The following is a 255,955-nucleotide window of genomic DNA, read 5'->3' on the forward strand; positions in this document are numbered from 1 at the left end:
CATAAACTCTGTCAAATCTCCAACAGCTGCGCCGACCCGGGCGTCCGACCGCGAAGCCACTGACACGGGCAGTCTGCGCCTGCGCGGGGTTCCGGCGCCCCTCGGGCGGCGGCGCTGGGCGGGGCCGGGCGGGGAGGGGCGGGGCCGGGCGGGGAGGGGCGGGGCCGGGCGCGCGCACGGGTCGACCGACCTTGGCGGCGCGGGCCGTGACGTCACGCCGTGACGCGCCCGCTGTAGGAAAACTGTAAGTCCGTGAGGATCCCGCGGCGCCGGCCGTGCTGCCGCGGTGGCGGATGTGGGGCGCTTGACCCGGGAGGCCAGGGCGCCGCCCGGCGTGGCGCAGAGACAGGTGCCGCCCCGGGTGCGGGGAGGCCGGGCGGGGCCGCACCTTCTCCCGGGCCCGAGAACCTGAGCCCGGGTTCGAGGCCCGGGAGGGCGGGACGTCCAGACGACAGCCTCTCTGTAAAATCTCTTGCTAAAGGGGTTCAGAGTCCCGTTCTTCACCTCTCAGCCCTTCAGAGACCACCCCATGTCTAGCTTCTTGGGGTGACCTGAGATGCCCAAGTCACCGAGGACAAGTTAATAAGCTAAACCATCCGCGGTCTGTTTCCTGTTTTGCCCATTGTGGGGAAGGCAGCCCCTGGCCTCCCTAATTGTTCCTACAAGACTGGGAACTTCATAAGAACACGTGAGATAACAAGCGTGTAAAATGCTGCAGAAAGCCTAGAAGGACATTTGGTGATTTGAGGCATGTCCGTTTATAGGTAGGGATCTTTCTCATAATTTTGCCGTCACCCACACTCCCAACCCCACCCCTTCTGGTCGTGACACACACCTGATGGGTGATCTGTGGTGTTGTCAGGGAAGCTCACGGTCAGAGATCAAGAAACGACATGTCGCTAGCAAGTGATGTTGGCCCTGCAGCGCTCCAGTTGTCTGCGTTTCGGGGAGAAAGCTTTGAGCACGATGCAACTGGCATGTTATGCTCAACACAGACACACTTTTTAGGAGTTGTTGCTTTGTCAACTTAGAATACCTAGTCATTCTATCAGATTCTTGAGTGGTTTGGCAAACTCCCACCAAGGGTTAGTACATAAATAATGAGTTAGTACTACACTGTGATACTTCTCAAACTCTAGGACAAGTACTTGTCAAGAACTTTGAAGGGAGGGATATTGTGCACACCTCAGGGTGTATTTATACAAGAGATTAAGAGATCACATTTCTGTAAACTGAATTCAAGGGCGTAATGTCTTTCGGTCCTAGTGGGAGGAGCCTTAGAAAGCAGGGCTGCGTCGTGTTTTGTACTACATCCTAGTTACAAGCTTTGTGTCCAGAGACAGTTGGCTAAACTTGAAACTTCCTTTTTAAAAAATCTCTAAAATGGGAGATGATGGTATAGCTGCTGTTGCTTTGTCATGGGTCAGATGAGATCACGTGTATGAAAATGAAAGGCTTTCTAAGTATGGCATTGTTTTGAAGAGATTTGCATCATTCTCCACCCTGCAGAAGATGTGTGCATTCAGAAGTCAGATTCTGAGTCAGAGCTAGAAATAGAACAGTGAGGAAGACAGTCTCCACCTAGTAGAGTTCACTCTACAGTGGGGAAATAGGGACAAAAAACAAGCACATAAAATGTAGGGAAATAGCAAAGAAGCAAGTACATAAAATAATTTCAGAAAGGGCTAAGTACAGTGCAATAAAGGAAGCTAAGAGAAGGCCACTGGGAAACAGGAAGATTGTTTTAGATAAGGCCTCCAGGGGAAGGTGATTCAAAGGAGGAGGAGAGCTTGAATAAGGGCCTCTCGGGAGGGATGCTAATGCATCGAACACTTATGTAGTGCTTACTGCATGTAAGGCAGTGTACTAAACAGTACAGCCTTGTAAAACTCTTATGGGGTAAATAATGCTGGCTCCGTTTTTCTAGAGAAGGAAACAGGCAAGGATTTGCTTATGCTAAAATGTGGTAGAGACAGATGCGAATCCGGACAATGTGACTTGAGTGCCCAGGCTCCAAATGACTGTTCTGCCTGTGAGCACAGGTGGAGGTTCTGAGGCGGAAACAAGGCAAGAGAGGGGGAAAGTGGCGCGCGCACGATGGGAGGGTCTGCTGGTCTGTGGGGACACTTGCAGGCTGTGTCTGAGTAACGGTGTTGTTCTGAGTGCAAGGGGAACACGCGTCAAGGAAATGGCTTGTGGTCTAAGCTTTGTTGTAGGGAGAATTAACTGCAGAGTCACGGAGTGGGAGGTGGCGTGCAAGTGGGGAGAGGGGAGGCTACTGCTGTGCCCTGGGGGAAAGGTGGTTGTGGAGACGACAGTGAGGGGTGGAATCCCTAAGGTACTGACAAGACTTGCTCAGGAGGAGAAGGAGGGAGAGGGAGAAACAACAACTTCTTAGGGTTAAGCCGAAACAGTTTGGGAGAGCAGGGACGACAGGACAGAGAACATAGTTTGGGAGGAAAAGTCTGAATTCAGTTTTGGACAAGTTTTAGATGCGTGTTGGACATAGTGATAATATCAGAAGTGCTGGTAATGATAGTAAGCACAATGTAAATATAAACTGTTCCAGGCAGGGTTTTGTCATGCTTTTGCATATAGTAATTTATCCTAAAATTTTTTATACTAAGAATTATTATTGTCCCAATTTTATATATGAGAAAATGGAGGCCCAGATAGCTGCCTTAAGTTTCCCAGTTTGTGAGTGATGGAGCTGGTATTCATACTCAAGTGGTGTCTGCCTAGGAGTCCTTGTAGTTAATCCTGTAACTGTATCCATGTGGACATGTTGCATGTGCATGAATATGAATATGGAACTCAGGGGAATGGTCAAGGCTGAAGACACACATTTGTATTTCTGAAAAGAAAGCCTGCTTTTGTTCCTCATCTAAGCTTTGGTTGGCATAGAGAGAAAAGGAGGTAGGCAGTGGGGCTGCCCTCACTGGATTTTTATTAGTTGATTAGCTTCCTGCAACCAACGTCCACAGGTTCCATGAAGGTGATGTCGCTGTCTCTTTCATTTCTCTATCTAGTCCCTATCCATTGCCTGCCATGTGGGTAGTTGTTCAGGATGACTTTATATGAAGGGCATTTTTTTTAGGTTTTGGAAATTCAGAGATGAATAAACATAAACCTCTTTCTTGGAGGAGCAGAGAATAAAGAAAATCCTGTGGGAATAAAGTTAGGGTGGACTAAATGCATAAATACATGCTGATTAGTTCATTCTGGTTTTCTATACCTCTCCTCCCCCTTGGCCCATGGTTTGAGAGATGGGGCATGAAAAGGGCAAAGAAGCGAAAAAATGCCTAAGCAATCACAGTACGAATTTGAGTCTCCCTGAGTCCTTGTGAACTAAAGAATTGATAAAAATCTTGCATATTTTACTATATTTACCTTAGTTTTATATGATATTGATATCATTTTTACCAAACGAAATAAATTCTGATATTTGACTATCCTTGTGGAGTGGTGAGTTTTTCTGGTGCTGTTACCTAGTGGTGTTGTCAGGGTTCACAATGAAAAAAGAGAGTTGGCTTGAAATGTTGCAGCTTGGTAATAGAGCCTGATGGAGGGGATGTGTGTAGAGAGTTTAGGCAGGTTTCCACTGGTTTAAGTGTGTGTATCACGCCAAAGTTCCACAGATGGGGGTTAAGTTTGAATTTCTCTGCTGATGAGTTCTTTAGCATTTTGATATACATTTTGCCTTAGAGGATCTGGTAACACGTTGTCATAGTTGGAGTTATAGATTGCGTCTCTTATATCTGAATATTGTAGGACATAGAGACCAGAAGAAAACACCCCCTCAAAGTGTGTCTTGTTTCTGTAGATCAGTTTCAGGGCATACCATAACCACAACACAGTTTGTCACAGGTTATCTTTTGTTTTCTTTTTTTTTTCTGGTACTGGAGATTGAACCCAGGACCTTTGCACTAGGTTACATCCTCAACCCGTTTTTATTTTTGAGACAGGGTTTTGCTCATTTGCACAGGGTGTGGTCAAACTTGTAATGCTTCTGCCTCAGTCTTCTAAAATTATGGGTTTATAGGCGTTCACAAGCAAGCCAAGCTTGTTACAGTTTTATTACTTTGCAACATGTGTATTTCAGATTTGAACCAGTGAAAGATGAAAATCACACTATTGCAGATTTTATGGTTAATTTCAGAGTTTTTTCTTAAATGAATTTGTTTTTCATTGGGAGAGTTGATTGGAATAACCAAGTTCATCACTCTAAACAGGAGCCCTCCATAAATGTAAATGTGGGGGGGGGCTCTCCTGTTGCAGTTCACACAATTTTAAATCTGCTATATTTCTGTAGCACATTTGCAGTTAACTTCTTTAAGAAGGTCAGATATGTCAGATATGTGGTATAAAATAGAATTGACTATTTTTGTTATTGTTATTGTTTTGAGACAGGGTCTTGCTATGTAGCCCAGGCTGGCCTTCATCTCTTGGCAATCCCCCTGCCTCAGCCTCCCAAGTGCTGGGACTCTGGACATGTGCCACCACGGCTGGCAGAACTGACTATTAAATGGCCTACTGATTGCTCAGGTTTTGTGGGTTTTTAAGTTCAGGCTCAGTGAGGGCAAGCTGGTGATTATTTGTGTTAGGTAGCTCCCAGCGAGCAGGAGTGATGATAAGTCCCATTTGAAGACAGCGGAGTCGTTTTTTCTAACACTGAACACATGAAATATAGCATCTTAGATAATGAACACAATTCAGCTTCTCTTTAAAATTTATATTTGCACAAGCAAATTTTAAAGCCTTTAAAACTTATTTTAGGGTACTAATGTAAATATAAGGAAATTATTTCTTGTAGAAAATAATGTGTATAGCTCAGTGATGGAACATACTAGGCATTTGAATATAATTTGTAAGATTCCACTTACAGTTACTTTTATTTATGCATATTACCTTCAGCACATATATATTTGCAGTGATAGCTAAATATTTGTTTACTTTTGCTTAGGACTATTAATGTCTAAGTAGACATTTAAATAATTTATATAAATAGTACTTGATTTTGATTTATATTTAGTTGCTTAGAGATTAAAATATTCAGGCTTGTTTTTCCCATGTAAACACTAAATGGCTACTCGTAAGGCTGAGTGAGACTAAGTCTTAGTGACAAGTTAACCAAGTTGTCACCCCGAAAGGACGCCCCAAAGAAAATTCTTAGAATCAAACAGACTGCCGATGGAAATGGTAGCCATAACCATTCACCGTAGCTACAGTTCTCTAAACTGTTGCCATCCCACAGGCAGCATTCTTTTATTTCACAACATCTAGTTTCATGCTCCAGTCTGAGCCACTAGTCTGTAGCGATAAATGTGACATAAATATTAGAATTTTAATGGGTAGAATGAAATCTGTTGGTCTTTATACTGTGGATACAGACCAGCAGGTCTCAACTCAGATAACTCTGTCCCTTCCAGTGCAGCCTGGGGCCATCTGGCAATGTTCAGAGACATTTTTGGTGGTCACTTCTGTGCTTTGGGGGCGTTGCCAGAAATGTTACCAAACACCCTACAGTGTGCAACACCCTCCCAACAAGAAAAAAGTGATCCACTTCAAAATGGCAGTACTGCTTACTTGAGGAGCCACGTAATCTTTCTGTGTCTTTCATTTCTCTCACTTCCTTTCTTTTCTTCTCCACCTCCCTCTCTTCTTTCCTCTGTTAGATTGCTGTTGCTGTGGCAGAATACCTAGATAAACACCTAAGAGGGAAGATTTCCTTTGGATCACAGTGATTTCAGTGCATGGCCACATGGGCCTCACTTTGAGCTGTGCAGCACAGTACACCGTGGCCTGGAGCGTGGTGAGTGGCAGGGAAGCATGGGGGTGGGGTGTGAGAAAGCAGCTGTGGTACCGGTGTCCCCTTCGAGGGCACCTTCTCAGGTCCTTCCTTCCACTAAGCCCCATTTTCAGAGGTTCCACCACCTCCCAGTAGCAGCTGCCGTTAGCACCTGAGCCTTTGGGGACGTTAAGATCCAAACCATAATACTTGTCCCTTGCCCTCCCTCCCCTTCCCTTCTTTCCGTACTCTGGTGATTGGAGATGGTGGATTTTAAATGGCCAGTGCCTGGCTGGAACAAAAGGTTGTGTTTTTTCTGCTTTTAGTTTGTTGGATAGCTAGCTAATTTGGTTCTTTTGTTGCATGCAAGAGAATTCTTGAACTGATTATAATGGCCTTGAATCTATTTGATTGCCAATGTACCTGATGTTTTGTGTTTGCTTTTAACTATGAAATTTTTTCTTAGCAAAATTAATTTACTTTGGATGTTATACAATCCCAGGTTGTAACAGATTTGCTAGTATGAATTTCCTTCCTTTTTATATATACTTAATTAGCTATCACAGTTACATAATTATCTTTCAAAAGTCCTTTTTACGTTAGTTTTTATATGTTACTGTCACAAACACTCCATAAGATGTGTAGGGCACATATTATCTCCATTATTTGACACATGCAGAAACAGACTTAGGTCAAATGATTTTCTGTATATGTTAGGCAAAGGTAGTGATACACAAATCTAGGACTTGGAGGTTTGTCTTTTTGCCTTTTAAAGTTACCAGTTGTTATTATCCTTCTTGCAAGTCTTATGGAATGAAGTATTTGTTATATAGATAAGAAAGCTGATTGAAAAGATATAAACCTATTCAAGGTCACTCAACTCTCCTTTCCTCCTGTGGTACTGGGGATTGAAGCCAGGGCTTTTGCTGAGCTACATACATAGATCTTTTTTACAGTTTTCAATTTTGAGACATGGTCTCCTTAATTTGCTAAATTGCGGAGGCTGGGCTTGAATTTGAGACCCTCCTGCCTCAGCCTCTCAGAGTGCTGGGATTCTAGGTGTGTGCCACTGTGCCCAGCCCAGAATGTAGTTTTGACTGTTTCTGTTGGACTAAGCTGCCTCTCCAGGTATTCTTTTCCAGTAAATAAATTTGACAGTTTCTGGATAAATTCACTAAATATATACTACACTTGAGTGAAAAAATCTCTTGGCACATACTGTAGTGCTCTTCTTGCTACTTGAATCAATGGTGAATTCAGTGTTTGCAATCCTCGGATTTTTGTTTTGTTTTGTTTTTTGTATTTTGAGACAAGGTCTAGCTCTGTATAGTTCGGGTTGGCCTTGAACTGACTATGTAGCCCAAGGTGGCCTGGAACTCACGATAATCCTCCTGGCTCAGGTTTCCCAGCACTGGGATCACAGGTGTGCGCCACCACACCCTGCCCTACTCAGATTTGAGGAGTAGAAATCCATTAGTTTGGTAAAACATAAGGTAGTAAGACAACTATTTAGAACTTACTTTTGAGAACATTGAACTCCAAATGGAGTTCAAAGATAGCGCTCAACTGTATGAATGTATTTGAGTGAAGCAGCCTATGTGATAGGATTCATGTTGCCAGTTGATACAGAGGGATTTATATGGTATTTGGACTTTGAGAATATGAATTCAAAATATAAAATGAGATAAATAAGGTAGTCATCTTCTATGTTAAGCACACTGACAAAGTGATATTAGTCAGTTTTTATTTTCCTTCTAAAACAAAGTTCATTATAGTCTCAATAAGTACATCATTTTTGTGAAGTGATGGGAATTTGTGACTGTCAGTTTATTTCCTAGAAGGGTTTATCAGTTTACATAAATAAATCAAAAATAGCATTTGAATTTAGATTTTCAGATTTTATAAGACCAGCCTAGACTGTCATTTTCATTAGATCAAAAAGAGTATCTACTTAAGTATTTGCGCAGTTGTTTTGTTTGAAGAGTATTTGATTTTATTCAACTGTTGGAATAAGTTTTAGTGGATGGGTGTTATAATGGTTCATATACAGTCATGTCCACTGGATGTGTTTGGACCATTGGTAGTGTGAAATTATGGGTCTTGTGGAGGGGTAGACCAACCTTTGTTAGTCCAGTTGTATATTGGGCAAGAAAGATAATGGTTATACTTAAAAGATGGAGATTCACAACTTGCCATGTAACTTATGTTATTATAACAAATATTTTTCTGACCTCCATGAATAAAAAGTTAATATGCATATAGCCATAGTATTTACTATATTATTGAGTGAAAAGATCGCCACTTAAGTATAGCTGAAATAAAGCTTGCAGACTTGCTCAGCAAGGGAGAGCTCTGCTTGGAGAGCAGTTTTCCAAACAGGCAGAAATGTTCTATATAGGGTTTTGAAGAAGCTTGGAATTTTAAGACTTGCTGATTTTCAAAAGTGAGACAATTTAAGGATTGGCCAGCTTTAGATATGGAGTTAAGAGACTGGCTGCCTCTGAGGAGATAACTGAAGCCCGGCAGCTGCTGACTAGCTGAATATGTAAGTAGAAATGTTGAGTAGAATTTAAAGATTGATTGATTGGGACAGATTTAAAGCTGGTTTTGTGGTTACCTGTTCCCAGCGTGGGGCAAGAGCAGAAAAATCCTTTCCTTCCTCTAATTGAAGACTAGGTACTCTTTATTCTCCACATATATCAAACATGTTACTGTTAGTTATTGTGCTAATATAGTTCTGATTTTGCATTTTTTCTGAAAGTTTAAAAGAAATGAGTATAACAAATATTGTTTTCTGTTTATGAATGTCCAGATTATTTCATTGAAACTCAAAGTGCCTTAAGGATTATTCCTATATATAGTTAAAAGGTATTATGTTCCATGTAGAAGTTCTTTCATTCTTTAAAAATTATGGTGAAGGTTATATTAACTAATACCTATTTTTCTCTCTTGTGGGAGTATGTTGTGTCATGTACCTGCCAAAGTTAGTCTTCAGGACACGAAATCTAAGAGTTTGTTGTTTTTGCTGTTTTAAGAGCTAGAGCTAGAAGCAATTACTTTTAGAAAATTATCTAGCAATTATTCTTAACATTTTAGAAGATTTAAGATTATATTCTGTGCCTTTTGTATGACAAGATAGGCTGCAGCATTTTAGTATCTGAATCATTTTACCTCATATCAAAGCACTATTTATATAAATTATTTCAGTTTAATATTTGGAGTATTTCACTGCAGAGTGAAATAAAGAGCTGCTATCTGTAACTAGTGGAACTTTTATTCCAAATTGATCTCTCATGTAATATTTTAGTTTAAATTTTTTCCTAGTGTAAATATTATGAAAGAGCTATTGTTTTCCTACTAGATGATATTTGTGTATTTTACCCTTAACGTTTAAACTTCATAAATGTGTAGTTAGTCAGTATTTAGTTTCCTAGGAAAGCAGTATCTTTGATGCCTGGATGTGAGTACTGGGATTGTCTCTCTGCTACCTGCAATATGATGCATGGCTTTGAAATGCGTCTCTTCTGTCCACACAGGCAATGAGTAGTTGGGCCTTTATTGCCTAGTGATGTGATTTAAAAATGTACTGGGTTAGGTGATCTGTTTTTATAAACTGGCAAAAACAAGGGCTTTTCCATAAAAGTTTATCTTCTAGTCTTTGCTAATATAACAGATAAGATGTTATTTGGATTCCTTTGTTACTGAAGCTGAGCTTCTTGTTCTGGACTTGTTAGACATATGGATCTCACCTACATTTGCCCAATTTAGCAAATAAAAATCTAGAACGCTTTGTTAAATTTGAATTCCAAGTAAACAAGAAGTAGTGTTTTAGTATAAGCATGCACCATGCAGTTTTGGGACATGTTTGTACCAGAGTAGAAGTCATGTCTAATTGAAATTCAAATGTAGTGGGTTATCCTGAGTTTTACCTGCCAGCTCTAATTTCATTTTCTGGGAACTGTTTCTGTTCTTACTAAAAGTTCACTTGTATTTTTTTTTGTTTTATTTTAACAAGTTTTTTTTTCTTCTTCTTCTAACAGTTACTAGATATTAATCCCATGGCTTTTTTTAGTGGTTGCAAGCATGTGCTTCTAGTTCTTTGTCCATCCTCTAACTTTGTAGTGTCCTCTGTTGAAAAATAAGTCCTAAATTTTTTTTTGCATTAAGTTTATTGGTACATTTTAGGTATAAAATACAGTTACATTCATCATTGGGATCTTGTTCCTTTACATGATGTATCTTGGTTCTTATTTTTTTCACCTTCCCCTGCCCTCCCTTCACCCCCCCCACCCTTCCCTATTTGCAGACTTTGTTTCCATTTTTTTCCTTTTCTCATATTTTTTCTTTTCCCTCCTTTCCTTTCTCCTACTGCTCCCACTTCCCCTGCTCCTTTAGACCTTTTCTTCCTATTACACAATTATCAATTATACATTGTTTTAATTACAGTGTCAAAATTTAGAGGACATTACCACAGATTTTACAGAATTTAAAAGGATATAAAAAGCATATTACAATAATCTTTTTTGAAATAAATTTGACAACTTCTAAGAAGTACCTTGGAAGACAAATTAATGAAACTGACTCTGGAGGAAATATAAAATTTGAATAGCACCTATTAAAGAAAGTATATTCCTAGCTTGAAAATCTACCTATATGACAACAACAGGCTCATTTACATTTTAACTGATAAATTATACCAAACATTTAAAGCAGAAAAAAGAAAGAACACTTCTCCCCTCATTTTAGGAAATCAGCATTGTGCTAATACTAAAACAGGATAAAGATAATAGGATAAAAAGTATGAACATAGATAAAAATTTGTTTAACAAAACAAACTATTAGAAGTCAGATCTGGCAGTATGTAGAAAGTGGTTTTATTATAGGGATGGCAGTGTTGGTTCAACATTGGAAGATCCACCCCCATAAGTCATCATTTTAGCAGAGGAAAGGAAAAAGCCATATGATCCTGTCACTAGTTGTAGAAAAAGTATTGGACTAAATTCTACAGCTGTTCATGGTAAAAGCTATCAGGAGCCTGGAAGTAGAACAGAACCTTCTCAACAGATAAAAGGCATGTACTCCATACTTTCAGCAAAAACGCCTTATATGAATGGAGAAGACACAATGCTTTCTCCCTAAGGTGGGGAACAAGGGCAGATATGCCTACTCTTTATCTGTTCATTAAACTTTGAAACATGGGCCCAAACCAAAATAGACTGGCAATAAAATAACACAATTAGCATAGGATTGGCAAGGTAGAAGTAAAATCTTTATATGTAGATGAAATGATCATCTACAGAGAAAATACTAAGAAATCTCTGGGAACCCCTAGAACTTGTATTTGAATTTAGCAGGATTAGAAAACATAAGGTATATATAAAAATTCAGGTCTATGTATACTTGCTATAAATGAAGAGTTGGATATTGAAATTTAAAAGTTATGTTGTAGTACAAAGGACCTAGAAAAGTTAAAAAAAAAAACAGTGTTGGAAGACATTTATTACCTAATTTTAAGACTTTCTCTAAAGCTACAGTAATCAAGGCAGTGTTGGTGTAAGGAAAGACATATAGATCATTGGAATAAAAAAGAATCTAGAAATAGAACCACACATATATGGTCCACTGAGTTTTGAAAGATTATTTAACATTAACATTTTATAGATCATCAACTCAACTCTAGAGCAGAGGAAAAGATAGTGTTTTCAGCAAATGGTACTAGAACACCTGTTATCTGTATGTAAAAAATTAACCTCAACCCTTTATTTCCATAAATAAAAATAACTTGAAAGGATCTATGAAAAAAAGATGAAAGATTAAAACTTTAAGAAGAAAGTGTAAGGGAAAATGTTCATGAATTTAGGGGAGGCAAGAATTTCCTAGGATACAAAAAAACATGATGTATAAAAGGAAAAAACTGATAAATGAGAGTCCATCAAAATTTAGAACTTTGAAAGACATCGTTAAGAAAATGAAAAGTAGTCCTTAACCAGAACATATTTATAATGCATATAACCTGTGACCAGAATATATAAAGAACTCTTACAGCTCATTAATAGACAACCCAATTAAAAAGTAGACACAAGAAGATGATAGATAGCCAGCACAGCACAAGGAAAGGTGTGCAACACTAGAATCAGAAAAATACTAATCAGTACAATAACAAGATAGTATTATACACTCATTAGGGAGATGAAGTTAAAAGTTTTAAAAGAACAGATTTCAGCTTAGGTGTGAATCAGTTAGAACTTTCTGATACTGCTAATGTGAATGTAAAATGATAAAACCATTTTGGAAAACAATATAGAAGTTTCTTATATTAATGTTAGGAGCCAGTGGTTCTGTTCTTAGGTTTTTACTTAAGAGGAATGAAAACATATGTTCACAATAGATTTGTACATACAAGTTGACTATTGCTTATCGGAAATTCTTGGGACCAGAAGTGTTTCAGAGTTTGGTTTGAAATCTACTTGACCTGCAAAGAGGATAGCTACTCTTGCTTTTTTTCGGGTTCCTGTCACATGGAGTATTGTTTTCCACCCCTTTAACTTTCAGTCTGTGAGTCTCTTTTTGAATTAAGTGTCTTTCTTTTTTTTTTTTTCTTGTTGGTACTGGGGATCAAACTGGGGTCCTTGCCCTTGCGCAGCAGGCGGCAAAACCACTGAGCTAAATCCCCGACCCTAAGTGTCTTTCTTGTGTGCAGCATATTGTTGGATCTTGCTTCTTGACCCATTCTGCCTGTTTATTTCTATTGATTGGTAAATTGAGACCATTAACATTGATGGTTATAACTGATATGTATTGACTTATCATTGTCATGACTTTTTTGTTGTTGTTGGATTCTCCTCTTTTGCATTTAGTTTCTCGTTGTGCCCGACAGATTCATTTTGCTGGGCTTCCTAGCATTGTCTTTTCTTAGGATATTGTCTAAAATTTTTTGGAGTGCTGGTTTGGTATTCATGAAGTTCCTGAGGTGCTCTTTGTCATGAAAGTATCTTATTTCTCCATCCATTTTGAAAGATAGTTTTGCAGGGTACATCAGTCTGGGTTGGAGGCTGTTTTCCTTTAGGTCTTGGAATATGTCATTCCAAGCTCTTCTTGCTTTGAGGGTTTGCATTGAGAAGTCTGCTGTGATTCTGATGGGCTTTCTTTAGTATGTGATTTGTTTCTTTTCTCTCACTGCTTGTAGAATTTTGTTCTTCTGTTGGGTTTCTGGAATCTTAACTATTAAATGCCTATGTGTAGATTTTTTTTGATCAAGGCTAGCTGGAGTCCTATATGCCTCCTTTATCTGTATGTCAAGTTCTTTTCCCCTCCTTGGAAGTTTTCTTCCATCACTTCTGTGAAAACACTTTTTTTTAATGTCGTCTGCACTCTCTCCTGTTTCTTCATTGACTCCATTCAGTCTTATGTTATTCTTCTTTGCATTGTCCAGCAGCTTCTGGATTGATTTCTCGTGGTCCCTTACTATTTTAAAGAAATTTTTCTTTTCCTGGTTCCTAATTGCAATCTTATCTTCTATATCTGAAATTCTGTCCTCACCATTGGCTCATTCTGGTGAGTAAACTTTCAATGGAGTTTTTAATCTCATGAAAATCTGTTTGTATGTGTTTTATGGATTCCATTTTTTTCCTGTGTTGGGATTCCATCATGTTCCTTAGTTCCTCTATTTTTTTTATCTGTGTCCTTTCTAGATTTATTAATCATGTCTTGCACTATGTGCACAATCTCTGGTGTTATCTGAGAAATTATTTCTGATTTCATTTTTTCCAGATCCTCTTTTGTTGCCAGTTCAGGGAGTCCAGGTGGTTTAGTATCAGAGAGTTCCATTTTGTTTCCCTTTGGGGTTGCTTTGGGTGATCTGGAAGTCTGGTTTTGAGACTTGTTTTCTCATTTTTACAGGGGGTGGTGCTGCTGCTGCCTGTGCAGCTCACCTCCTCTGCGCTGGGGGGAAGCATGGTACGGAGGCCTGGAAGCCTCCTTCTGGGCGCTGGGAGTAGCTCACGTCCTCTGCCAAGTCCTAAGTTTTGATGGAATCAATTCCATCAAAATTTATTCATGTTGTTTATACTTTTGAGACCTTTAAGAAATACTTCATTACCTCAGGTTGCAAATACATTTTATACTTTTTTTGTCATTGGATTTATAGTCATATATTTCATATATAGATTTTAAATCTACTTGGCATTTATTTTCTGGGAAGAGTACGAATGACCCTGACTTCTGATGGCTGGATTTCTGATGATTTAATTTAATGCTATTTCGTCTTTACAGTGATATGAAAGTAATATGTGTTTAGTAGAAACAGTTCTTCAAAGTTTGAACGTTTTCTATGCTAGGCATGTGCAAGACGATACTCTTGTAAGGCTGAGAGCAGCAGCAGGGAGCTGGAAACACCAATCAGTCACCTGATTGCAAAGATAAACAACTGATGCTGACTCTAGTGCACCTTATCGTTAAGCTGTGATGTTAGGTATATTAAATATATTTTCAAATTATGATATTTTAAATTTATGATAGGTTTATTGAGGCATAATCCCAGTGTAAGCTGAGGAACATCTATATTAGGAGGTGAATTTAGAGAAGTAATGAGGGGACAGATGTGTGAGGACTAGTAAGCCATGGTGAAGACTTTGGTTTTCATGCTAAGTGGAATAGGAAGCCAGTGGAAGATTTTAATAGCGGTGCCATAGTCTGAAACATGCTTTAAAAGAAGCTCTCTCATGACTGTTGTGAATAGGTTGTATGAGGGTATGTCAGAGACAACTAATTCTTCTCCAGTCACTCGTCTTGTATTAAAAACTATACAGTTTAGCTGCCTACATGGTTGTCCACATAGAAATTCTGAATTTCAACTTTTCCTGCCAGTAGATATGATTGTATGATTACGTTTGGGCCAGTTAGATATGAACAAAAGTGACATGTACAGCTTTAGTGTTATCTTTTTAAAGATAAGGTATTTGTCCTGGACTTTACCCACCTTGCCCCTCTTCTCACTGACTGGAATGTAGCAAACTAGAATAGTAACCACTGTCTTGAATCTAGAGGTACAAATCTTGTATAGGGATAGCAGAGCCATCCCTCCTCAGTCTAGGTCCCTGGGTGACTATATGGAGGAAAATCAACTACTGCTTGCCCTCCCTCAACCACCTGCATATCATCCTATTGTTTCAAAGCCAAGAATACACTTCTTTCATGTTTGAGCCACTGTGTTTTGTCATCATATTATTATAGCAGTGTAGCTCATTCCTTCTACCAGTGATGGTAAATCTTTTAGAACTTTTAATGATACACCCCGCTTTGGCATGCATGGCATGGGTTTGCCATCTCTGCCCTATACAGTGCCCAAATTAATACTTGAGGTACTCCATTTCATATGGACTAGTCCATAATAAAAAGCTGATACCATGCATGGCACTGCCTAAGTGTTTGGGCTACATATAGTAGAAACTGTAATAGAGGCTAGAAAATTGGTGACCCTTATTGTACATTAGCAAAATATTTGGTGAAATTGTCATCTCTGATAATTTATAAGGCAATCAATTTGTGTACTCAGTCTGTACCTCCTGGGGAAATGGTTTGAAAGAATCAGATTACTAATATGAGTTGAATATTCTTTGCTGCTTTTGCAAAGAACTATGGGAGGACATTAAGTAAGAGATAAATTAGCCAGTTTGCAGTTAGAGTTCAAAGGGAGTATGTAGTTAACAGAACATAGTTAGTTAGTAGTATAGAGTTAGTAGAGATTTTTTCCCCATGGCTTAAGGACTTGAGTTGACTGACGGTTCAGTGTAATAGGGCATTGCAGTGTTGGGGAAAAAAATTGCTTCTGTGTCAAACAGTAAGAGGTAAGATTGTCATTCTCAGGAACCCTTTGCTAGATTTTCATGGTTCAACAATGGAAGCTAGTTCAGGTAGGAATTAAATTAAGGAACTGCTTTCTTACCTGAAGTAGTCAACTGAAGTACATAAAAGCTTCCATTTCAAATACAAAGTGTACAACTTTTGTTGTACAACAACAAAAACTTATTTCTTATTCATAGTATGTTGGCTGTGGCTGTGTTTAATATTCTCTGTCATTCCGAGATTTAAACCAAAGGACCATTGGTATTTCTTTTTCTTTTGGGGTTGGGAGTGGTTGCCATTTTTGTGACAGAGGAAAAAGAGAGATGGCAGAACCAGTTCCTTAGAAGTGGCACCTGTTACTGTTGTTTACATTTTGTTGGACAAAGCAAGTCAAGTGGCTGAGCCTGAAAGTAGGTATGAAGGAACATCTCGAGTCACATGGTGTATCCCAGTGATGGCGAACCTTTGAGAGCTTTCCAGTGATACAGTAGCCCGCTGTGGCACACATGCGATAGGTTTGCCACCACTGGTCTAGCCTCATGTCGGTAGAGTATGGTGAAATAATCTTGCTGTGAATCATACGACTTCAAGGAAGCTGACTTTAAACCTGGAGAGAACATGATAGATCTGCCACAGGTGCCAGCAAATAAAGAGGAGAGTTGACAAATTTAACATCTATGACCAAACTAAATCTTTAGTTGTGGTTACTTTAATGTGGCAGTGACCAAAGACAAATAGACCTGTTCAGTCTTTGAGAGGATTATGTTGCCAAATAGGCCACAAGTTTAGCTTGCAAAAGCCTGAATTGTGTGATGTTGTTTGACGCTTAAGTGTTCCAGTAACCTTTGGTCTCCAAATTTTCACCAGCAGGAAGTAGGACATTAGAGCTTTGCTTTCCCTCTGGAGCACATACTCTTCCATGTCTACTTCATATATAGTCAGAGGGGATAATGGAAAAGAAAGAATCTTTCAGCGGCAAAGCCAGGGCTTCAGCAGACAAATGGGCAAGGAAATTTCTGTTTTGGACAAAACTTTAATTTAACCAAAGGACTTCCCTTCAAGAGCATGGGTTCTTTGTAATTTCCTTTCAACAGATGCTCCACTTTTATAGAAATTATTTCTCATGCTAAATTATTTTAGATAGAACTCTGGGATCTAGAATAATATAATGATAAAAACAATACTGAAAGCAATAATTGTAAAATCAACTATGCCAAGATCAGTAATAATAATGACAACAACTAATATTTATTGATGATTACTGTGTGCCAGCTACTGTCCCAAGGGTTTTATAAGTATTATTTTATTCTAACCCTTACAACAGCCAATGGATAACTACTGTTATCATTCCTGTTTTACAGATGAGGCAGGTGAGGCACTGGAAGGATGAATTCCTTCTCCATAGTTACACAGCTGGTTATTGGTGAAGTGTACGTTCTACCCAGGGTCACTGCCTGCAGATCCTGCTGTGGTACTGACTGATGTCTTCAGAAAATATGTATCGGTGCTCTAAACTTCACTGTGAGTGTTTGGAGATGGGGCCTTTGGTGAACAACTTGGTTCAGAAGAGATAATGACAGTGGTGCCCTCACACTGGCATTAGTGCCCTTAGAAAGCACTGGGGAGCTGGCTCTCCTTCGTCTTCTGAGGGAGGACGCAGTTTCTGTAAGCCAGGAAGAGGGCCCTCAGCAGAAACTGGCCATGCTGGCACCCAACCTGTCCTAGGCTTCCCGGCTCCAGAGTGGGAGATAGTATATTTCTATTGTTTAGTCCACCCAGTTAAATTTCTGTTGTGGTGGGTTGGTCTGACTTAAAGCAGAGCCCATGCTTTTGACTACTATATATTGAAGGCAAGCTGTTCTCAGGGCAGTAGCAAAGTCAGTATCAATTTGGCCCGGGAAGAAGGGGTGAAAAAAGTGGAGAGAACATCAAGAAGAAATAATATTATGGAAACTGAGATCATTTTAGGTTTAATGATGGCAGAATCAAATTGATCCTGTCTAGTAAATCTAGAATGAATTTCCTGTGCTTAAGGAGAGCAGTTTTGTGTTTGTAGACAGCATCCAGATTGCAGAGGGTTATGTAGTGAATGGGGGGGCAGGAAAAACAGCTCAACATTCTTTTGACCATACTTAGGCATGAAGGAAAAGGGACAAGTAGGGAGAGGCAGGAGAGAGACATGAAGTCTCTGGCAGTGTATTCTTTCTGTTCATTTGTTTGCTTTGTGATAGGAGAGACTTGAGCATTTATGTGTAGTGGGAGGAAAGTTAAAAGAAACATTGAAGATGTAGAGGCAGTGAGGAGATAAATGATGATATCAGATCCCCTAGAAGGTGGATGGTTGAAGGTTAACTTTGGGCAGGAAGAGGGACACCCTTCCTCCTCATTGCCAGGAAGGAGGTGAGAATGTGTGTGTGGTTGTTGGTCAGTCAGAGAGGAAACTAAGGGGTCTGACCTGACAACCTCTCTTTCGTTTCTGTGGAGGTGATGTCATTTGTTGAAGGTAGAGGGAGTAGAAAGCTGGAAGAAAGTGGTAGAAAGTTGGAATTGGTTCTGTGAGGAGTGAGAGGGAGTTGATTAGGGGTCTGAGAAAGGTAGGTGGGCAGCAGTGACACGGGCTTATGGACGTGGAGGTGGGAGACCGTGCGCTGACAGCGTTCCCTGTCTGGATGCTGGGGCTGATTATAGCAGTGCTCTCCAGAGACGGTATCACTTGTGTGTGAGTGAAGGGGATGCTTAGCTTGATCCCTTGGCATGCAGTAGAAGGACAAGCCAATCCGGAAGTGGGGAACTTAAGGCCAGGGAGAAGGCAAAGCTGGGTGTCAGATTTTAGGTTAGATCGGACAAGAAGTGAAGCTTGGAGCATGGTTAATAAATTAGGAAACAGAGAGGGAAGTGGAGAAAAATTGGAAGCTTAAACGGATTTAAGGTAAGTATGTTTGTTCGTTTGTTCATTCACTAAGTATTTATTGAGCATTTATCTCCTACATAGTGTTCTAGGTGCCATGGCTACCTAGATCAAAGCAGTGATCCACACAGTCCCTGTGCCTGTAGAGCCTAATTCTAGTGGACAGTATACAACAAGCATTTTATATATAAAATTTCAGAGGGTAAAAAGGAAAATGAAAGGTAAGGGGTACAGGAGCCATTTTAAATAATAGGACCGGGAAAAAGGCTCTTGGAAGAAGTGGCATCTGAGCAGACACTTAAGCATAGTCAGGGAGTAGCAGTGCAGGTGTCTAGGCTGGAGAATTGTTGGGCAAGGAAATAGCACTCACTCCTGCAAAGCCTTGGTGGGGCCTGGTTCGAGGAACAGGCATGGCGCTGGGGAGTGTGAGGGAAGAGAAGAGCAGTAGCCAGTCAGAGGCACATTAGTGGTGACAGTTAGGCTTGCTGCATGGATTTAGGATTTTACTCCTGTCACAGGAAATTCACTGGAAGGATGTGAATCAAAGGAGTGAGCTGATTGGTCTTACTCTTCTGGGGGTTTATACTGGCTGCCTTTTGGAGAACCAACTGGCAGTGAGTGTTGAGTCCAGAGAGTTAAGATGAAAGATTGTGGTCCCCAAGTCTCACATTGGCATTTCAGGTCTCAGCCATGGAGTGCTCCCGGATGAAGAATCCCGTTGCTGCTCCTTTAAGCAGACGCACCCACTCCACAATAGGGATTCTTTTCTGAGGATAGAGGGCTGACCCGACCCTGGCTTGTGCCGCACCCTTTCCTGTTTTGATGTGCTTCTCACCCGATGCATTATTCATTCTCCCATTTCATCCTCACCTTGTCTTTCACATCTGATGTTTATTGTGCTCTCCCAGCCCGGCCCAGGCTTCCTAGACCCATTTTCAGATCTTTTTCTTCAGTCTTCAAAAAACTTGCTTGGGCACTTAGTGTATAAACCAGAAGAAAGTGAGGGAAATGAAGGTTGGGAGGGAATTCAGTGTTCTGCAACTTGCAGTTGTCCTCTGACCCCTGAAGGAACTCTGGGACACCTCCGAAAGTTCCTCTCACCCTCACTTCCAGGTCTCAGTGTGGCACGGCTTGCATACAACGGTGACTTTGCCTTCCTTGTGGTAGGCCATCCCTTGGGGCACCTCGGGCCATGCTCTCCCAGCACAGCCTGTGCCTTCTTAATCCTTAGGCACACCTCCATTGCAGAGTGGAGTGCTGAGGGCACTTGAAACCATGAGGCAGGCATGGCACCTCTTTCTGAATGTCTTATTCACTGGCTGTTACTTCATTTACTAAATCACTATAGTAAAAATTAACATAGTTCTAATCATAGGCCAGGGGTATCTGTCCTCAACACATTCTTTTATTGACACTACTTAAGATGTTAAATAGATACATTACAGTTTAGAAAGTAATATTTACATGGAACTTTTAAGAAAAAACCCTATAATATCAAGACATTTAAAGTTTGCATAGGCCACTTAGAGTTATACCTTCAGTCTTCCGGGCATTATCCGATCCCTTGCTCTTGGTTAAGAATACTTTGATGGAAATGGTTAGAAATACCATTTTAAGTTGTCAGATTTTTGTTTGTTTTTGTTTTTATGTTTAATGGGGATATTAAACATTTTTCACTCAACATGGAATGGGACCCAGCCATGATTTAGTCTCTGGTTAAAGGTAGAAAATATGTGTATTTTCTTCTGTTAGTCAAGTTTAATTTTGATAAATGCCGTTACATATTTCTGCATTACAGAAAGGGTTTATAAGAGCCAGGTGATAGCCTCATAATTGGAGTAATACTCAAAATAAGGTTGTCCTGAGTCACAAAATAAGTTTGATACTTTGGATTTATAAGAGATAGGATATCACTTGCATTTAACTCTTGTAATGCTTTCTGAATTGAGGATGAATCTTCATCTTTGTCAGGACTGTTTACTGCTAAGGAATTGATTCGCCACTAGGAGTTTTGGTAACACTGTCAAACTATAAAACGAATGAGGGCAAGGATTTGGTCATGTTCACTGATATATCCTGAGCTAAGAGTGGCATAACGTCACATATGTTAAACCTACTGCCTTTTGAGTGAATAAATGAAGGACCAATTTTGATATAGATGTGAAAGTAACAGTGTCTGGTTATAGGTGACACTTTCAGGATTGAAGGAAGGAGCCTTCCTGAGTGTGCTGTCACAGTGTTGCTACCAATATATGGCATCTTTAAATTAGTAGAATCAGGAGCCCAGCTGTAAATTCCCTTTGGCCTCTGCCAGTTGTCAAGCCTGTGTAATCATATAACCTGCCAATTCTCTGGCAAAATGGGGTAGCAGCACAGAGTCTAGTCAGTGCATGTGGCTGCACAAAGAATGCGTGAGGGGCAGAATAGGGGAAAGTACTTGCAGATCATGTTACCGAGAATGGGCTTGCATCCATATCTATAAAGAGCTCTCACAATGCAGTAATAGGAAGGTGAGTGCGCAAGTAAAAATGAGCAAAGCACCTGAGTAGAAATTCCTTCAAAGAATTTTTATAAAAGTTAATGAGCACATGAAAAGACACTCAGTGTCATTAGTCTTCGAGAAGAGCAACTGAAAACAACAGAAGATACCATGTGACTCCCATTAGTTGTTTTATTAAAAAAAGTATTGGTAATGATGTAGAGAAAGTGGAACCTTCATACATTACTGGTAGGAATGAAAAATGAGCAGCCAGGTTGGAAAACAGCTTGATAGTTCTCAAAAGGTTAAAATGTACTTTTGAGTTACCATTTATTACCTAGCAGTTCCAGTCCTAAGTATCTACTCATGATAAATAAAAACACAGTTACCCAAAACTTATCTTATTCTTAATAGCTAAATAGTACAAACAACTCAAATGTCTATCAACTGAGGAACGGTTAAGCAAAATGTGTTATATCTACACAGTGAAACCCTATTCAGCATAAAAGGATGGGAGTAGTGACATGTGGTATAACATGAATGAATCTCAAAGCATTATGCTAAGTGGAGAAAAGCCAAACGTGAAAGGCCATATGTGGTTCCATTTATATAAAATGTCCAGAATAGGCCAGTCTACAGGGAAAGAAAGTCGTTTAGTGAGCTGAAAGGGTCGGAGTGACTGATAATGGGTTTTGTTTTTTTGGGGGGTGTTTTTTTTGGTACTGGGGATCGAACTCGGGGTCCTTGTGCTTGTGAGGGAGGCAGCAGAACCACTGAGCTAAATCCCCGGCCCCTGATAATGGGTAATGAATTTCTTTTTGGAGATTTGAAAATGTTCTAAAACTATGGTGATGGTTGTACAACTCTGTGAATATACTAATACCATTACATTGTACACTTTATAAGGATGAATTGTATGGTGAAGTGTATGTATTTATAAAAGTGAATTCTATCTCAAAATTGTTAAAGAATAATTGAGGTACTATGTAGGAATATAAATTATTTGAGGAGATACTATTATTATAATTTGACTGTGAGTCCTTTAAATAGTAACAGCATGACATAGCTATTTTTCCTTGCTTGCAGTGTGTGAATTTTATGCTGTGACACAACTTTATAAGGCTGTAACTGAACCATATAAAATATTGAAAATGTTGAAACACAAAATGAAAACTGCCTGCTCTACTATTTTTATTTAATAGGATTTTCTGCATCAGTTAATTAGCAATAAGTAGTATATGTCATTAAAGAATTAGGTTTTAGAATCATAAAATTTTTAAGCTGGAAGGAACTTCAGAAGTCATAGATTCTCATTTTGTTGTGTGAGAGAACTGAGTCCTATAAACGTTAATATATCTTAGGTCACAGAGTTGAGAAAATTCTAGAACTGAATGGGTGTTCTTTCTGTTGTCTATTTTGTTTTCGTCCTAGTAATGGTATTAAGACTAATAGTATCAATAGCAGCTATTAGATGTTTCCTATATAGAAGACGCTATGGTAGGTGATTTGTATATATTATCCTGATTCATCTACATTGCACCTTATGAGGACTATGTTGTATTTACTTGTGTAGTAGTTTTTTGTTGCTACTATAAAATAAAAAATTAAACTGTATGGTTTAAACAACACACATTTATTATCTTACAGTTTTGGAACTGTGTTAGAAGCCCACAGCAAGTCTCATTGATCGTCAGCAGAGCTGCATTTCTTTCTGAAGGCTTTAAGGGAGATCAGTTTGCTTATCTTTTCTGGCTTCTGGAGGCAGCACACATTCCTTAGCTTGTAGCCTCCTCCTATCTTCAAAGCCAGCATTAGCTGGTCAGGTTTTTCTCACTGTGGCATCTCTGGCATTCTGAATTTTCTATGACCCTTTCCCCTTTTAAGGACCCTTGTGATTACTGTGGACACACCTGCTAATCCAGGACACTGCCTTTATTTTCAGCTCTGTGGATTAACAACTTTTACTCTATTTGCATCCTTATTTCCCTTTGCCATGTAACATAGCACAGTCAGAGATTCTAGAAATTAGAATGTGGACATCCTTCAAGGGAGGAATGGAAGCATTTTGGCCAACAGAATTTGTTAACTGGATGAAGAGATTTAGGTTCATAGACACTAGATAAGTTGTCCAAGGTCACAACGTTAGTAAATGAAAGAGGTAATATTTTAAGCTCCATCTGTTAATTGTCATATATACATATCTTTTACAAAAACCTGGTATTTTCCATGAATATCATTTAATTCTGGTCGGAAAAGTAAATGCAAGGATGAAGTGTTCAAATTGTAAATATCTCATTTTTAAAATTTATTTTTATTAAATATACTTAAGGGGTGAAACATGATGCTTTAATATACTTAGTGAAATGATTACCATAGTCAAACAGATTAATGTGTCAGTCATCTTGCCTAGTTACAGTTACCTTTTTTTGTGGCAAGAGCACTTAAAATACACTCTTAACAGAAATGTTGAATACAATATTACTATTAGTCCTCATACTGTACATTACTTCTCTAGACTTCTTCATCTTACATATCTGGAACTATGTGTTCTTTGACCTGAATATCTCCTTTTTCTCTTCCTTTGTCCCTAGTAACCACCATTTTATTTTCTATCTCTGTGTATTCAGTTTTTTTCTTTTCTTTTTAAACATTCCATGTGTAAGTGAGATTGTGTAGTACTTGTCTTTCTGTGTCTGGCTTATTGCACTTAGCTTATGTTCTCCAGGTTCTTCCACGTTATAGCAAATAACAGCATCTCCTCTTTTAAAACTGAATGTTATTCATTGCACAACACACAGAGACACACACACGCGCGCGCGCGCATGCACATACTCACCACAGTTTCTTTATCCATTTCCTGTGGTGTGTTCCCCCAACGGTTCATATGATTTAAAGCTTTGATCCCTAGGGTGGTGGTATTGGGAGATGGTGTAACCCATGAGAGTTGGGGCCTAATGGGAGTTTCTCAGGTTATTGAGGCGTGCTCTCAGAAAGTAGTTATCCTGTGACTTCTTGAATTTTCATGAGAAGTTTGTTCTAAAAGGAGCAAGCCTACCCTCACCCAACTCCCTGCTTCCTGGCTTGAGATGTGGCCACTTGCCTCGCACACTACCACTAAGAGGTGACGGAACCAAGGGGAGGCCTGACAGTAGTCTGTGCTGTGCTATTTGACTTTGAACCTCAAAACCTGTGAGATAAATAAACCTCTTTTCTTCATAGGTGGCATGTCTCAGGCATTTTGTTATGGTAATGAAAAGTTGACTAATACACCATTCTTCTGTGGATGGATGCTTTGGCAGTTTCTGTATTTTACATCGCTATTGTGAGTAATGCTGCAATACACATGGGAATGTAGATATCTTTACAAGGTGGTGATTTCATTTCCTTTGGTCTCTATCCAGATGAGTGATTGCTGGGTCTGGTCATACAGTAGTTTTATTTTAAATATCTTTAGGAGCCTCCATATTGTTTTTCACAATGGCTGAGATTCCCACTGATAGTGTACAAGCATTTCTTTTTTCCACATTCTCAACAATACATCTCTTGTAGCTCTTATTAAAGTGAAATTACATTTAAATAAATCAAGAAACAGGTTATATCAGTGGTGGGAACCTGTGGCATGTGAGTTGTTTTTCTTAAGACAAAAGAGGTTAATGTATGAGTTGTTTTTTCTAAACTAAAACCTCAGGATTCAGGTTTAATTGTAATATTGGCATTTTGCGATAAATAACTGGGTTTTGGGTTGCAGTTTGGGCACTCAAAAGTGTTCAACATCACTGGTTTATATTATTATGGAACAATAAAAACATAGTAGAGAAGAATGTTTATTGCTGTAGGAGAATGTTTATGATTCATCAAGATTTCCAGTTTGTATTACTCTTTTTTGTTACTGTAATTTACTTGAGGCAGTTTATAGAGAAAAGAAGTTTATTTTGGCTCACAGTTGGGAGACGCAAGGTCTAACGGCCTGATCTGGCGATGACCTTCTTGCTGGCACAGTCCCTCAGCAGTGCAGAGGGTCATATTGCAAGAGAAGGGTGCACGCGTGACTATGTGTGTGTATCTCTTCTGGTCTCTCTCCTTTTTGTAAAGCTGCCGGGACTCAGTCATGAGGGCTGTACCCAAATGACCTTATCTAGTTTTAATCGCCTTCCAAAGGCCCTCACCTGAAAACACCATAGTCAGCTTGTTTCAACCCTTTTAATACCTCACACTGGGGATTAAGTTGCAATACAAGGAGCTTTCGGGACATTCAAACAATATCCAAATCTCAGCACAGTTCATAACACCCTTTAGTTCTCTCTTTTATGATTTCCTTCTTTATCCTGCTTAGATGCCCCAATTCAAATTATTCTTCTGGACATTCCCTTATTTCCTTTGTATCTCTTTGGTCTTTCCCACCTGGTTAAGACTCAGGACTGGACGAGCCCAACTACCTGCCAGCTTTTCACTTTAGTGATATTGCTTCAGTGCCTTAAAATTGACCAGCAGTCTTCCAGTTGTTACCTGAATTTCCCACTGCTCACATAATTCTTCCTCCTTTCTTCTCAAACCCCTGAATTCCTTCCCGTTATTGACTTCTTAGCAGATCTCCGTGTGGTTGACCTTGCTTCCTCTTGGAAGCACTTACCTTGGCCTTGTCGCGTCTGATTTTCCTCTTCTTGTTCTAGTTGACCTTTCCTGTGTTCTTCCACTTCTACCTGACTTTGAAAAGAGAAGTTCCTTAGTGTTTAGTCCTCTTGTTTTCCACTTTACTTTTTAAACCAACAGCAGAGGGCTAAGCCCTTTGTTAAGTCTTTCATATTTGTTCTAGCCCAGAGTTGTTATCTTTGGCACTATTGATATTTTGGATTGAATTCTTTTTTATTGTTGTGGGGGCTGTCTTGTGCATTGTGGATGTTCAGCAGCATCTTAGGCCTCTCCCCAACTTGTGCCCACCAAAAGGTTTCCAAATAATGATAGGGGAGGATCACTCCCAGCTGAGAACCAACTTTTTCAGCCTAAAGCTCCCTTCTGAGGATCTAGGGATAATGTCTTTTTGAAATCTCCAGTTGAATGTCTCATAGGGCCTGCACATTTAACACTGACATAATTGGATTCTTGTTCTTTCTCTCTGAAGTGCTCTTCCTCCACCTTTCCTCCTTTTATATCACTTAGGACTGTGTAGACCATTGGAGCTACTTTGGTATTAACTTAGAGCGAATGAAGGAGCCACCAGAAAGCTTTTGGGCCAAGAAATTACATGGTTTCACTTTGGTGAGATGTTTTGAGGATAAACTGAATTGGAGGGTTGAAACAAAAGGATGAATTGAGAGACCACAGTGGAGGACCCAGTGAAAAATTTTGCTAGCTTGGGCCAGGGTGGTAACAGAGAAGATGGTGAGAAGTAGTGTCTGTTGTTGTAATGCTGAAATGCAAGTAATCTTGAGTGCACTGCACCATCATGAAGTCGGTAGCTTAGTAGCTTTATTTTAAAAATATTTTCTAAGAGCTTATAGGAGATAGGTTTTTGTGGATCAGAGTGAGAAGAAACCCGGGAATTTATTGGGATGTTACTTGAAGGGATGCAGGCCACAAAGAGGAATAAAGTGAGGGACGCAACAGAAGTAAGCAAAATGTCCAGACCTCTTACCTGTGGCTTTCTTCCCTTCTGTAGAACACACGCCTTTGGAAGGGTGGTAGAACAAATGGAAGTAAAGAGACTTTATTAAATAATGGAAGCAAGTCATTTTAGACTGCTAAGGCCCTTGTTGAAGTGTGGTACCAACTGGCATTTGTGGTGAGACAGGTTTTTGTTGTATAAGATGGTCCAACACATTGCAAGACACTTACAATCCCTGGTTCCTCACAGACCAGCAAGAGTGCCCCTTCATTGTGACTCTAAAATACCTTCCTCACGGACACCAGTTTCCAAGGTCCCCACAGCGGTCAGACATACTTAACTGCAGACTGCTGGACGTAAGCTAAACCCTTTTCAGATTGCCACATTGCCTTCCATGAGGGTGTGGTGTGCCAAGCCCTTCAAAAAGAACCTGAATTACTTGTTTTTAGTTTTGGGGACCTAGAAGGTATCTCCCAACACTTTAAAATTAAACAGTGATTTTTATTGCTGATGTATCCTTTGTTTTCTGCCTATGATATATACCTTAAAATATATCTTAATCCTTACATAGAGGGTGTGGGGTGTCTCAGAGTCCTCTCTAAGATAACGTAAAGGACGTGTTCAGCTGCTCTTGTCCCAGCATTATGTAGGGAACTTGAATTACGGTGAATATGGAGTTGAGACGAAAAGGGATTCCCTTCGCCGTGTACTTTAGCAAAGGACATTGGATAGAATAAGAAGAGGGAAGTCAGTGCTAATATATAAATATGTATGCACATCAGGTCCTTATCAGATCTGTCTGGTGTCAAGAGCTAAATAATATTTAAATCTTATTTTTAAAAGTAGTAGAAAATAAAATATAATATTCATCAGATTTCTGAAAGATTATAAACTTTAAGTATCGGAGCGGTGGAAAAGTTACCAAGGAAAAGAGAGACAGTTTTAAGTGTACAGCATTTAAGATATATTCATGATGAAAAAATACTGCAACAGACTGGGGGAAATGCTCATATCAAGTGTGATGAAGGATTAATATATGAAATCCTTGAGGTGTTTTCTTAAACTTAATGAAGAAAAGACACCAAGATTTAGTTTATATGTGAACAGAGTACTTCAGCAGATAATAAGTAGCACAAGTAGCAGTAAAAATGTGGGGAGATGTGTTCACCGTTACAGGGTCATCAAAAGTGCATTTTAAGTCAAGCTCGAGTTGCCCCTGGTTCTGATAGTTAAAACAACTCCCAGTTCTGGAGCAGTGTTAAGGAAAGGAGCCAGTTCATTCTTAATTCTTGTGTAGCTATTCCTCCCCACTACAGTTACCCCTGAACATCTTTTGTGATTCCAGACACTTACACTTCAGCCTCATTGGACTTTCTCTCCTCCTTCCTGACTCCTTGCCAAGTTTTCATCCCTTGAGAACAGCAGGATATGGTGGCACACACCTGAAATCCCAGCACTTTGGGAGGCTGAGGCGGGAGGATTGCAAGTTCAAGTCCAGACTGGGCAGTTTAGCAATTTAGTGAGACCTTGTCTCAACAGAAAACATAAATAAGCGTAGAGATGTAGTTCAGTGCAACGGCCCTGGGTTCAGCGTTGCAAAAGAAAAAAGAAAAGACTCCTGGAGTGTCTCTCCTGACTCTGCCCTACCAGTGAGCACCCTGGCGTTGTGCTGGGCACTGCTCTGTAGCCATAGGTGCAACCCTTGAGGGTTGACAGGGTCAGGTCCTGCCTCAGGGTCTGGCGCATAGTAGTTGTTTGATAAATGTTTAACTAAATTATTGGACCTTAGTGAGTATTTTAATGAATTATGTTGAATTGTTGGCGTAACATGGTCATTGGAAGTATAAATTATGAGTATAATTTTTGACAAAATTTTGTGACAGTATAAAATGGTGTGATTTCAACTGTACGTGAAAAGTAATATGTAGTGGATTTTTAAAAAACTTAAATTGCTGAGGATCAATTTTAATTTAGTACAATCTTTATGATAAAATGCACATTAAAAAGTCAACTGGCACCCTGGCCCTTCCTTTCGCCCGTCAGAGACGAGCCTCTGGGCCCGCTGTCCCGTTGTCTGGTCTGTCAGGAGGAAGGGTGACTCTCTGCAGCACGTTCCTGGGCTTTCCCTGGCAGCTGCATTTATGGCGGTGGGAATTGGGCCTGCCGCACATTTGAACTGTTGCTGTGACTGGCTGCACATAGCCTCAGAGATAATTTCTTTCTTTCTTCTTTTTTTCTAAATAATTTTATCTCATGGGTGTGTAATACTTATTTTTAGTTACAGATGTGTTCACATTATGAGGGATAAGCTCTACAGTTTTAGTGATGTCAAGTGTAAATGCTGATTGATTTCTTTCACATTTTTTGAGTATTGGCAGTGATTGAGATGCAGTTTCTTTAAGGAAGTCTTGTCTTGTAGGGGTGACAGATGTTGGTTTGTTCCTGGGCTCTTCTGAGAGCAGGATGAGCGCCTTCTGTGTCACTGAGGGGCAGCGTGCATTGGGGTCGGGGAGGGGGAGCAGTTACTTGCTGGTGAGATAAGACTTGGGTGAGCGGGCCTGTCAGCGGAACTTAGAAGATGGGCACAGGTTTTGCCAAGAGGAGAGAGGGGGGAAAAGGAAGAGCAGGAACAGAAAGGCAGAAGTTTAGAAGTAACTGATGTGTTCAAAAGCCACTAAAAGGCTCTGGAGAGGGGTACATGGTCAGGTGTGTGTCATTCTTGGAAAGAAAAGAAAGGTCTGTATGGAGAGTTGTTGTAACAAGGAGGCGAGAAGGATGCTTCTCAGTTTTTGTATGCATGTGACAATTCTGCGCATCCCCAGATTTTAGATTGCAACTTAGATAAGAAGCTCTATACTGAGTAAGTTCTAGCCAGTAACCCCATGGGCTCCCTCACAGCTGCATGTCAGATTCTCTTCCGAAATTCTGGGCAAAAACCGGTGGACTAGAGGCATGAGATTAGTTAAGAAGCTAGTGCAGTGTATCCCTATATTTGCCTGTCTAGATTTGGTGTCAGAATGGATGTGTAGGAGTAGGAAGGAAAAGGAATCAGACCAGTTTTCCCCAAACTTTAATTTGCATATGAACTGGCTGGGGAGGGGCTGGAGAGGCTGCAGTTCTAAGAGGTGTCCTGGGACCACTGTTTAAGTAGCAGGGGTGAGGTAGCTAGCTTGGGTGTGAGGCCCAGCTGCTGGTGTAGTGATCTCAAGTGGGAAACTTAAGAGAAAGGAAAGATGGGGGGACCTGGGGAGGTGGGGTGGAGTTCTTGTGGGGCATGCAGATATAAAGCTGTTGATAGGTAGAAATTTGCATACTAAGCTCAAGAGAAAAAAAATCAGCAAATCATTGCTTAAAGTAAAAACCAAGAGAATAAATGGCATTATCTGGAAGAAAAAGATAAAGGTAATATTAGAACATATACTAATTCCTATTTGGTAGAGTTCTAATACTTCACTTAAGTGATTATAAAGCAGCAGTGAGGAAGAAATTAGCCTTCTTGTGAATAAGCTCTTTCTGGAAATTAATAATTTCTAAATTTGCAGTTGAGAAGTCTTTGGAAAACCTGTTTCTTCCTTGGTAACGACCATAGATTAGATTAAACAGTCCATAGATCAGGTTGCAAATCCATGGACGTGTCTTTTTTTTTTTTTTCTGGGGATCAACCTCAGGACCTTGGGCTTGTGAGGCAGGCAGCAGAACCACTGAGCTAAATCCCTGGCCCCATTGACATATCTTAAAATAATGTATTCATAGAAGTAAATGTATTTTAAGTGTCTTTAAAATTGCCAGACACTCTTCTACACTCTGGGTTAAAATAATAGCAAATAGGGCCGGGGATTTAGCCCAGGGGTTCCGCCACCTGCCTTACAAGCACAAGGTCCCAAGTTCGATCCCTGGTACCAAAAAAAAGCAAATAAAATACATTGTGGAGCTTAATGGGGAGATTGACAAGTGATGGAAATACATCATGTAAATGCTACAATAGGGCGGTACAGTGTGATGTGAGGGCACATAGATCAGGAGCTCATGGCTTCATGTGGACTCATGGGATGGCCTTCCTAAGGGGAGTAACTTTTACACTGCGATCAGAGGCTGAAAGGAGGTGACCTATACAAAGTGGAATGGGAGGGCGTGGCAACAGTGTCCTAGAGGGTTTCGGTAAGGCTCGGAAGGTTGGAGTTCAGTGGGGCTGATACGTGGAGTGTGTGGGGTGGGGACTGATGAGAGATGAACTTGACTAGTCATTGCCCACTGGGACTCAGTGAGGAGAGAGACGATGTATCCCCCAAGGAAACCCAGTATTCTGCCCTGGTATAATTCAGAGACTTCCCAAGGCTTTAATGGACTGGCCCTAGTAATGGAATGACTTGTAGTACCTTGTTTCTATAGGAACAATGTTTTGGTCTTCAAGCTGTCTTATAATTAAACCTTCAATTTTTACCATTTGGGGACTACTTGTGTAGGCAAACAATTCTAGTTTTTTTGGTTATTTATGCTGTAATGTATGCAGCTGCAGTGTTGATTTTTCCGTTCTCTGATACAAGTCAAAGGTATGGCTCCAAAAATGTGGTTGAAATTTTTGTTTCTTTGGCCAGATTTAGAAAATCTATGGAAATAAATATAGAAATATTTTAATAGATTGATTTTCAAAGTGTTTGTTCTTAAAAGTAAAGGATTCCCTCTATAAACTATTGTACTGTGTATTATAAACCATGAAAGTATGAAAAATTAAACTGACTTGAAAGTTGTTAAAAATAAAAAATAAAAGATGATTGAGGTTTCATTGTTGAAGTAAAGGGGAATACAGAAATTAAGCAATAAAAGGATAAAATGCCTAGCTTTTAAAATACTGTAATGACTATGAGCTCATCATCACCATCATCATCATTACCATTAGCTATTGTTAGCATTAGAAATACTTAATTTTTTTAAAGCAGGAAAGAGCTCTTAGGGCCAGTCCTTTTGTAAAATAAACTTATACAGGCTTTATTTTGTTTAATAAATGAAACTTCAGGCTGAAACCCAAATTTCCACGTGTACAACATGCAAAGTTAGGTTTTTTTGTTTTTTTGTTTTTTTGTTTTTTGATACTGGGGATCAAACTTGGGACCTTGTGCTTGCAAGGCAGGTGGCAGAACCACTGAGCTAAATCCCTGGCCTGCAAAGTTAGTTTTACCCACAGCCATCTCAGAGAAATTATCTTTCTGTGTCTATTAGAATGCCTTCAGCTGGAAAATAACTAAAGCCCCCAACTGAAAATGGCTTCAGTAATAAGTACATTTTGTTATATCATATAACCAAGAAGATCGGATTTTACAGATGCTTTGTGTTGGAGCTAACTGCTGTCATTAGACCCTGGTTCTTTCTCTCTTTCCATTCTGAAGCCTTGTATACTTTTGTCTTCAGACTTTTCCCTTCCTTATCTCAGGACAGCAGCTTTAGCTCTAAGAATTTCATCTTAGTATCAAAGGACTCAAGATTTTAAGGCAAGAGGGTGACTCTCATGTGTTAAAGAGTGAAGATAACTTTTTTAGAAGACTTCTGAAAGACCTGATGTCACTAGCCAAAATTGCATCTCATACCCACTTTTAAGGGCCTTGGGGTTTAGAAGTGCTGTGTTTGGCTTAGAGTAATCAAGATTCGTGGGCTGCCACTCCTCCGATTGGGCAAAATTAGGGTGCTCTTATCTTGGTAACCTTCAAAGGTAGTTTACTGCCAGGTTCTTAATCCCTTTGACTTCTTGAGGGACCCTGTTCTGATAATCATTTCTTCTGGACTTCATTTTCAATCTCCTCACTGTTTTATTTCAAACTTGGATTTTGTTCTCCCTAATGGTAAACCTCCCTTTCTGATGTTGCCAGTGGCCACCTGATTGCCCAATTCTTTGTCATTTTTTGTTGTTGATTTTCTCATCTTTCTATTCTCTGTTTCATTTCTTTGTACTTTATTATTCCCCTCCTTCTGCTGGTTTAGGACTAGTTTACTCTTCCTTTTTTAGGTTCTGTCTTTTTTAGGTAAATAAGATTATTGATTTGAGAACCTTTCTTTTTTAATATAGGCATTTATTATAGCTATAAATTTCCCTGTAAGTACTACTGTTTTTAGCTGCATTCTCTAAGTTTGTGTATGTTGTGTTTTTAAAAGTTTTCATTCTCTCAGGCATTTTTTTCATTTCTGTTATGATTTCTTCTTTAATCCATTGGTTATTGTGATGGCTAATCTTGATTGTCAGATTGATTGGTTTATGAGATGCCTAGAGAGGTGATTTGATCCTGAGGGTATAATGTCATCAATGGATTTGCCCATTGGTGAGTTCATAGCTAAATGGGCTCTTAAGAGGTGGGCTGGAGTTGGAGGAAGTAGGTCCCTGGGGGCATGACTTTGAATGGCATAACTTTTCTCAGGCTCTTTCTGTCTGTCTGCTTTCTGCTTGCCACAAAGTGAGCAACTTTCATCTGCTTTGTCCTTCTGCTGTGGTGATGTTTCTACCTTGCCACAAGCCTACAATCAGTGGAGCTAGCTGACCATGGACTAAAACCTCTGAAACTGAGCTAAAATAAATCTTTCCTCCTTTAAGCTGTTTATGTCTTGTATTTTGGTCACAGTGATGAAAAGCTAATCAGTACAGCTACTTAAGAGTGTGTTGTTTCGTTTCTCGCCTTTTGGTGAATTTTCCCAAATTTCTTCTGTTACTGATTTCCAGTTACATTCTGTTGTTTTTAGAAAACATTCCTTGCATGATTTTAATCCCTTCAAATTATTGAGGGTTATTTGTGGTCTAGCACATGATCTGATTTAGAGAATGTTTCATGGGTACTTGAGAAGAATGTCTATTTTGTTACTTTTGGGTGGAGTGTTACACAAATGTAGGCCTAGCTGGCTCATAATGTTCAAATCTTCTGTGTCCTCGTTGATTTTCATCTGTGTTTTTTTTAATATGAAAAGGGGATATTGATGTCTCTATTATTTTTAAATTATTTGTTCTTTTAACTCTTTCTCCCTGTTGTTGGGTACATATATAACAGTAAAGAAAACAGTAAAGGAAGAAAAGAACAACAGAAAGGAGGCCCACAGAAAATGAAAGACAAAGTGATAGATGTAAATCCAGCTACATCAGTAGTTTCTTGTAATGTGAACCTCAAAATCAGTGTGCAGAGAGCTTTCGCAGTCATTCAGTGAATGAACGACTACAAATGGTACGGAGTAGTGAAAAGTGTGCATTGCTTAACACACATGTTCCCAGATGAACACATGCTCGGCCTTCTTTCAGCTCTCTCATACGAAAGACGTGCCCTTTTTGTGGCCTGTTTAGGGTCATGTGTTTTGCATTCTTGTGCTTCTTGTTGGGGACTTTGCTGTTTAAAATGACTATGAGGTGTAGAACTGAAGTGCTGTATGCTGTTCCTGAGTGCAGGAAGGCTGTGATGTGCTTTGCAGAGAAAATACATGTGGTGGGTAAGCTTCATTTAGACCCGAGTAACAGTGCTGTTGACTGTGAGCCCAGTATTTGTGAATCAACAGTCTATATTAAATAACATTCTAAACCTAAGCGTACATAAAGGGTACTTTTTGTCAGTTGATGAAAATGTTACCAGAGACTCTTAGGAACCCACCTAGGAGCAGTCGTTGGGCATTTGCTAATTTAGTGTTTATGGTAACTTTATAGAACTTAACTAATTTTGAATAATGAGAACTGACTGTAATTTTACCTGTGTGTTGAACATTTAAACTGAATTTAAGTAGTGGTCACAGCAACATTAGGTGTTTCATGTTCTATAGCTTGAACTTCCAATAACTTTACAGTGGAACTTTGACTTAATGAACTCGATGGGTTCCCAAGGGCTGGTTGTAACTAAGTCAGAGAGCTGAGATCTGGCTGTTTACCTGGGTACACGCTATAGATAACAAGAGGCAGGTGAATCTTCCATTAACCTAATTAACTCAAGTTGTTCGTATATCAGGCTGGTCTTAACTTGAGGGTCCACTGAACTTTGTTTTCATGCATTGGATGAAACAGTAAAACCATTATTGAAATTAACTGATTTTTTTTTCTTTTTTTCTTTTTTTTTTTGGTACCGGAGATTGAACTCCAGGACTTGCGCTTGTGCATTAGGTGTTGAAACCACTGAGCAAAATCCCTGGCTCGAAATTAACTGATTTTTCTATCTGACACATCTCCTGATACTGAGAGCTGGTATCAGACTGAATTTCTTTTGCTGGTGGAGCCATCAGAATAACAGTTATCACTTTACTTTGAGTATGAAAATAATAGGGCAGTTTTGAATCAGAGCTGAGTTTTAAAGTCACTTGATTTAGATTAGAAATCCTGCTTTAGAGAATAATGTGTAAAATATGTCTACTCTGGGAGGCTGAAGCAGAAAGATTGCAAGTTGGAGCCCAGCCTGAGCAACTTAGTGACTTAGTGAGACCTTGTCTCAAAGTAAAAAAACAAAACGGCTGAGGACATAGCTCAGTGTGAGGGCCCAGAGGGCAGTCCTCAGTACAAAGCATCTTCCCTGTCTGCTCTTGTTAAATTTGTGTCTTTGAGCTAGTCCTACAAGGTGGGTATTTCTTTTGCTCCCTTTTCTGTAGGTGGGCTGGGTACTGGCGCTGAGCATGAGGTGTAAGTTACAGTGTGTACAGAGGTGGGCTGCTCCTAGGGGTCATTCAGATTTTACCACTCAGGAGGTGGACACCTGGCTTCACTGCCTGTACAACTCTCGCATGGCTGCGTGAGATCACAACAGAGTCTGAATTGAGTTACAAGTAAGTCCCAGATGTTTTTAATGCTACCGTAAAGAAATTGGAAAATGAAAAATCTAGGACAAATGGGAAATTGGGTAGGACACTGGGACAGTGGCATACATTGAGCCTGTCTCTGGGAAACTGACACACATGGGCACTTCAATAGACATATGTCCTTTCAGAGATCACTATTTTCCAATCACAAAGGCTACCCTCAAGATGATTCATTTGTTTGAGACTATTTAGTAATTTCCACAGCATTATGCACACACAAAAGAATGTAAAGCATATTCCTTAGCCACTTTTATTCACTGTAGCATTTCTTTATTTTGAGAACATTCTCTAATCATGTTAAACTTTTAATTAATTTCAAATGCTTTTGCTTTTAAACTAAATAATGGTAATAAACTATGCAATTATTTTCCCTTAGTTCTTTTGTTATATGAATACAAATATCATACAGTAATTTAAAATGAAAGTTTTTATATATACACAATAAAAGTGGATTATCTGGCTATGATTATAATACTTTATATTCTTTTACAGAATTTATTAGAATTGCCATATATCTTATGCATACAAGAACCTTGGGAAATAGGTAAGTAACAGTCATTTTTTGAAATGATATTTCTGGTACTTTAAGTAATTTGATCTCGGATTCTTGGCAGAATAGGCAGTGGGGTATATCTTCAGTTACTTCTTTTTCTCTTAAATAAAACAGTGGAAACTTTTTCCTGATATCCAATAGTGTATTTTCCAGGAAATTTTAGGTTTATTTCCTAAAATAACTGTAATAAAGGTATTATTAATAGGACATAGAACTGTGGCATATACAAAAACTTAAAAAGCATTTAAAAAGAAAACCACTGAATACAGTGTATTACCTTGCTTGTACCTAAAAACTGAAAAAAGTTGTTAACAAAAAACAGGTAAAGTGTATAATTTGATTCATAATAATATATCAACTTTAATTTTTATGTTTTGACAAACGTGTGATTATATAAGATATTAATTTTAGAGAAAATGGGTTGAAGTATATGCAGAAACTAATTTTATAAATCTAAAATTTTAAAGTACATTTATTTAAACAAAAAAATCAAAATTTACTGGTTTGAAAATTATAGAAGTAGTTTTTCTATGTAATGATTTGAATAAAATCAAAATTATTAATTACCTTAAAATTCAGACTCCATGAAATAGACATAGAGGGAAATACATTGTCATTAGGTTTCATTTTTCAGTTGATAGGAATATTGTTATATCTGTGAAGATCTCCTGTGATTGTTACAGGCTTTCTATTAAATTCCTTTATGTACTTGTAGTGTTCTTTTATTGTTTAGCACTCTCTATTAATGCATGCAGGCCCTTTAAATGTATCCCAGTGCCCGCTTTTTCCCCCCTTTTAGTTAGTGTACAGTTTAGAGACCAAAAGGCCAATGATGTAATTCCTGGTGTGGAATTGAGACGTTGTTAGTGTAGTTTTGTTTAGTCACACCTACTGGAACTTCCAGGTCAAGTACTAGACACAGTTGACCTATTGTTAATAGTATAAATAAAGATGAACATAACTCTTACAAAGCCTGTTAGTAATTGAGCTAAAATAATACAGAATCGATTGCTGTCAGATAATAGAAATTCTGTTTCCAAAATGGACTCTAGCGTGATAACTGTTTTAAATGTCTATAAATATTAAAAGATCCAAAATAAGGGAACTGTAGTTTGCTAAAACTATTGTGTAACTTTTCATGTATAAAAATAAAATAGCCTCCTGTCTTATGAGTGGTTTCCTGTGGTGCTAACTTTAATGATTTTAGTTAAAGTTTCATAAAGAGAAATGAACATTTAAAACAACATGACTGAATGACTTGCAGAATAATTGTCAGGCTTAGGCATTCCTGTTTTGCTTGATAATCTTTATTTAGAATTGATGTTGTCAGCCCTGTGCTAATACAGTTTCTAACTCTACTTCTTAGTTGTATAAAAGGATTGTTTTAATGTTGGTAGGGAAGTTTAGAAGAAAGAATATTTTTATGTGCCAAGTTTAAATTCCACTGATCATACAGTAGTTCACACAAAACAAACCAAATAAATGTTTTATTATGATATGCTGGAAGAACGTTAGAAGTGTTGTTTTAAAGAGGGCATGAAAACAGAAGGTATACTATTATTAGACAAGAGAAAGAGAATAAGGGAAGAGGGGATGGGCAGGGAGGTAGTAAGGGGGATGCATATGATTAAACTATGTTATATGTATGTATTTTAAAAAGTGCTTTTAGGCATAAGCTTACCATTCAGGTGCCTGTCATTTTGTGGTCATCATAATATAAATGAGAAGTTAATATATGTTATGTACTTCTTGTATACATAACACATATTATCTTATTTAATTCTCACTATATCTGTGTCTTAATTACTTTTCTCTGCTGAGACAAAATACCTGAAACCCAAAGTTAAAGGGGGAATGGTTTATTTAGCTCTCAGTTTGTAGAGATTTCAGTCCATAGTCAGCTGGCTCCAAGGCAGGGTGGCATGGCAGAGGGGCATAGCAGAGGAGAAACAGTCCATGGCGGGCAGAAGGTAGCAAGGCAAATAAGAGAAAAGGCAAGCCTCTTTCTGTCCCTTATATTGTATTCAGGCTACCCGGATTCGGGCAGTGGCAAACCCATCAGTGGCCTGATTTAGTAATCACCCACCCTTAATCTTAGCATTGTGCTACGAATCAATCACACTCTAGACTCAGCCACCTCTGAAAAACCCCACCTATTACTGCATGAGGCTTTAGGGGGACATCTAGACACAAGCCATAACAATCTACAAGGTAGATTGAAATTTCCTTTCAGATTAGGCTGGGAGAGACAGGTGAGACTACAGGGTAGAAAAAACAGCCCTTTGCGTGCAGTGCCCGCAGTTCATATTGTTAGCAGCTTCCAGGAAATTCTGACACGTTTTCGTAGACACATGGTAAACTTCAGGCTACTTCCAGCTTTTCTGGGTAGGAGTTGCTGATTACACTGGGTGATCTAGAAGCAGATTCTCCCAGATTGCATAGCCTGGGTAAGATTTCCTGGTCCTTGTTCCAGCTTGGCTCAGTCTGCAGTTCCCTAACATGTCAGTTGTTCTCTGTCACCTGAGTCATTGGTGAGCACTTGCTCACTGTGTGCTTCATTGGTCGTGCGCTAAAAGCCTTTGGTAGCTCTTGGGGACATGCTCACAGTCTGCCTTTGGTCAGTTATGGGGCAACTGGAAGTTCTTAATGGCATGGGAACTTTGGTTTAGAAACTCGGACACCTGACATAAACCAGGGATGGGGAGGCCATGCATTTGACAGACGAAATGCAGCTCTCCAGACTCTGCACTTGGTCAGGAGTCCGATGGAGTAGGCATATTAAACAGCTCCTGTCAGTCCCATTTTCAGAAAGCTTCAATAGCTACCTGTCACGCTCAGGATAACACCCCAGGTGTCACTCACCTTCTCCCCTCCCTTGCTTACTCTGCTCTAGCCACACTTGCCTCTCGCTGTTCTTTAAAAGCTGATTTCAGTCCCTTATCCCACGCCCCTCTCCAACCAGTTCAGCCTCTTCTAGCCTGGTACCAGTGGAGGTAAACTTAGAAGAAGACACATTTAGGGTTTTCTAGTACATAGAATAGTAGAGGTCTCACTAGAAATTTTGTAGATTTAGCATTCCAAGTTTTTGTAATTCAAGTATAAGAAGGAGTAAAGATTTAGAGGTACAGACTGGCACAGCTAGAAACAAAAGAGAAAGGTTACAAGGAGAGATTTCTACCCAGTTGAATGAGCAATGTAATGAATAACTTGCACCAGTTACATCTGCGTGAAAACAGATGGAGCTGCTTCATAAGACAGGGAATTCTAGCCAGGCATGGGGGCGCAAGCCTGTAATCACCTACTCAGGAGGCAGGAAGACCATGGGTTTCTGAAAAAAGATGTCAGAAATTGATACAATGTCAGATTTGGAGAGTTTAGAAATGAACTCTTTCACCCTCCGTTTAGTACATTTACCCTCCACAGCATCCTTACAGCCAGCATTTGTACACTGGCAGCGATGGAGAGCTCACTTGTTTTTCCTTCAGTACTGGGTATTGAACCCAGGGCCTGGTGTATGCTTGGGTCCTCCCAAGCCTGACATTTTATCTATTTTTGGATTCTCAGTTTTTCTCAGAGTCCACTTCAAATTCTTCCTCTTATATTTGTCCTGGGAAGTTTTCAACATTAAAATACACAGCACCTCTAGGTGACAGCTTTCAGTTGTTGAGAAAAAAGAAACACCGCTCTCAAGGTTGATTTCTGGTCAGATTGGCTGCATCCTCATCTGAGGAATTTACTTTAAGGGATTTTCCTTATTTTATTTTATTTTTTTATTTTATTATTTTATTTTTTATTTTTTATTTTTTTATTTTTTGATTTTCCTTATTTTAAAAAAATATTTTTTTGTCTAAAATATGTATATACAGATTGTCTCATAGATTTTAGTTGTTAGATAAGGTTCACAGAGTCCCACATAAAAGGACATTCCGTTTGGAAATAGGCTTTGGTCAGTTTGCTAGAAATGAAAACTTCACCTCATCTGTGCTCTGATATCAGGAGTCCCTTGAAGGGGCAGTGACCATGTTTTGAATGTTTCTTTAGAGGCCGAGGCACCCCATTCCCTTTTCTTCTCTTAGAAAATGCAAAAATGTGGTATGTGGACAACTTTAAGTTGCAAGTAGTTTTAGTTAGACCTAAATGAAGTAATAGCCTACCATGCACATTCAGATTTCTTACAACTGCTGAAATATGGTCCTTGGAATTAATAATTCAGGACAGAATGGTTTTCAGGGTCTTCAAGCACTATTTGACCACTTCTGGAAACTGGGACCCCAATAACAGGGTGATACATTTAAAAGTTGATTCTGGCCCGACCCAGCTTTCGTCCTGCGTGTGTGTACCTGGCACCCCATATGAAGTCAGGGTTCCAATGAACATACTGTTCTGACTCTCCAAGAAAAGCCTGAGCTCCTGTCTTCACCTTAAATTTCTTCCTCTTTCTGTATCTTCTCTGGGTTTCTGACATTCCTTTCCCTTTCCTATTATACCTGTCTCTGTCCTTTAGATCTGATTCTGTATTCTTCCTAGTTGTTATCTTGACTTTACCTAAACAGAATTGCTGCTTGGACCCATCACATAGAGTATGGATTGTCTTCTGTGTAATATTTCTGTCTTGCCTGAGATACAGATCCTACTAAGAGGAAAGATATAATCCTCCTTGATTATAAAGGTGGCATAAGCATTACACATGTATCATGGTTCTTGATCTTTTACTCCTATGAAAATTGGATTGATTTTTGCACCTGGCCTTAGCAGGCAACTAAAATATCCACACATCTCTTAAAGCCAATAATGAATGGTTAATGAAGAGAGGGAAAAAGAAATTCTCAAATTCTCACTGCTATCTGTCATGTAACTACTAGAGCAGATTCAAGAATTAGGGATGAAATGAAAAAGGCTTTAACCACATACAGGTAGTTCAGATATTAATGTGTTGTATTTGGTTCACTTAGAGCCTCTACATTTACTCACTTGTTTTCCCTCTTAATGATGACACCAAGCACATAGATAGCACTTACCATATTCTGAGTACTTTATGTATTTTAGCTAATTTAATGCTCACAGCAATCTTGTGAAATACAAATTGTTATAATCTGTTTAACAGATGAGACAGTTAAGTCATCGGTAATTTAAGTCTTTTGCCCAAAGTTACACAGCTTGTTGTGTCAGAGCTGGATCCAAACCCAAGGGTATAACCACTAGCAGTATCTATCCTTGAATTCTTACATTTATAATTCTAAAAAGCCTGGTTTCTCAGAGCATAACAGGTCAAGAGATACAAGTTTAAGAGACAGTATGGTGATGTAGGGTTCCCACTTTCATGTTTCTCCCCTAATGAAATAATTACTCAAGAATACAAAGATGCTTGTGCAGGGAAGTTCTGTACAGTATTAACAGCTTAGAATAGCAAAATAATTGAAAATAACACAGAAGCTCAGAAATAGAAGAAATAGTTAAATAAACTAGGACACTAGTTTTTTGAACTTTACTTATGTATCAGTCACTTGGATACCTTTTTTTTTTTTGGTACCTGGGATCGAACTTGGGACCTTGCGCTTGCGAGGCAGGCAGGGAACCACTGAGCTAAATCCCTGGCCCTGGATATCTTTTTTAAATGTAGATTTTGATTTAGTAGATTTGTGGTGGAGCCCAAGATTCTGCATTTCTGTCACATTCACAGATAACTTTGTTGCTGTTAATCTATGAGCCCTGCCCTGAATAGCAAGGAACTTCAGTGTACTCATAGGTTTGTTAAGAGCAGGTGTAGGACTAGGGAGAGTAAGTAGGGTGCCTCAGGTGCCTCACTTACCTATTTCTGCTGCAGTTCATGGCTGAGAATCATATTGTTAAAAATGATGCAGTGCCTCTCCGTTGTACTTACAACACAATTGAAAGGAAATTTGAAAATGGTGTCTGCACTGTTATCCCAGTTTAAGAGACTGTGTTTATGTGTGTGCGTGTTTCCGCTTCGCAAACCTCTGGGAGGAAACATGCCAATGTTAAGTGTTGATATCCTCTGACTGATAGGGTTATAGATGGCCTATATGGTCATCTTTATGTCTGTGGCATTTTTCAATAGTGAGCCTTCATAATTTATTAGATGGAGTTTATGATTATTAAAATTATTAAAAGTTTGAGGTAACTGTATATTCTAACTTGATTCATAAAAGCTTAGTCTTGGCAGAGCATTTACTTCCTGTCACCCACTTACCTCTCTTCAATCTTCCCAAGAAACATCTGCTAATATTTTTTACTTAGTAAATGTATAAACCATTTGGTAGTTTAGTGGGGATTTCAATTGAGGGTAGCTACCTTCACAAATAAGAAAATAAAAATATTTTTTAGACTAAAGACAATGAAATAAATATTTTTATGAATAGTTGTGGGTTAAATATAGGAAATATTGCTCTCCCAATAATTATTGATACTATTACTTACTCATACATTTTTTAAGATATAAAAATATGTGTTTATTTTTAAACTTCTAAAATACTAAATATAGAAATAAGAGTTTTTTGGACTGCCTCCTCCTTTCCCAGGAAGGTCTGCTCAGCAGATTTTTAGAGGAAGATCAGTTCTCCTTTTAACCTTTAAAGCTCAGTAATCTGAAGCTAAAGTCATGTACTTAACTGTCACTATGGAATAGGGAAGGAAGTAGCAAGGATACAGAAGAGAAAAGCCTGATTAACTGAAAATACAGGTTTTTTAAAAAATTACAAATTCCCTGAAAACAAATCAAATTAATATTCAGATATACCTTCAAATACAACTTTCAAGGTCAAATAATTTTATATTGATCACCACTTTATCTATATTACCTTTCATGATATAAATATTAATAGAATCAAAATATTCTTAGTGAAGGGATTTATGTATCTGGCCATAAGAAAGTAACAGGGTCTGGAATTACCCTCAAACTATACACAACTGTGAAACCAAAGATAGGAAATAACTCTTTTTCTGACATTGGAACAGAATAGGACTTGCGCCGTGGGAGAAGGGAAACAGGAGGAGCTGTAACCTCATTTAGGCGTGTTACTTGGAAGCACTTTCCAGATTGTGGTAGAAAGATGGGAACACTCTGGCAATCTCTCTGAGTGGAGTAGACAGAGGACAAACTTCAGGGAGGTGGGCTGTCTAGTACTTGAGAAACGAGAGTTGTGGAGGGAAGGGAGTAGATCAGGGAAAGCATTCCCCAGATCTTTAAAGGGGTTCTACTGAGAGCCTGACTAAATACCAGATTGAGTGAAACCCGCAAAGCTGGGAAGAAAAATTGCCAAGTCGCTGTAAGTAAGGCTGGGACAAAATCAGCCATAGAGTAAGGTTCCTCTCATGAGCCCTCAAGCAGCCTCAGAAGAATCAAAGTAATCTGGTAGTAATCTAACTGCCTTCAAGAAGAGGTGCAGGACTCTTTAAACAAATACAACAAAATCCAGCACTTGGCAACATAAAAGTCACAGTAAACTGCACCCAATCAAACATTACTATATAAACAAAGAAACAGAAAAATCAGTCTGTAGAAATGACATGAGATGACAGGTATTGTGGAATTAGCAAGCAAACATAAATATTAAAAGTTTTTGTAAATGTGATCTATAGACATAATGAAGATTGATGTAGAAGATGGAAAAAATAAATCACAGGAACATAAAAAAATACAAAATACAGTAAGAAGATTTTGCTAAATGGGATTAACTACAAATTAGTTCTTTTAGGAGAAGATAACTGAACACAAGAGCATACTGAGATTTTTAACCACCATGAAGCAAAGAGGAAAAAAAAGATTTAAAAAGATAAACAGAGAGTCTGTTTCCAGTGGGTTAATAACCAAGAATAAAACATATGATCTAGTATAGTAAAACTGGAGTGAGTAGGGTAATAATTAAAGTGAACATCAGAACAAATAATATTTCCGGGGTTAAAGAGGGTTGTTTTGTAAAAATAAATAGGTTAGTCAGTAGGAACAAGTAATCTTAAATTTTAATACAAACAACACTATTTTAACAGAATATATGAAACAAATTCTTAGGACTGAAAGAAGAAACTGACAAATTTTCAATTATGGTTGGACAGTTGAATATCTCAGTAATTGATCAAATAAAATGGAATATAAGGAAGGATATAGAAGTGTTTAATAACACTAGGGACCAGCTTGACTTCATTGACATTTTATAGAACATTCAACTCAACAAGAGCAGCATATACATTCTTTTCAAGTGGGCACAGAACATTTACCCTAGGTGGACTACCATATGCATACATAACATAAGTCTCATTAAATTTAAGATGATGGAAATGATGTGAAGTATGTTTTCTGACTGCTACACAATTAAATTAGAAATCAGTACTGGAAAGATATCTGGAAAAGATCAGTATTTGTGATTAAAGCACACATTTCCAACCAACTCATTGGTCATAATGAAAACAAACACAAAACCACAAGGAAATGAAAAGATATTTTGAAATGAATGAGAATTAAAAAAAAAACTCATACAAAAACTTATGGTATGCAGTTATCCCGTTTCCTAGACAGAAGTATTTAACTTTAAATGTACATACTAGAAAGGAAAACAGATGTAAAATAAGTCATGTAAGTGTCCATTTTAGGAAGCTAAAAACAAAGAGAAAAACCAAAGAGAGAAGGAAATAATAAAGAAGAAAAAAAGAAATAGAAAAAAGAAATGACATAATCGAAACCAAAAGGAAGTTCTTTGGAAAAAATGAGTAAACCTCTAGTTTAATCAAGGAAAAATAAAAAAGAAAACACATTACTAATTTTAATATGAAGATTTAGAAAACATTGCCACAGATTTTACAGAATTTAAAAGGATACAGAAAGCATATTACAAGAATCTTTTTTTGAAATAAATTTGACAATTTGTATGAAATACCTTGGAAGACAAATTAATGAAAGTGACTCTGGAAGAAATATAAAATGTGAATAACACCTGTTAAAAAAAGTATATTCCTAGCTTGAACACCTACCTATATGACAACAACAGGCTCATATACATTTTAACTGATGAATTATATCAGACATTTAAAGCAGAAAAAAGGAACACTTCTCTCATTTTAGGAAATCAACATTGTGCTAATACTAAAACTGGATAAAGATAATAGGATAAAAAAGTATGAACATAGATAGAAATTTGTTTAACAAAACAAACTATTAGAAATTAGATCTGGCAGAATGTAGAAAGTGGTTTTATTATAGGGATGGCAGTTCAACATTGGAAGATCCACCCCCATAAGTCATCATTTTAGCAGAGGAAAGGAAACAGCCATATGATCCTGTCACTAGCTGTAGAAAAAGTACTGGACTAAATTCTACAGCTGTTCATGGTAAAAGCTGTCAGGAGACTAGAAGTAGAACAGAATCTTCTCAACAGATAAAAGACACGTACTCCATACTTCCAGCAAAAGCACCTTATATGAATGGAAAAGATACAATGCTTTCTCCCTAAGGTGGGGAACAAGGGCTGATATGCCTACTCTTCATCTATCCATTAAACTTTGAAACATAGGCCCAAACCAAAATAGTCTGGCAATAAAATGACACAATTGGCATAGGATTGGCAAGGTAGAAGTAAAATCTTTGTATGTAGATGAAATGATCATCTACAGAGAAAATACTAAGAAATCTCTGGGAACCCCTAGAACTTATATTTGAATTTAGCAGGATTAGAAAACACAAAGTATATATAAAAATTCAGGTCTATGTATACTTGCTATAAATGAAGAATTGGATATTGATATTTAAAAGTTATGTAGGAGTACAAAGGACCTAAAAGAGTAAAAAGGAAAAAAACCAACAATGTTGGAAGACATTTATTACCTAATTTTAAGACTTCCTCTAAAGCTACAGTAATCAAAGCAATGTTGGCGTAAGGAAAGACATGTAGATCAATGGAATAAAAGAGAGAATCTAGAAATAGAACCACACATATATGGTCCACTGAGTTTTGAAAGATTATTTAACATTAACATTTTATAGAACATCAACTCAACTCAAGAGCAGAGGAAAAGATAGTGTTTTCAGCAAATGGTACTAAAACACCTGTTATCTGTATGTAAAAAAATTAACCTCAACCCTTTATTTCCATAAATAAAAATAACTTGAAAGGATCTATGAAAAAAAGATGTAAGATTAAAACTTTAAGAAGAAAGTATAAGGGAAAATGTTCATGAATTTAGGGGAGGCAAGAATTTCCTAGGATACAAAAAACATGATGTATAAAAGGAAAAAACTGATAAATGAGAGTCCATCAAAATTTAGAACTTTGAAAGACATCGTTAAGAAAATGAAAAGTAGTCCTTAACCAGAACATATTTATAATGCATATAATCTGTGACCAGAATATATAAAGAACTCTTACAGCTCATTAATAGACAACCCAATTAAAAAGTAGACACAAGAAGATGATAGATAGCCAGCACAGCACAAGGAAAGGTGTGCAACACTAGAATCAGAAAAATACTAATCAGTACAATAACAAGATCGTATTATACACTCATTAGGGAGATGAAGTTAAAAGTTTTAAAAGAACAGATTTCAGCTTAGGTGTGAATCAGTTAGAACTTTCTGATACTGCTAATGTGAATGTAAAATGATAAAACCATTTTGGAAAACAATATAGAAGTTTCTTATATTAATGTTAAGAGCCAGCGGTTCTGTTCTTAGGTTTTTACTTAAGAGGAATGAAAACATATGTTCACAATAGATTTGTACATACAAGTTGATTATTGCTTATCAGAAATTCTTGGGACCAGAAGTGTTTCACATTTTTGATTCTTCATATTTTGGAATGTTTTTATAGACTTACCAATAGAATAACGCTTATCCAAAAATATGAAGTCTCAAATGCACCAAAATCCAAAAATTGTTTGAGCATCGTATTGGTGTTCAAAAAGTTTCAGATTTTGGAATTTTTGGATTAGGGATCCTCAGCTTGTAGCAACTTTTAGTACTACCAGTTGGAAGTAAATTTTTATCCACTAATGAATGGATAAACACAGTGTAGTGTGGCCATACAGTGAAATACTATTCAGCACTAAGAGGGGAATAAGTACTGATATACACAAAGTACATGGATGAATCTCAGATATGTTGTGCTCAGTAAAATAAGCCAGACACAGAAAGACCATGCACAAAATATGTGATTCCATTTACTGCTCAGATTGGCACATCAGAAATGCTAGAAAAGACGGGTTTATCTTTGGTGACAGAATGTAGACAAGTTGTTACCTGCAGCTAGGTACAGGTTGTGATACAACCCTGGATGTGATACAGGGGAATATTTTGGGGATAATGAATGTGTGTGATTAACTATTGTTTTTTTTTTTTTTTTTGGTGCTGGGGATTGAACTCAAGACCTTGCGCTTGCAAGGCAGGCTGCAGAACCGCTGAGCTAAATCCCTGGCCCTGTGTGTGATATCTTTATTGTGGTGGTGGTGATTATGATTTTATCCAAACCTGTGGAAAAGTATACTTAAAATGTATACATCTTACTACTGTATGTGAGCTATGCTCAGTAACATTGTTTTTAGAAATTACTGGTCCTCAAATTTCAAAAGTTATTTTGCTAACCAAAGATTAACTGTTTTGTAATATTAAAAAACCATTGTGTAATGCTGAAAGTTAGTTGACCTGAAAAGCGTATTAGATAAATCAGTGTGTATAATATAAACAGTAATACATGAGCTAAATATTCTTTAACAAGGAAAGAGTAGATGAGTCCTAGCCAATGATTTGACATATTGAAATGGGCCCAGGCATCCTCAAAATGCATGACATTCCTTCTGATCTTAAATTGGTATTTGGTTGTACCATTGGCACTAAAAAGCTTCAAGCTAAAATGAAATAATTGCAAATAATCTGTTTTGATTTTATTGTTCTTTGTCTAACTTCTTGAATTTTATTTCATTTTTAAAACTAGAAAGAGTATGGGACATACGCCAATATCTCTTGACTTGTATTCTTTTAAAAATGGAACCCTTAGATTTTAGCTGAACACATGGCTGCCCATGTAGAATCTCTGCTTCCCAGTTTCTGTTATAGCAGGGCAGCCCTGTGACTGAAGAGAAGTGAATGGTTTTATCAGAGTTCGGTCACCTTAAAGACCAACCAGTTGCCCTAGTCTTTGTCTTTTCCTTTTCTCCAGATTAAGGTGTCGCACCAGTTATGACAGTAGCCTTAGGTCTGGAGGTGAGAACTGTGGAGGATGCCAGAGCCTGCCTGGATCCCTAAGTGATTTGTGACGATGTGTGCTCTCTCCTGGCACCCTTTCCCATTACTTGAAAAAAGAAAACCTTGATTATCTGACTTGAGCTACTGCAGTTTTCAGTCTGTGTGGCAAATAAAAATGCATTTAAGATTTTAAAGTTTTTCTCTATACCCTTTGGCTATATCCTTCATGATATGTAGTCTTAGTTTTTTTTTAATAGCATATGATTATATGCCAAGAGTTTTTCATCCAGCAGTTATTTAGGAGAGCGTTTCTGACATTTCAAAGTTAAAATTAAACTTTTAATTAATATTAATTTTTTGATTATTTTATGGTTATATTTATGGAATACTTACCGATTTTGCTTAAGTTACACAGATATTTTAAAAATTATCTTTTTGTAAGATACCTAAATAGCTAATATCTATCATGTTGTTTAGGTTTTTAATAATTTTTTGTCTGATCTGTCAAAGACTGGAAGTTATAAATAGGTAATTATTCTCATTTTTTGTTTTGGTGTGTTATTGTCAGTATCTCAGTTGAGGATTATACTTTTTATCTGAATAAGATACATTTCTCCCTCATTTATAACTCATACTTTGTGTTTATTTTGGCTGATACTGATATTAACACCTTAGTTTATACTTCCCTATAAATCTTTGTGTTTCTTGTTACATTTGCCCTTTCTTTGTCATTTCTTTTAGGTATGTTTCCTACAAGTGACACATGGGTGGATTTCATTTTTTTACCTAATAAGTACCTATATCTTTTAACAAATATTTAATATATTTATTGTCAAAATTGAAATAATTGATCTTGTTTTAAACTTTTTGTCTTAAATCCTTCCTTATCTCCATTATATAAGTTTATTTGATTTAGAATTTTGTCTTTGTTTAGTTTTGATTTTTAAAATTTATGGTTAACCTAAAAGACATATAACCTGCTGTTACAGGTTATTTTTAAGTTTTTTTGAAATTTTAAATGACAATACCTATCTATAGTTTTTATAACAGGGGAGAATTACATGTTATCTCTTGATTTCTCTTAGTGTGATATGAGAAATTTATTAATAGTTTTGTTTGTGTCTCTGTTTTAATTAATATGACATAACATTATCTTAGGCTGTTTTAAATAGACTTAATATTAAATAATTAGACAATAATTAGACTGTTTTAAATTATCATATATTCTCATTAATGTTTACATGGGCATAAAGATTATGAAAACCCTCAGATTGTCATAACTTAAGACAAATTGCCACTTTTTCTAGTTATATATCAAAATGAGCCTTAAGGATGTCATTAAAAACATACTTTTGTATCTTATTACTCATTACTTTCTTGATCTACTGTTATATCTTCAGAAGTTACTGTTTTCTTCTTTCTTTTTGTCTAACTGCAGGGCATTTCTTTGCTCATTAGACCAGGAAAGGAAGTAGAAATGGCTAGACTTGACATTAAAATATCAAGTTTTGCATTTATTATTTCTATAACAAAACACAAAGTCCAGAGTATGTTTGGGATTACTGGATTAATGGATTTTATGGTAATGGATTTTATGGGGAGCAATTACCAGTTATTTGGTAAACTTGTAATACATTTATATAATAGGCAAATATTTTAGGAAGTACAAAGATTTACAGGAAAATATAAACTGATGGAAATAAAAGCTAAGGAGACAGTTTCAATGTCAGGCAAAACAAAACACAAAGCATAGTTTATAAATCAGAAAGAAACTTGCAAGACATTCCTGTCATTTACTTTATAAGGTAACACACGGCCTGGCATTTGGTTTTTAGAAGTATTTGTTCAATGACACAAGCTGTCTTCTTGCTGCTTTGAGTTTCTGATAGACTGTTACCCTGATCTGGAATGTGCCCAGTCATTGACCTCTGCAAGGGGCACCATCTTCTTCCCCTTCTCTAATAAGGGGATTTGAATGAGGCTTTCTCAGATTTCTCAGAACTTGCTTGAGGACCATTTAAGTGAGCAGGATTTTTAGAGGACACTCAGCCTTGTCTTGGGAATAGTGGAGGAGGAAGTCTGTGGCAATTGCTAGGCCTAATATCTTTAAGGAAACAATGCTGCTGCTAAGTTATTTTTAGAAATGGAAGGCTTGTCTTTCTCATTTGATTTTAGCAAGTAGTTGTGTAGCTAGACTACCAGGATGTGGGGAGTGCGATGAAGTTGGCCTGCTAGTCCAGAATTGCCTGGGGAAGAGACTGAGTTTGGTGTGGTGGCCATTGCTGTGCTTTTGTGGGCTAGTTTTGGTTCTCTGTTTTGCTTTGAGCATGGCGAACCATTCAACTTTTTGAGTAAATAAGGTTCAAACTTTAAAGTTCTGTGACTGGCCAGGGCACCACTTGGCGCAGGTTTTTTGTTTTTACTTTCATTAAACAAAGAAATTGCCTTAATTTCGTCTTGTAATGATGCCAAGAGGAATTAATCATCTGTGTTACTGCTTGGATAAGGAAGATTAGAAGAAGGGAGATAGGAGACCCTCGTGTTTATACTCTGACCTAATATTAGGTAAGTGACACATGCTGTGGTTGAGTGTTCCAATCGTAACACCTGGAACGAATCTGGTACTAGAGTGACTCAGAGGAAGGTTGACTCACCATTTTTTCCCAGAGAAAACTGAGAGAGATACTCATCTAGATTCCCAGAAGGTCATCACCTCTTCCTCTGGGATATGGGTGTGTCGCTGGACTGGGGACAGTGGGAGCTGGGCCCTCTGTGTGGTAACAGACATCATAATGCAGGTCACACTGGGTGCTTTTCATCGAGAAACTGCTGAGTGGTGAGAGGCTTGCAGCACTGACTTCACGTTTCACAATAGCAGCAGTAGGGTGCTGCTGCTGTCTGAGCTGCTGACTTGTCTTAACCTGAGCCGAGTGTGGTCAAAGTGGGGCAAGGTAGAGAGAGTTTTCAAATAATTGTTAAAGAGCTGGGAAACAATGCTGAGCAAATAAAATTGGCACAAGTGTCAAAAAGTGACTCTTTTTAAAGAAAAGCCTTGTGTCTGGATGTTGGAAGGGGGCGCTGCCGAGGGCTGCGAGGAGCAGTACAGCAGACCTCTGTGCAGCTGGTCGGGATTGCTTCCTTTCTCTTGGGCCATCATACTGAGGACTGAAGAATGGTTGAGAAGTTTTATTTCCCTCCATCAGGAGCTTCTAGGGTAGAATTTTCAGAGACACATTTTGTTTTAGAAATAAAAATGTGTCATGAATAAGTGTAAATACAATTCAAAATAAATTAAGACTTGGATAAAAAATGTATATGACAAGCATTTTAGTGCCACAGACACTTGCGAGGTTCTGGTACAAAAGCAGAGACCAACCTGGAATATCCTGGGTGGGGCCAGCAGATAAATGACAGATCTTTATTACATTTCATTTAGCTTTTCTTTTTGGTACTGGGGATTGAACTCAGAACCTTGCGCTTGTGAGGTAGACCCGGTGCCACTGAGCTAAATCCCTGGCCCTCATTCAGTTTTTATAGAATGAAGGATACTAGTCTCCATCATGGGACCACAAGGTGATTTAGAGAAGTGACTCCCAGTTCTCAAGGCATCGTCCTTGGGAGGTAAACAAACAGGTAATTGTAGCATCAGGCAACTGGAGGCATGCAAGAGAGAATAAATAGAATGAAACAGGTGGTTTTGACAGTGTTCTTAAAACAGCAGCCTTGAGATGCCTGTAACTTCAGACTCCTAGAGTCCTTAAGACTTCTAAGGATTGTAGAAGTAAGAGAGTCAATCCTTAGAGGAATCAGTGCTGTATGTTCTGCAAGTATAGCTGCCTAATGCTAATGAGTCCCTAGCGCACACAGATGTGACCATTCATTGTGATTGCCAGTTGACTGGTTTAAGAGAGGCCTAGCGGATTAGCCAGTCACACTTCTGGGTGGGTCATGGAGTGGTGACTTTGGGAACTGTGTCTGATTCCTATCCCTTTTTCCCTGCTGCTCTTTCCAGCCAGCTCTGCTTCCTGGCTGCCATGAAGTGTACAGCTTTGCTCCACATTCCCATCCACTGTGATGTTTCTGCCTTGGAGCCAGCTGATAATAGGCTGAAATCTCTGAAATGATAAGCAAAAATAAACCTTTCCTCCTTTAAATTGTATGTTGGGTGTTTGGTCCCAGCAATGAAAAGCTGACTGGTACACATTTTTCATTTTGTAGAAATAAAACTGATGAGGAAGATGATGATGATTGAATTGCCCTGTATAAGCCACACATTTTATGTAGAATTTTTTATTTGAAATTATAAGAAGATACCTTTTGATCAGTTACTGTTCCTCATACATTTTCAGAACAGATTTTTCTTGAATTTTAAGTATGTCTCAACATTTAGGCCTTTGGCTCTCACAGCTCTTTGAAGGGGGAGTTTCCACTGTCCTCCTGTTCAAGTAAGAGATTATTTCTTTTGGCTCTCATAAGTTGAAATGTTGGTGCCTTTTACAGTACGAGGAGCCTTTAATTTATAAGCTGGATTTGTATTGAAGGCCAGATCCCAGGTTGGATCTGGCCTCTGGAAATGTGACTTACTTCCTTGCCTGAGCCATGGGAGGCCCACTCTTTGATGCTCCTAGGGCATTACTAAGAGCTTTTGTGACTTTGTTGGCTAAGATGTAGAAAGTCTAAGTGAAAAAGGAACGGGATGAAAAAGGCAATAATGGCTATGCGCTAATATGGTATAGACGAGAGTGAGGAGTTATGAAGAGGCTAGCTGGAGAGCTTTTAGTTACAGCAGCCCGCAAGACATTTGAAATTGTCACTGTGATTTTAAATAGGCACCCGTAGGCCTTAGAAGAATCAAGGACTTGATTTTCTGTGTGTGGTTTATTAAATTTAAACACATACAAAATTTAAAGAGAAAAGGTAATCCTTTTGCATAAAACGTTTGACTTCTGTTGGCTTTTTGGACTTTGAAAGTTTCCTTGCACCTTGATTAAATACATGCAGTGGTTTTAAAACTTAATAAAATTGTGGGGAGGGGGCTTTTGGGATGCACAAGCAGGCATTTTTAATATGCAATTAGAAGTGTCTTTAGATTAATGAAAGCAGTGTGTAACATAAAGCTTGAATGGTATTACTAAGTGCAGAAAATGAAGTTTTAGAAATTTGGATACATTACAAATAGGTAAATTTCTTGTAATTCTGAAATGAACAATGGAACTGAAACTTTCTAAGATACTTTATATCAATGTTTTGTTTTAAAAAATTTTATTTAGAAAGAGAATATACAAATGTTTTTCCACTTGTTTTATAAAACAAAAACAACAACCACAAAAGCATTGCAGGTTAGATTGTAGTTCCCATTAACCACTACCCTGCCATCTGCCCAGGAGGCATCATTTTGCCATGTGTTATTCCAAATCTTCTTGTAAATAGCTATATGTACACCCATATGCATATCCATAGGACAGAAATTTAGGTCTTGTGCTGGTGTTTAAGAAACACCATAGAATGTACTGATTGCTTGTTCATTTTAAATATGGCCTTTGAATGTGTTTGATTTACCACACTTCCTCCTCAATATGACTAAAAGCAGCTGACATTTTTTGAGTAGTTACTATGTGTTAGGCAGGATGTTTAACATTTTTTTGTATAATTTAGTGTCATAATCTTCATAATAACCTTCAGAAGTGAATCGTTGATTTTATGAGTAAAATCTCACCTTCTTCATACTTTGTTTTTACACTGAGTTACTAGTGCCAGTAGTTTAGTATTCTAAAACATTTTGAATACTTTTTAAACTGGTAAGAATATAACTTTTAGTCCTGTTAGCATGTAATCTTGTGCAGCTGGCCTTCACAGCTGTCTGGAGTCAGGTGTCTGCTTGCTGGGCCGGAAGGCTGGAGACGGGAGGGAGACTCCTGCTCACCTTGCAGGAAGGGAGAAGTGGTACAGTGTGTGTCATGTGTGATTCATTCTGGCTGAGAACAGATGACCCCAGACATTTCCTCACTAGTTAATGGTTAAAGCCTGTGTCTGTGACAATGTCCTTTTTTGGGGGACAGTTATGAGATATGAGATCTAGCTTGAAGGTTTGCTTTTGAAAGATGCTTTTTGTGTGTTCTTAGTCATGCTGGTATGAGGAAATAAGGGCTGCTGCAGTGGGAAGTCTGAACATTTTTGTGGGAACTGGTTGAAAAGGAGTATTGGGAATGTTGAAAGGAAAAAAGTGTGATTGTGTGTACAGTGTGTTTGAAGTCTGGATGGGGGTATTTTCAGCATGCCATGACAAAGTGAAGAAATTTTAGTGAGTGGGATTGGTGTCAGAAGTTTGTTTCAGCTCTGCTGCTTAAGTTGCAGCAGACCTTGAACAAACGTCTTTGTACTATTTTAATTAAACAATATTAATATCAATTTCATACAGTCATGGAGTTGAACTTACGTGGTGTTCATCTGTATAGCTAAGTGCTGTACAGATGTGCCAATATTAATAATACTGTTAATATTATTTTCACAACACCGAAAAAGAGCAGATTATCTTGCTTTGGTTCTTTTTGGTTGTCAATTCTTAATTTATTTTGAATTCTAGGATACCATTCAAGAAGTGCATAAAGTTTTTGTCTGTTACAATAGCACATAGGTTAAAAATGGTTGAGAAGCCCTCATTCCAGAGTTCCGCTCCCTTTCAGATGAAGAGACTGAGCTCCACTGGATTTGCATTTGCTTTTGTTTGGGGTCCACATTCTAATAGGGAACTAAAGCCCAGTAAGAAGTCTGGGATAGTTCAGGCTTGTTTATTGTTTTCCTCCCTTTCATTCTGTTTTTGTTTTTTGGTTTTTTTGGTCGAACTCAGGTCCATGTGCCTGCAAGGCAGGCGGCAGAACCTCAGAGCTAAATCCCCGGCCCTCTCCCTATCATTCTGTAATATTTTCCTCATGTTAAGTGTTGTAGCAATTCAGAATCCTCAGAAAGAATGAACACCTTTAGCTTGCTACAGTTTTGAGACTGCACATCTGTGAGCCAGTACTGGAGAAATTAGACATCAGTTGTTTAACTTTAAGGCAGCTAAGAAGTCTACAGTTTAAATCTCATTTGCTATTTCTAGGGATGTGACATTTATTATATGAAAATATAGGCTGTTCATTGAAGAATACAGTATGTGGTTTAGAGGACCCACTTTGCTAGGAAAAAATCCTTTGTTTTTATTGTTCCCTATTCTAGATAGACCTGGAAAGCTAATCCTTTTTACTTGTATTGGTGGTTTGCTTTGTCATCTCTGTATTCACTTTGATTTGTTTTTTCCTACTCTTTATAGCAAACCATTTGTATTGTAAAGGTCTACCAATGGAAAAAAAAGTTAATCTTGATTCAGAGAAAGTCTGTTCCTTATTTTAAATGTATCCAGTTGGATATAGCACCTTCTTCACCGTTGTATTTTGTTGCCCCCACCCATCCCCTCACCAACACAGGACTCTTGTGTTTGTTTTAGTATCTCTCAAATGCACCTGTTTATAGAAATAAGAATTTTCCTTTTCCCAGAGGCAAATATGGTAAAGAAAGTCTTGTTTTCTTGAGATCCCAACCAGGATTTCTAAAAGTATCTAAGACAGGCATGGTTACATTTGCTATTGCAAATTAGCAACTAGAAATATTTTAATTTTGTTTAACTATGGCTAAGCTACTCCTTTAAAATATGTTTACAATTAGTTAAATTGTCTAAGCTTCTGGCTTAGAATATTGAGGAAACTTTTATATAGATTAGATAAAGGATGAAGTAAGAAATTTTGATTTGATTGCACATTATTTATTACAGAAAGAATGCTTTCCCTAAAGACTGACTGGGAACAAGATGTTGGAACATAAGTCAGGGTGGAGACCTATTTGTTTGGTCAGCTTTATAGGAGCCATGTTTCCCTACTTATGATAAATCTGCCAACTATTTCATCTCTCTACCCCTGCCTGATTCTTCGTTTCTTTGGAATTTTTACTTAGGGCCCTGTTGGAGAAAGCAGTGGTACACTGCATATGTGGCAATTTAAAAGGCTAAAGGCTGTTTTCTAGAGCAGCATGATTTGATCATGTCATTATGAATTTATGCTGGTGTGTGTGTGTGTGTGTGTGTGTGTGTACGTACGTACGTACGTACTGTGCTCTTTCCTCTTCCCCAATCCCTCTCTGCTCTTGGCTTGGATATTCAAATAACTGGAAGGCAGTGGGGCTCTATTTATCACAGAGAGTGGGAGGAGGTGCCAAGACATGAAAGGGTTACTGTTCACATTTCCTGTGTAATTCGCTCTGATCTGACTGGGCTGTAACTCCTTTCTTGATGTGAAACATCCCAGGCCCTGTAACCTCCTGGCTTGCTGCACTGGCCAAGTCTGTCCCAGGTGACTGTAGCGAGCCTCCTGATCTAAGGGCAGAGATCATGCCTGCTCTGTGAGACAGGCTAAATGAATGCTTAGGCCTTTGCACTCTGAGGAGAAATCCCTGTGGTTCATAACAGAACAAAGCAGTAACATGAGTTTTAAAATTAATATTTAGCAACTAAATTTGTCAAGAAATTAATTGTGTAGAATCTACTGATTCCTGGTTTAGTGAATTTCTGGTGGAATGAAATTCTATTAATTTTTAAATATTGCATTCTTCCTTTTAAAAATGCACTTGAGAAATGGGTTTGGGTTTTTCAAAGGTAAATTTTGACCTTGCCGTCTCACTTTGACCCTATTTAATCAGTAGGTGATTTTAAGTTGCCTCAGACATAAACTGCATAGCTGAAGCTACAACATTTCTGATTCTTTGGTTTTTTTGTTTTTTTGTTTTTTGGTACCGGAGATCGAACTCAGAACCTTGCGCTTACAAGGTAGGCGTTGGAACCACTGAGCTAAATCCCTGGCCCAATTTCTGATTCTTTCATCATCATTCACAAAGTTGCAGTTGAGCAAAGGGGAGATAGTACTTTTTTCCTACTTTTTGGCGGGGGGCCGTTTAAAAGTGTAGAGGAGCTCATTTTGACTCCATAATTTAAAATGCATCCACTTTCATGGTTGGCAAAAGAGTTTCTGTTTTTACCTTTTCCTCTTAAGATTTAGAAGAAAATACACCGTGAAGCGTAGGAATGTTTCAGCAGCTGGGACGGACAGGCGGTGTCTGGGCCAGTGCTGCCTTGGTCTCCTCAGGTCGTGAGCTCTGTGTCCACAACGGTCTGGGTGGACACTAACTCATGATGCCATAGCACACTTCTGTCCTCAGCAAGTTGGGGACAGAAATTCAACTCTTTGAAGGAGTTTCTAGGATAAGTATTCTAGCTCTTAGGAAAATAAACTATTTGTGATGTTCTAAGCAATGAGATAATTTCTTAATGTACCTTAACCACGTGGAATGCAGTTTTATATGGAGAGAAAGAGATGAAATTTTAAATTTATTCAGTTTTAATCTTTATAGAGAGCTAACATGAATGCTTGATATTTCTCATTTACTTTCAGTTTTCCAGTGCAACATGGAGCCTGTTACACAGTAGACTTTCAATAATGGTTGGTTGAATTAATGCATGACATTGCCAGATTACTTTTGTAGACTCTTGATTGTTCCGTATATGCATGATTTTGTTTGTGTGTCTAAATTTATTGCCCCAGCTCTTTCTGTCAGCTTCTAATGATACTGCTGAAAGTCCCTTCGTCATTAAACCATTTATTCCTTTCCAGCATTCTGTGCCCAAGTCCGTAGGTTGTCTGTACCTTGCTAGCCTTGCCATGACACCACTGTATCACAGAAAACAAAATCGCATATAGTCACTTAAGATACAGGTAATCTGTGAACATTTCCTAAAAGTAATAAGTAACTTCATTGTTTTCACAATAGATGCATTCTCATGAGGATTAACTATTCCTAGGAAAAACACGGAATAGAAATACCATTCAGCAAAATATTTATAGAATGCCAATATAAACAGCATGTGCCTGGTTTTCTGGACAATACGATTGTACAAGGATATGTGCATTGTGTCCTGCCATCTAAATTCCCTAGACTTCTCAGTGGACACAGTATGCATACTAGTCAAGTCAAGTAGTAGTTTAAAGTACTTTAGATATGACAGGGTTAAATGAGAGACATGAAGGAGAATCAGCTTCTGGCAGGGAGAAATCGTTTTGGCTTGAGTTGCGGTAAGAGAAAGCTTAAATAGGGCAGTAAACAAATAGTGTTTGGATATAAAGGAATGAGGAGTGTACTGTATCTGGCATTTACAGATGAGGAGCACAGTTAGCACACTTCCGTTCTCAGCAGCAATGAAGAAACAACAAAAAAAGCTTTTCTCCATTGGTGACTTCTTTAAAAAGCTTCCACCTATGACTTCAGCACCTCTGTTGGCTACAATAAGGGTCACTACAGTAGGAAATACCCCAAAATTTCTCTCCCATTTAAAATTCCAGCAAAAAGACAGAAATAAGAAAGTATATTGGAAAGTTGTCATTCACAAATAGACCCATCAAATCTCAATGGCGAGTTTAACAGTGCTCACTTCTGAGTCGTAGCTTGATTTGAATTCTAACATGAAAGGAGATATTTCTAAATTAATCATTTTTGTACATGTATAGACAGCTGTAGATAAACATAATTTCACAGTAGTTTTTAAATTAACTTTGTAAAAGTTCTTTTTATAATAATGTACTGTATTAATATTACAAATCATTTTAATCCTAACTTGGTTTTGTAAAGTAAAATTTTAAAAATGAGTAAAATTTATAGTGACACTGTTTGATTATATTTACTTTTTAAAATATAAACACAGCAGCACATTTTAGAGTCAGGCTTTATAGTTCTATTCTTTTATTGTGCTGCCAAAGGAAATAAAGCAGTACAGCTATTCCAACATAATAAAGATAGAATCTTAAAACAATGTGTTCACTTTATTATTTTAGTCTTTTGCCCAGTGGCAAACTTATGTGGCTCTGATGATTTTGAATACGTGTTTGTTCATTTACATGAATTGTTGCCATCGTGACAGTGAAGGAGAAACCATAACCAGCTTGCTTCCCATACTCTATTTTTGCAGAGGTCTAGTCTTTCAAGATTCTACTAGGTGATCTATGGTTTAAAGGGTTTGGAAGTCAGCTAATTTTAAGAAAGGTGGGAGTGATCACTATGCATTGGTATTTTATTTAACTTAGAATTTCTCAAATATATTTGAACTTGGAAAAATCCACTCTGTCTTCCTTGTAACTTCTTTCCTTTCTGCTTTTCTTTTTAATGTAATTTACTGAAATCTCCAGTAGAGCACGTTTCAGAAATCATCACTGTGAAGCTTTATTTATGCATACTCATACATACACGTGTGTGTGTGTGTGTGTGTGTGTGTGTGTGCATGCTCACGTGGCCAAACACATTATTTGCCTGTTGCATGTGTTGCTTCAAATAATCAGGAATTAACCAACCATAACAAGTTACCTCTGGGGAAAGAGAAGGTAAAAGGAGGTGAAATGAGACCTTTCCTTATAAATTTTTGTTTGTCTCATTCATTTAAATTCCTAAAATTAAGAGAAACAGCAAATGAATGATTTAAATGATTTGAGAGAATCCCTACTTAATAGGATTGCTTATTATAAATATTTTTAAATACTAGCCTCTGTAGCATTTTAAATTCACTATGTTTATAAAATACCAAAATTTGCAGACTTGTAAAACGATACCCAAAATTGTAAACTTTTTTCGCAGAAGCAAGCATATTGTATGAAGAGAAATGTGATTTGATAAAATTAATAACCCTCGCTCTTGTTACCATTGTATCTTGTGTATATTTCTGTTGTTGCTCTTTATGCCATCGTTCCCTACTTATATGCTAAGCGAGGCCCATCTTATTTTTCTCTGTATTTTTGGCACCTAACCCTGCAGGGTCCCTTGTATCTAGTGGACACACAATAAATGTTTGTTGATGTGGACATGGGTGGTGGGGAGACTTGAATTCACAGTTGTTCCTAGGGGACTACATTAATGGCTATCACTCTCAAATCTTAAAAGGACCATATTCTTTTGAAAAGCTCTTAAAATATAGCTTAATCTTTATATTTCTATGTCTTATCTAAGAAAATATTTAAAATGATGCAGTAGAACCAAATGCAGTTTAAAACAAATGGATAAAAGAGCAAAACTGGAGGACTTATACTTCCCAACTTTGAAACTCACTCCAAAGTAGAGTAATCAGGACAAAGGGCACTGGCATAAGAAGCTTATAGATCAGTGGAGTGGAACTGAGTCCAGACATTTGTAAATTTTTGGTCCACTAATTTTTTGGGGGGCGGGTGCTGGGAATTGAATTCAGGGTCTCATGCCTGCCAGGCAAGTGCGATGCCACTGAGCTTACTGTCCACTAATTTCTTTCCTCCAAGTACTGGGGATTGAACCTAGGACCTTTACACTGAGCTTCATCCTTACCCCTTTTTATTTCCTTACAAAATTAAAGCATGCATAAAAAATAATGCAAACTAAATAATAGACCTAAATGTGAGGACTAAAACTATAACGCTTCTAAAACAAGGCACAGAGAGACTTTATGACTTTGGGTCAGGTAGGGAGTTGTTAGACATAACACTTAAAACATAATCCATAAGAGAAAAAAATGGTAAACTGGACTTCATTCAAGTTAAAACTTTAATCTTCCAAAGACATTACTGAGAACCTAAAAAGACAGTCTGTGGAAAATATAGACAAACATGGAAAATATTTATAAATCATGTAGGATGAAGGACTTGTATCCAGAGCATATAAAGAATCTCAGGGCCAGGGATTTAGCTCAGTCATTTTGCCACCTGCTGCGCAAGTGCAAGGACCCGAGTTCGATCCCCAGTACCAAAAAAACCCAACAAAACAAACAAACAAACAGAATCTCAGAAGAAAATAACCTCATTAAAAGTGAGCAAAAGAACTAGATGTTTATCAAAAAGACTAAGAATGACTAGTAAACACAGGAAAATGTGGTCAGTACCATTAGTCATTAGGAAAATACACACTAAAACATGAGATACTGCTGCATGTCCCTCAGGATAATTATAAACCAAAAAGCATACCATACATAGTGTATAGGATATGGAGAAACAGGAGCTCTAATACATTAATGGTAGGAATGTAAGTTGGTAGCAATCACTTTTGAAAACAGTCTGGCTGTTTCTTTAGAAGTTAAACCAATTTGCCATATACTTTAGTCAGATGTCCACAGAGAGGTAGAGCTCATCGGGTGTGCATAGTGCAAGAAGGAATTTACTGAAAGGAATAGGCTCACGCAGTTGCAGAGACTTTGTGAGCCTGATGGGAGCGGTTAGCTGCCAAGAGACTCAAGGAAGTTGCCATTTGAGTCCAAAGGCAGTCTGCTGGAAAAGCAGGAAGAGTGGATGTTGCAGAGAGTCTGAAGGCAGCCTGCTGGGGAATGCCCTCTTGCACAAAAGGTTAGCTTTTTGTTTTGTTCAGGCCTTCATCTGATTGGATGAAATCTACCCAAAAGATAGGTGACAATCTGCTTTAGTGAAAGTTCACAAATTTCAGTACTGAGCTCATCCAAAAATACTCTTACAGAAATATCCAGAAAGTTTGGCCAAATATTGGGCACAGTGGCCCAGCCAAGTTGACACATGAAATTAATTATCACACCATAAAATCAATAATTACACTTCTTAAAATCTTCCCAAGAGAATGAAAACATATGTTGACACGAAGACTTGTATGTAATATTTGTGACATTATTCATAATGGATTAAAAACAAGAAACAGCCCAAATGTCCATCAACAGTGTGTCATGTCCATGCTTTGGAACACTGTTCAGCAAGGAAAAAGGAAATAATACTGATAACATGCTCCAGGATGGATGAACCTCAAAAATATTGAGCTAAATGAAAGATTCCAGAATCAGAAGACTATTATATGATTCCATTTCTATGAAATGTCTAGAAAAGGGAAACTGATGTAGACAAAAAACACTTCAGAGGGGGGTCTAGGAATAGGAGAGGCCTTGGGTGTATATAGATTCAAGGGAGTTTTGTGGGGAGATGGAAATGTTTTAAAGCTAGGTTGTAGTGATGATTTATACATATACCTCGATAAATTGGCTGAAACATCTTTGAACTGTCCACATACAACAGGTGAATTTTATGTCATGGCTTTTTAACTCAATACTGTAAAAATGACATGGTAAAAATTGGACAGATCCAGTAGGAGTAGGATGCACAATGCAGTTTATAAAAGCTCCTATGTTTTACTTGCGCTTAGATCACCAATTTTGCTTTGAGCTCTCTAAGGAAACTATTCACAAGGAGAGATATTTTCTGTGTTCATAAGATCAAAGTTCATCAGCATTTTAGGAGAATAGCTATAATTCAAAGAAGAACGTATCCTTTTAGACGTAGTGCAGTGTAATTCCACTTTGTCCTTAAAGGCAACCTCATAGTAAATGACTAAGGACTTTCTGCTGCAGACTTGTTTCTTAAGGTTCCCTTCAACATAGTCTGTTGGCTTAGCATCAAAGACACTTTTAAAAATGCTGTCCTGCTGCGTGAATAGGGAGGAAAACAGTAAAAAGACAGAGCTACACATGCTGCTTGTCTTCTTACTGTTTTTTTGCTGGGACAAAATAGCCAACACTCACAAGTTAAAGGAGGAAAGGTTTATTTCAGCTCAGTTTGTAGAGGTTTCAGTCCATAGTCAGTTGGCTCCAAGGCAGGGAGTAGCAGAGGAGAAATAGCCCATGGCAGGGCATGCAGGAGGCCACAAACCAGCAGCAGCAAGCCTCCCTTTCCCTTTTATTCTATCCAGGCTGCACGCTATTGGTTGGTGCCACTCACACCCTGGATGAGGCTTTCCATTATCCACACCTAGAACTATGCTAAACCAGTCAGTGGATAAACTTAATCCATATCACATCCTTAGTCCATATTCACAGACTCTAGCTTCAGCACCTCTGAAATTGGGAGGACATCTAGATACAAGGCTTAATACTGCTTTCTTGGTGCTTATGACTTCATCCAAAGAGAGATTTTTAGAATGGGGAGTGGTGGACTAAGTGGTTATCAGCCAATCGCGCTTTGGTAAACACCAAACAGTAGTTAAATTTAGCATTTTACATCACAGCAAACACCTGGAGTGTAGTTATTCCTAGCTGTAGGTTAGATATGGAGGCTTTTTTTTGGTACCAGGGATAGAACTTAGGACCTTGCTTTGCGAAGCAGGTGGTGGCACCACTGAGCAAAATCTCTGGGCCATGGAGCCATCTTTAGTAAAATGTCTGGGAGTAGGGCTGACGTCCCCTCTGGAAAGTTGGGAAGCTTAAGGAGGAAAAGCATTAGAAGCACCACTGAATGGAAATATGTGCTGATTGGGTTGAAGTCTTCGTTGGAAATAATTTTGGCTGCTGATCAGTCCACAAGTCAAGGAATCATTCATTGGGAATAGTGCGTTTTTTACTGTTTATAAATTTTCACAAGTGAAATGTGCTTGTTATAAAATATTTCTAAAAACTCAGTTCCTGTGTCAAGTGCAAAATGTGTAGAATAAAAAAGTGTTTTCTCTAGTTCTTAGCTATTAAAGAGTATTTAAATGGCCTCCAATTTTTAGCTGTTAAATGCTGGCACTGGGTGCCCCTTCTTTTAAAAGCAAAGGGTATCCTTGCATGGGTGCGCACATGTGCGCACACACACACACACGCACTTAGACACGCATGCGTGTATGTTTGTCATCTTAGTTACAGATGCTTGGTTCATAGTTCATTTCCGTACACTGAAACTTTTGATGTGTTTGAAAATTACTGACTTAGGCTACTCTAAATGGTCTTAATTTATTTATCATTCTGCTCTTGCTTCGCTCATGAGAAAGTACCTAACTACTCATTGTTCAGTTAACTAAAGGCCAGCCCAAACATGCATCCTTTGGGTTGATTATATGTGTACAGTAATTTATTTAGAAAGAAGCAAGTTGTTGTTGTTACAATTTCATTGAAGTTTGTTATATGTGTGAAATTATTTATTTCATAATGTTTCAGAGAAAATTGACCTTTTTGTCTCTAAAAAGTAATTTTATCATATAATGAGCTTTGCAGATTACTTTTGCTTTCAGTTAGCTCTAGAAGGTAGTGGCAAGACATCGTGGCCCCTGAGACTCCTCATAAAACCAAAGCAGATTAGTTATAAAAATCCACTGTTGCAATGATGTTACTACACATTACCCCAGTACTTAAATAACTGTTTAAATTCAGCAGGGTAGTTCTCTGCTTCATACTGTGTTGACTGAGGTCACTGGATAGTGTTCACCTGATGGGAAGGCAGAGCTGGAAGACTGGGTTCAGGTGGCCTTTCTAGCATGATTTCAGGGCAATCAGACTTCTAACATTGAACTTCAGGCTCTTACAGATAACTTCTAGGATGTAGGGATGAAAGTTGCCCTTTTCCTAAGTCCAAAAACTGGAAACTACCACCTCACGATTTCCACTGTATTCTCTTCCTCATAGCAGTCCCAGAGCCCTCTGTTTCAAGAGAGGAGACAGGCATGACCTCTCAGGAGGAGTGCGGTAGGGTGTGTAACCATCTTTAGTCTACCACAGCTTACTTTCTGCTCACAAGTGATTTAAATTCTCCCAACATTCGTACTATACTCACCCACTTCCACAAATCCTGGAATTTTCTTCCTATGGGTTTAGCCTCAGGCTTAAAGTTCAAGATCTTATTTTAAACAGGTTCATATTTACTGGAAACTCTTCAGATATGTTTCTCCTAAAGAGACAGTCTATCTGCCCAACATGTACTGGAGAGGCAGGCACAGAATAACTGCCATAAACACTTACTGAAAAAGGGGGTAAACAAGAGGCGTGTAGTTTTCGCTTGTCCATAGTAACTTTTAAAGTGCAATACTGTTCTTTTATTTTAGTGTATTCCTCCTCCCTGGAAATGAATGATTCTCCGTGGCTCTAGTCTTCAACTTCTCAAATGCTGGGGTTATCTTTCTTTTTCCTTAAAAATGGTCATATTTGCAACTAAGTAGCCTTTCCAGCCTGCTTCTTGCCTGTAGAGTTTTGAGCATTCAGAAGCCTATTTTCATTTTATACTGTTTTTTTCACATTTAATCCAAGCTGTCATAATTCCTTGAAAACATTGTGGGCTTTCTGCATATCAAATTATAACTCTCCCATTTAACAGAGCCCACAGCACATTTATTTTTGAGATTTTTTTTTTTTGTAATGCACACTGAGTCAGGTATTATAAAACAATGCCCATTAGGATTCCTAGAAGCCTTTTTAAAATCACTTTTAAAGGGGCCCAAGCCCTCCTTATCAAGATTTTTAAAAGGTCATTTGTCCAAAAGAGAAACTAGCAATCGTAAGATTACTAGAACCAAACTAGATACAATTTTAACTCATTTTTCAATCTTCGATCTTTTCTTTTACAGGTACATTCTAGGGATTTTTTACACTGAAACCATGCTTTTCTGGTAGACCACTGGCCTTAATAATTGCTATCTAGCTCTGAGAATATTTCTTATTTTTCTAACTGGAGGGAGTGAGGATAAGAAACTTTTATTTTTAGTAAGAGCATTTTATTTTTGAAGAGAGCGAGTCATAGATCCTTTGTATTTTCTCTAAATTCTGCTTTAAAATGAAACAATTCTTTAATCTTTCTCTGTGCATAAACTTTTACCTGGCTAAAAGAGACCAGGGACTTCAGCCTACTGCCTAGAAGACTTCTTAGTGAAATATACACTTCATTGGGTATATTTTCTTTTTTTATCTTATGCAAGGAAGTGTTACAAGCTTTGCAATACTGCATGAGAGGTTATCATTTCTCCATCCTCCATTACTATTTTCACTAATGTTATTCAAGTCTTCTTGAGGCCCTTCCTCTCCATATTCCAAATCCAATGCTACATGTTTTAAAATTTTATTACAGAATTTCATTTTCATGTACCCAATTCTATGTGATAAATTACCTAAAAATATATTCTGAAGACAATAGCCATTTTATTGTACTTCACAATGTGCAGGCGAGGGAGAGGGGAAGAATCAGCTGGTGGTTGTTCTTCATAGCGTCAGGTGAGGTCACTTTGTGGCATTCAGCTGGAGGACGGGTCGAAGGAGTTTTAGAGGCTCTAAGACAGCACTAATCACATTCCTGGCACCTTTACAAGGGTCACTCAAAAGCTAGACTCTACAGAGAGCTCTCCCAGCATGGCACCTCTACAGTAATTAAAAAATTATGACAGTAGCACCAAAGACAGGAAAGAGAAAATACATTCTGTCATAAAGTCCTTACATTATATGTGAAGTGGTATAATATTATTTGAAGTTATATTGTAATACATTAATGCATATTTTTAACACTAAAACTAAAAAGATAGAAGTATATTTAGTAACCCAATAGTGGAGACAATATGAAATGCAAAAAAATATCTAATCCCAAATATGATGGGAAAAAAGGGAAAAGAGAATAGATTGGAACACACAGAAAATGGAAAAATGGTGAATTCAAATTCAACCAAATAAGTAATTATATTAAATTTACATGATCTGTTAGTCTAAAGGCAGAGATCACAAGGTGGTATATGTTAGCAAGACCTAACTGCAGTAGTCCTTTTATATCTACACGAGACACGTTCCAAGACCCACCCCTCCCCAACCGTGGATACCTGAAACAGCAGATAGTACTATATCCTATATATAATATCTTTTCCTATAAACATATACGTATGATAAAGTTTGATTTATAAATTATGTACAATAAGAGGTTAACAATAATAAAACAAGTAAGAGGGTTGTTCAAAGCATCGCTCATGCACTTTGGGGCCATTATTGAATAAAATAATGGTTCCTTAAACACAGCACTGTAATACCATGACAGAAGGGGCTAAGGGGCAGGTGGCATCTGTAGTATCTATAGCATTGATGTGCTGGACAAAGGGTTGATTCGTGCCCTGGCTGGGATGGAGCTAGACTGTTAAAGATTTCATCCTGCTACTCAGAACAGTACACAATTTAAAACAAATTATTTCTAGAATTTTCCATTTATTATTTTCAGGTTGTAGTTGACCTTGGGTAAATGAAACCATGGAGTGAAAACACAAGAGGAGACTACCATACACACTGTCTACATGAACTCTTCAAGTATAGACACATAGGTTCAAAGTAAAAGAATTGAAGAAAGGATGCTCCATGCAAACACTTAAAAAACTAGAGGAAGCTCTATTAACATATAACAAAACAAGCTTCAGAACAAGGGAGGTTTTGCTAGCAATAGTGGGAGATGTTTCATAATGATGAATTAATTAAAAAACACAATCCTAAGTGTTTATGGACCCATTAATAGCGGGCTATTGTATAGCGGGCTATACAATTATAGTTATATATTTCAACACTTCTATTTTGGCAATTGATAGAAATAGGCAGAATATCAGTAAAAAAGTACAGATCTGGAACAACACTGTTAACCAGTTGGACTTAGTTGACATTTGTATACTGCACTCCAAATAGCAGAATACTTATTCTTCTCAAATACACATGGGGTATTCATCAAAATGGGTCACATGTTAGATCATAAGATAAGTTCAATAGATTTTTAAAGAATTAAAATCATACATAGTGTGTTTTCTCACCGTAACTAAATTGAATTAGTGATCAATAACAATAGAATATATCTCAAGGACATAGATAATGGCTCTGTCATCCACTACAACAGTGTGATTAAGATAAGCTCTGGAATCCATATGTTGGGTATAATTGCTGTATCTACCACTACCAGGCATTGTGAAGATACAGCTTCTCTTCTGTGTAATTGCTGTATTCTCTCACTCAGAATTTGTGCATTAATAAAGACTGTTTTGTTTGTAAGTCTCACAAACTCAACTCAGTTGGTATAACCCAAAAAAGGGAAGGAGTTAAGGGAATGGACTTAATTGGCTCCTGTAACTGAAAAATACAAGAGGTGAAGGCTTGAGATACTGGTTGATATTGCAGGGACAGTGAACCTTTCAGAGCATGCGTCCGTCCGCCCGGTGATAGCGAAGAGCTGGCTGCGGCACTTGTGCCGTACGTAGGTTCACCAGCACTGACATAGGTTTGGAAATTAAACAACTTACTTTTAAATAAAAAATGGATAAGAAAGAAATCACAAGGAAAATTAGAAAATGTTTTTGAATTGAATGAAAATGTAAACATCATTATCACATTTATAGAGTACAGCTAAAGTATTGCTTAGAGGAAAATACATAGCTTTAAATGTACCAGTTGCCTAAGATAAATGTAATTATTATGTATCACTAACATACCAATAAAAAAGATTGAAAAATACTATTATTAGCACTGGGTGTGGTGGCACACACCTTTATCAGGAGGCCAAGGCCAGGGAATAACACTTTGAGGCCAGCCTGGGCAACCCAGCAAGACCCTGTTTCAAAAATAAACAAATGGGTACATGGACAAACTTACAGATTGGCAGTATAGCTCAGCACTCCCTGGGTTCAATTCCCAGTACCAGCAAAACACAACCAAACCCCAAACTAACATCAGAAAAGAAGAAAGTTCTGAAATAAATGATTTAAACTTTCATGGTAAGCTGGAAGAAATAAAAGCAAAAGAAACCCAAAGTAAATAGAAATCAGTAAGTAGAAAATTGTGAAACAGATACTAGAAAATATTGATGAAGCCCAAAGCTTAAAAAAGAAAAAACAAAAAAACCCCAAACAAACCAGATGACATTATTTCACTCTCTTCAATGGCGGATTGGTGCTTTCAGTGTATTCCAGGATATAAGGTTAAAGTTGTCAGTGCTTTAAAGTCTAGTTTCAGGAACTGGCATCATGTCAGATCTCCTATTCTTGTCAGGCAAGAAACACAGAAATCACCAGATTCAAGGAAGGGCGCAAGTGGTGTGCAGGGTGGGGGACATGTGTCTACCTCTCTATAGAAGTGTCAAAAGATATTTGTGTCAGTCTTAAAATCCACGAAAGTTAATATTTTTAAAGGAGAGAACTATGAAAAGAAAGAGAAACACACAAATCAAAATTTCTGAGAGTCATATGAGATGGAACTACTTGCAAGTATCTTTGCTGAGAACTTTGCTCAGTGTGAGTCCTCAGTGAGGATCAAACTTGGAATGAAAGTGTGACTCTACAAAGGGAAAGGGAAAGTAGTAGCATTTTAATAATCATACAGCAGTCATCAAACACACGGCTAGTTTTCCCCAAAGGATGTTTGCTGAGCCTTGGGGCAGTTTGGGAGGCTGGGAAGTTGATTTTCAAATTTACAGAGAAATATTCTGCAGTCTTGCTTTGCTTAGGAGTCAGTCTCCATGGTTGGGAGCAAAGGGCAGCAGCAACACATGATAGATCTCATCTTTGAGGCATTTTATCTTAGAGGTAGACTGATTGGATTGAGGTCATCAGCTCCTTATCCTACCTCTCAAATAGAGAAAAGCATGAGACCTCACTGGAAGAAAACAATATAGATCTCAGTTCCATGTTTATTATGTACAGAATAAAAGGGACACGAAACAGTGGAATAGAATAGAAATCCCAGAAATAAACCCATACATTTACAGCCAACTGATTCTTGGATATGACACCAAAAAAAAAAAAAAATTGGAGAAAGGAATAGACAGTCCCTTCAGTAAATGGTGTGGGGAAATTGGATATCCACATGCAGAAGATTAAAACTTGACCTGTCTCTCCCCCTGTGCAAAAGATACATTAAAAATGGATCAAGACTTAAATGTGTGACCCGAAACTACTAGAAGAAAACAAGAGAAACACTTCAAGACATTGATATAGGCAATAATTTTTTTTGGATTTGTCTCCAAAAGCACAGAAAATAAATGCAAAAGTAGAAAAGTGAGATTACATCAGACTACAAGCTTCTGCATAGTAAAGAAAACAGCAGAGTGAAGTGACAAACTTACAAAATGGGAGAAATTACTTGCAACTATTCATCTGACAAAGGAATCCAAAATATAAAAGGAATTCAAAGAACGACAATAAAAACAAGTAATACAATTTAAAAATGAACAAACGGCCTGAGTAGACACTCCTCAAACAGAGAAATACAAATGGCCAACAAATATATGAAATATTCTGTGCCATTAGCCATCCGGGAAACACAAATCAAAGCTAAAATGAGGTATCATCTCACTCCAGTTAAAATAGCAGTTATCAAAGCATAATGCTAGTAAGGCTGTGAAGAAAAAGAGGCTGTACACTGTTAGTGGTAACATAAATTAGTGTAGCTACTACAGAGAACAGTATGGAGGCTCTTTAAAAAACTAAGGATAGGGGCCGGGGATTTAGCTCAGTGGCACAGCACCTGCCTCGCAAGTGCAAGGTCCTGAGTTTGATCCCCAGTACCAAAAATAAAACAAACAAACAACTAAGGGTAGAACTACCATAGGATGTAAAAATTCTACTTCTAGGTGTAGGAGTATCTCCAAAAGAAAGAAAACAGCGTACCCCAGATCCCTCCACAGCCTTATTTATTACTTTGACTAAGATGGGAATCAACCAAGATGTCTATTAGCAGATGAATGGATTAAAAAATGTGGTATATAGAAAAAATGTGTTATACAATGGGATATTACTCAGCCATAAAGAAGAGTGAAATCCTGTCATTTGCAACAAAATAGGTGAAACTGGAGGACATTATGTTAAGTGAAATAAACCAGATACAGAAAGACAATGCTGCATTTCTTTCATATATATAGAAATTATTTTAAAAACAATTATTTTAAAAATAGAATAGTGATTACTAGAAGTTGAGAAAAGAGTGAGAGGGTAGTAGTTAAAGGGAGCCTGAGTTTGCTGAGTGCTTGCTGTATGAATATATTGAAATATTGTACTGAGTCCCATTAATGTGTTTAATAAATATATGTCAATCAGAATTACACTAGATACTCTAAACACAGATACATTAGCCTCGGCCAATAGGCTCAGGGTCAGCGGTATCACTGCTTTCTGCATCTGTATCTTGTCCCACTGAAAGACATTAAGAGAGCCTTTATCATGGTGAGTCTCTTCTGTCACAGGGAGCTGTCATCTCCTACGAGAACTAACTTCCCCTGCTGTCCTCCCTAAAGGATCTGTCTGAGGCTATGTTCAGTCAGTTGTTTTTTCTAAATAGAATCAATGAACTCTAAAACAACAATAAAAGGTATGATATAGTAAATACGTGGGCCAGTAACAGTCATTTATTATCACTGTCAAGTTTTACCCACTTACAAAATTGTGTATCCTATACCTTTATATGATTGGCAGTACTGTATGTATGTTTGTTCCAGCATCTCTACAAATATGTGCTGGGCCATAAAGGAACTGTTAATACATTTCAAAGGATTGAAATCATACTGTGTATTTTCCATAGTGGAGTTAAACTAGAAGTAAATAGCAGAAAGATAACTGGAAAATCCCCAGTTTTTTTTTTAGAAACAACACACGTCTAAACAATCCATTCCATGAGTAAAAGTATTCACAATAAAAGTTAGAAAATATTTTGCTGTGAGTCAGTATTAAAACTTTGAGGAAAAAACATTTTTTTGAGACAGTCTTGTTATGTAGTTCAGGCCAGCCTTTAACTCACCATGTTGCCCAAGTTGGCCTCAAAATCATGGTGATCCTCCTGCCTCAGCCCCCCAACTGCTGGGATTACAGGCATATATCACCATACCCAGCAAAAGTTTGGAACACAATTAGAGTAGTACTTAGAATTACAGAGCTTTGAATTTGTATGGTTAGAGATAAAGTTAAAAGGTAGTGATCTAATCATTCATCTAAAAGCTAGAAACAGAAATGCAAATTAAATTCAAATCAAGTGGAAGACTAAAACTGAAGTAAAGAAAGTGAACATAACAGAGAAAATAAACAGAGCCAAAAGTTATTTCTTTGAAAATTTAATAAATTTAATAAACCTATACTAAGGAAAAGAACAATAAAGTACAAATTAATAATATAAAGCTAAAAAGGGAACTTTACAAGATATCCAGGAAAAATGTTGATATAATTGACAGCTTATACGTATCAAGAAAATCCCTTGGAAAACACAACATACTAAAATGACACAAAAAAGAAGCACCAAATCTGTATAGTTTGCATATCTACTAAAGGCATTGACTCCGTATTAGCAATCTCTCCTCCTCTAGTAGTACTTTTCAGCGAATTAGGGCTCGGCCCTAGGTCCTGGGGTGTTTCTAGCAATTCAAAGGTACTGTAGCTGGCGAGCTCTGCATTCAGTGCTCTCCCCATGTAGTTTCCCTCCAACTGCTTTCCATGTACCTGTATTTACTTTGCCTCTCTCTTGTTGGAGTTTGAAGGGAGGAATTAATTATACTACATTTTTGTTTTTCCAACTTCTGAACCCTTTGTGAAATAGGCTTTATTCAGGATTAGAATGAAAGTAGCAGTTTTATCTGTGGGGGGAAACTAGATACAAGAGTGAGCTCAGATTAGTGTCTAGTCTTCCCACCCCTTCAGATGGGATCGAATTCACTTGCCCTGTTGAGTTTACTGTGTGCATGACAGGAGAATCCTGCACAGGTGTTGGGCAAGCGAGTACTGAGAGTCATATGCTGGTTATAAATGTGGTCAGCTTTTTTCCTCGTAAGACAGGAGAGAGAGAGACAGGGAGAGGCAGACAGACAGATAGACAGGGGGAAGGGGAGAGGCAGAGAGGCAGGCAGGGAGGGAAAGAGGGGTGAAGACAGACAGACCCCACCCTTCGTGGCACCCACGGTGCGCTGATGGTCCACTTCTGCTTCCTGTGCCTCCTGTTCTCCTCTATTGTGACATGTTCTTACAGCTTTGATCCTTTCCTGTAGCTCTTCTCTCTTCTGCAGAAATTTAAACCTGGATTTCATACGCAGTGCCAAGATTTTTCTCCACAAATGTCTCAAGAAAAAGCATGACAGTTTTTAGAATAATAGATCTTGTAGTAGAGTGGATGTGCTCCTTCGCTCTGCATGGCATTTCAGGGGTCATGTGACACCTTTATTCTCAGGTTGCTTGTCTTCTAAATCTTACACTACCAACTCCCCTTTCTCATTCCTTTTCTTGGTTGACTTCCAGGACATTGCTTGGACTTGCTCAGTGATGTTAGCATTAGACTTGAAATTGTCATCTTCACCCCAAACTATGTGATTACAATGTTTCTCCAAGTTCATTTTCGAGTCTCTGATACGCAGAATGTGGTTTTCAATTTCATCAGTTCTATCAACCATAATGGTTCCAAGATCTCAAATACTGAACACCCCTTTTTTCCTTTCTCCTCTTCTCTGGCAGTGTCTTTCTCTCAAAGTCGTAAGTCCTCCGTCCCTAGTTGGGTATGGTGGCACACACCTGGATTCTAGCACTGTGCGAGGCTGAGTCAGGAAGACAGAAAGTTTGAGCCTGGCCTGAGAAACAAAGTGAGACTCTGTCTCAAAAAATATAAAAGGGTCGGGGATGTAGTTCATTATGAAAGCTCTGGGTTCAATGCTTGGTACCGCATTAAAAAAAAATCTTCATTTGTCTCTTTCTCTCTTCTCTTCCCTCCTCCTTCCTTCTCCCTTTTGCTCTCTCCCTCAATAGATGGCCTTGCTGCTGGATCTGAACTCCCTCAACATTACTGCATTACACACAGAATTTTTTAATATCTATCATCCACCCTTCTAGTCATAGAAAAGTCCTCTTTAACATGGCTAACTCCTGCAGTTTTGTTCTGTCTTCTCTTGAATTTATTTCATATTTATTACTCTCCCTTTCAATACCAACAACAATACTCTTAAAGATTCAGCTTCACTTTCAAACTATGCCAGGCTTTTTAGAAGAATAAAGTTTCCTAGTTAATTATACCCTTAAAAAAAAAACATCTCCCAATTAGTAGACATTTTTGTTGCTTTCTCGAAATTTCTTTGTAAGGTCACCATGACTGGTCAATTACTTTCAGTCCTCCTTCTGCCGGTTAGAGGAAGGACGGGGCACTCCTTTCTTTCACTCCTCTGTGCTTTCATTTGTTGCTATCTGTCATCTGTGGAGGGCCCTTCCTCAAGTAATTGAACCACATAGGAGCTGAGCTAACCATTGCGTTGACTTCGAGCAGTCAGAGACCATACAGAGGCTTCTGAAGTGGCACCTCCATAGAGAAGTGAGAGCAGCACTCTGGTGACTGAAGACTGGGGGCTGAAGTTCTAGGACAGGACATCAGAGATGAAGTGAGCCTTTGGCCTGCTTGCTTGATTTCTTAAGGTTAGGGTTGATGCGAACAGCGTGTGGTCTCTTGCAGCCCAAGAATCTTGTGTTTGGGACTGTGCACCTGAAGGTTGGTGATTGTTCCAGTTCTCAGTCTTGTGTAATTGATTGGGTGCATACTCTGGTTCTCACTTTGAAGCACACCTTCTGTGAATTTTTAATATTTTACTTCAATACAAGAAGATCTCACTGCCTGTTGACTCTTCTCACGGTTACTCATATTCCTAAATGAGCCGTGCTTGAATGTGTTTGCTATGGAAGACCCTTTATGGCTCTGTTTATGTATAAAGTAAATGCACAGGTACTGAATCTAGTATTTAACCTCGTACCACAGGACCTCAACCCAAACTTCCAGTCCTTACCTTGGTGTCATTTACCCCTCCCTCTTCTCCCTCTGTTTCCACCCAGAACTCAGAGCTTGCCTGCATGTTCCTGTAGTAATTCAGTCTCTCCAAAACACCACAGTGCCTGTATCACTTGCAATACTTACATTTGTCATGACATGGAGTTATTCACGTTTGTCTCTTCTGGGATTTATGAGTTTCTTGAGGACAGAAACTGTCTCTTAATCAACTTTATATCTTTCTGATCACCATCGTACTGAATAGGGCTCAAATGTTGGCCAAGTTTTGAGGAGCAGGCTTAAATACCTAATAATACATTGTCCTGAATTTTTAGGAGCTTGACATAAAATGTATGAAGGGATGTATTATATCTCCTATTTTAGAAGTCTTTGAGCATGGCTCAAGATTTTTATTTTAGGTTCTTAAATTATATATAGTATAATGTCAGTTTTATAGTACTTCATATATCCCTTCTATGATTATTCAGGTGTAATCAGCTAATTGGTTCTGCAAGGCACTTATCAATTCTTTTAATTTCATTACTTCCATTACATTTGTTTTCAGATAAAGAGAAATGCCATGTGTCGTCAGATACTGAAGTTGTGAAGTTAGAAGACATTTGCTAAGTCAGATCACCTCAAGTAAGTCTGCTCACATCTGAACACCAGGTTAAGACTGGCCTAAAAGCAAAGAATTAAGCTTACCACCATTGACACTATTAATGCTCAAATTTCTTAGAATATCATGTAGTCACCTTGTATCTTGAATCACCAACCTTGGAAAATAGTGAGAAGATAATACTTTTTATTAAATTTCATGTGCATATAAAAATATAATGTTTAAACTCATGATATTATTTAAAAATGAGACTAATATCTCAGAATCATCTTTTATTTTTATTAAGTCTAGTCATAAAGTCTTAACTACATGCCAAACAGTGATTTTTAAAATCATTTTTCCATTGTAGCTAATATTTCATTTTTCAGTTTTTTAAGTTTTCATACAACTTTTCTAAGTGATTTATGTATTCTCATTAAAGGATATAACTTATTAATTAACTAGCACTTGAACTTTAAACATTTAACTATTTGTTTAAAAACTTGGCTGTGGAAGGTCATTTTAAAAGACCTCAACTTTTAGAATTATTATCTAATGATCTTTCATTCTGACTTCCTGCATCCTGTGTTCTGCTGCCACATAAACCCACACACAGAATCATTTTAGTAATTTAAAAACCTTACAGTGGTTCTCAGCTTCCTGTAGAAGGAATGCATGCTCCTTTGCCTGGCATTCAGAGCCCTCTACCATGCTCCCCAAACTTGAGTCAGCTGGACTTTTTTCTCTGAACTTGTGATGTCTTCATGCATCTCTCTTGACTTGCAGTGTTTCTGCTGTCCTTGCTCCCCCTTGCTATCTCTTCTGTCTTTCACTCCCTTGGAAGCCTCTTGTGAAGCTCCCCCGGTTCCTCCAGCTACAAGCACTGGCTCTTTCCTTCTTTCTCTGCTGACTGCATCTGATATTTTGTTTTTGTCACTGTTACAGCACGTTTTACCTTGCAACTTTATTGTTCATGTTTGTTTCTGTAATATCTCCCATCTAGATTGTACAGCTATAAAACCAAAAATCTTGCAGGTGCATATGGTCCACATTCGTGGCAATGATGATTCCTTCTTTTATTTTATTTTATTTTTTTTTTGGTACCGGCGATCAAACTTGGGACCTTGCGGTTGTGAGGCAGACGGCGGAACCACTGAGCTAAATCCCCGGCTCGATTCCTTCTTGTTATATACTGTTGGCTGCCATCTTATCCTAGGAAAGTACTGACTAAGAAATAAACTGTTCCACAAGTTCCTGCCTCATTCTGCTGTTTGGAATGCAGAAAGATTTTACCATCAAAACGATGTTATAAATAGTGGTTACATTCTCAGCCAGATCTCCAAAGATTGTTTAACTCATAGATACCAGCGCTCTGTGACTGCAGGCCACCACCATGTACAAAGCTGTGCTGTGGAGAATCTAGCTCTGGATAAGAAAGTGTATCTTCCATGCTGTAGAAATGGGACTGGAACTTTCTGGGCTATGAATTGGATACTCTCCCACCAGTAGCTTTTCAGTTTTCAGTGTTGACCTGTAGGTCCCTGATACTCTCATGTCATCTAAATAGAGGGGGAAAGGATGCTTGCTCATCTGGTCCCCCCCACGTTGGGTTAGGGTGAGGTTTCAGGTGTCTCTTCATCTAGATGAATCTTTTGTAAGTCAGACATTGACAGATCAAAAACTATTTTACTACTTCCCCTTTTTGCTCTTATACAATCAGCAGGAAAAAAAATATATGGCAAATGTATAAACATGGAAAGTATTTCTATCTAGATGGAGAAAGCCCACATTTATAGGTATCATCCTTATATTTGACATCACATCAGTTTTTGTGAACAAGTGATTATCATTTCTATGCAAGCATCATTACCTGATGATGCTTTTAGTGAAAAACATGTCAGTACGTGCATAAACAACCCTCAAGGCTGACAATTCAGGTTGACAGGCTGTAAGAAAAAACACTTCATAAATTTTGGAGAATTTAATTTATTCAGTCACCCTAAGTATTGAGCACGTGAGGATGTACTTTATGCTTAGCACTGTGGTCATTGCTGGGGGCGGGTAGGGGATAGGAGCAAAAGATGTCACTAAAAAGTTTGCCTTCTCTTGGGCCCTGAAAGACAGAGCAAAATATTAAAGAAATATTCACAGTGAAAACAATATGATTAATTGCCATTAAATACCTTATAAAGGCAATGAGTGCTCTTAGGACTATCAGAAGGGCAACATTATTATGATTTGCCAGGTTCTAAAAATAGTGATGGGATTTTGCTTCATTTCAGAAGAATGGTGAAAATGTAAACAAAGAGCTAAAGAGGAAATGCTATTCCAGCTTGGATTAACAGCATAAATACAGAGCTGGAAACACAAACAAACAAGCAATCATTACTGGCTGGCGCATGTTGGCTGAAATAATAGGTGGGAAAATTAGATCAGTGGTTCAGCCTTGGCAGTACATGAGAGTCATCCAGACAGCTTTAAAGCTGTAAGTCCCTGGATCTTACTCCAGAACTGTTAAAGAGAATTTCTGGGACATGGGGCCTAAGCCTATTTATTTTTTTAAAGCTCCCCTAGTGGTTCTGATGTTCAGCCAAGGTTGAAAACTCCTGAATTAGAAAGATGGGCCAAATTTAGGAGAGCATGAATGCCCCGCTGAGTAGTTGGGCCTCTGTCCCTCAAGCAGTGGGAAGCCCTCAGAGGGTTCTGAGACAAGTGACATGACTGAATTGGTGTTTGCCAAGATAAATGATTCCTCAACTACACGTGAATGGAAGAGAAATAAGAAGCAGCTTGAATTAGAGCAGTGTGGTAGTGTGAAAAAGAGAAGAGTCATATTTTTAAGTGTGCTTAGATGTGTGGGAGTTAGTGATGTCAGCCTTGACCTCAACATTTGTTTTATAAACTGATTATACAACTTCACCCTCATTAATTTGATCTCTTCTCTTACAACCTGGCAACTTAAACAGTAATTTCTGCTGGTTTGCATTTAATGGAAGGAGGCCATTGTCTGCTCATGCACATGTCTAGCTCGTAATAGTAAGTGAAGTTATGTGTATAAGGAATATGACCTTTAACATAATCATTACAAAGCACTTAATAACCTTTCCTGTATGCGGTAATAGCCCGGTTCTGAAGGGTCGTGCCAAGAGCCAGAGTCACATGAATAAAGTACTTGTTGGCACACAGTTCTCTAGCATTAAATTGAAATTTGATGAAATGTTCTAAAACATGCTGTGCATTTTCTTATTTTAGCATTTCATTTGATAATTGCTTAATTTTCTGGTGGCAGGCCTAGGCATGGCTCCTGACTAGAGCACCTCTCCTATTCTGAGCTAGCGCTGTTCTCCTTGCCCACTTCTGTAGTCAGTTCAGCCCCTCAGCTCCCATTCAGTTCTCTCTTCTGCTGGTGTCTGTCCATAGTGCCTTCAAGCCAGCAGAGTGGGATCCTAAAGGAGTCAGGATTTCAGCTGTGGCAAGAACATACCAGTTGCTCCTAGCCTAAGTAGGACATAATAGCTGCTGAGGTACCCACATTTGGAAGTCCCAAACTATACCATTGGTTGGAAACTTTTCATATCTCTTTGATGTGTTTTGAATTTTTTATGTTTAGAGACAATGAGTCATATTCATTAGATAGCAGAAAGTAAGTTCAAAGCATGAAGTTTTGACATGACCCAACTCTTTTGAAAAAAGACTCAGTGTCATGAATTTTTAAAAATAACTGCTTTCTCAGCTATTCTCTGATGGTATATACATGACAACAGTTTCTACTGTGATCTTTTTTGTCTGTGTCAGTGGATTTGTTTCATCAATATCTGTAGGTTCTTTTAAAATAGATATTTAGATTTTCACTGATCACTCAAATGTCTAAGCCGAGCATTGATGGTTTACATACTGTTGAGGGATCTGGTACATACTGTTGAGGGATCTGGTAGGAGAGTGGGAGAAAGGAACTAACATTTATCAAGTGCCCACTCTGTACCTTGTGCTTCACATGTATGTATTTATCATTCGGACTCCATTTTCCAAATGAGAAAATTGGGATTTAGAAAGGTTTAAAAAACTTGTCTGGGTCCAAAATTAAAGTCAGCAGTAGAAATTAGTTTTGATTGCAAGTCTAGCAGTCTGTCTGTCTAAACAGCCTGGTCTTGTAAGTCTGTGTAAATTTTATTTGTAGGGGAAGATCAGCAAACTCAGAATCAGGAGGTCTGAATACAGACTTCACCTCTATCACAGACAATGTTGAACAAGTTGTTTCGTGCTTCTGAGCTTCAGTTTTCTTATCTGTCATATGTTTTTAGACTTTGTTGAACACATGGGGTATTTGTGAGAATGATAAGCTGGTGAGAATCCATATTTTATAGGCATAAAAACCAGTGAAAATTTGAGAGATTTTTAATTCAAGAAAAAAAAAAAAAGAACAAAGCAAATGTTAGATGAAATGTCTTAGACAGATTTTGTGGTATTTTACTTCTTAGCATTGCTGCAAACTTTCCAAAAATAATGTTGGTCACTTTGCAGGCCCCGAATGCTATGGTATGCCAAACTTCATCACTGTCCACTTAATATCTGTGCAGCAGAGCGAGTCTTGGCAGTGTATCCAGGGCCTCCTTTTACTTACCAGAAGCAGTCATTTGTTCCTATGCCATCCCAAATAGTTCTGAATTCTGGTGAATGCTTGGTGCCAGTGAGGATTGTAAGGTACGAAATAGCAGTATAACCTATTGGTCTTGAGGTGGTGTTAGCATTCTCAGAAAATGAGAAAGGTTTAAAGTTTTTGAAATTTCGGAATAAATCTGAAGGATAAAGTCACATTTTTTAAAACTGTTTTCATAAAACTGCTTCTCAAAAATGTCTCTGGGTGCCTGGGCAACTTTTATAGGTTTCAGGATGGTGGGTATTGAAAGACAGTTATGAGCTACTATAATCTGCTTGTGCTTCCTTCAATTATATATAAGAAATTTGGAGGACTTACTGAAGTATGAAGGCAGTACTGCGAATGAAGTGGCAGTGAGCCTGAGAACTACCAAAGTTATGTCCTAGAGGCTCACCCAGTTAAAGCTCTGGATTCTACCTGAGAGGCCCCTGACAGAACAGAGGAGCGGTGTCAGACCTCAGATGGAGATCCAGAGGCGTGCACCCCTTGGCGTGGGCTTCTGACATGTACACAACTCTTCTCTGTTGGCCACACTGAGTACATCCCAAAGAGGAGGGACTCCTAAGCTGCTGACTTCCATGTGGCTCACAGGGCCAGTGTGGTGCCTGCTTCCCGGGTCTGGTAGGTGGGAGGTCGAGGAAGTGCAAGGGGAAGTAGACAGAAAAATTAAGAAATCAGACGAAGCAGAGAAGGCAAAAAGCTGGATGTATGGTCAGATTCGGTCCATAAGTGTGTTTTATTTGACCTGTACGGTGTATTTTCTTCCATGTTTTGAAAACATCAGTGAATTACTAAGTAGTTTTTTTGACTGGCAAATAATTTGTTGTTAACTAATTTAAATGCACAAATTCAGATTGCTGGTTTTCATGAGAACTGGAAGAACCAGTACCTTTAGTGCCACCCTTCTTCACGGGAACCATCAGCTAACACTGACTAGAAGCCTCCACTGTTAGATGGAGGGGAGGGCTGTGCTTTTCAGGTCTCACAGCACCACCCCTCACCTTGTTTTGCTTTTAATAGAATTAAGACAAAAGTTAGATGTTAGGGTTGAAATTGGAAATAACAGTTGATTAGATGGCATATTTCAGTGTAGGTAAGAGGATGTTAACTTTGTAGGGCTGCTGTAATCCAGTACCACTAACTGAGTGATCCTGTGATTCCGTTTGCAAAGACAGTTTCCAAATGTGGTCACATTCACAAGTACCAGGGTTAGGACTTCAAAATTTTATTTTGGGGAAGATTGTCCAACCTTTAACAGATGGCATATTGAAGTACATATCCTCTCCATGGCGAAGAGCAGAGATCTTTGAAAGTGAGTGCCTGAAAATTCAGATTTTCTGTGTGATTTTGGACAAGTTGATTTCTCAGTACCTCAGTGTCCTCATCTACAAAAGGGGATAATGGCCCCTACTGCATAGATTCTAATTGAGCACAAAATGAGTTAAAAGATAAAAAGCACTTAGAATAGTGCCAATAAATCAGACTATTATTATCATTATTATTAGGTCATATTCATGCATAATTTGAATTTATACACAGAATGTCAGTGCTAGAAAATCTATTATTTAAGATAGCATGATGAAATAAACCATAGATAAACTAAGGATAGTAGTTAGAAGTGATGCATGGGGAAAAAAACCTTGAACTAAAATAAGTAGAGTGATGTGTATATAGATAAATAGATAGATAGATATGAATTTTAGATGGTGGAAAGAACATGTATGTGTATGTTATTTCTAATTTGTGGTTTTATTTGAATAAAAGAAGTTTGATTATTTAAGTTTTATCAAAGAATGTTTTGTAATTTTAGTTTTGCTAATTGGAACATTTAGATTCACTGGTGTGTCCATCAGGACTCCTTCAAAAGTGAAAGAAAGCCAGTTCAGACTAGCTTATGAAAATAAAGGGAACTTAATTGTGTTGCTGTGGTTTCCCAGAGGTGCATCTGGCTACAGGCATGGCTGCAGCCAGGAACTCATATGATCTCATCTGGACTCGCTCTCAGCTCTGCTGGTTTCTTTGTCATTCTGCAGATAGGCCTTTGGTCAGTAAGATGACCAAAAGAGTATCTATCATTCAGGGTTAGTGGTTGCAAGCAGAAGAGAACTTGTCAGGCCAGATGTCCCTGTCTGCTGCAGAGGTGTGCTTTGACTCTGTCTGGCCCCAGGTGTGGTCCCCTGCCCAGCCTGGGGGTGGAGTGTGCTGGTAGTCATCCTGGCCCATGCTTCCTGTGTGCTGTGGTAGAAGGACCCTCCCCAGTGACTGCAAGCCCGCTGGGGTCTCATGGAGTGGGAGAGGCTTTCTCCAAAGGAATCAAAAGAAGGGACATGGGAATGTGTGCTCAGCAGACTGAAACTGTTAGGAATTCAGGTCTTTAAACACAGGACACGGAAGAATTCAGACTGTAATTTTTGATTTTCTTCTGGCAATGAAACAACTTTCTGCTTTCTTGAATTAAAGAAATTAATACAGAATAAAGGAAATAGAAACAAAGATTCTAGCTGTGTATTGATGAGAAGTAGGTGACATCAGTAACCCTAACCCTAAAATCTCAAGACAGAGGCATATCATGCTTTTACAGAGTGGAACAGAGGAAAGTGAACACCTAAGTACCTACGGAGAGGAATGACGCTGCTTTCAGGAGATAACACCAGAAGAGGGGGTGACACCTGCTGCCAAAAACACAGGAAGTCTGCTGAGGGAGCACTTGGACTTCTGGGCCCTCGCACTCCAGCCAGAAGACTGTCTTCTCCAAACCTCAGGATTTAGCAGGTTATTCTCTGGAAAAGTAAAAACTGTAGAGAATTTGGGCAGGGACACAGGAACAGTGAACAGCAGGGTGAAATGAAAGTCTGCTCTGCAGGTAGGGCACCAGAAAAAAATAAATGTCATACACAAAGTGTTTGGAATAAGAACAAGTAAGAGGCTTCTCAACATCAGTACTCAGATGGAAACAGCGAAATATAATAGCAGGACATACAAAAGGCTTGCTATTTTATCTGTCCCAACACACAGTGATTTCAAGTGACAAAGTCTGAGTCCTGGGCTCTCTAAATGGCCCTTATTTTTACTACATGTATAACCTGGGTAATTATAAATAACAAAATGTCAATATAAAATGTTAGCTTGTGTCTTATCTTTCACCCGTGAAGAACCCAGTTCTGATGTAATTTTCTACTAGAAATTAGAGGAAGTATCAAAAGTTTAAATTCAGCATTTTTCAAATTTTATTAACTTTAAAAATACTATTTTTAGGATTCAGTGAATATTGTTTTTGACTATGTAACTAGTAAAATATGTTGTTATGCTATATTTGATTAAAAGTTGTCTCCAAATTGCAGTTTGAGTTTTTAAAACATTCTCTTTCAGTCTGTAAATATAAAACTATGGAATTTTGAAGTGAACCTTTTCCTTTTTGGATTAGTTCTAAAGCTTAATGAGATGGAAGATAAATGCCTTTCACACTAAAAAGATAATATTTTATTGCTAATTCTACTATAAAGAGACCAAAATAATATAGAAAATAAAAAATGAAAGTGTGCCAGAATTTTTCTTGCCAATATAACTTTTAAAATTGTACTGAGTTCCTTTTGCTGAAAATCCAGACCAACTAGTGTATTATGGATTTTCCAGGTAGTGACCTTGCATAAAGTATTTTTTTTTTGGTAGTTTTCTTTTGGCTCAGAGAGGTCACGAATTTTAAATTAGAATTACAGAACTGGAAGACATCCCTCTTACTCATTTTGCAAATGAAAAACTGAAGTCCTGAGAAATCATGATTTATCCAGGGTCACACAGCTAATAGTGAGAGTTGGATGTGAATCAGGGCCTCGTGGCTGTCGCTTCAGCAATCTCTGTAAAAGACTTCAGGTTTATTTTCACTACCGTTCCATAATTTACTGCACTAGCCCCAGTTAGTGAATTACAAGTTTGTGTTTAATCTCCTAAAGCCAAGGGAACTTCTGGGATTAGGAATACTAACAATGACAAAAAAATATGGCTTGCAGGAAGTATTTTGAAGCATGGTAGGCTAGAGTGGGAGATCTCCCTTGATTAGATTCTCATTCCTGTAGGAGGAATTCTTTGGTTTGTTATTCTCTAGGACCTGATTTAACTTCTGGAAGATTCTTCCATGGCCAGTTTTCTCCAAGGTCACAACTGTATGGACACAGGGAATAGGTCCTTGGTGGATGCAATTCCCTTTGATTCCTACTTTCTGCCCATGCATTTTGGAGGGCTTTAGCATTGTTTTAAGAGTCAAATAGTCAGAAGCTTATAAGTAACACTTGTGAGATTTTGGGCAATTCTGTTTCTTCCAGAACTTAACTGGCTTTTGTTCTATTTTCTTGGAGTTGATTCCATGTGCTAGTATAATCCCTGGCTGGCAGAGGCAGCCTTATAAGTATATATCTGAGTGTTATGGTTTAAATATGAAAGGTTCTCTAAAGGCTCTTGTATTAGGGGTTTGATGCCAAATGCAGCAATGTTAGGAGGTGGGGTCTGGTTGGAGGAAGTAGGTCACTGGGGGCTTGCCTTTGTGGGGTATGTCTTTTCTTGGACTCTTTCCCTTTCTCTCTGCTTCCTGGCTGCTAAGAGGTAGGCAGCTTATCCCTGCAATGCTGTTTCTACCTTGGAGTCAGCAAACCATGGATTGAAACCTTTGAAGCCATGAGCCAAATAGACCTTTTCTTCTTTATGTTGTTTATCAGGTATTTTGTCCCAGCAACAGAAAGGAAACTAATACAATTAATGCCCTCTTCCTCTCTCAAAACTGTTCTGGTTTGGCCTACTAATTGTATAGTCTCTCCAGCTGCTCCTTTCTCTTATTTACCTCTCCCTCAACTTACTGGGGCTCTTATATGAACAGATTTTATCTGCCCCTAACATATTTGACCTGGTCTGTAGCAAAGCTTTACCTGAGAAAATGTAATAGCCATTTTTGTTCAAAGCTTTTTTTCAGTCTTCTCTCTTACTGTGTGAAATCCAGAGTCAATCATCTTTTCTAACTGTGTTAGTCAGCTTTCTATTGCTGTGATGAAATACCTGCGAATAACATGGTTATGGCTATGGATCATGTTTTCAGAGGCTTCAGTTCCATTGCCTTAGCCCTGAGGCTGGGCAGAGCCATCATGGCAGAAGGGCTTCGCAGAGGAGAGCTGCTCACCTCATGGCAACCTGGAACAGAAAGTGAGGGGGAGAGCTAGATAGGAAGAGACTGGGACAAGAGAGAGTCCCTAAAGCCAAGCCTTCAGGACCGACTACCTTCAACAAGGCCCCACTTCCCAAAAGCTCGTTCAGTCTCGATTACATTACTGCCCTTGTGATTTGAGCACTTTTAGAAGCCCATCAGCTGGCCTTTGGGTGACATTTAGCTCCAAGCCATAACACTAACCCCGGGAGTCCCCTAGATTTCAGGGTTCTGTGTTTCCTTTTATTTCTGCTCTCATTCAGTGCTCGTCTGTTCACATTTCTCTCTCATAAATCTTTGACAAAAGCAGAAAATAGAACTTTGTTCTACTATTCTGTTTCCCAGTCTTTTCCTCATAAATACTGTACAGGCCTTCTCGTTACTTTTAATTTTAAAAAGCAAGATGTATTATCATTCTTAGGTTTCCATAGGGAATTGACTCCAAGGCCCCCAAAGATAACAAATCGACGGATACTCAAGTCCCTTATAAATAATGGCATACTATTCACATATAATCTACACATATCCTCCTGCATAAACCAGTGATGGCAAACCTTTTAGAGCTTTCAAAGATAACAAACCGCCAGCTGCAGCACACATGCCATAGGTTTGCTACCATTGCTTTAAATCATCTCTAGATTACTTATAGTACCTAATACAATGTAACTACCATGTAAATAGTTTTTATACTATTTTATGTATACATTTAATGAGAAGAAAAAAGTTGTACATGTTCAGTACAACATAGTTTGTTTTCAAATAATTTTGATCAAGATTATTAGATTCCAAAGATGCAAAGCCCACAGTATGGTGGGCTGGCTGTAACTCACAAACAATAAAGACATAGCTTTTAAGCATTCAGTTCATTGAGTTTTGGCAGTTGTAGCCATCCATGTAACCATTACTCAAAATAAAATATAGAACATTTCCATTACCAAATCGTGGCCTTTTTCAGCTTATTCATCACTGTGTACTTCTGGAGGCAAATACGTTTTTACTTTTGTCTCCAAAGATTACTATGGCAAGCAGTATCTTTATTATGTGTCTCATGATAGTTATGGTATAACTACCTTGCTGTCTTTTGCTCAGTTTCTTCATCTCCAGCTGCCTGGCTGCTAAGAAATTAATATATATTTCAAATATTTATTTATTCTGCACCTCCCTTAAAAATACTGATTTTTTTATTGGTTAGGGAAAGCTAACTGTTGTAATAAATGGACCCAAATATATAATAGCTCAAATCCAATTAAAGTGTATTACTGTTAATGAAGTAGTACATCGGAGACATTCCGCTCCCACACCATGGCAGGGGAAAGCAAAATTTGGGTAGGTTAATGTTATCACTTTTAGTTTACTTTTGTAACAGATACCATATTGCATTTTTTGTTCTCATATCCTTTGTGTTATATGGTCTTTTCATGCTCTCTAGATAAATATTTTAGTATTTGAAACTTTTAAAAACACTGGTGCTATTTTTGTGGTAGAAATGTTCAAAGCAAAAGTAACTTACTTGCCCCAGCTTATTGTTCTGGGCATCAGCAGATGTAAATTAACTCTTAAAAAGACAAAGATGCCATTATCACCATTTTTCTTCAGTATTTTCCCATAGAACCTAGCCAACAGAGTAAGTCAAAGGTAAGGGAGACTAAAAAAAAAAAAACAAAAAAACGTAGAAATGGAAGAAACAATGACATTATTGACAAATGATATGATTACCTATGTAAAAAACTTCCAGAATTCTATAAGTAAATTTTTGGGTTTAGCAAGATTTTTGATATAAAGTCAATATAGTAGAGCCAGTTGCATTTCTATAAACCAGCAACAACAAAACAGAACGTAATGATGATATCCAACAAAACATTGATATATTTATCAAAACTAAGAAATTAACATTGGTTCAAAAATGCTAACTAAACTACAGCCCTTGTTCTGATTTTCCCAGTTTTTCAAATGGCGTCCCATTTCTATTCAGGATCCACTCTAGGATCCCACATTGCATTCAATGGCTGTATCTCTTCAGTCTAATTTGTGTGCTATTTCATGATTTTTTTGTTGTCCTTTGGGGCCTTGATACTTTTGAAGAGTGGTGGTCGTATCTGTAGAATGGGCCCCAAGTTTTTTTTCTAATATCTTCTCATGAGTAAATTATGTTAACATGACACTATTGGTAGTGTTGACCTCGACCATTTGGTTAAAATGGTTTCTACCAGATTTCTCCACAATAAAGTTACTATCATAGTCCCCCTTTATTCATGGGGAATATGTTCCAAGACCTCCAGTTAATCTCAAAACTGCAGATAGTACCATACTCTATATATACTGTGTTTTATCCTACACATGCCTATGAGAAAGTTTGATTTATATGTTAGGCACAGTAAGAGATTAATAATAATAGCTAAAAATAAAATAGGACAATTAATATACTATAATAAAAAGTATGTGAATGTAGTCTTAAAATATAATTTTTGTTTTTGTTTTCAAGAATATTTGGATGCTCCACTCTGTTCACTGTACCTGGTTTTACCATAGGCCCTATATCTGTCCTTCTATACTTTATGCCCTATTTCCTCCTTTGCACTACCATTAATATAAGTGCTGTGGGCATCTTCTTCTGGAGGAGCCTGGAAGCCTTCATCACAATTGAAGACTTCCTCTGGATGGTATCTCATTTCCTTAATAATTTTTTTTCAACTTTTCTGGAAATGCAGCTTCTTCATCCACAGAGCAGTCTCTCCAGTATGTTTTCTGTTTTCAGCCCACATCTATTCCTAACATGAGTCTGACCATGCTTTATGTGTGCAGTTAGCTGGGTGTTCCTCATTCTGTTGGACCCTTGCTTAGGTCTTCACACGAGCCCAGTGCTTTCTGGTCCAGCCTGTTACCCTCAGTTGGAACATGTTTTCTGTTCATGTCTTCTACCAACAAAGTGAATGCCTTTTCTTGATGCACTGTGGCTGTAACTTTTGTAGTTTTACCTGCGACAGCAAAAATAGCGTGAATTACTTTTGAGGATTTGTTCTGACCATAGCTCTTACCAACCTGAGCATACAATTTTTTTTTTCTGAGACTTCTTACCCTTTCACTTAAAGGGAGCATGCCCAGCCTCACTATTTTGGGGCTTTGGGACCATTATTAAGTAAGAGAAGAGTTTTTGAAGATAAGCACTATATCCCATGACAGCTGATCTGATAACTAAGACAGCTACTAAGTGACTGAACAGTAAAGTAGCATATTCAGCATACTAGATAAAGGGATGATTCACATCTTCAGCAGGACATCATGGTTTACAATCCTACTCAGAAGGGTGTGCAATTTAAAAACTTACGAATTGTTTATTTTTGTAATTTCTTTTTTTACCATGGTGGACATTAGACCTTGGGTAACTAGAACTATGGAAAGCAAAATCACAGGTAAAGGGGGAAAGCTACTGTATAGAAAATGTGAATTTTAAAAGACAGTTTATATAGAAACACAAAAATAACTTTTGAATAACAATGTCTTAGATCATTGGTATCCAGCCTGGATTTGGCTTGCCTGGGCCTCACTGAGTGAAGAGGAATTGTCTTGGGCTGCGTGTAAAATAATATAATGTATATACATTAAAAAGTTCTTTTAAGATATATTTTTATCAGGCTGGGGATTTAGCTCAGTGGCACTGTGCCGGCCTCGTTAGTGCAAGGTCCTGAGTTCCATCCCCGGTACCAATATATACATATATTTGTATTATAACCTTGCTAGTATTAGCAATGTTGAATGTGTAATTATAGCAATATCATGAGCAAAAAACTATCTCATGCATTTTTGTACTTCCTATATGATATCTACCAAAATTTACTTTAGCTTACTTTATTTCACAAAGTAACACAACAAGCTGAAGTTCAATAATTAAATAAGACCTACATATCTGCCTTATAAAAATAAATGCCTGTCTTCAAGGCACACAGATAGGTAAGGAGGTTGAAATACTTTTACAAGTAATCACTGCATTTTACTCACCAAGTTGCATAAGTGCATGTAATGTCTGGTACACAAGTTTCAGCTGACTGACTACAGTTCATGGTGGAGTTAGCTCTGTCTGCATGGTGCCTTCCTATTGTCACCTCTGTTGTAACTCAGAAGCACACAATGCAGTCATGGAAAATATTGCTAAAAGTGGGCTACAGATTGAATACACCTGTTTTAGATCTTTATTGAGAAAATTACAAACTTTTATTGAAAGACATTAAATATAATCCAATTAAATGCAGAGAAACATCACATTAATAGATCAGAAAATTTAATGGTGCAAAATTGTAATTCTTTCTTAAGGTATATAGTACCACATGCCTAACAGACTTGGAATTTTAGCATTAATATTATTAGTATAGTAAGATACTAGTATCTTACCATTTTGATGATACTTGACATTATAATTATGAACTTATGGGAGAGAAGTTATCCAAAATTTACAAATACACTTCTGAAGAATAAGATATTTTCCTACCCTAGGTCAAGGAGGTAGTTTTCCTGTCTTATGTTATATTTAATATGGGACTCTAGTAATGAAGCCAGTATATGGTATAGGGACATACAAATTGGCCAGTGGAAAGAATAGAAGATTCAGAAGCAGATTCATCAATATATGAAAACTTAGTTTATGACAAAGCTGATTTCGTAGATCAGTGGGGGAAAGGAAGGATAGAGTTTTCAGTATGTGGTGCTGGAATAATAGTCCATAAGAAGAGCATGAAAACTGGATTCTTATATACAAAATGGAAAACAGTTAAAGTGTTCTAAATTAATAATTATAATCCAGTTTAATTATAAAACTAAAACATTATAAATTCAGAAGTAGAACTCCATGATGTTGAAGAAAAACAGGAACTTTCAAAGAAATGAAAATTGGAAGAGGTACAAAAGAAAACAGATAATACAACAGTGAGATTATAGAGATTAGAAATGAGGGAACTGAAGAAAGTCTAATACGTATTCGAGAGAGTGATGTGAAACTTCAGACTTAAATATTAGAGTTTATAATATGCCAGGGATTGCATTATTTGTTAGCCCTTCTCATTGTGCTTGAATAATATGCCAGAAAGTGATCTATAAATTAAATTATTTTAATAATCACTCTATTGATGACTCAGTTACCTCATCATTTGTAGAAAGCAAAAAAACTAGAAATCGGGCTGGGGATTTAGCTCAGTGGTTTCATCTCCAGCCTCACAAGCACAAGGTCCTGAGTTCCATCCCCGATACCAAATCATTTGACTTACAAAGAGATTTGTTATCACTTTTTTAGTTTGAGGACATTTAGCAGAAAGGTTTAACTGAGATTGTCAAATGACCATTACATTTATTACTCTTTTGTATAGAGACCTCTGTTTAACCCAATATATTTAAAAAGGAAGAAATACTAATTTTAACATATATTTACCAGTATGAAATTTTAGAGCATTTAAAAATGTACATTTTAAATATATTTTTACCAAATCTTGCAGTGATGAATATAGATCCCTCAGTTTAAGGAAGATGGTTGCGATTTAATCTAAACAACAAAACTAATGTTCATTATTAAATTTATCTCCTAAATCAGGCATCCTCCTTTCAGTAAAAGTCCAGCTTGATTTTTTAAACTCAAATATGTTAATATATGCATCGTGACAGCCATCACATGGCTGAATTCTAATTCTAATATAGATAAATAGATAAAGCTCAGAGCCTTACGAAGTGTTGCCTGGATACAGTAAGGTACTGCTGCCTTCAGGGTTTTTTCTTTTTCTTTTTTTGTTCTGTGCTCACTGAAGTCTTCCAGAGAGATGCTTCTTTAATAATAAGGTTACAAGAGAGATAGGCCCTTAGGCAAAATGTCCTCACTACTGCTTCATGTTCTGATTTTTTTTTATGTATTGTTTATTGGTACATATGAGAAAAGGAAAAAAACAAACAATCTGATTTATACTATGGGTCAAATACATGTGATATGAGATACAGGAGAACAAGACCTTCTTGTAGTGCATTGATTAAAGGACAATTCATAGCATTATTTTGATATTTTTACATCCAAGGAAGTATGAATTTCTTTTGTAAAGTGGGAAAAGGTGATGGCTTTGCTGCCAGCCCAATTCCTGAATTATCAATATGAGGAAGAATGAAAGTCAAGTAGACTCACCGTATGTGTCACTGTTGACCCAACAAAAATACCCAAAGTAATGAGATAAAACCAGCCGTTAGGGAATAAAATTTTCTAAATAAAAGAGAACTTGAATCTAAGTATTGAAAGGGCACACTATGTACCTTGGCCTTGTAGCGTTTCTAGACCTTGGAGATAAAATTCCTCTAGGAGCAGGCAAATAGGTGGAGGTATTTATAAAGGAAGAAATTAGGTTGGCCTCAGATCTCATTCAGTGTCAGAAATGGAGCATAATTATAAGATTTTTAAGAAAAGAACTGATTCTTACAGAACAGAAAGGTCTGTAACAGTCCTTTGGAAAGACTTGCCAGTCTTTCAAATAAAGTCAGTAGACAATAATGTTGAACTTAAAATAATTTTTAAAATATATTCCTTTGAACCTTTATTGAGGCAACACTAGAAGACAGACTTTTTTAAACCTACTTTTGCAAGATAAAGTTTTGAATCAGCCAAAACACCTCAACCTATGCTGAAAGTTTTTTTTATCATTTGTAGTAGACCTCCACAGATGAACTGTGGTTCTAATAATACTACTTCTGAGAGAAGTGACCTATTTCTCAGGATTTTGGGATTCTCCCAAGCAGTAGAAAAGAATTATGACTTTCCAGGGCTGGGGATTTAGCTCAGTGGTGGTGCCGCCTGCCTCGCAAGCGCAAGATCCAGAGTTTGATCCCCGGAGCCAAAAAAGAATTATGACTTTTCAGCAATCTCATCATTGATGGGAAAAATCTGAACAAGAAGCTTGAGAAGACCAACACATAAATATAGTTGTTTGCATGCAAGCTCCACTTCCTCAGCACAAAGATGCAGAAATAAGTTTTTACATCAATTTTCAAAGGTTAGTTCATGATGAAGTTTACAGAATCTTGAGCATGGGCTTTGCTCAGTATCATGAATGTTTTTACAAAAAAAAAATTCCAAAAAACATTAACTATGTGTTATTCGAGGTAAAAGCAATTAAATTTATATGAAATATCTTTATATGTTTGAGTTTGAAAAACCCTGAATATGTTTGGGTTGGTAGGGAAAGTGGAATACAACAACCCTGCCACTTTGCAACAAAACTACAAATTGTGAGCTGTAGTAAAACATGTGTCCTGTACTTCCTGCTTTTCCCTGGCATTTGTTTTTTACCCCTATGGTTGATGGTAACAGATGAGAAAAAAGTCTGTAGAGTGTATCTGAGAGAGACCTGGAGTGCTCTTTGCTACTAAAAGTGGAACGAGGGGGTGCTGAACAATCCAGGCCATGAATTGTGTTCCTTAGTTTGATTGCCTCGAGATGCCAGATCATATTCACAGAGCAGACGGAACTGCCAAGTGAGAGGGGTGAAGCTGTATTAATTTTGTTGCCTTGAGAAGGAAAGGGGATGATGCAGCGAATTATTGAGAGGAGGGTCCCTGTGAAAGAAAGGAAAATTGGTGCAGAAAAACGAAAAGACATCCAGAAAAAACTGGTCTCTTTAAGCCCAAAATAACAGTTCAGAGAAAGATCTCAAATATGTTTCATCTTCTGTGTACGTTAGTGCATCTGATGGAGGTTAAGTATTTGATTTGAACAAGTTAGTTTTACTGTCTTCTCAGTCTTGCAGTGACACCATGGATGAGCTATCTTTAGAAAATGTGGAAACAACTAACCAAAAAACTCACCCTGAGCCCAGGGCTTTATTACTCTCCAGTGACTAAGTAGAAGATCTCAGAGCCTATTTTGAGGAGAAAATGTCTTTCTTTTTCCATAAGGTGGAAGGAGACAAGAAGCAGAAGAGCAATAATAGAAGTTCGCTAGTGGGATTAATAAAGAGGGAAAAGAGAGACAGATGAGGGGGTAAAGGAAAAGTGGTAAAACAAAGGGATCTCAAGCTTAGTCTGCTCCCAATACTGACAAGGTACAGAAAATCAGGAGAGTAGAATAAAGGTGGCTGTGACACTGACGTCTTTAAGGAGAAGTGGTGCAGTATGCTTTAGTTGGACTTTAAAGAGAATGCATTATTTAAAAAAAGAATTGTCTAAATGATTCACATCACAGAAACAAAGAGAAAGATTTTAAGTTAATTAATAAAATAATGCTTAGTGGTGAAGGGAAAAATGTGCAGCAATAGGTACTAATGCACAGACCCATCATAAAGGGTATTAAGGAAGAAGATTGTAGTGGGATAAACCTTAATAAAGTGAAAGAAAAGCCTCAGGAAAAGAACAGATTTGATTGAGAAAGTTAAGGTGCAGCATAAGAAAAGTAGACCCTGGTTCCTACCGAAAGTTCTGTTTGAAAGCAAGGTCTAGGTGCTGTATGCATTTGTCGATCCTGTGATGTCGCTGCCACCTTTTTGAACGGAGATGGAGAATAAATAGCTTATTCCTTGTAAGTTGTGCCATCTGTTGTCACGCTACTCAACTCTCCTACTGTAGTCCAAAGACAGCCACAGCCAGATCGGACATAGCTCTGTTCCTGTGAACTTCCTTTACCAGAGCAGGCCACAGGATGGACTCCACCCACAGTCTGCTTTGTCAGTTCTTGGTTTCCTTATGTAACTCTAATGAGGAAAAATAAAATATATGGCATAAGAACAAATGTTAAACTATAATGTGTAAAAAGAAGAGAAGACTTTTTAAAAGGAAAGCCAGAAGTGAGGTCACCAGGAGGTTGGCAAGCAAAGACCAAAGACAAAGGGGAGTGACTTTTAGGGTTATAATGACAATAATGAGGAATTTGAACCATTACTCTGAAACCCTCATAAATATGGAAGCCCTGAGAATCAGATAGTGAAGATTATGGAAAATAAAATCAGTAATGCCAGGAACAAACAGAATAAAGAGAAGGAATAACAGTGAGAGGAAGATAGGAAACTAACAAGTTGCAGTTGAAAGAAGGCCCAGTAGGTAACCTTAACATCTTTGGATACAGGCCTATCAGGAAACAGAGAACTTGTTTCCTGCTCAAAAGTAAAAGCTAATACTTGGTGCTTATTCTAGGTAACAAGAGACATGGCAGGGGTTATCACAATACCCAACCTGCAACTATACTACAAAGCTACTGTGATAAAAACAGCATGGTACTGGCAAAGAAACAGACTTGAGGACCAGTGGAACAGATTAGAAGATGCAGAAAAAATACCAGACACACTCAGCCATCTCATCTTCGACAAAGGAGCCAAACATCCTCACTGGAGGAATGATAGCCTCTTTAATAAATGGTGCTGGAAAAATTGAGCTTCAACTTGCCAAAGACTAAAACTAGACCTATATCTCTCACCATGCACTAAACTAAAATCAAAATGGATTAAAGATCTAAATATTAAAATAGAAACTCTGAACCAGTTGGAACAGAGGTTAGGTAGAACTCTTGAAGACATCGGTGTAGGAAAAGATTTTATGAACAAAACCTCAGTTTCCCGTGAACTAGCACAGTCAACAAATGGGATCTCTTCTTATTAAAAAGCTTCTGCACAGCAAGAGAAACCACCAGCAGTGTGAAGAGACAACCCACAGTGTGGGAAAAAAATCTTCACCTGCTCCTCCTCAGACAAAGGTCTACTATCTCGAATCTATAAAGAACTTAAAAAGATCAGACCTCCCAAATTTAAAGACCCAATCTGAAAATGGGCATCTGAAATGAACAGACATTTCTCAGACAAAGAAGTAGAAATAGCAAATAAATACATGAAAAAATGTTCAACATCACTGGTCATTCGAGAGATGCAAATGAAAACAACGCTGAGATTCTACTTCACTCCAGAAAGAATGGCTGCTATCATGAAATCAACCAATAACCAATGCTGGTGGGGCTGTGGGGAAAGAGGAACCCTGCTCCACTGCTGGTGGGAGTGTAGGCGGGTGGAAGCACTGTGGAAATCAGTATGGAGATACCTCAAAGAACTAGGACTGGAAGTCCCATTTGACCCCGCTATTCCACTGCTGGGGATCTTCCCCAGAGAATTAAAAGAATCATACCATGGTGATATATGTGCACCCATGTTCATAGCAGCACAGTTTGTAATAGCTAAAACTTGGAAACAGCCCAAGTGCCCATCAACTGGAGACTGGATAAAGAAAATGTGGTTTTTTAATAAAATGGAGTACTACTCAGCCATAAAAAATGAGAAATTAGAGACATTTATAGCTAAGTGGATGCACATTGAGGCAATACTCTTAAGTGAAATAAATAGGACACAGATGTGTAAATACCGAATAGTTTCTCTAGTGTGAGAAACTGAAAGTGTAAATAAGGACTAAATGTAAATAGGTAATATGAAATAGGAAGAAAAGGGTCAAAGGGGAAGGAAGTGGGAGGGCTAGGGGAAAGGATAGAAGGGAATGGGATTAATATGAGAAAATGGAAAAATAGGAACAAAATCTTTGTAAATAGGGAGGACTGGAGGGGTAGAAGGGAGGGCTGGGCAAGGGTGAAAAATAAGAACCAAGAGAGACTATGTAAAGGTGCAAATTTCCAATGATGAATGTCATTATATGGTATACCTAAAATGTACCAATGATTAGAATGAATAATCGATAATGTAAAATAGGAAGAAAAGGTCCAGAGGGGTAGGGGAAGTGGGAGGGGCAGGGGAAAGGAAAGAAGGGAAAGGAAAAAATGATGAGAAATGGAAAAACTGGAAGTAAAGTCATTGTAAATAGGGAAGGGTGGAGGGCATGAAGGGAGGGCTAGGAATGGGGAAAAAATAAGAACCAAGATGCATTATGTAAAGGTACAGTTCCCAATGAGAAATGTAATTGTGTTGTATACCTACAATGTACCAATAAAAGAATTTAATACAAAAAAAAATACTTGGTGCTTTTCTCGTCTCTTTGAAACCTGTGAACTAGGTGGGCTAGAGGTTAAAAGTGAGTTGACTCTAGAGCAGTTAGGTAACATGAATCCCATGTACAAGATCAGTGCACCTGCAGACTGAAGTGATCATATATCCAACCCTATCTTGTTCCCAATAGGAAGCAGTTAAAGTGTGAGTAGATTGTAAAAACTTCCTGATCTTATTTCCACCATGTATATTGTTAGTTTATCTGTTCCTTTAGTTTACTACCAAGTTGTAGAGTCCTCATCCATTTTAAAAATTCTTGTTTTCTGTACAGAATGTACTGTGTCCTATTAAATAAAATTGCTCACGTTTTATGTATTTAATATTTCTGAAGAGATGAAAAATGACAGAGCGTCCTAAGAAATGAATGTTTTTGAATTGAGATTACCCATGATATACCTTTTGAAATTTTTAATGAAAGTGAAATATATAGATGTATTTATCAAAAGATATGCAGAAACTCTACTTTGCGACAGCAAGAGAATACTGAGAAAAGTTAAAGAAGACCTAAATAAATAAAGAGACCTGCTTTGTTCATGAATTAGATGGCATTTCTTCCAAAATAAATTTATAAATTCAACATAATCCCTATCATCCCAAATGCTCTTTTGTAAAAGTGGCAAGCAAATTCTAAAACTTATATGGAAATGTGAAAGACTGAAATATCCTAAACAGTCTTCAAAACCTAGCTGGAAGACATGGATTTGTACCATAATTATAAAGTGAGAGTAATCAAGATAGCTTGTTGCTGTCATAGGATCGACAAATTGATCAGTACAGAGAAAACAGGAGACTAGACTAGACCCACACTAATATGGTCATTTGATTTCTGACAAAGATCCAAACCAATTCAGTGGAGAAAGAAAAAGTTTTCACTCACTGGTACTAAAATAACTGATCCAAAGGAAAGAAGATCTCAATTCCCTCCTTGCACCATTCACATAAATCAATTTGAGATGGATCACATTACATAATATAAAAGCTAAAACCATAGGATTTGAGAAGAAAACATCAGAGAATATCTTTATTACTTGGGAGTAGGCAAAGACTTCTTAAGATATAGAAGAGAAAAATTATAATTTAGACTTTATCAAAAAATTTAAATCTATGTTCATCAAAAGACAGCATTAATAAAAAGACAAGCTATAGGCTGGGAAAAAATTTACAAAACATTTATCAACAGACTACATAGATAAAGAATTTATACAGCTCCATAACAAAAAGATGATCATCAACAAAAAAAGGGAGGAGACAAATGATTCAAAACTACACTTTATGACATCGACAGTGCACAACAGAAGACCTTCATTCAAAGAGTCAGTAAACGTGCTCCAATGGTGAGTTATACTGATGAGATTCCCATTAGAAGTGCTAAAATTAAATAAGTTGTTATTGAAGATCTTGAATAATTAGAACTCTTATACATTGTACGGCAGGGTTAAATGGCACAACACACTTTAGAAAACTTTTCTGGAAGTTTGTTACAAAGTTACATAGATATTTACGTGATAAGAAAATACAAGTTCACCAATAAAGGGATGTTTATGAGACATTGATGGTATGTGAATATAGTAACTGTATTCATACTGTCTAGAAGCAGAAACTGCCCAAGTATCCATCTATTAGAGAATAGGTAGACTGAGGTATAGTCATAAAATGGAACAATCCTAAGCAATAAAAAGGAACTAATATTGATATTTACAAAAGCATGGATAAATCTCATTATACTAGCTAAAGGCTTATAGAAAAGAGTACTGATGCAATTTTTAGGGAGTTCTAGAGCAAGCGGAGTGTATTTAAGAGAGAAGAGTATCAGAACAGTGGTTACTTTTAGGGGTAGGATAGGGGTTGACTGGGAAGGGTTATGAAGGAACTTTCTTTGAGATTGTGAAATTGTTTGAGTTACAAGATATAACCCAGTTGTAAAGATTTGTCGAATGGTACAAATAAGATTTGTACATTTCTCCAGGAAAAGAAAAATTTCCTAAAAATAGTAAAGGACCATGAGAAATCAATCTGACAGCTGCTAGATTAGGCAAAGAAGAATTAACATAAGACTGATAGGAGTCAATGAAGAAACAGGAGGGAGTACAAATGACATTAAAAAAAAAACTGTTCACAAAAGTAATGGCAGAAAACTTCTCAAGCAGAGGAAAAGAACTTGACATACAGATAAGTGAAGCACATAGGGCTCCAACTAGCCATGATGAAAAAAAACTACACCTAGGCATATAATAGTTAAGATTCCAGAAACCCAACAGAAGAACAAAATTCTACAAGCCATTGCAGAAAAGAAACAAATCACATACAAAGGAAAGCCCTTCAGAATCACAGCAGACTTCTCAACACAAACCCTCAAGGCAAGAAGAGCCTGGAATGACATATGTCAAGGCCTAAAGGAAAACAAACTGCAACCCAGATTGATGTACCCTGCAAAACTATCTTTCAAAATTGATGGAGAAATAAGATACTTTCATGACAAAGAACACCTCAGGAACTTCATGAGTACCAAACCAGCACTCCAAAAAATTTTAAACAATATCCTAGGAAAAGACAACGAAGGATCACAACCCCAGGAAACCCAGCAGAATGAATCCATCAGGCATGACAGGAAATTAAATGCAAAGGGGGAGAATCCAACAAAAGGAAAAAGTCAAGACAAGGATAAGTCAATACATATCAGTTATAAGCATCAATTTTAATGGTCTCAATTCACCGATCAAAAGAAATAGGCTGGCAGAATGGGTCAATCCAACAATATGCTGTATACAAGAAACACACTTAATTAAAAAAGAAACTCATAGACTGAAAGTTAAAGGGTGGAAAACAATACTCCATGCGACAGGAACCTGAAAAAAAGCAGGAGTGGCTATCCTCTTTGGAGATCAAATGGACTTCAAACCAACACTCATTAAGAGAGACAAAGAAGGACACCACATCATTGTAAAGGGAAAAATCCAAGAGGAAGAGATGACAATCATAAATATATAGTCACCAAATACGAATGCCCCCAACTATACAAAACAAATACTAACAGACATGAAAAATCTAATGAGCACTAATACAGTAGTAGTGTATTAGTCACAAGTAGATTGACCAACTAGATAGAAAATAAACAACAAAAAACTGGAACTCAATCAAACTCTTGAACAAATGAACTTAACAGATGTTAACAGAGTGTTCCACCCCACAAAATCAGAATACATATTCTTTTCATCTGCACATGGGTTGTTCTCCAGAATAGACCACATACTTGCTCATAGAATATGTTTAAGTAAGTGCAGATGAATTGAAGTTATCCCCTGTATATTATCAGACCATAGTCGATGAAATTGGAGATCAGTAGCAAAAGAAACCACAAGAATTTCATAAACACATGGAAATTGAACAACACACTTCTGAATAACCAATGGGTCACAGAGGAAATTAAAGAAGAAATCAGACAGTTTCTACAATCAAATGACAATGTCAGTACAACGTATCAGAATCTATGAGACACAATGAAAGCAGTCTTATGAGGGAAAATCATAGCAGTGAATACCCTTATGAGGAAAACAGAGTGAGCGCAAATAAGCAACGTGATGCTGAACCTCAAGCTTCTAGAAAAAGAAGAGCAGGACAAACCCAAATCTCATAAAAGGGAGAAAATTATAAACATCAGAGCAGAAATCAATGCAATGGAGACTAAGAGAATGATACAAAAAAATCAATGAAGCCAAGAGTTTGTTCTTCGAAAGAAAAAGCAAAAACTAACAAACCCTTAACTTTATCAAAAAAAGGAAAGAAAAGACCCAAGTCCATGCAGTTAGTAATGCAAAGGTTGAAATTACAATGGACCCAGAAGAAATCCAGAAGATCATCCATATCTACTTTGAAGACCTATACGACAATAGAAATGGACAGATTCTTTGATACCTATGAATTTCCAAAGTTGAATGAAGAAGACCTAAAAATTCTAAATGATGCAATATCAATCAATGAAATTGAAAACGTACTTAAAAACTTAGCAACTAAGAAAAGCCAGGGCCCTGATGGCTTCACTGTGGAATTCTACAAGACATTTAAAGAAGAACTATTGCCAATACTATTTAAACTCGTCAATGAAATTGAAAGGGAAGCAGTACTCCCAAATTCATTCCTCGAAGTAAGCATCACCTTGATCCCCAAAGCAGAGAAAGATCCAACTGAAAAGGAGAACTATAGGCCAATCTCCCTAATGAACATAGATGCAAAAATCCTTAATAAGATACTGACAAATAGGATGCAGAAAATCATCAAGAAGATCATACACCCTGACCAAGTGGGATTCATCCCAGGGATGCAGGGATTATTCAATATAGGCAAATCAATAAATATACTGTATTAATAGAACCAAGGACAAAACCATATGATCATCTCAATAGATGCAGAAAAAGCATTTGACAAAATCCAACATGCATTCATGATAAAAATCCTATAAAAAATTGGAATAGATTGTCTGTACCTCAACCTGCTAAAAGCCATCTATGAAAAACCAAGAGCCAATATCATACTAAATGGTAAAAAACTGAAATCCTTCACACTAAAATCAGGAACAAGAGAAGGATATCCACTATTACCACTCCTGTTCAGTATAGTTTTGGAAATATTAGCTACAGCAATTAGACAAAAGAAAGAAAAGGAAGATAAGAAATGAAGAAGTTAAACTGTCATTATTTGCAGATGACATGATACTCTATAGAGAAGACCTATAGAAACTTCACCAAAAGTCTTATAGACTTGATAACAAAATTCAGAAGAGTAGCTGGATACAAGGTCAACACACAAAAATCAGTAGCCTTCCTGTACATGAACAACAAACTCACTGAAAGAGGAACTGGAGAAACAACTCCCTTCACAATAGCATCCAAAAAAATGAAATACCTAGGAATCATCCGAATGAAAGAAATCAAAGACTTCTCTGAAAACTATAGCACTCTGAAAAAAGAGATAGAAGAGGATATCAGAAAATGGAAAGATATCCCTTGCTCCTGGGTAGGAAGAACCAATACAGTGAAAATGGCCATACTTCCAAAGCTACTATGTAGATTCAGTGCAATCCCAATTGAAATTCCAGCACCATACTTTACAGACCTTGAGAAAACTATCCAAAAGTTCATTTGGAACGAGAAGAGAACTAGAATAGCAAAAGCAGTACTAGGCAACAAAGACAAGGAAGGCAGTATCACAATCCTCAACTTGAAACTATACTACAAAGCTATTGTGATTAAAAACAGCATGGTACTGGCAAAGAAACAGACCTGAGGAACAGGAGAACAGATTAGAACATGCAGAAACAACTCCAGACACACTCAGCCACCTCATCTTTGATAAAGGAGCCAAACACCCTCACTGGAGGAAAGATAGCCTCTTTCATAAATGGTGCTGGATAAATTGGGTTTCAACTTGCCAAAGATTAAAACTAGACCTATATCTCTCACCATGCACTAAACTAAAATCAAAATGGATTAAAGATCTAAATATTAAAATAGGAACACTAAACCAGCTGGAAGAGAGGTTAGGTAGAACTTTTGAAGACATTGGCATAGGAAAAGATTTTATGAACAAAACCTCACTTTCCCGTGAACTAGCACAAACAGTCAATAAGTGGGATCTCTTCTTACTAAAAAGCTTCTGCACGGCAAGAGAAACCACCAACAGTGTGAAGAGACAACCTACAATGTGGGAAATAATTTGTACCAACTGTTCCTTAGACAAAGGTCTACTATCTAGAATATATAAAGAACTTAAAATTAAGTCAGACCTCCCAAATTTAAAGACCCAATCTAAAAATGGGCATTTGTAATGAGAATAGATATTTCTTAGACAAAGAAGTAAAAATAGCAAGTAAACATGAAAAAATGCTCAGCATCACTAGTCATTCAAGAGATGCAGATGAAAACAACACTGAGATTCCACCTCACCCTGGAAAGAATGGCTGCTATCATGAAGTCAACCAATAACAAATGCTGGTGGTGTTGTGGGGAAAGAGGAACCCTGCTCCACTGCTGGTGGGAGCGTAGACTGGTGCAAATTTTCACTGTGGAAATCGGTATGGAGATACATCAATGAACTAGAATTGGAGGTCCCATTTGATCCAGCTATTCCTCTACTGGGGATCTTCCCAAAAGAATTAAAAGAATCATACCACAGTGTTATATGTGCACCAGTGTTCATAGCGGCACAGTTCGTAATAGCAAAAACTTGGAAAGAGCCCAAATGCCCATCAACTGAAAACTGGATAAAGAAAATGTGCGATTTTTTTTTTATAAAATGGAGTACTAATCAGCCATAAAGAATGAGAAATTAGAGATATTTATAGCTAAATGGATGCACATTGCGGCGATAGTCTTGAGTGAAATAAATAGGCCACACGTGTAAATACCAAATAGTTTCTCTGGTGTGAAATAGGAAGGGGAAGTGGGAGGGGTAGGGGAAAGGAAAGAAGGGAATGGAATTAATATGAGAAAATGAAAAAATGGAAACAAAGTCTTTGTAAATAGGGGTGGAGGGGTTGAAAGGAGGGCAGGGAATGGAGAAAAAAATAAGAAAAAAAAAGAAAATATAAGATAGATTATGTAAAGGTCCAAATTCCCAGTGTTGAATGTCATTGTATTGTATACCTAAAATGCACCAATAAAATTAATTTCAAAAAAAAATTGTGGATTTCATTTTGTGTAAATTTTACCTTAAAACAGTCAGACGTGGTGGTGCAAGGCTGTAATTTTTGCACTCTGGGAGACTGAGGCAGGAGAATTGAAAGTTAGAGCTCAGGATGGGCAATTTAGCTAGTTAATGAGACAGTATCTCAAAAGGTAAATAAGAGCACTGGGGAAATAGCTTAGTGTGAGGGCCCTGGGCTCAAGTCCCAGTATTGGGGTGGGGGGATCTTTCTTAAATTCCTGGCAAAAATATTGGCCAGAACATGGAATATCCTCAACTCTTTCTCAGTTAGGGTTTGTGTGGGTTGGGCCAGCTCTCTAAAACAGCTTGTCATCATGTAATAAGTTGTGCATGTACCACCCCAGCAATTCTCTGAAGCAGGAAGCATGCCAATGGATATGGAGAAACATACATAAGAATTTTCAGTTAGGTGTGGTGGCTCATGCATATAATCACAGCTACTTGGAAAACTAAGGCAGGAGGATCTCAAATTCAATTCCAGCCTGGGCAATTGAGCAAGCCCCTGTCTCAGAATAAAATAAAAAGGGCTGGAGGTTGTAACTCAGTGGTAGAGTACTGACTAGCATATGTAAGTTTCTGGGTTCATTCCACAGGAAAGAATGAGGGAGGGGGGGGAGAGGGGGAGAGACATAAAACAGGAAATAGCTCAGATATCTGGTAACAAGAAAAGACGAGAAGACATAAATTGTACTATGTTCAAATATATCATGGATGAACCTAACACCAATATGACCAAGTGACGTAAGCATGCTTCCAATATGATTCCAGCCAATATAATTCCATCCAAAGTCTTGCCAAAATTAAATAACATATTGATTGGTATATGTATGGTAACACTGAAAACAAAAAGTCCAAGGTTATTAGGGAGAACGTATGGAAAGGTTGGAACTGCAATGGGAAAGGCTGTAAAAGGGACTTCAGAGTTATGAATAATGGTCTAGTCCCTGAACTGGCTAGTGGGAGGACAGGTGTTCATTTATGATTTTTCTTTTATGTCAGTCTTTTCTGTTCACTCAAAAAGGTCTTATTTCATTTTTAATAAATGTTTATTAGTACATGTTTTCCTTACATAATGTTCACATTCTTTGTGTGGAGTTGGTAGAGGTACACAGCGTCTTAATTCCTGATTTCATCCCCTCTCCCCTCCCTCTCTTGATCCCCTTACCATGTGAGAAAAGTCTGGCTCCCTACTTCCTATTATATTTTACTTTGCTCTTCATTTATAATTTGGGTTTCTCATTTAAAGGAAACCATGTGCAATTTAAGCTTGTGTGTCTGATTGGTTTCAGCTAACATGGTCTCACGGTGCATCCATTTTCCTACAGATGACACAAGTTTATCTTTCTTTATGACAGAGTAGTACTCCATTTTGTGGAAATGTTATTTTTCATTATAACCAATACATTTATTGGAAATTTGCCAGTATTTAATAATTTCTTGAAAAATGAACATTTTAAATTAATCTTTAAGGATCCTTTATTAGCAATAATACATTCAAACTTTAAGAAGGAGTCTGCCTGGGCCAGGGATTTAGCTCAGTGGTTCTGCCGCCTGCCTCTCAAGCACAAGGACCCGAGTTTGATCACCGGTACCAAAAAAAAACAAAAACAAGAAGGAAGCTGTATGATATCATTAACCCAATCATCCATTGAAGTATATATCAGAGGCCTATATCCACCCTGTATGAATGTGACCTTGGTTAATCCCTTATTTGAAAGGAGCAATTTTGGTAGCTTTATCTTAAAAATGGATTATAAAAACTACTGAGAGGGCCTGGGATTTAGCTCAGTGGCATCGTGCCTGCCTCGAAAGCACAAGGTCCTGAGTTTGATCCCCAGTATCAAAAACCCCCAAAACTGAGATTTAAAATGATTGTAATTTATATAAGTACAGTATAAATCTTCTGAGACTTTTTCAGAATTTAAGCCATTACTGCTCTGAGAAGGGAGAGAAAAAGTAGATATTTTGGATTCTGTTAGTGATAAGTAATCAGGAAAGGCTGAAGAAATATTTTCTCCCTTTGAATGAACCTCCTTCAATAGAATTCATTTTAAATATGATGGGCCAGCCAACCAGGAGGGCTCAGTTTTGACCTTCCTTCCAGAATGCTGGACCAGCTGACTTTTCAAGATACAATTTTATAAACTGAACTTATTAATGACTAGTCATTGAATTTACCTTACAGCAAGATCATGGAGAATATATCCCAAAATCTACTTTTGATGAACTATGATAAAAATTTGCAGGATGCTTTGGCTAATGCCTAGATCTCAAAAACTGTTCTTCTGTTGAATTTTAAATGTTTTTAAAGTATTTATAGATTTTTTTATTTCAATATTTTCTGCAAGATCTGTAAATCATTTTCATTAAATCAACTTGCCAGAAAAAAAAGGTTGAAATCTATAGCAATAATTTTGTCCTAAATTTGTATCTTAAAATTTAAAAGGCTTACTCCAATCTGTTACTTTTTGTAAGCCCTCCAACATTCTTTTGGATGCCAAGTAATAAATTTTTCATACTGGATATCTAGCAAGACGACGATCTGGTTGCTTATGTGAAGTACTTAAATGCACACAGTTGCAATTCCAAAACCTTATTGCTTCATTTATCACAGGAAGTGCCAGAGTTCTGTATGCTTATATGAATTCTCATAGGAATGGCCACAAATATTATGCCAATTTAACCCTAAGTATTGAAGTTAGGGTTCTAAATGATGTTTAATACTATGATTTATTTTCTATCTAAACTTTATAGGGTACAAAACAAGATCTCATCCCTTCATGTTGCTTTTTATTTTTAAAGACTCTGAGTGATGATAAAAATCTATGCTTAAGAACTGTCAAATGATTTATGATATTTCATTTATTTTTCAAATAATTGGGTGTCACCAGTAAGCCTATTAGAATTGTAGGTTTAAAGTTCCTCAATTTTAAAAAAGACCAGCTGCATAAACAAGTGTGTGAGCTTTGTAATTTAATTCTATGTGATTTTTTTAAATACTTCAAAGTACCAAAGGAGGCAATTTGTTTAGGTCATGAATATTTATTTATATCATTATGACCTCAAACTTTATAGTACATTTCAAGATCTACTTTTTAAAGTATTAGCAGTTCTTTATTGTGTTCATTACAACTTCCAGACCTTTCTCCTTTTTCACCTTAAATCTCCCTCTTTTTATGAACTGACCCCAGCAGAGATGGAATGTGCCAAAACTGGAGGAAGATTCTTTTAAAAAATTGGAATAGTTAAGAGATAGGTAGCCGAGTAATTACCTTTGAGAAAGTATTAAAAGCACTTTACAGATGTTTTGTTGTTGTTCTTTATTTATCTATTTACTTATTTATTGTGCTAGAGATTCAACCCAGAGCCTTACAAATGCTAGGCAAGCATTCTACTACCAAGCTACATTGTCAGCCATAAAGCTATTCTTTTAATTACATGTTTTAAGTTGGAGATAATTGTAAGTTCACATCCCATGTCACCTGTACCATTTCACCCTTGGTAGTAATACTCAGAATAGTAACATTCAGGTAATCCAGATCTTATTCACATATGTCTACCTTTTCTTGAGCTCATTTGTATGTGTATGTATGTGTATATGTGTGTTTATGCATTTTTATCCCACGAGTAGCTTATTTTCTTTTTAATTTTATTTTATTGGTACAATTTAGGTATACAATATAATGACATTCATCATTGGACATTCATCATTTGCACCTTTACATAATCTCTCTTGGTTCTTATTTTTCCCCCTTCTCCTGCCCTCCCTTCAACCCCTCCATCCCTCCCTATTTACAAAGACTTTATTTCCATTTTTTCATTTTCTCATATTAATTCCATTCCCTTCTTTCCTTTCCCCTACCCCTCCCACTTCCCCTTCCCCTTTGCCCCTTTTCTTCCTATTTCACATTATCTATTATATCATTTAGTCCTTATTTACACTTTCAGTTTCTCACACTAGCGAAACTATTTGGTATTTACACATGTGTGTCCTATTTATTTCACTTAAGAGTGTAGTCTCAATGTGCATCCATTTAGCTATAAATGTCTCTTAATTTCTCATTTTTTATGGCTGAGTAGTACTCCATTTAATATAAAAAAACACATTTTCTTTATCCAGTCTCCAGTTGATGGGCATTTGCACTGCTTCCAAGTTTTAGCTATTACAAATTGTGCTGCTATGAACATGAGTGCACATGTATCGCTGTGGTATGATTCTTTTAATTCTGTGGGGAAGATGCCAAGCAGGGGAATAGCTGAGTCAAATGGGACTTCCAGTCCTAGTTCTTTTAGGTATCTCTATACTGATTTCCACAGTGGTTGCACCAGTCTACACTCCCACCAGCAGTGGAGCAGGGTTCCTCTTTCCCCACAGCCCCGCCAGCATTGGTTATTGGTTGATTTCATGATAGCAGCCATTCTTTCTGGAGTGAGGTAGACTCTCAGTGCTGTTTTCATTTGCATCTCTCAAATGACCAGTGACATTGAACACTTTTTCATATGTTTATTTGCTATTATTTCTGCTTCTCTGAGAAATGTCTGTTCATTTCAGATGCCTATTTTTGTATTGGGTCTTTAAATTTGGGAGGTCTGATTTTTTAAGTTCTTTATAGTTTCTAGATAGTAGACCTTTGTCTGAGGAACAGCAGGTGAAGATTTTTTTCCCACGTTGTGGGTTGTCTCTTCACACTGTTGGTGGTTTCTTTTACTGTGCAGAAGCTTTTTAATAAGAAGGGATCCCACTTGTTGATTGTTTGTGCTAGTTCACGGGCAACTGAGGTTTTGTTCATAAAATCTTTTCCTATACCAGTGTCTTCAAGAGTTCTACCTAACCTCTGTTCCAGGCGATTCAGCGTTTCTGTTTTAATATTTAGATCCTTAATCCATTTCGATTTTAGATTAGTGCATGGTGAGAGATATAGGTCTAGTTTTAATCTTTGGCGAGTTGAAGCCCAATTTTTCCAGCACCATTTATTAAAGAGGCTATCTTTCCTCCAGTGAGAGTGTTTGGCTTCTTTATCAAAGATGAGGTGGCTGAGTGTGACTGGAGTTGTTTCTACATGTTCTAATCTGTTCCACTGTTCCTCAGGTCTGTTTCTTTGCCAGTACCATGCTGTTTTTATCATTGTAGCTTTGTGGTATAGTTTCAAGTTGAGGATTGTGATACCCCCTGCCGTGTCTCTGTTACCTAGAAGGGGCTTCTGGGCCACCATTTCACCGCTCCCAGCCCAGAGGTAGGGATTTCCAGGCCGCCATTCCACTGCTCCCAGCACAGAGGAGGTGAGCCACGCAGATGCCAACAACACACCCCCATCCAAATGAGAAGACACGTAAACAAGTCTCAAAACCAGACTTCCAGATCACCTACGGCAACCCCAAAGGTAAAGGAGACAGAACACTGATACTCAACCACCTGGACTTCCTGAACTGGCAGCAGAAAAGGATCTGGAAAAAATGAAAGCAGAAATAATTTCTCAGATAACAGCAGAGATTGTGCCCATTGTGCAAGACATGATTAATAAATCTAGAGCAGACACAGATGAAAAAATAGAGCAGCTGAGGAACATGATGGAATCCCAACATAGGAAACAAATGGAATCCATAAAACAGATAAAAACAGATTTCCAGGAGATCAAAAACTGCATTGAAAGTCTACACAGCAGAATGAACCAATGTGAGGACAAAATTTGAGATATAGATAATAAGATTGCAGTTAGTGACCATGAAAAGAAAAATTGCTTCAAAGTTGTAAGGGACCACAAGAAATCAATCCAGCAGCTGCTAGACGATGCAACGAAGAATAACATAAGACAGATTGAAGTCAAGGAAGAAACAGGAGAGAGTGCAGATGACATAAAAAAACTTCACAGAAGTAATGGCAGAAAACTTCCCAAGCAGGGGAAAAGAACTTGATATACAGGTAAGTGAGGCATGTAGGACTCCAACTAGGCTTGATCAAAAAAAAAATCTACACATAGGCATATAATTGTTAAGATTCCAGAAACCCAACAGAAGAACAAAGTTCTACAAGCAGTTAAAGAAAAGAAACAACTGGGGATTTAGCTCAGTGGTTTCGCTGCCTGCTTCACAAACGCAGGGACCCGAGTTTGATCCCCGGTACCAAAAAAAAAGAAAAGAAAAGAAACAAATCACATACAAAGGAAAGCCCATCAGAATCACAGCAGACTTCTCAACACAAATCCTCAAGGCAAGAAGAGCTTGGAGTGATGCATTGCAAGCTCTAGAGGAAAACAGCCTCCAACCAGATTGATGTACCCTGCAAAACTATCTTTCAAAATTGATGGAGAAATAAGATACTTTCATGACAAAGAGCACCTCAGGAACTTCATGAATACCAAACTGGCACTCCAAAAAATTTTAGACAATACCCTAGGAAAAGACAATGAGGATCACAACCCCAGGAAACCCAGCAGAATGAATCCATTGGGCGTGACAAATTAAACGCAAAGGGGGAGAATCCAACAAAAAGAAAATGTCATGACAAGGCTTTTAAAACTTTTAACTTCATCTCTCTATTGAGTGTATAATTCAATCTTGTTATTGTACTGATTAGTATTTTTCTGATTCTAGAGTTGCACACCTTTCCTTGTGCTGTGCTGGCTATTTATCATCTTATGTCTACTTTTTAATTGGGTTATCTATTAATGAGCTCTAAGAATTCTTTATATATTCTGGTCATAGGTTATATGCATTGTAAATATGCTCTGTTCAAGGACTACTTTTCATTTTAATGATGTCATTTAAAGTTCTAAAGTTTGGTGGACTCTCATTTATCAAATTTTTTCTTTTATACATTGTGTCTTTTGTATTCTAGGTAGCTCTTGCCTACCCTGAATTCATAAACATTTTCCCTTATAATTTCTTCTTAAAGTTTTATACTTTTAGGCTTTTATATTTAGGTTCATAGATCCCTTCAAATTATTTTCATGTATGGAAATAAAGGGTTGAGGTTAATTTTTTATATACGGATACCAGGTATTCTAGTGCCGTTTGCTGAAAACACTGTCTTTTCCTCAGCTCTTGAATTGAGTTTATATTCTATAAAATGCTAATGTTAAATAATCTTTCAAAACTTAGTGAACCATATATGTGTGGTTCTTTTTCTAGATTCCCTGTTTTATTCCAATGATCTCTATGTCTTTCCTTACACCAACACTGCCTTGATTACTGTAGCTTTAGAAGAAGTCTTAAAATTAGGTACTAAACGTCCTCCAACACTGTTTTTGTTTTTGGTTTTTCTTTTAACTTTTCTAGGTCCTTTGTATTCCTACATAACTTTTAAATTTCAATATCCAGTTCTTCATTTATAGCAAGTATACACAGACCTGAATTTTTATATATACCTTGTGTTTTCTAATCCTGCTAAATTCAAATATAAGTTCTAGGGGTTCCTAGAGATTTCTTAGTAGTTTCTCTGTAGATGATCATTTCATCTACATATAAAGATTTTGCTTCTACCTTGCCAATCCTATCCTAATTGTGTCATTTTATTGCCAGACTATTTTGGTGGGGCCTAGGTTTCAAAGTTTAATGGACAGATAAAGAGTAAGCATATCTGCCCTTGTTCCCCACCTCCCCACCTTAAAGAGAAAGCATTGTATCTTCTCCATTCATATAAGGCATTCTTGCTGAAAGTATGGAGTACATGTCTTTAATCTGTTGAGAAGGTTCTGTTCTACTTCTAGTCTCCTGATAGCTTTTACCATGAACAGCTGTAGAATTTAGTCCAATACTTTTTCTCCAACTAGTGACAGAATCCTATGACTTTTAACTTTACTTTGTTAAAATGATGACTTTTGGGGGTGTATCTTCCAATGCTGAACCAACACTGCCGTCCCTATAACAAAACCACTTTCTACATATTGCCAGATCTGACTTCTTTTTTTTGGGGGGGGGTACTGGGGATCAAACTCGGGTCCTTGCACTTGCGCAGCAGGCGGCGAAAGCACTGAGCTAAATCCCCAGCCCTCTGACTTCTAATAGTTTGTTTTGTTAAACAAATTTCTATCTATGTTCATACTTTTTTCTTCTATTATCTTTATCCAGTTTTAGGATTAGCACGATGTTGAGTTCCTAAAATGAGGGGAGAAGTGTTCCTTCTTTTTTCTGCTTTAATTGTTTGATATAATTTATCAGTTAAAATGTTTATGAGCCTGCCGTTGTCATATAGGTAGGTTTTCAAGCTAGGAATATACTTTCTTTAATAGGTGCTATTCAAATTTTATATTTCCTCCAGAGTCAGTTTCATTAATTTGTCTTCCAAGGTACTTCTTAGAAGTCAACTTTATTTCAAAAAAGATTTTTGAAATATGCTTTCTATGTCCTTTTAAATTCTGTAAAATCTGTGGTAATGTCTCCTAGATCTTGATATTGTAATTTTAAAAATGTATAACTGATATTGTGTAACAGGAAGAAAAGGTCTATAGGAGCAGGGGAAGTGGGAGGGGTAGGGGAAAGGAAAAAAGGGAAAAGAAAAAATATGAGAAAAGGAAAAAAATGGAAACAAAGTCTTTGCAAATAGGGAAGGGTGGAAGGAGTGAAGGGAGGGCAGGGGAAGGGGAAAAAAATAAGAACCAAGATACATCATGTAATGGTACAAGATCCCAATGATGAATGTAACTATTTTATACCTAAAATGTACCAATAAACTTAATGGGGAAAAAAAAAGAAAGTTAAAGGGTTGAAAACAATACTCCATGCAATGGAAACCCAAAAAAAAGCAGGAGTTGCTATCCTCTTTGCAGATCAAATGGATTTCCAACCAACACTGATTGAGATAAAGAAGGACACTACATCCTTGTAACGAGTAGCTTCTTATACCTCTTCCAGTCAAAATGAACATTTCCATCTCAGTGATTCCTTTTGTTACCACATTCACCTATACTCTTACCTGCCTACCCTCATACCTAACCACTGGCAAGTAGTAATCTTCTATTTTCATACTTTTTATTCCAATAATTGATAAATGGAACCTTAGTGGATATATCCTTTGAGGATTGACTTTTTCATTCAGGGTAATTCCCTTGATAGCTGTATGTATCAGTATTTCATTCCCTCTCATTATTGAGTGGTATTCCATCTAAATCTATTTTCATTTTTAGTTTATGTACACAAATATTAGATGCCAGCAAATGTCAGGTTAAAAGGTGTTAAAGACATTGTTGAATTAACCTATTGATTAAAATTATAGATATAGTTTTCCTTTATTCATTTCGATTGGTTGTGTCTATATCTTGGTACCCTAATATCGGATGAATCATTACCTATATATTGAAAATATATTTTCAATAGGGAGACAAACATGATTCTGTTTCCTAATTCATTCTAATAAAAACTGCAAGGCCGGAGATGCAAGATAGTTCTTTGTAGAGCTCCCAGCAGATTTTGCTATTTAGATTTTTTTTTTTTCCTTTTTGTGCCCTATAATTATTCAACTAACTTTCTTCATAGAGCTTGCTGTTACCCAAGTAATTCTCCTTCTCTTCCCTTGAAAATGCACCTTGCGTTTTCTCCTCCCTGAAGGAAAGCCAGGGATTACTGAACATCAGTAACAAACGTATTGGCATCATCTGGGAGCCCAGAGAAGCAAACCCTAAGGAAGGTACCTTCAAGTGGAAATCTGAAGGATGAATAGGAGTTAACTACAAGAAGAGGAGGAAAGAACATTTTAAATCAGTAGACATGTGCAGAGATCCTGGGGTAGGAAGGAGAAGGCAAGCATGAGGAATTGGGGTAAAGTCAGTGTTCTTACACACCTTTTTAAGGGAGGAACACAGAAATACTCCAAGTCAGATAGGAAGAGGAGGAATTATAACTTGAAGCCAAGGAATCTGCCTCCAGGGCCCATGCTCCCTGTCACTCTGTGTGCTACTAGTGGCTGACAGAGTGGGAAGGGCCACAGGCAAGTAGGCCTGGAGCTAAGAGAGGATGTGTGGACTAGAATTTGAATGTACCCAAAAGCTTGTTTTTAATCTGTGTCAGTGTGATAAAGCTGTAGATCTGGAGGAGCTATCGTAGGGAGAGAATGTAGGTGAAACCTGATGCTTGGCTTCCTGTGTACCAGCATTCACAGGCCAAGGATGGCCAGGAAGGCAAAAGAAAATCAGGAGCGAAGAGAATGGAAGCTGGTGAGAAGGAGATTGTAGCAGCAGTTGTCTTGCTGCCTAATGTCAGGTAAGATGAGGGCTGGAAAGCACCTGTGTGGGATTCTGGCCGAAACAATCTTGGAGGGTCGGGGGCCTCAGGAACACAGGGAGAGTTACCAAGAGGTCAGGAAGGGGAGTGAGACCTATTAGGCTATTGGGAATATCTCGCTAGGCCTGTGGGCCACAGCTGGAGGAGGTTATGTTGCTGTTGGTGTTGATGCTGTTTTCATGGAAGAGTCATGGGTTTGTGTCAAAGCCAGTGTAAAGAGAAATGCTTAAGAAGAAGAGATTGGGGCCGGGGATTTGGCTCTGGTTTCGCTGCCTGCTGAGCAAGTGCAAGGACCCGAGTTCAATCCCCGGTACCAAAAAAAAAAAGACATTGAATATAAGAACAAGAGAAAGAATAGTGTTTTATTGTCCTTAGGGAAACAGGAGAGAATATATCCAAGGCGTGGGACGAGGGCGTGGCCCTGGGAAGGAGGAGGGGCCTGCACACTGCTGTGTCAGGTGGCATGCAGGGGGTTGGAGCCCCTTAGGTAGCTTGTGTGTGATATCATGAAGGTGAGTGGCTGCATGTGATTGCGTCATTTTCTCTGGAAATGAAAGTGGCACGGTCTGGAGAGGAGTAAAGAAGAGCACGATACAGGAGACTTCTGGAGTTCAAGGAGGAAGGGTTGGTGCTGGTCAGGTAGGAGGTGGGCTCTTACGTTTCCAGAAATAATCAGGGCAGCGGCTTGTTAGTGAGCCACGAACCCCCTTCCCAGGCATTTGTAAGATTCGAGGGGAGGAGGATTTACAGGATAGAGAGAGATTTGGGCTGCTCTAAATGGAGCACGGTGAAATGTCCGTTTCCCCGAGGTCAGGATTAAAGCACAAGGCAGGCATAGAGAAGGTGTTGTATTGTAGAAAAGCCCGTTTGTGGTGACTTAAATTTTGTTACTGAGTCTTGTAGTCCTTCACGTGCTCTCTTACACATTGCTTGTTGTAGAAGACACCTCTGTAGCCTTTCAGGACGGTCCAGTGTACAACTGTGCGAGCGACTTGGTGAGTGCCCCACAAGGCGCCAGGCACTGCCGCTCTGCTCTGGGGGACGCATGCTACTTGGGCAAGGGATTTTTTTACTTCAACATACTTTCTGGTAAACCTTTACTAAACGGATAGACTTTAAGTAACAGTAATCCCACTTTGGGGGGTGTGCGTGCTGGGCACTGTACTCAGGGTCTTGTCACCCAGGCAAATGTTCTGCCACCAAGCTGCATCTTCAGTCCTACTTTCTTTTTAACCTGCAGAGAGAACTACTTACCCTTAGGCAGTACAACTTCATGTTTATTTAATGTGACTAAAAGTACCAGTCATCATTCAAACATTACATGTATTTTTAATATTTTTTACATTAGAAAATTTATATGTGTTTGGACTAAATTATCTTAAGATTTTGGTGCTTTCATAGTGATTCTCCAGAATGTTTTCTGTTTTAGAATCCATGTCATTTCAGTCCTTTTAAAGAAAAGATAGTGATAGATAGCTCCAGTTTTACTCAAATTAAGACTATCTTAGGAGCAACGAGTGTTTATACAAAAATGCTAAAAAAATTTAAAAGCATTTTATTTTTACCATTTTTATAAAGAACACCATAGTTAAAAGGATAATATGTTTCTTTACATGTAAGTATTTTTTGGATAATAGACAATAATGTTTTAACAGTGGTTCTCAAAAGGGAGTGGTGTATATATACTGATAAATTCTTTTTTTCTTCCTTTGGTAAGATGATATCTTCAATCCTCCATGCTGCCAACCCCTCTGTTGAGAATCTTTCAAACTAAATAGATTTTATTTTCTCTAATCAGATTTGGCAACACTTCATCCTCCTTCTGTATTTTTGTCTGTCTCTGGCTGTAGGGGGCTTATCCTGGAAGTAGAAAAGATTCAGGCATTACCCAGTTCTTCTGGACATAGACTGAAGGACTACAGGCATCAGGATTTGCTGAAGCAAAGTGCTCTACCTCTTCCTGAGTACCTGTCAGTTCTTGCCTTCATTAATCTTAACATTCTTCTTTGAGAGCATCTTGCTTCCTTCAGTGCATAATCATGTTATTCTCTTTCCCCTTTCTTATGCCTACCTTCCCAGTTGCATCTTCTTTCCCACCCCCCATGTGGTAATTGTGGGAAGACCATTATTTTTCTGCATACAATGTGTCCCAGACATGGGTAGAACACAGAAAGCTCCAAGGCCTTCCTTCTTGAGAAGTGCCAAGCTGCATGTACCTAAGGAACTTCAGCCCCAGGATCTCAAGAGAAAAAAGATGCAGTCAAGCACTTTACCTGCTATGACATTTATGTTGGTGAGGAAGACAGTTCAGATATGTCTTTGAATCCCTATGTGTACCCTATTTGTATAGATATATTGCAGTGTGGTCTTCAGCACTGAAAGAAGGTATGATATGCCAGCTTGAAAGCATATTTCTAGATCCAGGCCTGTGCTCCATGGTGGTTACCATGACTCTATGTTATGGTTTGGGTCTAGATGTCCCCCCAGAGCCTCATGTGGTCATAGGCTGGATGTAGAGTGTGCAAAGCTAGAATTGATTCATGATACAATGCTAGGCTCGAGGGCACTAGGATTAACGGCGTGAGTGCTACCTGCCCTGAGTAGTCTGGATGAGATAAAGGGGGCAGGGAGAGGCTGTTAAGGTCTCTTGCCTCGTGGATGCCATGTTGTTTCTCCTCTGTGATGCTTGGTTGCCATCCCAGCCTCGAAGCTGGCTGATTATGGACTGAAACCTCTGTGAACTGTAAGCCAAATAAACTCCTTCCCCTTTTAACTTTAGGGGTCAGGTATTTTGTCTCAGCAATGAGAGAAAAGTAACTAACACACTCCATAAGCCACAATTGCTACTAAAATACCTTTGCCATACTTAATTTTTTTCTCAGTTATATCATGTTGTTAGTGCCCTTAATTTGGGGGCATTAACATTTCTCCTAGCATTAACACTGACTCTTACAAGTTTGAAAATAATTCACTACGCAGTACTAAAAAGTAAAATGTTCTTACTGTTAACAAATGTACAGATAGTATAAGGGTAGTGGCTCAAGATGAAGAAGAGTGAGTTAGGGATGAGGACTAGGAAAAGAAAATTAAAAACTTATTGTCTTAGGCCGGGGATTTAGCTCAGTGGTTCTGCCGCCTGCCTCATAAACGCAAGGACCCGAGTTCGATCCCCAGTACCAAAAAAAAAAACTTACTGTCTTAGATTTATAATTTCAGATATTATTTTTGGACTTCGTTTTTTAGAAATACAAAATTTTACTTAGAAATGTAAAATCCAGAATCAGGAAAGTTAGAACATTGTGAAGAATTTGGGAAGTGATTTGATTTTCCTGTTGCCCAAGTAAATATGGCAGTGATTTAATAGTAGCTCCTGGAAATTATGTATGAAAGTACTAACTGTTGGCCACATAATAATCCAAGACAAAAGTTAGCATTTCTTTGGATTTCTAAGTTCATGTGGTGTAATAGTAGTTAAGTCAGGTATATGTACGAATATTTTGAGAATTCTTAGAATTTTACTAAAATAGTAAATTTTTGTAATACACAGTAGAATAAGGCAAATAACTATTGATTTTGCTTAGGATACCAATACTGTGTGATTTTTGAAAAACATAGATATGGCTTTAATCGTACACAAGTAATACTGTTTTGTATCTTTTCCTTAAAGTTTGAAAATCGAATTTTCTTTTCTAAGTGTGTTAAAGGAAATCAGCGGATTTTATCTTCTAGACATTTTGACAGAAATAATCACAAATTTCATGCAAACAGTAAGAAGTATTTTTTAGATACTTTTTACACATTGATATTGTTTTAATTTCTAGATTTACCTTGTAAGGCCTACTTTTAAAAATCAACTGTAGTAGACACTGCTTCCCCAGAGTACATTTTATAAGTGAAGTGTCTTAATTGTAAAATTTATCTTTTTGCTGTATTAAGTGATACAGTGTTTCTTTCAGAAAGTACTTAGACTATTAGCTCTTTGAAAAAATTATTTTTTCACTGTATACTTATGCAGGGTTTATTTTTTATATACAGAGTGCTCTCCAGTCATTTACTTAAGATATGCTCATGAGATTGACATGAAATTAATCAGGAAGAATAAAGAGAGCTACACGTGTTTTCTACTTTGCTCTCTTTACAGTTAAGAGCAAGTCCGGGGCCGGGGATTTAGCTCAGTGGGATTTAGCCCATCTCCTGCCTTGCAAGCGCAAAGTCCTGAGTTGGATCCCTGGTACCAAAAAAAAAAAGTTAAGAGCAAGTCCAAAATGGGCATCTTACGATGCATACATCTTCCTACTAGGGTGATGTTAAATGGTAAAATGTAAGCATGCTCTGAAATATACCAGAATAAGGAGGCCTCCATTCCCAGATCAGCACTGCAAACCAACTAGACTTAACAGCTGTGGAGCACACAATTCAAAAAGAGCAGTGTACATGTCAAGCTCATATGGAACATTCTCCAGAATAGATTTCTGTTAGATCATAAAACAAGCCTAAGCACCTGTTGAAAAGGATCACAGAGATATCAAGTATATTCTCTGACCGCCATAGAATATAATTAGAACTAAGTTACAGAAGCAAATTTGGAAAATGTACAAATATGAGGAAATTAAATAACACACTCCTAAACAGTTAATGGGTCAAAGCAAAATAACCCTCATGGTAAATTAGGAAACACCTTCAGATAAATTAACCTGAAATACTATATACCAAAATTTATAGGCTCCACCTAAAAAATTACAATGTTTGTAGAAAAATTTGTACCCATAAATGTATATTCTTTTTGAAAGAAGGATTTCAGATTGATAAGAACCTGGAAAAAGAACATCTAAACAAGCCAAAGGAAGAAAATAATATTAAAGCACAAATAAACAAAATAGAAAAATCAATGAAATGGAAAGAAAACCTTTTTTAGTCCAAACAAGAAAAAAAAAATTCAGATTATTAATATCAGCAGTGAGAGGAAACATCACTACTAACTGTTCAGAATTAAAGAAAGGTTTTAAAGGAATACCAGGAGCAAGCATATGATTTAGGTGACTTAGATGAAAGGGACGGTTTCTAAGAGACATAAACTACTAAAACTGACTCAAGAAAAAAATAGAAAATCAGAACCTATAACAAGTAAAGCTTTTGAATTATAATTTTAAAATTCCTTCCCTCCACATGCACACACAAAAATCTCCAGACCCAGATAGCTTCACTGGTGAATTCTATCAAAGATTTAAGGAAGAATTAATAGCAATTTTCTACAACTTTTTCTAAAAAAAAGAAAATGAGGACATACTTCCCAACTCATTCTGTGAGGCCAGTATTACTCTGATGACAAAACTAGACAAAGACAGAATAAGAAAACCATAGACCATTATCCCCTGTGAAATTGATGCAAAAGCCCTCAGCAAAATACTAGAACACCAAATCTAGTAACATATGAAAAGAATTACAAACCAGTACCAAAGGGAACATATTTCAAGAATACAAGGTTGGCTCACCACATAAAAATAAATCAACATAGTTAATCATATGAATAGAATTAAGAACAAAAGACACAGGACATCTTAGTAGACACAGAAATAGCATTTAACAAAATCTGAGTCCTTTTTATTGTAAAAACTGCACAAATAACAGTAGAAGGGAACTTCCTCACCATGACAAAATAATCTCTGAAAACACACAGCTGACATCATACTTAATAGTATAAGACAAAAAGTATTCCCACTAAGATTAGGAACAAGACAAGGTTGTGTTCTGTTTCCCCTTCTACTACACGTTGTATTAGAAGTTCTAACCAAGATAGTTAGACAAGAAAAAGAATTAGCAGGATCCAACATATCCGAATAGAGGAGAAGTCTCAGGGTCTCTCAGAAAAGAGCAACTAAAAACACAGGGACCAAATCACTTAAAGTTAACAACAAAAAGGGTTAATCTTATCACCGGATATACAAAGCTGAAAAGACTTCACAGGGAGGCAACATCTTTTTAAAACTCTTCATATAAACCATAAGCTCACCCCATTCTACTAGGTCTCAAAATGCAGTACCGCCCCCCGAAAGGTGGGGGGAAATCGCAGATATACATGCAGATAGGAGCATGGGGAAGCAAGGCAACAGAAGATCCCTGAGGTTTCCCAACTCTCCTAAGGCAGAGGTAGGGATCACAAAGGGAGAGGAAAGCAAATACCAGGTAGTGGAACTCTATGAAAAGTTTATACAAAGGATGAGGAAGCTAGATAAGAATTAAAGTCATTCAGACTGGGAAAGAAGTGAAATTTCCTCTATTTGCATATGACATGATGTTGTGTATAAAGTATCTTAAGAAATCTATTGAAAAATGATTAGAACTAATAAATGAGTTTAGCAAGGTTGAAAGATATAAGGTCAGTATAAATACCTGAATGGGAAGTTTGACATTATAAATAGTAATACTTCCCAAATGTAATCTATATACTCAGTGCAATCTCAGTGACAATCAAGGCTGATATTTTTTGCAGAAATTTATAACCTGATCCTAAAATTTATACAGAGATATAAGGGACTTATAATAAACAAAACAGTTTTGAAAAAGAAAAACAGTATTATAAGTTGGAAGACTCATACTCCTTAATTTTATAATATACAACAAACCTACAGTAAGGAAGACAGTGTGTTGCTGTTATAAAGATAGACATCTAAATGAATAGAATAGAACTTAAAAATATGAAATAAACCCTTATGTTTATATTAAACTGATTTTCAACAACAGTGCCAAGACAGTACAGTAGGGAAAGCATAAGAACCAATCTAAAAGCTTGAACCTAACCAAGGGTGATGAGAATGTAAAGTGAAAAGACATAGAATCAGGTTAAAATGTGGAGGGCCAGGAGGCTCTTGTCTCCTTTTGACAGAGCCCCAAGTGACTGGAGTGCCTAGGCTTTATTCACTCAGACATGGGCACAAGCAATTACAGTTACATAGAATTCATCTGTCTCCCACCTCCTTAGTACTTGTGTGGGTAAACAACAGGATCTCAGCTGATTTTTTCCCTGCAAGCATGTCAACATACTTGCATGCCACCTTTTTTCTTAGTACTCACTGTGGAGGCCAGTTAGGCTTCAGTCTTCCTATCTGGTTTCTCACAAGAAAGAATAGTTTTTCAAACTAGCGATCATGGGAAAAATGGAGATTTACATACAAAAGAATGAAAAAGGTCTCTGCCTCACACAGTATATAAAGTGTAACTCAAACTGGGTCAAAGGCTTAAATACAAAAGACAGAACTACATAAAACTCTTAGAGAAAAACATAGGCTGACATATTTATGACCTTGGATTAGGCAATGGTTTCTTAGATTGACACCAAAAGCATAAGCAACAAAAGAAAATAGGTAAATTGGGCTTCTCCAAAATTTAAAACTTTTATGCTTCAAAGGACACATCAAGATAGTAAAAAGACAACCCACTGAAGGTAAAAAAATTTTTTAATGTCATACTTAGTATCATTGTGAGACCTCTATTAATATATAAAACACTCTTAAACTTAATAAAAAGAAAATCTCAATTTAAAACAAAAGAATTGAATAGATTTTTTTAAAACATACACAAATTGGCAGTGAGCACATGAAAAGATCATTAGCCATTAAGGAATAAGTACAATGACATACCATATAATTGAGATATGGACCAAAACAAATGTTAATTAGAATATGTAGAAATTTGAATTTACTGGTTGGGACGTAAGTGGAAGGCTTTAAAAAAGTGTGACAGTTCTTTAGAAGGTTAAACACAGAATTACCATATGACCTAGCCTATGCTCTTTTGGAGTATACCTATTGCAAGATGTAGCACTTTATTAAAGGGCAAATTTTATGGAATATGAATTATATTACAAACATGAATAAATACTGAGCTCCTCCTACATTACCTGTCACTGTACCAAATGTTTAGAGTACCATATGAACAGGAAAGGGTGTGAATCCTGCCCTCCTGGGGCTTCTTGTATTATGGAGACTAGGCATTATCTAAGTAAAATCACAATTGTAGCAAATACTGAGAAACAGAGTTCATTGAGTCTATTAACAAGGCTATCTAAACCAGACTACTGGGTGAGGGACACTTCTCCTAAAGAAAATTTTGCCTGGAGATCCTATTATGGTTTGGATCTTAACTATTTCCCCAAAGACTCATGTGTAAAGGCTTGGTCACCTGCCTGTGGCACTACTGGGAGGTGGCGGAACCTTTAGGAGGTGAGGCCTAGTGGAAGGAAGTTAGGCCACTGGGGACATCCTTGAAGGGAACACTGGGGTCTGGCCCTTCCTGTCTTCCTTTTTGCTTTCTGGATGCCATGAGATGAGAGATCTGCTTTACTATGTCTTGCTGCCAGCAGGATGTACGGGAGCAGGCTCCAAAGCAGCTGGGTCAGTTGGTTTGAAACCTCAAAACTCATGGCCTAAAATAAGTCTTTCCTCTTTGATTTTCTCAGGTATTTTGTCACAGTCGTTAGAAACTGTCTGATAGATCTAAATATCGAATTTATTGAGATATTATATTGATATTTATATTGATACAAATTATATTGATACAATTTATTGTATCCAATTTTTTGAGACTAAAAGTGGAGAAGAAAGAATAGAGGTCTGACATGTACAAAAGCTCTATTGGGAGAGCCATGGTATCTTCAGGAAGCTGAGGGAAGGTTTGTGTGGCTGGGACACAGAAAGTGAGGGGCAAGGCATGGAGGATGAAACAGATGTGTAAAACCCCATAGACATGTTAGCTGGGACGGCATATGCTCATTAGGGCTATGCTGGTTAGAAAAAGGACTGGAGTAGAAACAGGGGAGGCGAGTCAGTAGTATTCAGTGGTCTTGGCAAGGGTCTTGCAAGATGGTACAGCATCTTGCACCAGATACTAGCAGTGGAGATGAGAAGTGCACATGTCTGAGGGTCTTTTTTTTCCTCTTTGGGAATTGAACCCAGAGCATTTGCACTGAGCTATATCCCGAGCCCTGTTTTGTTATTGTGACGCGGAGTCTCCCTAAAGCATGCAAAGGGGACTTCACCGTGGGAGCGTCCTGCCTGGGGCTTGAAGATGGGATTACAGATGTCAGTCACTGTTCCCAGCCGAGGGCCTGTAAGAGATGCAGTGCACAGGGTTTGCTGAAAGCCTGGACTGAGGGTGTGGAGGAGAGGTGGGGGGCTCCCAGGTGTTGGACCAGTGACTGGACTGGAGAGCTGCATCTTTGTGAGCCAGGGATTTTTCCCTCAGTATGTACATATTTTTAAACAACTTCACCTAATATGGGCGAGTTTCTTTTGATTCTGTTGAGAAATACCTCTTTCTTGCCAAGGCAATCACACATAATATAGAATTGTACAATTGACTGGTATTTTGGAAAAGTACAGATTTGAGAAAATTAGGCAAACAAATTTTTTGGTGTTTGCCAGATGAATTTGCTCTGAGAATCTCTTTTGTCCTGAGCTCTTACTATAATGTATTTGGCCCAGTGCTACAGAGATCATCTGTCATTTAAGTTTCCTCATATTGATGTAAGTAATGAAAATAGACTCTGAATAATTTTCTGGCATGTAACTGGCTTCCAGGGAGAATTATCTGGAATGAATTCAGTTTTAGCAATTTCTTATTTCCTTGGCCAGCCAAAGTCCTAAAATGGCAATGTCTTCAGGAATGTTTTTATTCTGCACTTATGTAGAAGTGATAGTGTGTTATTAAAACTTCTAAAAGCTACCTTGGCAATTCTGTACTACACTGAAATAAATTTTAATTTACACCCTAAATTTTTTTTCAAGAACCCCTGAAGAGTTAGTTATTGGGCATACAGTTGTATTTAGAATGTTTGCACACCAAGTCAACTCACCAGTGAAGAGCCTATGAAGAAAACAGTGTGCAAATGGGCTGTGATTTAAGTTGTCATACTGTAGCTGTTAGAAGAAAGTCTCCCAGGTAACTAGTTTCTGGTGCTGGCGAATCAATAATGGACAAGCATTATAAATATGTACATGTCTTATGCAAGGCAAATCTTGAGGGAAATTTAAATTAGAAGAATCAAAAGTCATTTAGAAAAATCAATAGTGACTGCATTTTGCAGCCCTATCGTACAGCATTTTCACCATTTGTTCTCATGAGGCAGCACACACAGGAAGCAGTCAGGGACTATTGCTCCTTCTCTTTTCCATGAAAATACTGAGGTTCCCATCCATTTCAATCAGATGTCTGTGTTTGTTACTGACCATCTAGGATCAATCCAAACATTAATTCTTCATTACTAAGAAGTGTTAACTATATTACATTTATTTTCCACATGTGCTTCTTTCTGTTGCATATTTTAATTTCTGAAAATTGTTTGTCATTTGAAATGAGAACTTTATGAAAAGAATGGGGATAATTTGAAGTTAAAGGACAGAACTTGATGCTTATCTTTAAGCCTCAGCTATACGTTTACTAGCCTGCTTTGTGCCTGTTTTCCTTATATAAGTGGGGATCATAAAATACTCATTCCATGGTTGTGAAAAGAATTACACATTTAAATGCTTACAACATTGTTTTGAACACACACTCTCAAAGGAAATGTTAGTTTCTAACACTGTCATTGTATCAGTAGCATAGCTGTCTTAACTGCCACTTGAAAAATTAAGAGTTTAATTCCATTGAGGTGTTTGGTAGTTTTTGTAGTTGGGTGTTTTGTTGTACACTTGCAGAAGAAAGTATATGACGTTTAATTACCCATCTTTGTGGCCAGAAAACTTGTTTTGATTTGATTTGATCAAAACTTGTTTTGATTTTGATTTGATTTGATTTTGATTTGATTTGGTTATAATTCTCTTAAAACTGGAGTACAAGTTCATGAGTAGAATTGATTCAACTCTGGTACATTGTATAAATATAGACACCCCAAAAACTACACATATTCGCTAAAAAGCATAAAGTTTGGATTCCTCTCAAGAATTGTCAGTGCCAAAGTCTGACTCTATGTGTATATGTTGTTGCTGTTTGAGAATATTTGCTATCCCATAATTCTTTTTAAAAGATTTTTTAAATGTAATAAATTCTGAAAGTTAAAGAGAATTTTCCAATGATATTGTAGCTTGAAGACATAGTAGTATAGTTTCATTTCAGAAGTTACTTTTTAAAAATATGGCTTTAACTTTGTAACCCAGAGCCTAATATTTATAAGGTAGCCAAAATTCTGGAGGCATTTAACAATTGTGCATAGAGAACACATGCTTTAATTTTGTTACAACAATTATTTAGGGAAATTATCTTTTCTTCTGTCCTTACGCTGTTTTTAACTATGTGGTTCTTCTTTTAGGTGGCTATAAAGTCTTTATTAGGAAGTGTTTTATCCTTGAATATCTGTAAAATCTTGTAACTTTTTGTTATGGCTTGTATCTAGATTTTCCCCTAAAGCCTAATGCAGTCCTAAGTTTGGCTTTTTCATAGGTGGCTGACTCTAGATTAAGGGTGTGTGATTAGGTTTAAGGGTGGGTGATTACTAAATCAGTACACCGACTGGCTTGGCGTCACCTGAATCCCACCTGAATCCCGGTAGCCTGGATACAATATAAGGGACAGAAAGAGGCTTGTCTTCTCCCCTTGTTGCTTTGCTGCTTTCTGCCCACTATGACCTGTTTCTCCTCTGCCTTGTCACCTGGTTTTGGAGCCAGCCAATTATGGACTAAAAACTACAAACTATGAGCTAAATAACCTGTTCCTCTTTTAACTTTGAGTGTTGACTATTTTGTCTCAGCAATGAGAAAAGTAACCCAGACACTTTTTGTTTAGGTTTATATCTTTAATCACATGCATTGAAAAGACTCTGCTGCAATATCCTGGGGGTACTGGAATAAGACAGATGTAGACCCTGCCCTTGTAGAGTTTTGAGTCTGTTGAAAAGGTAGACATTAAATTAATAGAGATATGATTGGTGTTGGGAAAGGAGAATTAAATTATGCAAAGGGAACATAGAATAACAGGACTTTAGCTAATCTGAGTAAGTCGGAATATAGTTTCTTTGGAATTTTTTCCTTTTGAGTTTTGTGCTGATTTTTAATCTTCTAGTTGAAATTATTTTCAGTTTAGAAAAAGAATTGAAATGAGAATTTAAAGAAATTACATGTAATGTCTTTCTTATTGTTATAGCCATAATCCACTAAATTCCTGTATTAATGGTTGATGGATAGACTTGGTGCATTTGATATTGTCAGAAAATTATTTTTGAGAGTAATGGTCACTATGAAACTGGAATGAGGAAAATATTAAAAAAGTGAAAAAGGACTCCCATTCAGTTTAGTTACTACTTGAAAATCAAAACAACTATTTGTCCTTGAACAGAAATGTATTCGAAAATGGATTTTAGGTAGAGGAATATTTTTCTCTTTTTAGAAGTTATTTACTGTTTTTAGTATAAAATAGATGCTTATGTAGTTATTCATATACAGTTAAGCATACTTAAATAGGGAATGAGAAATGTGTTGTGATGCAGTGTTATTAAAGAACAAATATGCACTATATTTACACAAACATAAATGATATAGTTGCCTCATACCTAGGCTATATGGTCTGTGTTACTGCTAAGCTAAAATCCTGTACAGCAGCATTCTTCACCCTTTTTTGATACCAAGGACCATTTTTGTTAAAGACAATTTTTCCATGGACCAGGGAATGAAATGGGGTGGTTTGGGGATGACTCAAGCATATTACATTTATTGCATAGGTTATTATTATTACATTGTAATATAAAATGGAATAATTATACATCTTACCATAAAGCAGAATCCGTGGTAGCCCTGAGCTTGTTTTCCTGAAACTCGGTAGTCCTCTTGGGGTTGATGGGAGACAGTGACACCCAAAGTGTGTTGCTTATGTCCAGTCTTCTCTGTATTCTCGTTTTGATTGCTGTCACTGCAGAAAACCCTGCTTCACAAAGGCCACGAGGCAGACATTTTAGTGTTTCTCAGGATATTCTGCCATGACTGTAATTCAGATGCATGAAGATTTGATGCTTGTCCCAAACATACTTTTAAAGCCACTGTCATTTGCAGTCTAAAGCAGTTGATCCTTTTCTAGCATGGACAAAGTCGATTCACTTGGCCTATTCACAAATGGATTGCAGATCCATTCTTTCCCAGTTTGGGCATCTTTTGTGGTTGGGAAATAATACTCAAACTCCTTTGAAAGGTGAGGTAAGTGGGCATGTACCAGCTAGGAGAAAGAAAGCCCTGGCTTAGGCCCTCAAAATCTGTGCTAATGTTTGAAACATCAAAAGTCCCAATGTACAGTCATCGCCCCTGTAATTCTAATCTGACCTTGTATGCATCCACTTTATCTGCCAACTTGAAAACAGTTGACATTCTTCCCTTAGGTGACAGATTAAGTTCACTGAGCAGGTTGAATATGTTGCACTAGTAAGCAAGTTTTGTGGCCTACTTTGTGTTACTAAAATGTGCTGCCATTAGTGACTATTTTTCTAAAAGAAATCTCTCAAGCAGCTTTCATAACTTAAAAACTCTGGCCAGTGATCTACTGTTAGAAAGCCATCCACTTGTATCTAAGAGAGGATGTGGGTACTCTCCATGTCCTCACAGAGCTGCATGAACAGATGTGATTTAAGGGCACTCTAATGTGTTGGTTAATTTTAATCACGTCCTGCAAAACATTGAGTTCAGGTGATGTTTTTTGGCTAGCCAGCATTTCTCTATGGATGACACAGTGCATAGCCTCATATTTAGAAGCAACCTCTATGACTCAAATAGTAAAACCAGAAAGCCATTCAGTCATGGTAGCAGCTTTGTGCAGCTCTGCTCAGCGGCTCTGTTCATATACCAATGCAAAAGTGACCAATTAAGTTTTCCTGATAACTAATCACTGAAAGACTTGAATAGTTGTGTAGCTTTGCTGTTGGTTGGCAACAAATATACATAAAATATATCCTCATGCAGATCCTCCTGAAAAATATCACACCAAAACAAGCATTGCTGCCTTGTTATCAAAACTGGTAGACTTTTCAACCTAGATTACAATACTTGCTAACAGTTATCCCTGAATATCCCCTGCTATTTCATCAATCCATCTCATTGTGGGACTAGTGGAAAGGGAAATGTGTGCCACCTTTTGAACTACAGTCTCTCCTAAAGTTCACAATTGTCCTTAGCGGCAGGTAGGATCAACTCTTCACTAATAGTAAAGGCTTCTTAACTTTAGCAATGCAGTTAGCCACTAAGAATGATGCCCGCAGTGCAGACACTTTGATGAAATGGTGACCTTCAATACATTGCTTCTGTTCTTCATGTTCACATTTTTTCTTTTGCAAAACTCAAGGCTTGTCTTTTAATGCAGAGTGCTTGGTCTCTGTGTGGCAAAGCAGTTTTGAAGATTTCGTGGCTTCCATTGGATAGCCAGTTGCCACGTATTATATACAGAGCAAGCTTGGCATATGTGAATCACCTGTTGCAATGAACCCATAGTTTAAGTTGGATCGTTAGTGTTGTTTTTTTCTAAATGCAGCTTTCTTTTTGTTAGCAGTCTGAGAGTCTTCTGCTGTCTCCTCATTGGGTCTTGCCCTCTTTCCAAAGAAGCTTTCTAGAGATGTTTGTTTTTTCACTCATTTTGTCTAGAGTTTTCTTGTGAGCTTTCTAAAGCTGTGTCTAAGACAAACACACAGTGCAGGAAAGAGCCACAGATGGAAGTAGTAAATAAGATAATGATGGGCAGGCTGCTTGCAGACTAAAATACGTGTTGTATTCTGACTTAACACTCACCACCAGATGCAACTGTGCATTTGAAGCATATCAACTTACTTGCCACGATAAAACCTGCCACCAGATGTAGCTTATCTGTCACTTGCCACTCACTGATAGGGTTTTGATATGAGTCAGGCAATTGATTCATTATGGTCTCTCTGCAGTCAAACCTCTTCCCTAATGTTCATCTATATTTGCAGCTGCTCCCCAGTGCTAGCATCACCGCCTCAGCTCCACTTCAGATCATCAGGCATTAGCTCCTTGTAAGGAGCACACAACCCAGATCCCTTCCATGTGTAGTTCACAGGAGGGTTGAGGGTTCACACTCCTATAAGAATCTAACCCTGCCACTGATAAGAACAGGAAGCTGAGCTCAGCTGGTAATTTGAGAGATGAGGAGTGACTTTAAATATAGATGAAGCTTCAAGTGCTTAGCCACTGCTCAGGTCCTGCTATACATCCCAGTTCCTAATACGCCACGAACCAGAGCCATGGCCCAGGGTTAGGGATCCCTTCTGTACAGCATGCTTTTCTTCTTTCAAAGACAAATTGAATTAGAATATACCCACTGTTCCATAAATTCCTTCATTTTATATTATTTCATGGACATCCTTCCCTGCTAGCATTTATTGAAAATCACCCGTCTCTCTAGGTCTCCTTCATTCTTCTTGTTTTATTGCTAATTATGCTGTACATCTGTAAAGTAGAACCTTTGAAAGATTACAAAGGAGTATGGAGTGAAAAGTCAGTTTCTCTCCCAAATGTGCCTCCTAGTTTTCCCTTTTCCAGAGACTCTGTAGCCACCTAGGAGCTTTTGTCTTTTGAAATCATCATTTTATTTTTATATGCCTTTACTTACTGTCATAGTCACTTTTCTTGTCCATAGGACAAAATACCTGATGCCAGAAACTTAAAGGAGGAGATATTTATTTTGGCTCATGTTTTTAGTCCATAATTAGCTCACTGCAAAGCAGGAAGGCATGGTAGAAAGGACTGCTGACCTCATGGTGTGGAAGCAGAGAGTGAAGGGAGAACTGGCTCACACCCCCAGTGACCTGCCTCCTCCAACAAAACCTCACCTCCTAACATCATATTTAATCATAGTGCCCCCATGATTCAACCACCATTCATAAGCCCTGCCTTTGAATACATGAGGCTTTTGGGGTCATCCAGCTATAAACCACAACACTACCCTAGATGAAAACTAACCCCCTTACCCTTTCTGATAAGCTAACCAGAAAACATGAGTGACATGTGTCTGAGGATATAGAAAAAAAATGAAACAGATCCTAACTTGAGAGTGATTGTGTTGATGCCCTATACCCTAAAGAGCTCTAGGCTGGTATTTCCTGTTTATAGGTGGTATCTACTTTCATAAAAAAATGTTTCTCAAAAACAAAGGCAGAAGTACAGTATATAAAAGTCAATAACTAGACATATTCTATATAAGAAGATATCCTGTTACCAAAGAAACATTATAAAATTCTTTAATATATCATTTTTGATATTGCTATATCTACTATAAATATATTTTATAAATGGCTTTGTATTTCATTATTTTCCTTTACAGTTGAGCACAACACCTGACTTAAGTCCAGTGTGCTTCCAGTAAAAGTGGAATAAAACTGAGTGATTGCCAGTTTTGCCCAATTATATGTTGTTTATTAGACCTATGCTTCTTATCACTATTATAACATTTTTATTCTAATAACAAAAATAAATAACAAAATTTATTTATTTACTAATTTTTGTTTTTTGAGACAAAGTATCACTATATAGTCCAGGCTGGCCTCAAACTCACTGTGTAGCTCAGGCTGGCCTCAAACTTATGGCAATCCTCCTGCCTCAGCCGCCTGAATGCTGGGATTACAGGCCCACCATGTTTTAGTAATTTTAAATGTACAGTTCAGCAGTATAAAGTGTATTCACATTGTTGTACAACCAAACTGTAGAGTTTTATCATCTTGTAAAACTGAACTTCTGTACCCATCAGAAAACTGCCTCTTTCTTTTCCAACCTCAGCCTACTATTCTACTTTCCTTTCTATGAATTTCCTATAGACAGCTCATACAATGTCTTTGTGATTGGCTTCACTTAGTATAATGTCTTCAAGGTTCATCCATGTTGTAGCATGTGTCTAGTATGTGTATGATTTTATTTAGCCGTTCATCTCTTGTTAGACACTTGTTTCACTTTTTGGCTATTGTGAATAATGCTGGTGTGAAATGGGTGTGCCTTTATCTCACTAAGATCTTGCTTTCAACTTTTTTGAAGATATACCTAGAAGTTGAATTGCTTATTCATAGTAATTATAAATTTTTGAGGAACTGCATCATTTTACATTTCCAGAAGCAGTGAACAAGAGTTGCAGTTTCTCCATATTCTCACGAAACTTGCTATTTGCTTTTTGTTTTTATAACAGCCATCGTAATGACTATGAAGTAATTATGGTTTTGATTTGCATTTTTCTAGTGGTTAGTGATGTTGAACATGGTTTCACTGTATTTGTTGGCCATTTGCATATCATCTTGGAGAAACATCTACTCAAATCCTTCACCCAATTTTTATTTTGGTACTGGGGATCGAACTCAGGTCCTTGCACTTTCGTGTCAGACGGCGGAACCACTGAGCTAAATCCCTGGCCCCCTTCACCCATTTTTAAATCAGGTTATTTGTTGTTTCTTGTTGAGTCATGGCATTTTGTTGTAAATGCTGGACATTAATATCTTTGATGATTTGCAGATGTTTTCTGTTCCATACATTGCCTTTAACTCTCTTATGTCCATTGATGTACAATACTTAGTTTTGATATTGCGCAGTTTTTGTTTTTACTTTCATGCCTACATTTTTGGTGTCATATTAGTGGCTTTTACTTTTAATCTTTTCATATCCACTAATCTTTCAAAAATAAAAATTAACGAAATATTGAAATAATTGTAAAACCACTGTTTTATGCACTAGCTTGAAATGTTTCACCAGCAGAGGTGAAAATCCACACATGTGGAGTACAGATTGTAGTGTGAGTTGTGGGTATATGAAGAAATAGATTGTGGGAACATGGCCAGATATATGAAAACGCAGGATCAGAAATGCATTACTTTCCTAATCATGTCCTCATAACTAGAATCTCTCCAGATCACAATAAGCTTTTGTAAAAATCCTTGCAAGAAAAAAATGGTCCCCTACTTCCTTCTGCATTTTTCTTATCTCTTCTCTGTATATTTATGCCTTATATTCAGTTAACATAACTAAACAAAGAAACAATTTAAAATTTTTATTCCAAAATTAGCTTTGTAATTTAGAGAAGATGTTCTTGAGGTATTTAACATCTCAATTCTTTTTTTGTTTTTTGGGACAGGGTCTTGATATGTAGTTCAGGTTGGCCTTGAACTTACCATCCAGCCCAGGCTGATCTTGAACTTACAGTGATCCTCCTGCCTCTGCCTCCCGAGGCTGAGATTATAAGCATGCACCACCACACCCAGCTTTTCTCAGTTTTTAATATGATTGAATTTGTTCAGCAACTGAACAAATTTACACTAATTAGTAGTTATTAATTATCAAGACTGTTAGCAATGCAGAAAAAGTAATATAAGCATCTTTTCTAACTTCAATAGATACACAAAGAACCAGTTCTTGAATGGTTTTCTCTATCTTCTGTAATATTTAAACTAAAATTTAAGGGATTTTTTTCCATGGGCTAGTTCTCCTTTTAAAATAATGTTGTCATTGTTCCTTTTTCCTCCCACTTTCTTTTGCTTTTGTGATTGTTAAGCACTCATTTTTCCCTGCTCATTAGTCCTAGATGTTGATAGTCCTTCTTGCCTAATTTTCCTTACTCACCCACTCAAACCCATCATTTGCGGTCCTTAGCTCCCATTTCTGTCCTTCAGCATTCATAAGGATTCAGATAAGCACCTCAGAGTCTGTGTGGGGCATCGTTCTGGTTTCAGAGCACTAAGGAACCCAGGCAGGGAATACTTCCCGCATGCCAGGTCAGGTGGCTTCCTGTCCCTCCCACCTGGTGTGCAGGGGAGACCTTGGTAAGACGGCAGAAACCTGGACTTGTAGGAAATTGGTAAGCTTAGTTATTGCTGCCAGACCATCTTGTCCTCCAAACACGTAAAGCAACAGCTTGATTTCTAAAGCAAACATTGGGCCCGGGATTTAGCTCAGTAGCACCGTGCCTGCCTCACAAGCGCAAAGTCATGAGTTCCATCACCGATACCCCCTCCCCCCAAAAGAGATCTTATAAAACAAACATAAGCACAGAAAGAAGCTGCTGAGATACTCAGATATTCATCTGTATTTTCTATAGGGTTTAGATAAATAGTAATGGATATGAGCAAATCCTCAGTTGACAAAGTAAGGGTAACAACAGAAATAAATGAAAACTGTCTGTAAGCTGTTGACCATCACATATCACTCTTGATTCAGTGTTCTATCTGTGGGAAGTTTGAAATTTTCAATTCCTTAATAAAGTTTTGCAGCAAATATAAGCGTCATAAGAATCCCATATGCTAAGTTTATTGCATTAAACTTGGCAGCTAAGCTTTAGGTTAATGAAAATTTGGGCTTTTAACTGATTATCTTGTTCTACTAGTCCTCTGGTGAACCACTTTGCTGTATGCAAGAGGCCAATGGTTTTATTTGAGAAGTTGTATTCCTTAGCAAAAGATACCAAAATAAATTTAGCTAGGGTCACAGTGTTTAATTTAATGGTATTATGATAATAACTACCATAATTAGTTTCAGATTTGCCTTCCTTCCCAGAGGACATGTTTTTTTAGTTTGCGATGCCTCCTTAAGACATGAAAATGACAGCAAAATTAATGCCGTGACCTTTAGAGCCTGTTTATGGTTTTTCCATGTTGTACCCTAAAGGACTTAGGGAGTAGTGTACATCTAAAATAAACCATTAAGAATGGACTGGTTAAAATTTGGGTTAATTGGGTTCATCTGATCCTCAGCTGGTAGCACCTCAGTTAAGACACTTTGCATTAGACAAAGAAGCATGATTTTTACACATCAAATTATCTCCAAACTACACCTGAGTGTCCTGTAATACCTTTAAAAGAAAAACATTTAAAGGCCACTTGTTTTCAAATAGGAAGGGTTTTTTAAAATCTGGTTTGTATTTTTTAAAATTAGGAAATCACTTTGTCTTTTCATATTCATAGCAGGAATATGCTGATAAGCACCTAATGGATCCTCTCCATGAACACTAGAACCCACTTCAATATGGTGGTGTTGGGCTGAGTGGCAGCACTGTTTTCTGACAGCTGACTCTCTTTCCCTTTTGGAGTTTCTCAGAGAAGCTTCCATACTCACTCTTCTGAACATTGATATGTGAACCCTGCTTTTCATTTTATTGGTTCATTTTATTTCAACAAAAATGCTGTGTTTGCATATTCAACTGAAGTTGAGAAAAATACATACATATGTTAGAATCTTTTAAGGTTTTGAACATTAATTGAAAAGTATCTGTGACAGTTTTTACAAATAGTGTTTTTGAGGCACTTTCATATATTGATGGATAAATCAGTGTAAGCCCTTTTAATAACAATTTATCAGTGTTCCTGAAATTTTTAAACTGACCCAGAAATTTCTTACTGTGACTTTATCCTGCAGATAGATGTGCACATGTTAGCAGGGGTGTGTGTATAAGATTGTGCACTTGTGCTTTCTGAGAGCAAAATCCTGAGAACTGTCTAATTGTCAGTCAGTAGGTTAGTAAACAGTGGTTCCATGAAACGATATTCTACTACTCAGCCTTTAAAAAAATGAAGAGACTTGCTGATAAGTTTTATGAAGGGGTCTCAAAAATACATTATGTGAAGAAAGAGCAACATGCATAGTCTTTTCACTTTGGGTAGGGGAGGAAAGGATGGAGCGTACTTCTGCACATTAGCTTATATGTACACACAAACTCCTGAAAGGACACTCACAAAGATACAGGTGTTGTTACTCTGCAGAGGAGAATTAGGGGAAAAGGAGGCAAATATAATTTTTACTATATTCTTTCTCTACTGTTGAGATTTTAATTTTGCTTTATGCCCATATTTTTTAACTAAAATAAAAACAGTTTAAAAATAGCTTTTGAAGACTGTAGCAATGCAAGAAAAGGCTTATTATATACTTTTTCTTTTCCTTGTTTTTGGTTTGGTGCTGGGGATTGAACTCAGGCCCTTATGCTTAGAGACCACACCCACTACTATTTGGCTACAGGCCCAGTCCCATAAATACTTTTTTAGAGTCAAATAAAAAATATATGAACTATGGTTACATGTGTTACACAACCAAAAGAAACAGAAAAACATAGGAAAAACGTTAGAATACAGCAAACTATTAATAGTACAGAGTACGAGGGATTATTAAAGTATATGATATTTAAATTTTTTAAAAGTATGATAGTAAAAGACACATTGACAGTAATCCTTCTCAGAATACTTTCTCATGGCTTTAAACACATCCCATCATTCTTGCCACTTTGTGAAGCAGTTTTGGAAGTCCTTTTTTTGTATCTTTATGAGGTGTGATAAAAAAAAAATATGGTGAATGCTGCTGCCCAGTGGCATCCAACGGAAGGATAGGCTTGAAAACATTACAGTGTGTCCTCCTCCACCTTATTTATGGGGTCTGGCATTGTGTGACTTCTGGCTCTTGCCCAAGTCAGAATTACCACTTTGAAAGGTAAACATTTTGAATCAATTCAGAACATCATGCTAGCCAGCACGGTGCAGCTAAAGAACATTAGGAAAGAAGACTTCCAGAACTGCTTCAGGAAGTGGCAGGAAAGATGAAACAGAGTGTACAATGCGTGGGGGGGGGGGGGGTACGATGAAGGGAATTAATGGCAGTGTGTCCTGTGCTGTGGTAATAGTTTTTAAAGCATTCACTGTGTTTTCCAATCATATCTTGTATTTGAATTGCAAATTTTTTTCTTTGTTGCAAATTCATTAACAATTTATTGTTAACAATAACATTTATTATATGTGCTTTAAATATATATCCGTTATCTAAATATTGCCACAGTTGCATAAGCATTCACTTTTCAAAATCGATTTATATTATAATGTACAGCAATAAGTTTTTTTTTTTTTTGTACCGCATATTGAACTCAGGACTTTGCTCTTGCGAGGCAGGCGGCAGAACCACTGAGCTAAATCCTCGGTTTAGAAGTTTTTCAATAAATGAAAGAATTCCAGAGTATTTCTTTCTAATTTGACAATATTTTGTCCCCTGTTCTATTTTCATTGTTTTTTTTTTTTCATGTTGTCAGTAGTCATTTTATGATAAACTGTGTGTTAGTTAAAAGCTATTAGGGGCAAGGAATTTAAAAAGTTTAGGTGATGTTGAAAAATAAATCTGGAGGGCCGGGGATGTAGCGCTGTTCCTGCCTGGCAAGTGTGAGGTCCTGAGTTCAATTCCCGGTACTGGGGCAGGGGAGTGAATCTGTAACCAGAGTGCTCCAGGGAAAAGATGAAAGTTTGAGTTATTTTAAAAGAGAAAGAAAAGTCACCAGATTTATTTGTATACAGCAGTTTGTAACTCCACAAGAGTATGAGAAAAAATATAAAAGCACGGATAAATTTAGCAAGAGAGAGAGCAGAGAGGTGGGTTTTTTAAATTAAGTAGTCATTATAAAGTTACTTGATGGGATTTTAATTTAATGCAGAAATTATAGAGGTGGAAAACACTAGAGGTGGCAGCAGAGCCAATAGAGAAATGGGCTGAACTGTCAACGATGTGAGTTCAGAGTAGAGTTGTAGAGTTTGTAGAAAGCATACCAGTTGTTCTGTGGTGATCTCACCAAAACATCTGCGATACTTGCAAGCAGCCAAGACTTAAGAGCAAAAAGAAATGTGAAGAATTCAAAATGATCTTAAAATTATGTCAGTTTTCTGTAAAGTTGGTTAAAGACAATTTCATCATTGAATGTAGACAAGAAAAAAAATGTGGAAGTGTGATTATTTCCAAAGTAATGAATTAAATCCACACTGAAACATTGCCAGCTTGACTGTTTGAAGGGGATAAAATAATGAAGTTTCACTGTATGTGTCCATATGGAAGAGTAAATGACAGTATTTTTACAGTACTTACTCTGCTGCTGCGTATCATTTATTACCAAATGGTGCAGTTCATTTTATAAATGCTTTTATCTTCATCAGGATGATAACTTCTCTCCAGCCTGAAGGCCTTCTTCATTCTGTCAGAATTAGAAGTCAGCCTGGGAATTCTGAGGATGTTCTGTATAGAAAGAAGCAAATATTTTTTTTTACATCTATGTCTTAAACATCTGAACAAATAGAAGGATGATTGTGTGTTAAAACTTGCTAAAAATGTGGGATTTCTTTAGACTTAGATAAAATGTACTGAGGCCTTTAACAGGAAAGCAGTGTTGTCAGTGTATTGCACTTATAATGTTAAAAATTATTATTTTCTAGGACTATACCTATTTATAGGTGATAAATCTTGAAACAATGCTGAGATAGCTGAAAAGCCCCCAAACCTGATACTAGAGAAATGAAAGAGATTAGGACATATTTTTTACCTTTATATGAAATAGTTTTAAAATCATTTTTGGTGTAGTGCAGCCCCTTCAAAACACAACCAGGCAGTCTGTACAAAACAAAAGAAATTTATACTTAGCCAATTATCTGTCACTTTGTTATAGAAAAGAGTATTAGTGCCAAAATTAATAATATAGTATATTGCTTCAAATTTTAATAATTAAAGATTGAACTCAATTGAAATGCTGGAATATAAAGTTGAAGAATTTTTCCAGTAAGAAAGAAAAAAGAAATATGTAAGAAGGGAAAAAATAAAATATAAAGTATAACTCTCTGAAGAGCATTAAGATCTTAACAGGAGCTCAAGGACAGAGAGAACTGAGAAAAGTAAAAGAGAAAATCCCAGAAAAACAGTTGAGGAACATGTTTCAGGAAAGGAAATGCACAAATTTCCATGTTGGGCCCAAACACTTGGGAAATGGATGAAAATAGAGTTGCTGCATTATGAAATTTCTAAACATTGTGTCTATAGACAAAAAATAAAGACAAGTGTTATGCAAAAGACCACAAATAACAATGCCTTTGGATTTCTTGACACCAACACTGGAAATCAGAGTACACTAAAGCAATGCCTTGAAATTTCACCCTGGACTTCTATACTTTGAGCTGGGGGTGTAACTCAGTGGGAGACCACTGACCTGACATGAATGTAGCCCTGAGTTCTGTCCCCAGCACTGCAGAATGGACAAAACCAAAATTAACATAGAAAATAAATCTTCATCTTCTCTAGTGGGACATCCTAGACAGTGCCTGAGCCTGAACAGTACGGGAACATCAGTGATGGGTGAATGGGCGCAAAGAGTTGAAGGTGCATGTTTCTGAGGTGGAGGCATGGAGGTTGCATTTTTAAAGTACAGTATATAGAAATATTTCATGTAAGTTTCCCTGAAGTTTTTCATTGTAAAGAAGAGGGAATGATTACTGTAGCTGCATCGAGAGTAGATTGGAAAGGTGTAAAAGTGGAGGTGAGAAGACAGTTTAGGAGTGCCTCACAATACAGGTGTGAAGCCAGGAGAACCGACCCGAGGCAGCGACAGGAAAATAGCACAATAGCGCTGCTGCTGAGCCTTCTATAACTCTTGAGTAGACCAGGAACTGCCGGGAGAGTCTTAAACTAACTTCCCCAAGTGACTGGGAAGCATTTTACTATGTCAGTGGTTGACATTAAGAAATTTAGAGAAGTACTTTTTATTGAATTCATTAGCAACATGCAGCTATTTAGGGAAGGAAAAAGATCATTGAACAGCAATCCATTATATTCATGCAAATATTAATATAAGCATTAAAAATTTTGTAAGCACATCAAAATTTATTCTGTAGATTAAGTTTTAGCTTCTAATCCTTTAGTACCAGTTTGAAATTTTTATTTTTGTTTTTAAAATTGGACAGATTGAGATAGGATTAAGCATTTATTGTAATTGAGCACATGATGAATACTATTATTTGTCAGACTTTTATATTATAGGCTTCTATTTAACAAAATTGAGCTTTAAGGTATTTAGGTCTTCTTGATCCCAAGAAAAATGAATTCCATGGGCCAGGGATTTAGCTCAGGGTTTCCAGCACCTGCCTCGCAAGTGCAAGGTCCCGAGTTTGATCCCTGGTACCAAAAAAAAAAAAAAAGAAAACTGAATTCCATCATAGCTTAGAAGTACTTTTTATAAAAATCAGTGAAATATAGCATAGTCACTTGGAGGAACAGGCAATTGCTTATGAAGTTATATCCACCCGGCAGTTCCTCTACAAGGTTTTTACCAAGAGATGTGAAAACACCTAGCTGCACAAAAATTGGGCACGAATATTTATATCAGCCTTATTCATGATAATCAGAAACTGGTGACAACTCAGGTGCCCATCAGAAAGTGAATGGATAAACAAACCGTGTTACAGTCCTATGATGGAATGACTGCTACTAAACCAGGTTCATTTTGCAAAAGAGCTATAACTTGGACTATAGTCTCAGTGAAGCTGTCCTGTATGGATCTACTAACTCTATTTCTAGCTTCAAACCTAAAGTCCTGTGGGACTATCACCCTTTTATGCTTTAAAATCAAGAGATGCAAGATCACAGTAGAATGAGACCTGCGGGAAAGCCCCTCACAGGAGCAGCCGCCCATCAGGGTGGATTAAGAGCATTATTTCAGAGTATAAAGAACAACTTTAAAAATTGCCGATTTGAAGACATCAAAGATTTACCATATGTTTTCATATTTTAACATACTGGGTTCTCCTGGCCAAATTTATTATATTATAACACTTATCTGAATGACAATATGCCTCCCTGATGATGTATGACATGTTTACCTCTTTCAGTTAGATTCCTGGACGTAATCATCCAGATTGACACCTACATTCCATGTCTGTGATTAGTGCCCACACACACACAAGAGCAAAATGGACGACGTGGGCTAATGTTCATAAGCCTGTGAGCATGGCACAAATGATTCTCCTTTATTCTCTGAGAGTCTTCCCATTTCTTTTCAGGAACCTGTCGAGGCAGCATAACAAAGACAAGGCGATGTCGCCTTGGCTTCCTCCACAAGGAACACTTGGCACTTTCTCTTGCAAACAGGTGAAGTAGCACTTCGCCTGGTTTTCATTTTAATGTACTGTTTACATATGTTATGCTAACTGGAATTAAAACATATGAGTGATTTGTAAAGTGCACTATATTAGGTCTAGGTGTAATCGATGGCATTGACTATTTGGACTTTTTGGTTTTTATTTCTTTCTGATAAGAGTTTTCTCCTTAAGTAAGAAAAGTCAGGTTATAATTTTCACAGATTCTTAAATACTTTGAAGGGTGCAGTGACTGTTGGTGCTACATCATGGTGTCATCAGGAAAAATGCACATTTACTTATGTGAAGTTTGAAAAACACTGTGAGATTTTATGTGACTGGGCGTCTTCTGGCATATTTATATAATGAACTATTATCCAGTCCAATCAGAGGATGCACCATTGTGATTATTCAACTTGTTTTCTCAAGTAGGTGTTTGGTATATGCATTACACAGTGTATTCATCTTTCATAATTACAACAGAATTCAGTACAGCAGAGTTTTACATGGCAGCAAAAGATAATATGACTACATGAGTTTTCTACTTCAGATGCCAAGATTATTGGTAGTATGATTAAAATTATTTTGAGAACCTTGAATATCCAAAGGATTCTTGAGCAAAAACAGTAAAGTTGGAGACATTGTACTACCTGACATCAAAATATACCTCAAAGCTATAGTGATCAAAACAGTGTTGTAAGGGCATAATGCATACACCAAGGGAACAGGAATGAACGCTGAGAAATAACTATGCATCTGCAGGCAGCTAATTCCAAACAAAGCTGCTAAAAGTACACATTGGAAAAAGGACATTCTTTTTTTTACATAGTGCTGGGAAGGTTGGATGTCCACATGCAGAAAACTAAAACTAGGCCTTACTCTTGCTTTTCACCAGTTACAAAAATGATTTCAAAATGGATTAAAAACTTAATTGTAAGACATGAAACAAAGAAATTAATAAAACGGGGGAAATGCTTCAGGATGTTAGAATAGGCAAGGATTTTTTGGATAAGACCCAAAAGGTAGAGGAAACAAAAATGAAAATAGACAAATTGGATTACCTCAAGCTAAGAAGCTTCTGCACAGCAAAGGGTCAAATCATCAGAGGAATGGCACAGCCCATGGAATGGGAGGAAATCTTTTCAAGCTATACGTCTGACAAGGCAGTAATGTCCAGAATATATAAGAAACTGAACTCAATGACGAATAGCCTGGTTAAAAAATGAGTAAAAGAAGCCAGTTAGACATTTCCCAAATGAAGACATACAAATAGCTAATAGACACGTGAAAAAAAGTACCAAATATCAGGAAAATTCAAATCAGAACTGCAATTAGATATTGTCTCGCTTCGGTAAGGATGGCTATTATTAAAAAGACAAAGATGACAAGTGCTGGCAAAGGTGTGAAGAAAAGGGGACCCTTGCAGGCTGTTGCTGAGAATATAAATCCACACAGCCATTGTGGATAACAATATGAGAGGTTCCTCAAAAGGTGATTAAAAATGGAACTATCATGTGACTTAGCAGTCCTACTCCTGGGACTGCTAGTATCCAAATCAAATGAAACCAATATTTGAAGAGACGTGTTCTGCCATGTTTATTGTAGCCTTATTCACAGTAGTCAAGAAATGGAATCAACCTGAGTGTCCATCACTTGATACGTGGATTAAGAAAATGTGGTGCATATATATAATGGAATATACTTTATCCAAACGAATGGGATCCTGCCATTTGTGACAACAAGGATGGGACTGGAGATCCTTACAAAGATGGACAAATACTGGATGAACTCACTCATTTAAGGAATATAAAAAATTGATTTCATAGAAATTGACAGTAGAATGGTGGTTACCAGAGGCAGGAGAATAGAGGGAAGGACAGGTAGAGGAAAGTTGATCATTAAGTACAAAGTTGCAATTAAGAGTATGAAGCACTAGTGTGGTACTGTACAGTAGGGTGGCTGTGGATAACAGTTAGGTGCTGTATATCTGAAAAACTAGATGAAAGGATAGCAAATGCTTTCACCATAAAGAAATGGTAGATATTTTTGAGGAGGTATTTTAACCTGACTTGAAAGTATACATATATCAAAACACCATATGACACCCAACAAATAGGTATAATTTTTGTTATGTATCAGTTAAATGTAAACAACAAAAAAATCAGTTTGATGACACTTTTTTTCTCATACAGTGTTTCAAAACAATTAAAAACTCATTTTTTACTGATTGCAAAGGTAGTAATTGTTCATTAGAAAAGCTTTTAATATGTCCATAAGCATGAAAAAAGTAATGTAATACCCCCACTCAGAGATAGTCACTTTCAATATTTGGTCATTTTTCTCATGAAAATATGAAAAAAGTGAACCATACCTCTATAACCCGCCCCTTCATACAAAAACATACCATAAACATTTTTCGTATTTTTAAGAAACAATTTTTAAAATAGCCTCATTATAACAATATACCCAAATTTACTTAGAAGTTTTACCGTTTTTATTTTGAATAGTACTCCAGAAGTTCTTTTAAAGATAACAGGGATGGGGCCGGGGATTTAGCTCTGTGGTACTGCTGCCTGCCTCGCAAATGCAAGGCCCTGAGTTCGATCCCCGATACTAAATAAATAACAGGGATGACACTAATACATAGCTTACAGGTTGCCATCGCAGTTTTCAGAAATAAATCCTACAAGTGGAAGGAAGATTTGGACCAAGAAGATTGCAGAACTTGCAGGCTCGGGTGCACAATACCAAACCATCTCCCCCAAGTGGAAGAGTTTGTGCAAAATATACTACACAGTGTAAGTCTTTGTGAGTCTTTTCCGTCTGGGTAGTGGAACAGGCAAGACTGCTGGCTCTTTCCTTGGCTGTGGGGAGTTTGCTCACTTGCATGTGCCAAGCATTGTTAGGAAGGACAATACAGGAAGGGGCCACCTCCTTGCAGCTCTGTCTCCTTCAGTACTCTGGGAATCTCCACCAGGGTGTGTCCTCCCTCCCTTCTTCCTGGATTCGTATAGGAGTTATCTCAGTTGTTTCCTGTCTCTCAGGAATCAGTTTTTCATGAATCATGGCCGATGTTTTGAAAATATCGTTTTGTGTATTTTTTTATTTTAGTTGCTATAGGCAGAAGGGCAAACCTGGTTTATATTGTTCTTTCTTGACTAGCAGAAGTCATGCGTTTAAATTTTGCCTGATTTTCTTGTTTAAAAATATTTAAAATTTTAAGTGGAAAAATTCATCAGTCTTTAATGGTTTCCATGGTTGATGTCTTGTTCATAAACAGTTCTGTATTTGAAAGCTTGGAAAAATGTTTACCTATATTTTTCAAAGATTTTACTTGTAGTATTTTTATATTGAAATGCAGCCAGCCCCTTGTATCCAGCAAATTTTACATTCTTAGACTCAAGCAACTATGGATAAAATTTTTTTTTTAAATCTGCAACTGTACTGAATGTATACAGTTTTCTTCTTGTTATTATTCCCTAAACAATGCAGTATAACAGCTATTTACATAGAATTTACACTATATTAGGTATTACAAGTACTCTAGAGATGATTTAAAGTATACAAGAGGATATAAACTTTGTGTGCATATACGACACAGTTTTCTGTAAGGGACTTGTGCATTTCTGAATTTTAGCTCAGTAGGAGAGCCCTAGAGCCCATCCACAGTGGACACAGGGACGGTTGTATTTTAGTTATGGGGAACCCACATTATAGCCAACTAGGAAATAGTTAAAATGGGAGAAAAACAACTTTAATTGCATTGTCAAACACAGTGTACACATGCATTTTAACATATTTCTCCTTTGTTTTTTATCTAGTTGTGGTGCCATAGTGCATCGTTCAGCATACTCATCCAGTGTGTTATATCATCAGCATACCATTTGTTGTTCATACTCCCATTCTAATGGCTGAATTGTATTTCATCAAATGAATATATGACAGTTATAGTATTTTGCCTATATTATTAAGAATTTTAGTTATTCCTTTTTAAACAGGATATAAGAACCATAATTATCAGGCAGGGTATATTCAGGGGATGTTAACTTTGGTCACAACTCTACGGGAGCAGAGATGCAGCTAGGGCCCTGACTCACTGTGCCACTGCGTCCCTCTCCAGGACCTCTGGTACATTCAATAAAGCTCTGACTGCATAGAAATGAGAAGCAAAAACACTAGTTCTAACCAGCCCAGCCGATTTCTTGTTACTCCTGTACTATAGTTATAAATAGAAAGACTTTTAAAAATAGCTTACAATTTATATTTTAGTATGTATTTAATGTATTTCAATTATTTCCTGATTATTATTTGTGCTTGGTTATTTTTCAGGAAAGTTACTGTTCAAGTTGGTGTTCCCAAACACATCATGATGCATAATTCTTTATCAGTACCACCAAAAGATCAAGGTAAGATTAAGCCATGCTGAGGAAGATGGTAATGTGTATGTTGTAATAAATAATTTTAACTGATCCATTTAATGTCACTAACCTCCAATCATTAGGTAACTTCCTAGAATTAAAAACAAAACTGATAATTATATATGAAAGTTCATTTCATTTGGTGAGTTAATTAGGTATATATGAATTGGGAAGTTACAAAGACATGTCCCCATTACTAGACTGATAACTTCTTCAGAGCAAGGTGTCTCACTCCGTGCAGAACTCTCAGAGCCCAGTTAGCTCGCAGCTGGCCAGCATTAACAGATATCAGAGGAATTATGGAGTGTTGGCTTTACTGAAGCAGAATGACACGGGCGTTTTAGTGAATAAAATACACATAAGTACATATGTTCATATACATAAGACATACGTGGAAGAGGATATTGATTTACACGTTTCTAAAGCCTCTTCTTCCCATGCCCATTTAAAAAGAAACAGATAAGAAAAATCATTTCCCCTCATATAGTTTATAAAAAATAATGATATTTTTTGATACTGGAAATTAAACCAGGCTTTTTGCACTGAGCTACATCTCTAGCTTGTTTTTATTTTTGTTTGAGACACAACCTCACTAAGTTGCTAAGTTGCCTAGGCTGGGCTTGAACATGCAGTCTTCCTGCATCAGCCTCCCAGAGTGCTTGGATTACAAATGTGCACCATGATGGCCTATTTATGATTTTAACAGAAGCTTCTGAAGCTTTCAGAAAAACAGTTTGCATGTGGAAGTAGAGTCATTTCTTTTTTTTTTTTTTGGTACCGAGGATCAAACGCGGGTCCTTTCACTTGCGAGGCAGGCAGCGGAACCACTGAGCTAAATCTCTGGCTCCAGAAGAGTCATTTCTTAATAAAATATAATTAAACTGTTCTCACTCTAAAGGACACACTCTAAACTGTAGGAGAAAAAAATAAACCTTTCCCCAGCCCCTATCTAATCTCTTCCATAAGAAAAGAAGTTTAGACGTGAGTATGAGAAAAAACATTATCTTTAACAATGCAAAATTGGACTCTTAGTACAGGATGTAGCAGTTAATGAAAGAAAAGGATTTGCTATAATAATCCTTAAATGAACCAAATACTCTGATCTCTCTACCAATGAAAATGTGGTAAAACTCTTAAAAACATGGAGGCTGGGTTTGTAATTCAGTTCTGCCACTTACTTGTGTAACCTTAGGTACATCACTTGACAGTAGTTTCCTCATCTATAAACATATAAAATGAAGAAATCTCACCCTATAGGACATATGGCAACTAAAGATCATTTATGTAAAACATCCAGTATAGTAATATTGATTCTGGAGTAGGCACTTGAAGATGAAAGTAATTATCACTCTTAATACTGTTATTAATCTCAGGCTTTCTCCCTATTTGGAGGCTGACCAATAAGGTGAGTGCTGAGCATAAGGCTGCCTCCTGCTTGGCATGCTACATGGCCTTACAGGGCCAAGCATGATCCAAGGGGACCAGTAGCAAGTTGCCAAGGAACAGACTCCTGGAGTTGGATCTCTTACAGGTACTGGGCAAAAGGAAGAGTCACTGTCCTTCAAACTCCATTCCCCATCCACCAGCAAGAGGAAGGGCACGCCTTGGCTTGGACAGTAGCCACAGTCTGAAATGCAAGGACAGAGAGGGCTCTGGGAGGGCACCTCTAAAGCCCATAAGTCCTAAAGCCAGGAGAAAAACATCGTGTCTGGCTGGATCCCAAGACTGCAGATATTGGAGAGAAACCACTCATTTAAAAATGCAGGAACTTTCTTCTTCACTCATTCTTTTTTTGATTTTCTATTTCTTATTATTTTTATCTTTCCTTTATGGGTTTTTGTCAGGATTGGGTTTTTTTCTCCTTTTTTCTCTTTTCTTGCTCTTTTTCCCTTTCAACTTTTTTGTCTTCCTTCTTTATTTCCTATATTTTTTCTATCTTTTTTCTTATTTATTTCCTGTGACTGTTTTCTAAAATTATTAATTTCCTTTTACTCCTCAAATAGGAATCCCTGTTTTTCTTTTTTCTCCTCCTCATATCCCTTTGATAAATATTTCAATTTTTGCTTTTTTCATTCTCCAATTCTCCACCCCTTCTATTTTTTTAGTATAACTACTAAGCATTATTAAGCTTAGTTAACTAGTTAACATTACACTATTGCCATCGAGTACTATTCTATTGTTATTAGAGGTAAAGTTGTTCCATTTAGTAGATATTTACTGTAGGTCAATACTTGGTTTGTCTTGGAGTTCATGCTATAATTATAGATCTCTTTTCTGTGGTGAAGGGTGGTACATTATTGATCTTTAGGGTTTGTCAATATTGTTTGTATTTCACACTGTAATTGATGCTAATTTTATTTCTATAGCCAAGGTGACATAGCTGTTGCTTTTAATTGGTTTTCTCTATATGCCAGTACATCTGGATAGTCTTAGGGTCATTAATACTGTGGCCCATTCCTGGAGAACTGGGTACTGGGCCAAATATGCTGCAACCTCCCATTCCAAGGAAACAGAGGTGGTTGGATCCTGGGTAAGGCCAATAGTTAGCTGGACCCAGAAGAAACCACTGAAAAGCAGACATTAACTGAAGAGATCTCCATACTAAATACAAAGCTTTTCACTACAATCAGCTTGAAGTCTCAACACAAAAACACAAACAAGCTCTCTGTCTTCCTATTCCAAATTATGTGGATGCACCATAGCCTATGGGGCTGCAGGGCTGAGGAAGGCAGCCAGTGCTGCCACCACTGCTGTTGCTGGGGTCATAACCCCTGTGCCTGTCCACAGTCACCACACTCAGGCTACCCGTGCCTCTCTGGGGAGGCCAATGTCTGGTCATGTCCACCCCGAGCAGGCACTCCATCAAAATCCAGAAGATTCTGGCCTCAGAGATTTTGAACCCAGCTTCATAAGGCTATTGGACAGAATAACTAATGGTTCTCAAATTGAAATAAAACAGAATATATGTGCACCCATGTTCATAGCAGCACAGTTTGTAATAGCTAGAACTTGGAAACAGCCCAATTGCCCATCAACTGGAGACTGGATAAAGAAGATGTGGCTATTTTATAAAATGGAGTACTACTCAGCCATAAAGAATGAGAAACTAGAGACATTTATAGCTAAATGGATGCATATTGAGGCCACACTCTTAAGTGAAATAAATAGGACACACGTGTGTAAATACTGAATAGTTTCTCTGGTGTGTGAAAGTGTAAATGAGGACCAAAAGGTATAATAGACAATGCGAAATAGGAAGAAAAGGTCTAAAAGGGAAAGGGAAGTGGGAGGGGTAGGGGAAAGGAAAGGAAAAATATGAGAAAATGAAAAAATGGAAACAAAGTCTTTGTAAATCGGGAGGGATGGAGGGCTTGAAGGGAGGGCAGGGGAATGGGGAAAAATAAGAACCAAGATACATCATGTACAGGTACAAATTCCCAATGATAAATGTCATCGTATTGTATACCTAAAATGTACCAGTACACTCAATAAAAGAGATAAACAGAATAGGAATGATGGTATTGTCAGCCTGGCCTCTGAATGATTACATGACTGATGATGTGGCACATGAAGTGTCCTTCGCAGCATTAGCTATTACCTGAAGCATCTCCTTTGCCTGGCTCCATTTATGAAACACCTATTAAAATCGTTCTTGAAGGAGTGACCACTGACCAAGTTAACCCTTTGGTTGATGTACTTAAGGCAATAGCACTCCCTCTATTGAAACAGTTTGCGATTGATGGTGAGTTGCTCTAGATAAAGATCATGCAATGAGGAATGCCTCCTAGAAGAGGAGGTAGAGTGGTTTTCTCATGTCCTGTCAGGAAGGTCCTAAAGCCCATTCACCTTAAGGATCCAGGAAAAATCAGATGTATCAGAGGAAAGGTGTATTTTGTATGCGTGTCACCTTAGATGGCAAACTGGGTTGTAGATTCTGTAAGGAACATCCTCAACAAGTTCATACCCAATATCTGTATTTTCACAGACCACATGAAAGGAGTCAACTCTGCAAAGTCTTCAGGCTTTGGGTTGTCACTGGTTTCTGAGACCACCAGTGGCACCTTCCTCAGTGCTGAACTGGCCTCCAGTGCCCAGGGCCACGGAGCAGCTGTGCTTCCAGAGGAGCTTGGCAGGAACTGTGCCAGGCTGCTGCTTGAAGAGATCCATAGGGATGGATGTGTAGACTTAGCCAACCAGAGACCAAAGTCTGGCTCTGTTGCTCTTGACCCTTGGACAGCAGGATGTTTCCAGATTCCTGCTAGGGCCACTCTCTTCTTATATGATCGAGTTTTTATAGCATTTGAAGCACTTTTTCCAGACTGTGTTTAAAATAGAAACCAAGTCATTGGTGAAGAACCCGAGGCTAAGGGTAAAATGCTAATGACCAGTTGGCTTCTCCAACCTTAGCAAGACCCTCAAGTGATACTGTCACAAGATAACTTTCCATTGCCTGCAGACAAAAGAGAAGCTGCCAAATGGACCAAGTACAGATGTATTCATCCAAGACAGGATAACCTGTATTTTAAGGACTTTCTTAATTTTTCATTAAAAATATCGGTATACAAATAAAAACCATCCCTTCATCATGTGGTTTCCAGCCATTCTTCCAGTAGCATTGACATTCCTTAGGGGACCAGTCACTGTGGCGCTTCCCTGTTTGACCTGGAAGAAGAGTACCTTGAGGTCATGTTCATGCTGATGGAACAATACCACAGTGGCAGTTCTATGCTTCGTCAGTCCACGTCCCTCAGATTCTGTTCTGTAACCATCTTCCAGACCTGTGGAATCTGTTACTGTTCTTTGTGCAAAGACTTAACCTCAGCTTCTATTGTAGAGATTAAATGTAGCTGGGGGCCGGGGGGGGCACAAACAAACAAAATAGAAACATGACAAGGCAAGCCAACAAAATGCCTCCAAAACCCCCAGCTCCCCCAAAGCTGATCCATGAGACATCAAAGAGGAGGAAAACAAAAGCCATACACCTGAATTACTTGAAATGATTTCAGGGGAGATAAACAGATCAGTAAGGCATTTGGCAAGATCACAGAAGACACAAGTAAATAACACTGGACCAAGTAAACAAAACTCAGCAAGTCTATGGAAGACTAATTAATAAAAAGCTAGCAGAGCTGAACAAAGTGATGCAAAATATTAACGACTATCGTAGAAAATATCTAGAGTCCATAAAAAGACTCCAAATAGAATTCAGGAGATTAAAAATCTTGTCAGAAATATGGGCAGTAGAAGTGACAGTTGTGAGGAAAGAATGTCAGAACTAGAAAGAGAGTTGTCATCAGTGACAAATTAATGAGAAATACCTTAACAAACAAAAAGAACATAAAAAATGGATCCAACAGCTCCAAGATGACATGACGATTAATCTAAGATTAATTAGAATTAGTGAAAAATCAGAAGACAGCACAAATGGCACTAATAAAACCTTTTTAACTACAGCAATAGCAGAAAACTTTCCAAATTAGGGAAAAGGATTTAACATACAGATAAGTCAGGCATATAGAGGCCCAACTAGCCATGACCAGAAAAGAATCTCTCCACGACACATCATAGTCAAAATTCTGGAAGTCTGGCACAAGAACCAAATCTTAAATGTGGTTAGCAAAAAGCAACAAAACACTCATAAAGCCAGGCCTCGTGTGCACACCTGTAATCCCAGCACTTGAGAGACTGAGGCAGGAGAATCACTGTGAGTTCAAGGCCAACCTGGGCTATACATAGTAAGTTCAAGACCATCCTGAACTAAAAAGCGAGACCCTGTCTCAAAAAACAAAAACAAACAAAAAACACTCATAAAGGTAAACTCATTGGAATTATAGTAGACTTCTCAACACAAACCTTAAAGGAAAGAAAAGCTTGGAGTGAAGTGTTTCAAGAAAATTATTTCCAACCTAGGTTAATATATACTGTGAAACTATCTTTCAAAGTTGATGGAGAAATAAGATACTTTCATGATAAAGAGCACCTAATGAAATTCATGACCACCAAACCAGCACTCCAAAAATTTCTCAAAGATAATCCTAGAAAGACACAATGACGCTAACAATGAGAAAAGGCTCTAATAGAATGAATACACTGGGTAGGGTGAGCAGTTAAGTGGAAGGGAAAGACTGGGAATCCAAAACAGTAAAATAAGGCAATAACAAGAATAAGTCATTACCTTAAAAAAAAAAAAAAGAATAAGTCATTACCTATCAGTAATAACTCCCAATGTGAATGGTCTCAATACCCCAATCAAAAGACACAGAATGGCAGAATGGATCAAGATCCAGTGGTATGCTATTTATACGAAATACATTTATCCCAAAAAGAAACACATAGATTAAAAATCAAAGGATGGAAAACAAAATAGCAGGTATAGCTATCCTATATTCAAACAAAGTGGACTTAAAGCCAAAATTGATCAAAAGAGGTACAGAAGGTGACTACATACTGTGTTTCCCAGAAAATGAGACCTAGCTGGAAAATTCTTGGCTTACCTCCCTTACAGAGTAGCCACCAAGCAAGAAAGTAGTGATGGCAGGTAAGGCAAGGAAGGATAGCCTGATTGGGGCTGGCAGTTTTGATCCCTACTTTGGAGGCTGATTATTTTCTAGCTAGGTCTCATTTTTGAGGAAAGAGTTTATTGGTTAAGGGAATAATCTAACAGGAAGTGATAACAATTATTAGCATATATGCACCAAACAGTGGCTCACCCAGCTTTATAAAACAAGTACTACTAAACACAAAAGACCAGATAAATACCCAGTTATAGTGGGGGACCTCAATAGCCCAGTAACACAAATAGACAGATCAGCTTGACAAAAAATCAACAAAGAATATCAGAGTTGAACAAAACCTTTGAACAAATGGATGTAATGATATCTACAGATTGTTCCATTCAACAGCAACAACAGACTACACATTCTTCTCAGCAGCACATGGAACTTTCTCCAAAATAGACCACATACTAGGCAATAAAGCAAGGTTAAGTCAGTCTCAAGGAATTGAAATTATACCATGCAACTAGAAATCAACTATAGAAGAAAACACAGAAATCATCCAAATACTTGGAAACGAAACAGTACACTTCTAAATAAACAGTGGGTCACAGAAGAAATCAAGAAAGATATAAGACAGATTCTGCAAATAAGTGATAATGCCAGTACAACATACCAAAACTTATGGAGAGAATGAAACCAGTCCTAAGAGGGAAGTTTATAACTGTGAATATCCACATCACAAAAACAGAGTGAGCCCAAATATATAACCTGATAATGCACCTCAGGGTCCTAGAAAAGCAACAATTCAAACCCAAAGCTAGTACAAAGAAGGAAATTATAAAGATCAGCATGAGAGATAAATTTGAAAATATATTCTTTTAGGATCATGATACATACTGCTATTCTCTAGTAATTTTTTGTTATGAAAAATTATTTTTCATGCAATGAAATATTTTCAGTGAATATATTTTCTTTATTAATATCTACTTGTATTACATTAAAATAAAGATCAGTAAAATTGAGATTTAAAAAATACAATGAATTAAAGAGTTGGTTCTTCAAAAGAATAAACAAAATAGACAAACCTTTAGCCAGTCTACCCCAACAAAGGAGAGAAAAGACCCACATCAATGTAATTAGAAATGAAAAAGGTAATATCTTAGTGGACACTACAAAAATCAAAAAAAATATGAACAACTACTTTGCAAGCCTATATGCCAATACATTGGAGAATTCAGAAGAAATGTATAGATTCCTAACTACATGTGAGTTACGAAAACTAAACCAAGAAGATCTAAAAACCCTGATTAATCCAGTAACAGGCAATGAAACTGAAGCAATAATAATAATTTTTTAAAAACCTACCAACTAAGAAAAGCTCAGTTCCATATAGGGAAAATGTAACACCAATACTCAAGTGCTTTAATGAAATTGAAAGAGAAGGAGCACTCCCAAAGTCATTCTTGTAAGCTACCATTATCCTGATTCCAAAGCCAGATAAGGATCCAACCACAAAAGAGAAGTATAGACTAATCTCTTTAAAGACTCCAGATGCAGAAATCCTCAACAAGATACTGGCAAACAGAATGCAGCAAATCATCAAAAAGGTCATCATCCCAGAGATTCAAGGATGGTTCAACATATGCCAATCAGTAAATGTAATATATCACATTAACAGATGCAAGGATAAAAATCACATGATCATCTGAATACATGGAGAAAAAGCCATTGACAAGATCCAGCATCCATTCATGATAAAACCCCAAATAAAATAGGTATAGAAAGACCTTATCTCAGTCAGATAAAAGCCATTTATAACAAAGCTACTGCATCATCATATTAAAAGGGGAAGAACAGCTTTCCCTCTAAAATCAGGAACAAGACTAGGGTGTCCACTATCACCACTGCTGTTTGACAAAGTACTTAAAACTTTAGCAACAGCAATTAGGCAAGAAAAAGAAATAAAAGGGATATGTACAGGAAAGAAAAAAGACAAATTATCATTATTTGCAGAGGACATGATCCTCTACATAGAAGACCCAAAAAACCATTAAAAGACTTTTAGAATTAATTCCAAACTCAGTAATGTAGCAGGATACAAAATCAACAAACAAAAATCAACAGTGTTCCCTATACACAAATAATGAGCTCACTGAAAAAGAAATTAGGGGAAAAAATACTATTCACAATACCACCAAGAAAAATTAAATACTTAGGAATTAAGCTAAGGAAATGAAAGATCTCTATAATGAAAACAATAGTACTCTGAAAAAGGAAATCAAATTGGACATCAAAAAATGAAAAGATATCCAAAGATACCCCCTGTTCCTGGATAGGCAGAACCAATACAGTCAAAATGGCCATACTTCCAAAATTCAGGTACACATGTAATGCAATCCCAATCCATATACCAAGAGCACTCTTCACAGAACGTGAGAAAACAATTCTAAAATTCATAGGGAATCAAAAGAGCCCCAGAATAGCAAAAGCAATTCTGGGTAACAAGAACAAAGAGATATCACAATCCCGGACTTGAAGTTATATTACAAAGCTACAGTGAAATAGTACTGAGAATCAACAAATGGGATGTATCAAGTTCAAAATCTTCTGCATAGCAAAAGAAACCACCTGCAGAGTGAAAAGACAACCTACAGAATGGGGAAATAGTTTTGCCAACTATTCCTCTGACAGAGGACTAATATCTCGAATATATAAAGAACTCAAAAAAGCTAGACCACTCCTCATGAAAGATCCAATGGGCAAGTGAAATGAATAGATACTTCACAGAATGATAAACAGCCAATAAATACATGAAGAAATGCTCAACATTGCTGGTCATTAGATAAATGCAAATTAAAACAACACTGAGATCACTTCTTGCTCCAGAAAGGATATCCATCATGAAGGAAAATAAAATCAAATAATAAGATATGCTGGAGAAAAAGGAACCCTTCTAACACAATTGGTAGGAATGTAAACTAGTAGAAATCAGTATAGAGTTTCCTCAAAAAACTAAAAGTAGGAATTCCATTTGACCCAACCATTCTCCTTGTAGGTATCTTCCCGAAAGAGTTAAAGACATCATATTACAGTGGTACATGTATACACCTATTTATAGCACCACAATTCATAATAGCTTAATCTTTGAGCAGCCTACATGTCCATCAACAGATTAATGCATAAAGAAAATACGGTATTTAATACACAGCAGAGTACCACTCTGCTGTAAAAAAGGATACTTGAGTGAATTGAAGGAAAATGGATGCACCTTGAGACCATAATATTAAGTGAAATAAATCAGAAACAAGCTTAAATATGGCATGGTTTCTCTTATATGAGAAGCCCAAAGTATTAAAAAAGCAAAATAAAATACAATAGTAAATAGGGAGATAGATCTTGTACAAGTGAGAAGAGGATGAAGGGATGAAGAGAGGGAGAAAGGAGGAGAGGGAAAAGGAATAAAAACAGAAGTTAAGATGTGTCACGTACACGTATCAACTCTACAGAAGGAATGTAAACATTGTGTACTGCAAAGATGTACTAATTTAATAAATGAGCTTTATACAGTCTTTATGTTAAAAGCCCAAGGAGATTAGTTACTTTTGCCAAGATCACCAGCTGGTAAGTCACTCATCCAAAGCTCATTCTGGGCCCCCAGTATCAGACTAACATTTTACAAAGGAGATTTCTGATAATTTTTTTATCATCTCCCTTCCTTTTCTCTGGTCAGTGCTTAATTACGTATACAGGTGCTTTTAAGTTTTTTTTACATCAAAAAAGGCAGAAATTATAACATTATGAGAAGTTACTTCAGCAAAGAGTAATACATATGTAAAAATAAGTACTAAGAATTTCCCAGTTATTTGTTCATTTACTCTTGCATTCATTCAAATGCTTTCTATGTGTATTTGCTAATGATAATATTTTTAGTAAAGAAAAATATCAAATTTCTTGATTCTGTTTATATTTTTGTCATTAAATATAATTATGTGACAGAAGCTTGCTTATGAAATCACTTATTAAATACTGATTGATTTAGCAAACCGTTGATGGCTATTGGTGAATGTGGTTTTTTAAAATTTCTGACTTCTACACAGGCATTTAAGTATGAATGCAAGTATGACATTCCAGTGGAGTTGTGGGGCTTCAGGGGAGTCAGCTCCATTGGCATATTAGCCCTACAAGAGTTCGCTTACTGGAAGCAGGTTTAAAGATTGTCAGGGCCAGTCTTGCCAGGAGCTCTGTGTCATGCTGTGAGGGGTTCAGATCATATGGGGCCTGGGCTTTTAGGCAGCACACAATTCTACTGGGACAGCAGACATGTGTATTATTGACTAGATTAAGGGATGATGAATGCTATATTGGTAGTGAGTATGACATATTTTAGAAACCTGGTTAAAGGGACAGTTAGTTGGGTAAGCCAGAGATTTTGAGGGTTGACATTTGCTGAGGACATTAATATGCATATAGAAGTCAACTAGGTGGAATTTGGGTCCAGAAGTGTGGGTTTCAGGCTAGGAAGAAGTAGCCACATTATAAACAAAAAATTAATGAGAAATTCTAGTTCCTTCTATTTAAATGTTTCCTAAATGTTAAATGTTTCTGATAAAGAGGCTTTATCATTGTAGCATCACTCTAATTTTAAATTCATACCATATTTGTAAATTTCAGTTTTAATTTGGAGTTATCATTGTTCTTTTCTATGTGAGAATATTATTTATAGGCTCTCTAGAAGTTCTTGAGACTTACTTTGTTACCACTTTCTCTTTTTTGAATTCAGATTTGGGGAATTGGGTTTATGGTTTTCTCATAATTTTCTTTGGGTTTTTTTTTCTTTGATATTTTCAAATGATGAACTAATAGAAATGTAAGGATGGGTATTTTGTGTTGGAAGTGAGTAAATTATATTAAGTAATAAGTAGTATTTTTTTTAATTGCATGAAAACAACATGAAATGGCCAACTGTGGTTGTAAACTTCTACTTTGATTGGTTGAAGGAAGACAGAAGTACCAGTATTACAAATATAAATGGGTTCGTTTACTGATAACAAAATTCACACAGGTGAGCAATGTCACCAAATGGTTCTGTGACAGGGACAACTTATGTTTGTGTGTATTAGGCAGGAGATCACTATGGCTGTATGCTAATTGAGGATTGAAATTTGCCCTTTGGAAAGAGCAGGGTAAATATCACGTCCCTACACCATTTCATAAAACAAGTCCGACTGTTCATTGGTCAGGAAAGATGCTTCGTTTAAGTCTAGTTCAGCATCTATTTTATGGGAGTCATTTCAAATTCTTAGTCATTTGCAGTTTCACAATTTAGTTTTGCAATTCTTCAGGCAAGTTTGCTGCAGATAGATCTTATTTAGGTCCTCTGTAGCTGTCTCAACTCTGCCATGACATTTGTACTGTTGAAATATAGTTTCCACATTTTGAGAGCTATTTCTGCTTACTGAGGATAATAACAAGTGGGTGTGGTGACAGCAGGGACTCTGAGGTAGCGCCCCTCCGGAGCCCCTGCATGCAGTTCCTGCACTGAACAATGACTTGGTTTTCAGACTCCATGACTGCAAAGCCACAGTCACCCCATTTGTCTTGTGAGCTCATATTTGAATCTTTTTTAAGAAAAAAACCTGTTAGCAAATATAACATTTTAGAACTCAAGCGAGGAACTTTTAGGGCCACTAGTTGATATTTACATCTTTTAAAACGTTTAGGGGGAAAAGACCTTATCTGGAATTCTTCATATCCGTTAGGTCTTTTATAAAGTTCCTGATGAATTTTCTATATTTACCAGGGTTTAAACTGCCCTGGTATGTAGTGGGTTCTCAAATACATATTAAATTATGTTGTAGATTCTTTAAACTCTTTATTTTAAAGTTTTTATTAGTACATGTTTGCAATACATAATGATTACTCATGGAAGTTGGTACATGTACATAATATATCTTAATTTTTCTTATTTTTCATCCCCTTTCCCTCCCTTCCTCCTCCATCCACTTGATTCTTCATACTTCCTATTTATCTATTTTCTGTTTTGCTCTTTATTTATATATGTATATATTTTTAATTTCTCATATAAGAAAAACCACATTTTTTTATAAATCATATCAGATGCTGTGAAACTGATTTAATCTTTTTTGTTTTTAAAAGAAACACCAAACCGGAGTTTTGAGGTCAATGAAAGCAGATGTTCTTTTAATAAATATTTATAGCCTTTGAAGAGGCAATAAGCAAAGAGCAAAGGGTGAAAAAGTAAAACCAAACTAAGCTCTGCTCTCTTACCGCTGTTTTAGTTAATAACATTGGGCTGCCTTTCCAAGCAGGAATTTACTTTCATGAGGATTTAAACCTAAAATTAGTTTATTATCCTGTTATCTAACCACGGTTTCACTTTTGCTAAGATATTATGGAAGCTGTTTTCCTAAGCCTCCTTCCTACATTTTCTTTTCCTCTTCTCCCATCTCTCCCCTCACCTCTCAGACTCTTGAGAGAAAGCAAAGCTGCACAGCTGAGTTCTAGTCATTCCACCCTTAGGCTCTCTGATCCTGGCTAAACCAGTAAACCTCAGTTCTTTTGTCTGTCCCATGAGCATAGTAATTCATGTCCTTAGTAGTTGAGTGAGATTAGGTACAGTCAGTTCTTGTACTTGCAGTAGCTATAGTATATAAAGTTTCTGGAACACACTGAATTAGCAAATACCACAACATTGTTCCAAGGAGATTGTATTAGTTGGTTTTTGGTTGCTGGGACAAAATAGCTGCCATACACAATTTAAAGAAGGAAAAGTTTATTTTGGCTCACGGTTTCATAGATTTCAATCCATGGTCAGCTGGTTGGAGTGTAGAAACATCATGGCGGAAGGACATGGTAGAGGAAAGCTGCTCACTTTGTGACAGCCAGGAAACAGGGAAAGAGGCAGAGAAGGGGCTGAGAACCAGATGTAGTCTCTTAAGATCACACCGCTTTGGCCTAACCAGAAATATCCAGAAGTGTGCTTTACTAATCTCCTAGGTGTCTCACAAGCAGTCATGTTTACAATCAAAATTAGCCATCACAAGTCCACCCCTTGTCCATTTCACACTCAAACACATCTCCTTAAACCAAACCTAATCTCCAGATAGAGAGTGAAAAGGTCAGAGTTCCACCTAACATAACTATCCAGCATACAACTGAAAACTCACTAATTCTCTCCTCAAAGTCTATAAACAGTCCCAGAATTGCTCAAAAGTTCAACTCCAAAATTTCCTCTAAGACTCAAGGTAAACTCTTAGGTGTGAACTCCTATAAAATTCAAAAAGCGGGTTACATACTCCCAAGATAAAATAGCACAGGGTAAACATTTGCACTCCAAAAGGGAGGAATATGGGAATATAAACGATTAGGACCAAAGGAAGACCAAAATCCAGCAGGACAAACTTTAATTCCTGTAGCTCCATGTCTGGTATCCAGGGCACATGGTAGCGAAGTGTGAGCTCCAGGAGGCTTGGGAAGCCCTGCCTCTATGGCTTTGCTGGGTACAGCCCAAAATGCCTCACTTCTGCTGGCTCTGCTTGCTGCCTGCACCTTTGCTGACAGTCGTTCCACGTTCCTGGTGTCTCCGACTTCCTATGGTCTCCACTGTAGCTTCCGCCTCACTCTCAAAACCTTACTCATTGCCTTTTCAGGGGCTCCTAGTAGGGACTCAGCCCTGTCACACATGGCCTTGCCTTGCAGGCTTCCTTTGCAATTGAGCGGAAGCTTCTGTGGCTCCATAACTTGTCTATTCTGCTTGCTGGTAAAACTTGCATCATATGAATGATACCAAGGTCTGCTGTCACTTCCAGTGAGAGCCGGGCCACAGGGGAGCACAGTGAAAGGACTGCAGGGCTCTCTTCTCAAATGAATGTTTTACACTCTTGCACGCTTGAGCCTGCAGTGGGTGGGCTCTTGATAACTTCTGAGATGCCCTTAAGGCATCTTTCTTCTTGCCCCAGTACAAAGTGCTTTGCTTCTTTTTAATGATGCTAATCTCTTCAGCAACCACAACTTCTTTGGACCAACTTCATGGGTGCTTCTTTTCTTCCCAAACTCTAGGTTCTTCAAATCTTTCTGCTCTGCTTTTTGCTCCCAGTTCTCACTCTAAATCTAGCTAAAAGGCAGTCAACAGTACTCATGCCATAGTCTGAATGCACTGCTGAATTTTCTCGACCACATTAATTAGTCCATCATCTTTTCTTTTCCTTTTTTATTAGCACATGCTTGTACTACATAATGATTACATTCCTCGTGGGGAGTTGGTATATGTACACAACACATCTTTTTTATACCCTTCGCCTCCCCTCTCTCCCCCTCCCCTCTCCCATTTGAGAAAGATCTGTCTCCCTACTTCCTATTATTTGTCTTGTATTTTATTCTTTATGTATAGTTTGGATTTCTCATATAAGAGAAACTGTATGATATTTAAGCTTGTGTGTCTGATTTATTTCACATAACATTATGGTCTCAAGGCTCATCCATTTTCCTACACAGGATTCAAGTTTATCCTTCTTTATGGAGGGAGTAGTACTCCATTTTGTTTAAATACTGCATTTTATTTATCCATTCATCTGGTGATAGAATTAGTCCATCATCTTTAAATTTAGCTTCACACAAAGTCTTGGGACATGGACAAAATGTAAACATGTTCTTCAACAGAATATAACATAAATGTCTTCTAGTTCAATTCCCAATAGAGTTCTGATTTCCATCTGAAATTTCATGAGCCCAGTCTTTAATGTACACATTCCTATACACATTCTAGACTTCTGAGACCCAACCAAATCACCCATTAAACTCTACTTACAACATCCTAAGACTTGTCTAGCTTACATCCCCAAAGCTTTCCAAATTCCTTCCACAAACTACTTCCAAAGGCTACTAAACCACATGTTCAGATATAGTCCCAGCAATGACCCCACTCTTGGTACCATATTTCTGTATTAGTCAGCTTTTCTTTGTTGGGACAAAATACCACACATACCTGACATATACAACTTAATGAAAAGGAAGGTTTGTCTTAGTTCACAGTTTCAGAGGTTTCAATCCATGTTCACCTGGCTGCAAGGCAGAGATATCTTGGCAGATAGCACGGTGGAAGAAAGATGCTCACCCTGTGGCAGGCAGAGAGAAGACAGGGAAAGAGCCAGGGAGGGAGGAGCCAAGGATCTCTATAGTCCTCAAGATCACACCCTCCTGGCCCACCTAGACGCTCAGAAGTGTGCTTTACTGATCTTGGTAGCTTTCAACCCAGCGAGTTGACAGTGATTAACCATCACAGATATACAAGGTTAGGCTCATTCTCAGTTACTTTTCTCATTGTTGAGACAAAATACCTGACACCCAAAGTTAAAGGAAGAAAGGCTATTTCAGCTCAGAGTTTGTAGAGGTTTCAGTTGATAATCAGCTGGCTCCAAGGTGGGGTGGCATGGCAGAGGGGCATTGCACAGGAGGCAGCAGAAGATAGCGGCAAGCAGTGAACCAGCAGCAGCCTTCTTTTGGTCCCTTTATGTTATATCCAGGCTGTAAGCCTATTGATTGGCATCTCTCACACCTTAATCCCAGCATCACACACCCTAGATCTAGCCACCTCTGAAAAGCCACAGCTGTGACCACATGAGGCTTTGGGGGACAGCTAGACACAGCCGTAACAGGCTCCTGTAGGCCTCAGGTCACAACGTTCTTGGCAACAGTCATTACATTATCCTGTTTCATGTATCATTTTCGCTTAAAGACACATTACTGGATGTATATTGCGGATTCACTAGCATTGAACTCACATAACACATAACTTGTTCCTGAGCAGAGGTCGTTTTACACATGCCTTTTCTCCATACAGCACATCGCAGACGAGCTTCTGCTTCGGAACAACAGATAGCACTTCAGCACTGTCTTGAAGGCCATTCTAAATGGTGAAATCACCAAGAGAAAGCACAAAATTTTTTAAATGGCACTAAGTAGACCATGCAAAGGACTCTTATTTACAGTGTAAGAGTTAGAACAAGCAAGAAAACAGAATGCCACCTCATTCGACCTCAGCTGGAAATGGAGCACATCAGGTGGCTCAGATTTGTCTCTGCTCTATACAGTCCATGAATGACCATGAAAACACCCTGAGTATTAGATTTGAAGTTAGAAGGAAGTTTTAGCAATAGGCAAATTTGCAAGTAGAGCATATTTGAATAATGCAAAGCAATTATATGAGTGCCTGTGCACCCTTTTTAAACCAGAACTTTCAGGATGATTTGCAGAAAAAGTTATTTTGAGTAGCATTAACTCAGATATAATGAATTTTAGCATTTGTCGTTATTATAAATTTCAAGTTAATAAAATAGTAAATGTGTTACTGAAAGTGACCACAATTTATTGGCTTTCATAGCTTTTATAAAAGCTACAAAGAAAACTACTGTTGTTAAGTTCTTGGGCTCTTCAGCCCTCACATGTAATGCACAGTAGCAGGGAGCCACTGTAATTCGATACTTTGCTTTCAATGGTTAGCATTGCTTTGTGGCCTGATTACTGAGGGAAAAATATGTTCTTTATGTATTACAAAATATTATGTTTCCAGATATGTGAAATTCATATGGAAACATTTTGATCTTAACAAGTGGTGTAACTGCTGTTTTTGGACTTTTGGTATCATTTCATGCTGCAGACCAAGTACAAGTTGACATTTACAAGATGGTTTCGGTTAACTTCTTAATGTTGGAAATTGAAACTTTCCGATGCAATAACTTCTGCAAAATACCACTATGTGTTATTAGTACTGTATGCTGTTGACAGAAGAATAAATGGAAAACACACACATACCTATAGGCCTATCCTTATAGAACGAAATGGAAACTAAAACTTAGCAAGTAGACTGTTCATAGAAGTTATTTTATTTTGGGATAAAATATTAGAGTTTAAGATATTCTTATTAGTAAATTCAGATGGTGAATAATTTTCTTGTGTGAAACAACCATATTTCCACTGGTGCTTAAAAAGTGGCTGGTGAACAATTTTCATGGGCGTGTGTCGATGTGACTATTTGGTAGCATGGTTTCTCAGAAATTCCAATTAACCATGTAAATATATTTCATAGCATCACATTTCACTTTGTCAGAATCCCTGCTGTCTTTATATCATTAACATAAATGCAGGTGCAAATAGCATTTATGTACTTTGATAGAAAGCAGTTGGAGACATTTCACTGTGGGACATAACACTTTCAGATTGTGTACATCTGTTCAAATAATGTATCCAGCCCCAGTGACATGAACACAAGGATGGAAACATCTGCCCCGAGACCATTTGCCATATAGCAGATGCTTACATCTTTATGCAGATGGTTGGTGTGATGAGTTGAGTGGGAATAAATGTGAAGTTGTCTGACAGGGATGTTGAGGATGTTATGCAATCAAAAAAATACAGGGCAGACATTTTTGTTTTAAAGGTATAATAGTAATAGTAGAAATTCATAAATCTAGTTGTGCTTTTAATAGTCAATATATTTTCCTTGTCTTTAAATTAATTAGCATTGAAATCCTAAAAATATTTAGAGAAATTCAGTGTTCAACTTACATGAAAGTGAGCAACTTAGAATTATTTTGGCTTTGATAAAATAATTCATAATGATTTTGAATGTTTTTCAAAATCCTTTTAATAAGGTGTTTTGTTATTTGAAAGTATTATATGCCACAAAGGGAATCATATGATAACATTTCTTAAAATTGAGGGGAAATATAAGTGCCATCAATTTGAATATAATTTATGAGATATTCCATGAATATCTATTCAAATTAAATAAAATAAGTTGGTGAAGCATTATGTATTCGTAAGATATTTGCCAGGTATTCTATTAATCTGTTTTAACATTGCCAACTAGTGATATTTTAATAACATTTGACATCTGTCAAATGTTCTCTCAAGTAAAAATGTGTTTCCTAGGAAAAAAGCAACTAGCTCAGCTTTACAAGCAAACAGTGCTTTTCCTCTTCATCATACTTCTGTGTGCATGAGAAGTGTCCCATGAGTATGAACTGTTTCATTGCACACACAATTGTGAAAAGGCATGTACTCACGGATTGAGATTTAATATCACTAAGATTTTGTGCTGCTTTTCTTGTGGCTCTACTATGCAAATGTGATGGTGAAGAACAGGGCTTCTTGAACTTCGTTGTCACTGCTTCCATTCAGGTTAGAGTGGCATAGCTGTTTAACCTGCATCTTTTCTGTCCTATCAGTGCAACACACACATATGTCCTCACAACTGAAAAGTTAGGTGGAATCTCAATATTAATATAAAAACAGTGTGTTGGGACCCTCGTCAGATTCTGCAGGGCTTGAGTTTAGCAACACTGATCTAATCTAATCCTCCCTTGCTGAAAGGAGGAAACCAAGTCATAAGAATTAACACATTCAGGATGGGGCTGTAATTTGTATGCCTCACTGCCCGGGTGGCTCTGATTTAATTTTGTTAGTAAAAAGACCCACAAAAGTGATTAGATCCATTTGTACCACCTGTGGTACAAGCTGCCCAAGGGGACAGTCATGCATGTACCCCCAGTGCTTCAAACTTGGGGAACGGGTTAAAGGTTATTTTCTTGTGAAGACTCATTCTAGAAGTAAATGGAAGAACTGAAGACAAACCCCTGGTCTCTATCTTACATGTAGTGAATGTCATTTGTGTTCTTGTTTCTGAAGGACCTCTCTCTCTCCCCCAAACAGAAAATTCCCCTGAATAAAACATGTATCTATATGTACATCACTGGTGCTTTATCAAATTTACTGAAAGTACAAAACTTGCCACATGAGGCATTTAGAAATCCTTTTAGCATTTTTCTTCCAGTCCTGATGCTCTTCAGTGTCCGCTGTTTTCAAAGCAGGTGGTATGGGACTAGGAAATAACTAAGAAATTTACATTATTTTTTAAACTATAAAATATTTTAGTGATTTTTTTCCCCTTTATTTCTGCTCATCAGAAAAAACAAAAACTCCACACCACTTTGTCAGTGCTTAAAATGCCAGGGAGCTTATCTGTTTGTGCTTTTAAAAGGTTGCGTTCTGGTCAGCCTAGTCTGCTTCCCTGGAGCTGTAGAGGAAAGCCCTTTTCAGCAGCTTGGCTTTTCAGGGCTGGGCATTACAGAGCGCTCTGTGCTGCTTAGCCACCTCTCCAGCAGCCACGCTGCAGATCCTGTTAGAGCATGGAAGCCCTCTCTCCCCTAAACATTGCACTCCCAATTGAATTTTTATTTTCTTAGCATTGAGTGGGACTATGTGGCATTCACCAGCCATTGGAGGAGACTGACAGGTGCATTTCAGAGCAGCCTTCAAAGTTCAGTGTGTTTGAAAGAGAGGGAGAACAGCTTTTGTACCAGACAGATCTGGGTTCAGTCTAGCCCTGATCTGCTTTGTGAACTTGCGAGAAATGTTCATCTTCCATATCCACACACTGACAATGTTAATTCCAAAATATTGATGGAGAGTTAGGTGAGAGAATAGGCTAAGCACCCAGTCTAACTCCTGACTGAGTAGCATTTCAGTACTTCATAATGGAATTTAAGGATTCTAGAGGGCTGAGGGAAGAACAGAAATCAGTGAGTAGAGACAGGGAATATATATGCTACCCATAATGCATTTTCTCCAGAGCAAAGGTGACCAGGTTGTAATAGGAAATAGAGCCCAAGGACTCTTTATTGGGTGTATGTGTTTGTATGTGTGTGTGTGTGTATTTGTGTTCAGCAAAAGCATAGGACAGTAATGGCGAACCTCTTAGAAACTGGGTGCCCAAACTGTAACCCAAACCCACTTATTTATCACAAAGCACCAACACTGTGATTAAACCTGAATACTGAGGTTTTATTTTAGGTAAAACAACTGTTACCTGATGCTCAGCTGCTGGGGCGACTGGGCTCAAGTGCCAACAGAGGGCTCTGTGTAACTGCTGCAGCACACGTGCCTGTAGGTTCACCCCCACTGGCCTAGGAGAAAGCAAGACAGTAGTGTGGAGGATGAATAGTGGACTCATTTAGTGAGTAAGTACTACATTGTGTGACTGCCAGATGCTGATCTAAGGACTGAGGCTAATGAACAACCCCCTGCTTTTGCGGAGTGCGCTCTCTAGGGGGAGGAGACAGATAATGTAATATCTTTATAAAAACCGTGAAGGACAGTTACAGCAGAAAAAGAAAACAGCGAGTGATCACGTGAGGCTGAGCAGCTACCATTAAATAGAACAGTCATGGAGGGGTGAGGGTCAGCCATGGTGCCAGAGGACAGGGTTAGGAATGCTTCTTTGCCTTATTCTGTGGTACGTGTTTTTTCCTAACTTTTCCAGACTACAGGCAGGTGAGTTGTGTATTTAGGGTAACAGTGCTCCACTTTCTTTCCCAAGCAGCAGAAAAGCTATTTGTGTGGTACAATCAAAGACAGATGTGAATTGTAGAAGTAGAAAGAAGGCACAGTGAATGAGTTCCCACATAATGGCCTTCCGTTGTCTGTGAAAGCTCTGTCAAAAATCACTGAGAAAAGAGAGGCAGAGCCTCTGGGTTAGAGGAAGGGTGGGGAGAATGCCTTGGAAGAACATAGGAGAAACTTGGACTAGCTTTGGGGAACCCAAAGGAGGCTGTTAGGGACAAGGAGATGGATTGTGGAGTAGGATCATGGAACCAGTTTTCGGGAGTAGAAATTGTAAATGTGTAACACTGTGCCATGTACACGGGGACTGGATTTCCCCAGCACTAGTTAGCAGGCAGTGGAGCGGAGAGTACAAGGTGGGCCTTGTTGGGGAAGGTGATGTGGGAAGACAGCGGTGGGGTGAGCCTTCAGTACGCTGGAGTGTGTGTGGATGATCAGCATGAAGCTGGTTCCAGAACTGAGCAGCTACCTATGTGCGCACACCCATACACGCACACACACACGTGCACGCGCGCAGGGCAGGGAGAACACGGGTGGACTGCGTGATCGCACCCTCTCTTTGGGGATAATAGAGAGTGAGCTCTTTCTTATTTCCAACTAGGAGATGAGAGATGTTCCCTCAGCCAGGTTTTATAGTTGGCATTTAAAGAGAAGAAAGATATTGGTGAAGGAGAGGCCCTGGCAGAATTCAAAGCTAAAACAATTCAAAATGATCACTATTTGGGCTTTTAAACTTTGAGGTCTTTGCCCTGTGTACTAGCTCAAGTCAGAGTCTGATTGTATTAGATGTGCATCAGAATCTTCATATGCGCTTTAACTCACCCAGGCAGTCTGGTCAGGCCCACTAAGTAACCGCTACACCTCCAGTTACCTTGAGTAATGAAGCAATAGTCAGGACTTAGCCACAGTGTTAGGAAACAGCCATCAATGAAATGATAACAAGGGACCGTACCCCCAAAAAGGTCCTTGGCTGCTCAACCTTGTACATTTGTACTTAAAAATCATGAACTAATGCCATAAAAGCTGAAATGTAGGAAAACCTGCCACAAAAAATGTTATGAATCAATGCGAGTTGAAGATAAATCAGAATGAAGAGAGAGCATCAGTAAAAGTATGCTATAAAGCAGTGGAATTTTCTTCTTTTTGCATTTTTAGAGATTGAACCCAAGTCTGGCATGTGCTGCGCAAGCTCTCAACCTGTGAATTACACCCCTAACTCATTTACACCACCCCTAGGGATAAGGGTGGTAATTGGATTTTAAACTCCTCATATAAAGAATACAGACTCTTCAAAAATGCTTCTTTTATATAAAGTAAACCCGACTTTTGAAATTACAATATAAAAATATCTTTGTGACTCTAATCTCTTGCTTTTAAAAATACTACTGCTGCAAAGCTGCAGTCTTTTTTTTTTTTTTTTTTTTTTTTTTTGGTGCCAGGGTTCAAACTCAGGTCCTTGCGCTTGGCGCAGCAGGTGGCAAAACCACTTAGCTAAATCCCCTGCCCCAAAGTTGCAGTCTTAATCACTTCAGTTTTGTAATCATGTTTTGATCAGAAGCAAAAAACTCCCAACCTTCTGCATGTGTCCAAGTTTAATTGTTCCAGCTGACTGTACATTTGGATGTTGAAACATTATCGTTCTGTTTATCCCACTAACAAAAGATTTTCTGCATTGTCATCTTGTTAGCCCAGATACTTAACTATTGCCACTGCTGTGAAGATGTTACTAAGATACTAGATTTGAAAAGAAGGGGCCTGTTTTTCCTTGGTTAGTAGAAGATTTCTTGCCATGAGACATTAGTGCTGCTCATGGAAGCTCTTGCAGGCGAGGTCTCCATGCCCACCAGTCCTCTTGAGAAACAGCAAGCTCAGCAGACGTTGGACTCTCCTGCAAAGACGGTGTGCACAGGTATTACAGGGTATCAGATAAATGACCTGCTGCCTTTACTGTGCTGAAGTTCAGTTATCAAGGTCTAGGTTCCAACTGTGACTCAACTGCGTGCTAACAATTCTAGTAATGTAACAACAGTACGAATCATGAGAGAATGGGGGTAAAGCATTTCAGAAGTTTCCATTTATCTTGCTTATTGTCCTTGGGAGACCACTAGCTTCTTAATTTTTTATGCTATTCAGTCACTTGGATGGGTAAAGATGCCTACTTGATTGTTATATAATGAATAAAATTTCGTATGTGCTGCAGATTATTTTTCAGAAAGATAAAGTGTTATCATCCTAAATGTGATCAAAGCAAAAAAAAAAACAGTTTCATATGGTTTTCAACTGTTTTTCAACAGAAGCACTTGAAATCAAGAACAATTCCTTTCAGAAATAAGAACTAATAAATAGGGCTTAATTAAGGTAAAAAATAACTAGTTGAAATAGAGAATTATTAAAATGTATTTTAAATGATAAAACTTTTTAAATTGCTTTTCATTTAGAACATTAATGTTCTGGAACGTAAATGTTCATTTAGAACATTTAAAACATTAATTATATGGGCTCAAAGAATAGTTACTTGAATTTAATCACATTAATTTTTTTCTCTTATGTCATTAACGTTAAAGGTAATTGGCATTTAAATTCTTCATAAAGAATACTAGTTTCTTCTTCATGGCATATTTGAATATCTGATTTGTTCAGCTTTATGGACTGTAATGGTTCCTCTTGGCACCCAACATTTCTTTCTGTATTCTAGTGATACTAAATTTATTTCTTAATGATATAATCAGCAAAATAGTAAATCTGCAAGTGGTTGTCCTGTCCCCTTCCCATAAATATGTGAGAGATCACATACTTCCACTCCTAGATTGAGAAATCAGATGGCCGTGGCTGCCACTGTCCTCCAGAGATGTGTGGCTGGTGTCCCAAGCCCCACTCCAGGTCTGTCCTTCACAGGGCCACTGAGCTCTGACCTGCCCCTCTCTCTGAACTCTCCTGGAGTTCTGCAGTGGCTTCCTTCTCTGCCAGGTCTAAGAGCAACAATTGGATCACTACTCAGTGTAAACAAAAAACTGGGAGAGTCTCCACAAAACATCTCTTTCATTCACACTGAATTGTTAATCCAATTAACACCTAGTCAGCTGACTTCCAGGGGGTGGAGGATGACAGGGAGTAAGAGATCTTGGGGGCGTGAATCAGACATTAGGGATGGTTGAGCTGCCAAAATGGGTGTCATCAGAAAGGAAAAAATACAGTTTTACTGGGGTCATTATTAACAAAGAATAGGCATGCCTCCCTTTACTTCATTTACCTCTCAAAAGAGAAACATTGGTTTAAAGATTTGGAACTATTTCCATATAATGAGCATTCAAGTTCTCTGCCTTTCATTCACACTGAAAATAAATATAAAAACTGTATGCTTAAGAGAAAGTGGAAAACTAATGTCCACTGAGCACCTGACACAGTGGGAACTACCCTGCCATTGTCATGGGTATTGTTCTCTTCTAATTCCGACATGGTCTCTAGTGTACTGGTAGTATCCCTGTCCCATAGAAGACGTGTAGGCACAGAGAATGACTTGGCAAAGCCAGAAGTACCTGACAGGCAGGCATTGAAACCAGTTCCATCTGAGTCCCAGAGCCCAGCCGAGCTCTGTGGGAGGCTGTGCTGGTGGCCACAGCTGTGCCTGGAAGCTTCGTCTGCATGAGGTGGGAGAGGAGGCAGGGGTGTGCGTCCCCCACTGTTGCTGACCAGCTTGGAACTCTGTCTACAGAGTGGGCATAGCAGTAACAGCCCACTCAGCTCATTGTGGGGATCAAATGAGATGATGCATATAAAGTACATGACACATAAAATGCAACTTATCATTGGGGTAATGTTTAGGAAACTATAGGTGAAGAAACTTGGCTGCTCAGAAGATACGAAGCCCTTTTCTTGAAGGGAGGTGATTGAATTGCTGTGTGCCAGACAGCTCACAGAGGTCCATGCTCTGTGCAAGGAGCCTGCCGGCTACGGGTGTTATTCAGGGGAGGGAGAGAGTTGCTAGGAGCATAATTCAGCAGGGCAGGACCGGTGTGCCAAGGAGAATGAACAAAACTAGACTCAGGATACAAGGTTTCCAGTTGGAAATGTGCTTATTTCCTTTGTAGTGCCTCAAATTTCCTGGAATGTTGGTCTGAGAAACGATGACTCTGAATGCAACAAATATGAAGAGCAGAAATGATATTTGGCATCTTAAGTTCTTGGACAAAAGAACTTGTGCCTAATGCACCATGTTTTACAGCGCTTGCTCAGTCAACATGCAGTAAACCCTTCCCGGCTCTGCCTGCTCCTGCAGCTCCTGGACAGCGACGGGGCCAGGGAGGCAAGGGCTGAATGCCTGGATAGTTTTTTCCAACAAAGTGAAGTTGCGCTCCTTGTGTTATGAGACATTTCTTTTATTCCAGACCTCTCCGAGGTTTTACCATATTTATTTTAACCAGAGACCATCTTGGAAAATAATTTGAACCCCTACTGGAATTTATTATTTGAAAACCAAGTGGGAAGGAGAACAGAGATGCCAACAAATAAAATTGAAAATAAGGTTTTTCAGTTTAATAAAATTAGAACCTAAACCGTACTTAAAAATTTTGGCTCTGTACTGGTTGCTTTGGTAGCACTTTCATTCTGTGCCTGGATCCAGGGCCGCTCCCTACTCTATCCCTCCCTCTCCCTCCCAGTGGGCTCAGCAGGAGGCCCATGGGCCCCAGCAGATGCGATGTGGTAAAACTTTGCCCAAACCCAATTTTGTTGGCGGCAACAGAGGCAGGCCTTGATGCTGCCAGGGAAAGTGGGAAAGTGAGTGGTTTGTAGCCTTTCTAGGGAGTGGCCCCTCATGCTTGTCTCTTCATTGTGCAGTTGTCTCGTGGAAGAGTTTGATACAGCCAGGTAGACTGGGCGGCTAGTGCTCTGGAGCCCCATCTGCGTGCTGCTCCTCCGACAGGCAAAGACTGTCCATCAGATCTAGTCCTAGGCTAATGTCCAGCAGCCTTCTTGGATTTGTCAGAATCCCTGGAAATTGGTTTTTACTTTCAAATGTCTTAATTTGCCATTAATCCTCTAATAAGTGGGCTTTCCGAAAGAAGATGCCATTTAATGACAATAAAAATGTTTGAATATGAAGACATTTCTATTTTGATTTGTTTCTTCTTTAAAATTCAGAAATGGTATATTTCAGGGTTAAGATGGCTCTGTGTAATTTCCCCCCTTTGAGAGGAGAATGAAGGAGAGGAAGGTCACTGCTTCAGACCGCAGCAGGACCCATCTGGGTTATGGATGTCACATGGTAACCCTTACTTCCTCAAGCCTCAGTTTGCTCAGTCGTGAAAAGGGGGAGGACAATAATACTTTCTTGAAGAGTCTAAGTAAGGAGTCAACTAAAAGGCCTAGCATGTATTCTAGACCAGTGGTGGTGAACCCATGGCAGGCATGCCGCAGTGGGCTATTTGTATCATTGAAAGCTCTGTTATTGTGCTTTTCTTTTAAGACAACAATGTTAATGTATGAGTTGGTTTTTCTAAACTAAAACCTCAGGATTCAGGTTCAATTGCAGTGTTGGCACTTTGCAATAAATAAGTGAGTTTGGGCTTGCAGTTTGGGCACTCGGTCTCTAAAAGGTTCGCCATTGCTGTTCTAGATCATAAGGACACAGCAGCTCCCAGTTTCCTTTTCATCCACAGTTGGATCAATTTCTCACCAACTGTAGATGTAACTTTCAAAAGAGTTACTTTAATATGCTTAACATATTTAAAATCCTAATATTAAATATTCTCATTGAATAACTGTGCAAAATTAATTTTACTGAGTGGGCCTTTTATGTTCAGTTAATAAAAGTCCATGTTTAGTACCTGAGAGTCCTGTGAGTCTCTTTAACTCTGTTATGGGTAATTTCGCAGGATTTCCAGAAACTATGAATGTCAGTGGAAATTTCTACTTCTCATTATTTAGTGCTCAGTTCTGTAAGATCTGTAATTTAGTAGGTACAGGTGAGAGGTTTTAGCTCACACCATCTGTGAGTGGCTTGGTGAATGTGTAGGGGAATAAACCACTGTTGTAGCTACATTGCCAAGAAAGATTTCCTGTAGTCACTCTTTCTTAGTATTTTAGACTTTTTAAAAACTTAATGACATTTTCATCTTCTCTGAGGCCCCCTGTTGTTCAAACTACTTTTTAAAAAACTAAATCTAGCATAACTGACCTTTATTGCAGATTGCCTTCTCTCACCCTAAAGAGCCACATATTTGGAGGCACAATTCTCAGGACTTCAATGGTCCTTGGGAGGTAATGAGCTCTGATACTTCTCAGTGCTTAACTTCAGGAGGTAGTTCTGCACCGCCTGTGAGATTACTAGATTACTTCCCTGGTCATTAGCCATGCTTGTCGTTAAGTAGTCAAGGAAAATAAAAGACATGAGCCATTCTCTGTGTGTATATCTAGACATAGTCATGTGTGCGTATCATGAATATCCCAAAAGATGATGCATTTAGAAACAGATTCAAATAAGTAAACTTACTTTCCTTTCATCACCCAACAGATTTTTAGGAGCACCTCCTGTCTCAGGCACCTCTACAGGGTGTTCAGTGGAAAAGAAGCACGTGTCCCATCCTAACTCTCAGCCCACCCCACAATGGCCCTGCTAAGACAGGGTTGTTTCCTTTCAGAACTATTCTGTACATACACAGGAATTGATTTGTGTGGGTGTCTCCCAAGCATTTTAATCCAAGTGGTATTATACTGTAAATTTCGCATCTTGGAGAGTATCTAATTTATTCTTCCTTTTTACTGGTGCGAGGTTTTGCATTGTAAGGTGGTGTGACAATTTTATTAGCATTCTGTTAATGGACATGTAAGTAATTCCTAGGGCTTCCCCCTTCCTCTTTTGTGGCCTTGCTGTCTTCTTCCTGCTTTACATTTCCTCTAATGCACCTGCTTCATTCCCTGAATGATGTGGGAAGTGCGATTCCACCTCCTTGCTAAGATTCGCCTTTGTATGTATTTCCTGATAGATCCAGGCAAGCTTGTCAAGTCAGATTTACCCAAGAGGGCCTTATTTTTCACCCCACAGACTATGACTAGTCTGTGATTATTGATCAGGAGCCAGCGGATAAGCTTCGCTGCTCCAGCATCCAATTCTTTAACTTTCAGGGAGCCTGAGTCCGTTTGACAGCTCCACCCCTGTCATGTAGGCCTCTGTGGTTTTAGGCTGTGCACGGTGCTCACTTGATCAGTGTCCTCTCTGCTGGGGCAGAGCTAGTCACCTTTGGGAGTGAGTGGCCTTTACTCCCAGCCACGGCTGGCTTCCTTTTCCTGTGAGTGACATTACTGTTTCCCCCATTGTGCAGCGACTCTTGGAGACTGGTTGGGGCACATTAACCTTGTCTCATAATTAGCTCACTCGCTTTTGGTACAGTTGTTTATATCTAGTTTCATTTCTGAAAACCTTAACTGTCATAAGATGGCTTTCTTGTACTTGGTCATAACAAATAAGAGATAGGAAGCTCCTTTCCATGTCAGTCCTTAGGGACCTTGAGGTAGCCTTGAGCCTGGTTGATGTTTCAGCTGTCCTTTCCTCTCCCTGTTACTTATGCTGTCCTTCATGTTGATGTTTCTGCGCTCTGCCTCTGAGGCTCAGTATTCCCATGTCTAGCTGTTCTCCCATCTTCACTCTAACCTGCCACTGTCCCTCTGCGTGTGTCTGTTTGTCTTAAAGCAGTTTCTTCTCCAGAGCCTGCTTGCTGTGTTGACTCTTCCAGTTTATACCCCACCAGCACAATTTCGTGTTCTCTGTCATTTCCTTTCACTGACAGTCCAGCGGCCTTGCCTGTCCCCTCTTATCACGACGCTGTCCTGTTTCCTTGTTCTGGCAGTGAATGAAGTTAAATTGGAGGGGAGTGAGGGGTGGTGCAGAGACATCCAATTTCTTTTTTAATTTTCAAAATTTTGAAATCTTTTTTTTCCCCTAGCAGCTTGTATTTTTTATTTTTAAATAAATTTTATTTTACATTTCCTTTCCCCCCTCAAGGCTTCTCCCCTGTGTACAAAAGCTTTGTTTCCATTTTTCCTTCTATTTTCACTTTTTTCTTGACCCTTTCTTCCTTTCTCCCTCCCCCCTCCCTTGTTCCCCTTCCCATGTGAACGCTTTCTTCCCATTTCCCAACATCCATTATACATCTCAGTCCTTATTTCCACCTTCGGTTTCTCACACCAGAGAGACAGTGTTACACATGTGTGTCTGATTTATTTCACTTAAGAGTATGGTCTCAAAGTCCATCCATTTGGCTATAAATGTCTGAAGTCCGTCCTTCTTTATGGCAGAGTAGTACTCCATTGTATAAAAGCACCACATCTTCTTTATCCACTTGTCAGTTGATGGGCACTTGGGCTGTTTCCAAGATTTAGCTGTTACAAAATCTGCTGCTATAAACATGGGTGTGCATATATCACTGTGGTATGATGCTTTTAATTCTTTCAGGAAGATATCAAGAAGAGATATAGCTAGGTCAAATGGAACTTCTAGTTTTAGTTCTTTGAGAAATCTCCACACTGATTTCCACAGTGGTTGCACCAGTCGGCACTCCCACCAAGAGTGGAGAAGGGTTCCTTTTTCCCCACAGGCCCACCAGCATTTGTTAATGGTTGATTTCTTGAGAGCAGCCATTCTTTCTGGAGTGAGGTGAAATCTCAGCATTGTTTTAATTTACATTTCATGAATGACCAGTGATGTTGAACACTTTTTCTATATTTATTTGCCATTTCTAATTTTTCATCTGAGAAGTATCTTTTTATTTCAGATGCCCATTTTTGCACTGGGTCTTTAAATTGGGGGTCTGATTTTTTTGAGTTCTTTAGATATTCTAGATAATAGTCCTTAATCGGAATAGCTGGTAAAAATTTTTGCCCACTCTATGGGTTGTCTTTTCACTCTGTTGGTGGTTTCTCTTGCTGTGCAAAAAGCTTTTTAGTAAGATGAGGTCCCAGTTGTTGATTCTTTGTAGTACTTCCCATGTAGTCTGGGTTTTGTTCGTGAAGTCTTTGCCTACTCCTATGTCCTCAAGTGTTTTACGTATTCTCTCTTCCAGCAGATTTAGTGTTTCTGTTTTAATATTTAGATCTTTGATCCATTTTCATTTTAGGTTAGTACATGGTGAAAGATACAGGTCTAGTTTCAATCCTCGGCACATGGAAAGCCTGTTTTTCCAGCACCATTTATTAGAGGCTGTCTTTCTTCCAGTGAGGGTGTTTGGCTCCTTTGTCAAAGATAAGGTGGCTGAATATGTCAAGAGGTGTTTTTGCATCCTCTAGTCTGTTCCATTGATCCTCAGGTCTGTTCTTTTGCCAGTACTATGCTATTTTTATCACTGTAGTTTTGTAATATAATTTAAAGTCAGGGATTGTGATACCCCCTGCTTTGCCTTTGTTGCCCTGAATTGCTTGTTGCTATTCTAGATCTCTTCTGGTTCTAAATAAATCTTAGGATTGTTTTTCTAATTCTGAGATATGCTGTTGGGATTTTGATTGGGATTGCATTGAATCTGTATAACAATTTTAGAAGTATGGCCATTTTCGCTATATTGTTCCTATCCAAGAACAAGGGGTATCTTTCCATTTTCTGATATCCTCTTCAATCTCCATTTTCAGAGTACTGTAGTTTTCAATGTACAGGTCTTTTACTTCCTTCATTAGATTGATTCCTAGGTATTTCTTTTTTTTTTTTGGATGCTGTTGTGAAAAGGAATTGTTTCTCTAATTTCTCTCTCCATGAGTCTGTTATTCCTGTACAGGAAAGCTATTGACTTTTGAGTGCTGACTTTGTATCCAGCTATGTCAGTGAATTTGGTTATCAAATCTGAAAGTCTTTTGGTAGAGTTTTTGAGGTCTTCTATGTAGAGTATCATGTCATCTGCAAATAATGATAATTTAACTTCTTCCTTTCCTATCCTTATTCCTCATTCCTTTCATTTCCTTCTCGTCTAATTGCTCTGGCTAGTGTTTCCAGAACTATATTGAACTATATTCATCTGCTTTGTTACTTCTGCTGTTACCACCTCAGAGACCAGATGGGTGACTTTCAGATTGTTCCACTTCATTGCCCCCAGGGTTTGCCTTTTGTGAGCTGAAAGTCTGTGGGGATTGCATCTTGTTGAAGTGTCTTCTCATTTTCTATTTTTAAAAGTTTGATTCCTGAGTTGACACTTGTAAATTCTTATGGTGAGTAGCTTTATTACCAGTATTCAGAATCCTTAGGAAATGACTACTTCTTAGAAGTGTCTTCCAGGTATAGCTGGCTTTTGGGTTTGAGTCTGTTCCAGGATCCTGCCACTTCAATTCATTGGGGATGAGAAGTTTCTGTCTACTTGGCCCAGCTGCCTGTTCTTTGGCATTGGCCTATAGGTTTTGTTTTTTTTGTGTTTTTAAGAACTTAGGCAGTCTCAGTCTTGGTATACCAGGAAAAACAACTGACTAGCACAATTACATCACCTTGGCTAAAGCAGTACAATCAACAATAACAGTAGAATCAAATACAGCCTAAAAAATGACAAATTGTAGCCCTTAATATGGCATTTTTGCCTTTAGGAAAGAAGATTTAAAAGGGGTTAGGGAATAAAAAACAGAAATAGAAGAGGAAGAGATCAAGAAGCATGGCTAGAGGACAGACTTTAGGAAACTGGTAAAGCAGACAGGTGGGAAAGAGAAAATGAAAACATGAAAACAAGAACAGAACAGACCAACAACAACAACAAAAAACTAGAAACTGTTCAAACAACCAAGAAAAAACTAAACAAAACAAACCAAGATCTAGAAAAGAGGGGGGAAAGGTAAGAAAAAGGAAAAGAAAAATGAAAAACGTTTTTAAAAACCCCAAAACGTCCAATTCAAGGTGTGTCTTTGCTGTCACTGTTAGGCAGTGTGAGCAAACAGAGTCCAGAGCCATGATGATTAATCCCCGAAAGCCAGCTGCAGCTTCTTGGAGGGGTAGTGGATAATCCCAGCCAGCCTGCCCCTTTAGTTCCTTTGAAGTTCAGGCCGGTTTCTGGCTATGAGGCTGGAACTGGATTCCTTGAGTCTACAACAGTCTGTGTGTCTCCTGCTGGCTTGAACTCTGCTCCCTGACTCTGAGGCACCAGGAGCCACTGGATGGATTCCACCCACAGCTGTTCTGAGTTCCCAGCTCAGTAGGTCCCAAGATGGCTACCAGCCAATCACCCTCTCCTGGGTGAGGACTGAACCTGGAGAACTCACCAGCCACTCAGTTCAGTTGTTCCTCTGGTGTGTTTCTCCATGGAGGCCTCTGGGGTCGTCAGTAGTCACTGTGTCTGCAGATTTGCCTGCCCTTCCCTCTTGGCGAGTTCAGCTCTGGGAGAGAGCACTGCTTGGTACCTCCCTCCTCTTCATTAAAGTCTTTCTCTTTAGTCTCACTGTAGGCTTCAATTCTCACCTCAGATCTTTTTTGGGTCCCAGGGACCCACTTCCCTCCTTCTACTCCTCGAGCTGCTATATTCCAGTGTCAGAAAATTTTGAAACCTTAAGTCATTTTAAAATTATCTCTTTTGCTTTTGCATTTTCTGGAAATTGTAAATTCAATTTGTAAATTCTTTATTTCTGTCATTGGTCACTTCATTGTCACTTAAGAAATTCAACAGATAGTTACTCATCCCTACCACATTCTGGACACTCTTGTAGACCCTGAAGACACAGACTTCTTTCAGTTTCCCAGCAAAACTATCTTGAGTCCCTTCTGAGGCTGGGCACCCCTGACCCAAGGACCTCCCACTAGGCCCCACCTCTTAGGGACTCCCTGGCCTTCCATCTATCACTTACCATAGGAAGCAGACTTCCAACACATGGACCCATGGGTGACAGACCACATCAACCAGAGCAGAAGCTCAGAATGGTAGGGAAGTGTTAAATAAAGTGGTCAGAGCACAGCTCTCTAGGAAGAGGCCATTTGAGTAAAACCTTGAAGGAAAGGTGGAGCAGAAACGAGGAATTTATCCAGGCAAGAGCGTTTGGGGCAGTGGGAAGAGCAAGTATAAAGGCACTGAAGAGGTAGGTGCCTGTGTGGCACATTTAAGGAAGAGCAAAAAGGCCTCTGTGGCTGGAAGGGAGTGAGCAGGTTGAACGAGTCAGGCTCCAGGAGCCCAGTAGCATGAGGCTTTTAGGCCGTTGCAAGGACTTCAGCCTTTACACTGAGGTAAAGAGGCACTGGACACCCATTTGTGAGCAGGCTGGAATGGTGGAGTGCTTTGTGCCAAGGAGCTAATTGTCACATGTCTAAGAGGCTCTGTGCCTTTCTGGGACCAAACAGCCTTTCTTCTAGATCTTCTGGCTATAGATGCTTCCTGCTTAATCAGTTAAGAACTGGGTATGAATGACACATTTTCTGTCCCTTCCTCACCCTGGATCTTCCATCTGTGTGGGTTGCAAGACCATTATTATTGTTGATGTAATTATTTAACAAGCCTGTCTCTAGGTAACCAGAAGCTATCAATAATGTTAGGCTTTCTGGAAAATTCTCTCCATCCTGATTTAATATGTGTAATTACAGTTTACTTCAGTACTTCTTCCAAAAAATGAGGTGAGACTAATATGAAAAGTTGTAAAAATAGAACTTTAAAAATTTAAATAATAGGGCTGGGGATTTAACTCAGTGGTTCCAGTGCCTGCCTCGCAAGCACAAGGTCCCGACTTCGATGCCCAGTATCAAAAAAAAAATTATATATGAGGAAAAAGCAAAGATAGCAATCCATTTAGGTGATTGTTATGGAATGATTGACCATTCACTTTACCTGTGAGCCTCATGGTAACAAAACTAAGGAAGAAAATAACAAATGGACATAATTATCCTTGTCTGATTTTCCCAGACTGTGCCACTAGTCTTTCTACTTATTTAATGCAAGTTATCATGTAAAATATTCCATAGCATTCTTTTCCTTCACCAAACACCGATCAATTTCTCAAAATAAGTTGGTCAAAATACTTTTCAACTTATTCCTATGATGCTACTGATATTTTTGGAGCATGTCAGTTTTGCTAAAACATATAGCTTCCAGATAAAATTATTAATTCATTAACTTACACATTCAAATCAAGGTCGATTTTGAAATTTAATTACCTAATTCCCTAGATTGTCAGCTACCTACTTTTATATTCCTAAAAACCCCCAAACAGGTAGTTCTTTGTGCTCAGCCCCAAGATCTAGAAAGCTCTGAAAACAGAAAATTCATCAGAAGTTGGGTACCAACCTCTTTCAGAGGCAGAAACCTAAAATGGAATAAGACAATTTAAAGCTCTTCATTTGCCTCATTTGTTGTGAAAAGGCCCATATATTGCTACAGAAGTGGCAACAGGTTTAATTATGAGTGCCCTGCAGATTGTGCTGGGTGTTAGGTAACATTTGATATATACATCTTATTGCTTCTCTGAAATCTTAATGTGTGAATTCTGAAATACATGTGGCCCGACAAGTTTCAGAAAAAGAATTGCAGGCTTGCAATAGACAATTCCTAGAATAGCATAGGTGCCGAGTAAATGTCGGTTGGAGTGAAGGTTGATTAATATGAGGTACTTAGAAATGAGAAACTTTTCTGCAGCCAGGCCTTGTGACCTTGAGACCACAGGGAATAAAATAGATGATTCAGTCCTTAGGAGCAGGGCACCAAAATGTTTCCTTAATTGTTCTCTTAAGATTGTAGTAATTGGTCCTTGGTCAAGCTAATAAATCTGGGGAGAATAAAATGTTATTCTATCAGTTTAAATTGTTCCTGTTAGTATCCTAGAAGGTACTTTTTGGAGATTCATGTATTTTTTTTATTTAGTCTCTATATCTTTACCTATTATTTTGTTATCTTTTTGGTTTTGTTCAACCTTTTTAAAGGTGTCACATCAGCTTTTTTAATACTGGTGATTTAATTGCAAAGCACACATAAACAGTTTGAAAGGTGTGAGAAGAAATTTACAAGTCACATGGGAAAACAGCAACAAAGCTAGCATTCAGCCTGGAATTTATCCACAGTGTAAAACAAATTGCATTGCCAGTGGGTCAAATGGTATATCCTGAAGTAGAGTGAAAAATGAATTGGATACAGAAAAAGTTTGCTCCATACCAGAAATACAGAGGGTAATAGCAAGATGAATTAAATATAGATTTCATCCTCGTAAAGCTCATATGTAACAGGGAAAGCAGAGATGTGTATAACATAAATTGAATATACAGCACAGTATACCAGAGGGGAGACATCACAGCTCCTGAGATCGGGAAAGGAGCCAGAGTTGCCCTGGCTCCTGAAGGTAGGGAAGAACTGGGTGAATGGAGAAGTGAATGCATTTACTGGGTAAATGCAAGGGTGAGAAGTCAGAGTCCCAGCTCTCTGGAGCTATATGTGTAGTAGCAGACACATGCCTAAGCACATGAATTGTGATGGACAGTGGTCAATGGTATGACAGAGGCTAGGAACCAGAGAGGAAGAGAATCATCTTTGGGGAAACCTGGTGGGAACTGACCTTCCACCTGGGTCTTCAAGACTTAGGCATTTGCTCAGAAGGGCAGAGGGCAAGTCAAGGTATCTGCTGTAGGCAGAATAAATGAGAAACTTAACTGTCCATACCAGGACAGGTACACTGCAGTAACTTTTTATATTGTGTTGTCATTGCAGGTGACACAAACATCCCTCCAGGAACAGGACAGAGTGGGAAGAGTTTGCAGAGTAAGAGTCAATTTAGGACCATTGCACCAAAATTTGCACCCAGAGTCTTAACCTCCAGAGTGCTGCCATGCCAGTCACCATCACTTTCTGATCAGGGGGCTCTGAGGCCCTCCATGAGCCCCAAACCACTGGGGATGCCCACCCAGAACTACGCACTGATGCAGGTTGCTGGCCAGGAGGGGACTTTTTCTCTTGTTGCTTTGCCACCTGTTGCCTCAGCTCAGCCAATTCAGAAACCCCAAATGCCTGAGAACCTTAAATTGCCTATTCCTCGATACCAGCCCTAAGAAGTAACAAAAGACCAAGAAAGAAGCCAGAGCTGAGCTCTACTGAAAATGGCTGTAGCACACCTCCCACCTACACCCAGATGTCCTCTTCCCCACCCGCCCATCCCGGACTCCCACAGAAACCCAGTCCATGCAAGCAGATGCCATCCCCAGGCCACGCCCTAGCGGGGGCCAGTGGCCGTGGAGACTTGATACCACCAGTGACCACCAGCTGCAGCAATCCGAACCCTCCTGCCTCGTCAGCCCTGCCCACACCGGTGGGGCCCTCTGCCAGGCAGACTCTCTCAGATAGTTCAGGGAGAGCAAACCATACAAGCAAGAAAGTGCCCAGCGAACCTTCTGCTGCTGCCAGAGGGAAACTTAAAGAACAAACGGACTGTGCAAAAGCCACAGCCAGTTTATCACCAGCCATATGCACCAGCAGTGCAGTTCAGTTGATCTCGTCAGTTCCCAGAGGTAAACTGGCGATCTTGCCCTACACAAGAGTGCAGACCAGTGAAGTTTACAAAACTGAACCAGATGCTATCACTGCAGATTTTTCTTTAACTGGGTACACAGCAGACTGTGATAAGAGATCTTCCCTCATAGAAAGCTTTAATGCAGCCCTCAGAATGGCCAGCAAGACCCCTGTTCCACCAGTGCCAAAGCAGAGTCTTTGTGGAAGTGCTTTTTGTCCAGTCGCCAAACCAGATTTCAACCAGAAAACAAAACTGAACATTGGGGCAGCAAAGAGAAGAGGAAGAAAACGAAAGGTACCAGATGAAATTTTGGCATTTCAGGGGAAAAGGAGAAAGTGCGTTATTAATAAAAGTAGGGATGGTAAAGAAAGAGCAAAAAACAATCTCCAAGAATCCAAAGACCAAAAACCTGGGGCTTTGAAAAAATATCGTAACATTATGCCCAAACCTGTAACTGTCATGTCTGCTTTGCCTCCCCTGGCTTCTGCAGCCACCCTACAATCCCAGACCCCCAGCAGCTTAGGGCAGGACATCTTGCTACATAATGCAGTTGCTTCCAAATGTCTCAGCTGTAAGCAGAACGACAGCCCTTCCCCCAAGCCCAGCTCTGTGTTCAGAAATGGTTTCTGTGGCATCAAGAAACCTTCGCACAGATGCCAGGTCTGTAACCACCACTTCCAGTTCAAACAGCACCTTCGAGACCACATGAACACACACACCAACCGACGCCCATACAGCTGTTGCGTCTGTCGCAAGGCCTACGTACGCTCGGGCAGCCTGAGCGCACACATGAAGCTCCATCATGCCGAGAGCCGTCTGAAGAAGCTTGTGTGCTGTGAGTTCTGTGCAAAAGTGTTTGGCCACGTGCGAGTCTACTTTGGCCACCTGAAGGAAGTGCACAGGGTTGTGATCAGCACAGAGCCCACCCCGAGTGCACCACAGCCAGGGGCCATGCCAAAGAGCAGAGACCGAGACAGCACGGAGCAGGAGCCACAGGGGCTGGAGCGGTGAGTACAGACAGGCTGGCGGCCTGGCAAGAGGGTAAACTTTCACACCAGAGAGAAGACTTGATTCCCCTCAGTACTGTGAAGAATGATCTCATTTCTCTCCGGTTTTTGGTGAGACATTATCTTAATTACTCTAGCTTGTGTGAGTCGGCATAAATGCCAGTTGGAGGTGTCCTGGGGACAGTTCAGTGAGAGAAGATTACTTTTACATCTGAAAATAAAATAGGAAATTATTGTATATATTTCATGTATTCTTTACAAGTAATTTCCCCCAAATTCATGCCTGTAGAATTTATCTAAACAGCCTCCTCTGCTCTGTACCACAGGTGAACGTGTGTGCTGAACATACCTCAGATGCCTGAAACTAACCTGCTCTGCATGGGCCTACTCTTCCCGTCAGGCTAGATGGACTTTTCCCTGAGAAAGGTCCTGCTGTCTAGCATTGTAAACAAATAAGCTTCATGATTTGGAAGCCCGGCTGTAATGCGGCATTTGAGCAGCAGTGCCCTCAGTGTGGCCTGTGTGTATTCCCTTCCCACACGAGGGAGATTCCCTCGGCACCTGAGATCAGATTCTCTACTCCTTGTTTCTTATTTTCCCAATTGCTCAAAATATTTTCTATTCGATTTTGGCTGACTCTGTCATACTCAATAAAAATACGAGGTACCTATCCTGTTTGTTCTTACCTTTAGGCACTTCTGTTACCTTTCTCATTTCTGTTTTTTTCCTCATTGTACAAGGAAATCCCCCTTCCTACTTCTTTTCCTATAGTTAGATTGTGATGTTTAAATAAAATGTCAAAACTTGCATTCGGGGTGTTCAGGGTTAGGGAGGGCCCAGTGGGTGGCGGGGACAGTCACCTCCGACTTACTTACCAGGTGGTCCTGCAGTGGCTCATGTAGTGTTGCCTGACGCTTCCACGTTGACTGCACCTGTCTGTGGTGACCAGAGAGGAGGTGGCTCTCCTGGGGAGGGACAGACTTTCTAGGGGGACCCTGGTTGCTTGAGAAGCATGTGGCCCCCAGCAGGAGTGATGGCAGATCTCCACCATGACCTCTATGAAGTCCTTCCCAGGCTCTGTGTACTCGTCATGTTTTGTACTTCTCAGAGGCGTGGGGCTTAGATTCCTGAAGGCTGAGAGCTGAAGAAAAAGCCCCAATTGTGTTTTTCCATGAAATCTTATGTAGACTATTTTTTCCTTTTCAGGGAAAACAAGTCAAGCTTGGAAGAAGATTTCCTTCTAAACCAGGTAGATGGAGTCAAATTGCAAATCAAGTGTGGCCGTTGTCAGATCACTGCTCAGTCTTTCGCTGAAATCAAGTTTCATTTACTTTATGCTCATGGAGAGGAAATTCAGGGCAGGCTGCAAGAGGGGATCTTACCAGGCCACAGAGGGGCTCAGGAAGCGCTGGCCAAACACACTGCTCCTGACTGGGAGCAGCATCCAGAGCGAACAAAGCAGGTGAAGCCTTGTGACTCTGAGGACGACTCTCGTGCACTTCCTAAGAGGAAAAGACAGCTCTGCCCTCACGGTGAGAACGGTTCGGAAACACTTCAGGAAAATGCAGGAGGCCGACTGGGAACAACAGAGCTGAGGGAAGCTCCCCAGGGCCCAGAGAGTCCCAGCCACAGCACTGTTTTCCTCTGGTCTCATTCAGGCTTCAGCTGCCTCCTGTGTGCCCAGACCCTGGGGAAGAAGGAGGAGCTCCTCCTCCACTGGGAGCGGCGGCATAACTGTGAGGACCCCTCCAGACTTTGGGCTGTTCTGAGTGCACTCTCAAACCAAGGGGTGGTAGAGATTTCCAGGGCAACTGGCAAGTGAAGCTCTGAGGCAGACTGGGGTCAAAGAGAGTTTTGCTGGCACCTTTCTTTCAAAGCTTTGCGTTTTACGGCAGTACTTCATTATATGACCCAGATAAGTTGAGGTGAACATTAATGAGCAAAAGTAATTTTGTACTTAGTTTTATTTTCTTATAAGATAAAATATATGCCCTGGATGCATATTTTTCTAACCATATGCACTCTTATTTTAAAGTGCTATGTACTGACTCTTAATATCTTAGACTTTATTTCAGAATAAATAAAAAGATCAAAGTTGGAGATTGAAATGTAGAGGAATATAGATTATTCTTCAAATACACTTTTCAGTAAAAATGTGTGTGTCCTTTCATTCAGATATTCTCTGCTTACATCCAGCTGGCAGTTCCATTTCAGTCCAGCCATAGCATCAAGTTAGATGGTAAATGGTGATATTTATTAAATTCTCTGGTTTATTTGAATATGCTGCAAGGCAGTCTTTTAATAACATTGTAATTTACCATAATTTAAAATCCACGTTTTTAACACTTAGATTTTTTTTGTAATTTTGCTGTTTCCTTAAATGCACACCGCCTTGAAGATTAGTTGTTGCCAAGTCTTATAGACATAGTATTCCATATCAAAATAATAAGACAAACTTTTAATACTTCAGTTAATAAAGAAATTCACTCACTTGGTAAAAACTTATTTTCAGATAGTCTTTGGGGTCAGAAAATGTACAACCTGGAAAGTGAACTAGGTGGTTTAGTGCACATGTGTAGGTGTCTCAACTATTTTCTCTCACTCTCGAGTCACTTCAGAGGATTGTTGCTGGCTGATCAATTTTGGATACAGCTGTGCCTTTCAAGCCATGTTCTCTTTGAAAGTCAGAAGTAAATGATGTCTTTTAAATTCCTGGGAAATTACCTTCAGTCAGAAAAGTTGCCATTTGAAGTTTCTGGCTGTCCTGGCTGCAAAATCGCTTTCTGAGAGGCGGCATTTGCTCACTCACTACTGAAGTCACTGCTTTGGGTGGAAGCACCATGCGCAAGGCTGTCCCTGTTGGCTGAGCCTTGGCCCAGACACTATCCAAACATTTTCTGTGCTAAAAGAAGTTTCCCACCAGAGGAACAGCTAAATTCTACTTGATAAGCTAATGGGCCTTAGGTCATCCTTTTTAATGCCTTGTTTTAAAAGCAAATGTTCATAGACATGGTGTGGTTGAGTTAATGCAAAAAGGTAGAACTCAGTCTTCTCTTATTTTTGCAGTTTTGTAAACTTGAGGAAAAGTGTTCAGAATTTTCTGAAGGAGTTTTCATAGTTTATGATGGATCACACTCTCCCTAAATACAGAGTGACAACATCAGACCACCACTGCATTTTTAGAATCCCAGTGTTCCTAATGAAAGCTGTACTGTTTGATGCAGTTACACGTTTGTTTCTTGGAAGACAAACATGTCCTGGAGACATTACAAAATGAGAACTATCAAGAATACTATCTGAATTCAAACCATGAAACTTACATTGAAACCTTGAAATAGTTCATGAACTGCTCAGTCCTCAGATACGAAGTTGTTCAGTGAGTCTGGGTGTGTAGGGAGGCCTAGATATGGGGACAGGATGCACCCACCCAGCAGGGAATGGAAAGTCGGACCTCCCCTTGGCTGGGGAGACAGCCAGCTGTGAGCAGCCTTCAACCACATCTTAGAGCCAGAGCCCAGACAGTCTCAGGAAAGAGGCAGAGAGTCATGGAAACACCAGAGGTAGGAAGGAGATACGATTAGCTCATGATTCAGTGCGCTGGCTGGATCCCCTCCTAGAATTCGTTTCAGGGCAGTGATGGAATAATCCTAGCTACATTCATGCAACTCGTCAGGGCATGGATCCTTGGGGTGGGGGGCAGGCAAGACAAGAGTGGAGGGGTCACCACCACCTTTTTTTTTGTAGTACTGAGAATTGAACCCAGGGCCTTCACTGAGCTACATACCCATCCCTTTTCTGTTTTGAGACATGGCCTTGCTAAGTCCCTCAGGCTGGGCTCAAAATTGCAACCCTTCTTCCTCAGCCTCCCCACGTGCTGGGATGAAAGGTGTGTGCCACCACACCCAGCTGAGAAAACGTTCTAAAAGAGAAGGAAACTTGGGGTCTTCACTGGGCACCTGGGGGTGGGAGTGGGGTGAGGACTGTTGGAAATACAATACTTGTTCCAGTTCTCAGATTCTCTGAGCTGTCCCTGTGTGACAGGGGAGCAGCCCCACTGCCAGCCAAGGTGAAGTTTCTGGCCCTTAAGTTACAGCAGTGTCCCCGCGTGAGGATGAGGCAGCTCACTGCCTGCCTTGGCTGTAGCAGCATTAGTGGCATCATCCCAGACTGTGTTTAAACCCAAGGCCACGGAGGGGAGGGTGGGGTGCTCCAGTCCTTATTTCCTGTGATCTTGAGGCTCCATGCCCTCCTGTAAAGTGAGAGTCGTGGCCCACCTCAAGGTTGTAAAGGGGCTCTGAGATACAAATAAAATGCCTGGCACATTTGGGCCACATACTAATAGGTGGCTGGTATTTATTAGGTTTTGGTCAGATTTGGAAAAAGATATATTATACCATATAAAGACAATCTGAAACAGCTCCAGTAGATTTTAAGGATAAAAACTAAGAACAACAAAAATTAACATCCTTTCATAAAAAGTGCACTTGAATTTTTAAATAACTAATAAAAGTAGCGCGGGGGTCCCATGGGGGTGTGCTGTGTCTGTTCATAATCAGCACAGCACAAGTGATTCTTGTCCAGGCTTAACGATGGGGCCCACAGTGCTCAGCTCTGAGGGTCAGCCCCTCCCTGAAAGCTACCCTGCCCTTCCCTGACCCCTGGTCTGGCTGTTGTCACTGCGCATGCGCACACGCACACGTGCCCACACGTGCACACACACACGTGCACACACGCACACACAGAAGCTTCTCGAAGGCAGGGACTGCCTTTGTTGAGCACAGAGCCCTAAAGGGCGCAATACCTCGCATGAAATAATACACAGTAAGTATTTGTTGGGGGGGAAATGGATGCATCGGCCAAATACAGAATTGCTGCTGTGCTTTTTATGAATAAATCAGTATTAGAAGCAACCAAACTTACAGCTAGCTAGGAAGGCACCAAGGCAAATTTGGGGTCAATTCACTTATTTTTGCTTCTTGGGAAGATGTCCCACAGCCAGCAAGACTAGATTCTTTTTCTTTTGGCTTTAAATTATTTCTAAAAGTTACTGCATTTTTGACTTGTAGTGGTTTGTTACAAGTCATTTTTATTCCTGTCCCCTTCTGTCGAACACTCTCGTGGACTCCCCTAGTTTAGCCTGCCTGCTCCTCTGTGAAGCTGCACCTCGTATGGAAAGTTGTCTCTTCCTCAGCACACCCTAAATGACCAAGGCTGGGGGCGTTCCATCGCCTTCTCTGGCTGCAGGCTCCTCCCCTTCCCACTGCGCAGCTCCGTCTTCCGTGGCCCCTGCGACAGGGTTGTTGGCAATAAATGCTCAGCTTCATTTATTTATGAGCACTCTCGGATCCGGACTGCTTTGCTCCATTCAAGCTGCTGACAGGCTTTGTTAGGCACATATTTTATAGTCTCCCCTTTTCACTGAGCCCCTTTTTCCTGAGAAAGGTGCCCTGGTAAGGATGAACTGGGATTTAGCAGAACAGATTTTTCACTTCAACTTTATACGAACTTCGCTGACATTGAACAATCAACAGCTTATCTAGGCTCGTGGGGCAATCTAATACATATTTTAACTATTTCTGCCTCTGCAAGAATGTTACCTATGGAAGTGAAATGTTCATTGTTTCTGGTATGTGGCCATAGTCATGGTGATCCCCATAATAAAACTATAATCACCATTTCTCCAGCACATTCTAAACTTGTGTTTAGTACGCAGATGTTGGTTTAGGAGCACATCACATTTTCCATACTCTGAAGTGTGAAAATATTCCAGTGTGTTGCTTACTCTTAGGAAAAATGTTATCCATTGAAGGAAACCAAATGTGACAACTGAAAGTGATGGAAAGATTACTTTTCTAATTTTGATGTGAAGACAAACAGCTTTCTTCCTTTAATTAAATTTGCTCTTCAAAATTACCGCAATCACCTTTAGCTTAAACAGTGAAGAACTCTTTAATAATAGGATGGCAATACTTGCCTTTTTTAATATGTTCCAAACACAAAATTGCAAGTTATTAGTATTATAATAGGTCATGTTTTTGATAAGCCAAATACCCACTCAGTACTACTCAAAAAGATTTTCCCTTCCTTCATTAAATACGGATTTAATCAATACCTACGAGTTGCAAGGAGAACCACGAGGTGATCTACCAACATCTACAGAGAACAAAGCAATGAACATGGTCTGATTCCTACCTGCATGGTTATGTCTATCAGGACAGAAACCTGGCCATGGCAAGATCCAGGGAAAACACATGAGTTGCATAACTATGCCAAAGCTCTGGATGTGTGGTAATATTTATGGCTATGTTCACAGAAAACTAGCACTCTACCTTCTCCAGGTTAAACTATATTAAAGCACAGTTAAATTTTCCTAAGATAGTCATTGAACCAAACCTTTTGACGTGACTATAACCAAGAAGTTATCCTACAAATACCCAAAAAGACTGTCTTTCAAAAGGCTTTTATTCTTTTCTGAAGTATGCACGGAGTATGAGAAACAAGAGGACAGGAATTCTGGGGCAAGACACGGGTACTTTTTGGCAGTAGAAGGTCCAGTGGGCCTAGATGAGTTGGGAAGACTGGGTCCAGTGTCCATGGCAAAATATCGTGATTATTATGGTCCACCCTTGATGGAGAGAAATGGGATGGTGTCTATTAAAATCTAAAATGCATAGACCTTGTGCATAACCAGAAGCCCCACTTCCAGGAATTCGCCCTACAGGTATTAAGGTACAAGTGCATAGATAGCCAAGTGTTATGGCTTGTATGTCCATGTCTTCCCAAAGCCTCTTGTGCTCATAGGTGGGGCTTTTAAGAGGTGGCTGGATATAGGGTGTGTGAAAATGTACTAAGGGTGTATGATAATTAAATTAGCAGACTGATTGGTTTAGCATAGTTCTGGGTGTGGATAATGGGAAGCCCCACCCTGGGTATGGGTGGCACCAACCAATAGGCTTGTAGCCTGGATGGGATAAAAGGGGAAGGAAGGCTTGCTGCTGCTGCTGCTGCTGCTGCGACCACCACCCTGCCATGAACTGTTTCTCCTCTGCCATTCCACCCTGCCTTAAAGCCAACTCTATGAGTATGGACTGAAACCTCTACAGACTGTGAGCTAAAATAAACCTTTCCTCCTTTAACTTGTGGGCATTGAGTATTTTCTCCCAGCAACAAGAAGGTAAGTAAGATGAGTGAGGATGTTCACTGAAGCATTGTTTATAATGAGCACAACTGTCATCAGAAATATTACATTGACCTAAATAATGGAATATTATGCTCCAGAATAAAAGAGTGAAGCATTACTTTACATGCTGAAAAGAAAATGTGTGAAGGAAGAAAGGTGCAGAACAAAGTATAGTGTTCTGCAGTTTGCTTTTTTACAAAGAAGAAGGGGAGGGTGAGAAGGGATAGATGTGTGCTGGAAGAAGGAAATGAGGGACATGTTCTTTTGCCTTGTAAGACTGGTCTTCTGAATTTTATTTTTTCAACTGAAAAGCAGCTTTACCAGCTAAGAGGTAACGTGCTATTATCATTAGGGCAGGGCGTAGCAAAGTTATGAAGGGGAAAACTTAGTCCTATCCCCTCAGCTTTGGTAGCCCTGTGCATCTTTGTCCCTGTGTCCCTCCTGCCTAACAGCCCCACAAATACAATGGCCCACAGCAGGAAAGACACTTTCAACCCAGTTTATCCATCCATCCATGTATATACACAGATACCTGCATAAAAATAACCGTGTATGTGATTATATGCATTGCTCAGTGGGCTGTGTTCAGAGTCTTTCCTTTCTGGCAGTGCTGAGGATTGTACCCAAGACCTCTGCACTGAGCTATATCACCAGCCCTTTTTAATCATTACTTTTTGTTTTTTGAGACAGGGTCTTACTAATTCAGTTGCCCAGGCTCCACTTGAATTTGCAGTTTTCCTGCCTCAGCCTTCCAGGGTGCTGGGATTGGAGGTGTGCACTACCTGGCCTGGCTCAAATTCCTGTTTTTCAAGAGCAGCTACCTTGCACTGAATCAATTCATGTTCCACTACTTAGCAAATATAATTCAAAATGCGATGCAGCCACAGACTTCTGGCTTTCTGACCCCTCTCTGTGTCATTATGGCCTCCCCGGGCCGCCATCCAGTCTCCCGGGTCCTTGCTGGGGATGGATGAGTGACTGACCTCTCTCCACATATTTGCATCTTACAGGTCTTCTGAAGGGTGGCCTCGGGCCAAGGGATAACTAATGCTCAGGCTTTCGGCGATCTTTTGGCCAACAGGCAGGCCTTGGGTGCTGGCAGTGGAAATCAGTCCTCTGGACAGGATGTAAATTCTGGCAGTGCGTGAGCACAGAGCCTCCCCACCCTCACACTCCATGAATTTGGCTGTGATGGGCATGGCTCCTGCCTTACCCTCCCCCCAGCCTCGTGCTCTTGCCGAGAGCTGTGCCATGTGCCCCGCCTGCAAGGTCACAAAGATGGAACACAGTGGAAAAGAGGCCTCTTGTCCTTCAAAGGGATCTATCTTTCCATCATTTCTCCAGGAAGTGATTCCGAAGCCAGACTGCCTTTGACTGAGGCAACAAAATGCTGCAGCCTCCACTCCTCTGAGACGCCCAGTGCTTTTCGCTCATCTGTGGCTTGGCCCTACCACTCCAAGGTGACACCTAGTTAATTCACACTCTCCTGCATGGATTCCTGAGGTCCCTCTGGTTCAGCTTTAATATGTTGGCTAAATAGGTTGGAAAATAGGTCTGGTTTCCCTTTTTATAACAGTTTAAGTCTATCCCAGGTTGCCAAAAAAGTATTTATGGAGCAACTCACAGGTCCTGCAGCATCTTTCCAAGTCCTCACACTGCTCCCAAGTGCTGGCACTCGCCGGGAGAACCTCGGGGTTGGCCCAGGGCAGCCAGGCGGCCACTGGTGGACCTGCCGCCTAGGGCTGAGGTGAGCTTTCCATCTGCGCATGGACACAGGAAGGGAATGTGGCTCCGGCAAGGGTGATGCAAGGAATGTGGGGAGAAGGAAATTTGCTGGCCGCTTTCATGTTGCTTTGATTTCCACCAGTGTGCTAAAACACTACCTCAGACATGCTCACTGTCTTATATGGGAAATAACAACTATGATATTAATAATTGTTATAAATATGAGGGCCTTTGTTGCAAGCTTATGCAATTATCACAAAGGAGTCAAATGCTTTTCAAGGTCCTGTGGGATTAATTGAGGACTTCGGTCCAGTTACCACTGGGACATTTTCCACATCGTAAGTCCATGGCCATAATGGACACTAATTGGCCTCCTTGTTGACAGTCTCAGAGGAGAAAGTCCAGGGCTGGAGAACAGCGATTTGCTAATGTCGACTGTGGCTAAGAACTGGGCAGTTGCAACCCAAGATCTGCTCTCTTCTGGGGACAAGGAGAGTACATCAGGCTGCAGGCACAGTGCTAGTGTCGTTATAATTCATTCAGAAATAGCACAGGCCTTCTAGTATTACAAAGAATTTAAAATCTATTCAGAAAGGCCCTCAACGTACTCCAGCATTAATAGTCTTTTAATTTTGTAAAGATGTCACTGAGTTTCATTTGATGGCAAAACTGATGGATGAAACAGGCAGGAAAAAAAAATCCATTCTTAGGGACCGGGGATTTAGCTCAGTGGTTCCACCGCCTGCCTTGCAAGCTCAAGGACCCAAGTTCAATCCCTGGTACCAAAAAAAGAAAAAAAGAGGCAGGCCCTCTGTGAGGGTGTTTGACCATCTTCCCGAATGCAGGCCGCTGGCTCTCTTCTGCTGTCACCTGGGGCTGGGTGTGATCAGCAGGGCAAGTCATGGATAAAGTGAGCACAGCCGGCCCCACCGTAAAGCTGGACCTGAACCTTTCGTCCTCTGGAGCTCTGGAGTCTAAGTCATGGCCAACGCCCAACGGCTGACACCGGCCAATTTCCTACCAAGTGCAGCGGTGCCAGGACAGACAGCATGAGCTCTCGAATCACCTCAGGGTTTTCTGTCAGCTTTTTCAGCATCTTTGGGAAAATGTCTTAATTGGACAGTTCCTGCAGAAGACAATGAAAATAAGACTCTAAGACATCCACTGAAAAGCCCTCGAGCCTGAAGCACACCGAGTCTGTCCCCTCCCCATCACCACCAGCCCATGTTTCTCGTGTAAGTGGGTGTACAGACCTCCCCGCCCGACGCTGACCACCCAGGATGTGTCTGAGAGGGAGCGGCACTCACATCCAGGGCAGAGGTGCCACCTTGAGCGGAGCCCTCTCTGCTCTCCCCTTGGGAGGGCCAACCTGATTCTGCACAGCTGACCCCTGAGGCTCCGTCACTAACGAAGTCATTCCCTGGGGCCAAGGCTCCTGCTGTTCTCCACTCCAGCCCAAGCGTGGAGGTAGCTCTGGCTTTCTCACAATGGCCCTTGTTCCTTAGCAGCGCTCTTCCTGCACTAAGTGGAGCCAAGCCCCATGGAAGCTGGGCGGGAAAGCGCTGTGAACCACGCCCACAGAGCCTGTAGAATGCATCTCTCCCTGCAGCTGGTGGCCTCACTGCCCAACCCGGACCTCATCGGATGAACTTTCTGTATGAGCTTCTCCATCCAGCTGTCACCTCCAGCCAGTATCAGTTTTTCCTCCCAGCCTGTTCTGGTTTCCCGGAGTAGGTCCAGTATTACCTTTTGCTACAGTGATGCCTGATGCCGCTAAGTGCACAGAAACATCTCTAACAATGCATTCAGAATGAAAGTGTACAGAGTTTTGAATTAAGAGAGGGGGCAAAGCTAGAAGGAGTGGTAGGCAGCTGTAGTGCTAGCTACTCAGGAGGCTGAGGCAAGAGGATCCCTTGAGCCCAGGAATTCAAGACCAGCCTGGACAACATAGCAAGAGCCCATCTCGACAACAAAAAGTGGGGAAGGGATGGCTGAAGAACAAAATTTTAAAAGGAGAACACAGAATCTGGACATTCCCAGAGTGGAAGGTAGTGCAGGGGCAGAGAGACGTAAACAAAAACCCAGGGCAAGACATGATGACTGACCCTGTTAAATCATCACGTGCCGGTCTGTGGCTGACAGATGTAAGATCATCAGTGCTTATGTGTGCGTGTGCTTGAGCAAAGGTGCCTCCTGCATCCCTATGAAAGTGTCACAACCACCAGTCAGGGAAAGTTATTTTCAGAAACCAGTGGACCCCTAAAGAATGAAGCATGTCTCTTATCACGGAGCATCCCCATGAGATACCACTGTCCTGGGCATCACTCTGCTGCGAAGGTAGTTTCCCTCTGCTTTCTCTGCATCTGCCACACTTTAAATAAACGTTCACTTCCCACAATACCAGCCTCGACTCCCCCATCTCTCGCCAGGAGCCCCACTTCTCCATTCCTCACTGAAGTGAGGGCGAGGCGCCGAACAGAGGCACAGACCCCTGCAGGATGAGACCCTAGGAGGAACTGGCAGACGGGAAGGACCAGGCCTCTCTCTAGTCCTCCCACTGAAGGAGAACTGGGCCTGTGTCACTGAAAGGTGGTGCCTCTGCTGGCCTGCCCCTCCCTCACTCGGAGTTCAGTTCTCATACGTTAAATGCAGGTACCATGGATACTGAAGGTCTCTGTCAGAATCTTTCCACTGAAGGTTAAGGAAACTGCCAAGTGCTCTGAGCTCCTACATAAGTCATGCTTCTCAACCTCAGGGCCAACCTGGACCACTGCGTGCACGAAACACAATCACCAGTGACTTGGGCAAAGGGAGGACCAGGTAGGCAGCCCGGGTGGCAGTGTGGTTCCTGCTCAGCTCAGTCTTCCGCTCTTCCTCATAGCTGGTCACATCAATTCAGTGTGTGAACCTCACTATTTATGTTTCCAGGGCTGTAGCATGCAAAGCAATGGAAAACACATCCCTTAAATGCCGCAGCAAAGCCTCGCCTGCAAAACAGATACTCCATGCCCCAAAGTGGAAACTGTCACCAACACCCATGTCAGCCCGGGCCAGGTGTCACAGGGGAGCTAACCCTTCAGGTGGGAGAGCCCTGATGAGACACACCGACGACTGCTGATTGACTTATGGGGGGTCGGATTTTGGAACTGTGTGTTACTGTTGGGATTGACTTGAATTTGAAAGCAATGCATTAGTAGTACATCTTTCAATACTGAGTGTTTTTCTCTGCTTTTGTGTCTTCCTGGTGGATTAAGCACTTGTGTAAGGTGAGGAATTGAAAACATTAGCACCTGAATCTCTTCACAGATCTGTCTGCCAGATATGCTGCATGGAGAAGCAGAGGCACTGACTCCACCCTGCTGTTCTGACCGAGTCTGTCGGTGAGAACTGCGCTGTTCCCCGTGCCTCGGTGGGTGGATAACAGGAGTTCCTCGCCCTGCATGTCTCCAAGCTGTTTTGAACAAGGTCTGCTAATTGAATTCAGTTGTTTGCCATTTAAAATATTTCTGGTTTCCACAGAGCAAGAATATATTAAACTCATTTCATCTGTCAGCCAAGAAGAATTGGAGCCTGCATTTTTATTGCCAACTGACTTATGTTCACCTTTATCTCAGATTTTTGGGGAAATGTTTACGATGTAATTAAAAACAATCTAGTCAAATTATCTATTTGAGTTGGTCTCTTTGGGGGAAGATAAGGGAGGACAAGGGCACCCATGGCTGCTTCCTCTTTTGCTGAGCATGGCTGCCTTCTCACACAGAAACGCACCATGCATCTGCTCACTGAGAGCATTTTGTAATGTCACTGGTGATTTCACAATTACAAAATATTGTCATTATATGTTCAAATGCTCCCTTCCCTCTTGCCATTAGGAATGATCAGAGAACTTGATTAATTTCTGCTGTTTGGAAAGCACCCAACTTCAGTAATATTGTCTCCTATGATGCACACCTCAGGGAAAGCGATGATCTGAGTGCTGAAGTCAGAACCACTTAAACTCAGCCCTTTTTCCTAGGCCAGTGTGAAGATGAGCCACATTTCTGAGGCAGGGCTGCAGCAGGCTTGTCAAGTCTCTGGGGCTCAGTGCCTCTGGGCGTTGCATGCCTACAGCCAGCTGCAAAAAGCATTCTTGGGGTGCCGTGGCATGGCAGGCAGGGGAATGCTGAATCCCCAGGGCGGGCCCGGTACTGTGCCGCCGACGCAGCATCAGGGGCTTCGACTGCTCCTAAACCTGAATGACTGGCACAAGTTTGACGCCCCGGGTCAGAACGAGGCAGAACCCTAAGAAGTTGCAGAGTGGCAAAGTGAAACCTCTGGATGCTTACACAGCAGAGGAGGCACCTCTGGGCTGGGTTCATGTAAGAGCAAGTCCTTAGATAGGGCCGTCCAGTCAGAAAGCAGCAAGTGAGGGCCCTCAGCGGAGCCTCCCAGTTTTTAAAAGCAGCTCTGACCACTCCTCAGATGCTCAGAAAGACAGCCCGAGTGCCCGAGCTTCTGATCTGGGAGCTCAGTGTTGGACAATTCTGTCCCATCCAACTTTCCCCAACTTTGGTGTTGAATCAACAAACAGAGACAGCAACCCAAACCTACAGTAAAATTAGGAGCCAGCAAATGAGTTGTCAAAAGAAAACTGCCCAGTCTTCCCCAGAGGCCTGGTGCCAGTCTGTTTGCTTTGGAGGATTTAAACAGCTCTTCCCTGCCGAGCAATAAACGCAAACCCCAAATTTGCTGCACAGATGTGGTTTTTGCCAAAGAGACTGGTTTGGTTTTTGTTTTTTGTTTATTCTCTCACTTTCCTCTTCAACCTAAAATAGGAGGTCTTTGGTATGTGATATAGAGGCCAACATCTTTTATCACCCTTCGTTTCCGAAGCAGTCAGACATAGGTGTGTTGGAAGCTCTTGAAATGAAGCCTTAAAGAGCCTGCGGTTCCCCCACCAGTTCTCTAGCATCTCTGTGCCAGAAGGTGTGTTTCAAAGGATCAACTCTGCAAAATCTGCCCCTCCTCTTTTCTCCTTTTGCTCCTCACATCAGTATCTGTCAATGTATGAATGAATCTTTAAGATGAGCCCAAATCCTTCTAGACATTTCCCCAAAGTTCAGCAAATAGTGGAGAGGAGTTTTTCCATGTAATTCGACAATAATGAACTAATTCTTTCCCATTAGTGCTGTCTCCTCAGTAGCCCAGCAAAGCATGACAGCACATCCTTTGTAACTGGGAGGCATGTTACCTTTGATGCCGTCATCCTTCTACGATAACAGCCTTCCAGATGTGCTGCAGCGCCTCACTTGGGCCTGTGAGGCACCACTTGGGGTACAGGGTGCCTCCAGACCTGGTCAGCCTGGGTCTGAGCAGGCCCGGCCTCCATCCACCACCTGGGGGCTGTGATGTAGAAACTTTCCAGGGTCCACAGACCCCAGTCCATGTCCATGGTGGCCTTGTGGTGAGATGTCTGCACAGGACTGACTGGTCACCCACTCCTCGGGAGGATGCCTGCCCTGGGGGTCGGCATGGGGAGGCCCTCGGCCTTGGCCTGGGTTCACGCTTCCAGATGGTGTCATCCCCAAACAGAGCGGCTCCCTCCTCTTTCCGCCTCTCCCAGGCTTGATGGTCTTCCTAAACCTGATCCTTTCTGCTCCAAACTCACCAGCCACAGTCATTAGTCCTTCGCAGAAGAACCACTGGGCAATGGCCTTGAGGCCTGGGCAGGACATCAGAGGAATGAGGCGGAGGATGGGAGAGAGAAGGACACGCGGGTGGAGATGAGGGCCTCTAGGCTTGCGAAGAGTGGGGATGGCCTGGCCTGAGAGGGAAAGGCCAGTTCCCGGGGGACCCGACGCAACCTCAGCTCCCCGAGGGGTTGGCCCAGCCCGAAGCCTCAGAGCCCACCAGGAGAGCAAACGGCCATTTCCTGCCAGTCCCCAGCTCAGCAGGAAGAAGAAAGGGAACTGCTGGACTCAGCACGGTTTTCCAAAATGAGGGATTCCTGACCTAAGCCAGATTCTCCACCTTGGTGCTTTGGGGAAAAATCCCATTATAACTTCTGAAGCCCCGCCCCGTTGGATTTCTGAGGGGAGAGGGCTGTACATTCGGGAATTGAGCTGTATGTTATGCTGGCCCCGCCTCAATCCCCAGCCATTACCCAGCAACTCAGGTTTACTCTTAAAAACCCCAAGCTGGTCGGAGATGCACCTTGCTCCAGACAGAGGAGATAAACCAGGATTTAAAGGCAATGCATTTTCTACCAGGCGGTCTTATCTGGATTGACTGCTCCGGGTTTCAGCTAAGTGTGAACGTGAAGGATAATTACCATCATGTGTTACCTGAGATTACAGGGTTGTGTTCCAGCTAATAACACTGGGAGAACCAAGCAGTTGTTAATATTTAATCAGTCTCTTGGCTTAACAATTGGATAAATGAGGTGTGTAATTACGCAATTATAAAAGATGTTTCGGATAGGAATGGTACTGTTATTAATACTGAGGGGGGAAGCTGGTGGGAACACGGCCCTGGTTTACTTAGCAGATATTACCAAAGAAGACCCTTCCGGGGGTCTGACCTATGGAATTTTAAGCACAAATCTCAAATGCCTTCATGGTGTGGACTCCCTTCTGGGGCCCTTACCACCAGATATCAGAGCAGACGTTTTGTCCATGTCACAGATCTTACTAGAGTCTTCCAATGGGACAAGCTCCAGAGTTTTCTGAATTGCATTCTAAGGTGAGTCATATATAGCAGCTGTATGTGTTGGTGGCTGTTTGCTGTTTATTGTTTTTCATTTCGGTTGACACTCGAGAGAAACCAAGCCAAAGCTCAGGTCAGTGAATGTCAGCGCCACCTCCTTGGGGCTTCTTTTTGTCCTGGTTTTCCCATGCAGCCAGGCAACCTTACCTCTGCTCGGCATTGTAGGTGCCATTTGTCTACCATGGGGCCCTGCAGCGTCCTTTTCCCCAGGACGCACGAAGCTCTTTGGCAGGAAATGCACTTTTCTAATTGAGGGCCCAGGCAACCAATTAGCTAAGTGCTCCTCTGTGGCCCATGTCTGGAAACACAGTCGAGAGCCCATTAGAAGCACTTGACACACGTTAGCACCCAAACGAGATGTCACTGGCCGGAATGGCGGCCGCTCTGCGATATGGATCAGAGCGATAAGAGTGAATTTATTATGGTCAGATCCCTGCTCCTCAAGGGTCACCTGTCAAAGCTGCCAAGAAGCCCTTTTCCCCTGGCTCCCTTTGTTGGTCACAGAGACTCGCCTGAACTGATGGTGCCCGGTGCCTGGAAACCTCGTCACCCTTTAGCAGTCCAGCCACCATCTGCTTCCTGTAGGGCTTCATGGCTTCCCTTTCTTTCTGGGCTGGAAGGAAGGATTATTTATTCATGCAGCTTCCCTTGCCCCTCCCCTGCCCAGCATCCTCCCTTTGTACCCACAGCCAGATCATCAGCATGAGCAAGAGCCCTCTTCACAGCTATGCCCTCTCCAGGGCGACCACCATGGCCCGGGCCAGGGGCAGCGAACCTAGGCCCACATGCCACCGCAGGCTGTTTGTATCGTTGAGAGCTCTGCTGGCTGAGGAGATGGGGCACGAAGGGAGAGAAATCGGAAACAAGAAGTCCTGGCGCATTTCCCAGCTCGAACACCACAGTTTCTCTGTGGTTTCCCCGACTTCCTCAGGCACAGAGGCTGTCTCCCCCTGCTCTTGGAATCCAGTACCTTCCAAAGCCCGAATGGCCCCAGGGAAGACTCACAGTCCTGGAGACACACGGACAGATCTGGTTCTGAATTCCAGCTCTGCTAGTCCTTATCAGTGTGAACCGGGAGCTGATTCCCCTCTCTGGGTCCCAGTTCTCCTGCTGCAGGCCAGGGCAGTCAGCTCTGTCTGAATCTCTGGGAGGGACGGGGCGAAGCCTGGCCCGCGGCTGCCACTCTACAGATGTGACACCTCTGCTCCTCATTCCAGCCTCCTCCTCATGCTGCCTGGGGTTATTTACTGTTATCTGAGGTAGCTAGCGCTACTTCATCTTTGGGTTTCCAGCTCTTAGCAATATTCAAGTCCACAGAAAGCCCTCAGTGAATACTGGTAATAATTCCAGGCTATTTTGTTTTCTTACAGTGGCTCCTATATCTCTCCTTAAAAGCAAAGCTTCACATTTTTACTCTCTCCTCTTAAAAGGTGAAAGGAAACACAACATGAACTGATCTGCATGCATGGAGTCTTGCCCCTCGCTGTTCACTCTTCGGTGCGATGCAGCTGCACCACTGAGGCCCCCTGCAGGCCCGTGATGTCTGCTGTCTGCCAGGTTTCTGATGTGCCTGTGACACAGTCTGTCCCATGATAAGTGCCTGGAACCAGGCTGGCGACGGATAGCTCACAAGCAAGTCCAGCCGGCAGAGCAGACAGTTACATCATCAAATCTTGCCGTGAGCAGCATCCAGCTCCGCACACTTTGGCTTTGCATGTGAAAAGAAGTACACTAAGCTTCTTTATAAACCTGGGGATCTGGCACCAGCATGTTTCTTAACACATTTGCACTTAAATTGTTGGGGACCCAGAGAAGTATTTAAATCACTGTTAACTGTTTGGGAGAAGCAAGCAGGTGAAAGCTACTGCTGCCTAATGGCGCCTTCACTTGCCTTACAAGCCTGATTATGTATGTAGTCTTTTCTTAAAAACAAAAGGGAACCCCTAGTCTCTCCCTGACTCAATTAGGGGGCTGGCCAAGAAAGAAACCCCTAGAACTGCGCCAGTGTCTGTGTAATGCATCCCTGCTGTCCCCTGCTGCTACCCTGCACACCTCCCAGTGCTCAGCCTGGTCTTTCTCACTGGCTGGTGTTGAAAGGCTGTTCTCAGCTAAGTAAATAATGTTGGTGCGAAGCCAAGGCACTTGGAAGTGAGTTAATCCTTTCTCCATCAAAGTCCCCAGCAACAATCTGGGTTTGTTTAGCCATTTGGTATTGGTATTTCAGTGATTTTCACAAACACTGGGGGAGTCACCACGTTGGCCAGGGTCCAGTGTGGCTCTGGCTTTCCACGGATGGCGCATCGTGCCCACTGGATTAGAAGGAAGTGGTCCCTGCCCTGCAGAACCGGGAGGTGATCGCACAGAACTTGGACAGCACCTAATGTGGGTGACCAGGCCGAGCACTTTGCGGGCAGCAACTCCTTTAACTCATGGCACCCCTACAGGGAGGTGCTTTATCGTATCGTGCCCACTCTGCGGAGAGGAACCGAGGCACTGTGAGGTTAAGTAACTTGCTGCTGAGTCCTTGGTCCTGGATTCCAACCCATTGTCTATTGGACAGGTGTGCTGGGCACGCCCCAGCCTCTGCAGCAGGGACAGCCTCTCCGGTGGCCACAGACTCTGGTCTGCACAGGCTGCTGAAGCCTTGCTCTGCAAAAGGCAGGGTCTCGGTGGGAGATCATGGGGATGAAGACCTGGCTGGGCCCCAGAGGCTTCTGCCTCTGCTCTTGGCCCTCAAGGCTCTTCCTCCTTACCCGCCCTCCTGCTGGCCCTGGCCTGAGGTGACCCAACACTGTCTGAGGCAGGCTCCCGCCCGTCCCCTTCCTGCAGGAGGGCTCCCGTCCAGGGGCTTGCACCCTGTGTAGCCCCGAGAGGGAGGGGCAGGGCTGCAAATCACCTGCTGACCTTCTGTTGTGACCTCCCCTTAATGGACGCAAGGTGATGTGCCTTGGAACGGGAACACTTCACCTTGTGGGTCTGAGAGCTTTGTAATGTTCTCTCCCTGTGGATTCTGGAAAGTAGATCTTCAGGTTTTTCTGTACAGTGCTGAGTTTTCCTGAGTAATTTTCTACAGCAACTCGAATGTTTGTGATGACTCTGAAATTTCTGGGTTTCCCCCCTGTGTTTATTTAAACATTCAATAACACATGGCTAGGGCCATTTGTTATAGTCCCTTCTGGATGTCTACCCACAAGACCAAGAGCTCTCTGGGGACCCAACTCTTGCTTCTCTATGGCCCAGTGTTGAGGTGGCTCATGGGAATGGCAAAAAGTGCTCACAGTCAGATAACTGGATTTCTGTGAAGTCCCACATTAATTCCACAAATGGGGAGAGGAGAGAAAAGGGGCATGGCAGAGTGGATTTTGTTTTTCAGTATTGGGGATTGAATCCAGGTCCTTTGCACTGAACTACATCCTTGCCTTTAAAAAATTTTTTTAAAAATTTTGAGGGTCTCACTAAGTCACTCAATTGTCCAGGCCGGGTTCAAATTTGCAATCCTCCTGCCTCAGCATCCTAGAGTGCTGGGTTACAGGTGTGAAGCGCCACACCCAGCTAACATCAGAGATTTTGAAGAGGAACTTTCTCTGCCAGAGTCAGCCTCAGACCTAAGCCACCAACCCCAGAAGCCACGGCTTCAAAGAGAAGTACGTCTTTGCTGCCCCTGCTTCAGGGTCCCCTTCTCCTGCCCAAGTCTTCCTTCCCACTCCCCTGAGACACTGCTCCTCCTTTTCAGCTTTGACCTCTGGTCCCTCATCCTAACCTCCTGCCCTGGAGAGAGTTTCTCTCCTCCTGCCTGGCCAATGTGGGTACACTTGGTCATCTCAACCCTTCCTGGTGGCCTGTTTGGGCACCTTTAAGGGACTGGCATCATTCACCACGACTAGACATAAAGGAGTCTCTTTGCCATGAGCTTCCTAAGAAGGAGAGTGTGTTAGTCAGCGCAGGTTTCCAGTGACAGTACCCACCTCGAACCAAGGGTGAGGGCTTCGCTGGGGTTGTTCTTCAAGCAGACTCTGCATGTGGAGATGAGATGGATGCTGGCTGCCCCAAGCCTGGCTGGCCTTATAGCTCACCACTGCTCAGAGGGGAGACGGCTTCTCCAGTTGCCCAGCAGAGGCCTGGGAGGACCTGGGGGTCCAGTCATGGTCTGTGCCATGGCCCACGTCTAGGTCACATGCACGTCCTGGGTCTGGGCTGGGGTGAGGTGAAGAAAGAAGCCCCGCCCAATCCAGCAGGGACACAAGCACTGTGGCCTGATGTGGGTCCCTCCGTGAAAATCCACTGCCAGATGGACACAGTGGGGAGTCCATTCCCACAACCTGGTGCTGGGCTTTGCCTTCTGCTTGGGATGCAGGACATCCTCCTACAAGAGGATTACATGTTTTTCAACCGTATAGACACAGCTAGGTTGGTACCCAAGTTTCCTACCTGCCACCTACACAGCTGGTTCCTCTGTCCCCACCACGTTTTGTACATCAAGACATTAGTTTTCCATAAACATACAGGTCACAGTCACCAGGAGTCCATGGAAGCACCTAAAGATGTGACATGAGGTCTTGGCAGTCAACCAGGCTCTGCACACTGACCTAAGCTGCAAGCCCACCCTGCTGTTCATGGCTTCTCCCAACACTCAGTCCCACACCCCTGAGACTCAGACTTGATCAGCCTGTAGGACTGGAATACAGTCACTTTCTGTTGCTATGACAAAACACGTGACTTAAAGAAAAAAGTTTCCTGTGGCTCACAGTTTCAGAGGTTTCAGTCCATGGTCTGCTGGTTCCAAGGAAGAAGCACCATGGTGAAAGAGTGTGCGGGAAGACAGCTGCTTACCTCATGGCAGCTAACTAACCAAAAGTGAGCAAGGAAGAGCCACAGAGAGAGGAAGGGGCTGAGGACAGGATATACCCTTCATAGGCACTCTCCCAGTAACCCAGTTCCTCCAACTGGGCCCCTGCCTCCATCAGCAGGTCAGCTATGAACTCATAAACTGATTATCCATCGATGAGATTAGCAGCCAAATATCTAATCACCTTCCAAAAGGCCCACTTCTGAACACATGAGCCTTTGGGGGAATGGACTGGATCCAAACCACAGCACCAGGCAACTCAGATACAGCTAGGGTTGATGGCTATTGCCTTGGACAGAGTTGACTGGCCTGTAGACGTGAGATCTCAAGTTCAACGGGCCTTGGCCTTCTTTGCCTGTCCCTCGAGGCTCACCCCCTACTGTGTGCAGCCCTCAAGCTGCAGTTCTTAAAGCTTCCCATGTGTCCAGCAAGGAGCTCAGAGCCTGCTGGGAGGCTTCAGGACAGTAAGATAGGGCATGGGGATGCTTGAGGGTTGTGGCGCAGGAGGGTACAGGAAAGAGAATTATCTCTGCCTGGGAGATGTGGGAAGGGCTTCCCCAAAGGGGTGACAGTGAGGTGGAATGAGTCACTTGCAATGGGAGCCTGGAAATAGAGTGATGGTGGAGCCCATGTGCCAGGAGACAGACTATGCTGGGTCAAGGGGAATGTGAGAGCTTTGCCTGAAGAGCGAAATGTCAGAATCTGTTTGGTGGGTTTTGTTTTTGTTTTTTAGACTTTTGACAGTGTTGAAGATGGATAGTCAAGGGTAGGAAAGCTTTAGGAGGCAGATATGTTAGCCTACGCCGGAACCGACTTTGGCCTGAACCAAGAGAGTGGCCATAAGATGGAACTAGAGACATTTCTCTCTCTCTCTCTCTCTCTCTCTCCCTCTCCCTCTCTCTCTCTCCCTCTCTCTCTCTCCCCCTCTGCTGAGTCTGAGGTGCCTGTGACTCACCCAGCTGTGGAGAACGCCTTTCACCCTTGTGCCTTGTTCCTTCCTGTTCCCGTCCCCCCCGCCCCGTCAATGCCACCCTTGGAGGAATTCAGAAAGAAAGTGTAGACATTCAGAGTGAAGGAGATGCTCTTCTCTCCTGGGAGGGGAGGCCCAACCTGTGAGACCAGCATGGCCCCTCTTTCTCCTGTCCCTGAGAAGCCCTTCTGCTCAAACTGAGAAGGAATGGGGTCTGCCACTGCCACCCAGGGGCGGTCTGAGTGAGTGACTGGCGCACTACCCACACAATACCCACGCAGCCTCAACTTGGCTCTGCTCCTCCCTGAAGAGGCTGTCAGCATGATGGAGGAGCTGTGGCAGGGGTCATGTTGGTGCCAAGCAGGTGCAAAGTCGACATTGTGAACTGTGGAGCTGGGGTGTAGCTCAGCGGTAGAGCACATGCCTCGATGCCCGAGGCCCTGGGTTCTTCCCCAACAGCACCAACAACACAGAAGTGACTCATCCCAAGGACGTGACTTTGCCAAACGCTTTGTCAAAAGCATTTCCTTTAGTGGAGACAGGACTCTTCCTGAAGAAATGGCTGTCAGGCGGAGGGACATGGGACTTGCTTGGGAAGAGAAAGAACTGAAATGACCAGAGTCACCTGGAGCTCGCCGCATCATCCTGCTGTCTGCAGAGACAGGAGCAGCACCTTCCTTCCCAGTAGCCAGGACGACCAGGTCCTTGTGTGGCCTCTCCCTGGCTCTTGCTCCTGCCTCCCTCCATGTCTTCCTTCCTCTCCTCGCCTCTCAGTGCTCCTCCTCCTTCTCCAGTTGCCACTCTGGGGTTTTCTCTTTCTGTCAGGATGATGCCTCCCGTGCACATTGTTACTGCAGGCTTCTGCTTCCTCCTCTGTTAAGGAAATCTTTGGACAAGATTATCTCTAAATTACTCCTCATTTCTGTTGTGCCACTCCACTTCAAGAGCCACCACCCCATCACCAAGCTCCTATCTCTGAAATAATGATTTACAGGTGAATTTTCCCAAGAATTCCATAATAATAATACATTCCTAGGTAACTCTCCCAAAATACAGAAAATTCTCTTCAGTTATTTTATAAAAAAGAAAATCTCATTGCAAATAGTCATATAATTTATTTGCGTGTCGATTTTCTCCCCACGCTAGCACATAAATGCCAAGAAAGCTACCCTTTTGCTCTGCTGTACTATGAGTCCCCGGAGCCCAGAAAGCACGGGTTTATAAGACAGAGCTTTCTCCCTGCCTAGCTACCAAAGAATTAAAGATACACTTTGGCTTTGGTGCTCTCTCTCTCTTCTTTTTTTTTCTTTTTTTTTGCATTGATAGCAGTTGAGCTCAAGGACTCACACATGCTAGGCAAGCACAACTTGAGCTACATTCCCAGCCCTATGTTTCGGATTTTAAATTTTGCCCAAAGGGCAGTGTGTTGAAAGCTTGGGTTTATAGCTCAGTGGTATAGCTCTTTCTACATGCTCAAGGCCTGGGTTTCATGCCAGCTCTGAAAAAAAGGAAGGCCTGTTTCCTTTCTTTGGTCCTCAATGCCAATGGGAAGTGGGAGAACCTTTGAGAGATGAGGCTTAGGTACCTGGAAGGCTTAAGTACCTGGTGCTGTGCCCCCAAAGAGGAACATGAGACCCGAAGCCCTGCCGCTTCCTCTTTCTCTGTTCATCCTGGTGGTGGAGTAAATGGCTTTTGCTCTGCCGTGTTCTCCTCACTGTGATGTGCTGCCTGGCCACAGGCTCCAAAGCAATCGAGTCTGCCCAACCATGGACAGAAACCTGCACCACTGGGAGCCAAATAAGCCTCTCCTCTTTAGAAGTTGATTTTCATCTCAGAAATTTTGTTACAGCAACAAGAAACTAACATATGGAAGAAGCTTATCTTGGCTGGGATCAAATTCATCCACCTCGCCTTAACTCTGGCCACGCACCGGAGACCTGGCTTTGCACAGAAGATGCTATGTTGTCATCCTGCTTCTGAACTTGAGAGAATTGAAAGGAATATGTCCCGACTCTCCTGTCACAAACAACAGGTGTGGCTAGTTAAGTCTGGTCACTCATCGTGGGCACTGTCCCAGTTCTAGGTGAAGACAAGGAAAATGCACTGGGCAGAAAGGGACAAGTGTCTACAAAACCTGAGCAGAACTTCCAGCTGGAGCCAAAGAATCCTGGGCCTTTCCCTTTAAACCTTCATCCAAAAGAAGCAGAGACAATATGAAGATTCCTTTTGAAGATCTCCATGATTCGGTTAATGATAAACACAGCTACAGCCAAAAATTATAAAGAAGATGCTTTCTCAATAGCCTATGTTACAGAATTTTCTTTTCTGGTCTCTTGGAGTTTATTCCTTAAAAATACCCCAAAACACATGTCTAGAGGCACATCTCTGAATAGAGGTCAGCCTGAAGATGTGTTGTCGTCAAATGTGGCCTCCTCCCAGGCAGAGACGCAGGGTATACCCCCGGAAGGGGGGACATGAAGGTGAGTGGAGTTGGCAGGAACAAGCACTAAATCTCATTTCATTGAACAGGAGCATGTGAGTGACAGCAAGTTTTAAAACCAAATTCTCCCATCATGACTCAGCACTTGTCTTTCTCCTGTCAGTTTCCAATTTGTGTTCATAGATGGGCGGACGAGGGCTCAGGACACCAGTCTAGCCTCAGGAGGAAGGGCGAGCATGCAGGACAAACCACGTGAGCGCGGAGCTTGGGGGAGTCTTCACCAAAGCGGACACCAACACGGCAAGGTGCTTCCCCACACAGGAGACAATACGCACGTGCATTTGCGTGAGGGGCATGAGGGAGGAAGTGGCGTTTAAAAATAAAACCGTTGACTTCAGAGACTTGGGTTATAAAAGCAGAGGTTTCTCTTTCAGGGCTCTCTGAAGTTGGAAAGTATGAACTACATGTACTCACTAAATGTTTTATGTGAAGTTCAAAGAGTAAAATTAGAAGCCTTGTTAATGATCCAACCATGCAACAACTGGCCAACAAATGTTAGAAACTTATGGTTAAGAGATTACATGGTTGGAGCCAACAATTTACTGTATGTGTCCCTGGCAGAGACGAGGTGTAGCAAACATATGATCAGACACAGGAAATATGCAGCCTGGAACAGAGGGAATGTGCGAATCGAACTGCTTGCAACACTTTCAAAGCTGTACACTTTCCCACGGAACTGCTACTTCCACATATTTTTTCTTTCTGGTAAGAATAAAGAGTTAACCTCATCCAAGTGCACAAAGCCGGAAACCTATCACCTCAAATTCCAATGAAGAGGGACATTCTTTCCCACTTGTTACTAGAAACGCAGCTAGACTTCACTTCCGGTGAGCAGCAAGTTGACCAGATGTCCCGCACGATGGCACCTTCGCTGCTCCTGGGCGCCTCCAGAGTTCCCAGCTGGGCCCAGCTCCCCAGGTGCGGGTGCCTTGGTCTCCCTCGGGGCAGGGGACAGGGAACAGAAGGAAAGAAGCGCTGACAGACCCCAGCAGGCTATGGTTTTGTTCCTTCACACAGGGACCCACCCGAGCACCCCAGTGGAAAACAGGCCCAGGCCTCAGAGCTTGATTCGCACCCTCAAAGCAGCAAACTAGCAGGAAGGGGGAGAGAGGCCAGTGAGTCGTGGAGGGCAGGGGCTTCCTTGGGGGAGGGGGAATCCCGGGATCCCTGTCAGGGGTGAATGGGGAAGAATGAGGCAGAGCCAGCCTTTCTGTCATAGTCCCCGAGACAGCAGAAGGAGGTTGAGAAGATTTTCTCACTGAATTTCTAAGCTCCCTTCCTTCCACTTGCCTGCAGCAATTTAATTCTTTCTCTCAGGGACAGGCAGGGTGCCACTGTTTTTCTGGTTTCCAGGGTGTGCCCGGCGGGTTACCCAGGGCGGGTGGAACATTCAGGTGGAATATCCTTGTGGCTGCCACCTTCCCTCAAACGCAATTGGCAGATGGAAAGAAACGTGAACTATAAGGCAAAATTTGAGGGGTCCACAGCTCCCACCCAGGCACTCCTGCCGGGTTTGGCTCACACGCTGAAGTGTGTCCTGAGGCTACTGTCTAGCAGTCCAGCAAGCTTCTGATGATGCCTACGCCTGCCAGCTTCTGAGCGAGGCAGCTGCCCTCCAGGAGCTAGCGGTCTACTGGGGGCCTCAGCACACCAAAGGTCTGTCTGCGGCCTGCTCTGATGAAGGCAAAGGCGCTTCTCTCTGGCCATCTTGCATGGGTTGGCCGAACTGTCAACTGCCTAACGGTCTGGGATTGGCAGAGTTGCAGCTGCCCTCCTTCTTTGCCTGCTGAGGGGACAGAGCCCCCTTTCTGGGGTGGCTCCTGGGTCTCCAGGGTTTCTAAAGATCCCCGTGACAGGAAACAAGCGTTTCTATATCCTTCTCCCCTCCGTGCTGAGAACTGCTGCTGCTACTGGTGTGTGCGTGTGTGCGTGCGTGCGTGTGTGTGTGTGTGTGCACACGTGTGCCTGGAGGCCACCCAGGGAGGGATTCTGCCTCAGGGATTGCTGGGGAAAGGTATTAGCAAAGCGAAAGAGGACACCTGAGGAGATGGAGGCCATCTGAAACTACCCAGACAGGCCTCACCTCGAGGGTGGCAGTGCGAACAGGAGCTGAGAGGCGAGGAAGGAAGCGGTTCAGACCGTGCGTGTGGGGTCGGGCTGGTGGGGGGAGGCTAGGCCGGGTCAGGGTCTGCGCGGAGGAGGAGGCGGAAGGGCTGGAGGGAGCGACCACGCGCGGAGGCCACGCACCCCGCAGGCCGGAAGCTGGGGGCCGGCGCCAAACACCAGCGGCCGGGAAGAGAGCAGAGCGTGAGCGTGGCGAGGTCTGGAAGGAGAGGCCCAGGCTGGCATCAAGGCCTCAGGGGAGCAGGCCAGGCGGGTGAAGCTGAGGCGTCCGGCGGCCTGGACTGGGGAGAGCACGTGGGGCTCCCTGCAGCGGGACCCCCGCCCTCGGACCCAGGCTCCCCGCGGGTCTCCAGGTGCTCTGGGGCCCAGCCCCAGCGTTTCCAGGCTGGACTCCGCCTCCTCCCCGGTCAGTACCTGCAGGGCATTTACAGTGTGGCACCAAACCGGTCCCTCTTCTGCCCCGGGGGAGACAAGCAGCAAGTCAGCCCACTCCCTCACGCTCCCCTCCCGATGCCCCTGGCAGGGCTCGGCTGGCTGCCTTTCCTGTGTCTAAGCCTCCTTGGAAAAAGCCTGAGCGGGCCTACCCTGCTGCCTCTCTCTGGCCCTCTCCCCGCAGGTTCCCAGACCCCGTGTGCACACCCAGCCCAATCCCAGGGAGAGTCCACCAGATTCCCGTGTTATTGTAGGGAAAACACGGGTCACCTCAGTCCGTACTGCAAATTACAGGCCGTGGAAATCCCCGCGGCCAGCCTTTCCCTGTTTTTTTTTTGGACGGATGAGCAGAAAGTTATATAAAGGCCCTGAACCTAATCCCCCGGGAGGCAGAGTAGTGGTTAAGGGTTTGACATCTTAGCTCTGCAATCTAAAGGCTCTCCAACCGTGAGCATAGTTTAACTTCTCTGGGCGTTGCTCTCCTCATCGGCAGAATGGGCAGAACAACAATCCCTGGATCACAGGGCTAAGTGAATTAGTCAATGTCAAGTTGTGACACATGGTGAGTCCTCACCAAGTCCTGGGGACTATTCTTATTCCCTGTAGCAGAGTGATAAATGAGCACAGGCCTTTTGCCTAAACCAGGCTGGAGCCATAGTCAGAAAATAGAAAGCTTTACATTATTTAAGCTCAGCCACTTGTGTCTGCAGAGCCCCGTGTCACATTAATCTGCAGCATTAAGGGGTCAAAGGGAGACTGATTTCCAGCTAAGGGAAGGCTTCTCTCCTACATTTTAGTTTAAATACAACTTTTTCCAGGAGTGTTCCTGAGAATTAAGAATTATGAATTGAGATAATCTCATCCAGTAAATTAAATGCAGTTCTTGAAATCCAAAGGAACAGAAGCCAGATGGGAAGGTGCTGGGTGAGCGAGGAACCGCGCACTTGGTTATTTTCTTTCCATCCGCAGACTCTGTTCCATCCTCAGGCCTGCCACTGCCACTGCGGGGACAGACAGCTCCACCTTCGGGCCTGGACCTGCTCCACCCCGCAGCCAGGAGCCACACTTTCCAAGAGTCAGAATTGTCCTGTGAGCCTGCACTCCAGCTCCCTCACCAGCCACTTCCACTCCCCACCTGCACACTGCTAGAACACCTGAGTCTTCCTGCCTCCACCCCCGTCAGAGCAGGGGCGTCTGGGAAAGTGGGACCTTTAGGCGCTAGTTCAAACATTTTAAAATAAATGGTCAGGAAAATACATAATGATTAAAAATTTAAAAACTAGAGCCTAGCATCAAGCTAGGGCCAGCCATGCTGGAAGCCTTCACTGCCAGACCCAGAGCGGCCCGAGAACCATCAAACTGCTACTCCATTTGGGAAATGAGCAAACAGAGGCTCAAGGAAGCTGAAGTGGACTAGAGGTACAGCTAGCCTTGCCTGGTCTGAATGCAACTCCCACGCACTTCTCTTCCCAGCAAACCCACCTTCTTCCCTTGCATTCTCCCACCGAGCAGAGGGCCACCTCTGCCTCTCCTTGGTCTCCTGGAGCTCTGCACATCCTCTAGCTGGGCCACTTCTTCCCGCAGTCCTCCTACAGTCAGTGGAACCCACATTTGTTGATGGCTGTCTGTGAGCCACCCTGGAGTCACAAGGGGAATGAAACCCAGTCACAGCCATGCGTGAGGGGACTGTGGGGAAGATTACTCATCATTTGACTGTTGGGATGGCCCTCTAGCTCCGCCTTAGCACCAAATTCCCAGAGCTGGTCCAGAGTCTTTCTGGAACTTTCTGGAATTTGATCCCAGAGATGGAAGATCTTGATGTCTGATCCAGCTCATTAAGGGATGGTACTTTCCAGGTTTAGGGATTGCATTCTGTGGTTTAGAGCTGGGGTAGATCAGTTTCTCCTAGAATTTGGGGTCCATGGAATTCTAGTGTTCCTTGAAACAGCCATGAAAAGGAAGCTCTGTGTGATATCAGGGAAGTTTGGGAAGCACTGCTGAATATAATTGCCTTTAGGGAGTTAGAACCATAATTTCTCATAACAGATTTAAGAAATCCCTCAGGAGAGAGGCTTGCTTAACACGGCATTTCCCTAACATATTTTTTCACAGAGCTCCATTCTTCCAGAACACTGGATTTATATTCAGCTCCTTCCAGTCCAATGCCCCAATATCTTGTTTCTTCTGGTCTGCTGGTGAGCTTTCACTCAACGTTCTGGACAAATAGACCAATTTTTCCTGTGAAAGTAACAATTTCACGATTACAGTCTTGGAAGCCTTCTTCCTCCCATAAGAAAATTAGGCATTGGGGGAAAAATACATTTCTGGCCTCAAATGGAAGTAAACAGCTGGAGCTGATGAATTCCAGAAACAGGTATGCTTTTCTCCTGTGAGACAGAGGGAGAGAGAGGGAGAGAGAGAGAGAGAGAGAGGCTATGTAAATATAATTATTTCTAAGCAGAGTATTTCCACGTTTTCTATTAGGTAGCAGGGGTTCAATGTGAGGCCAGCTGTCCAAATATAGCTTTTGATTCACCTGAGTCAGCAAAGTATATAGAAAATATTTTTTCTCTTTGGGGACAGAAATGTCTTGCCACACACATGAGTGAGTGTCTCCAAATGTATTGGATATTTTATTTAGGTCTGTGGTTGTCAAACTTTTTTTTCCAAAGCAAGAAAAAGCCTTTTTATCAAGGGCAATCTTCCGCAAACCCCTTCCCAGGGCCCCGTGGGCCTGCCCCTGGGACACTCTCAGGAGACCCCAGAAATCTAGCCTGGAAACCTAGAGCCTGGCTTCTTAACGCTGGCCTGCAGACCAGCACTGCTCCCTTCCCCAGAGTTTGTGGAAATGCAGAATCTGGGCCCCACCCAGACCTGCTGGGTCTCAGTCTGGATTTCTACACCGTCTCCAGGGAATTTGTGTGCACATTAAAATTTAAGAGGCAGGTCAAGGAGGTTTACTCCTGAATATTTCTTCCTCTCATGGGTTGTGCTAAATACCTAGATGCAGCTTCTTGAAAATTAGTCTGGAAATTTGAGCCTCCAGAGCCAGCTACAGCTCTAAGTCAGATAATCTAAGACAGGGGAGTCCTGAGCTTGGGGCTTTGAGTCCTAAAGTCCAATCCTTTCCTCTCCCCCTCAGACACAGCAGAAGGAGGAGTAAGCGCTGCTAGGAAAGAGGCAGGAGAGCCAAGTGGTTATGCAGAGACTGTGGAGCAGAATCCCTGGGTTTGAACCCCAACATCTCTAACTACCCCCTGGGTGATCTTGGTGGCTAACTGCCCCTGCTCTTGTTTATCCCGTGGGTCTGCAAAAGTGAAGATGACGATGGTGACAGAGTGCCATTAAAGGAACAGGCAGGCCGGAAGTGCTAAGCCTGGCCCAGGTCCTGGGTAAGGGCTTGTATTCCGGAGTTTGCAGGCTCCACCTATGGGATGGACAGAGGAAAATCTATCAAGCTGACAAAGTAGAAGGAGCTTAGAAGCCACCATGGACATCTTCCAAATAGTCCCACCACTTAGAGAAAGGACAAAGATAACTTAAACTTTCTGATTTGCACGAGACTTGGAATCAGAAACATCTGTTTCTGTTTGGACTTCTCCACTTGGTGTCACGCTCTTGGGCAAGTCCCTGTGGAATGCTTCTCATTTCCTCCTTGCAGGTTCAGGATAGTGATCTCACTGGCCGGCCTCTCTAATTCACAGGGATCCTGCAGGATTGGGCGAGGGTGGACATGGGAGAGCCGCTCTGGACCCAGATCACAGGCAGCTGGGTGGAGGGTGGCCCATCTCCTACCCTTCAGACCTGGATTCATCACCTGCAGAACTGGAGACTGAGAACACACAGGGTCCTCCTGCCCTCCGAGGTTGTGCTGCTCCAAAAAGCGAAGAGCTCATAGTCAGAAAGTTCTCTGCAGGGCCGGGGATTTAGCTCAGTGGTTCTGGCACCTGCCTCAAAAGCACAAGGTCCTGAGTTCGATCCCTGGTACCAAAAAAACCCCAAAAAAACCAGTGCTCTGCAGAGTACAGTGCATCATGGAGTCTTTGTGTCTTACCATGGACACTTGCCCTTTATGTTGTAGCAGCCAGGTAAGGTCGCCTGTGCTCCAGCCATTCTCCCTCCCCCATGATGAAAGTGAGTCTCTCAACTCCCCAGCAGAGCAGAAGCTGAGGAGGTCACCAGGCCCGGCCCCGAGCAGTGAGTCCTGTAGGCCAAGATGCATGCACAAGTCCACCTGGGGCTAACCCCACTGATCCCAGGCCCCCGCTCCAATGCCAGCCGCTAGGCAGGAGGTGCTGGCGGCCCAGAGACTTTTCTCCATGCTTCTGAGCCTCACAGCCTCTCTGGTGTCTTGGCACCGAGAGCTGCTTGATCTCAGTCCAGCAATTGCTCTTATAAACAACAGAGGAAAAATTGAAGAGTTGTGAAAAACAGATACAGGGAATTAGGTCACCCTAGAAATTCTAAAACATCAGCAAAGCTCTTGTTTAGCATGATGAATTCAGTGACCTCTGGCCACAGCTTGGCCTTGAGGGTGGAGGCACAAAATACTTGTCAGGGCAGAATGGGGCAGACAGAAGGAGGTCAAGGTGATGTGCAGCTAAGGAGGCTCTACTGTCCGCCTTTGTTCCCCTGCAGGGACATGGGGGCAAGGCTTGCTGGAATGGGGAGCACATTGGTATTCTTTGGATCTGCAAGGTTTTGTTCTTGATGTAGTAGCTGAAGCAGGCTGGGCCCCTTTGTGCAGTTCAGCGCCGAGTTCTCTGACTTGCAGGACACTAAGCCCGAGATGTGTGAGGGGGACACACCCTCACGCGTCCACTGAGCAGCACTGGACTTCTGCTTCTGTGATCTCCATGCCAACAGGCTGTTCACAGAGGATGGTGTAGTCTTGGATATTTGATTTGCGAAAACAAGGTGACTGGGGCTGGGGATTTAGCTCAGTGGTTCTGTCACCTGCCTCGCAAGCACAAGGCCCCGAGTTCGATCCCCAGTACCAAAAAGAAAAAACCCCTCAAAAAAACCCAGGGTGACTGATGGCAGTCAGTCTCCCACTCCAGGGCAGCTTTGAGCCACTTGAAGGAGTATTTTAGTCTCAGTGCATCTTTCTGTAGCCAGTCATGAACCTTGGGGTGGGGTGGGGTGGGTGACGGGACACACTCGAACACTGGACCAGTAGAACCTATTTCAGTTGAGTTAATAATATCAGGGACAGGAGTAAGGACGCAAGGCTTGCTCTGCACCAAATTAGATTGTTTCTCTCATGCCAGCTGTGGCCAGATAAACCCAGGAGGGCAGAAATTGAAGGATGGAGAGCCAAGGCTACCTGGAGTCTGGGAGAGGAGATGCTTACAGGAGGTGGTGGGATTTAACCTGAAAGGAGACAAAGAGAAAGAGCACTGAGCTTCAGATGAGCTTTGAGGTAAGTTGTTTAACCTCTCAGTTTCCTCATCTCTAAAATGGCTGTAATAGCATTTATCTCCTAATGTGATGAAAGTAGCAGAAAAGGAGGATAGAACCTATTGTTAGAACCACAGACTCAGGTGTCACATTTTGGGCATCAGTGGACTCATTATTTCATAAGAGGATAATGAAATTAAAAAGCTTCTGTCACCTAGTGATGTAGCCGTCATAACAGCACAACACAGTCCTCTTGTGTTTGTGATGATGTTCATGTCAAGTATCTAGCCTCACTGCTAACAGCACAAAAGTATATATAGCATGTACTCAAACAGTTGTGTGCAGTGCATGATACTTGACGAACATGAATGAATTATTGCTCTATGCACTTACTGTGCTATACATTTTATCACTGCTTTAGAGCTCATCCCTTCTACTTATAACAAAGCTTACAGTGTATGCACTGTGGTACAGCAGTAGCCTCACACATATTGTGTTTATTTCAGCTCTTGGTTGTACTTCAGCTCTTGTTACAGTTTAGATCTATAATGCCCCCCAAAAGTCTCATGCGTCAGAGGTGTCACATCTGGAGGGAGGGCATTGCCGAGCACCATGCCCCAAACCCTTGGTTCCAGGAAGTCCCAGTACATCTGCATCAGCCATTCCTTTCCACCACCGCCCCCAGTTCCTCAAGGCAGCCGCTCCTCCCTAGACAACCCTGGCAACCACCTCCCCTTTAAAGGCTATGTTCTCCCTTCACCGACTGTTGTCTCTTTTTTGTACTCAGCCCACTCGAACTTCCCGGATGGTCTCTCTGCTCTCTGTGCCTTCAATATACCTGGTGCCAAAACCTGGGATAGGCAACCCTCCCTGGAGGGCTGTCAAGCCCTATCCCAAGCCTTTTGTCCTAACAAGGCCACCCCGTGACATTGGCTTCTCAGACTGTGCTCAAGACAATCCCCACCAGCTGCTTCAGATTGGGCAAACTTTTCCTTCTGTTCCCTCACCTGCAGAGAAAAAGAGAGGCCCATTCCACTTTCTGTGTTTCTTAAATCCAGTGCTGGTCATGGAAATTCTCTGGGAAGACAGTCTTCCCTTGATGCCTGGCCAGCCATGGAGACGCCTGCGTTGGTCACCCATCCATGTCATGTTATGGCTCTGAGTCCCAACTGGAGACATTTGCTGTGGACATTAGTTGCTGCTCTCATTACTTTTCTCTGCTCCCTATGGGAAATCTTCCTCCCTCTATTGCCCCCTCCTTCCTGCTAGCCTGTCTCCCAAAAAACCTAAAACCTCTCCACCCACACCTTGATCTGAAGCCCAACCATCTGTTGTAGTCAGAAAGATTCAGCAAGGGAAAACTTTAAATACAGGACGCATAACTTAAAAGGTTATTTTATGATAATTACCCAAAGGTTTAAATGCAAAGGAGTGCAAGAAATTAACCACATACTAGAGGCCCCAAGGATTCACCTGAGGGCCTGGATCCCAACAGCTTCCCACACAAGTCCAGCTGAAGGCCTAGAGTCCAAGGCAATGTCCTCCTCGAGTCCAGCCAGTGGCCTAGAGCCCATGGCAATGTGTCATGCTTGTCTGTATTGAGGACCTGCACCTGGAAGGCCCAAAGGCCAGTGGTGGAAGTCAGAAAATCTATGCTGGAGAGATAAAGGATTTCTGAGGGATCCACACTGGAGCCAGGCAGTGATGCTCACGGTAAAGGTCAGAGCTCCCCTGATGAAAACAGCAGCCATTCCCAGCAACAGTAAGTCCCCGAGCTCCTGCTCCAAGGAGAAGAGCCTACTTTGCACCAGGAAAACAAACCACAGCAAGCTTCTCCTAGCAAATCAACAAGCCAAGATCTTCCTCTCCAGTTCTCTTTTTATGGCTACTGGTAACAGTGCTCAGGTGGATCCTCTACGCCCAGACCACACTGATTCAGTTTAGCTGGGCGTTACAAGTTGACCATTAGCCAATCCACCACAACATCTAAGTTTATTTATTTATTTTTGTTTTTGTTGTTTTGTAATGCTACTTGACCACAATATAAACTTGAGAATGGTTTCCAATGGCCAGAAAATGGCACCTTTGATTTTTCTGTCTTGTAGGGGTTAGATAATTATTGCCAAAAGTTAGGCAAATGGTCTGAGGTACCCTATATCCAAGCATTCTTTATCTTTCATAGCTTCCCCACCGTGTACTCCTCCTGTGACTCTTCAAATCCTTCTTTCACTCTTGTCTGCACCCCATCTGGTCCCACCTAACACTGACTCCTACCTGATGATGGATCCTACTAACCTTGCCCTCCCCAGTGCCTTTGTTTCCCTCAGACTGCCCCCTGCCAACCCCACTTCCTCCAGGCAGCACCCCCCCCCTTGCTGAGTCTCCCGCCAATCTGACACCATCCCCTAACTCTAACCCTCCTCCATATGCTCTGCCTGACCCCGCCCAACCACACACCTGGTCCAGATTACAGTTTGACCTTAATCCCTTGCTCTCTGCCATGAAGTGGCAGGAGTGGAAGGAAAGTCTGAGTTTGTGTTCCTTTCTCTCTGTTAGACCTCTCCTAGATTAGCCAGCATCTGGGGTTCTTCTTATCAGACCCCACCCAATATATCTGAGTTCCAATACCTGACCCTGTCATATATCCTTACTTGGACTGATTTAAATATCATCCTTGCTCCACTCTCTCCCCAGATGAACAGGAGTGGGTATTTTCCCTGCTCAAGTCTATGGAGGCAACTGCAGGTACCTTCAGCCTGAACTTTTGGAGGGCCCCATGGATGTCCCCTGAGAGAACCCACACTGGAACTATCAGGCAGGATCCCAGGGCATAGCCAATTGATGTTGCATGATTTCCTACCTAGTAGAGGGAATTTGCAAGGCCTGACCAAAAGCACCCCTCCAGGGCCATGCTTCAAATGCTGCCAGAACAGTTGCTGGGCTATGGAATGTCTGCAGCTCAAGATTTCTCCCAAGCCATGTTCTTCTTGTGGGGGTCCCCACTGGAAGTCAGATTGCCCAACATCAGCAGCTGTCTCTGAGTCATGACCCTAAGAACCCCCAGTTGACTCCTTCCTAGACTTTCTTGGGTTGGCTGCAGAAGACTGAAGCTGCCCAACAGCCTTGGAAGCCTCCTGGACCATTTTGGATGCCAAACTTTGGCCCAAGTGGACAGGACCCTTCCTGGTCATCTAACGCACCCTGACAGCTGTCTGTGAGACTCTCCCCAGTGGATACATTGCTCCCTGCTAAAGCTACATCCTGCTGATAACTCACCTGATCCTTCCTCATGGAAATTATAAGTAATCTCCCCTACTTCCCTCAAGCTGTCCTGAATTACACCTGAATGTCCTGCCCCTATCCATCTTGCCACTTCACCCACTTCCCTCATTTCATCAGCTCTCATCTTTCTTGGTTTCAGAACACCCTTTAGGAAAAAGAATATATGTATATATATACATATATACATATATATACATATATACATATATATATGTATATATATACACACATATATATGTATATATGTATATATATGTATATATGTATGTGTGTGTACATATATATGTGTAATATGTTTATGAGTGTGCATATATACAGTCCCTCCCCAGATCTGGGTCCTTACTAACCTCATGTACCACCTCCACCTTGTACCATCCTTTCCCCCAAAGACTCTCTCCCGATTAAGGAGAGAGATGCCACCCACATGCCCCACATGAAGAAGCCATATGAAACAGTGCCCACTTTCCTTACTCTTTCTTTATAACAACAAAGAGACAAAAATATCAAGCCTGATGGGTGAGGCTGCTCCAGAGCACCATGTCCTAACCCCTCAGTTCAAGAAGCCCAAGTACATCTGCACTGCCCATTCTGAGAAGTGTGACCACACTCTCTCTGGCAGCAGTTCCTCCCCAGACCACCCCCAGCAACTCCTCCCCTTTAAAGGCTTTGTTCTCCCTTCTCTGAGTGCTGATTCTCTTTTTGGACTCAGCTCACTTGCACCTGAGTGAAATAGACAGCCTTCTTGCTCACACAAACCTTGCCCAAGTGGTCTTTATGCTCTCCATGCCTTCAATACAAGAATTGGGGCTTGGGGAGATTGAATGAATTATGGGGATGCTAACTTGTCAGTGGATCAATCCATTGATAAGTTCATAGCTGAATGTACTGATAAGAGGTGCTACTCAGTTGAAGAAATTGGGTCACTGGTCATGTGCCTTTGGAGGGTATATTTCTCACTTTGGCTCTTACCCTTCCTTTGATTCCTGGCTGGTATGGGTTGAACAGCTTTTGTTCACTATGTCCATCTACCATGCCATTTATACCTTGGAGCCAGCCAACCATGGATTGAACCCTCTTTAACTGTGAGCCAAAATACACCTCTCCTTCAAGTTTTGGGTATTGGGTATGTGTCCCAGTGATGAGAATGTGATTCATACACACCCATACCCTCTAGGTTTGTGTGAATATACTCTGGATGTTCATATGATGAAATCAGCTAAAACATCTCTCAGAGACAGGCACTGTGCTAGTGATTGACTCTTTCCATGATTGCTGAAGCCATGAAGGAAGGCAACAATTGCTCTCCCTGCTTCACAGGTGAGGAAGGCAAGCAGGTTAATGAGCAACCATAAAGTCATGCAGTGGTTCCACTGTGAACCCTTGAACCCTTTGAATGTGGAGCTGCCTGACTGTGTGCTTTCTCCTTATCTATGGGGCTTCCAGACCCCAGTTCTTGGAGCAATCTCTGTAGGGCAATTCCAGGGGCACTTTCTGCACCTGGGGCTCCCTCTTTGCCCCTTTCACCAGCAGATCTGAATTCCATCCTCACCAGCCACACAACCTAGTGAAATTCCTTGGTCTCCCTGTACTTCCTTTGTCTCAGCTGGGAATGAGGATGATTACCCCTGGTAGGAAAGGTGGAAAGGGGGAGGTCCTGTCTGTAACAAGCTCTAGTCCTAGATGAAGCTGGCTCTTCTGTAACTATACACATGAAATTGTTGATGCTTCCTTTGTACCTGGGAATTCTGGGCATCCAATCCGGAGACCCATCAGTCCTTTGCAGAGTCCCATCTGCAGAGCCAGCAACAGTGCAGGACAGAGGTGCTACCTGGACCCCTATGCTCCATGGCTGTGTCAGTAAAGGGAGGGAGAGGGAAAGAGAGAGAGAGAGAGAGAGAGAGAGAGAGAGAGAGAGAGAGAGAGAGAGAGAGAGAGAGAGAGAGATCTGCTTACCAGTAGGTGAGTGAGCTGGAAATCCAACCTGACTCCATGATCTTCATCCCATCAACCCAACTGGGCTATGCAATTTGTCCCTCTCATAGAGTGGCATCATGAGTAAGTGGTATGAGAGGGGTGTGATTTTCCATGTCCCTCCAGTCTGCTCAGCCAACTATAGTGGAACAAGGGGCCTCCTCTGCTCTCCTTCCTTGTGCCCCTCTTCCTCCTTGGTGGTGTTACTAAAGGACAATTATATAATTAACACAGAGTAAACCACTCCCACTTTCAGCATTCAGGGTGACTATTTGACTTGTGTGGCACCCTAGGGTGTGGTCCTGGCAGTTCAAGATGGCAGATCTGGTCCTGCCTGGCCTCAGTCCATATACTCCTGGAGGGGACAAAAGGGGACCAGGGACAGGCTGGGACTCCCTGGAGCCAGACTGGGAAAATACTCCAGAAGCAACCACATACTTGCAAGTATTCATTTTTTAAGAGTTCTGAAAGAAATCACTTTCAAATGAAGGCTAAAAGGAAAAGGCAGGAAGAGAAGAAAGCAGAAACCAAAGGAAGGTTATAAGAAAATAAGAAAGGCAAAACTTGGATGCATTTAAACCAGAACTTTCATTTTAGTCAAATTGTAAGATAATTTCTGTCTCCTGGAATATTTAATTGCAGGCAAATCCCTCAGGCCACCTGTTGTTTAACTGCTTTTCTTCTCTGGTGGAGTCACCAGGACCCTTTGCAACAGGGAATCATTTGATTCTCCTGGGGGGAAATGAGGGATACAAGGGATGATAAATATCTTGTCTTCAGAATATTATACATTTTTCAATACCAGACCCCCAAGCCATTAGATTTTCATCCTTAATTTGAATGCAAACTACTTGGAAGTCTAGCTTAGATTTCCCACATGTGCATTTTATTTTCTTTGGGGGGTGAAGAAAGAACAAAGACAGAGCAGCCCCTCATTCTGTTTGTTTGTGTCTGCACAGCGTTACTGTCCGTGAGTTTTCTTTGATTAAATCATTATCTCCCACACCTCTCTCTGCACACAAGGGAGGAACGTGGGCCAGTTGTGCGTCCCACATGCCCTAAGGACAGCAATTTGCCTCTCTCAGCTGTTGCTCATTTCACCAACCTGGGCCCCGGAAGGAATTTCCCCAACCAGGATGTCCACACCCAGCCCAGGGCCGAAGTTCCCAGCTAGAAGGTGGCCGTCCTGGCAGACACCTTGGGGACCATCATGAGTGCTTGTATTACTTCATATCAATATTATCCTATTATTGAGAAGCAGCTACCGAGTCCCCATCACTAGTAAAAACTCAGATGGTGATGGCACAGGTCAAGGACTTGATACGGCCAAACATTCTGCTGGATCATTTTGTGAAGTCCCCTCTTCTGCTTAGTTCTCCCAAGAGCTTGAGGGTCAGAGAGGCTGGGCCTCCTGTAGTGGGCTCTCAGAAGGGAGCCTGGCAAGACAGCATCTTCCTTTGAACTGGAGATTTTGACAAACAAAAACTGAAACTCAAAAACCTCTTGCTGTCAGTCCTGGGTGCTGAGAGCCTGGGGAAGGACTGGATGAATCTAGTTAATGCCCTCAGCATAGCCTAGCTGCCCAAGCTATAGGCTGCCACAAGACGCTCACCTCAGTCTCTTCCTACAGTCAGCCCCTCCCCAGCCTGAGACAGCCCAGCTGGTAAGATGCTGGGCAGATAGGACGCAGCACTGGACTGGATTATGTCCACCTGGGATATGGAGAGGGCAAGGAAAACACAGCCTTCAGCTGGCCTGATTTATAGTCATCGGACTTTAATAAAGCAGCTCTTTGACACAAAACATAGTAATAGTTCCTTGGCCCCATTTCAATCTATCATGTCACCCTCTGCTCTTGGAGATGTTACAAAGCTGTGATGGCTGCGGTCCAGAGCCTGGTTTTACAAGTTTGTTGCTTAGCAGTGCAACTGTGTGTTGGCGCGGCTCATGCCCAGATCTTTGTAGGAGTGCAGGGGGGAAAGAAAGATTAAAGGGACTATAAAACCACAAACTATGTACAAAATGTATTATGATCTTAAATTTCAGAACTGTTTTTTTTGCCTTGTACAGCTGGAGGCAGTGGCTTCCAGAAGAGTCATTTTGTTTTCAGAGCTGCTCTGTAGAAATCCTGCATTTTCAAAGGTCCTCCGGGCCTGAAAGACATTGGTCTGAGTCCTGGCTGCATCCCCAGGGGGTTCTCAGAGTGATTCAGCCTGGGTTGAGGACTGCGCTACAGGATCCAAAGCCTTCCAAGGCGGAGTACAGAGGGAGACGGCCTGCGTGGGGACAGAGTCATGTCGGGGACAGCCCAGAACCTGAGGATCACGGAGTTCTAGCTCCACACACACGGCCTCTGTCTCCCTCCCTCCCTATCTTCAAGTTAGAGAAACTGGGCTGGGCTTGGAGCTCCATGGGAGAACACTTGTCTGCCTGGTGTAAGGCCCTGAGTTCCAGTCCCCAGTACCACAAAACAAAACAAATTGAGTCCTAGAGTTTGGTTTGGTTTGGTTTGGTTTAGTTTCATCCCCAACAGTTAGCATTCCAACATGACTTTTAGACACAAACCTCATAAACTGCTCTGACCTCCCAGTTAGGTGCTTAAAAGGTGATTGTGATGCAGAGCACAATGCGATGGACAGACAGGGCAGGCCTCAGTCCGCTGAGGATGGTGCCGATGCTTTGGGTTCTGGCTTCTGGCTTCATGTTTCGAATAGTCACTGCCATCCCCCCAGGCCAATGTCTTGGTCCACACCCACTTCATCCAGGCCAGTACCGTCCCGCACATCTCCTTGCTTTGCCTAAGTAGTAACAGGACTCCACACACCATCTGGAGTGGATTAAGAGTCCAGGACCCAGCATTCCAGCCTCAGACATCTGGGCTTGGAGCAGGAATGTAAGAAGGAAGCCAAGTGCCTGGGATGAAGGTGCTGCTCACGAACTTGCCCTGTCAGTCGTTCTGAGCAAATCGCACACTCACGGGCAACATGGGTCCTGTAAGCCTGCAGCATGTGGCCCCAGGTGCTGACCCCTGCAGGCCTCAGGCTCAGGTAAGGGAATTTTAGGACCCATTTCTACCCACACCTGTAGTCTAGGGGGGGAAATCTCCTTCAGTTCCAACCCAAGTTCCTGGCTGACTTTGGCTGGGAATCCAGAGCAGGTTCTGTCTGATCACGAGAATCACAAATATCGCCATGCAGAGAGAGTCAGAAGTCCATGTGCCCAGAAACCCCTCTGAGCCACGTGCAGGATGCTCCGGTGCCCAGGCGCCGGGTGGAGTCAGCACCCCTGGGTTCTGATGCTGCTTCCCACCTGACCCATGGGCTACCAGACAAAGCCATGGGCCAGGAGGCTCAGCCCACAGAAATGAGTTGTCCCCAGGTCTGCAGCCGCCCACGAGTCCCAGACCAAAGTGTCATAGCAATGGCCCCTCTGAGGCTCTCTCTGAGCTGCCGGGGGCTCCGTGGTGTGCTTTGCATGCCTTGGTTTGTAAATAAATGCTTCACCTTGCCCACGGCTTCCTGGTCACACGGTGCTCTCCCGTGTGCCTGTCTGTGTCCAAACTTCCCTTTCTTAGGAGGACACAGCAGCCTCTTGGATTAGGGCCCATCCTAATGACCTTCTCTTAGCTGGTGACATCTACAGCGACAATTTCCAAATAAGGTCGTGTCCAGGGGCACTGGAAGTTAGGGCTTCTACATATGAATGTGGATACAATTCAACCCATGATACTGCCCTTGGACTTTGGATAAGTGGATAAATACTTCTGAGCCTTATTTCCTCCATCTGTGACATTTCTGATCTTTAAGGTAATTTTTAGCTCTTAAACACAGTAATTTAAAAGCCTTTAGAGAAAGTTGGTGTATTTTATTTCCTTTGTCAATAGTCTCCAAGGCAATTCTATTCATTAAATGTCATTTTTTTAAAAAAACACCTTATCCAGGCTTTAAGAAACTTGTTCTCTGCCTTTGACTTTAGCTATTTGTATGGGGATATTAAGTGTATCTATTGACCATTATGTCAGTCTTCCAACCCATCAACTGGCCATGGCCACCACTGAGACATAGTACAGACTACAGGTGTCTGTGGGCTGCAGCCCAGCTCTGGGTCTTTTTGTATTTGCCTTAGCTTTCTTTTAGACTTAATATTCTTCTTTCAAAAAAATTAGGTCTTTCCAATTTTACTTATTTTTTCAGTGCTGGCCACCAAAACCAGGACTTTGTGCATGTTAGGGATGTACTCTACCAATGCATATTCCCAGCATTTTCCCCTAATTTTAAAAGAAATATGTAATCATAACTGAAAATTTCAAGGAATAAAAGTAACCTAAAATACCATATCTTAGTGAGATGTCTGGGAATTGAAGTGGGGTTGTTTGTGTGTATGCTGTTCTTTCTGTACTTTATCTTAGATATTTTTCTGGGCCATTAGTACTTTCTGAAAACACGATCTTTATTTGTGTTAAATATTCCATTCTATGGATGTGCCGTTTCCATTATTTCATATTACAAATTGTCCTGTCTCTAACATCACTGGATTTGGTCCTTGTGTGTATCTCTGATTGCTTCTTTGAGTGAAGCTCTTGAGTGTGAAGTTATTGAATAAAAGTGCATGTTGTATTTTCAATGTGTTTTGTCAAACTGTCCACCAGAAAAGTGGTGACAATAAATGCTCTCACCAGTAACACTGGAAATTACCTTTATTTTCTGGAGGAATATTTTCTCTTATTGATTTGTAAGAGCTCTTACTACACTTAGGATATTAAATGTCCTACCACCTGTGTTGAAAGCATGGACTTTAAGCTTCTTTAAGTGGGGGCCCTATTAAATGTGTGTCCCCCACAATAAGGAGCTCTGGAACTTGTGCACAGTAGCATCCAATAAATAGCCAAAGGACATAAAGCAACTACCCCTGCCAGCAGGAGGCCCATATTTTAGTCCAAGGAAAGTGGAACAAGCTCCATAGCAGAGGCACCAGACAAGTGCCATGGGGTGAACAACGAAAGTGTGACCAGGTCCCCCTGGGGCACTGGGGTCACCAGCATGGGAAGTTAACCCTATTAAGACCTCAGCTCTGATTATTCTTTTTTTTAGCCAGAGAAGACATTCTAGGCCCAGAGGTCAGCATAAAGATAGCACACGGTGAACATGGCCGCTGCATTTGAGAACGAGTAGTTTGCTGCCACCCAGGCTAACAGGATCCTGCAGGCTACAGGACAGAGGGGCAGTGTTTAGGGAAGACGGTGCTGGCAGCTGTGCGAAGGAGAAGAGAAGAAGAAGACTGTTAAGTTCTTCCAAAGAAGCTTCGCAACATCCAAAGAAGCTTCGCAACATCCAAAGCTTGCGATCCAGCCGCAGTACAGCGGAGTCCTCTCCTCGGGAGGGAGAAGCTCTGCCTCCAGGGTCACCGCCCAAGGCACTCACTGAAAGGCCGATTGCATGCGAAGAGCCCACGGGCCACTGTGGACTTGCACCGCAATCTCCAAGGCCATCTCAAGCACCAGATTCTTATTTCTTCTCCTTACTTAAAAGTAGTTTCGCTGAGAGACAAATCACATGCTTACAATTCACCTAGCTGAAGGACGCCAGTCAACGGTGTCTAGCATACTCACAGATTTGTGCGACCGCAGTCACAATGCAATTCAGAACATACGCATTACCCACTCCCCACAAAGTCTCATGCCCCTCAGCCATCGCCTCCCTGACCCCGCAGCTCCCCAGTCGGAGGCAAGCGCCACCCACCCCGCTTCCGCTCTGGACTCACTGGGGCTCTGCATACAGATGGACTCAAGTAGCAGATGTCCTTTTCCGTTCGGCTCCTCTCACTTCCATCATGTTTTTGGGATTCGTCCACGCTGTAGCACGCATGCATCCGTGCTCGATTCCTGTTTAAGGCCAGAGAATAGTCCGTTGCACGGATAGACCACATTTTGGGTATGCATCAGTTATGGACATTTGGGTTGTCTCTGCTTTGTGGCTATGATGAATAATGCCGCTATGAAACTTCAAAATGCATCTTCTGTCGAGAACTTTTAGAAGCATTTACAGATGGAACGTGATTCTCTGTTATGTGCCTGGCAGTGCTCAGCACTCCCCTCTCCCGTGATGCTTGGTGCCCACCCCATTCCCCAAACCCTCAGCAGCACCTACACTGCCTCACTGCCCTTGGTCCTCAGGCCGCTTCTGAGATCCTGCTGGGTGGAGGCTCAGCCCAGGAAAGAGTGGTCTGCTCCTCTGCACATCCCTGTGGCTTTGCCTGGTATCTTAGGGAGCCTTCGTGGAGGAGTCATAAGAGGGCAAGGCTGTCCCTCTAAAAGGTCAGACACTTTTCTCCTTGGGTCAGCTGTATGGGGAAAATCGAAGCAAGACATGTTGCCAGTTACCCTGTGTGTTTTTTTCAAGTTGCCTCCTCATTCAAGAAAAAGAGACTCATTCAACGTGAAATCAGATCATTGCCATCTGATATAAAATAGCCACAAGCAATATTAGTAGAATGGGCATATGTAGCTCTATCTGGTTGACTGACGAAATGGCTCTATGTTTATTTGGTTACTTTTATCATTGCTGAGACAAAATCCCTGGCTCCCAAAGTTTAAAAGGAAGACATTTATTGTAGCTCACAGCTTGTAGGGGTTTCAGTTCATAGTCAGCTGGCTCCAAGGCAGGGTGGCAAGGCAGAGAGGCATCGTGGAGGAGAAACAGCTCATGGTGGGCTGAGGCAGGAAGGCAGTGAAATAGAGAAGAAGCAGCAAGCAGCAAGGGACAACAGCAGCCCTCTCTCTGTTCTCGTGTACTATCCAGTCTACACACCCTTAGGGCAGGCAGCACTCACCCCCAGGGTGGGTCTTCCCATTATCCACACCCGGAACTGTGCCAAACCAATCAGTGGACTGATTTACTAATCCCACATCCTTCATCCCAGCATCGCACACTCTAGATCCAGCTACTTCTGAAAATCCCTACCTAAGACTGCATGAGGCTTTGGAGGGATGTCTAGACACTGCCATGACACCTACCATGGAGTTGAAAGTAGCTGTTCTGTATTAACGAAGCAGTCCAAGTCCGTAATACTCCCAAGAATGCTGTTTTCAGGCATAATCGAAATTTTAACGAAGACGTTTTCTTTCGTGTTTAGGCTCTAAAGGAAATCCTTGGTTTTGAATGTGTGATTGAAATCACTGGTTCATGAATTGTGAATTTTAAGCAGAGTCAAATCTGCCCTGGTCTCTGAGAACACTCTAGACTATCCCTAGATCTAGACAAAAAGGTGTTTTCCAGACTGCAGGTTTGTCTTTTGTTACCTTGCCCTCCAGCCCCTTTGACACTGGCCCTGAGGCCCCGTGCTTCTGCCTCCCTCCCATCTCCAAGGGGCTGAAGTGCAGCTTTGGAGACAGAAAGCAAACTCAGGGCGATGTACACGGAACCAGGGTGCTGGCTTCTTTTGGGGTCCGCCCCCCTCGTCAGTCTCTGGGGACCCTCTCTGCTGGAGCCATCTTAGCCCCTCCCTTTCCACCCCGATTTAGGGTTAATCTTCCCCTCTCTCCTCCAGAGTGGGATGGACACGGAAGCAGGTCTGCTCAGAGAGCTGGATCTGGATCTGGAGTTTCTGGCCACGGGATTCAGATCAAACTCTTTAATCCCTCTGGGCCTCAGCTCTTCAGCTGCAGTAGAGGAGCAATAGCACTGACCTTAGCAGATGGTGGTGACACCTGGGCATGGGCGGTGCCAGGCGTGAAGGCTGGAGGGCCGAGTCGCCCCTTTGTTTCTCCGAGACAGGTCTATTACCTGTCCCCTGGGTTTCCAGGGCCCTGGCAGTTACACTCTCCTGCATTACTGACAGTGGCCCTATGGGTGGAAGCCCTTCCTGCTCTGCCTTCCCATGGTCCAACCCCAGCCGAGGCCCAAGTGCCAGAGGACACACAGGCAACCTCTGCCTCCTGGGATAGAGCTCAAGCCTCTCCCCATGCTGCTGCCTGTCACCAGGTTTGGGGAGTATTCAGACACGGGACCAAAGCCACCACCCAAATCAGTTATTCTCATGGCTTCTGTGCCTACCCATTCCTTCCAGACCTGCTTTGCTGGTGAGGAGAGTGGAAAATTCCCAGGTCATCTGTGGGGCGGCGCAGGCTGCTCCGAAGACAATGACCATGATGAAGAGGCTGTGGATCTCGGGGAATAAACAATTCTTATAAAGCCACACTAAGTAGGGTGATTTGCAATATGGATTTTCCCTCCGAGTTATTACACTACTTTCAGTCAGCACATTCGGCCTCAGTCTCCAGTGGGACATTACAGGAGCGGCGCCTCCCCCAGCCTGGCTCGGAGTGTGTCCTGGCCAAGCGGCCTGGGGTGCAGACAGAGGGCTGGGGTGCTCCCTGCCCTCCAGCGTGGCTGGGAGCAGGTGCAGAGGATGGGAATGTGGTGTGCCTTGTTATAAAATCCAAAGCAGCTCACCAACTGGTTCACCAAGCATGGTGCCCCTTCTTTTCTGGCTATACTCCAACTTGTCTGTCATTGTAGAGCAAAGGTTGTGGCATACCCTGGGGCACTGACTGCAACACGTGACAGTGTCCAGAATATTTGTTTATATGGCACCATCTAGCTCATGTGTGTCTTGCTAGGGCACCTGGAGTCCTTCTCATTTCCTACTCAGCACTGCCAACACAACACTGCCAATGTGGTAGGTTAGCAGGGAGTCCTGGGGAATGTCAAGATCCTCAAGGTTCCTTTGGCCCATATTGTGTCAGGAAGACGGAGGTAACACGGTTCTGATTTTGATCTTCCTCACGGTGATGAGTGAAGAGAAGACCTACAAAGCAGATAAAAGACTTACTTGTCCAGCGTGAGAGGCTGTGCCACTGCCCCCAGCCTTGATGGTGCTGCCTCTTGATCAGCACTCGCAGTAGCACATGGTCATCTGCCATGATCCATCTAGTTCTTACACAGGTCTGAGATAAGTTGAGTGGGAAATAATGGGGACCAATCCCCATGTATTTTAAGTCTTTCTTTTATGCACATATTTTATTTTACTTTTGTAGTGCTGGGAATTGAACCAAGGGCCTTGTGCATGCTAGGCAAGCTCTCCACCACTGAGCCACATCCCAGCCCTCTTTTAAGTCTTTAATGATGGCACAAACCTTTGAAATTCCTCGAGATGCTTCTAATTCACACAAAGTCAATAGCTCCCACATAGCCCTTCTACCAGTGTGAGGGGCTGGTGCGTATTGAGTGCAGTTATCCCAGTCACAGTGGTACCTCGGGTGCTGAACGCTTTTGTTTGCAAACAATTTGGTTTGCAAACAGAAACATTTGGCAAAATTTTGTTTTTGTTTGCAAACTCTGCCTCAGGTGCCAAAGTGACCGTGGCCATCTTTCAAATGCAGAAATACAAACCTGGCCGTCTTTTCCAAAATCATAGAGCAAATTAACTTCGTGAATTGAGGCAGCACTGTGTGTCCTCAGGGCCGGGGAAGTTATACAGGGTAGGTATCCAAATGCACTGGCTACGAAGTCAGTCTGAGGCCATGACTCCAACCAGCGCCTCTATAATCTCTCTAGTCGGAGAAACACAGCGGCCCCTGCTTCCCTGCTGTCAGAATCGACCCAATTCCCGTACCCAATAGTCATGGAAGAAACTGAGTATCCCTTTTTCCCCAGTGACAATTGCCCTGGTTAAAGCTTCCTTGTGGGAAAAATAGGGAAGTATTTATTGTACATACTTTGGGGGAAGGGACACAGTGAATGACCTATCTCAAAAGTACCTGTCTGTCCTCATCTTCACTGCTGGGCTCTGGATCTCTGAACCAGCCTGGACTCAGAGACTTTGTGAAGGGCTGGGGTGCCTGATCACCACATCTCACATAGATCCCTAGCCAGCTATCCATGTAGCTGCTCTTCCAGTACTCCAGTGTCCATTGGCTTGTGGGTCAAGGGACATGGCCAGCCACTCGGCCTCACTGACCATAGCTGTATTTGTATTCACCCCACTGTTTCACTCTAGAGTCCTATCTTGCCTAAAACAGTAGGAACCTCAGTTCCATCGAACTGCTATCCCTCAGAGGAGGTCCAGCACCAAGCCCCTGAACGTCAACATCTCTACCCTGACATCTCCACCCCACCAATGCATTCCCTGTTGCCTTTGTGCACGAAGTGTCCTCTGGGCCTTCCCAGAGTGGATGTGTGACGAATTAACCATCCTTGCCTAATGAATCTACATGCCTGAGCCTTCCAACCCCTTTCTCGATCCTGAGCAAGGGCAGCGTCAGCATCGCCCCCTCATTACAGACATCAGCCGTTCCACCCAAGCCTTAGGAGGTCTCCCTGGCAGTGCAAGGATTGGCTCCAGGTTTCCTTATGCAGAGTTGAACCTCAATTCGTGAATAACACCCCTAAAATGTCCTCTTTGTAGACATTTATTCCAGCCACTCAGTTCAACACTATCAAGAGCTCCTTTCCATATCTGCTCCTCCAGTTCCTGCTAGCTTTTGAACTCTTGTGGTATACAAGCCATTTTCCCTGGAATGAGGGTACTTCCCCACTTGGGTGAGGCTGAGACCAATCCACAACTGTCATCCCGAAGGAAGAGAAGAAGAGTGAGGCGAAGCTTGAGAGGAAAGAGAAATGCTGTCATGCAAGTTGCTCGCCTCGTGTAAGGTCCTGGAAGCGTATTCAGGCAAGAAGAGGCTGTTCTCCCTGAGCAAATGGGAGCCTGGGACACGCGGTTCCAGCTTTTGGGGCTCATTTCCCAAGTCCTCATTCCAGTCCTCATGGTCCTCCCCTTCTGCTGTCAGTGCTCTGACTCTGATGCAGGACATGTCAGGGCTGTGCATTCAACATTGTGCTTGGGTTGGGCAAGCTCACAGTTAGAACACGGGTCTGATTTTGAGCACGCTCTGCCCTAACCCCTGCCGGGATGGTTTCCCATCAAATCCTTCCAGAGGCTGCTTGGCTTCCACAGCGTGCTCTGAGGCAGTAACTGGCCGTGCCGGGCCCATTGGATAAAACACCCAGCCACGCCGCAGCTCTCCCGTTACGGTTGTCTCTGTACCAGTCACTGCCACCACACAGTCCAGGACCTCGCCTTCCACGGGCTCCTCCTCCCGGCTCACCACAGGTGACCACCTGAGGATTTGGATTCTACTGCCTATCACATGCGACCACCACCCACTCAGCCCCTGACCACTAAGGCCACCAATGCGTCTTTCTAAGGAATTTTCAAGAGGAACCTCGGGAGCGTCTGCCAGGGGAGAAAGGGAAGACTTTATCCATCAGTCCCTGTCCCCTTGTGGAGGACAGACCTGCAGGCGCGAAGACCCCAAATTCCAAGTTGCACATGTGAAAATGATAGGCAGCTTCCTGCTGTGAGCACAGAAGTAGCTGTGAATCCCCAAGCCAGAGGCAGGGTGAGGGCCCAAGGTGAGGGTGTCCCGTTTTAGCCAGGAGGGTCTGGCCGCTGCCATAGGGGCTGGAGCAGCAGGTGGGGACAGGAGAGTCCATAGTGACACACAAAGGCTGTCTGATACAAATGGTGTGTAGTGGAGAAACATCATTACAAACATCGTACGTTTGATCTGGAGCAGTCGTTAACCTTTCTAGAACTTCTGCCCATTGAATTCTGTTTGACTCGGATGAATATTAAATAAGATTGCATTACCTGAGCACGACCAGACAGCCAGATGGTGGTGGAAAGGAAATCTAAGCTATTTTTGGAAATGCCCTGTACAGAAAATCCACATGTCATGTGAATATTCAACCCACAGGCACTGTTCTACCAACCAAATTACCACAGCGATCAAACAACATAAACATCTTCTCTTATAATATGGGGAATGGAGACAATAAAAACACAAGTACACTAAACAGAATCCCACAAAGCAAAGCGAGGAGGACAGAGAATTGACGCAGTCAGAGCCCAGCGAGCGCGGTGGGGAGAGGCCGCCCTGGGAACGGAACGGGGTGCTCAGGGAGGGGAGGAATGCCAGGGCCCACAGGTGGCATTCTGGGCAGGGAGCAGTGCGCGCCAGCCCTGGGGGACTGTGTAGGGAAGCGTCCGGGGAGGAGCCAGGCCGTGCTGCACCGCGCGGTACCTGAGGCACTCCGTGCTGGTGCTGAGAGACCTGGACGGAACAAGGCCACCTCCGGGGAGGGGAGGCTGGTGCCCCGGCCTCTGCAGCTTCTGCTCACCCTCACCGTTCTCTCTCCTCGGCTGCGCACGCCCGGATGGTCAAGGAGGTGCTAAGTCTTCACTGGGGGAAGCATTTCTCCAACACATGCTCCCAGAGCCAGCAGAGGGGAGCGAGCAGGACACAGGCGCAGGGCTGCAGATCAGGCCTCAGCTGAGAGTGAGCCCGCCTCCCCGCCCCTCCAGAGGAGCCCTCGCCTCGATGCCCTCCATTCTCCTGTGCCAGCTGGAAACCACACAGCGGATGCCCGGTGCCCACCAGATGGGGAGATGGACGCGTCCAAAGGCCCCGAGCCACGACACAGCCCCCGGGCAAGCTCTGGGCACCGTCTCAGGTGCCTCTCCCATGCAGCCACTGCCAAGCCCCGAGGCAGACAGAGCCCAGTGCTTCCACTTCACAGCGCAAGGAGCCACCCGAGACGAGACGGAGCTGGCTCGTTTCCACGGATACTCGTGCCCCCAGAGTGGGTGGCCCTGACGTGACTTTCTGGCCGTAAATGGACAGTGCACACGCAATGCGTACACACGTTTGCAGTCACACACATCACACGTACACACTCACAGGCACGTCCACGCCCTCTCGCACATGCCCACACCCAGGCACCCACATGCACACCTGCACACACACACGTCACACGCTGCACCAAGGACTCCACATGCTTCACCACCGCACACAAACGCCCATCTAAAAACGTGACAGAAAAGAAAAAAGATGAAAAGTATTGAGATTTACTCGTGTTCCAGGAAATTCAAGTTTAAAACGAAATATGCAGTTGACCACATTAAGCACAATGGCAGCCTGGGCAGCAGCGCAGAAGAAGGAGTCCGGCTGCCCGGCGGAGGTCCCAGAGCTTGGCTGGCTCCTGCGGGACGGCGACCTCGTTTGTTAGCCTCGCCGTCCGTTAGAGGGCAGAGCGGCGCCCACCTCCCTGTCCTGGTTGGGAACTCAGTGAATGAAAACTGTAGGAGGCCTGCAGGGCTGCGCCCCACTGCTACTATCATCGCGGTGGCTAGGGTCCAGGGCTACGGACTGGGCCGTGTCCGCGCTGTTGGGGACACCCCCGCGGGGGTAGCTCAGGAAGCGCTCGGAAGCGTTCGTGCGTGGCCCACCAATCCTAGTGTGAGGTCGTAGTGGAGGCCGCCACTGATGCGTGCTGAAGGGTGCTCCTCGCACCGCTGTCAACAGCAAGAACAAAGAGCAGAAGGGAACAACAGAAGCTTCTGGGTCTGGATCTTGGTTGTGGGTCACCTGGCTGTCATGCAAGAAACGGAGGGCGCCCTTGCTGCTCCCGACACCCAGTTAGGGCGCCCTGCGGTTCCCACTTCCTCTCCGCATGTGTGGCTCAGGGCTCTGCTTGGCCCGGGCTTCCTCAGGGGTGGGCGCAGGTGCGACGCTCGGCTTCACCTCAGCATCCTCCTAACCTCGGCCCGCTCTGCTCCTCCGAATTCGTTGGCTCCCCGGGGGGCTGGGGCTGGTGTCTCGTTGCTATTTCAGCCCCAAAGTCTCGGCCAGCGCCCGGTCCACAGCACTCCCAGGACCGAGGAGCGACCACTGCGAGGTGACCCCGTCTTCAGCATCCTCTCCAGCGAGCCATGTGGCAAAATGCTCACAGTGCAACTTCAGTGAGAAAAAAGCCGCAGAATTAACCGCACAGCGTGACGGTCTTCTCCACAAATACAGCCAGAAAACCCAGACGAGAGGCCCTGGATTGTCAGCAGCGGTTAGCCCTGGGCGCTTTTATTTTTTCCTCATGGATGAATCTACTTTTCAGATATTTTAAAATAATCATCCATTTCCTTTATAATTGTGAAAACAGTGAATAAGACAGAGGAATACAGTGAAGGATCCAGGGCTTTTGGAAGGAGCCCCACTCTGAGCCAAGGGTCTGAACGGTCACAGCGGCCTGTGAAATGTCCACACGGAACTCGGACGCCGTGCAGATCCGTCACAGCTGTCGCTTCAGGACCGGCTCTGCTCGATCGCGCGTGATCTCTCATGATGGGCTCCGTTCCTCTCTCGTGGGGAACCAGCAGACTGAGCGCGGCCGAGATGGCACATAGCAGTTTCAGAAAAGAACAAAACGTAACTTTCTTTTTCCTAACAGAAAATTCAGGGTAAACAAGTGTTTTCTGTTCTCCCGAGGCCATTATGCCTACATGTTGGGCAGCATCTTGGAAGCTCTTCTTGAGGCTGTTGCTGTGTCCCCACGGCAGCTCATGGTGCCCTCTGCAGCCACTGTTGGAGGCTCCCTAGCTCAGGAACCTGTGACCTTGGGAGCAACACACAGATGTCTCAGGTGGGACACAGAGAGGGCCCTCTCGGTGGGCGGGCTGGACCTCTGGAAGGAGCCGCGACCAGAATGCAGATGGTTTCTGTGGCTCCAGGGGTCTTTTACGTGGACCCTAGATTTCTTCTATTCTTTAATCTTTCCATGGCTTGGTTTCCCCATCTGTCCAAGGCATTGTTAAGTAGTGAGGTGCACAGCCCACCGTTTGGGGTGTGCTGTGATGAAGGTCTGAAGTGCCCTCCAGAGGACTAGTGTCAGAAGCATGGTCCCCAGGTTTGAACTACTGGGAGGTGGAGAGATCTGTAAGGGGCAGGGCCTCATGGGAGGAAGTTAGGTCATGGTGCTGTGACCTCAAAAGGGTTATCAGGACGCGGCTGCTTCCTGTCTTTCTTCACTCCTCCGCTGCCCTGAGGTGAGCAGGTGGCCTCGCCATGCACTTCCACCGTCACTATGATGCACCTCCGTGGGCCGCAAGCACCAACTGATCTCAGAATGGAAGCTGAAGCCATGAGCCAAAATACACCTTTCCTGTTTCTCAGTTGCCAGGTGTTTTGTTACAGTAACAGAAAGCTGATGAACACAGGATGTAGCCTTGTGCTCTTCAGCCTGCAGAGTTCTCCTAAGCAGATCACTGTATCAGGGCCGGAGTGGAAGGAGGAGGAATGTTCATCCCGGAGAAGACAAGAAAGAGGACAAGCTGGTAGAATATAAAAATTGTCACATGCCCGAAGGACAGATTTGTTCCATGTGGCCTCCCAGGGCAGAAGTCAGGACAGAGCCTGATGCTTCCTAAGCAGGTATCTGCTTTATCTAAAAAAGGAATCTTTGAGGAACAAAAAGTGGCCCCAAAGGCTGTCTCCTAAGGTAGGACTGAGTCACCATCCCTGTGAGTATTTCATGGGGCTGACTGATCGGGAGTGGCTATCTTTGTTTGTTTATTGCAGTATTTGGGAGGTGGTCCAGCAACTTGCACACAGTAGGTAAGTGCTCTACCAAGTGGCACCCCCAGCCCAGGGGGCAGGTTCAGTGTGGGGGGGGCTCCTGTGTTCAGCTGGAGGCTGGACTGAAAACCTTTACATTCCTCCCAGTTCCGGGAACTCTCGTTTCTGCCCCTTGGCCTGGTCACTTTTGGAGTTGCCTGAACATCATGTGTAATTTATCCTCAACTCCACTGTACCCAGGCCTGGTGCCGTAGTCACTTCTGTAGCCATTGGGACAGAATGTCTGGCACCCAGGGAGCCAGGGAGGCAGACTCCTGTTTCCAGCAGGCCCCGCCACCAGACCCCCAAGCCAGCTGCAGAGTCTCACAATGTGATCACCTCCCAAGGCCCGCTGCAGAGGCTTTGGGGAGACCCTGATGGAACCTGCAACACCTGGCCAGGGCTGCAGTTGCGGGGGAGGGGGGCTTCCTGCTCAGCTGCACTGTGGACATTTGTTTCCCTCCTGGCTGTCTTCTAGCTTCTTATTCCAGGAAAAGCTCACAGTATGACTCCTGCCTTTCCAGAGTAAAAATTAGAACTCAAATTCCCAGGTTCCTTTGCAGGAAGGATGAGATATGTGACCTCAGCCTCCCCTTCAAGTGCAAAACTTGAAGTTGGAAGTGAATAATATGAAGGTAAAAGGCAAAGAGGTGTCCTCCTACCCTGCACATCACTCAGCCCTGTTCTGCCTTTCAGAAATGGCAGTGGTTACTGTTTCCCAGACACTGTAAGGTCAATTGTGGGAACAGAAGTATCATTAGTTCCAGCAGAGATGGAGCTTGCTGCCAAGCAGGCTCCTGGCAGGTAGTGCTTCTGGTGGCAAAGGCTCACATGATCTGCTCATTCATTCTGTGCAGGGTTGTGAAGTGTTCCTGGAAGTTTAGCCTGGACTCCCAACTCCCACCTGCCTGTGGCTCTGTGTGCTTCCTAATATGACCCAAGAACGTGCCCTCTGGACCCAGTGTCTTGTGTCCTTTAGGACATGCAGGCCCAAACTGCCTTTCCCACTCCCTGGTTCCTAAGTGTGGCCACTTGACTGAGTTCGGGCTAACAGCAGGTGGGGAAAAGTGACAGACTTCCATGCCTGGTTCCTAAGAGCCCTCAAGCGACCCTCTATGCTCTTATATCCTACCAGTGTAGAGGACAAAATGCAAGACAGCAAGATTGCTAGAGGATGGTGGAGCCACCAGACAGAAGGAGACTCGGCCTCTGAATGTCAAGTGGACCTGAACAGGAAATAAACATTAATTATTTTAAGCCACTTTGATTTTGGCGTTGTTAGAGGGCTGGCCCATCTTGATCAGCACATGCTGAATCCATTTTCTGAGGGACTAGCCAAAGTGGAGTGCCTGTTTTAGGACTTGGGACTCTGAGTGCTTTACTTCTCTACTCGACCTGCTGTGGAGAAGTCTGACGAGCCGATTTGGTGGTAACAGCTCCAGGCCGGCCCTGGCTCCCTCGGAACTGAGGCAGTGGGTCCTGCTTAGCTCTCTCCCTGAATTGCCGGATGGCAGGCAGACAGCTGGTGCCCGGATGAGCAGTCCCGTCTCTGCGCAGGTCTGGCCCACAGAGGTTTCTCTGAGAGAGAGCTGGCTCAACTGCTTCTCTGCTCTCCGCTCGGGGGGTCGGGGGGCAGCCTCACTCCTGGCTCTGCCAGAAGCTGAGGGAAATCAGGCTTGTTCTCCTGGCGTCCCTGACCCGGGGATGGGAACTCCTGCCCTGCCCTCTTTACTCTAAGGCCAAGCCAGCTCTGGGTCAGGAGCCCAGGGAACTCCGCTGAAGGAAACACTTTGTATCTTGCTGAAACCCCTTGGGCACACCGGGCCAGCTCACCCCTTAAGTACCCCCGACCCGCAGGGGCAGGTCCGGGGCAGCCCGTGTGTATCACGTGACCACCTCCTGTCGGTTGATTGACAGGAGGTGGGTCACCGGCTAAACACGTGACCACCAAAACGGGGCCAGTCCGGGATTGTGTGCCAGTGACCTGACAGTGCAGTTTCAGGCTGGGCCTTCCTCGAGCAGACGTGAGCTGATACACGTGCGTGGGGCCGTCTGGCACCCCACCGTCCACCTCGGGACGGCGAACGGGCCTGGAGCAAACCCTCTACCTGTCAGACCGCTCTTCTTCGGTTGGCTCAGCCAGTGTGACGTCTCGAACGCCAGGGCCTTAACTGACCGAGGAAAAGATGTCACCCCTCCCCGGCGGGCTACAGCTATCCATCTGCACAAAGTCGAGGAGCGCGGGGCTGCAGAGACCTCTGGATTTCCCAGGCCAGCACCACCCCTCGGTCACAGCAGAGGTCACAGCCCAGCAGGTTCCTCCAACGGACCCCACCTGCTGGGCCGAGCGAGCCCCTTCCGGGTCCGGGGATCAGCAACCTTTGCCTGCGTCCCGCGGGGTGCAGGCCGGGCCGCGGTATCGGACCTGGACTGGGAGCCGACCTCGGCGCTTCCCTCTCCACGACGGTTTTCATTTCCTGTAATCCAGAGCTGGAAGCGTTTATGGAACATCACATGGTTTTGGTTTACACAGGAAAGCGGCTGCAGTTGGAAGATACTTTCAGTTTGCTGTTTGCGCCTCCACCCGCTCTCCCGGATTCATTGTGCCGCCCCCGGCTGGCAGCCGCGCAGGATTGGGTCGGGAGGCCTTGGCCCCCGGCGGGGCTGAGACGCGGGCGGCCAGGCTTCTGCTTCCCGGGGCGCGATCCCGGCGGGGACCGGGCTGGGTTCCGGCCCCGGCGAGCCAGAAACCCGAAAACAGCCACTGTCGCCCGCCCCGCGCCGAGAACCCAGCTACCAAATTAACCCGACCCCCGTCGCCCCGAGGTCATCGCGGGGCTGGGGGCTGCAGGAAAATTCATGACCTGCTTCACTCGGGGCCCGGGCTGCCACTCCTCGGAAGCGCCCCGACGCCGCGCCCCGAGCCACCTCCGGGCCCTGGGCGGTTCCAGCCGCTCGGCGGCCTCAGCCCAGCTCTCGGGGCGTCCGGGGCGTCCGGGGCAGTGGCGCCACCTGGTGGCCGGCACCACCCGCGTGGGCGGAGGGCCCCCTTGGAAGTCAGGGTGCCCCTGGGCGGTGCGGGGACCTCGCGGGGCTGGGCGGCCCCTTTCTTGTTCCTGACTGAGCCGAAAACAGCTGCTTTCATGTCTTCCACGAAGACAGTCCGCAATTACACATCCATCCCTTTGATTTCAGGCTTGGCTCCCAATTAAACGAAAGGACCATGGGAGAGATGTAATCCAGGCACCGATTTTAGGGCGAACCTGTTTATTATCTTTTCCCAGGACAGTGGGCTCTCAGAGAGCGGAAGGAACAAAGAAGCCCGGGGAGCAAGAGCCTGACGCGGCCATCCTTCAGGGGTCGGGTCCTCAGAGGGGCTAGGAGGTGGCGGGGTGGCCCTGGGGAGCCAGGCAGGGAGTCCAGAGCACAGTCGGGGTGCTGAGGGGCCTCGGCACGTCCAGTCCCCGCCCCCACCGGCCGGCCCTGGAAGATGGCTGTGTGCCCAGGGGCAGGGAGCCGAGCCACTGTGCACAGGCAGGTCACCCCCACTCACTCACCCCCACTCCTGAAGCCCACAGCCATCTGCGTGAACACCAGCCCCACCTTTTGATGGGCTGTCCACTGGCAGCTGCAGACGAGTGTGGGACGAAGGCTTATTGTGGCAGGCTTTCCAGCCTCCACATATTAACTGGTGTAACACGACCATCCCCTGAAACCAAATATGTGTAAGATACCCAGGCTGGCCATCTGCGCTGTGCAAAGTCCACCCGGGAATTTGTCCCGCTCCCGAAGGGTCAGCAGCAACGCCCACCCTGTCAGTCAGCACAGGAGCTGCGGGTCTCGGGGCTGTCACATGCAGGGCGGTCAGGATGTTAAGACCAGTCTCGGCTGAGTCCCTGAGGCTTCTCTAGGCCACTCTGGTCTCTGACTGAGGCCCTGTTTTCCTGGGAAGAAACTGCACTGGCCTCACCCTGCCTCTTACCTAACTGATGAATATTTGAGTCAGCCTGGGGCTACTTCGAGCACCCTTAGCTGGCCTGAGGAGGTTGCCTCTGTACCCAGTGCAACCACGTGGTAGGGTAATTTTTTTTTTCCACGTCTGAGAATTGAACCCAGAACCTTCTCACTGAGCTACATCTCCAGCCCATCTTTATTTATTTATTTATTTTTAAATTTTTGGTACCAGGGATCAAACTCGGGCCCTTGCGCTTGTGCAGCAGGCAGCGAAACCACTGAGCTAAATCCCTGGCCCCCATCTCTATTTTTTGTTTTGAGACAGGGTGTCACTTAAGTCGCTAAAGTGTAAAGCACCCAGGCTGGGCCCAAACTTTTGCTCCTTTTGCCACAGCTGCCCAGAGGGCTAGAATCACAGGTGTGTGCCCCACGCCTGGCTGCCAGGTACACTTGGAAGAGTATCGCAGGCCTTTCTCCTTTCCCGTGCCCAGCAGTGTCCCTGTGTCCCGCCCCTTCTCGCTTCTCTCTCTGGAAACAAGGAGTTCTGGGCCTGGGTGGGGGAGAATCACACACTGAACCCTTGGAAGATCCAGCCAGGCCGCAGTTTGGGTTTGAAGGTGGGGTGCAGCGACTCAGCGGCACACCCTCTCTCCACCCCAGACTCTTCCAGGTCTCTGGCTGGACCATTTGGAAAATGGGAGAATTTCCTGAGGGAAGGAGAAGTTTCAAAAAGAAAATTAGATGCTTGGCATCTCTGCCTCCTGAGCCCACAGGGGTGGAGCAGCCTGGACCCTGGCCAAACGTGGGACTGTCCCCTAGGACCTGGACCACGAGCTGCACCCTAAAAGCCACCCTGGAGGGGTGATCAGCCTGGGCCTTCTGAACCAGGCTTTACTTCCAGGCCTCAGCTTTACATAAATCAGTGTTTCAATATACATTTGTTCCTGTTGCATTCACACACAAAAGCCTTGCTGGAAATATGCCAGGATGAGACATATAATGATGTTGTTTAGCAGCAACTGTGTCATTCTGTGTTGTTGACAGTAAAATAAATTAACATAATAAACATAATTTGCTCAAAAATCCGGCTAAGAAAAAGCAGATGGTTAGCATATTCCGGCAGGGCCTGTTGGTCCAAGTTTGCATGGATGTTCAGACCTGCGCGCTGCTGCCGGCGACTGCTGCCGGCGAACAGATGCTGGCGGTTCCGGGGCCCCACGTTGGCCCCGGGGCCGCAGCTCTCGCTGGGGACCCCGGAAAGCGAGGCCGGAGTGGGAGCGGGGAGCTGGCGTGCGCACAGCGGGCCTCCGGCGCCGGGCGGGCCCTTAGCATTCTCGGCCTGCCGCCCACCAGCGCCTGTCCTTTGTGCGCCGAACAAGGGCGCTTTCTTCCGGGAGGAAGGCGCAGGAGCGGTAGGCTCCCGCGGGCGGGCCAGCGTCCCAGCGCCTGGGAGCCGGGGGCTTTGCCTCTGCCCCAATTCCTGCGCCCTTGGCACCAGAAGCAGCAGAAAAAAGTTATTTTTGCAAAAGGCTCCTCGGTGGCCGGTGGGCTCGTCTTCCCCCACATTGGAGGGGCTGGGCTCGCAGGTCACTGTCATCAGTCCTGGTGACCGCTGGCTCCCTAGCCAAACCCGCTCAGTTGACCATGGGGAGGCGAAGCTCAGGCCTCCAGCGAGCGGAGCCTGAGCCGGCGCCTCAGAAAGAGGCTGCTGGGAGCTGCCGAGCTCTGTCAGCAGGAGGCCCGGCTCCCTGCTGCCCGGGGCCGGGGTGTCAGACCCCCCCCCGGAAGGGGGCTCCCGGCCCACCCCCCGGCCTCGGTCCTTCCGGGAACCTCCCTGCACTGGGTCCCGGAGAGCTCAGAAATGGGCGAGGCGTGGCTGGTTTCTTACCGAGAACAGCTTACAGGGAAATAATGACGAGGACCATGCCCAGGAGCTCGGAAGTGGGTGAGCCCGGGACCGGGCCAGGCAGGTGCTACCTGCTTCAGGCGGCAGCCACTGTAACTGGGCTGCAGCGCCCAGGCTGGCTTCCCGGGGAAGGCCGAGGACAGAGCGGGCCTGTCCGCCCGGGTGTCTGTAGCTACTGAGAGCGGGCGCGCGCGCGCACACACACACACACACACACACACACACACACACACACACACACGACACTGGGGTCTGCCCCCAGACTTGGTTTACCGGGTCTCCCTCACCTCCCTAGGTATCTCCACCACCTGCAGAGACGTCTAGCCCGAACTGGAAGTCATTTCTGATCCTTTCTTTTACAAACCTCACATCACATCCATGGGCAAGTTCTGTTGACCCGACGTTTAGAAACCACGCCAAGTCCACCTGGTAGTCATCGTGTGCCCCTCTCCTGCTCTTGGGGTTCCAGCCACCCTTCCCTCTCCCGGTCCTTCCGGCTCAGCTCCTGATGCACCAATCTGCGGGGCCCTGCAGCCCCAAAGCGGGAATGTGCCCTTCTCCTGCTGACCCCGCTCGGTCAGGCCAGGTCTGGGAGGCTGAAGTGAGCGAAGATGCCGGAGCTAAAGGGAGCAGGGATCAGCAAAGAGCAGGGAACTGTGCTGCCTGGGATGGGACAGCAAGGAGGGAAGAGGGGGAAAGAACAGCCCTGGCCCCAGGGTGAGTTCCACACCGGGGTCCCTGCCGTGTACCCCCAGAGCGGGCAGCCCATGGGCAGAGCTGTGGGTGGAGCTTGGTGGCTGGGGCTGGAGGCTGACCCTGCTCCCCTGGCTCCTCTCCGGGAGAAGCCTGGCCGTGCACCCCACTCGCCTGATGGTTGCCTTGCACTTGGATCATCTGTGTCCACCTGTTGCCCTGAGCCCCAGATCCTCTGGCGACCCAAGCTTCTCCCGTGTCCGGCTGGGGCCCTTACAGCTTCATCTCCCAGTGGCAGCCTTTTCTTGCGAATCAGACCTCAGCTCAAATGTCAGCAAGGCCTTTTCTGCCCCTTCCGCTCGAAAGCAGCTCCCCTGCCCTACTGCTCTTCCATCGCCTCTCCCTTCAGTCCTGCCCTCCCTTAGCATTGTCTGACTTTTGCATGCTCCTCTTCCACTGATTTATTTATTTGGAGAGCAGGGACCTCTTTAGACTTGCTGGCCACTGTGCCTTTAGCACAGTGCTGGGCACACAGTAGGTGCATTTATGGTTGGGGCAGAATGTAGAGCCCGGGAGAGCTGGTATCCCTGGGACTTAGCGGGCTGGTGCTGGGCAAGGCTGGACCACTCCTCAGAACAGAAAGCATCCTGAGCTGCATGCTTGCAGGCCGAAATTCTGCCCCAGGCAGGTAAGCAAGACTAAGAGGAGACTTGAGCAGGAAATATGCTTAGAAACCTGGGTTGCCACACACTGAAGATACTGATTGCTCATACAAACTGTTCAGGGCTTAGGTTTGACAGCTATGGTGAAGGGCTAACGTGCTAGCTAAGGGTGGTTTAGAGTCTCTTCCCCAAGCAGCTTTCAAAAATCTGTTAGCAGAGAAGGCCTCAACAGACAGGCTCACCTGTTGGCCATTTAGTCATCAGCTGACTTGGTCCTAGAACATTCCAGAACAGCTATAGTTTGGAAGTTGGCATCCCTTCCAGATTCCTACACTGGGGACGAATACTCGGTATGGTAGTATTGAGCGCTGAGTGTTTGGGGAGGGGATCAGATCACGAGGGCTGCTCCTCTATGAGTGGGGTTGGCGTCCCTGGGAGAAGCTGAGTGGAGCTGCCTGACCCCCCAGAAAGACACTGCCTGTGGAGCAGGCCAGCAGGCACTCTCCAGCCACCGAATGTGTGGGTGCCTCGACTTGGTCTTCCTCCCTCCCCTCCACGGCTGGACGACCTAACTCAAGTAGTTTGCTGTGTGGTCTCAGAGAAGTCGCTGAGTCTCTCTGAGTTTGTTTCTGAGCAATAAATCAAGGGGGTTTTAATTGCATGCTACGCTGTCTGTAGGAGGAAAGGAAGGTGTGTGAAAATGTTGTGGGTTGCTGCCTTTGAGTATTCCGGCACATGTATGCTCCTGCCTCACTGTCCCAGAGAGGAGGCTGCTGGCCTGCCTGGACCTCAAGCCTCCCGGGGCAGCAGCAGAGGCAGAGTAGGAGGCGAATGGTAGAGATGAGGGAGACAAGCCTCCTCCAGTGTCCAGCTTACAAAGTCCTAGGGAGGGATGCTTTGTGAGAATATTTTCTAGAATAATTCGTTGGTGATTTTATGGGGGCAGAAGGAGGGTAAATCTATGCAAAGTTCTTTTTTCTGACAGTTGGAAATGTTTCCAATTGATCCTTTTACAAGCAAAACTGCCCTCCTGGAACCACACCCGACAACAGCTTTAAAAACCCTGAAATTTCCCATTATCCCAAATCCTCCTGACTCACAGAACATGACCCTCTCAGTACTGTATGTACTGTGCTAGCGAGAGTCATGCCGAAACTATTACAAAAATCTCGGCTGGGGCCCAGCAGCTGCTGTACAGATGTTCTGCATGACGGCTGGAGCATTGTTTAGCATCAATAAACACCAGCTCAGAGGCATAAAACGTTGAGTCGAGCTGGAAATGGCGATAACAAGAGCCATGAAGACTGTCTGCAGGGAAGTGGAACGGGGTCCCGGGCTGGGCGGGCCCTCCTTCCTGCACACAGTGCCGCACTGCCACCCAAGCGCTGCCGAGCCTCGTCAGGCTGGGCCTCGCGTCTCCATCCGATGGCCGGTTTGCTCCCACTGCTGGGTGTCCATAGCTAGATGTCCAGAGATGGGTGCGAAACCCAAACACCCCAACTTTTGGTTCCCAAGCCCTGAGTCCACCCTTTGGCACCTGTTCATCGATGTCTCTAAAGATTCAGCTCTGCACACGCTGGTCTCCGAAGCCTGGGCTGCTCAGCTCCAGAAAGTCAGGGGCTGGCCACCTCCGGGTCAAAACCAGCAACTCCCAGCTAGATGCCATCTCCCCAAGACACTTAGTGTCTCCCTGCTCTCGTTTCTGCCGAAGTGAGGGCCACTGACAGCCCGTACACTGCCAGCTGGGCCTGGGATCTCGCTGGCCATAGCTTGGGAGCTGACCATGCAGTTCCTGTGCCCATCAGACAGGACCCAGCGGCGAAGCCAGGGCTGTGTTGGATGGAGCACCACTGGGCAGGGTCCGGGCAGGACCTCAGAGACGGGCTCAGCCCAGCCCTCATTTTGCAGACGTGCAAAGGAGGACAACAGCAGTGACGACTGTCCAAGGTCACACGGCCAGGAAGAAGTGGCTGGAACTGGGCCCAGGCATCTGATTGGACTTCTTTTTAGTCCTCCACAGTTTGCTCATCTTTAAACTAAAGCATTATGAGGCAATCAGTTCATTTTCGAATAAAGAAAATTTTGTTAACCAATGTCTGATATTGTACAATGATCAAGAAAAAACCAGTTAGAAACCTCTCCAACACTGACGTGGGATGGGTGTGGGGACAGACAAGAGGCAGGCTCACAGGCCAGGCCAGCTCCGGAGGCCTGGGATTCCAGAGAGGCTCACGTACCAGAAGGTCTCTCCTGGATCTGCTCCAGCTCATGCCAGGCGGGCCAAGGCCTGTGTAAGTCAGAGTCCTGTGCTGCTCCAAATGTCGGGGACAGGCCCGGGGCAGACACCTTCCAAAGACCAGCCAGCCGCACAAGGGTGCCCTCCTCAGAAGCCCGGGGAAGCTTTCCTCCAATCTGCCTCCAGGGAAGACGAGACAGCGCTGCTTTCTGACGCCGTGGCTGGTCCCATGGCTCGTGGCTCTAAGGCTGTTGGAAAGTTACTCCAGCCTTGACACATGTCCTTGCCCCACGCTGTCCCTAGGGCTAGGTGAAACCCTTTCCAAAGCCACTGTCCTCTACTTCGCCAGCTTTTCAGGTTTACTAGACTAAATGAGGAGGCTGCATTATCAGGGATATGCGGGAATCTCCCCCTCTCTAGTACTGCAAGCCTTGGAGCTGCCTGCCTGGGCCTGGGCCTCACCAGGGCCCTCCCTTTGTCCCTTGCCAGATGTCCCTGGCCAGCCCTGGTCAGGCCCACTCACCTGGCAGTGTAGGTTCTGAGGCCAGCTGAGGAACATTCCCTAACCCAAGCACTTCCCCAAGCCTGTGGTTTAATAACTGCCATTTAAACATAATGAGAAGTGATTGAAAATTAATTTCAGAAATAGCCCTTGCCAAATAACTCATTAAATGGCATCTCCCCGGGTGTGCCCTCTGCTCAGCATCAGGCTTTCATCACTCAGGAAAAACCGAGTTTGGTCGAAGTTTCCAGACTGAATCTTTGCCGTCCTGGATGCTTTTCTGGGGCGCTCACCTTTGGATGTCCCGGCAGGGTCCTCTGCAGGCTGGGACAGTGAGGGTCTCGCAGGGCGTTGGACAGGGGCCACCTTGTGTTTCTCTCTCAGGCTAAGGGGTCTGCACTTCCAGGGTTATGTCCTCCCTATTTCTGTTCCCGGTCCTCAGGGAAAATGCAGGTGTGAACAAAAGCCCAAGCAAGCAGGGTGCCTTTCCTGTCCCTCAGAGCCCCAAGTGTGGGCTCCTGGCCTTCGGAAGTTGGTGGCAGACAGCGCCCCTCGGAGGGCGGACTCTGTGGCCAGCCTCTGTGGAGTGAGAGCAGACAGCTCCATGGCGGCTGAGCACATGCGGACCTTGGCAAAATCCCGAAGGGTGGCCCGGCGGGCGGGTCTCTGCCCTCTTTCCCTCCCACTTCAGTCAGTGGTTGGCTCTCCTCGGACCGGACCGGGGAGCTCTTGGGAGCGAGCTGGCCGCAGCCGGAGACCCCAGCGCTCGTGCCCCGGCCCTGCCCGTGGCAGCTCCTGGTCCAGGGGAGGAGAGCAGGTGCAGGTGGGCGTCAGACCTTCTCTGCACAGCGGCGCGGGAGGGGCGGGGCAGTGGCCTAAGGGCCTGCGGGGGCAGCAGAGGGCACATCCGGACTGGACTGCGGGTGTGGAGGGGTAGAGGGAGGAACCGGGGAGGCTGCTAGGGGCAAGCCGGCTTCCATCTGACAGAAACTTCGTTCAGAAGGAGGCGATGGCGTCAGTGTGGGTCCAGGCTGCTACCGCGGGCGTCAGGGGACCTCCTGCCGGCCCGCGTGGAGGCTGCGGGCGGCAGGGTGGGCGGCGGAGGCGCTAACAGGCCTCCGATCAGCGTGGTTAGCGCTGGGGTCCGCAGACGGGATGCCACTTCTGAGCAGGTCCGGGGTCTCGGAGGTGTCCACTCCAGCTGACTTCCGGTCCCTCCCCTCTGCCCCCGCGCTCTGCGGCTCTGCCTCCCGGCCGCAGAACAGAACTGCTCTGCTCCCCACGCCTTCCACCTCCACCTCCACGTCTCTACCTGGAGGCCAGCCGACCATGGCCTGAGGCCATGAACACATTAACCCTCTCCACCCTTCAGCTGTGGGCCTTTGGTCCCAGCAGCTGCACCGTGACCCACCGAGTGCCAGGCTGTGAGGATAAAGCCGAGGAGACCCCTCGAGGTCAGCCCATCTACCATCTGGGGGGCGCCAGGCGTAACAGCCACCTTGGCTGGGCCGAAGTACCTGACACACGCAACGTGGAGGAAGAGAAGCTTATTGGGCTCGAAGCCACAGAGTCTCAGCCCACGGTCTGCTGGCTCCAAGGCAGAAACAGTAGGGTGGGAAGGTACAGCAGAGGAAAGCTCGACCTATGGCAGCCTGGAAGCAGAGAAAAAGCAAGAGCAGCAGAGAGGAAGGGGCCAGCGAGGAGAACACACCCTAGCAGGCCCCTTCCCTGATGCCCACTCCTCACAGCACATGAGGCTGTGGACTCATCGCCGGGTGAATCCACTCATGCGTGCAGCGCCTCAGGAGCCAGTGCACCTTCCACAAGCCCCGCCTCCGAACACACGGGGAGGCTGGGAGCGCCTTTGATAGCTACGTCATAACACCAAGTTCTCTAGGCGGAGGGAAAACACCGTGTCACCCAGTTGCGCTCCGCCCGAGCTTCTGATCCAGAAAACTGCAAAGCAATAAAAATGATTGTTGTTTTAGGACACTAAACTTTGGAACTTTCAGCGTTAGGTTTGGCGGCCATGGGAAACTAGAACAGAATGTGGTACTTGGAGGTAAGTTGCTGCCGCAACAAAATCCTCACACGTGGCCTTGGCTTTGGGATGAAGCACTGGGCCGAAGCTGGGACCCCAAGGGCGTCAGTGATCAAAGCTAGAAGCACCCCAAAGATGCTGTTGATGGTAGCTTGGAAGACAGGAAGGAACACCAGAGGAGGCTGCGCTGCCATGCGAGCCCCGTTGTCACCTGTGATAACATGGGGACTGGGAAGTACCCAGCAAACTCAGGGGTCAGGCAGAAGACAGTGCTGCTGGGTTCCTCAGCTGTCTGTGAGAAGCTGTAAGGAGAGGTGAGCTCAGGAAAGAGCTATCAGGGTGCAGAGCTGAGAGGAAGCAGAAAGAGTCAGGCCTCTGGGTGTGAGAATGAACTTCTTCCTCATCCCCACGCTCAGCAAAAGTGTCACAGTCAGCAGAGTGTGATGACATCACCTAGAATCCCAGCACACTGGAGGCTAAGGAGGAGAATCACGACTTCGAGCCCCATCGCCAGACAGAGTGACACTGGCCGGACCTTAGCTCAGTGTGAAGGCCCTGGGTTCAATCCCAGTACTGGAGTTGGGGGAGGCGTCACAGTCAGAATGGCTTCAGGACCAGGATCAAATCTCCGTACAGCAGGGCCTCCGGGGGCAGACTTCATGCATGTGGCAGTAAGACTTTCTTTCCAGTCTCTGAAAGATTTAAGGGTATACCTAAGAGCCAGAAAGACACGCCTTATAGACTTTCTCAGCTAGATATAGGTAGTTAAGAATTTTAAGAGCACCGCACGCACCCTTCCCAGTTACGGAAAGTGGAGAAAGATCTGACCGGAAAAGAAATGTGACTCTTGTCTAACAGAAGGATCACTGGTGGGGAAATGTGGAATCCACAAAGCTGTAAGAGGAATTATATTAGCTTGGGCTGAAAAGATGAATTCAATACAAAATGGAAGAGGCCTTTGGACCCTTCCCCTGGGTGGGGAAGCCATCCAGGAGGCTCCTAGCTGCGAACAGGGGTTCCTTGTGAAGAGACAGAGGCAGGAGGCACAGAGGGCAGGACTTTGCTCCAGCAGAGAACTGGAGATACGTGATTGGCTGGATTTCCACATTGCCACGGGCTAATCACTGCCTGCTCTCTGTCTCTGGAATGGAGGCCTTCTCTGGAGTCCTCCTGGCTTAGGTTTAGCAGTGTTGGTGCAGTGTGAGGCACGCCATTCTCTCTCCGAGTCACAGGTCTTCAGCCCAAGAGGAGCCGGGCTGGAAGAAACCTATCCAGTGGGACCAGACCTGCTCTTGGAAATGCAATCCTGGTTCTCAGCCCAGAGCCTGAGGCAGCAACAGGAAAAGACCTTGTTGGGAGGTCTTTGTCTTTGTACCGGAAATGATGGAAGTGCTCTGTGACTTAGGGTGACCCTTGTGGAGAAAGTAGGGCAGGTTCCTTGACACTGACCCACTGTGCTCCGGGTGGGGATCACAAACTAGCTGGGTTCTTCCTTGAGGAGACTTTGTAGCCCAGTTCAAATGCAAAATGAAAGCATGTGAGGTTAATCCCTGGGGTCTACTGATAATCTGTCATCACTTAAATTCTGGAAAAGCTGAGCTGGATCCTGACGGATACATCCACAGGTCCCTGTACCTTCACCTCTTCTCTCTCCACTTCCTCTTCCTTGCCTGCCTGCCTTCCTTCCTTCCTTCCTTCCTTCCTTCCTTCCTTCCTTTCCCTCCCTTGGGGATGGAGCCCAAGGCCTCACTCGTGCTAGTCAAGCACTCTAATACTGAGCCACACCCCCTGGCAAATCCTCACTTTTGGGGGGCCACAGACGCTGCCCCTCCGTGGGGAAGTGATGTAGTGCCATGAACGTAATGGGCTTAAGACCTGAGTGCAGGCAGCAGGTACCACAGGGGAACCCAGGACAGGGAAGGCCCTGTCACCACCCCTGTGACTGTGCGCTTTGCTCATGGCTTTCTGCTGTGATTGGACTGTCCCTGTTCATCCACTCTCCTGAAAACACAATGACCTCTGCCCCCAGGAAACAGGGCACAGAAGACGATAAAACCAGGATCCCAAGGTCAGGGCCCGAGGGCAGAATGGCTCTGGGGGATAGGAAGGAGGCTGTTTCTTGCCTCCAGGAAATTCCCTGCCCCATGCTCCATCTGCCAGAAACTTCGTATTTGTTCTTTCAGCTCTTACTGTGAGTAACTGAACCGAATGGATTATGTTGCACAATCGTAATTGCCTTGAGTAGGACTATAAAAACGTTTTCCTGCTCTCGTGCAGTTTAGTGATTATGAAGACAGTAAAGCAACGTGCGCCAATTTAAGAGCCCGGAACTAAGGTTCCCTGTAGGGTCAAGGCTGGAGCGGTCGGTTGCTAGCCGTGGATGTATGTTGCTGCTTTGGAAAAGAGACAGCAGAGAACTGCAGTGACAGAGAGGACAGAGAGAGTGAGGAGGCCAGAGCTGCTCCTGGTAGCGGGAGCGGCCCACTAAAACTGGCACAGGAGCCTGGTCCTGAATTTCTCTTCGTAACTTTTTCCTAAGTGAGCAGATGCCCAGCTATAGAAATGTCAAGCATTTTCCAAATGACATTCCAGGTAGAGATTGCCGACCGGGTTTCTGAGAAAGTACTTAAAATCAGCCTTCGGGGCCCTGACGTCCCGAGGGGTGGAGGTGACGGCTGGCACTGCTGGGGGATGGGCAGAGATACCGCAGCCACAAGGCTGCACGGCGCCTCATCTTCTTAAGGCGGCCCTTACGGCTAACGGCAGAAGCCTGGGGAAGACAGGTTATGAATTTGGAAACACCTATTTTTACTCAAAACTAGGTGTGAGCTCCACACTCAACTAGGGATGATTCCAGGGGCCTGGTGAGGGGCAGCAGGCTGTTGGCCTCGCAGACCGGCTGGTGCCCACCCGCTCTCTCTCAGAGGTGGCAGTGCACGTCGCTGGGCTCGGAGCAGAGCAAGGAGCAAGGGCTCCATCTTCCTGATGACGCGCTCTGTGTGCCCTGGCTTCCTCCTCAGCCTCTCGGGCCCTGCGATGATATCACAGGCACGAAGTATTGGAATGAGGATTGCAGCTGTAGCTCTTGTTTTAGGAAGAAATGGGGCTGCTCCCCTAACTGTAGGGGTGGGAACACAAAACCAGCCACAGGCCTTTTGTTGTCAACAAAAAGGCTGCAGATTGGTTCTCCCTGGTTGCATTTCAAAGAAGGCGAACACACACATACACGCTCACACCCCTCATTTTGCCTAAGTGCAGCCTTCACATGGCGAAAATTGAGACTTACATTTGTCCCGGCTGCCACCTTCCCACCCCACCTTCCGGCTGAGGTGGCCTAGCGAGTGAATTCCTCACATCCAGTAATCAGCTCCAGGGCTAGGGCCAGGGCCAGGAAAGTGAGCCGGGTGGCTATGCGGGGTGCGGGCCGGACACAGCAGAGGGTGGAGTCACTGCCGCTCCCTTCCCAGGGCTCCCAGCTGGGGCCCCTCTGTCCTGGGCTCCCACCAGATGCCTTCAGGGACCTCAGATCCTGGCTTAGTTGGGGTGCAGAGCCCCCTTCAGTTGGCATTAGGTGTGACCAGTGCACCCTGCCCCGGAAGCCCTGTCTCATCCCAGGCCTGGGAGTAAAATGAGGTGACTTGCTCCTCTGGGGTGGTAGGGGTCCCCTCTGGTCCCCAGCCATGTTCTTCTGGACCCTACCTCTGGACCAATCAGCATCTGAGCATCATCAGCACGTAGCTAACCTTTCGGGTTTCTCCAGTGACATATCATATATATTCTGTAAAATTAGTTTTTTAATGCAAAGTGACTTTCCAAGTATGACTTAGAAAAGAAATTCATTGCTGGAAAGTTAAAGAATCTTCAGACTTTAAACGCACACACACACACACACACACACACACACACACACACACACATCGTGAACTTTTACAATCCTAGATTAATAAAGAAGTCTTTGGAGAGCTTTTAATGAGTCCCTTCCCATGTTGTCCCTGGACTATAAGCCATGATTGTTAAATGCAATCAGGAGCAGAGTTACGAGCTCAGGAGGCCAGGGGGTCCCCTGCCATTTACGGGCCTGGACCATAGTAATAGCCCAAGGGGGGGGGGTGTTGATCGGCCTCAGTGGGGCTTGTTGAAACCCAGTAGCTGTATAACTCTCTGACTAGTGGGTCCCACTGGGATCTATATATTTAATTTCAAGACCTTAATTCATGAGAAAGTTTATTCAGTGAGGAACAGGGATGGAGAATTGAGCAGTGTGTAGGAAAATGCCTACCGGGCCAGTTCTCGACTCTCCTCTTTCTATCTCTAACAGCTCCAGCCTGTCATGGCCCCAGAAAGGGTGCAGTGGCTTCACGTGCAGCTGGTGTGTGTGTCAGGGGGCAGGGATCTCTGCTTTCACTCAGGTTGATTTATTTGTCTTTTCCTTGGTAATTGTTTAAAAACAAAGTAAAACCTGCAGGCTTTTTGGAACTTTTAGAAAAGCCCTTCTGCTGAAGGTGGCTAAATCTGAGAAGAGTTTTGAGCTGAGCTGGAAAACATTTTTGCAAAACCTTTTCTTTCCCAGGGTGTGTCCGGGTGGACACAGGCTCCCTTGGATGCCCAAGCAAGCAGGAGGCCATCCCTGGGCAGTCAGCAAAACGAGTCCGGCCAGAGGTGGTTTGTGCTGGCAGGAGGCACTGAGAACCTTGCCGATGGTGTGGAGGGATAGCTACACCACAAGGGGACGAAATTCTCCACCTTGCCTCTAATTACAGGGAGGAAAGAGTCACTGGAAAAAAAAAATGTTCAAATTGTCTTAATGGAAGGGTCACATAGAAACCAAAGCCACTGCCTTAAGCTTTGAAGGGAAAATGCTCAGGAGTCAGTTTCCAAGCCAAGCCGCTCCCAGGGATTTGAAGTGGTCACTGAGAGCCCGAGGGTTCTGTTCCAGGGGAGAAGCTGCAGGCTGGGTGGGAGCTGGTGTGCCATGGGGTGAGGGACAGGGGACACCTTCCCCTGGGCTGGCTTGGCTGGGGCAGGGAAACTGGGCTCTGGGCCTGTGGGGTGGCCTGCAGCAGCCTTCGAGGTCACCCAGCCGCCTCAGGCTGTGTGTCCCAGGGGCTCCTGCTGGAGCGGGAGGGAGTGTAGACTCAGTCTCCCTCACCCTTGGGCTCGGGCCAGGACTTTGGATAGCTTCTGGCTTCCTGTCTTGTTCTTCTACGTTGACACAGGTGTGTAGCCCTCGGTAGGACCTCAGAAAGCAGCTGCTGACGAAAGCAGGTCCATGTCACCTGTGTGTACTGACAGGAGGACTTTGGCGTCAGTAATGCCTGGCACCGGCCACACAGGCAGGCAGGGGTCAGTAAGTGGCCCCTGTGCATCTCATCTCAGTATCTATGACGTCATCCTCAAGCTGCCTCCAGCACCTCGTCTTTTGAAGGCCTGCCTCATTTGTTGCCATAACTACCTGGCATAGTCTGTTTGGGCTATTACAGCAAACTGCCATACACCCAGCAGCTTGTAACACCAGAAATCTACTCCTCACAGCTCCGGGGCCTGGAAGTCCAGATTGAGTGCTGCAGGCTTAGTCTGGTGAGAGCCCATTCCCTAGGTCATAGCTGGCTGCCACCTTCTTCTGTGTCTTCATGTAGCGGAAGGGGCGAACAAGCTCTCTGGGGTCCCTTACAAGGGCACTGATCTCTCCTGTGTCAGTCAGCTTTCCTTGCTGTAACAAATACCTAAGACAGTCAACTTAAAAAACAAAAAGGTTTCTTTTGGCTCCCCATTTTGGTGGTTTCCATCAAGATTGCCAAGGCTGGTCTTAAATTAGGTGACACCTCCTGTGGGTGCAAGTTTTGGTACCAAGTGCCCTTCAGCGGATGAAAGCATATCCAATGTTAGCTCCCCCCAAGTATCATGTACTATAGGGAGTGAAAAGATTTTCATGTGGCAAATGGGAGCAGAGTATAAGTCTCTGTACAACCATGATTGGTCGACCCAATTTCATGGCAGGAGCAGGTGGCAGAAGAACACCACTCACTTTACGGCCAAGAAGCAAAACAGAGAAGGAGGAAGAGGCCGGGGTCCCACAGTCCTCTAGGGGAAGGCTCTCAGTGACCTGTGGACGCAGCCCCACCTGCTAAAGGCCCCACCATCTCCTGATAGTGCATTCCTAGGGACTAAGCCTTGAACACACACATGAACCTTTGGGGACACACACATGAACCTTTGGGGACACACAAGGTCTAAATTATAGCACTTCCCAAGGGCCTCGCCTCCCAGTACCATCACATGTGGAGTTAGAATTCCAACCTGTGAGCTTGGGAGGGTCACAACATTTGGAGTACAGCACCACCCAAGAAACCTTTTCCTTATGGGACTGTGCATTGTTGGGAGGTTGCACCCTGTGACCGTGTCCCGGTCAATTTGCCACCCATCCAGCCCCACCAGCCTCCCAAGTGCCTAAGACCTGCTACAGTTCTCTGCACCTGAAGGTAAACAGCAAATGCAGGCCGAATCATTTACTCTTAATTTATTTACACTAGCTTCTTCTGGAGAGCATTTAAGGTGATTCATTAGATATATGGCTACACAGGATAAATTACTTCTGACTTCAAGATGAGTTCCTGTTCCTCCCACATCTGAGGACCTAAGAGCTGCTGCATGAGAGATCTTCTACACCAGAACATGCACATCACGAAACAGTCCTAAGTACGGGACTCCTGAGATTGAAAAGCAGACTCACGACCTCATACCTTGCATTTGGTTACACAAACTCATGTTTTGCTTCAGTTTCCTAGAGGCAAAACGTTTTCACTCCCTATAGTATGATTCTTGGAAGGAAGCATCAGCAGCTAAATTTTTACCCACTAAAGGGCATAGAGTACTAAAACTTGCACCCACCGAAGGTGGGAGCTAATTTAACCCAGTGCCAGACATAGAAGTTACCCCTGAAGGCTAAAGCAAACTCTGTGATGTTTTCATTATGTGTACCCCTGGTGGTGCCCACTTGTTGCATGCCCCTAGGTCTTTTAAAATGTTTGTAGCATTTAATGGAATATCCAGTTTCTGTGTCTGTTAGGGAATCTGGATTTCAAGCACAGAAACTGACTCTGGTTCATTTACAAAGAAGAGGATGTTCACAGAAACATACGAAGCCCCTCACAGAATCTGTGAGAACCAGGCTCTGGAAACGGCAGGAACGAGGGCACTGGGGGGCAGGGTCTCCCTGCGGGACTTGGTCCCATTTCTGCTGCTGATCCCCGCCCTGGAGTTATACGAGTGCCTCGGATACAGGCTTTTCTCAACTGTCTCATGGCCATTATCCCTCAAGAGTAATGCCCAGGGTTTTGTCTATGTCTTGAAAGGCAAAGTTAGTGGTGTGACCTTATTCGCCTCTCGGGTTCTCTCTCCAGTCCCCATGGCCAGCCGCCTCCTGCATAATCCCTAAGTCCTCCACGCTGTGCACAGCATGCTATGGCCAGCCCAGCCCAGTCCCCAGAGCCCTGCCCTCAATGAGCATTTCATTGTAGATGACATCATGCAGTAATTCAGCTGGCTGTTTCCCCAGTGCAGTTCCAAATCCCCCTCGGAGGAATGCATTTTTTTATTCTCAGCCGGATAGCAAGCCAGTGTCTCCCCATTTCCTCTGGAGCTGGTTAGTTATTTTGCAACCCATGCACAGTTAGCAATGCTTCCCCTGCTAGATTGGGAACGTCATGGGTGGAACTTAGGTCTGTTCACTAGTGCAGAGCCGTTAGCAGGACTGAAGTTAAACAGCTCGAGCTGTTAGCCTTCTTGTCATTCTGACCGACGCCAATCCCACGCCCAGCTGGGGGTGGGCTGTGGACTGCACCCCGCTCTCTGACAGCTGGATTCGCATGTGGACCCGCTTAGCCTGCAGCTTCCAGGGGTTGGGATTTCCTGAATCCAGAGCACTAACTCTGGTGTAATTTTTCTTCTTCCTTTCTGTCTTAAGCAAGCAGGGAATGTGTGTGGGCAGAGAGGCCGATTGGTTAGCAGCAGTCTGCTTCTCCATTTGCTTTATGCAGTGAAATTTGGAGGCTGAGAGAAAGGAAAATACAATTAGAACAGCCCACTTGTTTATTGTTCCTGGCAGGTATGTGAGCCCTCTGTGTTCCCTCTAACACACTAGCTTTGCCGCCAGCCCTTGGAAAACAAAGCCTTGAATAACACTGACCCTGTCACCCCTCCCTGAACTGATGAAATAAACAAGGGAAGCTTGGCCTGGACAGATGCCCTTCTCCATCTCCCAGGACAGGGCTGGCGCTCAGAGAGCCCGCTCCCCTGCTGTTCCCCAGGGCAGGCTGAGGCGGGGGCCAAGCCCGAGGCTGCTGCCAGCAGGGAGGGTCCCAAGAGGCCAGCGCTGCAGCGAACCTCCTGTGCTCCTGCGCTGTCGGCTCAGTGTGTCTCCGGTTTCCTCTCGGGGCGCTGCACGGACCCCTCCCGGGCAGCACGCTAATGAAGAGACTCCGAGAGGAAACTACACTGCAGTGGGCGGAAGGCAAACTCCCATCCCAAGCAGCTCATCGGTCTCCACATCTGGGAAACAGCTCCAGTGGCCCAGCTCAGGAGGCCCGGAGGGTAACGTGCCGGCACATGCACGAAAACTCCCACCCCGGGCTGAGGTACACGCCTCACGGGCCACTGGATCATAGCTCCCCCTGCCCCTTTCTCCCGGCCGCACCCAAGTGGAAAGCCCCCCACGGGGGCCACAGTAAGCCGCCCACGCCCTGGCCTGGGCCCGCTGTCCGGCCTCACGGCTGCTCTTTCCCGGGGAGTGCCATCGCTCAGGCCTCAGAGCCCGCCCCAGGAGTGTCCTGCCTTCCATTACCGCAGGCCTTTTCCTGAGCACCCAGCTCTCCTGCGGGTGCCTGGCTCAGGCAGGAGCCCCGGGCCTGCTCCCTGTCATCGGCGTGAGCCTCTCTGAACGTCCCCTGCCCAGCGGAGAGGCAAGGGCCCAGGATTAGAGCAGACGGTGATGGCGGCCGAGGGTGGCAGGATGTGTGGGGCTTTCGTGGGGCCTCGGGCTGTGCTGCCCACTGTCTGGAGATGGGGTGAGGGGACCATAGTGGACCCCTATTTTCCAACTGTGATGGGGAGGGAAACAGGGAGAGCGAAGAGCTCAGACAGTGGGTGGGCACCGTCGCTGGGTCCAGCCAGAGCAAGGAGACCAGCTGGTGACGCCCCCAGGGCTTGACGGGACCCTGGAAGCACCCTGGCTCATTGCTCCCTGAGTTCCAGGGTGTGCGGCGGTGGTGAGCTCCACATTCTCCAGACGGGGGTGCTGTGGAGGCCAGGGAGTTTGTTGCCTTTCTTCTCCAGGGACAGGAGGGACAGAGAAAGAAGGGCAGGCGCCTGCCTGGTGCAGCTCCTTCACAGGTGTGCCCGGGCGGTGCCCAGAGCTCATGGCAGAGTGGACTTCAGAGCAGGGGTCAGGAGCAGGGAGGGCTGCCGCGCCCAGGGCGAGTCTCTGACTAGGCTGCTGCCTGATGCTCATCAGCCCGGCTGATTCCTCATGGGCCACGGATCATCTTATGACTCCTAAAGAAATGATTGTTATTTACATGACATCTCACTAGCAAAAGAGGCCCAGCCTGCAGCGGGCCAGCAGTGGGACAGCCAGGCACAGCACCGCGGTGGGTCCCACAGTGGCTCCGGGGCTGTCCAGGAAGTCAGACCTGGCACGGACCTGAGTGCCGCCCTGGTGCCGCTCTGCCGGTGGCCCCCTGCCCACCAGGGAGGCCCAGCCTGCTCTGGGAGGTGAGGTCATAGCCCCTGCCAGGTCACGGAGTCACCGGTTTCTCCCGCACACCCAGGCCCTTAGCAGGCGCCCAGTCAGTGCAGAGCGGCAGGGGGCAGCGGCAGGGCCTTGGGCAGGGTTTAGGGTAACTGCTCTGCTGCCTGATGAGTGGGTGGGCAGGCGCCTTCCTGACTGGGCCTCTGTCATGGCCTGTTCCTTCCTACTGTCCCTCGGGCACTGTCACTGGACCCCAGCCCCATCAAAACCACTGTCTCCAGGGCACAGACAACATCAGCTCGGTCCAGAGACTCGCAGTCGTCCCAAGCAGTTGTGTCTCAGCTCCTGGAGGTCCCATCCCGGGGGAGGGCTCGGCCTTCTCCTCGCAGTCCCCTTCAGAGTGACAAATTGCCCCAGCTGCTGGCTTCCTGGACAGAGACGTCCATTAGCCAGGAGGTCAAGGCCCCCTGCCGGCCGCTCCTGGGGTCCCCAGTTTCCCTCAGTCCACAAAGTCACTTCAGAATTTCCAGCGGAGACCCCGTGTGAAGAGAGGGCCTAGGCGGGCTCCCGCAGGCCAGCGCGAACTCCACGGCCCAGGCGCTGTAGGGGAAGTGGCTCTAAGGACAGGCAGAGCTCACGGGGCCCAGCCTGTTCCAGCTGCAGCCTTCTTCCTGGGGCTTTGTAATCTGTTAATTACTGGGCATTTCCCACTGTCCATGACTTCATCGTCAGCAAGCAGCGATCAAGCCCAACAGTTTCCCAGTCAATCCGTCCCCTGTGCTGGGCCCAGCTTTCCCCAACAGGCGGGTCTTTCCCGCTCCTTGGCCAAGCCTGAGGCCCCCTCTGCTGGCAGCTGCGTCTACAGCACACGGCAGAAGGCCTTAGCCAGAGCGGCCCAGGGCTCTGCAC

At 42.1% G+C, this 255,955-nt stretch overlaps 1 protein-coding gene and 1 pseudogene across 1 annotated transcript; both read left to right on the forward strand.

Moving 5' to 3' along the window:
- Positions 1–243: 243 nt before the first annotated feature.
- Znf438 (zinc finger protein 438) lies at positions 244–183,178 on the forward strand. The gene is given in 6 exon segments (XM_021241970.2): positions 244–349; positions 35,912–35,963; positions 143,252–143,328; positions 178,886–179,218; positions 179,221–180,688; positions 181,895–183,178. Coding segments are annotated over 5 exon segments (2,520 nt in total). The 5' UTR covers positions 244–349; positions 35,912–35,937; the 3' UTR covers positions 182,511–183,178.
- Positions 143,335–148,963, forward strand: LOC147829153 (RNA 3'-terminal phosphate cyclase-like protein pseudogene; annotated as a pseudogene).
- Positions 183,179–255,955: the final 72,777 nt, after the last annotated feature.

Source organism: Heterocephalus glaber, unplaced genomic scaffold, assembly GCF_053883595.1.
Source record: "Heterocephalus glaber isolate CG9 unplaced genomic scaffold, H.glaber_assembly_v1.0 deba00000738, whole genome shotgun sequence".
In the NCBI taxonomy this organism is placed as follows: domain Eukaryota; kingdom Metazoa; phylum Chordata; class Mammalia; order Rodentia; family Bathyergidae; genus Heterocephalus; species Heterocephalus glaber.